Here is a 238,075-nt window from a genome sequence, read left to right on the forward strand (position 1 = left end):
CGCACCTCCTAGCTCCTAGTGTCATCCACTCTCTTAAATCTCCTGCCGGCAGAGTGATCTTTCTAGTGATCATTCTAAAGTGCAAGTCTGCTCCCGGTTTAAAACTTGTAAATTAGAAGTTTGTAATACAAAACATCTTAATCATAGGACAAAACCCAAATCTTTCACTAGCCCTGTAAAGCCCTGGGCCCATCCAGGCCCTGCCCATCTCTCTGCCCCCTTCTCACTCCCCACTCCTTCATTGCCTTCACCTCCTCCAAAGCACCAAACTCTTCCTAGGTTCTGAGTCTTAGCACGTGCTGTTCCCTCTGCCTGGAAAGCCCCTCCCTAGCTTGATAGCTGGCGAGGCCTCCTCACCCTTCCAATCCCAGCTGAAACCTCACATCTCACAGAGCTCCCCCTGACCAATTCCAGGGCAAGTGGGACCCCTCCTTAGTTCCTCTCTCACTCAGAACTGGCTGGTCTTCTTCCTTCACACCACTTGCCAACATCTCAGAGCTTGTGTCTTCATATGCTTAGGTATTTAATCTCTGTCTCTCCCAGAGCCCAAATTCTCCACTTGAAGGACTGCCATCTCCCAATCACAGCTGTACCCCCACACCCAGCCCAGGACCCAACATAAAAGTAGACATCCGATAACTATTTGTGGAACAAATGAATCTTTCATCTTGTCCTCATCAGAACCCCATTCCCAGCCTTTCTTTCATCTCTGGCCTTTGCATGAGTTGCTTCCTCTGCCTGGAAGGTTCTTACCTTCTCCCACCTCAGCTGATTCACATATCATAAGACTAGTTTCTCTAGGATTCGTCCTTGGGCCCCTCATTAGAATTAGGGTTTCCCTCTGGGCTCCCCTGGTTTCCTCTAATAGCATTCTATCATAACACTCAAAAATTGCAAATTTCCAGGTAAACAGGAGAGATTGTTAGCAACAATGATCTACTCCCACCTCTCCGCTCCAGCTGGCTCAAGGGCATCCATTCTCTGCCTTTCAAACCATCAGGAGCCCCATTTCCTATTCATTCAATAAGCACTGATCAGGCACCCCTGTGTTTTTTTCTTTACTGCAGCACTGGAGTGGCAGAGAGGAGGGGAGGGATACAGACAGGATTCTTCCAAAGGTGAGACTGAAGCAAGTGAAAGCATCAGAAGTGCTAAGCAAATGCCCAGCCAACCCACATCCAGGGTGCAAGTAGGCACCAAGGAGGCTGGGGGCCAGGGGGCAGGACTAGCACATTGAGTTCTGCCCTCTTCATTGAGCATGTGCTGTATGCAGGGTGTGATGGGTGAGAGGGTTAGGGATATGGAGAGGTGACCCTGAATGGCAGACACATCTGGGGTTACCTCCAGCACAGCTGTGCAGAGTTCACTGAATTCGTGGTCTGTCTTCCCATCCTGGAAGCAGCTGGAAGAAACTGTTGGGTCCACTTCCCAGAGGATCCTCTGCCAAACCCTATAGTCTCTTTTATGACAGGCTGCTCTGCTCCTGTAAGCTGCTGCTCATTCCCTCTTTTTTGACATTCCCCACACACCAGTTTATCAAAGTCCAGAGGCCATTACCTGGGAAAGGGGCAAAAACGGATGGTCCTGAGCTCCCATCTGCAGACCCTGGAGTGGGACCTGGTATCTGCATGTGTACAGTTGCCTCAGCCTCGCACACTCATGTGAGAGCCCCACTGCTTCTGTTGCTTCTGGGATCAGGCCACAAACCCTCCTTGCGCCTGGCTGCCAGGTTCTGCCCTCTGCCCACCCCTTAAATCCATCCAAGCCCCTTGTTCTACTTGCACATCCACACTCCCAGTACCCCAGGATAGACTCTGTTCTGCCTTTGGTTGGCTAACAGCACCCAGACTTGACTTGACCAAAGCCAACCCCCATTGCCCTGGAACCAACCTGCCTCCCCACCGCTGGTAATGCCCACCTCAGAGAGCATCCTGCCTACTGCCCAAGGCAGAGACTTGGTTATCAGACTTGACTCCCTGTCTCCCTTCCTCCCTTATTTCGGCAACAACTCAATCCTGATCTGCCTCCCCAGCATGTTTCCAGTCTCCCCATCTCTCTCACCCCAGATTGCATTTATCCCCTAGATGGTTCCCTCCAGAGTGCTAGTCTTTCCTCTTTCCTGTGAATTCTCCAAAACGTTCTAAAATGCAAATCTGACTATAATTACCAGCCCCTCCTTAAAACCCTTCAAAGTATTTTCAAGGTCCTAACCCCCTTGACCCACAGGAAATACCTTGGGTCAGCTGGTCCCAGCTTCCTGCTCCAACTTCCTCCCCTCCCCTCTGAGCTCCAGTAACAGCAAACTGCTTCTGGCTCTAGCCTCCAGATCTTAAGACCATTCATTCGTCCTTTGGCACCACCTCCTCCAGGAAGCCATCCCTTTCCCCCCACACGCACATGGTCCTTGGAGTATCTGTACTGACTGCTGGAAGGATCTTTCTACTCACCACACTGAATTATAATCATTGATTTTCATGTCTCAGTTCCATACTAGCCAGTGAGATCCTTGAGGGCAGGGATGGAGTTCCATTCATCTGTGTATCCCACCCCCTGGCCTGGTACCTGGCACCAAGGACAGGCTTGGCCAATGGTTGATGGATGAATGAGGAGTGGAAACTTGAACGAAGAGAGTCAGGAAGGACTGAGAGGGCAGTGAGGGCAAGCCTGGCAGGAGGCTCAGCCAGAGCAAATGTGTGGGCAGTAGAAAAGAGCTTCCCTTTACTGCACACCATGACTGCCCGCCAGCCATCGTGCCTGTGCTTTGCTTGCACACTCTGTCTCATTCAGTTCTTGCAACAACAGATCAGGAACCTGGCTTCAGAGAACCAAAGCAACCTGCCCAAGGTCACACAGCCAGGCCCGGAATGGAATCCAGGACTGTCTGGCCTGAAAATCTGTGCTCTTTCTGCTGGGTCACACTGCTCTCCTGGGGATAGGACCTTCTGGAGATGGACAAGGAGTGGGCCCAGCTACGCCTCTGCCTAGCTGAGCGCCGGAACCAGCTGCCCACGCTCAGGCCGACAGCTTCTTCCTTCCAGCCGGACCAGAGGCTCAGAGGCCAGACAAAGATTTATCTGTTCCTTCTTCCCCTGGCTTTGGTGGGGTGAGGGGTGGTCTTTGATTAGACATGCACACCCCCTACCACCACCAGAGAAGGGCTGCTGTCTCCTGTACTGCCCAGGGTGCCTGGGGAATGCAGGGGGCCCCGTGACGCTGTCTGGGTTCTGCAGAATCTGTCTCCCTCATCGCACTTGGCCCAGGCTGATATTAAGATTCATCTGCATTCCCCATGCACCCGCCTGGCAGATGGTGGGGGAGGAGGCTGGGTGCGTGCTGGGGGCTGCAGCCAGAGACCAAGCTGGGCCTCGAGGGCCACAGCAGAGTGCCCACCCACCCTGCCCCATGGCCCGAGCCCAGGCTAGGGCCACTCCAAATGCTGGGGTACCTTCTCAGCCTCACAGCCTCTGCAAAGTGCTGGGTGCTGGGACTTGACCTTTGATTTTTCTAAGGACTAAAGGGGCCCTGCAATTCCAGGAAGACAACGTGGAGATGTGGGGCAATGGGGGATGGGCCCCAATTTGCAATCTCGAATGAGGGTCTTTTTCTTCCTTCTTGCCCTGGAGGTTTGCAGAAACCTGAGACAGAGACCCTGCTGGCATAGGAGCCCCACATCCCAGCCTGTGACTCCCTGGATCACAGGAAGGACAGAGTGAAGAATGGAGGTATAGCCTCCAGGGGACTTGCTCACCTCACGTCTCAGCTTCTCAGGAGGCTTACCCCTGACCACAGCTCCAGATATCCAGCCTGGCCCCTAGCTGCCTTTTCATCCCAAGACTCCAGTCAAGTTTCCTGTCCCAGAGACTGGACTGAGAGGTACTGGGGGGAGGTGGGGAGGGTTATCCCAGCCCCTCTGAGTAAAGCAGAAGAGGACAGGAATTGATATTATAACCAAAGGAGTACAGGCTAGACACCCAGAAGAACTTCCCCCAGCACAAAAGCAAGTCCTGCAGACAGAAGTGGACTTTGGGCTGTGGAGTCAGGTTACAATAAGGAAGACCTTCTTTTCTGGCTCTCTTGTAATGGGGTTTGGGGAAAATAATCTTTTCAAATTCCAGGTCTCTTGGGGTTCAGGGCAGGGCAGCAGATTCTCAGTGCTCCTTACCAGGAACAGAGGCCCTGCTCAGGGTTGGAATTAGTAGGGTCCCTATCCCCGAGGTCACCACCCTGCCTCGCGGAGTAAACTCCGCCCCCAAATCCTGCCCCTGCGTCCTAAATCCCCGGGTTGCGGGCCGGCAGGGGAGGAGTTAACTCCGGAGGTACCGGCTGGGCTCACAGTACCTGCCGCCGCCGCCGCCGCCGCCGGTGGTGGGAGGGACGAGGAAGCGGGAGCCGCCTGGGCGCCAGGAGCGCTCCAGTCTGGCCGGAGGCAGCGCGGATAGCGGCGGCGGGGCTTGGCGCGGCCAGGGGCGTCCGCCAGGGGGCGCGCCGCGACGGGACGGGAGGGGCCATCTGGCCTGGGGAATTAGCTCTGGGGCGAGCGCGCGCGCGGGTCCCCAACACATCTGGGCGAGAGCGACGCCGCTGGAATCGAGGGGGCATATCTGGAGCCGCGGAGCCACCGCGCAGCTGGGGCCCTTCGAGGCGGTCGGGGCGCACATCTGGGGCCGCGAGAGGGGGCCGCGCCGCGTGCAGCTGGACCAGGGGAGGGGGCGGCGACTGCACAGCTGGACCGAAGGGGGCGGGGTCGGTCCTGGGCTGCTGGCCGCGCGGAGGGCCGCCAGGGGCCGGGGGACTGGAGCATGGGACGGCGCGCCTGAAAGAGCGAGCAGGGGTGAGGAAGGGCCTGGGACCCTGAAGGGAACAGACGCGAGGAAGGGGCACGAGAGCAAAGGAGGAAGATGCAACTGACTCGCTGCTGCTTCGTGTTCCTAGTGCAGGGCAGCCTCTATCTGGTGAGTGATCCGCGGGGAGCGGCGCGGAGGGGCGGGGGCCGGGAGGACTGGGGGAGAGCGCGGGAAGCTTCCGAGCCCGAAAACTTTCTCCCTTCCCCCCAGCATCCCGGGGATGGAGGGGAAGCCTCGAGGCTGGGGGAGAGGGCGGGTCCGAGGCCGGAGACTGTACAGGAAGGGTTAATAGGGGCGGGGAGAGGGTGCTGGGCTGGCCCACCTACTCGGCCGCTGGTGGCGGGAGGTGCGACGGGCACGAGGGAAAATGCCCGCAGACGTCGCCAAGGGTCATTTGACCTCTTCCCGGGCCCCGGGCCGTGCGGAAGGGTAGTGGAGGGTGGCTGTGGAGCTGATGACCTGCTAGGGTAGGGGGTATGGGCTCTTCCGTGACCTCGGGGACGCGGAGGGACCCGGAGGGCCCCGCGCTCCGGGGCCCCCAGCGCACTAGCTGGCCCAGGCGGGGGGTGGCCCCCGCGTCCCTCGCTCCCGCCTTCCCTCCCGCTCCCTCCCTCCTCGCCTGTTGTTTTCCTCTCCTCTCCCGGCTGCGCGCAGCCCGAGCCCCACAGGACCTGGGCAGGCGGCTCCCGCCCTGGGCGCTCGCGGCAGCTGAGCGGAGCGCCCGAAGCCCGCTCCCCGTGCGCTCGCTCGCGCCTTCCTGGCTGCCCAGGACGCGGGGAATCCACACCAGACCCCAGCTCAGGGCGCGAATCCCCGCCGACCGACCGCCACCTACCAATCCTGTCGTGGAGAAGCCTCAGACCCACATCTGGGTCTTCTCAAAACAATAATCCCCTTTGCCATTGTGTGGAAGAACCCTTCCCTTGTCACATCTCCCCCTAGGGCCCTTCTCTTCATCCTCCAGCCATTTAGCTGTGACCTCCCCGCCCGCTCCCCCGCCCCCTCAGGGTTAAGTACACGCACACCTCTTCTGCCTTGACCCCAGCCCCGCGGCCCTCCCCTCCTGCTGTCCCTCTGCCCCACCCTTGGGTCCTGGCAGGCAGGGACACCGCGCACAACCACAGACATGACCAGGGCCAGAACAGAGGACATGAAAACCCCGAACCCCTTTGTAGCCGTGAGTATGACAGCCTCAGGCATTCCACATCCTTATCCCAGGTCCCAGCAAATCCAGATGCTGCCCAGCTGTGAGCTGGTACACCTGGTGCTGGTTATGAGACACAGAGGGCCTTTCTTGAAAAGCTGAGCATACCCACGCCAGGCAGCTGTCCTCAGGGAACCTGGTCCATTCCCCGGTGCCCTCCTGAGCTGTCCTGTGTTTGAGCTTGTCAGTCTGTCCTACTGGCTCTCCCCACAGCTTCTTCAAGAAGCCTCCCCAGATGTTGCCTGTCAGTAGAGTGGATGCAGCAGAGGCCAACCGAGCCTCCGCAGAGCTTTCCAGAGATCCCAGAAGAGGGTAGGGTTTGGATAAAACTCCCGAAGAAGGACCCATCTGGTCCGAGAGCCTGGGAGTATGGTGGATTAGGAGGACTGACCCTGAAGGACTTAGTCTTCTAGTGATGTAAACTGTGAGTCAGGGGTCCCCATCTGTGAAATGGGAGTAAGAAGAACTCCCTCCTAGGATGTCGTATCCTGGCACGTTGTCATCAGTGGAGTTTGGTCATCCTGGTTATGGAACTCACCCAGGTCTCCCTCAAATCCTCCCATTAAAACCTAAACCGCATTAGTACTTGAGAGAGAACTTCACTGGGTTCTGTTTTCTTTTCCATCATCTGTTGGTTTTCTTTGCCTCTGAGGGTAGAAACTCTCCCAGTGTAGGAATGCTGTCTCATTCAACAGACTAGAAAGTTCCCAAAGGTAAGGGCTGTACCTCCCCTGTCAAACGAGGGGCTCTCTCAGCAGAGAGATGGAGCACCCCTACCTGACTCGGGGCTCTTTGAAGGCAGACAGTGTACCGCCCCCGTTAGCCTGGGAATATCACAGAGGCGGAGGCTGTATCTCTCCTAGACGACAACCGCTCTGTCAACAGAGGGCTGTACTTCTGTGGTCTGATGAAGGCTCTCCCGAGATCAGGAGCTGGGCCTCCCCCATCAGACTTGGAGCTCTCTTAAGAGTAGAAGCTGTGTAGCTATGCATCCTTGGTCCCTGGAGAGAATTCTCCACTATCCTTCCAGACTTTGAATAGTGGCCAAAGGCAGCACAGTGGCGAGAGGAGCTAGGGGTGACCTGAGTGTCAGAACATGAGATGGAACCATGACACAGGCCAGAATGCACACCCAACCCCCAGTGTAAGTGAGCGATGTGCCGGGGCCCCTCGGCCCCAAGTCAGAGTGGAAGGACAGAGAGAGAGTGCTGGTGGTAGGGAGTGGTGGACCGGAACTCCTGAGTCCTCAGAAGGAAGACCCAGGTGCTCACTCTCCTCCCAACTCCCTCCGCAGGTCATCTGCGGCCAGGATGACGGTCCGCCAGGCTCAGAGGACCCTGAGCATGATGACTCTGAGAGCCAGGCCCGGCCCCGGATGCCTCGGAAGCGGGGCCACATGTCCCCTAAGTCTCGCCACATGGCCAACTCTACTCTCCTAGGACTGCTGGCTCCACCTGGGGAGGCATGGGGGGTCCTTGGGCAGCCCCCCAGTCGCCCAAACCACAGCCCCCCGCCGTCAGCCAAAGTGAAGAAAATCTTTGGCTGGGGTGATTTCTACTCCAACATCAAGACGGTAGCCCTGAACCTGCTGGTCACGGGGAAGATCGTGGACCACGGCAACGGGACCTTCAGTGTCCACTTCCGACACAATGCCACAGGCCAGGGCAATATCTCCATCAGCCTTGTGCCCCCCAGTAAAGCTGTAGAGTTCCACCAGGAGCAGCAGATCTTCATTGAAGCCAAGGCTTCCAAAATCTTCAACTGCCGGATGGAGTGGGAGAAGGTGGAACGGGGCCGCCGGATTTCGCTCTGCACCCACGACCCAGCCAAGACCTGCTCCCGAGACCACGCTCAGAGCTCGGCCACCTGGAGCTGCTCCCAGCCCTTCAAAGTCGTCTGCGTCTACATCGCCTTCTACAGCACGGACTACAGGCTAGTCCAGAAGGTGTGCCCGGATTACAACTACCACAGCGATACTCCCTACTACCCCTCTGGGTGACCCTGGGCAGGCCACAAAGGGCAGGCCAGGGCTGGAAGGACAGGCCTGCCCACACAGGAAGCCATCTGTCTGGATACTGGGCAGGGAAGGGAAGGGGCCTCAGGCAGGGAGCTCCAGGGTGGAGAGGAGGAGAGGCCAAATGTGGCCAGAACCGGGTCTCAGGTGGTGGGGAAGGGGTCGTAAGTGCTGGCCCTAACCTGAGGCTGTGGAGTGAGCAGGACACAGGAGCACTGGCCGAGGAGTGGGTTCTCTGGGTGGCCTCACAGGGCTTTCCTACTGAGCGACAGAAAGATGCCAGGTCCAGGAAGCCCCTGGGGCAGACAGACCAATAGTTATTGAGAGGAGCCTGAAATCTTGGCTCCCTCCTTGCCATCCTGAGAAAGAAGAGCAATGAGGAGATTATTTCATCAATGTGGTCCGAGTGAGCAATGCAGGATGGTTGAGCTGGGGCGTCCTGGCCGCCAGCAGCAGGAACTCTCCAGCCCCACCCAGGGGGCAGCCCTGAGCCCTCATCCTGGACTGTGGTCTGAGCTCGGCTTGAGGCGGAAGTGGTGACCCTTGGAGTCTTTGATGTTTTGGCAGAGAGGGAACCTGCTCCTAGCCAGGCCTCCCCTTTCCAAAATCGCTTCTCTTGCCATTCCTCCCCACCCCACCCTCGAGCTGAAGTACCCCTCTGTCCGTAAGACAAGGACGATTGCGATTCTCCCGGCACCAAGGCCACAGGTGGAAGCCACCCGTGAGCCACGTGTTCCTCCCCCGTCCTGCCCCTGCTGGCTCCTCTGGGAGTGACCTTATCCAGCAAGTGACCCTTTCACAGCCAGCCTCGCCCATCAGCCCAGGGCCCGCCTGGATAAAGATGCTGCCTCCCTCGTGGCCTGCTCGGGGCGGGCGAGGCCACACTGTGGTGGGCGTGCTGGACCTGTCCCGTAGTGTCTGTCTGTGGGGGTGGGGGTGGGGGGTGGGGTTTGTGAAATCACCTGATGGTCAACTTGTGTGTGCAGACTCTTGTTCACCGAGCAGGGAATAAAGCTTTCCTGGATATCGGACTCCGAGTTGTTGGGGACAGGGGGTGGGGGGAGGGCCCCGGGTGCCCAGTGTCTGGCCGGCGTCTCTCAGAAGACAGCAGGACATTTCCTGAGGCCGGAGCTGCAGGGCTCCAACAGCTGCTGGAGCTGATGCTCCAGGGCTTCCCTCCCCGCCCCTGCCTAGCCCCGGAAGCTGGGCAGATGCTGGGTGGGCCTGGCGTTTGCCAAGCACCTGGGGAGGAAGAACTAGCAGGCAGGTGGGCCACACAGGGTGGGTGATCCTGGTCACCTTCCTGGGTCACCGTTTGGGTGGGCCCACTGGGGTACCAACGCTCTGTCAATATTTGCTCTGTGGCTTTGGGTAAGTCCACTGTCCTCTGGTTCTCTTCTCATTCTTTATAAAATGAGGAGCTTGCCCAGCCCAGAGGTTCTCAAATGTGGGTGGGCTTCTGAACCAAGAGGGATGTTAAAGCACAGACTTCTGAGTTCTACCCCAGAGTTTCTAATTCAGCAGGTCTGGAGCGCAGCCTCAGGATTTGCCTTTCTAACGAGTAGCGAATGCCCAGGTAGACACTGATGCTTCCGGCCCAGGGACCACACTTTGAGGGCCGCACACATGTCCTCCGAGTCCCTTTCTGGCTCTGGCTCCCTGAGACGAGGAGACACTGCCAAGGCTCTCTCCTGGTTGTGATTTCCAGCGGCTCCTCCTGCGGAAGTCTCCTGGGAAGGGTCCCATCAGAGAATCAGGGGTATTGGGTTTTCAGTCTAACACACTTGGGGAGGAACAGGCCGGGGTGTGGGGGGAGGACAGTAGGGGCTTGGAAGCAGCCATCCCTGTGCTCTGGCCCACAGCAGGGCACATCTGGGAGTCAGCTGGGCCCTTTGGGGCTCCATGAGGGGAAGGCAGGAGCCAAGATCGTGGTCTGCTCTCCTGGGAGGGCGGCACGCAGGCCTCCTGCATCCCTTGCGGCCAGGTCGCCAGAGTGAGGAGAGTCCTAGGGTGCTCTGGCCACCCCCAGCCTATCTCCCTTGCCCAGCAGCACACAGCACAGACTATGCCCTCACAGCACAGACAGAGCTTGTGGGGCCATAGAAGCCACGTTGCTGTCGCCCCAGGTTGTAGGAAGTGACCCAGGAAGGGCAAGTGACTGGAGCCCACGCTCCCATCCCAGCCTCTTCCCCACCCACCCGCCACACTGTGCTTCCCAGGGCATCTCTCCTCAGCAGAGATTTGAGAGCTCCTCCATGCCTCCCACTCCCTTTCCACTATGGGGACAGGGGCCTGGCCTTGCCCTTGGGGGTCTGGGCTTGCTGGATTCTGCTGCATTGTCCCACCTGTGGACTCACACTGGACACTGACCCTGAGCAGCTCCGTCAGCCCTGTGGCTGTGCTGGGCTCCTTCCCCATCTAGCCTGGCTGAACTGTCAGCAGGGCCGGGGGCACTCTGACCCAACCCCTCCAGCTCCTCTCCTCCTGCGGAGAGCCAGATGCTGCCGACAGCTGGAGGGCTGGCCTGCCTGGCACACATTCCGCCTGCACAGGGGGTGGGTTCATTTTAATAACTTCATTTCACCCGTGCGCACACTCTGCTGCCTCATCCCTCCTTTTCCACCTTCCCAGTAACCGGCGGCTCCTCTCAGTTAAGATCTTGCTAACAGATTTCCTCCCGAATCATAATTCTTTTGAAATAGTCCTTGTGCCCTACTGATCTTGCTATCGCCAGATACTTCTGCCTCCCCTCCCCCAATCCCCACAAAGGGTAGGACATTAAGCATCTGGCTATGAAGGTGCCAACCTTTGCCCCCTTGATGAGCAATGCCTAGGGCATCTGCCAAGGAGATGAGATGGACCCCCAGTTCCCAGCAAGTGCTTGGACCACTCATGCCATTCAAAACTCACAGGAGAGCAAACTCTTCAGGAACAAACCTGTCTCCTGTCCCAGAGAGAAGCTCCAGGTGCCTATCTTTGCCTACACCCTGCCGCCGCTGCCTGCTCTTCTTGCGGCCCTGCTCTCCAATCTGCTCAACTTGGCTGGGGAGCTGGCCAAAGGCAGGGGCCTTATCGCCTCCATTTGAGTGGAGCCTCTGGGACAAGCCCTCCAGACAGGGGGCTTTTTGGGGACATGACTTGTAAATCCCCACCAGCCTGGGGAGACCCTGGGGCCAGGGTCTGTACCTCCCAGGTCAGACTGAAGAGCTTCTGACGCCAGGATTTGTGCCTCCCTCATCAGACTGGAGTCTCTTTGAGAGCAAGAAATGCAGTATCAATGCAGCAGGGAAAGCTTGTTCTTTTTTAAGTATTGGAACAGCTGGAGGTGGCCTCTGCTCTCATCCTGGTGCACATCTGGGCAAGCAACCCCTCCTGGGCCTCAGCATCCCCATCTCTAATGGGGTGAACCTTCCCAGTGGTCTGTGAAGCTAATAAGAGGGAATATATGTCAACTGGCAGTGATGGTGAGTCGTCCTTTCGGTGAAGCTTAAGGCAAAAGCAAATGGGTGCCTGGGTCCCTCCTCCCTCCTCTCTCCACCCTTCCTCCTTACCCTCTTCCCAGGGATGAGCAAGCAGGAACTGAGTCACCCTCTTTCCCATCCTTGGCAGGAATGCTGGTGACCTTGCATATGGCAGACTTCTGTGGTGAGGCCCATTGCTCAGAGATGAATGAGGTGGTAGGTGGGTAGGGAATCTGGGGAAAGGTATGTTTGGGGGTGGAGTGACCAAGTTCTGGATTATCAAGGGGGTATGTGTAGGGGGTTGTGGGAGACACAGTGAACCAGTTGCTCTGTGCTGGGAAGTGATCCAATGTCAAGGTTGGGAATAGGAGAGAGAAATGTTACTTCCAAAGGCTCTGAGTCCTCTGGTACCACCAGGAAAACCAGGGGCTGGGTGATGGGTGAGGAGAGGGACCACTAGCCCCATTAGTTGGAGCCAAGATTGGCTTCGGGCAGCACTTGCCCATTATACCAAAGTCCTGGAGAGGCAGCTGCCACAGTTTCCAAGGCACAATGCCACAGGAGACTGGCACTCAGCTGGGCGCTTGGTTCTGGTTCCACAGGAGCCTGGTTTCCTGTTGGTCTGCCAAACTCAAAGGCTGACCTGATAACAATCCAAGCCAAGGTGTCTCATTCAAAGCCTCCCAGTTCGTCTCAGAGCCACTTGGCTAGATGGTCCCAAAGGAACAAACTAGCTCCTCCTGAACCACAGAGGAGGAGTGGTTCAGGAATGAACTGCCAACATGACAGTTGCAGAAAGATGTATCTGGACCCCACTTCTGAGTCTGTAATTTACTAGCTGGGTGCCCTGGACAAATGACACAATCTCCCAGAGCCTCCTTATGTGAATATCTAGGGGTCTACCTTCCTTGGAACATTGTTGGGAAGATTAAATGAGTTGCTCAACAAATGTTACTTTCTCCTGTTTGTTTCTGGATATGGGTTTGTGTTCACTTCAGCCTTACTCCTAGTGTGGAGACGTGAAAAGGTCCCAGGCTGGAGGTAGGAGACTTGGGTACCCATAATGCATGTGGCAGAGACCACTAATATTTATTTCCCCTTTCTACATATTAATAGTAATAGAATTCTCCATTTTTACCTGGGCAGTTGGAGGCCTGAAAAAACAACAACAACAATAACTTCATTTCACTGCTTCTCTTGCACCTAGATGTGGCCATGTGACTTAGATCTAGCACATGACATGTAAGCCAGTTATTTGGCAACTTCCAAAAATCTTAAGGCTTTGCCCCTTCTTCTTTATTTCATCCTGCTGCCTGGAATATATATGTGATTGCTGAAACTCTAACTGTCATCTTAGACCAAGAGGGATAAGAGCCATACCCTAGAAGTGGCAGACCAATGAGCTGGAAGAAGATGCTGATTCCTGAAAATTTTGTGGAATAGAAATATCATATCAGGGGCTTCTCTAATGGCTCAGAGCTAGAGACTCTGCCCATCAATGCAGGAGACACAGGTTCGATCCCTGGTCCAGGAAGATCCCACATGCCACAGAGCAGAGCAACTAAGCTACTGAGCCTGTGCTCTAGAGCGCATGTGCTGCAACTGCTGAAGCCTGCGTGCCCTAGAGCCTGTGCTCCACGACAAGCCGCTGCAACGAGAAGCCCACTTACTGCAGCTAGAGAGGCGCCCCCGCTCACCACAACTAGAGAAAAGCCTACACATCAATGAAGATCCAGCGCAGCCAAATAAATAAATAATTTTTAAAAAGAAATATCATACCAGTCCTAGGCTTCTACCTTCAGACTTTTATGTAAGAGAAAAATCAAAATTTTATCTTACTGGGTCTCCATTTCTAACAGTTAGGTCTAGCCCCACTTTATTCACTGGATGTGGTTGAGTGTTTCACTGCTAAGGATCTTGTCTGTAGAAATGAGAAAATGCTCACATATCTTCTCACCCTTCCAAGAGGTTTTATCAACACACGGACAAGAAGGAACTTGGGAAAGCTCTGGTATTCTGCCCCCTCTCTGGCATTGAGGGGCACAGCTACCATTTGGCGGGTGTAACAAGTTGCTGCCGCATTGCAGGGGGCCCCTGAGAAGCCCAGAAGGATCCTGTATCCCTGTCTGAAAGGCCCCTCATCCCCAAATTTAGTCCCCATGCATCTGAGTCCCTGTCCACATTCTGAGGTTGGTGACGTACAATCGTTGTTAAGGGCCTGACTGGTCCCAGCCAGATGGGATCCTAATTTAATTAAAACCCTTTAATTACCTGCAACAACACAGCTCTGGAAGTCCAATGCAGAAGGGGGCATGTAATGGGAGGGGGATTGTTGACAGAGTAGGGGCTGCCCTTACATCACTCTGGGGAGCTGGGCTTGTAGAGCATTTCTCCCACAAGGGTGGGCACAAAATGTATGGAGCAGCCTGTGCAGCCCATGCTTCTGGCGTGGTGAGTTGACTGCCAAGCGGGGAGTGAGGCAAACCAGGCCCTTGGGGACAGAGTACCAGGCTCCTGAACCCGAAGCTGTCAATGTTGGTTTTGTGATTATACTGAGACCAACACAGGCTGTATAAGCTCAGGTTTGAGCTCCCCAAACCAGTCTGGGTAGGAGCAGGTATGGTTCTAATTTCTCCTGAATTGGCCTGGCTTAAGAAACAGGGGCACTTCTGCTTCCACCCAGGAAAAGCAATGCCCCTGTGAACTCAAGAGGTGTTATCCACCTGGGAAGGGAGATGAAAGGGGGTGACTTAGGTAGGCTGCAGAGGGACCATGTGGTTTCTTGGGGGTCTAGCAAGGAGCCCCCTTCCCCCAACTTGGTGCTGGCCCTCAACTGGCTTCTCCCTGTGAAGGCAGAAGGCACTGGCCCAGGCCAGGCCGGAGCCTGCCAAGCCTTGGCGGGGTAGACTCAGAAATCTAGACTCTGTGAGTTGGGCTATTTTTAAGCCTTGTGGATATAATACATTAATACCCTTCTGTTCTCCCTTAGTATTTATTCATTCAACAAATATTGTTTAATAAAGCCTCTGAAAGTTCCAGCTGGTCTCCATGGGGCCAGATCATCAGGGGAAGAGGCTTCAGTTCACACTTGAACCAGAGCCTTAAGGGACATATTCTACTGTGGTCAGTGTGATGTCAATGGCTAGGACTGAAGCAAGAAACCTCAAGAAGAGGAAAAAACTCAAGGAAAAACGTAGGAGCCATGAGTCCCCACCACTCCATACCCAAATGTTCTCCTTTTGAAGCTGAAGCCAAGCGCACTGTCGTCGAACATGTTCCCCAGTACCAGGCTCTGGCCTTCCCATCTTCCTCCTCCCGGCCAGCATCCAGCCTCAACGCTCCATTCCACCTTGCTTCCTCTGGTATCCCCCGGCATCCACGGTCCTCTCAAAAGAGCCTGCTTCTACCTTTGACTCAGGTTGAGTCTGGAGTGCTATGTAACTGCCAACTTGGGGACTGTCCCAGCAGGAAAGTAGGTGTCGCCCCAGATTAACTGGAAACTGGACACAGGAGCTGTCGCTCCCCATCAGATTGGAGACTTGTGAGGGCAGGTGCTGTGTCCCTGTCCACCTGGCCTGGAGGCTCCCCAGAGGCATGAAGGCCTTCCTTTGAGGCATATCTGCTCAAAAGTGTCCTGCACACATCCTCTCCCTGGGAGGTCATCCCTGATGGGCCTCATTGGACGGTGCGCTGAGGCGTGATCACAGCCTTTGCTCTGCCAGCTTGGGAGAGGAAGTGGCAACGGGGGGACAAGCTGCCGCACTGTTCTCACTCCAGCAGCCTGGGTCGTCCTGGCTGGGGGAGAGGGGATGCAGGGGCGGTGAGGCAGCATGTCAGTGCTGGCACACCTCTCCTCCCACCTGTCCCGTTAGCGTGCGCTGTCTCCTCTAGAACGGTCTTCAGAGACCTGGGTTAGCTCCGGGGACTCAGTGAGGGGCATTGGGCGTCACAGGAAAAGCCAGGATCTCTCAGCTCTTAACCCAGTACCTGCTCTTTCCTGATACCAGGCTTCTTCACCCCTGATCCCCTTCGTGACTTGAGGAGTGGTCCCACCTAGGGAAGGATGGCCTGTCCAGCCCCAGGGGGACTGGGCTCCCCCACCTTGAGGTCAGAGCAAGGCCATTCCCTAGTCAGGATGTGATTGGCTTGGTTGCCATGTGACCTTGTTCAGGTCCCCTAAGCCCTCTGGGCCTGGATGGCAGTTCTTTCCCCCACCTGCTCACAAGGTTCCGTCAAGGAGCTGCTCTGGTGCAGTCGATCTGGTTCATGTAGGACTGTTGCCATCTGGCTGGGCTCACAGCCATGGGGGAGAGGGCTGATTTTTCATTCTGTCCAGGGAAGGCTGTGGAAGGCAGCACTTGAGCACACCAATGCTGGAACCAAGTTGCCTGGATTCAAGTCCTTGCTCTGCCACTTCCTAATTGTAGAATTTTGGCAAGTTATTGGACATCTTTGTGCCTCCTTTCCCTATCTGTAAAATGGGGGTGATCTTTACCTGTCAGAGGGCTGCTGTGAGCTGGAAGATGTAAAGCAGTTGAACTGTGTTGGGCACAGCTGCCCTGAGCACAGTCCTAGCCTGTAACCCTCTTTGAGCCTGGCCAAGCCTGGGTACGAGGGAGGGAGAATGGCCATGGGCAGGAATGTGCAGGAAGAAAGATCCACAGGGAAGCTCAGAAGTCTGTCATGTCTACAAAAGATGACACATACAAAGGAATCTACTGATTTCTGGTTGAGAAGCAGAGCTCTTGTTGCGTTCCTACTGCTCCTTGTGCCCCAAATCCTACTTCCACACTCCAGAAGCCCCGAGGTATTTCCCCTGGGACTTTGATTGGTAGGCACAAGGCTTGGGGAATGCAGGTGGCCAAAGGGTCTTTATTTAGAAGCAGAGTTAAACTCCCAGAGCAGTCAGCCAAGCGTGCTCCCAGGGCTGACGCAGCCTACAGTGTCCTCTCCTACCTTACTTTGCCCCACCCCATCTCATCTGTCTTTATCACCTCCACCCAGTGGACCAATTTCTCAGCAACTTGGACGGTCTGTGGTCCCTTGCTGGTACTCCCGGGAACTGGGTGTGTGAAATGTGCCCATTTCAGACTGTACTCCTGAGGGTGAGTCCCGGAGGACTGGGCCTGTGTGACCCGTTTCTTCCACACTTCGAGAAGGTCCAAGGGAATGGAGTAGACATGGGGCCTGGCAGTAAATCTTGTGACTCACTGATAGCTCTGAACTCTATCATGGGAGTCTTTCACAGGGACAGAGAGAAGAAGGGAAGACACAGGTCAAGAGGCAGCTGAAACCCTGCCCTGTGGCATCTGCAATAAATGAGGAGGATGCTGTTTGGGGAAATCAGGGGTAGGTGGAGGATACTAGAGTGTGGAAAGGTATATAAATGCCCCATTTACCAGTCTTGGCAGCTCCCAGGTCAGGGGTAGGAGGGAGCCTGCTCTGCTCAGTCAAGCTCTGCCATCTGCTGCATCTCAGCGGAGATCAGCACTGGAGGGCTTGTTGTAGGCAGAGTTTTTTTTTTTTTAATGCGACAGGATCAGGCTCAAGATGTCACTCTAGTGAGTGGTACTGGAGACAGGGGAGAGAAATGTCTAGGAAAACAGGGGAGAAATAATAGAAGCTTCCATGTTCCAGGAGGAGGGAAGGTTAGAGAGCAGAAAAGGAAGGAAAAAAGAAAAGAAACCAAAATGGAAAACTGTGTTAAAAAAAAAAAGTGGGATTGGATTAGCAGGTATGCATCATCCATCACTCCCTGGGCCCTCACGAGGCAGCAGCCATCCAAGACCAGGGCTCCAGGGCCCCCAGGTTACTGACATCCTCCCCCCAAGCCCTGTTTCCACACCTCCAAGCTGAAGTGCTTCTGTCCTGCCTCTTATCTTCCTCTCTGGAATGCCCAATTTCAAGCACTCCTAGCTTTTGGCAATTGTATCAATGACAGTGGTGACTGTAAATGAAGAACGGAAGAGCTGGCCCAGGTGACTGAAAGACTGGTGCTGGCAGACTCTTCTGAGACTCCCCCCCTTACAGCAGGTGAGGGCCTCAGAACTTGCAGGATGTGGGGCTGGCCAGTCCATGCAGGATGCTCTTCCCACAGGTAATTCTCCCTCAGAAGATCCCCACACTCTCCAAGGGGCCCATTTCAGGGTCCCACTGCAGACTGACATTCCATTTCAAGAAATCCTAAACAGCAATGGACTCAAAAGGCTACATATGGCTTAGGGTAGGACCAACAACAGTACCCAGCAATAACAACGACATCAGCAGCAGTTTACCTTCCTGGAGCCCATGAATGGCAGTCCCCATGTTAAGGACTTGATATATATTACTAATTTCCCAAGAACTCTATGAAATATACCCATTTCACAGATTAAAAAAAAAACAAACAACTAAGGCTTATACTTGCAGGTGCTTTGGCCAAGATCATGAGTGGTGCCAAGAGATCAGAGCCAGGCTCCTAAACACCAACCCTGGCTGGAGCCCCAGTGCTGCCTGGACTCTCACCAACTCCTCCCCAGCAACTAGCTCCAATCACACCCTCACCCACTTCCCAGGAATTCTCCACCACTGACCTTATCTCCTATTTAACACATGACGACATGTAAGTCACCAGATACGACCTTGCTCAACTTCCCACTATGAGACAGACCCCCTTTCTGCAGGACTCTACTCCCACCCAGAGAGGGTGTCCCTAGTCTTCCTACCTGTGCCCACCAGCCTGCTTCTCCTCCCAGCTCTCTCAGACTTCCCTGCCCAGGTGATCCTTTCTCTGCTGGATCCAAAGCTTTAAATGCTTCCTCTCTACTGGATCCCTCCTGGCGACTTGAAATAGCCTTCTCTCTCTCTTCCACACAACAGGAAAAATGGAACTCCTCCCTCTACTCGTTTTCCTCTTTCAGTTTTGCCCCAACTTCTTTTTTTCCATCACAGCCATACCTTGAAGACTTGCCTGTACTCTCAGCTCCTCATGACCCACCACTCCTCACCTCGCCCCAGTCAGGTCCCTTCACTGAAATGGACCTGGCTGAAGTCACTAATGACTTCCATGTTGCTAGCTCCAACGGGCAATTTTATTCTTATTCTATAGGATTTGACATTTTTAACAGTTTTGTATTTGTCCCCTGACATGTATTTCAATCTCTAGCTAATTCTTCTCCTCCTTTGTGGCGTTATCTTTTTTTTTTTTTAACCAGCCCTAAAATATAAGCACTTCTTAGGGTTTACTCCTGGACCTCCTTCTCTCCTCACTCTATACTCCTTGATGATCCAACACACCAAGGGCTTCACTACACCTCTAAACCAGTATATTCCAGAACCTTCTCTCCTCTGAATCCTAGGCTTGTAAATTCAATAGCCGGCAAGATACCTCCATTTGGATTTCTCAAGGCATCTCATGTAAAACTCGGGCTTCCTTGATAGCTCAGTTGGTAAAGAATCTGCAGGCAAAGCATGAGACCCCAGTTTGATTCCTGGGTTGGGAAGATCCGCTGGAGAAGGTATAGGCTACCCGCTCCAGTATTCTGGAGCTTCCCTTACGGCTCAGCTGGTAAAGAATTCGCCTGTAATGCAGGAGACCTCGGTTCCCAGAAACTTCTCTCCTTGGAATCCTAGGCTCACAAAGTCAATAGCCTGCATGACACCTCCATTTGAATTTCTCAAGGCATCTCATAATCAACAAGTAAAATGAACTTGATTATCCAGTTTCCCTGCTTATTTTCCCACTGGTCTCTATTTGGGTAACCTAATCACCTTTGTCCTTTCTCTATTCAGTCATCAAGTTCTGACAGATCTGTCCCCTAACCTCTCTCAAAAGTATCTCTTCTCCAGCTCTGCCACCTCTGTGGTTCAAGTTCTATTTCTTGCCTTCCCCCATCCCCACTCAGTTAACTTTTCTACACTCAAGCCAAAGATTTATTAAAATGAAAATCTTGTCATTCCCTCCTCCTTAATAAAGTGCTTCCAAGATTCCCCCACTGTTCTTAGTATAAACACCCAGGCTCTGAATGTGACCTTTGAAGTTCCTGCCCACATCTGACTTCTAACTTGCTGTCGCACTTCTCCATATTCCAGCCAGTCTTCCTGGGTTCCCAGAATGCAAGCACCATGCTCCCTCCTGACTCTGGGCTTCACGCAGGTGACTTCTTGTGTGTGGAATGTGACTCTCCAACTTTACCAAGTTGACAGCTCTTCATTCTGCAGCTCTTACTTCCAAAAGTCGTCATAGGGAAGCCTTTCTGGATCCTCCAGAAGAGATTAACTGCCTACTCCAGGCTCTCAAGGTGCCTATACATTTCTTGCAGAGCCCTCCCCATGGCTTGGTATTATGGATTTGTGAGATTATTAAGGGCCTTCTCTCTCCACTAGACTGTCAGGTCCAATGAGGGCAGGGAGCAGTTAGTTTCCTACTGTTTATCCCTAGAAACTAGTGTAGCTTCTGGCACATCACATATCAAATTTTTAGCAAAGAAAACAAAAAGGGTTCTAAAAATTAATTTTAAAAGGCCAAACCCATGCAAGGTTCTTAAATTCTGGTGGGTGTAGAAGGCCCTGGGGACTATCCATTGTATGCTGACCACGCTCAAATGCCTCTTTTTGTTCAGAGGTAATGGAGACATGAAGGATACCGTGTGGAGACCACATCCCTGGAATGACTTAAGATTACACTGGATAATTTATTGAGGGGTGTGTGTGCGCCTATTTTCCATTAGTGTGTTGATAAACACTTTCAATACCTCTGAGAGATAGAAATAAAAGTATTTATTTACCCAGAGAGATTAAAATGTGTAATATGACTATTGGTTCATGTATCAACGTCAATCTATCTATGAATTTCCAAAGAGGCAGTACTTCATTTTACCATTAAACTAGTAAGTGCATTCTAGAGTGCTACAGGATAACAGGAAATCAAGTACATAGAAGTTGCAGGACAAGCTTGAAATCACACCAGTGGTATGCTGGGAGCTGGTTCACACTGGCTCTGTAGAGCCAATTGTTGAGGGCTGGTTGTTAAAACGGTCAATTAAAAATCAAACTTTATTAATATACAACTAACAGCAAAAGTAGTGAATACTCAAAATCCATCTTATTTGTCTTACACCTTACCATTGCCTATGCATTGAGGAGGAAGCACAAGTTGGAAGCAAGATTGCCTGGAGAAATATCAATAACCTCAGATATGCAGATAACACCACCCTTATGGCAGACAGTGAAGAACTAAAGAGCCTCCTGATCAAAGTGAAAGAGAGTGAAAAAGTTGACTTAAAGCTCAACAGTCAGAAAACTAAGATCATGGCATCTGGTCCCATCACTTCATGGCAAATAGATGGGGAAACAATGGAAACAGTGGCAGACTTTATTTTGGGGGGCTCCAAAATCACTGCAGATGGTGATTGCAGCCATGAAATTAAAAGACGCTTACAAAGTTATGACCAACCTAGACAGCATATTGAAAAGCGGAGACATTACTTTGCCAACCAAGGTCCGTCTAGTCAAAGCTATGGTTTTTCCAGTAGTCATGTATGGATGTGAGAGTTGGACTATAAAGAAAGCTGAGTGCCAAAAAATTGATGCTTTTGAACTGTGGTATTGGAGAAGACTCTTGAGAGTCCCTTGGACAGCAAGGAGATCAAACCAATCAATCCTAAAGGAAATCAGTCCTGATTATTCACTGGAAGGACTGATGCTGAAGCTCCAATACTTTGATCACCTGGTATGAAGAACTGACTCACTGCAAAAGACCCTGATGCTGGGAAAGACTGAAAGCAGGAGAAGCGGACGACAGAGGATGAGATGGGTGGATGGCATCACTAACTCAATGGACATGGGTTTGGGTAGACTCCGGAAGTTGGTGATGGACAGGGAGGCCTGACACCCTGCAGTTCATGGCGTCGCAAAGAGTCGGACACGACTGAGTGACTTAACTGAACTGAACTGATGGATTGAGGTTATATACATCTACTATTATCTCTATGGTGGCAGTAATTGATAACAGGGAGCTGCGCTTCCCCTTCCAAGTCTGCATCCAGCAGTATCACTTTGAAGCTTGAAATGGCCACAGTGGGAGTATTTACACCATGGAAACTGGCAAGTGCTACCAACCAGGGCTTGTATTTTGGGTAAGTAAATATTATACTTTTAGTAGCACACCACTGAACCAAACCACTACCCACAGAAACATTTTAAGGGTCTATAATAAATGTGAAGCCAACTTTTACTTGGAGGATGGACAGGATAAAGTATAGAAACAAGTCTGTCTTCAGGAAATCGTTTTCAAAACTGTGGGCTTCCCTGATAGCTCAGTTGGTAGAGAAACCACCTGCAATGGAGACCCTGGTTCAATTCCTGGATTGGGAAGATCCCCTGAAGGGATAGGCTACCCACTCCAGTATTCTTGAACTTCCCCCTAGTGGCTCAGCTGGTAAAGAATTCGCCTGCAATGCATGAGACCTGGGTTCGATCCCTGGGTTGGGAAGATCCCCTGGAGAAGGGACCGGCTACCCACACCAGTATTCTGGTCTGGAGAATTCCATGCACTATAGTCCACGGGGTCACAAAGAGTCGGACACAACTGAGCAACTTTCACTTTTCTCAACTGTGTAAGGTTTGAAGGTAATTGTTTTCTCAATTTGAGGCTGTAATTATTCTACAGACATGACTTTTGTTATAAGCCATCAGCCACTAAAATGTCTGTAATTTTATGGAACCTGTACACCATTACTTCTAGACAAAAGTGTTGACTAAATTGAGATGTAAGTTCTTAAGAGGGAGTGGGAGAGATTCCCTTCCTCTCTGCGAAACTTCTAGAAAGAGTAGCTTATACTCAAGCCACGTTTGCTTACCTTCTCATCAGTCTTGGCTTCTGCTTCCACCACTTGACAGAAACTGCTCTAAGGGAACTGCTGACCTTATTGCTAAATTCAATAGCTTTTCAGTCCTCGGTGCTTTGACTTTCTGGCTTTGTTTTTGTGGGCCACTCCCCTCTTCTCCGTTAGACTGGATCACTGGAGTGAAAACCCTACTTGCCCGCAAGCCTAGCCTAGAACAGTCTTTGGCACTTTCTAGATGCTTAGGCATCATTTGTTCAGTCAGTGGCCTCAGTATCTCACTTCTCTGGATATGTTTTCTCACACATGAAAAGAAGACAAATTATGTGGGGGCCCCTTTTATCCCGGCAGTTTGTCAAGAGCTCATCTTTAGGGTCTTGAGTTGGCTAAAGGTCAACCCATTTCAACTGAGCATTATGAGCTGGTGTGTCCACTTAGGCAAATTCTTAGATTTTTCACTTTTTCTTTGGTCTGCAGGCCTATGCCCCAAACCTATTCCTTTGCCTTCTGTTGCTTCTTGGCCAAAAGCCAGGCTGAATGACCTTGAGGATGTTACATTATCACCTTGGGATGAATGGGAGCTGCACAAGACAAGACAAGATGGCAAGTGCTCAGAACTCTGCTATTCCCATACTTGAGTAATGCCTATTTCATCTTAATGTTCTTCCCCCAGAGTTGATCCCCTTCAACTCCTTAGTCATTTCTGTTGCTTGTACTGAATTCCCTCAAGTCTAAGATTCTCTTTTCCTAGAGCTGCAGGAATCAGAACCAAACAATATTTCAGACGCCACTTTCCACTCCAGCATTACAGGATTTACAGAGGGGGAGTGATTATCTTGCTAATGGCTTAGTGGCATAAAGATCCCATCAGTCAACAACATTCAAGTTTCTGCTCTCATCTGGAGATGAAAGCTGCTCATTCTCCCAGCTCATTTTCCCAAATATTGATCATCCTACATTTGCTTCCATGCTCACTGTCTCCAGGAGGTGTCCACCTATTGGGTCAAAGGGCCCAATGTGGCACAGTCATTTCTGAAATCAAGAGGGGAAACACATCCACTCTGTGCATAAACATTCATAAAGAGCATCTAACAACACTCACCTGAATGTTGGATTAGTCAGCAAGCCATTAGAAATGAATCTAAATGATGTAGGGCAGAGTTCAGGGAAAAGTCATGGGATAAAGGAAACACACAGGCCCAAGCTGATTAAAAAGATAATTAGTTGTGGAAAATAAGGTTGGGTTCCAGCCAAGAATTTTTCTTTGACAACGATAACCCAAAGGATCCAATATAGTCATGTTGGGGGGATTTAGCTGCTGCTCTTTTATAGGAGTTGAACAGCCAGAACAAAGCAACAGTCAGTTTCAAAGTGCAGCTCAACGCCCCACCGCTCCCCCCCCACCCCGCCAGTTTGCTGTTTTGCTCATAAACATACAAGCTGTTTCCTTTCATTTGCACAGGCTCATACAATATGGAGAGCCCACAATAGGTTTAAGCCAGAATTGTAAATGACTGTGCAGAGTGCTGGTCAAACCAAAGATCTTTTGGCCTAAGAAAGAATCTTGAGGTCCCTGGCTGTAATCTAAAAAAGAAGAGAGAGAGAGGAACCTTTTAAAGACCTAAATAGGCCAGCAGACAAGTGATAAGGAAAAGCAAAACATCTCTTACCTAAATTATTAAATGCCATAAAGGTGCCTGAGATGCCTAATAATCAATACAGGTTTAAACTTCGCTTAAGCAACAAGAAAAATGTTTCGTGAATGGCCAGTTAGAGGGAGCTGACAAGGAAGGAGGGGAGTTGGGGAATGATGCCAGATAGTATTTGGACCTGAAACTGCAACTCCAAAGGTTCTGTGAAACTATGTGCTTGAAATATTGTTTTGATAAATAAGCCATATCCTAGTGGAATTGAAATCTCCAGCTGTTCCACTGGCACGGACATCTCTGCAGTGACAGCACATGCCCCGGATTGTGGAGTTAACTTGAATTAAATTTCAGATGTTGGGGAGCTAAAGGAGAGGGTGGTGGCAGCGGGAGGTTTACAAACAGTGTGCTGGGGCTCTGATGTTGTCATAACCAGATGGCTTCAACTGTATCATTTAAACAAAAACAAACACGTCCAGAAAAAATGACGACAGCAGAAGCATCGAACCGCTTCACCTGTACCCAAAATCCTAACCGCTGTTTCCACAGTAAAGCCCATAGTGGAAATCCCATAAATATTGGGAAATCTCAGAAGAGACCTTTATCTTGCCAGGAGCCTGGTGCCCAAATTGCTACCCTCCTGAAGACACAGTCCCTGAAACCACAAACCCCCAATCCACAGCTTTCTGTGAATGAAGAAAAGCAAATCTGAAGCCTGGTTTGTCTTCCTGGATCCTCTGAGTAACAGGCCAGCTGAGGCACCTTTATAGAGCTTTTGCTCTTGCTATTCCCACACGAAGACGCTTTACCTCACATTTCAGATATGGAACTTCCCCCAGTTACTTACATAATCTTTTCAGGGTATCATTAGAACTCTTATTCGAGTTGTGTGACCTTAGGCATGTCCCTCAGGGCTTCAGTTTCTCTCATCTATAAAATGGGAAGATGCTACCTCTCACTTGTCCTACCAAACCCATCAGGTTGTTGTCAAGTTCAAATGAGATGCGTTATAGGAAGGTTTGCTGAAACCTGAGCAGTGTTAAGCCAGTGCAGTTGCCTGAGAGACAACGTGGGTAGAGGAGATCCTGGGACACCTCAGCCCCCAGCTCCGTGTGCTCATCTGGAAAATGGCAGCCAGGCCATGGAGAACTGGGCACTTGCTCACTCAGGTGACGCTTAGGAGGAAACCAAGAAGTGCAGAGGAGTGGTTTCTAATGAACAAATCCTGCCTTTGATTATACTGATAATGTGAAGTGAAGTCGCGTTGCTCAGTCGTGTGCGACTCTTTGCGACCCTGTGGACTGTAGCCTACCAGGCTCCTCTGTCCATGGGATTTTCCAAGCAAGAGTACTGGAGTGAGTTGCTATTTCCTTCTCCAGGGGATCTTCCCGACCCAGGGATCGAACCCAGGTCTCCTGCATTGTAGGCAGATGCTTTACCGTCTGAGCCACTAGGGAAATGATATACTGATAATGGTCATATCTATTTCATTCCAGGAGGGGCAAGATAAAATGAAAATTGGAAAGTTTGCGAAGGCTAAAGTCACTGGAGAACAATGGAAGGTGAAATGCTTTGAGTCTCCATCTAAGGTCAAATAATACACACGTTGGCCCCATGGCTAATGATTCTCCAGTGTACCCCTCTGTCCTGTGCAACCCTGCCATATGAAAGCAGAGGGGAGCTCCAGGGCATTCCTGTGAGCTCAATGGGAATTCAGATACTAAGTTTTCTGAAAACACATCCAGTCAGTGACAGAACCAGTCAGAGGTAAGAATTTCCCTTTATTAAATCTCCACATTCATGTCCCCTTGATATTTTATAGTTAGTTAAGGGAGATTGGGAGTTAGGTCTTAAAACACGTAGGGTGCAGAAAAGCCCACTTCTATTACTTGCCTTGGCAGTAGGAGCCTGATCCCTCATTAGGATGTGGACTGTGAGATACTCAGGAAAGACAAGGGGCTGGCAGATGCTGGAAGCTCACAAAGGAAACTTGAGATTAGGGACACACAATGAATCCCTACTGCTTAGACATTTTGAGCATAACCTCTGCAAGTTACAGGATCAAACTAGGCCTTCAATCTCCCTTAAGGAATTCAGACCCAAAAGACAAGCCAGGTGAGTGAAACAAAAGACCAGAGATACCACACAGTACAAAATAGTAATTATTTATATTTTCAAAAAGAAAAAAAAATTTAACATTTGGAAGTTCTCCCCTGCAGGAAGAGGGGTGAATTGGAAGGAATAGGACTGGCTCCTATGCAGGCGGCAAGTCAGGTACAAACAGCTGAGCAATCTTGGGCTGGGAGGTTTTTCACACACCATTAATAATAAAATTTCCTTTTTTTTTCTCTTCTTTTTGCTCTGTTATTGTTGTGTGTGTATTTGTGTGTTTTTTTTAGAAAAAGGAGTGGGGGAGACGAAATAAAATCAGAGAAAAATGCCAAAAAACATTTTCCACAATATCTAAAAACAGAGAACCATAGTTCTTGTCAAGACAGTATGAATTCTGGATAAACTATTTTTTCCAGTTTCAACACCAATAAAGATTTTTTCCAAAAGCTACCACATCAGAACACTCATCTTCTAGATCAAATAACTCTCCTTCCCCTTTCACCTCTGCTGGCCATTTTTCATCAAAGGGCAACAGGACATATTCTGTTCTTGCAAACAATAAGTGCTAACCACAAGAGAGCTCTTCTGATAACTTGCATGGTAGTGAGGAGTTTTCACAAATATCCAAGTTTTAGCACAGCTGGATGGACTAAAATTTCTTTCAACATAAATACTACTGGAATCCACAAACTGATTTTTTGAGAAATTCTGCAAAAATCCTTTCTTCTTTCCTTTTCCCTTCTCTTAAAACTACATGTCCTTTTTAAGTTTTCTTTTTGCTCCAGGCACCTGACGATTTGTTCTGCTCAGTCAGATGCAGACAGGTTTCTCCAAAGTACCACCGCGGGGATGTCCTCAGGGCCAGCGCCTAAACTGAATCCCCACAGTATCAACCTTGGCCGGGCCAAAGGGGACACAGTGACGCAGCAACAGGGTTTTCATTAGGTAGAACAGCCCCGAGTCTTGGGCCCTTCCCTCCCCCCACCCCCATTTCCCCCAAGTTTATTTAGTGCTGTATTAAAAGTCTGGGGCCATGATGCAGTCTTTTCCCCCCACAACAGAGTAAAAGCTCCACAGATTGCGCTGTCTACCTGGTGGTCAGTGGCAGCCATAATGGCTGCTGCTTCTGGAAAATAAACGGAGTCTTACAACGGGCAGGATCTTAGGACTGCTTCAGGCGTTTGCGTGGGGGTCCCAGAAACGGGCACTGTGCTGAAGCCAGAGAGCGGTACGCCTCAGCCACCAAATGGGGATGTGACACCACCATTGACTTCCACCCGGAGGTTTCCAAGACATCCGAAGCATGGCTAGGAGAAATGTGAGAGACGGGTTACCAGAGGAGTACGTGAAGGAGAACTAAACAGCCATCTAGAGAGCCCAGTTTCCCAGGGTTTGCTGTCTAGGTGTCAATGCAAGACACACTCAGACAGAACCCTTAACATGCAAGAGAATTTGCTTGTTAGACAGTAGGTAGACAGGTGACCAGGTTACGGCTCTTGTCTCTTGTAAGTCTGAAAACCAGAACTTTGAGCCACTATATTCTCAATTACAAAAGATGAAATGTTCTTCAGGCTTTTCTCTAAATCATCAAGGCTCTTTATATTCCTTGATGCTGATAAAGAGCAGGAGTTCTCTGGGTCGGACAGCTCTGAGTTTCCATCTGGCTTTGCCATTTACTAGTCCCATAACCACAAAAAAGATCACAGCCTGGGGCTTATTTGATTATTGAAAAAGAGAGGCCAATTCCCACACTTCGTTGAATGGTTAACATCTAAAAAGCACCAAGCAAGTGCCCAGTACAGAGAGAGCACTCAGGATAAGGAACATTTTGCCTCCATTGGTAACTCCTTCAAAATAGTCCTTCAGCCTTACAGAACATCTTTCCTTGTTTGAGGGCATTTTCTGTGTTAAATAATGTTTACTCATCTACCCTGCAACCTTAGACCTGTCTTACTCCAATATGGCTATTGTGGGGGCTTCTCTTCTTGGGGTTTTTTCCCCAACTTTTGCCCCCCATCAGGCAAAGCAGTAGAACATATCCCACTGAGAATTACTTCCCACTGAGAAAGTAATATGGCCAGGTCACTTGTCATTTAGGAAGAAGGAACAGATGTACTGGAATGGATACTTCTTTCTCAAAACAGTATTCTAGGACCTCATCTCCTAATTATGTTTTCTCTTTTCCCCATTCTGCAGTTGACCATTGGACACCCTTACTAACTCACAAAAGCCACTTGTTTTCCCAGAGATCTGCTAGTCTTTTTGTAACAAGCTGGTGAGTGTGAAGTAAAGATGCTATGGCTTTGGGGGATAAAGGTTTTTCAGACCAGCGAGTTTTCATTTTCATCAATTCTCATCCTGCAAGGTAGTAAAACACTTCACTCACCAATCAGATTAGACTGATGAAAGCAAAACCATTTTTCACATTGTCAAGCTGAAGGAAAAGACAGACACTCTCTACTTACTCCTGAAAGCTTAAAGTTACTCATCTGTTTCACTCACCAATTCAAAGTCTTTCTTTTTCATTTGCTAGCTAACCCAACTATCCTGAAAGAACTTTGAAGATGGCAACTCACTAGTTGATGAAATCCACTGCCTGAGTTTTCAACTGATCTGCGCTGTGGAGGTCAGCCAGGATGAGAATTTCTGCGGCGTTCTCCACGGAGAGATTACTGCAGAGAGCATCCTCACACATGACCTTTAAACGCTCCAAGGCGTACTGTAAAACACAAGCGTGCTGTTGTCAGAACAGGAGAGGCTCTGGGCTGATTGCTACTGAAGTAGTTTCTTCAACCACACCATCATGTAACTGGATACCTGAATAAAACTCCACAAACCATGAAAAGGCAATTATAAAACCTAACCATACGCTGAAGGCTGAAATGAAGATGGCTAAAATAACTTGCAGAGCTGCCATTCAAGTTCTAAAGTCTATTAGAAAAATAGCAATATGGGTCTATGCAATAGACCCACATCTTCGTTTTCCCTTACCCTGACTATGATTAAAGTCTCTCTTAAACAATCACCACCTACCCTTACAATGAGGCATTTCTCTGCTTCAAGTCAACAGGGACAGTACATTTTATATTTCTGCAATCCTTTTATTTAGAGGCAGACTAGGGTGCAGCACAGCCCTTTCTACTTAAGTACTGTCACCAGCCCAGCAGGATATCGGGCTGTGAAAAGGAGCCCTGTGGTGACTTTTACCAGCATCTCTGCCGGTAGTTGTTCCTGTCAACCAAAGGCCTCCTTTTCAGTAGAAAAGGATAAATGGAGCCCTATTTTATTGGGGTTGAGATGTAAGATTCTGAGGGTAGAAGAACAAAGCAACAGAGAACCTGGATTTAGTTTCAGTCTTAAAAACTTCCTATTTTTCAAGTAAAGGGTATAAGTAAATGTTCTAGAAATGAAGGTCCAGGTTAATACTGGGCACATCTAATCTACTCGATTTGTTTTGATGCAACTGTACTACTTGCTCTCAAATATATCATGAACTTACACTAAGGAACTTCAGGGCAGAGGGAAGACAGGGAAAAAAGGAGGCACAAAATAAAATTGTCACTAATTAGTTCACAGGAGAATGATTTGGTCTGAGGGAATCCAGTCTCTGTACAGGTCCCATTTTGAGGGCCTCAGAACTCAATGACACAATACTCCTCTGGGCTGAATCATGACAATCAAACCAGGACAATTTTATTTTTATGAGTTCTGGGTGAGGAGACATATCTGCTGGCACTGTGATCTCCTGCAGCAAAAAGAGAGTTTTATTGGTTTTGGTGCAGCTTTAATTTCTTACATTTGAGTAACTGGAAAACAGTTTCCATGGAAAACAGGAATGACACTAGACAAGAAAGAAATTAGGTTGCCATTTTTGTTTTAGAAGACTGGAAAAAGTTGAGTGAATATTCAGTCTTCACTCAGTGCTGCAAAGAATATTCATCTTATCCTTTTTCTCAATATATTCTTTTAAAAGGACTTTTGCTGTGAATAGCTCTGATCCCTACTGCATAATTAGACAAAAGTAGCCATTTTTGTCCCTTGGGGACAGCTTTTTTTTCTTAATTATGCTTCTGAAAAACCTGCCTAATGGCAGTACTTACCCGAGAGGTTGAAATTTTGTCTCCCAGGCCTGGGCAACGTGTTTTGTTTTGTTTTTGGTCTAATTACACATGTCCCCAGGAGACTGGAAAAGCTCAGAAGAAGCTGTTTTAGTCTCTTGGGTAAATTCTAGATGTTTAGATCCTTCCTTGAAAATTTATTATTCTGTTTTCCTGAAGCTCACAAGGAGGTGTAAAGGTAAAAATGTTTTAAAATAAGCTTAGAGCAAAGATTATCTTATCTAATGCGAAATTCTGAAAGGAACTTGAAAAACGAACTCTTCAGTTACTTCTCATTCATAAACTTAAAGCACTGCTGTGCTTCAACTGCTTTTCTTACACACTGCACTGAAAATACCACCCTTGGAATGTCAGTTCTGGCTGACCCCAAGCTCTCTAAACTTACAGCAGGTTCCCAGTAGGCTCTCTGGCTGAGGAGCAGGAATGAAAGCCCAGGGACACAGCTGTCTAAACCTGGCTCTGAGGATGCACAACTCTTAGTACTTCTGTCTAAAAACTGGACCTTGTGATACTATTCATCTTTACAGGAGCTGTATAATGAGAGGGCTAACCACCTGGTATGTACAAGCACAAGTGACTGCTTCACTGAAAATCAGAGGCCAGGGAATTCCTTGGTGGCCCAGTGGCTAGGACTCCACGCTCTCAGGATGTGCCCAGTATTAACCTAGACGTTCATTTCTAAAACATTTATGTATACCCTCACCCAGAACTCTTCCTGAGGTCCTGGGTTCAAAATCTGATTGGGGAACTAAAATCCCACAAACGGAGTAGTATAGCCAAAAAACTATTAGAGGGCAAATGAGGCATACTCATTATAAACTCAGTTTATGAAAAGCAGCCTTCCAGGCCATGTGTTCTACTTTCCCAGACCTCACAGCGAATGTTTCCTTTCTGTTTCCACTGAAAGCCAAGTTTTCTCTGGTTAGAACTGAGCTAGACTGGAAGGGTACAGAATGTTTGCAAATGCCTAATCATACTTAAGCAAGTTTTGCAAGTTGATAAAACAATACAGTTATTATTCAATCCTCTCTACTGGAGGCACTGATTGGGTTTATATGCCCCATCCTCTATAAACACAGCAAAAAGATGATCAGTAAAGATAAAACCACCACTGTAAACACATTTTCCTCAGGGGTGCAAAGGGAGGAGGAAGGAGATGACTCCCCTGAGTGAATCCTAGGAAGGCTCTAATACCTTCAGGTCAGAGACAGCTGGGACCCTCAGGCAGCTGCCGCAGCAGCAGGACAGGAAAAGGAGGCGCTTGCAGCAGAGAACCACCTCTCTCAGAGTCTACTGCTGGCTGGGCTCGCGCCCGTTAACACTCTTGCCTCAACTGCTCCCCAACAGAAGAAAAGCTTCCACAGGATAAACAGCAACTGTTTCCCCCACCCAACCCCCGCATTTCCTCAGACCACAGGGCCTTGGAGAAACAGGTCACTGCTCTGTCTGGTGTATCTACACAATGAAAGTCAGTTTCCCAAACTGTGTTTTGGGGAACACTAATCCCTGGAAGTGATCCTTGAGAACAGTGATTCTGGGTTAATGAAATTGGAGAAATTTGTTTACCATATTCTTTTTTAGAAAACGCACAGCGCACACTAACATACTAAAGGTTCTGAGAAATCTGGTTGTAAAAGAGCAACACAAAAACCTCAGTTTGACTTACAGTTTCATTAACCTTTCCCCCCCCCAATCTTGGGAATCACCTGCCTGTTGTTTTAGTAATCACTACAATTCATTAAGGCTAAGATCTACATTATTATTTTCACACTTTTAACATTTCTCAAATCAAAAATGTGTCTCACAATCAAAGTGTATGTTTATGGTAGATGTATCTCTCTTACAATTTTGAATATGATGTATTTCAATAACTTCTTAGGGAAAAGCTGCAAATGACCAGAACACTATGTAAAAGTTATTCTTATTGACAAAGCTTAAGTAAAAGTTAATGAACTCAAGAACATTTTTGTAAACTACAAAGCCAAATCATAAATCCAAATGTTAATCTGAATCTTTCAAATCACTGAGTTAAATTTGAGATGGGCAAGAGAAGACAGGTAAATCTCACTTCTTTTCCATGGTGAGGGTGACCATATAATTTACCATTAAAAGGAGGACACCTTTGAAAATAAAAAGGTGCTATCGATAACTGCTGGAACACAAGTATGAATCAGGATTGTTCTGACCAAACTAAGATATACGCTCATCCTGCCCACAAAGCAACATAAAAGCCCAGTCATGAAGCTCAAGAGGTCACCGAAACTCCCAGTCTTGTTATTATTTTCCTATTCTTATCCCACCTTGTCAGCAGCTGCCAGCAAATCATCCGCCATTTTGTCGAGGTTCGGAGCCTTCCCCGTGTAAATGAAGCACATCATTTCCTTAAAAACTTCAGGCTCCACATCATTGATTTCAACCCGATTCTATGCCAAAAAATTAAAATTGAGAAACATTCCAACAGAACAAAATTCCTTAACAATCTTCATGATTTTAAGTTCTGAGGAAGAGAGGAGTTCGTATCATATTAAATCTAACATCAATAGAAATTCCTCTTTGCTCTATTTGATTGTTAATAGCCTTTTCTGCCATCTTATATACCACCTTTGGTTTCTCAAACACACAGCAAGACAACTATATCTTTGATTTTTCACGTTTCTTTTCAAAACACATGCCTAATACCTCAACTCAAGACTATCTGAATGATCTGCTTGGAACAGTGAGTCTGCTTTACCCAGAATGTTTCCAGACCACCTCTCTCTGCTTTTAGAAATTGTCTGTTTAGGGTACTGTACTCCATTTTAATCACATTAAAAAAAAAAAAAAAACAGGAAAATAAATCTGCTTCCAAATTGGGAAACAATCTGATTCTAGCCTGTTACATACCTTTTTGCTTTCCTCCATTTCATGTTCAAACATGGCACTAAAAACTGGAGAACGAGCTGCAAAGTGAAAGGAAAACAGACACAGATATGGTTATCACACCAAAATCTCTTGGTTCATCTGTTATGAAGGAGAGATCTTTTTTTTTTTTTGGGCCATGAGAAGTGGCTTGAGGGATCTTAGTTCCCCAACCAGGGACTGAACCCAGGCCCACAGCAGTGAAAGCATCAAGTCTAACCACTGGACAGCCACAGAACTCCAGGAGAAGAGACCATTTTCTTTCCTATCCCACTGCTACGGAAATGGTCTTTTATATTAATTATGCCAGAACTATAAAATTCCTTTCTTTTTATATCAATGAGTGAATAATTATACATAGGGGAAAAAAATAATAATACATAGAGGAAAAAAAGAATCACTCCCTTCAAAGTAATTTATTAGCTCCACTCCAACTATTATATTTCAAGGAGATTACTCAAATTACCTATGTTAGATGACAATGATATCCTCTGGGTAGATCTGGGGGTTCAAGTGGAAGGTCGTTCATGGTCTAAGCAGGGTGTCCTGATACCTACGTTTTTTGTCTGGAACAGTGATAACCTACTTTCTTCACTTCCAGAGTCTACATAGCAAGGAGGTCAAGAACAGGACTAAAAGGCATTCATTAGCTACATGAAGTACAGACTTATTTATGGCTGCTCCTTAAAGCCATGCATTATCAACAGAGATCACCCAAAAAGGTGAAAACCATCTCAGGTCCCACAGTCCTTTATGGCCCTTCAGATCTTAACAGGACAAAATCTTATTCCTTAATGTCTCTTAGTGTTTTCCTCAAGGGTGGGAATCACAAAGAAAGGTCCAGAAACAGTGTTCTAAACAGTGTGCACTGATCCCTCTAGACATCTCTGCTTTGGACACTTCCTCTTTATTAAAAGCACCAGCCCTTTAGTCTTCAGCTTCTGTATGTATTTATATAGTGCCTCACAGTACTATATATATAAATATATATACACACACATACATACATATATATACACACATTCATACATATATATATGTATGTATGTATATATATATAAAATACCATACCCATTCTAGTCTAATGAACACTATGAAAAATAAGTAAATGCAATTTCAACCATGAGAGTAGTAAAATGACTAGGAACTCAAATTTTATCATGTTGTCTAATAAATCAAGGATTTTGGTGAAAGTTGAGACTATCAATCTCTACCTGAGAGAGAAGGAACAAATGAAATATTGGAGTTTCAGCTAACAGGTACCCAGAACTTTGACCTAATTTATGCCAGAAAAGATTAATTTTAAATTTGCCATTTTCTAACCATATAAGTGGAAATAGTGTCAGACTTTATCTTCTTGGGCTCCAAAATCACTGCAGATGGTTACTGCAGCCATGAAATTAAAAGACACTTACTCCTTGGAAGGAAAGTTATGACCAACCTAGATAGCATATTCAAAAGCAGAGACATTACTTTGCCAACAAAGGTCCATTAGTCAAGGCTATGGTTTTTCCAGTGGTCATGTATGGATGCGAGAGTTGGACTGTGAAGAAAGCTGAGCGCTGAAGAATTGATGCTTTTGAACTGTGGTGTTGGAGAAGACTCTTGAGAGTCCCTTGGACTGCAAGGAGATCCAACCAGTCCATTCTGAAGGAGATCAGCCCTGGGTGTTCTTTGGAAGGAATGATGCTAAAGCTGAAACTCCAGTACTTTGGCCACCTCATGTGAAGAGTTGACTCATTGGAAAAGACTCTGATGCAGGAGGAAAAGGAGATGACAGAGGATGAGATGGCTGGATGGCATCACTGACTCGATGGACCTGAGTCTGAGTGAACTCCGGGAGTTGGTGATGGACAGGGAGGCCTGGCGTGCCGCGATTCATGGGGTCGCAAAGAGTCGGACACGACTGAGCGACTGAACTGAACCATATAATCTTAACCCTCTGAACCTCTGTATTTTAATCTAACTCCAAAAGAATATCAATTCTCACTGTTCTTATCTCTGAAAGGTTATAGACTATATGGTACTATATAAATACATCACAGAAGCTGAAGAGTAAGGGTTGGTGCTTTCTGGAAGGATCCAAAGCCAAGAGATGCCTATAGGGATCAGTGGATAGACAGAAGATGATGTTAAATCACCTACGGACATTAAGCAGAGTGAAAAGAGAACTAAGGCAGACTCTCAGGGAATAACAATATTTAAAGGGTGGGTGAAGAGGAAGGTTACACATTAGAAGTAGCCAGAGAGCCAGCAAGAGAAACCAGGAGTCAAATAATACATAAACTGAAGAGTTCCTCAAATTTAGGAACCAGCAGGTCAATATAACTTTGGAAAACTGCTTTTGTGGCATGCAGGTGAACTGAGGATAAGTGTGAAGAAAGAGTCGAGAGAGGTAATATGCTAACTCAAGAAACTTAGCTCTGGAAAATAGAGAGAGGATAACTAGAGGGAGAAGCTTGAGCGTGATTTAGCCTGAGGGCAAACAGGCAATAGGATAAAGAGATGACGAACATATCAGATAACAAGGGTGTAACCGGCAGAGTAAGGCTTCTGAGAAGGCAGTGTGTGAAACAGAACAGCAGTAGAAAGTACAGTTTGCTTTGGACACTCCTCCTCCAGAGAATGCAGAGAAAATGCAGGTAAGGGGAGAGCCAAGAGCCAAGAGATACAGGCCTCAATTTGCTCCTGGAAGAAGTAGCAAAGTCATTTTTCAGGAGATGGAGATTAAAGGACAGTGGTAAAGGTCTGAAGCGTCTATTGTTGAGAAAAAGAAAGGGAGCTGACTAGTATCTATAGAAAGAGGTCTTGGCAGTAATGTGGGTCTGGCTGAGTGTGGAGACACGAACATAAGCGTTAATGACTTCCTTTAGCAATTCTCAGTACCATTCAGTTGAGAGGGGGCACAGTAGGATGGTTAGATTGAGCCAGACTGAGGTTTTGCCAGGTGTGCATTTTAGAATGACAAGGCCGGGGGTCTTGGTAAGAAATCTGTTGCCTGAAGGTTCATGTGATTTCCTCTCACATATTTCAGCCTGAATATAAGTTTGAAAGCTATGCTTCCCTGTGAGGTAAAGGCCATCAGTCTGCTTTACCAGTTCCCTCCTGGGAGTCAGTCTTTCTGGTCTTAAAGACCAAGGGCCTATTATTAGAACAAGACCTGATCTTCCATGTCACTGGCAACATTCTCATTCTTCTACTGTTTGTATGGAAGAGACGGCTACAACCTCCAGGGCTGGGGACCTGGCTACGTGGCGGTTTAGTCCTGAGTCCAGAATCTTCTTCATTACATCCTAAGTCCCTGTCTAGGGGCTAATAGTTGTTCTTAACCAGTGTTTGGACATCTAACCTCAAGGTGCAAAGGCATCTAATACACATCATCATCCATTCCTTGAAAATGGTGGTCTAAGTCCACTACAGAGAGAAAAGCGAGGTAGCACTTTTATGGAAAGTCTTTTTGGTTTTGACAACTAATGTCACCACAATATAAAAATATGTTTAGCTGAAGTTTTTCTGTACTAGTTCAAAAAGTTTAAGTTATTCAAAAGGTGATTATGCAGTCTACTGTTTTTCCCTGTTTAACCAAAATGAAACTCCCCATGAATAAATACCAACCTGCTAAGATAGCTTTGTGAGCCTGGAATTCCTGGCCAGCAACACACAAACAACAGTCTGTGAACCGGGAGTTCTCCCACAGTCCTCCTAACTCATCTGCCAACCGGCACTCAGGAACCTTCACCATATTCATGGTATTCTGGCCAGAAATGTTGACGGAATCTTGCACCACACTCACCTGTGAAAGACAAGAAAACACAGTCCAAAGCTTTTGGTACCAGGAATTTTCATCGCAACAGGAGGAGAGATGACTTTCACCTTGCTGTTGCAGTACATTTAGAAACTAAATAAAAATTTAGTCATATTCTCTTGGTTTTTAATCAAGGATTTATCCTCTTGATCAAGTAGTTCTAAACTATCACAATCATACTATCCTACATCATCTCAGGACAATGAGGAGAGAGCCCCACAAACTTCTCTCTTCCAAATGTATCATAAGCTCTGCCTTCCCTGCCCTGAATGTGTGTTGGTCGCTCAGTCGTGTCCTACTCTTTGCAACTCCATGGACTGTAGCCTGCCAGGCTTTTCTGTTCATGGGATTCTCCAGGCGACAATACTGGAGTGGCTTGCCATTCCCTTCTCCAGGGGATCTTCCCAACCCAGGGATATTGAACCCGGGTCTCCCGCATTGCAGGTGGATTCTTTACCATCTGAGCCAACAGGGAAGTACCTGGTCAAATCACCACAGGGAAAAAACAAGACAGAAACAAATGTTAAGCCTTAAATATTTACCTTACTTTCCCTAAGCAAAAGGTTAAATACAAAGAACTCCTATATTAACTCCCATTTAAATTAAACTCTCTAGAGAAAAGAACCTTATAAGCCTAAAAGCACTTCACTTATTTCAGTTAGGTCTAGAACATAAACATAAAATACAGCTTCTATTTTTGTTGCTGTTCAGTCGCTAAGTCATGTCTGAGCCTTGACGACCCCATGGACTGCAGAAAACCAGGCTCCTCTGTCCTCCACCATCTCCTCAAGTTTGCTCAAATTCATGTCCGTTGCGTCAATGATGCTATCTAACCATCTCATCCTCTGCTGCCCCCTTCTTCTTTTGCCTTCTATCTTTCCCAGTATCAGAGTCCTTTCCAGTGAGTGGGCTCTTTGCATCAGGTGGCCAAAGTATTGGTGCTTCAGCATCAGTCCTTCCAATGAATATTCAGGGTTGATTTCCTGTAGGATTGACTAGTTTGATCTCCATGAAGTCCACAGGATTCTCAAGAGTCTTCTCCATTACCACAAATCAAAAGCATCAATTTTTAGTGCTCAGCCTTTATGGTCCATCTCTTACACAGGGCATAGTAAATAACTGGTATTTCATCACCAACGTTAGTTTAATGAACAGGACCGAGCTGGGAAGGTCTTGGGTAGTGATAACTGGGTAGGTATCCCACATCATTTACACGCTTACTCAGTCATTTGTGACAATGACACATTAGGTGACTGGCTCCAGCTAGGCATGCTCTTATAGCTTTGGAACAGAATGATGACGAGTTTACAGAGAAATCCAACTTGCCACTTGGCTTCAGCACCAGCCATGTTTTAACTGTTTGGTCTAAAGAATCTAAAATCCTGGTACTTCTAGATAGGTCAATGAAATTCAAATAAATGTGTTAGAATACAAAATACAAGGATTGAGGCTTCCCTGATGGTCCAGTGGTTAAGAATTCGCCTTGCAATGCAGGGAAAGTAGGTTCAATCCCTGGTCAAGGAACTAAGATCCAACATGCCACAGAGCAACCAGGCCCGCACGCCACAACTACAGACCATGTGCTGTGACGAAAGATCCTGTGTGTCACAACTAAGACTCCACAAAGTCAAATTAATTAGTTAAAAAAAAAAAAAATCACAGGGATTTATAAACCATATAAAACATTATAAAATAAGTGTAAATTACCAAGCTGAAGATGAGACCCAACAGATCTCAGTCTTCTGACTGACAACCCTAGCTATGCTTCCTCTCCTATATTAGGTTAGAAATGTTAAAAAGAAAGTAGAATTCACAAATCTTGAGAATCAGCTCCCCACTCTTGCTATTCCTATGAGTTAGATGAGAAAGACAGCTAAGGAACATCCTAAATGACTCAAATTTCTTTTAACCTTCAAGATGCAAGTCATCCTTTAAATGCAATCATAAACCCAGAGACAGTCAACGCCCCATCCAAATGACTGGTGGCCCCTTCTGCATAAGAGTGAGATGTTTACTCTCAGGTCAAGAAGTTTATTCATCTGTTTCAAACTAGCTGTTATGGTCCTGAACAACGAAGCAGCCGAGTTAATCAATTATGAATGTGCTCAGCATTAGTAGCACATTTATCAGAGCCAGAATACAATATTATTTTAACAGCCCAGGACCCAACACAAACCACCCCACAGAGATTGTCCCGTGTCAGATCTCTAATTTGGTTCAGCAACTTTCTCTTATTAACATCCTTACCTCTTTGACATAATATTAACACCAAAAGCAGAAGTGGCCTATTTCCAGTTTTAGCTTCAAAATACTGCTGATTTAAAAAGGAACAAACAAAACACCAAGGACATGCCCAGTTAAATCCAACTTCCTCATGAGGAAAGGCAGGAATCTTATGGGATGGCCAGTGAAAGGAATGGAGAATACACCTGGCACTGGGCTCCTAAGCTTGAATTAAACCAGTATGACAGGAGCCCAACGTCATCAACACTTGATGGCAATTTACTAGACTGGGTAAAATGAACTGGCAAGAGCTAAGCTGATTTTCAAACTATGGTTACCAGTGGTCTCTGTGGTGGTTACATGTGTACTTGGTAATGAGTGGGGCCCAAAGACAGTGACTCCTCTCACTGGGGTAATTCTTCTTTCTAGACACAGACAGGAACACAGCAGGAAGGAGAATGTACCTTTACTGTCTGAGCCAGACTTGTTCTGCAGATATATGGATGCCTGGAGTCTCTAGAGCTCTGAATGTCTGGCACCTCTTACCAACATTAAATACGCTTAATTAAAAATAAATTTTAAATGGCATTCACAAATGAGTCTTCAGAGCCCAAACTTTTAACTTAGAAAGGGATTGTTTTCCTCTGCAAATGATGACACTAAAATGATACCATTTTGAGAAAAACTAAAGATTTTTTTTTTAATGTTTATAAAGTTGACTATGGAGACTCATTCAGAATTGCAGCTGTGAAGATGACGTGACTATGACATTTATGTCGTCTTAGACATGACTGCATGAACACGTCTCAGGAAGGCTCTAGAACCCTCTAAATTTCAAGTTGTAAAAGGGCCTCACTTTTAAAGTCAATTCTTTTCCTTAAAAAAGAAAATTTCATGAAAGATATAAAATTTCATGAAAGATTATGTCATTTCTTGTATATTTTGTCCAAACATAGAAAGTCAAGGTAAAAAATACTGGAAATACATTTTTAACTTCTATATAATTAAAACAATCTAGAAAAATAAACAGACTGTATATAGATTGTTTATAGCAGCAGCTGACACTTCGTCAACAAAGGTCCATATAATCAAAGTTACGGTTTTTCCAACAGTCACGTATGGATGTGAGAGTTGGACCATAAAGAAGGCTAAGCATCAAAGAATTGACGCTTTCAAACTGTGATGCTGGAGAAGACTCTTGAGTCCCTTGGACAGCAAGGAAACCAAACCATTCAATCCTTAAGGAAATCAACTCTGAATATTCATTGGAAGGACTGATACAATAACTGAAGCTTCAATACTTTGGCCACCTGATGCAAAGAGCCAACTCATTGGACAAGACCCTGATGCTGGGAAAGATTGAGGGCAGGAGGACAAAGGGGTGACAGAGGATGAGATGGCTGGATGGCATTATCAACTAGACACGAGTCTGAAAAAAATCCAGGAGACAGTGAAGGACAGGAAAGCCTGGTGTGCTGCAGTCCATGGGGTCATAAAGAGTTGGACACGACTTAGTGACTGAACAACAACACAGCAGCAGCACTGCTTCTAAGCAAAAGACTAGCAACGGTCTAAATGTCTATCAGTAAGAGAAAGAATAAAGAAACCAATCAGATGGTGTATGAATACACAACAAAATACCGCACAGCATCAAAATCAACGAACTATAGCGACATTCACAATATAAATAAATCTCAGAAACATAATGTGAAAACAGCAGGTCCTAGATGACTACATACATCCTGAGACCATCTTCATAAAAACAAGCAAACCTAAACAATATATTGTTCAGGCATATAAATAATAAACAATGGAATGATTAATTCAAAAGAGCTATTTATTATCACTGTCTGAGTAGGGAGACAACAGGTCTAAGGGATAGGGGAGAAGCATATATAGGTCGGTTCTAAGTTACTGGGGGTAATGTTGGGTTGGGTAGTAGATTATCATGTTTTATAACCTATAATGATAGTACACATTAAGTCACCATTTTTGTAGGTCAAGAACAATCAATTATTATTAACATTTTCTTTCAACTAATATATACAAATAATCCATTAATAAATAGTAAAAGAAAAAATAGACCAACATATTTAAAATTTGGCAAAAATATATATTCCCAGGCTTTGAAGAGATATTGTTTGTTAAGGAAAGAGACATTTTAATAATTAACTAGTATCTAGATATTTCATATGGTATTTAATATTTAAACTTTAATTACAACATTACAAACAGGCACTGGAATCTTCTACCTGTCAGGGGCATATACAATGAAGATGGAATACATGGATCTTTACTGCTAACAGCTACCTGTTTTCAGTACAAATAAAGAGGATCAACAGAAGTGAAGCATTTCAAGTAGATTTTCTGTGGTCCAAATTATTAAAGAGAAAATTAAAAGTGTAAAGCTTTCATGATTCTTTCATTACCAAAGAAAACTTGGTAGAGCCCATGTTTCCTAGGGTGAATGGTGCTCAGGTCCACTTTAGTGCAGCACAGCAGACGAGAGATGGAAAGTGGAGAGCTGCTACCAATTTGCTGCACAATGTCAGGAAAAATTACCTAACCTCCCTAGGCACTGCTTCTCCCCCCAATAACATAAAATGAATCGAAAAGAACTAACCCAGCTCAAAGGACTGTGATAAAAGACAATTGAGGGAATGCATTAACTAAGCAGTATCAACTTGGAAAAACCACCACATTTCCTAACAGTCAGAAAGAAAGATCAATAAGAACCGAAAGTGAACCCAGTGTGGCACATTACAAACAAGATTACCCATTCGGCATTTTTCAGTTTCATTAACGGTTATATAGTTATACTGAAATATAGCCCCAAAACACACAAATGTGTGATTCTCAGTCTTTCACCTTAGGAGTCCCTCTTGTGGCCTCTGGGAACAGACCAAAAGTATTCACAAAACAACTGTACTTATTACATCAGGACAGGACAGAAGTACCTGGGCCAAAAACTGGGTAAGGAATAGAACAGTGGAGTACTCATAATTTAAATTTGTATGTGGACATCAACTTCATAAAGGCCTCTAAATTGTAAGAAAATATAACTAAACCAATAATAAATAAAATATAAATATGAACAAATAAACTTTTTAATAAATATTCCATTGATAGAAGGGAGCAAAGGTCAAAGGACAGAATTTTCACTAAAGGATGATCTAGCTCTGAAATGCACTAAGAACTTAGATGAGCTGCAGACGTTTTTAAAACCCACACATCCAACACACACCCCTACGCAACTGTCTTGCAACGCTGAACGCTACTAAGTCCACAGAGAGTCTTGGAACAGAAACGAGTCTCACTAGGCACAAGCCCAAGAACGAGAAGCAACACTCAGCACCTGTGGCCAACAGAGAAGTGTGAGAGGAACAGATGGCACACCTGGTCCGATGGTAAGAAACCGATGGCATCAGCAGAACCCAGCCAGACGTTTCCCTGTTCAACATCTCCTCATTTCCAAAGTGTCATCTCACTTCCCTTCTAAGTCAGTAAGGCATTTCTAAACTTAACCACAGAATTTCTCCTAAGAGAATTTCATATGGGGAAGCAAAGAGAGAGCGTCTCAGACTCAACCACAGGATGAGAAATTGCCAAGTGAGGGCAGGTCAACTGGTTTCCAAATCAAGAATGTCAATACAAGGGCTGAAGCAGATGGAATGGATCTGGGTGGGGTGAGGTGCGGGGGAGAGCACGTAAGAAAACGCTGGACGCCCTGGAGACTTAAAAATGTGGCAATAAAGGTTCTGGTATTGCCTACGACACCAGATGCATTATTTAGAGGTGATTTCCTTCAGAAAATAGTTCAAAGATTGGCTTTCATTTCCAACAGAAATTAGAATCCACTATTTTAAATTTTTTCTGAAATACAGGATCTCTAAGGTGGGTGAATATTCAATTGATAGTTTGTTTATATAACATTCAATCTCACACAAAACCACCCAATTGTTCTTGCTTTCATTTCTCCACTTGGGCAATTGAGTATGATCTGTAACTACTTGGATTTATGTAGAATTGAAATTCCAAGATAAAAAATAACTGCAAAATTTTATAAAAAATAACTGCAACATTTTATGTATTTTTACAGACACCTACAATCTAGTATTTTCTTATTTCCTTTTTTCACTTAGCAATTAAAAAGGAGAAAAGGTAGCTATTATGCAAACTATATTTTATGTATTCAGTGTAGTATTTTAATAAACTATACCTCCCAGGTTTACTAATCATCAGCAACTCTATGAAAATATTCAATGAGCTGTGACTTGGAAAAGAAGCCAGCTACTGCTGGCCAGGCCTCTTCTGCAACAGGGCAAGACTCCTAAGGGACACCTTCCCCACTGCGCAGGTGGTGACATGCTATGCCTTTGGAGCTATTGTTAATGTTAACTTGCAAGGTGGGCCTATTATTTGACAGAGTACACTGTTAGTTGGGAAACTTGCCTGCACCCTCCCCATGAAAGCACAGGAGACATTCTCTTGGTGATATTGATCAGGAATCAGGTCCTTGACCACACAATGTACAAGAACACCAACATCCCAGCTGACTAGAGGTTTTATTCGTTTCTTACACTGTAAGCTTATTAGTGTTTATAAATGCATTAATAACAGCATGAAACGACTAATTAGTATACACTCATTAAAGAAACCATTTTCCAACTCACTCTCAAGGAATTTTATTTCTAGGCTTCTCCTATAAACCTGCAAAGGCTCTTTAGGTCATTGGGGATCTTAGAAGGCTTCTCCTAAATGACTACAGATAACCCTCTTCACTAACAATGACTTAGCTTTACATAACCTGCATTCTTAAAAAAAAATGGTTCTTACCTTCCTATTTCACAACTCCCTAAGCAACACAAACCAGAGACACTCACCAACCAATAAAAGTCATCTAGTTCAAAGAGCAAAAAGAAAGTGCTCTATCAAACACATGTGGACCTCATATTCAAGGAGGAGCCAGAAAGCTCAAGGAACAAATATGCTTATCCAGTTGCTGGTCATTCTCCTCAGTGTAAAGTAACAGTCCTTCCAAACGCTTTCTGAAAAATTTTGCAATGAAAAGCCAGAATCATGACCCAAGAGAGAACATACACAATCTTTGTTTTTCAGAATAATGACAAGTGGAAAAATGAGCTGCTCAACAACCTTGAAAACATGGCACAGCTTTCAGTCAGTCGTGTAAATAATATTCGTGCAGCACCACTCCACTTGGGGATTTTCTTGCTCTCCATCCTTGATAACAATACATCTACCAATACCCATCAGGTCTGGGAACTGCTACTCTCACAGCAGGGTAAAAGGACTCACCTCACAGAAGAGGGTAAGCTTGTCATCAGGAAGAAGCCCATTGGCCTCATCCAAGAGAAAATCTCTACGGATGAATTTTTTGAATCCCCAGTCTTTCCCCTGCACAAACCTATATGCCCGTTGACTCTCTGGAGTGAAAAAAAAAAAGTTATATTTAGGGTTACTCAAAAAAAGATCAAATCAAATCCACAACTTGTCAAAGTATAAAGTTGCTGGATGTGAAAACAGAATCAAACAAAGGTAACATTTACCCATAGCTTTGGTTTCTTCTCCCTTGGCATTCAGGATGGAGAATTTGAATTTTGCTCGAACTTCACTCTTTGGACAGCTGACGAGTAACAGGTAAAGTGACAGGTAATCTTTGCTTTCTTCATCTAGTCCTTTTGGGTTTACCCGCAAACACCTGCCCAAAACAGAAGTTAAAAAAAAGTCAAAAGCACCCATGTTTGCAGGCTCATGAAGTGATAGGAGGCAACTAGAACATAAGAATCAACAGGAGATGTTAAAAAACAAACCCAGGCCCCAAAGCAGGATGTTCTGACTCAGTTAAATGACTACTTAGAAATCACTTTTCTAGCGCAACCTGAGGCACCTTTTAAAAAGTAAACAATAAAGGGGCATCTTAGAATCTGACAACACATCCCTTGCATCTCCGCCTCTTTCCTCATAATCTCCCAAATCACTTTTTCCCCCTAAAATACTTTGAAATTCAATCGAGTCTCAATCTATTTTAATCCTCAATCTCAGGAAAAGCAGCCCCTTATTTTTTGGGGACTGCAGTGAAACCAGGAGGAAAAAAGTCAGTGAGCCTTTCAACACCAATTTGGGAGAGAAAAAGAACTCTAGAGAAATAAGTTATCTTTTATAGATATTTTATCAATCTGGTGATAAAAGATTAAAATAAAAGAGGCAATATGGAGGAAGCACAGACAAAGGTAAACTCCCATTATGCGGCGCAGAGTTCCAAGTCAGACTTCTAAGTAGAGTCAGCGATGCCAATCTGTTACCAATGGATCAAAACAAAATTCAGACAGAATTTAACAGGTTCAACTCAGTTAACTTGTAAATGTCATTAGCTGAACTGCATGTGGTTCAGACACTGTTTTACCACATATAATACATAGGCCGTATGTATCCATAGGCCTTGCCAGTATTATGACACCTCTCTCAAACAGGTGGCCCAATTCACTGCTTCTCTAGGAAGTGCATACGCCACAGACATCACAACACATTGTGCTGAAGATGTGAATTTAAATACAATGCCTAAGAATTCTCTCAGCACCTAGTAATTCACTACTTAATGTACATGGCCAACAAATACTAAATGAATGGAAAGTCACTGAACTTTTCAGTGGGTTAACAGAGGTTAAAATGGTGGTTTATAGATATGTATTCTTGTCTTTGTAAAGAGTACATGGTTGTATACATAACAGCCTGCTGCTCAAGAGAAGACACGGTTTGGAAGGGACTGACCCAGCCTCCCAGATCCTATTTCCCTTGCCACAGGGATCAACTGAGGGAACCTAGATCTAAACCAATCAGTGCACATCTGACACATTCTTGGCCACACAGTTCAGAGCAAGTTTAAAGACTGCCGGATGGTAGTGGAAGATGCCCCTTGCTACTGCCAATCAACTTTCAACCACAAGGGAAGCTAATCTTGTGATGTCAAACAGTGTGGAGAGCAGGGCAGAGCAGAGAGTGCTGGGATCCTTAATCTAACCATTGGGCTGGCTCTTGGATCAAATTACCTTAAAAGATATCCTATACCCTGGGCATTCCAGTTACAAGTAAATAAACCTCCTTTGTTTAAAAACAGGCAATCTAAAAATCAAGAGCTATTACATTATAAAATCTAGATTTTCTGTTTTTCTTGAAAAATCAGAGAATCTGGCAATGGTCAGACCTTATTCACATGTGGCTATCATCAGGGGGAGCCATAGCCACCACTTCTTTTAGGACACTAACTAGTTTGCAAAGTGGTCAACATTCACACCAGGTACAGATATTATTTACAACACTGGCCCTCTTAACTCACTGACTTTACTCCACAGCCATTTGAGCTTGCTGACCCCGATACACTCACCGAACTAATTCAACAAACATACAGTGAGCATCTGTTACGTATCAGACACTGGGGAATAAATAAAGAACAAAACAAAGTCCCTGCCATCAAGGATCTTACGTTCCAGTCAGTCTTCCATGAAGCCAAGCAAAACAGGCAACTTTTAGAAAAGTTTTTACAGCTAAATGTATTCTTCCTCACCATTTCAGTTTATCATTGGCTCCTGATGAAAAGGTTGAACTTTTAATGACTTCACCCATTTCCTCCCGGCAAAAGCTAAAGTTATTGATGGTCCACATGTAGGAGAACTTCACTACCTTGATCTGTTGATAGAAAACCAGGAAGTAATTATATAGGAAGTGAGCAACCTGAAAAACAGGCTGGAGATCAGATAATTTCCCCCTCCCTCCCTTTGCATAATCCCATAGGAAGATAGCACTGTTTGGCCAGCATAGAGGCTCAGCCTTTTCCATCCCTCATCTACATTTTAAGAATCTCAGTGATCAACTGCTTCCACTGCTTTTCTTTGCAGTTTCTGAGAAATACTGGATAGAAAATGAGAAAAGCACAGACAATGTTGGGAAAGCATGTGATTAAGCCACACCTAAAATGAATCTCTGCTCAGAGCAGTGTTTAATGATTTAGATATTGATACCACTGCCTGGGGTTGCAAATCTCAAACCTAGTATCCCCTTGAGTTGCCCAACAAAGTCACACATTACTATCAAGGAAGATGCAGAGAGTAGATCTAGTTTCAAAGATTCCCCTCCTTCAACCTCCTGTGAAAAACAGCAGCCTAGGCCATTCAGATTCCTCGTAGAAAACCAAGGAACGGAAAGCTGACATGTACTTTATCTATTTGACATGTATGACTCAGAGAAAGCAGGAAAGCCAACAGAGAAAACAAACCTGATTCCTTTTGTCCACCAAAATCCTCCCAAGAAGTACCTACCTGTGTGTAGCACCAGCTCTCAGCTACAGGGCCACTCGACATTTCTGCCGGAGGTGGAGGACTTGGAACCCTTGACATCGCCAGTTTGAAGGTTAAACAAGATTTCCGAAGTCAGGGGACAAAAACTTCTATTGTTTCTTCACCCTGGTTGATGGAAGAAGCAAGAGAATTTTATTAGCATACTATCCTACTACTTCCATTTGACCTTCCAAAGACTGGAAACTTTGTCTCCTGCCTGGAATGCTTTACCGTTATCATTCAAATGACTCCTTAGCATTCAATGTTAACTTCAGGGAACATCACCTAACCTAAGGCAATCTCCTCATCACAAGGATATAATCCTGTTTTAATTTTCTGCACAAAACTAATTTAATTATTTATATAACTTATATATAATTTATATAATTATAAGATAATTATCTTACCAAATGAATTTACTCAAAGGGTACTTAAAGTAGGGGCTTCCTTGATAGCTCAACAGGTAAATATGCCTGCAATGCAGGAGACACAGAAAACACGGAAGGAAATGGCAACCCACTCCAGTATTTTTGCCTAGAAAATCCCACGGACAGAGGAACCTGGTGGGCTACAGACCACGGGGTCACAAAGAGTTGGACACAACTGAGCGACTTCCTAAAGAGGAGACAGCATGGTGAAGACCACACACAGGTCTACTACTGGCTCCTTCCCTTGGGGGTACAAATACAAATACTCCTAAAGGAAAATAACCTTGTTACCTTTCCAACTACCGTCTTCTCTTCTACACTTCAGTGCAAACTTATTACTAAGAATAGTCCTTGGGAGGGAGGTCCACAATGAGGGGACCTATGTACACCTGTGGCTGATTCATGGTGATGTACGGCAGAAACCAACACAGTATTGTAAAGCAACTATCCTCCAATTAAAAACAAATTTAAAAAGAAAAGAACGGTCTTCTATTTCTTAACCTATTGTTAGCTGCTCTCTAGAAGGGCAACATTTACCCGTCTTAGATGTGTTCCTTTCTATGTGGCATTAACAATCTCTCATTACACTTCACCAGTATCTGATTTTCCAGATTCTTCTCCTTGCTTTCTCTGTTTTCTGATCATTCCGCAATATCTTTTATTGGATTCTCTTACTTCACTGTTGTTCCCATGGTTTAATATTGAATCATTTTCTCAAACTACATTCTCTTTTGTGGTAATTTTATTCACAACAGTGTCAAATTTCTGTCTTTATATAAATGTTTCCCACATCTCCAAATCTGACCTCTCTCATAAGCCTCAGACCATTCCTAAATAATTGCTACACATCTCAACAGGGTGTCCCAGTAGCAAACCAAATTCAACTCAAAATTCTCCCCTTCAGGGTCTTTCTAAACATAAAAGACATCAAAAACAGTGGTGAATACAATTTTTAAGTACTATGAACAAAGCCAAAAACAAACAAAGCTTACAATACATGGCAAAGAGTTAGCTGTATTAACACAAGTAATATATAAATTGTTTCTACAATATAAATAAGAAAAAGACCAACTACCCTATAAAAATACCAGCCACAAAAAGTAAATAAAATAGTTCTTTGTTTAAACACTGTATACCTATCAGGTTTGGAATGGGTTCAAGAATTTCTATTTGTAACAAGTCTGGACATGGAACAACAGACTGGTTCCAAATAGGGGAAGGAGTATGTCAAGACTGTACATTGTCAGCCTGCTTATTTAACTTATATGCAGAGTACATCATGAGAAATGCTGGGCTGGAGGAAGCACAAGCTGGAATCAAGACTGCTGGGAGAAATATCAATAATCTCAGATATGCAGATGACACCACCCTTATGGCAGAAAGTGAAGAGGAACTAAAAAGCTTCTTGATGAAAGTGAAAGAGGAGAGTGAAAAAGTTGGCTTAAAGCTCAACATTCAGAAAACTAAGATCATGGCATCCGGTCCCATTACTTCATGGCAAATAGATGGGGAAACAGTGGAAACAGTGACAGACTTTATTTTCTTGGCCTCCAAAATCACCGCAGATGGTGACTGCAGCCATGAAATTAAAAGACGCTTGCTCCTTGGGAGGAAAGTTATGACCAACATAGAAAGCATATTAAAAAGCAGAGACATTACTTTGCCAACAAAGGTCCATCTAGTCAAGGCTATGGTTTTTCCAGTAGTCATGTATGGATGTGAGAGTTGGATTATAAAGAAAGCTGAGCACCGAAGAATTGGTGCTCTTGAACTGTGGAGTTGGAGAAGAAAGTTGGACTGCAAGGAGATCCAACCAGTCCATCCTAAAGGAGATCAGTCCTGAGTGTTCATTGGTAGGACTGATGTTGAAGCTGAAACTCCAATACGTTGGCCACCTGATGCGAAGGACTGAATTATTTGAAAAGACCCTGATGCTGGGAAAGATTGAGGGCAGGAGGAGAAGGGGATGGCAGAGGATGAGATGGTTGGATGCCATCACTGACTCAATGGACCTAAGTTTGGGTAAATTCCAGGAGTTGGTGATGGACAGGGAGGCCTGGCGTGCTGTGGTCCATGGAGTCACAAAGAGTCGGACACGACTGAGCGACTGAAGGGAATTGAACACATTCCCAGGTGACCTTAATGTGCTGGTTTTGAGAACCACTGCCCTAGAGAAACTGCCCATAGGCACAAGAAGACATGGACAAGGTCATTCAATGTGGCAGTTATAAACAACTAAAAATCCAGTAGGAGGGAAATAGGTAACTAAATTGGGTTATTTCCATACAATGGAAAACTATTTCAGGATTTAAAAGCAATGAACTGCCCAAGGAGATAAGATCAAACACAATACTAACGAAAAAGAGTTTTGGAATGTCTTGTGCGGTACATTATTTACACAAATTTAAGATTTATATATTATTTACAGATATTTGCATACAGTTCAGTTCAGTCGCTCAGCCATGTGTTGACTCTTTGCGATCCCATGGACTGCAGCACGCCAGGCTTCTCTGTCACCAATTCCAGGAGCTTGCTCAAACTCATGTGCATCGAGTCGGTGATGCCATTCAACCATCTCATCCTCTGTCGTCCCCTTCTCCTCCTGCCTTCAATCTTTCCCAGCATCATGGTATTTTCAAATGCGTCAGTTATTCGCATCAAGTGGCCAAAGGATTGGAATTTCAGCTTGAGCATCAATCCTTCCAATGAATATTCAGGACTATTTCCTTTAGGATGGACTGGGTGGATCTTCCTGCAGTCCAAGGGACTCTCAAGAGTCTTCTCCAACACCACAGTTCAAGAGCACCAATTCTTCAGTGTTCAGCTTTCTTTATGGTCCAACTCTCACATCCATACATGACTACTGGAAAAACCATAGCCTTGACTAGACAGACCTTTATCAGTAATGTCTCTGCTTTTTAATATGCTGTCTAGGTTGGTCATAACTTTCCTTCCAAGGAGCAAGTGTCTTTTAATTTCATGGCTGCAGTCACCATGTGCAGTGATTTTGGAGGCCAAGAAAATAAAGTCTGTCACTGTTTCCATTGTTTCACCATCTATTTGCCATGAAGTGATGGGACCCGATGCCATGATCTTAGTTTGTTGAATGTTGAGTTTTAATGCATACAGTAGAAGTGAAAAAAATCAATGACAAGCTATGTAGCAGATTCAGGATGAGGGAGCAAGAAAGAATGAAGCTGGGAAAAGAATGCAAGACATTTCAAGTTGATCTCTCACATTTCTTTTAAAATTATGACAACCTAAGGCAAATATGACGATACAAATGTCATTTAATTTGGGATGACAGCTACTGTTGTAATATCCTTTGTACTGTTCTACTTTATCTTTAAAATATATTAATTGTAGGAATAGTATAAAATGATAACTTATTTCATTATATCATAAACTGTCTGCTACTGCTGCTGCTGCTGCTAAGACACCTCAGTTGTGTCCGATTCTGTGCGACCCCATAGACAGTGGCCCACCAGGCTCCCCCGTCCCTGGGATTCTCCAGGCAAGAACACTGGAGTGGGTTGCCATTTCCTTCTCCAATGCATGAAAGTGAAAAGTGGAAAGTGAAGTCGCTCAGTCGTGTCCAACTCTTCGCGACCCCATGGACTGCAGCCCACCAGGCTCCTCCGTCCGGGGGATTTTCCAGGCAGGAGTACTGGAGTGGGGTGCCACATTGTCTAGTTTATAATATATAAGGGAGAAATTTCTTTCCCGAACTCCTGGTTTATTTTTAGTTAGGGACAGATAATATGAATCTTCTAAATGTCTGTGTTTGTCCTCTGTGCTTGACTACTATGAAGCTCTGAGACAAATCTGTCTTGAAACTACAGGCTCACATGCTCATTCTATATAGCTCATATTATTACTGTACTATAGCTTTATTATTTTCTTAACACTGTTACTAATTTTGCTATAAGTCCTTAAACTGTTTATTTTACTCTTTGATATGTTAAGTATTTCTGGAAACTGCCTCAAATCCTTCATAGAAAGAGGTATAAATGAATAACTTTCCCCTGCCCCCAAATCACTCAACTCATACACATTCAGTAGCTACTTAAGTAATAAGCATGGAAGAGTATTAATAAGATATAGGGCACCCTCACAGAGTAATACCACTAGTATTACCAGAGTCCCTACTGGTTTTAACACTATCCTACATATGTTTATAATTAAAATATCCCATGTAATCACAGATGAAGTTAAGACGTATACACATAATGTGCTATTTTACTTAAGCCAGCAAACTAAGCACTGCAATGGTCTTTGGGCCTCCCTGGTTTATGCAATTCAAGATTTCATGATAATATCAAGAAAAGAGACCTGTGATCAAGATAGGCTTGCATTTGATGGCAAACACATTCTCACCTCATGGGCTGCAGCCTGCCAGGCTCCTCTGTCCAGGGATTCTCCAGGCAAGAATATTGGAATGGGTAGCCATTCCCTTCTTTAAGGATCCTCCTGGATCCAGGGATGGACCCGGGGTACCTCCTGTATTGCAGGTAGATTCTTTACCATCCAAGTCACCAGGGAAGCCCATTTATTTGTCTAGTAGGACACAACTAAAGTGACTTAGCATACCATAGCAAATGCATCTTAGGCAGTTTTATAAATCCAGTTACCATTACTGCCAGTAGGAACCAGAATGGAATTTCAAAATTCCCAATTAAAACTATCTTTTGGGCAGGCTGGCAATGAAGATGTGAATTTTACACGTTAGTTAAGAGCATAAAACTTGGCTCTGTGCAGGCTCAGCTCAATACTGATGGATCATAAAATATTAATTTGAGTTTATTGTTAAAGTTTAAAAAATACTTCAAACTTATCTAAAAATTAATAATTTCAGAATTCTCTAGGCCTAAGAAAAAAACAAGTTTAAAAGCCAGCTTATTCTAATGGATTAACTTTTGCTACAGAGCTATGGTCCATTATCATAACCAGAAGATAAAATACAACTTGTCTTGGCCATTGTTTCCTATCTTTTTTGTTTCTCATTTATTCTGTACACAAGTCTGTGTTTTTTTGTTGTTTTTTTTTTTAAATAATATCACCCACCCATCTTCCAATTGTTTAAAAATGTCCAGCCCAGCAGTCAGTAGAACTAGAGAATCAGTTTTAGACTCTAAGGAGCTCTAGCCACACAACCTGCTGGAAGGGAAACTGACTAGGATACCACAAGTTTAATTAATTTCACTCAGAGTAGGCACCATGTGCAAACACATGTTCATCAGCAAAGTAGTCTGGTGGTACATGAACTCTTCAGCACTTCATGCCAATTGCCACAGATGCCCAGCAGAAAAACAATTTTAGAAAAGAGGAGGTCTATTTGAGGGTCATGGTTTGAGAATCTTTAGGAGACAACAAGCATCAACATAGACTGTTCCTGGCTTCAAACAAGTTAAAACATGACTTCCCAAGTTCTCTAACAAGAAATTTATTTCCCAAAGCTTAGCAAACTTCCCAGTATGCTGACAACTCGGAGGCTTGAACGTATCTGTTACATGTGCGCTAAGTTGCTTCAGTTGTGTGCGACTCTTTGCGATGCTATGGACTGTACCCTACCAGGCTCCTCTGTCCGTGGATTTTCCAGGCAAGAATACTGGAGTGGGTTGCCATTTCCTTCTCCCAGGGGATTTTCCCAACCCAGGGATCCAACCCAAGTTCTCTTATGTCTCCTGCACTGGCAGCTGCGTTCTTTACCACCAGCGCCACCTGGGAAGCCCTATCTGTAATATACTACCATTTAGTTTCCTGTTCACTCCATTAAATCCTGACCTGTGAGTCTACACCTCTTCTGAGTGTATCTTCATTCTATAAGATGAAAAAGATTGGTTATTTTTCCCTTCATTGTGAAAACATAAATCAGTAATTTGAACTGAATTCTTATGTAATCAGGATAATTCCAGGATAGAAAATGAATTCCCTGTACAATAGAGAGAAACATCCCAATAATTTAACCTGTGGTATATGCTAGAGCTAGGCTAGACATTCTCTGCAAAATGTTATACAGACAGCTTGTGTAGTTTTCTTTTTTTCTTTCTTTTTAGTGGAAAAAGGATTCAACCCTTAAGGATTTTTTTAAAAAACTTTTTATTTTGAATTGGGGTTTAGCTGATTAACAAACAATGCTAATAACTGAGAATTTCAGGTGAGATTATCAATGCTAATAAATGATAACTGCAGGTGAACAGCAAAGGGAATCACCCATACATATACACATATCCATTCTCCTGACAGCTTGTGCAGTTTTTAAATCTTTTATTCTTTATAAGCATTCTTCCATCTTCAATCTAATCCACATCATCCAGAGAATTAAAAAAAAAACAACAAACTATTAATACAGGCATATCACATATATGGTATCTTTATATCCATCAGTCTTAAAATTACAGGATAAAATTATGGAGATACTAGACTGAATCACTGTTTTTGTAGGCCAAAGATAGTCAAAAATTGGCAATTTCATATGGTTTAATACATAAACATGCACAAGCTAGAAGGCTGGGAATATGGCTCCTTGCCAAAGCATAGTTTTTTAGGGACTTTTTAAAAACCTGTAACTTTTTTTTTTTTCATGGTTTAAAGCCTGGTACAGTTTCCAAGTAAGGAAAAATCCCAATGTCGTTAACTATTTTAAACTTGAGAGACGTCTGCATTTTCCAAAACAGAAGATGCCAAAAAGACTGTTCACACACACACAAAACTATAGAAAGACTTGGGTATATTCATTTTTAAGAAACTTTTGGGACCTCAAAGGAGTGTCTGTATTTCTTCCGTTACATATCCTCAATCATGTACAGCCCAGGAGGTAGTATCTTCTTTCTCATTACCTTATAAATTACAGGTCATACTGATTTCCTCTGCTGCAAGGTCTGAAAGACTTTTGAATATCTGTTATGAGTAAACTTTTTGCAGTTCAGTCTAGTCGGTGCCCTGCTTAGTCGTTCAGTCATGTCTGACTCTTTGCGACCCTATGGACTGTAGCCAGTCAGGCTCCTCTGTCCACCGGGATTCTCCAAGCAAGAATACTGGAGTGGGTTGCCATGCCCTCCTAGAGCGAATCTTCCCAACTCAGGGATCGAGCCCAGGTCTCTCGCATTGCAGGTGGATTCTTTATCATCTGAGCCACCAGGGAAGCCCTCAATGTAGTCTAACAAAATACTAAATGCACTTAAAAAAAAAAAATTTAGAGACACTTCTTAAAATGAAACTAGGGGCAATCAAGAGAGATTTCAATCAGCAAAGGAAGCCTGGGGTTTCTCATGTCTCATGTCAGGTACACTCTTCCTAAAATTTACAAGTTAAAGATGACTGCTTTTAAAAAAAACCTGAGATATAACTGACATGTAACACTGTATTTTTTTTTTAATTCTACAACATGGGGATTTAGAATTGAGTGACTCTAAAGAGCAAGAAGAAAAAGATCAACAGCTTAACAGAAAAATAGGCAAAGAACAGCCAATGGTTTACAGACAAGTAAATATCAATGGCTCTTAAATATGTGAAAACAAGTTCAACTCTCATTTATAATGGATAAATACAGAGTAAAAAACACATTAATTCACCCAGTGACTCTGAAAAGATTAAAATGTTTGATAACACTTGCCTAGGGTAAGGAGAGAAGGAAATGGCAACCCACTCCAGTGTTCTGGCTTGGAGAATCCCAGGGATGGCAGAGCCTGGTGGGCTGCCGTCTATGGGGTCGCACAGAGTCGGACACGACTGAAGCGACTTAGCAGCAGGGTAAGGAGAACATTTCTGATTGGAGTATAAACTGTTATAAACTCCATGAAGGGAAATATATATCGAAATGAATAAGAAATGCATATACCCTTTGATCTAACAGTTCCATATAGAAATTTATCCTACTGATATATTTAATATGACAAATATAAAAGGTTTTTCAATGTGGCACTATTTGCAATCACAACAACTTAAAAAAAGGAAATAACCTGAAAGTCCATCAGCAGGGGACTGATTAAATAAATTATGGTATAGACAATGTAATAAGAGCATTTATTTTAAAAAAGTATGGGGAAGCTCCTTCTATCTAAACATGCAAAAATATTTAGTGTGTGTGTATAAAACTCTGTAAAGCTACACAAGACTCTAGGGACACTGGCTACTTCCAAGGAAGGAAACTGGTACTTGGGTGGGAAGGAGAATTTCCATTATGTTCCCTTTTGTACTTAGTGAATTTTGAACCACGTGACTATACTACCTTTTCAAATAGTGAATAAAAATATCTTAAAGAGAATCAGCAGACTTTACAATTAATTTCTCTAAGGTATGAGACGGCTTATAAATCAGATCCTTATGAGAAACAAGACAGGAATTCTTCAGTGGCTTCCACTGTTATCCAAATAAAATCTGCCTTTTGTCATGACGGCCAAAGCTTTAGTATATCTCTTGACCTCACCTAACACTTACTCTTCTCAGTCATCAGGCTTTAGTTACTCAGGCCTTTAGTTCTACCTGGTGAACACATCAGGCTCTTTCCCAAAGCTCTTTCTTTCCTCATATTTTTTCACAGCTGGCTTCTTCTTGTCATTTAGGTGTCCTGTCAAATGTAGTATCCACAGACAGGTCATCACTGACCACGGGTTCAGAAGCAGTCCTCACTTACAGCCTCTTTCATCACATTACCCTGTTTACATTTCTTTTTTATTTTTTTAACTTCAAAGTTTTTATTTTGTATTGGGAATATGGTCAGTTAACAACGCTGTGGTAGTTACAGGTGAACAGCGAAGGGACTCAACCATACATACACATGTATCCATTCTCCCCCAAAGCCCCTTTCCATCCAGGCTGGCACATAACATTGAGCAGAGTTGCATGTGTTATACAATAGGTTTTGTTGGTTATCCATTTTAAATACAGCAGTGTGTAGATGACCCTCCCAAAGTCCCTAACTATCCCTCCCCCTGGCAACCATGCGTTTAATCAGACAGAGGAGAAATATCCTATGACACCCCTTACATGTGGAATCTAAAAAGAAATGATACAAATGAACTTACTTTACAAAACAAGAAAGACTCACAAATTCAGTAAACAAACTTACATTTTTTTAGTACTACTATCTGAAATTGCCTTGTTTTTATATTTTCACTTGTCTACTGTCTCTCCCATTAAGAAGTTAAAGCACAATGAGAGAACAGCATTCCCCTATGCCTAAAATGGTATCACAATAGGTATTCAATAAATATTTGTTCAATGAAATTGCTACTGACTAACTAGACTACTGTCTTTTGGGATCATATCTTTCTTTAATGAGCTCTAGTTAATAGGAGTTGCTGAATGAGTAACAGCTATAGGAATCCAAGCATACTTTTAAAACAAAATATTTTAGAGACTTCCCTGGTGGTCCAGTGGTTAAGAATCTGCCTTCCAATGTAGGGGATGAGGGTTCACTCCCTGATGGGGAACTAAGATTCCACATGTCACAGTGCAACTAAAGCCTGGGCATATACTCTGATAAAACCACAATTTAAAATGACGCATGTAAAAAAAATATATATGTGCATGTACTCCACCAAATGACACATGTACCCCAATGTTCATTGCAGCACTATTTACAACAGCCAGGACATGGTGACTCAGATGGTCAAGAACCTGCCTGCAATGTTGAGACCCAGGTTCAACCTCTGGGTCGGGAAGATCCCCTAGAGAAGGAATGGCAACCCACTCCATACCCTTGTCTGGAGAATCCCATGGACAGAGGAGCCTGATGGACTACAGTCCATGGGGTCACAGAGAGTCAGCTGCGACTAACTCTTTCACTTTCGGACAAGGAAAAACCTAAATGTCCATCTACAGATGAACGGATAAAGAAGATGAGGCACATATATACAAGGGAATATTACTCAGCTATAAAAAGGAACAAAACTGGGTGGCTGGTAGAAATGTGGATGGACCCAGAGTCTGTCATACAAAGTGAAGTAAGTCAGAAAGAGAAAAATATCATATATTAATGCATATATGTGGAACCCAGAAAAATGGTACCGATGAACCTATTTCCAGGGCAGGAATAGAGGCACAGACATAAAGAATGGACATGTGGACACAGAGAGGTAAAAGGAGGGTGAGACAAACCGGGAGATTAGGATCGACATATATACACTACCATGTGTAAAACAGCTAGCGGGAAGCTACTGAGGAGCACAGGGAGTTCAGCTCAGTGATGATCTACAGGGGTGAGGCGGAGGGCGTGGGAGGGAGGTCCAAGAGGGAGGGGACATACGTATACATACAGCGGATTCATTTCACTGTGCTATAGAAACCAACACAGCAGTGTAAAACAATTACACTACCAAAAAAAAAAACTTAACGGTTCATCTTCAGTTTTAAAGAACTAATTTAATACATTCCAAAACTACATTCTTCTTTGATTAAAAAAAAAAAAAAAATCCAAGAAAAATTGAGAAAAAAGAGAAATGTGCAGGGCTAAATGGGAAGTTCCTGAACCCACAACAGTTAAGACAAACATCTTCCAGTGTAAGTCAATCCTGAAAGTACCATTATAGCAGCTGCTGGAAACTCATGCTAGACCTCTCAGTTATTCCAAGTTAAATTCTATATGGTAAAAGTCCCATATATGGATAAAAATGAGGTAGATTATTAGCATTTACTTAGAACTGATCTATATTTTCATGTCTGACACAGGGTTTGATTCCCTTAAAACTGACATGTAGAGAAATGATAATTAACATTAAATATATGCATGTGCAAACATGTGTATAGAAACAAATATACAGAGAGAGACACAGAGATAGACACATCCACCTTTAAAACATGTCCAGACACATTACTAAGTTTTTTCTATACCAGGCTATGATGCAGAACATATTTCTACCATAGTCAAATATTTATCTAACTAAGAGTTCAACTGTTCTTATATTTGTTGCATATAAGGAAAACTTAGAAGAAACTACTGTATATAAGGAAAACTCAGAAACAAGTATAGTATTACATATGCATGTCAGTACCATTTAGGTTTTCCCAGTTTACAGATCTCTTAGGCAAGCATGGACTCTGAAATGACTGTGAGGATTAGGTATGATTTTCAATATAAAAAGGCTATTTTTTTCTTCTTCTCAATGTGTTATGAGATAAGAGTTTTATAGAAATAGCCTGGCTAGTAAGGCTCACCCAAAGTCAAAATGAAGATGAACAAGAAGATATATGAAAGAATCTCAAGTCATTGAAAGCCAAGGAATAAACAACAGACTGCCCCACTGACTCCCAAGCTCTGCGTGTGCTGCTGTTTACAGCCTTACTGCCCTTCTCTATAGGTTAGAAATAACTACAAAGAGTCCTTGTCCCCAAGGAGACCTCAGCAGCCAGCTCAAAGGTTAAAATATGGAATAATTCTCAATCTGGACTCAACTTTTCTGGTTAGGAAAAAAAAATCAAAGAGCAGAAAAATTCATTGCCAATTTAAGTTAAGGGCTAGGGAATCATTCCCTCTCCCCAAAAACTATCCATTATGTAAGAGAAGTTAATATAGACCTATTAGCATAATCCCCCACCCGAAAAATATGTCCAGGGAGAGCATGTGAGTGGGTGCATGCTAAGCTGCTTCAGTCATGTCGGGCTCTTTTCAACCCTCTGGACCCATCAGGTTCCTCTGTCCACAGGATTCTCCAGGTAAGAATACTGGAGTGGGTTGCCATGCCCTCCAGGAGATCTTCCCCACCCAGGGATCGAACCCACATCTCTAATGTCTCCTGAATTGGTAAGTGGGTTCTTTACCACTAGCGTCACCTGGGAAGCCCCCCAGGGAGGGCATGCTCTGCTCCAAATGCAGAGGTCTGCCCTGGAAAGAGGTAGGTGCCACTCAACAGTCTTGTAGGACTCTATCTCCTTAGAACTTAAAAAGACTTCTTGGGTTTTTGTTTTGCTTTTTAATTCAGGCCCAAATAACTACATTTACATAATAACGTAAAAGAAAAAAAAAATTCCTGCCTCCACTTGAATGGAGGATCCTGCAGAATAAACCATGAGTGCAACAAGCACAGTTTCACAAAGTCTGGGTTCTTTCATCAGGTGATGTGCTGGTGTTGTTAACTACTAAACCCCTGCTAGGATAAAATACAAAACAAACAAACAAAAAGCCAACTTCCTCCAACTGCTTAAAAAAAAAAAAAAGGCAGATAGTGTTCATCAGATTAAGCTTCTCCACACATCACTTTCAAAATCCATTATTTGGGAGATGGCTAAAATAGAAAGACATGAATTCAAATCAGCAAACAAATCTGACTATAAAGGGGCTATTTCACTTCAAAGCAGATCTCTGTTTCAAAGGAAAACACCTTTAGAAAAGAAGTTAGATAGGCAGAACCAAACAATCAGCAACTTCTCTCTCTTCACTAATAATAATAATGTGTTGATTCCACTGAATGGCTTGGGCAAAAATCTCTAGGGCCACAAAGAGCAAACTTAGGGAAAATGAAGATTTTAACACATCCCACATGTTATCAAAGACTTCTCCTCTAGGTTGAGAAAATTTATTCTAAAACAAGAGCTGGAACAGAATTTTAAAAAAAGAAGAAGAAGGAAGAGGAAGAAGAAGAGGGACAAAACCTTATGGTTAAGAGACTATTATATAATTATATAAAGCTTTTTTGAGATTTGAGAAGTTACAGTTTTTCACCTTCTCCCCTCAACTGCAATTATGAAGAACCTTATAAAATCAAACAGCAAACAGATGAGTGGCTTGGCCTTAATACAATTTAAGCATGTCCAATCTGTAATGAATTCAAAAACTAAGGAGTCATTTTATGAAACAAATAGGCAGAGGCTGCATAACCTCACAGGGTCCTCTGGCCTTTAGAGAAGCCATATTCAACAAGCAGTTCTCTTTGCCCACCAATGTTTTAGTCAAACCCTTTAAAAATATTTCTTGTTAACACAATCTGGCTAGAGAAGGGGCCAAACAATGCATACCAAAGAAGAAATTCTAAACTGGCCTTGGGGTATACAATTTGGGATAACTTCATTAACTCAGAAGCTGAAAAGACCCACCTGCTCCAGAGGATTTGGTCTACTACAAGGGCAACCAATCCTCTTCAGCATTTACTACTACATACTATCTAGCACTGCAGACGGTGATCGCAGTAATGACATTAAAGGATACTTGCTCTTTGGGAGGAAAGCTATGACAAACCTAGATAGTGTATTAAAAAACAGAGACATCACTTTGCCAACAAACGTCCACATAAGCAAAGCTATTTAGTCATGTACAGATGTGAGAACTGGGCCAGAAAGAAGGCTGAACACCAAAGAATTGATGCTTTGGAACTGTGGTGCCAGAGAAGACTCTTGAGAGTCCTTTGGACTGCAAGGACATCAAACCAGCCAATACTAAAGGAAATCAACTCTGGATATTCATTGGAAGGACTGATGCTGACACTCTAATACTTTGGCCACCTGATGCAAAGAGCCAACTCATTGGAAAAGATTCTGATGTTGAGAAAGATTGAAAGAAAAAGGAGAAAGGGATGGCAGAGGATATGATGGTTAAATAGCCATCACCAACTCAATAGACATGAATCTGAACAAACTCTGGGAGCTAATGAAGGACAAGGACGCCTGGCATGCTACAGTCCATGAGTTTACAAAGAGTCGGACACGACTTAGCGACTGAACAACAGCTACCATCTAGTAGTATGAAATTCAGTATTCTCTGGAAACTTTCAATGAGAGACATCTAGACCTCTCTGTAACTACACAAGAGATACTGAGGTATACGTATGCTTTCATTTCCTTCAAGTGTGGTCTTAAGTAGAGAAATCTGGTAACTGTTTACATTGGATCCATGTTCCCTACCTAAAACCACCTGCAAAAAATAAATTCTCCTTTCCAAAGTTCTTAAAAATAAGCCAATTTCTATGGTAATGGTAAGGTTCTAACTAAACTAAATGGGACAAAGGATGAGCAGCAAGTTCTCGGTTTTAAGTGTTCATTCCAAAATTCATGACGCAAGGAAAAAGTAAAACCACACAGGCAGACAAAACAGGTCAAAGTTAAAATGTCTGTCTTAACACAATTTCCTGGCTCCTGATGATTTGGCAGAATTTAAAAGATTAAAATGCAATAACACCTATTTTACCCAATAAAACTGCGTAAAAACATACATAAGCATTTAAGGTAAGAACCTCATGCCACAAGCAAAACTTTCAAGATGGTAGCTAGAATGGTAGAAATATCTAAGTTACACATAGAAAGATGAATTCTAAGGTACATACACAAAGATAATTTGCTCAAAATTTATATAGAGTAAAATGAAGCCCATGAATTGCTTTAAGGTATCTCCTTTTATAAGCTAGAATATAAATTTCTCTGAAGATCTTTTCTAGGGAGAAAAATAATCTTACTCTAAAAATGTCCAGATCATGTATTATCAACCATTAATTAAAATTTTAAATCCAAACACCTTTTCTCATCTCTATCATTAGTGTAAAGCCTTATCCTATATATAGCAGTCACCAGAGAAGACCTGAATAAATAACTCTGGTTTACCCCAGGAAAGAATATTTAGAATAAAACCTCTTTTGAAACCAGTTATGAAAAATGTTTAACACTGGTTGTAATGGTCATTATTAAAAAAAAAAAAAACAACTTACATTCTCACCTTGTATAACTTTCAACTTTACATACTATTTGCACTGAAATGAGACAGTATATTGCACTCAAGATGTGTATTTTTTTTAAGTCATGATAAATACTTCTATGCATTTCATTCCACTTCTGTCCTCATGATCTTAAACTATGTTTAAAATAAAACTATAAACTATGTTTAAAATAAAACTATAAACTATGTTTAAAATAAAACTATGTAAAAACTCACCAAGTCAGTAGGAAGACTCTAATTTGTCTTGTCTAACAGGAAATCTCTGTGGGAAATAGAGATGATGAATCAGACTTAAGATTCTGAATCTCATACAAGTCTTTACTTAGGCTATTCTGAAAAGAGAAAATTTTACAAAAGCAAGTAATACATTAGCTAGGATTTACTAGTCAAAATTACCATTCTTGTATCTCATCACTAGTTCTGAGTGCTCTAGTTTCTAGTCATCTCTCAAAAAGGTTATACTTAGAAATTAAAGTCAGAAAAATTCAAGTTAATTCTTCTAATGAACTGGCCTATGAATACAGCAATAATGAAATAAGTGACTTGCCCCATGTCAACATTTATAAGAGGAGAGCAATCATTTTTGCCAGCAACTGCACAAAATGCTTAAAGAATTACTATCAAGTTTTTATGTAACATACCCTTTATAAAAAGTGCTCTGTGGGTCAATTACACCAAAGCAAGATGCATTTAAACAAAGCTATGTATCCTATGGTTTTAATAAACAGCTGCCACACTGAGGTTGCTGTTGAAGACTGGTGAGATATCTTAGCTAACCACTACCACCCTAAATAATCTACCATATCCTACAAAGTCATTCAAAACAAAAATAGGGATAAAAATGGTTGCTAGGCTTCTAGGAACATAAGCTAGGCAGAAAATTCTGGTGCTATCTTCCTTTTTATGAGAAAAGGAAATACTGCCTACATTATGGGTGATTCCTAAAAAACAGAATCTTTTCCTGAAAATGTAAATGTTATCTTTAACTGCTACCCTGGTACAAATAAGCTCCTCTTATTTTGGTTAACCAAGTCTAGTTACTATCAGCAGTGGATTTGAGCCCTCACCAAAAACTATACTAAACTACTGAATCTACAAGAGGACAAGTCGTGATCAGAAGATTTAAAATAGCAAGAGTCAGGTCAAATTTATCTAGCAGATATTTACTGAACACCAACTGTGTTTAATGTTTTGGTTTCTCAGTTAATTAGAATGCACACTTTTAGGCCCAGTAGACAGGCAAAATTTGAGTCTGACAATAGTGATAAGGACTAGAAGGAACAGGAACACTTTCACCCTGTTCTGTGGGTAGAAAGACAAATCAGTACAACCATTTTGGAAATCAGTTTATTCTTGCGCCACCTGGGAAGCCCCTAACTAAAGATCCAACAATTCCACCCCCAAATATGGCCTGGAGAAAGTCCTGCACATGTCCATCAGCACATATATATGAGAACATTTACAGCAGCAATGTTACTAACAAAAATATCAACAGAACAGATACGCAAATTGTGATATATTAATGACAGGAATATATATACATGGCAATTAAATTACAGTTCTATGTAACAACACAGATGAACTTTACAAACATATAGTTGGGTTATGAAAGAAGACATAAAAGATGACATGTAGTATTATTCCATTTAATTACATAAAGTTCAAAAACAGACAAAACTAAGTTATATTGTTCTGCAATGAATCCTACGTGGTGAAATCACAAAGAATCATCTACTACCACAAATGTCAGGTCAGTGACACCTCTGAGCAGTGGTAGGGACTATGATCTAGAAGGGGTTATGATCTAGAACACAGCAAGCTTCTTCTGGGTGCTAGCAATGGTATTTATAGGTATAAACGGTGGTTATACAAGGCATTAACATAAAATAGAGTATATACGGTATGTATATATCTCCTCCAATGTCTAAGGGTGAATACAGTGTCTTCCACAGAATATATCCTTGACTTTTTTTGCAAGACAATTCAGGATAAGAACTCAGTAATAAAGCAGGGCCACCCAGGAATGAATATCTATAGACAGGCTTTCCTATTACACTTCCTTTCTCTGAATTTAAATGTAATACTTAAGATCTGTATTTCTGGGAAATTTTCAGTACTGACACAAATGTTTAAATCTTTGTGGCTCACGAGGAGCCACTAGTTAATACCCAAATTATAAGAAAAAACAAAAACTTCTGAACATAAGTATTTTTTGCCATTACCTTTTTAGTTGAATCATGGATGAAACCTCCAATGATTTCCATCTCTCTCTGAGTAAAAGCCAAAGTCCTTAAAATACCTGAAAAGGCCCTGTACAATCTGGACCTCATTACCTCTCTCGCCTAATCTCCATTTATGTTCTCTGGAGCTCTCTGTGTTCCAGCCACATTGCTCTTCACTGCTGCTGTTTCTCAGACAGAATACGCTCGTTCCTGCCTTAGGGCTTTGGACTTGCCCTTTATCCTACCTGGATAACTCCTTCCCCAGATATTCTCTTGGCACACAACCTCACCATTGTGGGGCTTTCCCTAATAATCACCAGCTCTGTGAGGCCTTCCCTGACACCTTTAAACATGTCATCCCCAGCCCCTACAGCCACAGTCTTATTTTTCCTTCATTTTTTTTCTACAGCACATAAAGTCATCTACCATACTTTACCTGAGATGTAAGAAGGCAGATGTCTGTTCTGTTGCTATACCCAGACAGTGTCTGGCACATGGAAAATCAGAAATAAATACTTATTTAATAAATGATTGAATTAATCTGCTCTTTAGATTTCTATCCTTGAAAGATGAGACGGTAAGTTATACATTTGAAAAAAAGGTTTCCCCTCTCTATAAATCAAATTTGATTAACAAAGTTTTACTAAAAAGATTCCGATTTCTGTTCTTATCACTACTGACTTATAGGTAAATAAAAAGTCAATATGAACTAAATTGTATCTTCCCCTAAAACAAATGTGCATGGCATGTTTTAATGATGACAATGCTGGGAAAGCCCAGAGCGACAAGAGCTCTCCTGTACTGCTGGTGCAGAACTAAGTTGCCGCAGCCACTAAGGGCTACTCAACCAGATGTGGCAGAAAGACTGAGGGATTGCTTCCTTTAGTTATACTTTCTATTATTTTAAAGTTTTTTTTTAGTGAGCATATTTTCATAAAATCAAGGAAAAAGATGTTTTAAATAAGAATTATGCGAACAAAATATAATTCAAGAAGAAGATTCTTTATATCATATTTTGATGCTTACAGAAACAGTAAAGTCTTCTATTATGGATCCAGATGAAACATCCCAAGACGGTAACTACGGTTCAAAGAAAAAATTATTTTTGACTTAGGAACTGAAACTTTTTATAGCAGAGTTTCTAGAGTGGAAGGAAAAACAAAACTTCATGGTGCTGGTGTTCCACATAAGAACATATTTTTATTCTAAAGGAAGATTTAAAATAGAAGCATTTCTCTGCAGCATAAAACATAGGACTAATGTGATAAAGAGCAGGTAAGAACTCCATTCAAACTTGGTGATTACAAGATAAGGAAAGTATAATTCACTGAAGAAAACTGCCTACTGGGTGATCAGACAGATACTTCTGAACATACATAGGTTATACTTTCCGTGGAACACTTCACCTACAATAAAGTCAGAACAAGCCCAGATCCAAAGGTTACTTTCCAACCACAATAACTTGTGACTTCAACTATTTCTTAAGGACATAAACAAATCTGGAAGAAAATACACAGGCACCTGATATTCTAGTTATATTTATTACTAACGTTTCCATTTTAAGGTCTTATCAACTGCTTTTAAACATACTTAGCACATAAATTCTTAAAGACATATATTGTGTCTTAAAGACAAAGTTGATATATTCAAGAAAGGAAGTCCTACTAAAACACTTCAGCAGGCGGTAGGGGTCGGGGGGGGTGTATTATTAGAGAAGAGAACCAGTTTTCCTTTATAACACTTTAGCATTCCAAGTGCTCAAAGCTCTGAATGGGAACCCAGCTTTTAAAAGGGGGTAAAAAACATGCAACATAAAAATTAAAAATACACCCAACCTCACAATAATGACTAAAGTATAGTGGATTATGGAGAAGGAACTGGCAACCCACTCCAGTATCCTTGCCTGGGAAATTCCACGGACAGAGTCCTGCGGGCTACAGGCCATTCGGACACGACTGAGCATGCACGCACCCACACAGTAGATTAAAGATTCCAGAAAAAGATACAAGTAAGACACTGGTCACTGAATCATATGATCCCTAAACAAAATTTACCTGTAATAGTTCTAAGGTAAAGGCTGACACTTTTAAAATGTTTACTTTGGCTAAGAATGCTACAAAAAACTCTTTTGTAAGTATCAGCTACATTTGGATCATGCTGAATTTATAAGACAATACAAGAATTGCATGAACTGGATTGGAGATCACTCACTACTAGTCCTACATTTAATGGGTGAAACGTATTTTACTAGTCCTACATTTAATGCGTGAGACATATTCTAGAAGTTAAACAGTAATAAAACATATAATGGAGAAAGGGAAAAGGTGAGTAGTCACTGACGTATACGAAAATCAGCTACTGGATATGAAACAATAAAAATGCAAAACATTAATGTAAAGGTTGCCATATTTATCCGAGTCCAGAGAGAAGCCATAGGAAAAGAACATTTCAGAGCCTCTGGTCTTAGTAAAAGAAAACTGGCAAAATGGGAGAATTAAAATAAGACATTTTGGACAAAACTCAAACCAAAAAAGCAATAACAAGGAAGGAGGAGGAAAAAACTGTATGAGGTGGTTGTTCAATGAAGTTTTGTCTGTAATGGCAAAAAGAAAAATGGAAACGATTTAAATATCCATCATGGAGATTTGGGGATTTGGTAAACTGAAATATTCATACAGAAGGGTAAAAAGCAAAAACGAGGTACCTAGATCTATGTGGATCCTGAAAAAAATAGAATAAATGAAAAAAGTGACTGTGATAGAATTTACACATTCACACACACACCCTGTACTGGATGGACACGAAATTCATGGTCAGAGATTAGAGATTGTCTCTTGGGAGTGATGTAGGAAAAAGAAACTGAGAAAGTCAATCAGGAGGACTTCAACTGAAGGTGTCACAATCTCTCTACTTCTTGTTACGCTTTTTTTCCCTGTCCCCTCAAAAACAATAAATTCAGAGGGAACAGTAGGTTAGAAAAGCTTAAAAAAAAAAAATCAACATCAGAGCAATATATTAAATACACAATAACATAGTCTGAACCAAACCAAAAAAGCCAATGAATTCAGTCCAGATCTTCTCAATAATAAAAAAACTTAGCTCTTGGTTAAATACTGCCCCCAGTTAATGGGAACATAGCACTAGTGTTACTTAAGCAGAGGGAGTAAAGGGACTGACTTTATACTTCAGAAAGAATAACATACAGTAACCCAGGACATGCTCAGTCAGTTCTCACGTTTCCACAGAGCACCTTCTCCTTCCTCTTCATCATCTACCTCTAACCTCCTGAAAACCTGTCCTCCATCTTTCCCTTTTATTCACTCTCCTCTAAGACCAACCCCTTCTTCAATCACCTCAAAGAATAGTACCTGAACTCAAAGACAGATTTTTAAAAAGAAAACTTGAGCCTTTTGGAAAATGATTTAAATGCTTTTTATTGAGCACGCCTTCAAATCTGTTTTTCCTCCCTCTTGCTTTACGTTTTCCATTCCCCAACCTGCTTTTCCCCCAGCTTTTCTCCTGCTGACCAACAGCTGCTTTCAGCTGCCAGCAAGCCTCTGGCAGGTGTACACTTCTCCTTTCTTAAGAAAACGATACTCCAAGTAAACCAAACAAAAGCCCACTCCATAGCCCAAAGAGCAAATACAGGGGGAAAATTTTAAGTAAAAAATACTAACCACATTCTGCTGCCTTTCATTTTCATTATGGCAAGGAATAAAATTCTAACTACCAAATAAGAGAGCAAAACCAAACTTTCATTATATCATCCTCATCGCATTAATCTGCGGTTCTCTTTCACAAGTCATTTTGGTTAAGAATGACAAGGCCACATACAATAGGTTTATAGAGCTGAGTACTACAGTTTAATGGAAATCATAACCTCAAGATTCACAGTCAAGATACAGCCTGAACCCTCCCACCACTACCTTCCTCGTCTTTTTTGTGGGGGAGGGGTATGCTAATCTTCTCTGTATCGCTGCATTGTTCAAATTTTAGTATTTGTGCTGCCAAAGCAAGCACTTTTTTGTCGTCTTTAAAAGGACTTCTAAGGTCCTTTTGTGGTAAGTGCTTTAAGCTATATAACCATTCCCTTACAAGCAGCAGTCAGTGCTTCACTGTCTTCAAAGTACTTTCACATTCATGATTTTCTTTGGGATTTTTTTAACAGAACTGTGAGGCATGCAGGGCAAGTATTTTATAAATAAGGAAACAAACAAACAAAGACAATACAAATCAGGAAACAGAAGTTAAGAGGTTACAATCTATCATGGTTCAGTTCAGTTCAATCGCTCAGTCGTGTTTGACTCTTTGCGACCCCATGGACTGCAGCATGCCAGGCCTCCCTGTCCATCACCAACTCCTGGAGTCCACCCAAATCCATGTCCATCGAGTCGATGATGCCATCCAACCATCTCATCCTCTGTCATCTCCTTCTCCTCCTGCCCTCAATCTTTCCTAGCATCAGGGTCTTTTCCAGTGAGTCAGCTCTTCACATCAGGTGGCCAAAGAACTGGAGTTTCAGCTTCAACATCAGTCCTTCCAATGAACACCCAGGACTGATCTCCTCTAGGATGGACTAGCTGGATCTACCTGCAGACCAAGGGACTCTCAAGAGTCTTCTCAACATCACAGTTCAAAAGCATCAATTCTTCGGCGCTCAGCTTTCTTTATAATCCAACTCTCACATCCATACATGACTACTGGAAAAACCATAGCCTTGACTAGACGGACCTTTGTTGGCAAAGTAATGTCTCTGCTTTTGAATATGCTGTCTAGGCTGGTCATAACTTTTCTTCTAAGGAGTAAGCGTCTTTCAATTTCATGGCTGCAATCACCATCTGCAGTGATTTTGGAGCCCCCAAAAATAAAGTCAGCCACTGTTTCCCCATCTATCTGCCATGAAGTGATGGGACCAGATGCCATGATCTTAGTTTTCTGAACGTTGAGCTTTAAGCCAACTTTTTCACTCTCCTCTTTCACTTTCATCAAGAGGCTCTTTAGCTCTTCACTTTCTGCCATAAGGGTGGTGTCATCTGCATATCTGAGGTTATTGATATTTCTCCCAGAAATCTTGATTCCAGCTTGTGCTTCCTCCAGCCCAGCATTTCTCATGATGTACTCTGCATATAAGTTAAATAAGCAAGGTGACATTATACAGCCTAGACATACTCCTTTTCCTATTTGGAACCAGTCTGTTGTTCCATGTCCAGTTCTAACTGTTGCTTCCTGACCTGCATACAGGTTTCTCAAGAGGCAAGTCAGGTGGTCTGGTATGCACATCTCTTGAAGAATTTTCCACAGTTTATTGTGATCCACACAGTCAAAGGCTTTGGCATAGTCAATAAAGCAGAAATAGATGTTTTTCTGGAACTCTCTTGCTTTTTTGATGATCCAGCAGATGTTGGCAATTTGATCCCTGGTTCCTCTGCCTTTTCTAAAACCAGCTTGAACATCCTGAAGTTCACAGTTCATGTATTGCTGAAGCCTGGCTTGGAGAATTTTAAGAATTAGTTTACTAGCGTGTGAGATGAGTGCAATTGTGCGGTAGTTTGAGCATTCTTTGGGATTGGAATGAAAACTGACCTTTTCCAGTCCTGTGGCCGCTGCTGAGTTTTCCATATTTGCTGGCACATTGAATGCAGCACTTTCACAGCATCATCTTTCAGGATTTGAAATAGCTATCATGGTTACGTGACTATTAAGAAAGTGGACTGAGTTCAGAACTCGAAGTCTTTCAGCTTCTAATCCAATACTTTAATTCCTGTGACCAGATGATTCTTAGATCAAGGATTATTCAACATGGAAGAATTGGATAAACACTCCAATAGAAGATACCTAACTATATATCCTAACTTTCAATTCTGATTTCATTTTCAAGCAGTAACTCTGTTGAAAATTATGCTCTTTTCTTCTAACAAATTCTGAGCACCATTATTAATGACACCTGGGCAAACCGTTGATAGGCTCAGGCCTACTTTCAAGACTAGAACCTGGGAAAAAAATCCTATGTCCTAATACTTTTAAAATAACTTTCTATATTTTAGCACCTAATCATCGTTAATTTTTTTTAATGAAATCACTACTGTTCTAATATGTCAGAGTTTTCTGAGTTTACCAAAAACAAACAAACACTGTCTTTTCCAGAGGAGATCTCTCTCTCCTTTGCCAGAAGCTTACAGAATTAAAAAGCACAATTTCTAACATTCCTTAATTATATTCATTTGAGAAGTCTAACATGACTAAAATACTAAATGGCATCATCTTCTATCCGGTTGCTCAAGCCAAAACCCATGTCTTTCCATATCCCATCTATCAACAAGTCTTGTCAGCTGTACTGCTTCCCTAATGTATTCCACATTAATCCATTTCAAAGTTCATCCACTTTTGTGCAGTTTTGTCTCACCGGAACCAGTATTATCTGGTTTCTAATTGATCTTCCAGCTTTTTCTGTGGGACAATCTATTCGCCACAGAGCAGCCACAATGAACTTTCAAAAAGTAAACCAGTGTTAACAATCCACCTTGTAATGCAGGGGACATAGGTTCGATCCCTGGTTGGGGAACTAAGATCTCGCATGCTGTGGAGCAGCTAAGCTCATGCGCTACAACTAAAGAGTCCTTCCACAGCAAAGAAAATCCTGAATGATCCAACAAGGATCCCACATGCCGCAGCTAAGACCTGACACAGCCAAATAAATAAATACATATATTTTTTAAAGCAAATCAAATCATGTCACACTTCCATTTATCCACACTTAAAATAAAATTCTGTCTCATTTACCTGACCCTGAGTTCAGTTCAGTTCAATCACTCAGTCATGTCTGACTCTTTGCGACCCCATGGACCGCAGCACGCCAGGCCTCCCTGTCCATCACCAACTCCCGGAGTTTATTCAAACTCATGTCCATTGAGTCAGTGATGCCATTCAACCATCTCATCCTCCATCATCCCCTTCTCCTCCTGCCTTCAATCTTTCCCAGCAGCAGGGTCTTTTCCAATGAGTCGGTTCTTCACATCAGGCGGCCAAAGTATTGGAGTTTCAGCTTGAGCATCAGTCCTTCTAATGAATATTCAGGACTGATTTCCTTTAGCATGGACTGGCTGGATCTCTTTGCAGTCCAAGGGACTCTGAAGAGTCTTCTCCAACATCACAGTTCAAAAGCATCAATTCTTCGGTGCTCAGCTTTCTTTATAGTCCAACTCTCACATCTATACATGACTACTGGAAAAACCACAGCTTTGACTAGACAGACCTTTGTTGGCAAAGTAACATCTCTCCTTTTTAATATGCTGTCTAGGTTGGTCACAGCTTTTCTTCCAAGGAGCAAACATCTTTTAATTTCATGGCTGCAGTCACCATCTGCAGTGATTTTGGAGCCCTATACAATCCTAATAGAAACTGGCCCATTATGCCAAATTCATCACCTACCCCTTACTCCAAACACACTGGCCTTCTTTCTATAAATAAGCCAAGCCTGTTTTCCATCTCAAGACCTTAGCACTATTTTCCCTCAGCTTGGAAGACACTTCTAGATATTCATATTGCTTGCTTGTTATTTACATTTAGCTCAACAGTCATCTCTTTTTTAAAAAGGTGTTCAGTGACCACAATCAAAGTAACAGCCCCATCCTTATTTGTCCATGGATTTGTTTTCTGGAATTAATTCTCTACACTGTCTACAGTTTATATAGCCTGATCATCTTCTGAATGTACTTATAATACTGACATTCTGGTCCTGCAAATCTGAAACCAGAACCTAAACAGTGGGAGCTCTGGGAATATAACACCCAGTTCAAAGTCAGAAGCAGTCCCCTTGTCTTTCTCTTGTTCATGTCCAAAAGAAACAATTAAACCTTCTTTTTCTTCTGGCTGTAAAAATGTTTAACAAAACCATCCTTGATCTTTGAAAATCATCTTACTGCATCCACTTAGGCTTCTCTTGGAGAAGGCAATGGCACCCCACTCCAGTACGCTTGCCTGGAAAATCCCACGGACAGAGGAGCCTGGTAGGCTGCAGTCCATGGGGTCGCTAGGAGTCGGACATGACTGAGAGACTTCACTTTCACTTTTCACTTTCATGCATTGGAGAAGGAAATGGCAACCCACTCCAGTGTTCTTGCCTGGAGAATCCCAGGGACGGGGGAGCCTGGTGGGCTGCAGTCTATGGGGTCGCACAGAGTCGGACACGATTGAAGTGACTTAGCAGCAGCAGCAGCAGGCTTCTCTTTGGAGAAGGCCAGTCCTCTTGCCTGGAAAATCCCATGGACAGAGGAGCCTAGGAGGCTGCAGTCCATGGGGTCCCGAAGAGTTGGACACGACTGAGCGACTTCACTTTCACTTTTCACTTCCTGCATTGGAGAAGGAAATGGCAACCCACTCCAGTGTTCTTGCCTGGAGAATCCCAGGGACGGCAGAGCCTGGTGGGCTGCCATCTATGGGGTTGCACAGAGTTGGACACGACTGAAGCGACTTAGCAACAGCAGCAGCAGGCTTCTTTTTTTAAAAATTATAATATCAAGCCTGGATTCTATCTTGCCTAAAATAAATTACAAGTTTTTCTGACCACTAAGAAGGCTTCATAGTACACAGTTTATTTTCTACCCGCTAAGGAAAACAGCTGATTATAACGGGACTGACAGGGAGCTGAGATCTGTTTTTCCTGAGATGAGAAATTGGCTTACAAGTAATAAAAGAAAAGGTACACATAAAAGCATTTTTGGAGATGTAGAAATAAATAATAACAAAAACTGTAACAAATCCCTTTTGGGTGATACTAAAAAACCAAGAAAAGTTGTAATACTACTTGATTCAAGGGAGTCTGAATACTCTTTGCTATCAGCTTGAATACTCATGCACCCAGAGAATCCTGTATTGTACCTGGCACATAGAAGGTGCTTCATAGACATCTGCTGAATAAAGGAATTAGGGAAAATATTCTAGAGACAGAAAAGGATGTAATTAATATCCAGTAAAATGACTGTTTTCCAGTCATACCTAATTCAACTGTTTAAGTCAACTGTCAGGTCAGTCTGACCAATTCCACAGGTCAGTCTGCGCTTACAACACAATTCAAGTGGCTACAACCCACTTCACCATTCTTGCCTAGGGAATCCCATGGAGAGAAGAGCCTGGTGGGACACGACTTAGTGACAAAACAAATAATCATTGCTTGGACCCTAAAGTCAATCAACCATAAAAAATATTCATTGACTGCAGTTTGGATGTCCAGTCTCAAGCTAAACCACCAGTCTCAGCACTATCAATTTCTTTGCTTGGTTTGAATTAAGAGAAAATTAAAAGACTCAACTTATAGTTAAAAGACGGAGAAGGCAATGACACCCCACTCCAGTACTCTTGCCTGGGAAATCCCATGGACGGAGGAGCCTGGTGGGCTTCCATCCATGGGGTCGCACAGAGTCAGACACAACTGATGCGACTTAGCATCAGTAGGCTGCAGTCCATGGGGTCGCTAAGAGTCAGACACGACTGAGCGACTTCACTTTCACTTTTCACTTTCATGCATTGGAGAAGGAAATGGCAACCCACTCCAGTGTTCTTGCCTGGGATATCCCATGGACGGAGGAGCCTGGTGGGCTTCCATCTACGGGGTCGCACAGAGTCGGACATGACTGATGCGACTTAGCAGCAGCATAGTTAAAAGAAGAACTCATATTTTAAAGAACTGAGAATTCTTCTTCAATATATGAAATTCCTCCATTAAACAATTTCCCTATCATCTTTTTCAGTATACTTGATCTTTAAACAGCAAGCCACTTAGAAGACACAAAAAGTATTTCTCCATCTATTCACTCCTGAAAATTAGGTGGAACAAAAACCCAGTAAAATCGTTTTAAAAATCTAGATAGTCAGCTAGTACTCAAATAAAAAAGAGAAGGTTTGAACTCATTTCAAATATTAAAAACTTACAGAACTCATAAATAAACTCTCTTTTAAGGATAAGTTACAAATGTAGGTAAGAGTTAACACTACTACTTTACCTTTATTGCCAGAGGTAGTTACATTAAGATCTGTCTTACAAAGGTCAACATTTTACTGTGTCTTTCAAAATCAATTCTTCACAATGAGAAATGGACATCAGTTAAATAAACTGTCAGAATAAGAACAGAACACATCAATATATTCATAAGCTCTTGAAGTCCTTGAGATCTGAATTCTAGCGTAGGCGTTGCTGACACTTTCCTAAATCTAAGTTTTTTTATATTTAAATTGAGGGCAACTATCCAAGGTTCTCTAAGGTCCCTGCCAGAGTTAAAGTTCTATGACCCTTTGGAAAAACTTAAAATTACATCTGCCTCTCTTCATATATGCTTTTTAAAAACTAAAAGCAACACGTATTCAGTATAAATAATTTGAAAGTTATAGGAAGCTAAAATTGAACAGTAAAAGTTACCTTCCGGACACCCAAATCCTCTTCCTAAGCCTAAAGACACCAATGTTTTCTTTTGGATCCTGAGAAACAAGTAAAAAACACACAAAACCAAGAAAGAAAGCATGTGCCAGCAAACACACACACACACTCTTTCTCCTTCTCCTTCTCTCCTTGGAAGCACACATGTACCTTAATCTTTCCAAAGGTTGCAAAGAATTCCACCGCACCCTGATGTGTGGTTTCTGGGTTTTTGCTACTGCAATGTAGCACACAGGTGTATCTGAATATAAATGCAAGCAACCTCAAGTCTAAGCATTGTTTCTTTTGAGAGATAATGCCAAATTGCTCAACGAAATATTGTACCAGTATATACCCCCCACATGACTGACTGCTCAATTCTCCCACATCTTTGAGTACAAGGAAGCACAAAGAGTAGGTGAGCAACTGGTGCTGCAGATCTATGAAGCACAAGGAGACCCAAGTTCTATCTTAGATCAAAAGTGGATTTAACAGCAAGTATGGTTAAATTCCACCACATATGATCTAGCTACTTTCACCCAAAGATTGTTATCGGTACACTGAGAATCAATTTAGTTCCTTATTTTGCACTGGCAAAGAATCCCTATTAACTCAGTTGTTTATCCCTCAATTAAATGGGATAGTACATGATCTCAGAGTTGATAAAAGTGTTAACAGAACACACAGAAATAACTCTTAGTGTATTTTTTAACTGTTTTTTTTTTTTAATTATTAAATAATTGGTACAATGTCTGGCATGGAGTAGATACTCAATAAAGTATCTGTTAATTAAGTTAATGAGTGTCATTCACTTTGAAATTATCATCTTAGTTCACTAAGAAGTATTTACAAAGTACCATGTAAACATCCAATTTTCTGTTGATGGGCAGGGCTGTGTTCCCTATTGTTTGACCTGAGACCAACCTATGGTGGAGGTAATGAAGAAAAATGGCGACCTCCTTCAAAAGGTCCCGAGCACACACTGCCGCACTCAGTGCCCCTGACCCTGCAGCAGGCCGCTGCCGACCCACGCCTCCGCCAGAGACGCCTGCACACTCACAGGAAAGTCTGGGTCAGTCTCTTGTGGGGTCACTGCTCCTTTCTCCTGGGTCCTGGTGCACACAAGGTTTTGTTTGTGCCCTCCAAGAGTCTGTTTCTCCAGTCCTGTATAAGTTCTGTAATCAAATCCCACTGCCTCCAAAGTCAAATTTCCTGGGGATTCTCAGTCCCTTTGCCAGATCCCCAGGTTGGGAAATCTGTTTTGTGATCAAGACCATCCGCAAGAAAAAGAAATGCAAAAAGGCAAAATGGTCATTTGAGGAGGCCTTCACAAATAGCTGAGAAAAGAAGAGAAGCTAAAGGCAAAGGAGAAAAGGAAAGATATAGCCATTTGAATGCAGAGTTCCAGAGAATAGCAAGGAGAGAGAAGAAAGCCTTCCTCAGTGATCAGTGCAAAGAAATAGAGGAAAATAATACAACATGAAAGACTAGAGATCTCTTCAACAAAATTAGAGATACCAAGGGAACATTTTATGCAAAGATGAGCACAATAAAGGACAGAAATGGTATGGACCTAACAGAAGCAGAAGATATTAAGAAGAGGTGGCAAGAATACACAAAAGAACTATACAAAAAAGATCTTCATGACCCAGATAACTACAATGGTGTGATCACTCACCTAGAGTCAGACATCCTGGAGTCCAAAATCAAGTGGGCCTTAGGAAGCATCACTACGAACAAAACTAGTGGAAGTGACGGAATTCCAGCTGAGCTATTTTAAATCCTAAAGCATGATGCTGTGAAAGTGCTGCACTCAATATGCCAGAAAATTTGGAAAACTCAGCAGTGGTCACAGGACTAGAAAAGGTCAGTTTTCATTCCAATCCCAAAGAAAGGCAATGCCAAAGAATGCTCAAACTACTGCACAATTGCACTCTTCTCACACGCTAGCAAAGTAATGCTCAAAATTCTCCAAGTCAGGCTTCAACAGTATGTGAATCGTGAACTTCCAGATGTTCAAGCTGGTTTTAGAAAAGGCAGAGGAACCAGTTATCAAATTGCCAACATCTGCTGGATCACTGAAAAAGCAAGCAAGTTTCAGAAAAACATCTACTTCTGCTTTATTGACTACACCAAAGCCTTTGACCATGTTGGTCACAACAAACTGTGGAACATTCCTTCAAGAAATGGGAATACCAGACCACCTTACCTGCCTCCTAAGAAATCTGTATGCAGGGCAAGAAGGAACAGTTAGAACTGGCCATGGAACAACAGACTGGTTTCAAATAGGGAAAGGACTATGTCAAGGCTGTATATTGTCACCCTGCTTATTTAACTTATAGAGTACATCATGAGAAATGCCGGGCTGGATGAAGAACAAACTAGAATCAAGATTGTCTGGAGAAATATCAATAACCTCAGATATGCAGATGACACTACCCTTATGGCAGAAAGCGAAGAAGAACTAAAGAAACTCTTGATGAAAGTGAAAGAGGAGAGTGAAAAAGTTGGCTTAACGCTCAACATTTAAAAAACTAAGATCAAGGCATCCGGTCCCATCACTTCATGACATATAGATGGGGAAACAATGGAAACAACAGACTTTATTTTCCTGGGCTCCAAATCACTGCAGATGGTGACTGCAGCCATGAAATTAAAAAGCAGAGACTTGACTTTACCAACAAAGGTCCGTTTAGTCAAGGCTATGGTTTTTCCACCAGTCATGTATAAATGTGAGAGTTGAACTATAGAGAAGGCTGAGTGCAGAAGAAATGATCCTTTTGAACTGTGGTATTGGAGAAGACTCTTGAGGGTCCCTTGGACTGCAAGGAGATCAGACCAGTCAATCCTAAAGGAAATCAGTCCTAAATGTTCATTGGAAGGAATGATGCTGAAGCTGAAGCTCCAATACTTTGGCCACCTGATGAGAAGAACTGACTAATTGGAAAAGACCCTGATGCTAAGGAAGACTGAAGGCAGGAAAAGGGGATGACAGAGGATGAGATGGTTGGATGGTATCACCAATTCAATGGACATGAGTTTGAGCAAGTTCTGGGAGTGGGTAATAGACAGGGAAGCCTGGCATGCTGCAGTCCATGGGGTTGCAAAGAGGCTGGTACAACTGAGAAACTGAACTGAACTGATGTAAACATCAGGGAACTCCAGGGGGAACACATGAGTTTCTAAAAACAGATATATATAAAAGTTTACTTTTCTATAATGTGCTATTTTAAATACTTATTACATCTGCAGTTGTAGTATGCTATCCCATAGGGGGAGGAACAACTTGGGTCTTTCGCTGAAATGTGGAAAAAAAATTTTTTTAATTTTAGAACCAGGAAAATGAGGTATATCTAATGCAGTATGTCTGTTTTCAACAGAAGCTCCCTCTAATTTTATAAGAAAAGTGGGAAAACAATTTAGGAACACCCACTATGAGATTACTCCTAACAAATTTTTTCCTTTCCTCACCCAAGTAAATCAACCACACCCAATATTAAATCTCTTAAGAAAACTGCCACCAGTTTCTTCTTTTATCAGGGGATCTCTAAAATATAAAAAAGCATCACAGTTTTAAGCATCAACAGAAAGCACTCAAATCAAAGCCAACCTTACATACACCTACACGTAAAACTCACCAAACACAGCAAGTCCCACACTAGGGCCAGAAGCATCTTTCAAAATGAGAGAAGTCTTCTCAGCGCTTGCTCTGACTACACCACAAATTATCGGGGCCCAACTCCAGACTCTGGGTTCAGAGCAGATAATCTAGGTATCCAACAAGGCATCAACTGGGAAAGGAAGGAGCAGTTGAACTAAATGGGACATGAAGTCAAATATAAGGGCTACTTGGCAAGGATCCTGCCCATGATATTATCAAAAAAATCACGTGGGAAGTCCCCAAATTCCATCACTAACAACGACAATCAAAAAAAGAAAAAACCCTTACCTTTAGGCCCTTTAAGATTGGCTGCAACTGAAAAAAAATTAGTCTTCCAGGTGCTAGCAAAGTCTACCTATTGGAGTTCAATGTCCCATTTAACAGAATGAACTCCACGAATTAGTAGATACAAATTTTAGGTTTAACAGTTTTCAAATAAAAATGATAAACCACAGAAAAAACAAATATTACAATCACATAATCAAAGAGGCAGGTCTCAGGTGGAGATGAAATTACACCCTTCAATACAGTCTACTGTTTCCAAGACACTTAAGAATCTGTTTCTTGGACTTGAGATTGGTATTAAGTGGCAATGGATCAAGAAGAGAAAAATGACTACTTGAAACTAAACCAAAAATCAAACCCAAAGACACTCAATTTACCACTGAGCTTGCACATACTATCGAGAACAAACTAAAGCAATCATTAGTTGGGTTGCTATGTTAAATGGCAAACTACTGTGATGTAAAAGAAAATGGCTCAAAATTGGCTGTAGACAATCTGACAACCAAAGTGCATATTTATTGGTTACTGTCCATACTTGCCAGATAAGTTTATCCAATCAGATAATGTAATGCAAACTACTTCCAAAAGTAAGTAGTAATTTATTTCTTTCCCCCACTGTATAAGTTTTTAACGAGCATGTACTTCCTACAAGGCAACATTGTCAAGGCACAGTCCAATGGAGAAAGGGAGGTGTCTGAGTTTTCCATTGCTGCACAACAAGTTATTAAAAATTGAAACTACACGTTCAGTGTCTTTAGGACTTCCACATAATTTATAATCAACCCAATTACTCCTATAAATATCTCATGTCTATAAACTTTGACTTTCCCAACTGACATTACTTTAGCTAATTCAAACTATTTTTATGAGAGGGGCGTGGCAAAGAGTCAGGATCCACAGGGTCACAGTCGGACACAACTTAGTGACTAAACAACAACAAATCCTCATTCTTTATTCTAGAATGAAATTATAACCTTATTTCAATTCCTACCACACATACCTGAAAGGAGAGGAAAATATTCAAAAAGAAATTTAAAAAAATACTATAGATATCTATAGTGAAAAATCATTCACAATTTTTTGGTGGGGAAAATGGCTGGGTAAGTACAATCTGTAGACTCTTTAGAGCCTTTCTTGCCTTTTGTATTCAAGGAGCAATAAACAATGTAGGAGAAGGATGGGTACATTTAAATATACTCATTTTCATATTTGTCAGCTAGGTCAAAGAATTGGTGAGAAAGATTAGAGACATCTGTTAATATGAGATTCTGGCATTACGAAAAGTTCTCAACAGATTCCATTAAAAGGACACAAGAGAAAAGTATCCACAGAACTCTGGAATAAACTCTGGATGCACTTACTTATTTAGCAATTTTTAATGCAATAAAATGTACCTTTCTGTGTACAAAATTTTTGACAAAATTGACATGTAACCACAACCACAATCAAAAAACAAGTTTTTGTGTGCATTTTAACATAACCACAAATAAGAGTTACTAAAGCACTTACTTAAGCAGACAAAAAAGGACCTAAAAATTTAACAAGGATTTACTGAAAACAGAATAATGGCCCGTCTTTTTTTTTTGCCCCTGACTTCTAGACAATCAAAATCATTACAATCACCCCCATTTCATTAATTTCTATGGCTTTATAGTTACCACAGACTCTCCTGCCTAGCTCTTCTGCAATCCAAACCAACTTCCTGCCATAAGACATCACATGGCTATCTGGTTGGCATCTCAAACTAAGGAAATCCAAAATAGAGGTCCATCCTTCCTCAAAGACTGTCTTCCAGTGATCCTACCATTCATCTAAGTACTCAAGCTATAAACATTAGACTAGCTTCAGCTTCCTACTCTCCCTCACTTACCCACGTCCCCCTCAATTTAGTTAATCATCATGTCTTATCAATTTTACCTCAGATATACATCCCAAACTTGTCTGTTTCTCTTGATCTTCAGGAACAACCACCAGTTTAATTAATTCAGAACATTAGTATACTGCAATACTACCTTAATTGTAAGATTTTCTTATTTCATTCCTGCTGAGTAAGCTGTTTTGACCATACCATCTCTGCATTAAGGTTTCCTCTACCTAGAATGCCTTTCTTTCTTCTTTGGAGAAGAAAACAGCTACTCTATAATCTTTCCAAGTAGAATTAAATGCTTCCTTCCTATTCACTCTCAAAGTGTAGCTCTCTTGCTATTATATGTCTTTCCCACTAGACTGAGTGTCCCAGGAGGGCACTTAACTGTGCTATATTCACCTTAGTAAGCCAAGTATCTAGGCAGTGCCCAGCTAATAGTAGGTGCTCAGTAAATGTTGAAAAAGGAATGAGTGAATAGATCATGATCCAGATAGAATAGCTTCAAGGATTTTTACTTCTCTTTGCTAAGTTTCATGCTTGCCAAGTGAGCTTTTGCTTAGAACAACATAGTAGTTACTAGTGATCTCAGGCAGGTTACTAAAAAAAAGCCTCTCTATACCTCAGGGGCGGCGGTCGAGAGGAGCTACCCCGCATCCAAGGTAAGGGGCGGCGGCTGTGCTTTGCTGGAGCAGCAGTGAAGAGAGACCCCACATCCAAGGTAAGTGAAACCCAAGTAAGACGGTAGGCACTGAGAGAGGGGATCAGAGGGAAAACAGACTAAAACTACAATCACAGACAACTAGCCAATCTGATCACATGGACCACAGCCTTGTCTAACTCAATGAAACTAAGCCATGCCATATGGGGCCACCTAAGACGGACTGGTCATGGTGGACAGGTCTGACAGAATGTGGTCCACTGGAGAAGGGAATGGCAAACCACTTCAGTATTCTTGCCTTGAGAATCCCATGAACAGTATGAAAAGGCAAAAAGACAGGATACTGAAACAGGAACTCCCCAGGTCTGTAGGTGCCCAATATGCTACTGGAGATCAGTGTAGAAATAACTCCAGAAAGAATGAAGGGATGGAGCCAAAGCAAAAACACCACCCAGTTGTGAATGGGACTGGTGATAGAAGGAAGGTTTGATGCTGTAAAAAGCAGTATTTCATAGGAACCTGGAATGTTAGGTCCATGAATCAAGGCAAATTGGAAGTGGTCAAACAGGAGATGACAAGAGTGAACATCAACATTCTAGTAATCAGTGAACTAAGATGAACTGGAATGGGTGAATTTAACTCAGATGACTATTATATCTACTACTGTGGGCAAGAATCCCTTAGAAGAAATGGAGTAGCCATCATAGTCAATAAGAGAGTCAGAATTGCAGTACTTGGAAGCAATCGCAAAAATGACAGAATGATCTTTGTTCATTTCCAAAAATGATCTTTGTTCGTTTCCAAGGCAAACCATTCAATATCACGGTAATCCAAGTCTATGCCCAGACCAGTAACGCTGAAGAAGCTGAAGTTGAACAGTTCTATGAAGACCTACAAGACCTTCTAGAACTAACACCCAAAAAAGATGTCCTTTTCATTATAGGGGACTGGAATGCAAAAGTAGGAAGTCAAGAAACACCTGGAGTAACAGGCAAATTTGGCCTTGAAATACGGAATGAAGCAGGGCAAAGGCTAATCGAGTTCTGCCAAGAGAACGCACTGGTCTTGGCAAACACCCTCTTCCAACAACACAAGAGAAGACTCTACACATGGACATCACCAGATGGTTGACACCAAAATCAGACTGATTATATTCTTTGCAGCCAAAGATGGAGAAGCTCTATACAGTCAGCAAAAACAAGACCAGGAGCTGACTGTGGCTTGGTTCATGAACTCCTTATTGCCAAATTCAGACTGAAATGGAAGAAAGTGGAAAAAACCAATAGACCATTCAGGTATGACCTAAATCAAATCCCTTATGACTACACAGTGGAAGTGAGAAATAGATTTAAGGGACTAGATCTGATAGACAGAGTGCCTGATGAACTATGGATGGAGGTTCATGACACTGTACAGGAGACAGGAATCAAGACCATCCCCAAGAAAAAGAAATGCAAAAAAGCAAAATGGCTGTCTGAGGAGGTCTTACAAATAGCTGTGAAAAGAAGGGAAGTGAAAAGCAAAGGAGAAAAGGAAAGATATACCCATTTGAATGCAGAGTTCCAAAGAATAGCAAGGAGAGATAAGAAAGCCTTCCTCAGTGATCAATGCAAAGAAATAGAGGAAAACAACAGAATGGGAAAGACTAGAGATCTCTTCAAGAAAATGAGAGATACCAAGGGAACATTTCATGCAAAGATGGGCTCAATAAAGGAAAGAAATGGTATGGACCTAACAGATGCAGAAGATATTAAGAAGAGGTGGCAAGAATACACAGAACTGTAGAAAAAAGATCTTCACGACCCAGATAATCACGATGGTGTGATCACTCACCTAGAGCCAGACACCCTGGAATGTGAAGTCTAGTGGGCCTTAGGAAGCATCACTACGAACAAAGCTAGTGGAGGTGATGGAATTCCAGTTGAGCTATTTCAAATCCTGAAAGATGATGCTGTGAAAGTGCTGCACTCAATATGCCAGAAAATTTGCAAAACTCAGCAGTGGCCACAGGACTAGAAAAGGTCAGTTTTCATTCCAATCCCAAAGAAAGGCAATGCCAAAGAATGCTCAAACTACCGCACAATTGCACTCATCTCACACGCTAGTAAAGTAATGCTCAAAATTCTCCAAGCCAGGCTTCAGCAATACGTGAACCGTGAACTTCCAGATGTTCAAGCTGGTTTTAGAAAAGGCAGAGGAACCAGAGATCAAATTGCCAACATCCACTGGATCATGGAAAAAGCAAGAGTTCCAGATAAACATCTATTTCTGCTTTATTGACTATGCCAAAGCCTTTGACTGTGTGGATCACAATAAATTGTGGAAAATTCTGAAAGAGACTGGCATACCAGACCACCTGACCTGCCTCTTGATAAACTTGTATGCAGGTCAGGAAGCAACAGTTGGAACTGGACATGGAACAACAGACTGGTTCCAAAAAGGAAAAAGAGTACGTCAAGGCTGTATATTGTCATCCTGCTTATTTAACTTATATGCAGAGTACATCACGAGAAACGCTGGGCTGGATGAAGCACAAGCTGGAATCAAGACTGCTGGGAGAAATAGCAATAATCTCAGATATGTAGATGACACCACCCTTATGGCAGAAAGTGAAGAAGAACTAGAGAGCCTCTTGATGCAAGTGAAAGAGGAGAGTGAAAAAGTTGGCTTAAAGCTCAACATTCAGAAAACTAAGATCATGGCATCCGGTCCCATCACTTCATGGCAGATAGACGGGGAACAGCGGAAACAGTGGCAGACTTTATTTTTGGGGGGCTCCAAAATCACTGCAGATGGTAACTGTAGGGATGAAATTGAAAGACGCTTACTCCTTGGAAGGAAAGTTATGACCAACCTAGACAGCATACTAAAAAGCAGAGACATTACTTTGCCAACAAAGGTCCATCTAGTCAAGGGTATGGTTTTTCCAGTAGTCATGTGTGGATGTGAGAGTTGGACTGTGAAGAAAGCTGAGCACCAAAGAATTGATGCTTTTGAACTATGGTGTTGGAGAAGACTCTTGAGAGTCCCTTGGACTTCGAGGAGATCCAACCAGTCCATCCTAAAGGAGATCAGTCCTGGGTGTCCATTGGAAGGACTGATGCTGAAGCTGAAACTCCAATACTTTGGCCACCTGATGTGAAGAGCTGACTCACTGGAAAAGACCCTGATGCTGGGAAAGACTAAGGGCAGGAGGAGAAGGGGATGACGGTGGATGTGATGGTTGGATGGCATCATCGACTCGATGGACATGAGTTTGGGTGGACTCCGGGAGTTGGTGATGGACAGGGAGGCCTGCCATGCTGCGGTTCATGGGGTCGCAAAGAATCAGACACGACTGAGAGACTGAACTGAACTGAATACCTCAGACTCCTCACCTGTAAAATGCAGATGAATACCTCCCTCATAAGGTTACTGTGAAAATTAAGTGAGCTAAATAAATACAAGTAAAACAGGCTTCCTCAATGGCTCAACAGTAAAGAATCCACCTGTAAAGCAGACGACTTGGATTTGATCCCTGGGTTGGGAAGATCCCCTGGATAAAGAAATGGCAACCCTCTCCAGTATTGTCTGGGAAATCCCATGGACAGAGGAACCCAACGGGCTACATACAGTTCATGGGGTCGCAAAAGAATCGGACACAACTTAGCAACTAAACAACAGCAACTAAACGAGTAAAATGCTTAGAACAAAGTTGACACATACTAAGCGCTCAGTAAACGTTAGCTATTATTATTATTTTTAAAAATACTGTGACACTAGGAAGGGAAAGGACTGAGCAGACATACGTTTTCTAGGTGATGGAAAGGACTTCCCCTCAATGTACCCAAATAAAACCTTCACCATGTACCTTAATAAAATGGCATTCTGGGGCCTTCCCAGGTGGTCCAGAAGTTAAGAATCTGCCTGCAAGTGCAGGGGACATAGGTTCAATTCCTGATTTGGGAAGATTCCACATGCTGTAGGGCAAATAAGACCATGTACCTCAATACTGAAGCCTAGAGCCTAGAGCCCGTGATCTGCAACAAAGCAGCCACTGCAGTGAGAAACCTGCACACCACAACTAGAAAGTAACCCTTCAGTTCAGTTCAGTTGCTCAGTCGTGACCGACTCTTTGCGATCCCATGGACTGCAGCACACCAGACTTCCCTGTCCATCACCAACTCCTGGAGTTTACTCAAATTCATGTCCATTGAGTCAGTGATGGCATTGAACCATCTTATCATCTGTCATCCCTTTCTCCCACCTTCAATCTTTCCCAGCATCAGGGTCTTTTCAAATGAGTCAGCTCTTTGCATCAAGTGGCCAAAGGATTGGAGTTTCAGCTTCAACATCAGTCCTTCCAATGAACACTCAGGACAGATCTCCTTTAGGATGGACTAACTGCATCTCCTTGCAGTCCAAGGGGCTCTCAAGAGTCTTCTCCAACACCACAGTTCAAAAGTATCAATTCTTTGGTGCTCAGCTTTCTTTATAGTCCAACTCTCACATCCACACATGACTACTGGAAAAACCATAGCTTTGACTAGATGGACCTTTGTTGGCAAAGTAATGTCTCTGCTTTTTAGTATGCTGTCTAGGTTGGTCATAGCTTTTCTTCCAAGTAGCAAGTGTCTTTTAATTTCATGGCTGCAGTCACCATCTGCAGTGATTTTGGAGGGCAAGAAAATAAAGTCTGACACTGTTTCCCCATCTATTTGCCATGAAGTGATGGGACAGGATGCCATGATCTTAGTTTTCTGAATGTTGAGCTTTAAGCCAACTTTTTCACTCTCCTCTTTCACTTTCATCAAGAGGCTCTCTAGTTCTTCTTCACTTTCTGCCATAAGGGTGGTGTCATCTGCATATCTGAGGTTATTGATATTTCTCCCAGCAATCTTGATTCCAGCTCGTGCTTCATCCAGCCCAGTGCTTCTCATGATGTACTCTGCATAAAAGTTAAATAAGCAGGGTGACAATATACAGCCTTGATATAGTCCTTTCCCTATTTGGAACCAGTCTGTTTCACAGCCGATTCTAACTGTTGCTTCCTGACCTGCACACAGGTTTCTCAAGAGGCAGGTCAGGTGGTCTGGTATGCCCATCTCTTGAAGAATTTTCCAGTTTGTTTTGATCCACACAGTCAAAGGCTTTGGCATAGTCAGTAAAGCAGAAGTAGATATTTTTCTGGAACGCTCTTATTTTTTCAATGATCCAACGGATGTTGGCAATTTGATCTCTGGTTCCTCGGCCTTTTCTAAATCCAGCTTAAACATCTGGAAATTCATGGTTCATGTATTGTTGAAGCCTGGCTTGGAAAAGTTTCAGCATTACTTTACTAGCTGTGAGATGACTCTGAACATTCTTTGGCATTGTCTTTTTTTGCGATTGGAATGAAACTGACCTTTTCCAGTCCTGTGGCCACTGCTGAGTTTTCCAAATTTGCTGGCATATTGAGTGCAGCACTTTCACAGAATCACCTTTTAGGATCTGAAATAGCTCAGCTGGAATTCCGTCACTTCCACTAGCTTTTTTCGTAGTGATGCTTTCTAAGGCCCACTTGACTTCACATCCCAGGATGTCTGGCTCTAGGTGAGTGATCACATCACTGTGATTATCTGGGTCATGAAGATCTTTTTTGTATAGTTCTCCTGTATATTCTTGCCACCTCTTCTTAGTATCTTCTGCTTCTGTTAGGTCCTACCATTTCTGTCCTTTATCGAGCCCATCTTTGCATGAAATGTTCCCTTGGTATTTCTAATTTTCTTGAAGAGATCTCCAGTCTTTCCCATTCTATTGTCTTCCTTTATTTCTTTGCATTGATCACTGAGGAAGGCTTTCTTATTTCTCCTTGATATACTTTGGAACTCTAAATACATAATTAAAAAAAAGGCATTCTGGTTTATCCCTTAGCCCAATGTGAGCTTGGCTAGCCACTTTTCTCTTAGACCAATCAACTTTGGTGCACCAAAAAAAAACAAGTGCACTTGAAAAACTAAGAAATGGATCCTAAATCCTGAAAACCCCACCAAGTTAATAGCATCCTGATAAGGCTTGTCAAAAGAGCTAGACAGCCAAACTTACAACCTTGGTTCCATCTAAAAGGCAACACTGGTCGAAAATGATTTGGTAAAAAGAATGTGATGCTATGCAGGAGATACTTAAAGTATACCACAGATGAGTTTTAACATGATTGTATACTTTAAAGAGAAAAATCTTAGCTTTAAGAAGCACTAGTCAGAGGCTTTCCTGGTGGTCTAGTGGTTAAGAATCCAGCTTGCAACATTGGGACATCAGTTTGATTCCTGGTCCAGGAAGATCCCACATGCTGTGGGGCAACTAGGCCCCTATGTCACAATGACTGAGCCTGTGCTCTGGAGCCCATATGCAGCAACTACTGAAGCCCTGAGTACCCTAGAGCCTGTACTCCGCCACAATGAGAAGCCCATACAAAGAGTAGCCCCAGCTCTTTGAAACGACAGAAAGTCTGCGCACAGCAACAAACACCCAGTGCAGCCAAAAAGTTAAATACAATTTTTTTTATAATTACTAGTAAGTTTTCAAGTATCTATACTAAAGGAGGTGAAAAGTGGTGTAAGTAAGTCAAAACAGACAGAAAAAGCAGAAATCCTAAACATTTCACTTTGGAATGTATTATGTAATTTTTCCTATAGATGTATAACCAAAATTGCATATGGGCTGAACTAATAATAAAGTGTATTTACACAGCTTGGCCATATATTAAAGACATCATGGAAGTGAATTCAGAATAAAAGAAGAAAGCCAGCATGAGATAAATTCCTATAGATAATTTACATGAGGATCATTTAAAACTATTATTATGTAATAGTTCCTCTCAACCTCACAGCATCCTCTTGAGGCTCAATCTTAGGCCACCGATTCTTTCAAATGAAAATCTGTAATTGTCATTTAGAAATACAAGGTGAGAACAACTGAGTTTCCAAAAGTGAATGAATCTAGACCTGGGGAGCCATGAGACAATCGTGCAACTGATGGGTTTTGCTCCCACAGATATGTAGGTGCATTATTGTGCCCACGGAGGTGGAAGTGAGTATCAACCTAACTGCAGGTCAATTTATTTCATAAAATCAAGGTATTCTTGAAAGTTTATGTAACAATTTCAAGTGCCAGAAAGGACTTCAGCAATCACCCTGTTTAAACCCTTTGATTTTAAAGAAGAAACTGAGCTACACAAAAGCTGCAACATGTCTGTCAAGCTATATAATAAAGTGAATATTTAAGTATCACTTTTTTATTGATATAACATGTAAAACTGTGTTAGTTTTAGCTGCACAACATAATGATTTGATATACACATATATAGTGAAATTATCACCACAATAAGTTTAGTTAATATCCATCATCACAGAGTCACAAAAAAATTTGCGTGTGATAATAACTTTTAAGATCTACAGGAAGTTCATTACTTAAGTAATTCACTTATATAAATAAATAACCTATATTTCTTGTAAAAAGAGACTTTATTTTGCTTAAATTGGACCACATTATCTGCTTTATCTTAAAGTTCCCGACTGTACAACTTCAGATGTACCAAAAATAAAACCAGTCCTCTGGAAAAGAACGTTACTCCCATAAAGCCTCTCACTACAGCACAGCAGGAACCCTCCTTTCCGATTAGTCTAACCACCTACTCTCTAGCCTATTTCTCAGCTCATACACGTGTTCCTCAAATCTGTTATTCCATCCTGAAGGCTAGGAACGTTCTCCTACCTCGTATGTGAATACCACTCTTCTGGATCCCGGTCAGACTTCAGCTTGCCTTGAAGTGTTTCCTAATCACCTCTGTTCACTCTGAATTCCCATCATATTTATTGTCACTTTCTTGGCAGTTAACAAATGTTACTTAGAATCCCTTACCTGATCATCAATATAGGATGCCCAGAACTATAACTCTATGTGTTTTTCCCTACCCTCAATTATCTTTTGGTAGGTGTAGCGAGAACTTGAAATAGGCACATAAAAACCAAAACAAAAACAGTTGGCAAAAAGATAAAATTGATTTTTTTCCCCTTTACTAAAATGTCCTTTAATGCTGTTTATCTTTTCAACCATAAAGATACTAAAAGAATAATTATAGGAAATGGAATATTATATAACCTTCAACACAGGAATTCCACTTCCACTTTAAGAGTCCATCCTAAGGAATCTGATCAGTGTATAAAGATTCATCATCACCAAAAAAAAAAAAAAAAGATTCATCACAGCATAATTTATAAGCAAAAATTGGAGAAAAAAGAAGTTCATTAGTAGGGAATTCACCACATAAAATATGATGCACCCATATAACACTATTTTTATGTAGTTACTTTAAAAGATTATTTTTAATGACATGAAAAATTTAAAGTTTTTTCTATTTTTCTCTCCACAATTTAATAATCAAAAAAGCAGATCTTCTCACTCTGAAAAAAAATAGAAGGTAGATTTGAAATAACATACAACTCTTTATCACTCAGGGCTTCCCTGGTGGCTCAGAGGTTACAGCTTCTGCCTGGAATGCGGGAGACCTGGGTTCGATCCCTGGGTCAGAAAGATCCCCTGGAGAAGGAAACAGCAACCCACTCCAGTACTCTTGCCTGGAGAATCCCATGGAGGGAGGAGCCCCGTAGGCTACAGTCCATGGGGTCACAAAGAGTCAGACATGACTGAGCGACTTCACTTTCACTTTATCACTTAAGAAGTAAAACACTAGCTTAGGAAGAAAAATAGTCCCTAACAATGTATTGAAGTCAACATATAATTATTTTCATAACTAAAATGTTGTTTCTTCATGCCAGAAGTTTCTGAAATAATTACCCACAACTTTCTCTGAAGGAAGTGTTCACCTATTCAGAGGACATCTCTGTAAGTGGTGACAGGACAGCAATGAGTCATCAAGTCAAGTCAACAACGACCACCACTATCATCCATCATCAGACCAAGGAGGCGGAGGGGAAATCCACTTATTTAGCACCTCTGATCAACAGATTTGAATACTGAAGTACACGAAGACCAAGACGGTAACTCGGCTGTCTTTTGCTGACTGGACTTCAACTTCAATGGCTCCCACAGCCATTCCATTTCAGGCCCTCATTCACACTCTCATACGTTAGCAAGGATCTCTTGGAATTGTTTCTAATTTCCAGATGCTAACTTCTCAATTTTTCTCTCTGAACTTCTATTCCATTTACCAAGAGGAAGGGAAGACTCACAATGAGAAAACAAGTACGAAAGCCCTGAAGGAGGACCTAGCTGGGCATACTGGAGGAACAGAAGGAAAGCCTGTGCAGCTTGAACATGGCGCACAAAGGAAAACGTCACAAAAAATAGACAGGGACCCTATCACAGAGGGCCTGACAGGTCATGATAAAGACTTTGGATGTTGTATTTTCAAAAATTTTTACATTCCCATGGTGAACTAATTTTATGTAAATAAAACACAGGTCTATGTTGCAAAGCTCACCTGCTCCTTCCAACAGATTAAACTGCCTGCCTGCTAAGCAGCCTCTCTTAAATGTCAATACATGCAAAGCCAAACACTTTATTTATATCTGCTAACAGACTGGGCTTACCAGGTGGCTCAGTGGTAAAGAATCTGTCTGCCAAGCAAGAGCCATGGGTTCAATCCCTGGGTCAGGAAGATCCCCTGGAGAAGGAAACAGCAACCTGCTCCAGTATTCTTGCCTAGAAAATCCCATGGACAGAGGACCCTGGTGGGCTACACAACTTAGTGACTAGGCAACAACAGACCATTACCCAGGCTTGACATCTCAAAGCTCTCTCATTCCTTGTCTACTGTCCATCCCCACTACCTAGGGGCTTCAGAGGTTTCCAAATCTCCAACCTACTCCTTCTTTTCTAGTCCCAATGCCACCATCCTAGTTCACACCAGCACCATTTCTTGTTCAGATTGCGGGAACAGTAACCACTTTCCAGACTTTCAGTTCCTTCCACATCAAATGTATCCTGTATGATGCATTTAGATACTTTGAAGACCATCAGCAAGCAGGTTATATACAAATTTATTAACTGAAATCCTGACTTTACTTCAAGCTCCACTCACATTTCTGCCTACTTAATATATTTATACTCAGCCTCATTCACATCTCAAATTTTAACAGGTCTAAAACTGAAGATCCTGACTTCTGATCTTCCCTCCAAACCCTCACCTGCTCCTCCCATTTCTATCCCCTGCTTCCATCTCAGTAAGTGATATCTCTAACCACCTATGTACTTGAGACAGAAACCTGGAAATCATCCTTGACACTTTCTTCTCCCAAACCCCCACATTCACTCTAAAATTTGATAGATTCTCTGACATACTTCTTAAATACTTCTCTCTATCACTTCTGCCACTGAGTTCCACCTGCAAAGATTCTTATTTAGGTGTTATAAGGTGCAGCCCAGGCTTTAGGAACTTCAAAAGCTCCCCAGGTGATTCTAACATGCGGCTAAGGACTACAGGTCCCAGACTCCTACTAACCTCTCCAAGCTTATTTCTACCACTTTCTCCCTTGTTCACCTAACTCCAGCCACCCTGGCCTCCCTACTTGTTTCTTGCACATGTTGGACACATATATTCCTCCTGGCTTTTGCCCTTGCTACTCCCCCTGCCTGGAGTTTCTGGTTTACTCCTCCACTTTCTATTTCTACAGATATTACTCAAATATTACCTTTGTAGTGATTTAATGAGACATTCCCTGGCCGTTCTATCTAAACTTGCAATACCCAACTCCACCCAAACGCTCAGTATCTCTTTCTCCATCTTTATTTTTCTCCTTGGGACCTACCACCTTCTAACATAACCATATATTTTATTTATCTTGTTTACTGCCTGAATATGCACTTCATGAGAGCAGAGATTTTTATCTGTTTTGTTCCTTCACTATATCCCCAGCACCTAGAACATCATCTTGCACAAGGCAAGTACTCGATTAAAAATTTAACTCCTCAGCAAGGCCTTCCCAGATTCCTCAATTAAACTTAATTTCCCCATTTACCCCCATGGTAATTCACTCCCTTCCTTCATAATATTTACAGTAATTTGTAATTATATTTTATTTATTGAAGTTCCTTTCCTAGAGTGGAAATTCTCAAATATGGATTTTCTGTTTGGTTCACCATTATATACAGCATTTCTCATGCTTAAGTGGCACAGAGCAACTATTTAAAATTTTTTTGATGAATGAACTAATAAATGATTGAGGCCAAATAAATTTTCTGAAAGCACACTCTGATCATATTATTTTTTCAAAAAATTTCAAAGTCTCTTCATCACTTACCACATTAAACCCTAACTGCCTGGTCTTGGTAAAAAGCGAAAGTCGCTCAGTCGTATCCGACTCTTTGCGACCCCATGGACTGTAGCCTGCCAGGCTTCTCCATCCATGGGATTTTCCAGGCAAGAATACTGGAGTGGGTTGCCATTTCCTTCTCCAGGAGATCTTACCACCCCAGGGATTGAACCCAGGTCTCCCGCATTGTAGGCAGATGCTTTACCTTCTGAGCCACCAGGGAAGACCTCCCATATTCTGAGCCAACTGACTTTCCTTTCTTATCTCCTATTTTCCCATGTGTCTTTTTCTTCAGCTACACTACACTGCTCATTGTTTCCAGTACACACCCTATACTAACAATGCATTTCCCCACCTCCACATTTTTGCTCTTGACATTCCTTCTACCTGAACTAACTTTTTATTTCTGCCTATCAAAATTCCTGCCTTTAAAATACCTACCCTTCAAAGCCCAGTTCAAATGCACCCTTTACAAAGACAGTCTTTCCACCCTAACTTTCCCAACTGAATGGTGGCTTCCTTTTGTTTTTTTGGCTGCACCACACAGCATGGGGGACCGTAATTTCCTGGCCATGGATCAAATCAGTGCCCCCTGTAGTGGAAACACTAAGTCTTAACCACTGGACAGCCAGGGAAGTCCCTCTTTCTTTTCTAAACACCAAAATACTGGGTTGGCCTAAAAGGTCATTCGGGTTTTTCCATAACATCTTACAGAAAAACTTGAACGACTTTATACAGTACTTTATATAATACCACAACAGAATATATAATACTGGTTTAATTCCCCACTCCTTTCAGAACATACCTTTTACCAAACCTTTTGTTTATAGTCACTCAATAGGTATCTGTTGAAGTCAGTTAACACCACCAGTCCTGTCTGTCATAAAACATATTTTAATTTGGGGGGAAGGGTGTTTTCTTTCACAAGACTCTTAAATGACCAAAAGATTTAAAGCTGCAATAACAGATTCCCAGCCTTAACCTTCCCTTCTATGCCTTTTCTGGAAAGGCAAGATCTTCCCAAAAGCAATTTTTGCAGCTCAGAATTTTTTTTAAATTTTTATTTAAATTTATTTATTTTTAATTGAAGGATCATTGCTTTACAATATTGTGTTGGTTTCTGTCATATATCAACATGAATCAGCAACAGGGTATATGGATGCCCCCTCCCTCTTAAACTTCCCTCCCATCCCACCCTACCACTCTAGGTTGTCACAGAGCACCAGATTTGGCAGCTCAGATTTTTTAATGTATTCAACTGCTTGAAAAAAAGTGTTAAGCTACACGTGCTACTATGTGACTAAACTCCCATAGTGAAAAACTGAAAGTGAAAGTCACTCAGTTGTGTCTTACTCTCTGCCACCCCATGGGCTGTAGTCCATGGAATTCCCCAGGCCAGAATACTGGAGTGGGTAGCCTTTCCCTTCTCCAGGGGATCTTCCCAACCCAGGGATAGAACCCAGGTCTCCCGAATTGCAGGTGGATTCCTCACCAGCTGAGCCACAAGGGAAACTCCATAAGCCATATTAAAATTGGTTACCCTACAATTATGACATGTTTGAAGGACTAGCTGAAAATCTGAATGCCTTAAATTCTGCTGTTTGAAAACAATAATTACTAGGAAACTATTTCTGTTCAACAAAAAATCTGAAACTTTTTAGAATCCTTCAAGTATCCCATTACTTTGCAACAAAGGTCCATCTAGTCAAGGCTATGGTTTTTCCAGTAGTCATGTGTGGATGTGAGAGTTGGACTATAAAGAAAGCTGAGCACCGAAGAATCAATCCTTTTGAACTGTGGTGTGGAGAAGACTCTTGAGAGTCCCTTGGACTGCAAGGAGATCCAACCAGTCCATCCTAAAGGAAATCAGTCCTGAGTATTCACTGGAAGGACTGATGCTGAAGCTGAAACTCCAATGCTTTGGCCACCTGATGTGAAGAACTGACTCATTTGCAAAGACCCTGATGCTGGGAAAGATTGAATGTAGGAGGAGAAGGGGACGACAGAGGATGAGATGGTTGGATGGCATCACCGACTCAATGGACATGAGTGAGCAAACTCCGGGAGTTGGTGATGGACAGGGAGGCCTGGCGTGTTGCAATCCATGGGGCTGCAGAGTCGGATACAACTGAGCGACTGAACTGAACTAAAGTATCCCTTCATTTCTCCATCACATTAAATATTGTTAAGTAACAGTATTAGCAATCCAGTAAAATTCTACCATGAAACACTTGCTGTACCTCAAATAATAGACCTTTGTTACCCTACCCACTGTGGTTCCCAAAGTGTAGTTCATAAATCCCTGAAAGTCCCTTTCAGTGAGTTTGTTGAAACTATTTTCACAGTATTAAGAAATTTTTGCCTTTTTCATTGTGTTGGCATTTGCACTGGTATACAAAATCAGTGCCTTAGTATAAAGAAAGGTAACGGCATCAAACTGTACTAGAGTCATGCGTGTCTTTTACCATCAGGGACTATTCTTCTTAAAAAGTCAATTTCACTTGAAAATATTCCTGAAGAAACAGTATTAATTTTATTAAGTCTGAGCCCTTGTATGGGTCTTTTAAATATTCTGCATGATGAAATGGGAAGTGTGTAGATAGCACTTCTATAGGATACTCAAGTACATTGGCAGTCTCCAGGAAAACCTCTTGTGACTCTTGATTTGTGAGCTAACCTAAATGCTTTTTTCATGGAATACTACTTTTACTTGGAACAAAGGGCAAACTGTGGTTATTCAGACATGAATATTTAGCAGATGTTTTCTTGAAAATGAATTGATTCTGTCACTTCAAGATACAAATACAAATACAAGATACAAATGCAACTGACAGTATTTGTAACTAATGGCAAAATCAAAGCTTTTAATCAAAAATTAAAATCTTGGAAATATTGTAGCTGCATAGATTCCCAATACTTAAAATTTTTTCTGATAAGAAGGAGAATGATATTAGCTAATGTGGTTTTTTTGGTATCATATTATGAAATGTGTCATTTGGAAGATGTTTAACTCAATGAACCAGCATTTCCAAACAACCAATGTATGATATCATAAAATCAAGTATCAGTTAAAGATCTATTTAAAGTACAAGAAAGACCAATGAATTTTAATATACAACATGATTTCAGATTCCATACTGCAACGTAACTTATGAAGAAACTACTGATTATCAAGTTTTGGTGTAGTATCAGAGAATATGCACAGCTGTCTGAAAATGCTCCTCCCTTTTCCAACTACAAGTACTTTGGACATATTTTCTTCATATATTTCAATCAAAACAATCTATCACATCAGGTTAAATACAGAAGCAGACATGATAGTTTAGCTGTCTTCTATTAAGCTGGATAGTTAAGAGATTCACAAAATCCAAAAGTGCCACTTCTAACTTTTTAGTTATTTTTCATAAAAATATATTATTTGTGTTAATATATTTAAAGTAGTTGATATTTTTAAATGCTTTACGTTTAATTTCTAATTTAGTAACTATGAATAGATATAAACTACACAAGGAAAAACTCAAAACTCAATTTTTAAGAGTGTAAAGAGTCTGACACCGAAAAGTTTTGAGAACCACTGCTTAAGAGAACTTGCCTCTGATTCCAGCCACCCTCAAAATTGCTTTGTGTATCCTCAACCAGAGTTGAACCTGAGGCAGATATCTGGTCTGGGGGAAGTCAAGCCTTAGACTGACAAAATCAAATATTGCTCGGGAATCTGAATTAAGCTTCATGGATCTTAAGGTCTGTATGTGGTGGTACACTAGAATCTATTAAGTCTAACTGCTTAAAATACCTGAACTGTTTCAGTGCCAGCCCTTTCTGAAGCTCTGGTCAGCTTTTCCTTGGATTCTATAACAGCTATTTCCTTTTGATAAATCTTTTATATGAGCTATTTTAAATAGGCTTATTTTCCTTATGATCAAGCGAGTCTTAATACCACAGAACCTCAATGTCATTACAAAAACCATTTAATTTGGGTCCTTACATGAGACAACAAATTATAACAAGGCTCCCCTCCATTTGAAGACAATATTCCTATATAAAAGTAAATATCACTCCAACAAAATTAAAAACTGAATGGAAATTATTGGTTCATTCAGACTAAGAGACAAACTTAATAACCAGCTGTTATATAAAATAGGCTTGATAATTTTCTTTCTCTTGGAGAAGGCCCTTATATATCATGTCAATATAATTTAGACAGCCTATGGTGTCATTTGGAGAAGGCAATGGCACCCCACTCCAGTACTCTTGCCTGGAAAATCCCATGGATGGAGGAGCCTGGTAGGCTGCAGTCCATGGAGTCGCTGAACGTTGGACACGACTGAGTGACTTCCCTTTCACTTTTCACTTTCACGCATTGGAGAAGGAAATGGCAACCCACTCCAGTATTCTTGCCTGGAGAATCCCAGGGACGGGGAAGCCTGGTGGGCTGCCGTCTATGGGGTCACACAGAGTCGGACACGACTGAAGTGACTTAGCAGCAGCTTAGCAGCAGCATGGTGTCATTAAACCACACCAATCTGACAGGGTTTGTCACAGAGGCTGATGAACCGAAAAAGAACAAGGTAGTGAGACTTGCCCTACCAGACAGAACAACTATTATAAAGCTATGACAATTAAGACAGTGTAGTATCAGCACAAAATATGCAAACAGACCAATGGTGCAGAATACAGAGAACACAAACACAAACCCTCATATATTTGGAAACACGTTAAGTGGTATCCTGGCATCCGGTCCCATCACTTCATGGCATCACTAAGATCATGGCATCAGATCCCATCACTTCATGGTAAATAGATAGGGAAACAATGGAAACAGAGACAGACTTGATTTTCTTGGGCTCCAAAATCACTGCAGATGGTGACTGCAGCCACGATATTAAAAGACACTTGCTTCTTGGAAGAAAAGCTATGACCAACCTAGACAGCATATTAAAAAGCAGACATTATTGTGCCGACAAAGGTAAGTCTAGTCAAAGCTATGGTTTTCTCAGCAGTTATGTATGGATGTGAGAGTTGGACTATAAAAAAAGCTGAGCGCCGAAGAATTGATGCTTTTGAACTGTGGTGTTGGAGAACTCTTGAGAGTCCCTTGGACTGCAAGGAGATCAAACCAGTCAATCCTAAAGGAAATCAGTCCTGAATATTCATTGGAAGGACTGAGCTTCAGAACTGACTCATTGGAAAAGACCCAGATGCTGGGAAAGACTGAAGGCAGGAGAAGGAGATGACAGAGGATGAGATGGTAGGATGCCACCACGGACTCAATGTCTGAGCAAGCTCCAGGAGTGATGGTGATGGACAGGAAAGCCTGGCATGCTGCAGTCCACGGAGCTGCAAAGAGTCAGACGTGACTGAACTAAACTGAACTGAAATGTTATCATAAAGTTGCAGTGGGCAAACATCAATATTCAACACACGGTGGTGGCTTACCAGGTGATCTTTATGGAAAGAAAATTAACCCTATTTTGGGTTTTCCTAATGAAAAAAATTAGATCTCTATGTAACACCAAGCATCAAAATAAATTCTAGATGGATTAAAAACCTAAATGTGAAAAGTGTAACTTTAAAACTTGTAGAAGAAAACACAGTATATAACTATTACCTCACAAAAAATGTACACCATAAAAGAAAAAAAAAATCTTTAAAGTTTAAACTTAGTTTCAAAAAAAGGTAAGGCTAAAAAACACATTAAAACATACCCATTAGGATGGCTACTATTTTTTTAAAAAAAGCATAGGATAACAAGTACTGCCAAAGACTTAGAAAAACTGGAACCCTTGTACACTGCTGGTAAGAATGTAAGACGGTGCAGCCACTACATTAAACTGTGTGGCGGTTCCTCAAAAAATGTAAAAATAGAATTAACATATGATTCAGCAATTCCACTTCTGGGTATAAACCCAAAAGAATTGAAACCAGAGTCTCAAAGAGATATTTGTCCACCTATGTTCAGAGCAGCATTATTCACAAGAGCAAAAGGTAGTGGCAACCCAAGTATCCACTGGTGGATGAATGGATAAACAAAATGTAATTATATACAAACAAGGGAGTATTATGCAGTCTTCAAAAGGAGGGAAATTCTGACAGCATGGATGAACCTCATGGATATCATGCTAAGTGAAATAAGCCAGATATAAAAGGACAAGTACTACATGATTCCACTCATATGAAGTATCTAAAGTAGTCAAAATCATAGAAACTGAAAGTAGTACCTGTTTTAAATACCAAGAAAAGGACTGTGTAGACCTCAAATCACAGTGAATGATTACACATATATCTCTTTTTCCTTACAAATAAACAGATTGCTAGGAGGAATTAGAGGCCTTCAGAGAACTACTGCAAGCTCTTCTTTGATATAGCTGGTGCCTCAGCCCAAAGATTTACGCCAACAGCTTCTTAGAAAGCAACACTAAAGAATAAAGGTCTTTGGGAACTGCCCTGGTGGTCCAGTGGTTAAGACTTCATGATTCCACTATAAGGGGTGCAGGTCTATCCCTGGTTGGGGAACTAAGATCCCATATGCCATATGGCACAGTAAAAAAAAAAAATTTAATTTTTTGAATTGTTAAAAAAAAAAAGAATAAAGGTCTTCACGGTCAAGTAAGGGTCACTGTCCAACTGTATAACTCCCATTTCGAGGTCTGCATCCAGCATTCCCAAAGCTGCATGACCAACTTTGCCACACACAGCAACTGTACAACTCCTGCCAATTCTATTAAAACATGACCATAGTTGCAAGAATGAAGGGCCAAGTGTTTCCTAGAGGCTAAGCTTCAAAATCGTTTTTTACTATAACAGGAGCTTGTCAAAAACAAAAGTAAAGGAAGCTACTGGAATGATTCACCATAACTGAAAACAAACACAAGAAACAGGTGTGCTTCCCTGAATACACAACCAAAATTTAATAAGGAGCCAGTACTGTTATGAAACCAGGTTGAGAATAAGCTTATAAAATCTGAAAGTAAATATGACAAGATGGCAAAAAGAAAACTGAATTTCAGATAAATATCAGAATACTGTTATTGTCAGGCTTTGAGTAACCTGAAATCCATAAGTTACTCAAAATATCACTAAATGGTTAAGAGTCTTATAAATCATTTTCTGCTAAGGCAGGAACATTTCATGCAAAGATGGGAACAATAAAGGACAGAAATGGTATGAACCTAAAAGAAGCAGAAGATATTAAGAAGAGATGGCAAGAATACACAGAACTATACAAAGAAGATCTTCATGACCCAGATAATCACGATGGTGTGATCACCAACCTAGAAGCCAGACATTCTGGAATGCAAAGTCAAGTGGGTCTTAGGAAACATCACTACGAACAAAGCTAGTGGAGGTGATGGAATTCCAGTTGAGCTATTTCAAATCCTGAAAGAGGATGCTGTGAAAGTGCTGCACTCATTATGCCAGAAAATTTGGAAAACTCAGCAGTGGTCACAGGACTGGAAAAGGTCAGTTTCATTCCAATCCCAAAGAAAGGCAATGCCAAAGAATGCTCAAACTACTGCACAATTGCACTCATCTCATACGCTAGTAAAGTAATGCTCAAAATTCTCCAAGCCAGGCTTCAGCAATACGTGAACCGTGAACTTCCAGATGTTCAGGCTGGATTTAGAAAAGGCAGAGGAACCAGAGATCAAATTGCCAACATCTGTTGCATCAGTGAAAAAGCAAGAGGGTTCCAGAAAAATATCTACTTCTGCTTTATTGACTATGCCAAAGCCTTTGACTGTGTGGATCACAATAAACTGTGGAAAATTCTTCAAGAGATGGGCATACCAGACCACCTGACCTGCCTCTTGAGAAACCTGTATGCGGGTCAGGAAGCAACAGTTAGAACCGGCCACAGAACAACAGACGGGTTTCAAATAGGGAAAGGACTATGTCAAGGCTGTATATTGTCACCCTGTTTATTTAACTTAAATGCAGAGTACATCATGAGAAATGCTGGGCTGGATGAAGCACAAGCTGGAATCAAGATTGCTGGGAGAAATATCAATAACCTCAGATATGCAGATGACACCACCCTTATGGCAGAAAGTGAAGAAGAACTAAAGGGCCTCTTGATGAAAGTGAAAGAAGAGAGTGAAAAAGTTGGCTTAAAGCTCAACATTCAGAAAACTAAGATCATGGCATCGGGTCCCATTACTTCATGGCAAATAGATGGGGAAATAGGGCAAACAGTGACAGTGAAAACTTTATTTTGGGGGGCTCCAAAATCACCACAGATGGTGACTGCAGCCATGAAATTAAAAGATGCTTGCTCCCTGGAAGAAAAGTTATGACCAACCTAGACTGCAAATTAAAAAGCAGAAACGTTACTTTGCCAACAAAGGTCTGTCTAGTCAAAGCTATGGTTTTTCCAGTAGTCAAGTATGGATGTGAGAGTTGGATTATAAAGAAAGCTGAGCACCGAAGAATTGATGCTTTTGAACTGTGGTGTGGAGAAGACTCTTGAGAGTTCCTTGGACTGCAAGGAGATCCAACCAGTCCATCCTAAAGGAAATCAGTCCTGAATATTCACTGGAAGGACTGATGCTGAAGCTGAAACTCCAATACTTTGGCCACCCGATGTGAAGAACCGAATCACTGGAAAAGACCCTGATGCTGGGAAAGATTGAAGGCATGAGGAGAAGGGGACGACAGAGGATGAGATGGTGGGATGGCATCACCGACTCTATGCACATGAGTTTGAGTAAACTCCGGAAGTTGGTGATGGACAGGGAGAGGCCTGGCGTGCTGCAGTCCATGGGGTCGCAAAGAATTGGACACGACTGAGTGACTGAACTGACTGACTGAGGAATTAGTTTAGACCCTAAACAGGTTTAGAATATAGCTCCACTGTATCTTTCCCTTGTATTAACTTTTATTAGTGTGATGGGTTTTCAGGAAACACTGAGGATGCATCAACATTTCTGAGTCCACAGCACACAACAGAAATCCACAGGATTTAGTACTGTTCCAGACCCTGTGTTAAGACAGCTAGATATTAGAGCTCATGGCCTATCTGAAAATTTTCCTTAATTATGAACAATTTGTCACTTTTTCCATGATGAAATCTAGTGATAATAAAAAATATATGTTATTACAGCATAATCTTACATAACACTCCAACTGTGTTGGAGAAATGTGTGTAAATAAGGAAAAGGGAGGAAAGACAAAGACACTTACACATGTACACACAAAGGTATATAATGCTCAAAACCCCACATCTCGAAAATATTACATACAAATTATCAGTTTATAAATTTCATCTTGTATACCTTTCATCTCAAAAAAAAAGCAAGTTTGCTCATGAGAAAAGAAATTCCACAGTCTCTTCTATGCTGTGCTGTGCTTAGTCACTTAGTCATGTCTGACCCTTTGCCACCCTATGGACTGTAGCCCGCCAGGCACCTCTGTCCATGGGAATTCTCCAGGCAAGAATACTGGAGTGGATAGCCATGCCCTCCTCCAGGGGATCTTCCTAACCCAGGGATCGAACCCGGGTCTCCCGGCATTGCAGGTGGATTCTTTTACTGTCTGAGCCGACAGGGAAATCCAGTCTCTTCTATAGCTAACCTTATATTAGTGATGTGGGGTTGGGAAGCAATGCTCTCTTGAGAGATACTAGCTGTTTTTCACAAACAGTACTCAAGATAAGAAAGCTGTGAGGTCTAAGATTCAGAATCCAACAATGCCAGTGACACAGAAATGAATCAAACACTAGGTGCACTGTGTTAAAAGAAAGACACCTTTAATTGTTAGAATTTGGGGCCAGAAGCTCCATACGGAGATTAACAACACAGTTTATTAAAATGGAAGGAAGTGTAATATAGATATATAAGCATACAGAGGTAAGGTGAGGGGACATCTGAGACAAGAAAAAGGAAAGTGATTCAGTGGCTTCCTCTACTAGAAGCTTATACACCAAGTGTAAAAGGCTCCCAAAGGTCAAACATGGGACATTTTGAGCATCCAAAAAAAAAGTCTGTAATTATTGGTAAAACACAGAGAAAATTAAAATCCATGAGTTTATAAAGATACCAAAACAGAGCAAAAAAAAAAAAAAAGAAAATTCATTTCCTATCATTAGAGGTATACCAACTTCTTACTCAGAAAATTGCTAAAGGATTCTGAGTAAATTAAGAATTTATCTGAACTTTTGGGAAGAAATTATAATCTATTCCTAACTGATGAGAGATATCTTTACAGATGATGGAAGGCTAATCAATATAAAAGGAATGTTAGAATTAGAAAATTACCATTTTGTAATAGCCAAAGAAATAGTTGATTCAGGCAAAGATTGTTATCAGTAGGTGATAAAGGCTGCTGAAGAAGCATAAGAGTATTGTGTCAAAGTGTCACTACTCTACCTGCTAATTACAAAGTCTTTACAATGGAGAGATCTGGTATTTATCATCTTGAACAAACAAATCCATCACCATTAACAGTCAGACATTATGACATGATGTTTCTCTTATTGTGATGTGACATGAGGTACAGAGCATCACCTATGAAGTATTATTACCAAAAATGTTTAACTGAATCTAAGCAAGACTTCACTGCCAGTTTGTAAGGAAATACAGGGATAAAGGAACAAATTACATGAAACTGAGAGGAATCTCCAGTTTCTCAGAAAACTCTAGAAGTGATATATTATACAAGACAAATGGCCTGGTCTCTTCAAAAGCAAAGACTGCATCGATCCTAAATGAAGTGTTTTAGATTTAAAAAGAGACTAAGGAAACATTTTTGGAGAAAAAATACCAATAGCTAACAAGTGTTGTGTTGGAGACAACTGGGAAAACCTGAACAGGAACTAGATATTAGATGGTACTGGGAAAGTGTTGTTAATCGCCTCCGCTGTGACAATGTACTGTAAGATCGATGAACTAAAACAATGTCTGTTTTAAAAAGATGCACTAATGTATTTAAAGTATTAAAATGTCATGACGTCTACAATGTAAAGATTTATATATTATATATAAACACATATGCACATATAAAGTGGCTCCCCCGGTGGCTCAGCAGTAAAGAATCTGCCTGCAATGCAGGAGACCCAGGTTCAATCCCTGAGTTGGGAAGATCCCCGGAAGGAGGGCACAGCAACCCACTCCATTATTCTTGCCTGGAGAATCCCATGGACAGAGAAGTGTGGTGGGCTACAGTACGTAGGGCCACAAAGAGTCAGGCACAACCAAAGTGCCTGAGTATGCACACATGCACATACACAGATAAAACAAATACAGTAAAACATGGAAAACTGCTGGAATCTAGGGAGTAATTGGTATAAAGATGACAACTGTACTATTCTTTCCATTTTTCTGTATGTTTACAATTTTTTACCTAGACAGCTCAAAATGCACTTCCTTTCCTCCAGGAAGGCCTCCCAAATGAATTCTCCTCTATTTGCTCACAATTCATAGTGAAGCACACATTCTGCAACTATCTTTCAGAGTACTAGCAGCAATATTCTGTGCAGGCACTCAGAAAAGGATCTCAAATAACTGAGTTAGTCTTTTAATTTCTCAACAGAGTAGCAGTTCACTTGCATAAACAATCTTGAGTCACAGCTCTCAAAGGGAGATCATCAAACATCACTTATGGGGTTACAGAATTTCCCATAGAGAAACAATCAGCAAGAGTTATAGGGAGAAACTAGAATACAAGTTGTACATGTCTTCCTAGCATTGCTTTTTTTTTTTTTTTTCTAGCATTGCTTTTAAAAAGCCATGTTATCCAGGCATATGACTTTATTCTCATGAGATTATTCTTCAGTCCAACAATATCTTTCACCACTACCCCTGGTCTGCAAAACAGTGACAATATTTATCCACAACTCCTGGGGATAATGAAGCTTAACAAGCTACATAATGAACTTTAAAATCTCACACAAAAGAGTACACAAAGTTTTATTGTTTTTGTTACTGTTTTGTTTTTTTTTGGCTGAATTGTGAGGCATGCAGGATCTTAGTTCCCTGACCAGGGATCAAACCCATGCCCACTTACTGGAAGCATGGATTTTCCACATTGGACTGCCAGGGAAGTCTCCTGCAGGAAGACTTAAAAAATCAGATAGTACAGTGCTGGTGAGGAAAGAGCCAGACTCACACTGCTGGCAGGAATATAAATTAATACAACTTTTATGAAAAGCAATTTAGCAATATTTAACAACATTAAAAATCCATATAGCTTTCCACCTGGAATTAATCCAACAGACATCGATGTACATAAAAAGGACACATGAGGAATTAATTGTAGCACTGGAAACAACCTAACTATCCAATCAACGCTGGCTGGATAATGGCACATCTATACAGAGGAATATCTGCCAGCTTTCAAAACAGAAGAGGTTAAAAAAAAAAAAGGAAGAGGTACTCTATGTACTGTATGAAATGACAGCCAAGATATACTAAGTGAAAAAAGCAAAGTGCAGAATAGTAGGCATAGAATCTTACCATTTGTATAAACAACAAATAAAAACAAAAACACCAAAGAATATATAGTTGTATATGCATGTAAAAGCCTTATCTATGCAAGGTAAACAAGATACAGGAAACAATTTCCTTCAAGGGAGGTATCTAGAAGGATGAAAGGAGGACATACTCTATGTAGTTTCTGATTTTTGTATCGTATGTGTGTACATGTGTTATCCATTTTAAAGAGTTATTTTTTTAAACAAGGCTCTACACCAATTTAAGGCTTTCCATGGCAACCCACTCCAGTATTCTTGCCTGGAGAATCCCAGGGACAGAGGAGCCTAGCGGGCTGCCGTCTATGGGGTCGCGCAGAGTCGGACACGACTGAAGCGACTTAGCAGCAGCAGCAGGTGGCGCTAGTGTAAAGAATTCATCTGCCAACGCAGAAGACATAACAGATGCTGGTTCAATCCCTGGGTCAGGAAGATCCCCTGGAGTAGGAAACTGCAACATGCTCCAGTGTTCTTACCTGGAAAATTCCAAGGACAGAGGAGCTACAGTTTATGGGGCCGCAAAGAGTTAGACAGAACTGAGTGACTGAACACACTGCACCCATCTGAATTATTTAATTAATACTTATCTTAACCTAAAAGCATTTCATGTCTTCACACCATACAACTTTTTTATGAGACTTCAGTAAATTCAACCAGATAAAAAGAAAGCACCCTATATGACAGAAGTCTACTGAGAAGAAAAAAGGACATTTATTTACCTCCATTTTACTTCAAAATTTTACCAGACTAGGGGACTTCCCTGGTGGTCCAGTGGTTAAGGCTGTGCTTCCACTGCAGGTGGCCTGGGTTCAATCCCTGCTCAGGGAACTAAGACCCTGCATGCTGCATGCATGGCCAAAATTTTTTAAAAATTAAAGAAATAAAAAAGATTTTACCAAACTACCTGACAGAAGTCTGGACACAGGCAACATTGAACATCTCCAAGCACTAAACTAACAGCTATGAAGAGCTCTAAAAGGATAAGTCCCAAAGTATGAAATGGACATCAACCACCCCCAGCCTAAGCATGAGGTGGTCACAATAACTTATACTTCAGTCTTCACACAAGAAAAAAGATGAATGTCCAGCTCTTTCAAAGGATACAAGAAGATAAATGCTAAGTCACTTCAGTCGTGTCTGACTCTGTGTGACCCCATAGATGGTAGCCTACCAGGCTCCCCTGTCCCTGGGATTCTCCAGGCAAGAACACTGGAGTGGGTTGCCATTTCCTTCTCCAATGCATGAAATTGAAAAGTGAAAGCGAAGTCGCTCTGTTGTGTCCGACTCTTAGCGACCCCGTGGACTGCAGCCTACCAGGCTCCTCTATCCATGGGATTTTCCAGGCAAGAGTACTGGAGTGGGGTGCCATTGCCTTCTCTGACAAGAAGATATATGCCCCCCAAATTCTTGTGCTTCCTACGTCATTGTTTGGCTCCAGCTGTAACCATTACAACAGAAAACAGCACAAAAGACAGCTGAACCATGCCAAGGCCACAGTAAAATGAGGAAGTAAAATATATATATATACTTTAAAGCCCAAGAACTTAAGGCCCTAGAGTTAAGAATGATAGCCCCTTCTCCCCAAAAAAGCCTTGAGAGATGAGTATCAAAGAAAGAACACAAAGGAAAGAAAAGAGAAAATAAGGCTTCCTAATAATATGTCCGACTCAATGGACATGAGTTTGAGTGAACTCCGGGAGTTGGTGATGGACAGCGAGGCCTGGCATGCTGCAGTTCATGGGGTCGCAAAGAGTTGGATACAGCTGAGCAACTGAACTGAACTGAAATGAATAATATGTCCCATTCCTAAGTTATCCAGACAGGAAGCAAGGTTGGCAAAGACAACTAAAAGAACACAGAAAATGTACACCACCACCCCCGCCAACAATTTAACTATTCATTTCAATGCTATTCAGCAAACCTTTTGCTTGTAAGAGTTTATCATCTCTTCACCCTGTTCTGATGGCAGCGAGTATTCAAGAATGGCAACATAGGAGCAAATCAAGGGACCATGTATAATCTGCCAACTGAAAAACACAGGTTCTAGATCACTGAGATATTACTGCACCTTAAAGTTCTTTTTAAAAATTGCTCTTTGTTATTTGCAAATGTGAAAGAAACACCATTCTTGTTACTTAAAACTTCCACTGGCTAAGTTATCGCTCACCAGTAGTTTCAGATTGCTTTTTTCATGTGCTATTCAAAACATCAATAATGCACAGCTAAAAACGAAAGCACTAAAGAAGATCTTTTACCAAAAAAGAGGCAAATAGGTCACACCGAGGAGGGCTAGAGATCAGAGTACATAGATGTCTTGATGTACAGTTACTACTCTAAGCCTTATACTCTTTACTTCATCTGGGTCTGTGAGAATAATAAGTAATTTTACTAAAAGGAAACCCCCCTTACTTTCTTTTTTATGGCCCTAGTCCTCCTTAGAAAGGCTACCAAAATCCCTTGCCAGAACAATTGCCACCTACTCCTAAATTTAGAGGAGGTTTGCATTAGCGATACAACATGACGATGGAAGAATCCGAGGAAAGAAAAGGAATACTAGAACTATAAGTTCCAATGGCAGTTTCCAAAGAAGGGTCAGCGTAGGGAATGCTTGCTCTCGGAGGCGTTTGGAGCCTGGGAATCCCTATGACAACACAAGACGCGAAAGGTGCTTTGTCATAAATTCCCTCAAATAATTTAAACCCTCCCTTTTGGAGAGAAGCAACAGGCCCACTATCTGGCACCAAGTCTAGCTAGCCCACTGCCTAGGATGAAGGCGGGCGCGCGGTCAAGTGGCTCTTTATCCCGCAGGTCCCTGCAACACAGCGATGCGCATGCGCCCCGAGGGCAGCGACCAAGCACCCCTAGCTCGTTCACACTCGAGCATGCGCAGTCACCCATCTCGCCGCAGGCGACAGCTCACTATTTGGCAAGGGGGATGGGACTGGGAAAATAATGGGGGGGCCGAAGGCAGGGGGCGCGTTTGTGTCTCCTGAATGCTTGGGATTAGGAGAAGGCACGACTGCTGGCATTCGCGGGCCATGTAATCCGGGATGTGGGAAATGGGACAGAAAAGAGTCTATGTGCGGCGCGGGGTGGTGGGGGGGGGAGAGTGGGGGGTCAGTCACCTCTTAAGGGAGACACCCCCCCCCCACTCAGACAGGACAACCCTTTCCCTCGACTCTCCTCCCCCCACTCACCTGAGAGCGGCGGCGACAGCTGCTGGTCCCCGTCCCCCTGCGCTCGCCTCATACTGTCCGCAACATCCGGGACCTGCGAGACCGCCGATACACAAATACACACACACAAGGAGCGCGCACACTCACACACACACACACACCGAAACACACCGGCCCGGGCGTCATGGCGTCAGCACGTCGACGCAGCGAGCGCGTACCCGCCGGGGCCCCACCCCGCGCGGCCTCCGCCTCCTCTACTCCGCTCCCCTCCCCTTTTTAGGTTCTCCAGCTCCTCCTCCCTCTGCCTCAAGACTCCGCCTACCTTGCCTACTGCGCATGCGTCCCTTGTGTCGCCAGGGCCCGAAGATTTGAAGGGAAGGAGGGGCTTGAGAAAAAAGAGGCGGGAACTCGCAGAGGGTCGCGTGTAGGGCGCGGCAGTCTGCGCGGAGGTGCGAGGACGAAACAGCGGCTCACCAAGATTGGGAGTCGGGTGAGCGTAACAATAAAGGCATTTAACAACAGCACCTTATATTCGTTAGCAGCTTGTGGATAACTAAAGACGTTTACATATATTACCTCATTTTTCTAACCAGTTCTGTGTCAGTAAAATATTTTGAACTTTTTGATGATGTTAGAGACTTTTAAGTAACTTAAAAAGTTGAGCTTTCGGAAACAAAAAGGCGCATTCCTTTGCGGTAAGGTGGGCATGTAGGTGGCTTAACTGATAGCAAGCTGATTCACAAACAGTTTATTTTCTTGGACACCTGGGTCCCCAGTTGGTCTCACATCCTGTCTCCTAAGGACTATCATTGATTGCTGAGTTGAGTAAAAGAAATATATCTCAGGGATTTCCCTGGCAGTCCAGCAGTTAAGAAACACTCTGTGTTTCCGCTGCAGGGGGCACTGGTTTGATCCCTGGTCAGGGAACTAAGATTCTGCCTGAATGCTGCATAGTGCAGTTAAAAAAAACCTTAAAAAAAAAAAAAAAAGGTCTCAGAGCATCTGGGCCCTGGGAGAAAGAAGTTACCTTCACCAGTGATGGAATATTTGATTTATTATTGCTACAATTCTTGCCTAAGCTTAAACTTTAAAAATTTTATTCTTACTGAATCCAGCCAAATAATCTGGAGCAGGCATTGTCTCTTTTCCATACTGAGATTGTATCATTATGTAGACACACACACACACACACACACACACACACACAAACGTGTGAGGAAGCATCTTATCCAAAAAAGCAACCAGATAAACCTGTGTGGGTCATGGGGTAACAAAGTATGAACCCTGCCTTGTGAAAACTGGAAGCTTCTGGAAGCTCTGCTTCTGTGGGACTGTCTCCAGGACACAGTGCTCACTATGTCCTGCCACATGTGTCCTGGGGCCCCTTGGCTGGTGAGTCTGTTCAGCAGGGACAGCTGGAAAGCACATGAGCCAAACCACATGGGAAGCTGTGACAGTGCCAGACTGTTGTCCACTTTCAAATACACAAACAGACCCTACAAAATACCCTTGGAATGACAGACAAAACAGTCCTAAAGCTTCCTCAACCCATGTTTTAGCCAAAATGATCAAGAAATGGAGATCCTAGACTTCCCTGGTGGTGTATGGATAGGAAGCCACCTGCCAATGCAGGACATGTGGGTTCAATCCCCGGTCCAGGAAGATTCTGCGTGCCTGGGATCAACTGAGGCTGTGCGCCACAGCTGCCGAAGCCTGTGCTCCTAAAGCCTTGTGCTCCACAACAAGAGAAAGCTACCACAATGAGAAGCCTGCACACCACAACAAAGAGTAGCCCCTGCTCACTGCAGCTAGAGAAAGCCCACACAAAGCAACAAAGACCCAGCACAGCCAAAATAATTTTATTTTAAATGGAGATCCTAAATTCAACAATGATGTGGTTACTATTCCTGCACCACTTAAAACAAGAAGTACTTTTGTCACCTATTAGGCTGATGCTTGAAACTTTCCAACTAGATTTCACTCACTCATCATAATCAACAAACATTTCATTCCATTATCTGAAGGCATCAAGGGTTTTGGTCCTTGAATAAATGTAGAGTGCCCCACAGGCAACCCAGTAACCAGTTACAAAGAATCAATTCCTAGTGTCACTGAAGCTGTTAATTTACTGTTCTCTTGACTTCAGATTTCACAGGATGGCAGGGAAGAAAGAAAAAGTGTACCACTCTTTGGATGGAGAAGTATGGAAGTGGGGAAGGGGTGCTCAGAGGGTAACAAATCTGCCTGCAATGCAGGAGACCTGGGTTCAATCCCTGGGTCAGGAAGATCCCCTAGAGAAGGAAATAGCAACCCACTCCAGTATTCTGGCCTGGAGAATCCCATGGACAGAAGAGCCTGATGAGCTACAGTCCATGGGGTTGCAAAGAGTCGGACACAACTGAGTGACTAACGCTTTCACTTCTTTTCACTTTCGCTTCTTGGAGGGAGAAGCATGGAGGTGGGGAAGGGGTGCAGAACGAGAGAACTGGAGGCATGGTCAACATACTTTAGCTACCTCACAATTGGGGCTGATCATTACAGTTTAGTGAGATTCTGCCTGGGACCTGCGAAGTGACTCCTCAGAGCTGGTGAGTCTGCACCAGCAGCTTGTCCCAGCTGGCCCTGAATCTCTAGAGATCTGGACGGACGTAAAAGTCTATGCCCATCTGTAGCCTGGTGTGATAAGGCGCTCATTCTTCTGTGTGGACCATACCGCCCACCTGAGACGTGATCTCACCAGCCTCTGTACAAAGGGCTTTGATTTGGTGTGGATCTGATTAAATGACTGTAGATGTCCTTGGAAGCACTATGTGGAAGAATTTTAAACAGCTTCTCCTTTTTAATATGCACTTCCTCTTCGGTTTTAATTATTTTGTTCCTACATTTTCCCTTTCAATTTACTAAAATCTAGAAATGTAATTAGAGCAGAGGCTGGGCTCAGAGAAAGCTGCCAGGATTTCTACAGCATGATTAAATATACTAGGCATCCCTTTAGTGTGGGACTGAAAAATAGGATTCTCATTATTATCTTTCCTTATCCAGGAAAGAATCAGCACCACGTACAGATATGGATTTATTGAAAATGCAGCACTAATTAAAAACTCACCCAGTCTCTTGACGAGGATTGGTTGGGGCGGGGGGAGTGCAGTTATTTAATTATTTCCTCCATTGACTGTTTTGTTGTTGTAACCACAAGCAAGAAACCCCCTGCCCCATTCCTCTATCCTCAAAATAAAATTCTCTTCCTCATGAGGGACTTAATGAGGCTTTTATCTATGCCACAACAATCAAGCTTACAGTGGCACCAATTCAATTCACTGCTCTTTGTGATGGTAGGAAACATGCAGAACTCGTTTTCTTAATCCAAAACTCAAATGACATAGCGTTCTTTGGCCATCATGAGCCAGGTCTGGGCAAGGAATCTGTCCCAAAGACCCCTAGATGTCTGGTATTTATTCTGCCTACGAGGACCTTCAGTTCCATTCTACAGTCCAATAAGCAAAGGCATGGTTTCTCTTGAAGGGGTAGGGGAGGTAGAAGCAGGCAAGAATGCACAGATGAGTAGAGGTGTAGGAGAAGGAAATGTAGGAAGGACGATCCTTAGCAGCAGCATGTGTGTGTGCTCAGTCCCTCAGTTGTGTCTGACTCTTGGTGACCCCATGAACCAGGCTTGTCTGTCCATGGAATTTTCCAAGCAAGAAGACTGGAGTGGGTTACCAGCGTAGTCCTGTCTAAAGAGGCAGATGACACCCCCTGAGATACCGGTGTAAGACTACGCTCAAGGAAGCATATCAACAAGAACACACTGATTAGGTCGTGCTAGGGCTGCGATGGGGTTAATAGAAAATTGACAGCGACAAAATATTTATTGATTAAATTTCCTAGTGCAACAGCTGTGGCTTAATGAATGAGCTCCAGGCGCTTCGCCTGGAGACTCAAGTTCAAACCCAGCACTTACGCTGACTAAATATAAACTTGGACAAACCTCATTGAGTCTCAGTTTTTCCATATGAGCAATGGAGAAAATAATGTCCACCACACCATGTTGTTGTGAGAATTATCTGAAATCATATTTGAACATATCACAATCACTATACACAGACTAGGATAGACCCCACTTATTTTTGGATGTGTGACTGAATGTGGATCCGGGGTAAGTGTTCACATGCCCGCTGGTCTTCAAGCCTCACTCTAATTGGCATGCCATCCTTGCTCGTTTCCGCTATGCCCTTCTTTAGATTCGTTCAGAAAGCATGGAACGAAGGAAGCAGTATGGGCTTCTCGGCCAGAACACTGACACTTGCTAGGTGGGGCCCCTGACAAGCTCCTTGGAGTCTGTTTCCTCAGAGACAGTCAGGTTTCTTGTTGCAAGAACTGCCCGAATGCTGGCTACATCAGCCCCAGCTGGAATTTACTGAAGACATCTCTCTGGCTCCCAGAATTGTCAGGAGTGGAAGAACCGGAAATTCAGCAGAAACCAAGGACTAGTAGAGGAAGAACAAAATCTTCTTTAGCAGGACGTTATGGTCAGGAGGTCCAACCACTGAGCGCTGCCAGAGTGCCACCACCAGACACATTTGCCCCTGCTGCTGCTGTTGCAAAGGACATCTAACATTCTTTCCATCTGTGTGCTACAAACCCAGAGCCCAGGCAGTGGCACCTGGGTTGACTAATCCTAGACCACATCCCAGGCCCTGACCACCTTGGTGGTGGTGGTGTTGGGGGTCACGGGTGGGAAATGAAAAAGGTGTCGCTGCCATAATATCCATGGTGTCACCTTCAGCACTCCTTTTCATTGATGCTGTCCACAGCAGGGTACTCATCCCAAGCAGGAAGAGAGTCAGATGCTGGACCACCAACCCTGCCACCTCATCTGTGAAATGGGCATTCATCATAGGGCAATAAGCAGCATTGAATGCCATGTTTGTTCAGAAATGCTTGGCATATAAAAGACATTCTGTTACTTTACTTCCCTCTTTTATAAAACAAAAGACTTGAAATGGTATATTTATCCGAGGATTTGATCAATGAGCGTATAGATATTGAAGTTCTGAGTTTTTAACCTGGAGAAATGGTTAGGAAAGATGATGTTTGACAGTGGAGAAGCAAGCAGAGCAGATGCAGTGGGAAAGAGAGGAGAGGAAATGGCAAGTTTCAGTCCAGCCTGTCTTTGATTTTTGTCCTGGACTGGCCACACAGCTCCATCTCCATCTTGTTCAGCTTTATTTATTTATTATTGGCCATGTGGCATGTAAGGATCTTATCCCTGACCAAGGTTCTAATCCATGGCCCCTTCATTAGGAGCATGGAGTCTTAATCACTGGACCACCATGAAAAGCCCTCCTTCATCTTTAAAATGGTTTTAAGAATTACCTAGTCATTCTTTCAAAATAAGTTTTGAAGCGTCAATATTTGTTTTCAACAAAGAATATATTAATAAAATATAGGTTATATTCAGTGTTATGAATTATTTTCAGTGGTTTCTTGGTTCTATTCTGAATGGGCTTGATCCATTACCTGATGTTATTTGCCCTAAAATAACATTTACCTAAATCTAGATAATTTGTTTAGCAAAAACAATTTTTTCTCTGTCTCCACTCAAATAGAAGTTACTTCTAATTTTGTAATTTTAGATTATCCTTGCCATGGCTCTACTTTATCAAGGTGAATTGATTTCAATTGAAAGTTTATTCTACATCAGAATCCTATTTTAAAGGGGGAATTTAATCTAAAATTCAATTATGGAAGGTCTGTGCCCAAATGAACAGTCAACTAGCACTTACTGAATGCTCCCCAGGTACAGAGCTCTACCAAGGTAACTACAGGAGAAGTCAAAAGAATAGAAATATTGTCCCTAGTCACAAAGAGTTTTCAGTTTAGAATTTTAAAATTTCAAAACTAGAAGGGACCACACTGAGAGTCTCCAGCCCAGTGGTTTCTAAACAGCTTGCTTCTCAAGCTCTGGGTTTCTGAAGATTTGCCTCAGGGTTTGCAAGGAAGAGGGGAGCAGCAAAGGGGGCTGGGCAGTCCAAGCCAAGCCAATCTGGCTCTCTTTTCACTCATTCAGGCCAAAGATTGAGCATCATCCTTGAGTCCTCTTCTAATACCTCATATGTAAACCATCAGGGATTCCCTTTAATTCTAGTTTCAAAGCATGCCTTGGATCTGTCCACCTCTCTCCATCTCCTCAGTCCCATTCAAGTTCTAGCCAACATCCTCTTTTGCCTTAACCCCAGTGATAGGGTCCTAATTGGCCTTCTTAATTCTATGCTTGTCCTTCAATCTATTCTTCACTCTGCAACTAGGGCAATCTAATTAAAACTTGTCAGATCATGCTGCCCCCCTGCTTAAAAACCCTAAATAACTTCCCATTGGACCCAGACTTTGTATCACTGCCTTTAAGTGTCTCACCCTGTTCAACTATGTGCCCTGTTTGCTTTTCTCCCCCATCTTCATTTTAGCCATACTGGCCATCCATCAGTTCCTGGAACCCATCAAGCTCTTTCCCTCCATGAGCATTTGTGGTTACTGTTCCCCCTGCCTTGAACACTTTTCCCCTAACTCTTTGCATTAGCTGGTTCTGCCTCTTATTTCAGGTCTCAGTTTAATTTTCACATCCTCAGAGAAACTTTTCTGATCACCAGCCTCAGTGGTCAGGACCTTCTTGGTATCTTGGTACTAAGTTTACTTCCTTTACAGCACTAACAACAACTTGTAGTTGTGTGTTTACTTTTTTACCATCAGCCTCCTCTAATCAGTTGTTGGCTCCAGCCCATTTGTTTGGCTGTCTGTAATGTCCCAGAATTCAACACTGACTCATAGACAGAAGGTGCCTTGTACGTACTGAATGAGTGAACGTACAACAGAAAACCCTAGATGTGTATGGAATGTCAAAGAAGGTTGGAAGTACGTAAGGAAGTTTAGCAGGCAAAGAGTGTGCAGAAGGGGAATGAGGAAGGGAAGCAGACCAACCAGACAAAGATCCTAAGGCCAGAAAAAGCATAGAGTTTTTTAGGAACTCAAGGAAAATTTGTGTGGCTGGAGTACAGAGAGCAAGTGGGAGGGCTGTGGGGAGGGGGTCAGGTGGGTGAGGAAGAGCCAGCCAGCATGTCTCCCCTATGATCCAAACCATGGAACTGAGAACAGGCTAGGATTGAATTCCCCAGAGGAAATTCAGGGCTCTCTTGGCAGAAGGAGGAAATGAATGCTGGAGGCCAACGACAGAAGACCGATACTCCTGGTTTTCCTTCTTTCCTGCTGGCTACTTCTTCTCAGCCTCTTTACAGGCTCCTCTTTTGGCCATCCTTTGAACATCAGCTTTCCTTGGATTATGTTCAGTTCCTCTCCTCTTCACACAGTCCTCACTTGCCTTGAGATGGCTCCTTTTTTTCCCCTCACAGCTCCACTGCCATCCATCTGCTAAAGAATATTCCGAATCTATCTTGAGCCAGGACTTTCTTGAGCTCCAGACTTACATATCCAGCTATCAGCCTGATATCTTCAGTTGAATGGACCATAGGCACATAATATCCAGCAGATGTAAAACCTGCTTCTTCTTCGGTGTTTTCTCATCTCACCAAGTAGCTCAAGCCTAGGAGCTGGAAAGAATCCTTGACGTCTCAAGTCCATTTCTAATTCAGCACCAAGTTCTGAGAGTTTTATACTTTAGTTATCTCCCAGTTCTGCCTACTTCCTTCTATCTTCTCTGACACTTCCCTCATCCTTCCCAGGATCATAGCAGCCTCCTCCCTGGGCTCTCAACCTTTATTTATGAGGAAGGAAAGCAGACCAACCAGATAAAGAGCCTAAGGCCAGAAAAAACATGGAAGGTCTTCACCCTTCCAGTTATTCTCTGCTCTGCAGCCAGACTAAGAGTTGTAAAAAACCAATCTGATCAAGTAATTTCTTTGCATTCCACCCTTCATTGCCCTCAATATAAAAACCTTAACAGAGATGAGAGGCTCTTTAGCAGTGACCTGTGCCTCAGTCTCCAGGCTGTGTCTTATGCTTCCCACTATACCCAGCAACTGAGTTTCCTGCCATACAAAGAACTGCTTTCATCTCTGAAAACACCAAGTTCTCTCATTTTGCACATATTATTACTTCTTCCCAGAACAGTCTCCTCCACACCTTTCCCTGATCTAACCTCATCTTCTCCCGGTTAATTCTCTGCTGATTCTCCAGCTTCAATTCATCTATCTATTCCTCCAGAAAGCTGTGCATGTTACCTAGCCCTGAGCTAGGCCTTCCCATATTTCTCTTTTCACTGCAACTCCTGTATTGCTGTTGCCTGATTCCTTCTCTGTTCCTCACTAGATGATAAGCACCTTGGGGCAAGAATTTCCATTTTTTTCCTCTATTGTGTTTCCAGTACAGGGAAACATTCCTAGCACATAGTTGAGTATTCAGATAAGTGCTTGTGTGATGAATAAATGAATGAACTAGAGGAACAAACATTCCTTTCAGGAACTTGGATCCTATAGTTTCAGGCACAGAAGCCTCCATCAGCTTCCTCTTCCTGCATCCACTGTTTGGCCACAGGCTGGTCAGAAGCCTGTAAAAACTCTGAACATACGCAAGAGCAGCTCCTTGACTCACACCATCCACCGGGAGCCCAGTCTTCCCTTAAAAGGCCACCTTATCAGAAAGTGCTTGGGATGGCATTTATGAGCTCTATTTTTATCTATGTTGGAAAAGTCTCAAAGTTAATTCCCAAGCCAATGACATTAAACTCAGGAACGTGGATGAGCAAGAAAGCATCTACATGATGCCTTTGAGTCACAGCTTTGTCTTCCGTGGCAAGGCTTGCAGTGTCCCAGTCACTGGGTCCTTGTTTTTCAGGACAGCTGACTCTAAAAAGCTTTTGATCTCCCATTCATTAAAACTAGATCCTGGAGTCCTTAATGGTCGAGGGAAGGGTGTTCTCTTCTTAAAGTTCTCTTAACTCTGCTGGGGCCCTCAACGAAGAACAAAGAATAGATTGCCAAACACATCCCAGGTTATTCAAACCAACTTTCTACCCCCATTCCCAAATGGAAATGAATCACAGGTGATAGCGTTGCTAGCAGCAGGAAGGAAGGAGGCAGCATGGCCAGAGGAGAGGGCTCCCGATGAGCTTGGCCAGAGAGCTAATTGGACAGAAGCTACAGAAATGAGACGAGTAACCCAGCAGGGCTGGCAAGCAAGTCGAGGGTCTGTGCCAGGGAAAAGATTCGCTGTCAGAACTGGGGGAGAGTGAGAAAGAGAGAGAAGGAAGGAGATGGGGAGAAGAAAATGACATGAAGGACTGAAGGGGGAGGTGGCAGGAGGGTGGCAGGCAGCGGCAGAGATGGGAGGAATCTTAGGCAGTTTGTAGAGAAAGTGAAGAGAACCGAGGGAGCGCACGTTTCCCTTTAATCCAAATGGGGTCCTTTGGGGAAAGGGGATGTTGGAGAGTCAGATGGAGGCCCCAGAGAGATGGTCAGTCACCCCCAACCCCAGGCAGATTACAAATGAGACAGGGAATGGTCTTACTTCCAGATTAAAGATATTAAATTTGCCATCATCCCTACCCCTGGGAATTGAGGAAAGATAGTTTTTGTCAAAGGATGCTGGAACCCAGAGGACTCAAGCCACTATTTGAGTCTCCCTCCCCTTATCCTTAGCAAAAGCTTAAGCAATTTAGGGTTCAAAGTTAGGGTTCAATTTAGGGTGCAATTTAGTCTTGCACCCCCATCCCCCCTTCTAGGAAGTATCATACAACCCAGGATCATAGCCCCCTGTGCGCCTCTGCCCCTTCTGGCTACTCTGGGCCAGGGACCAGCCTGAGAGCTTGGAGTCTGGGCTGAGTCAGCACTGCCTGTAGGAGAAATTGCTTCCTGGAAGGTCTTGCTTCAAAGCTCTGGCTAGCCAAGCTCTGGTAGAGTGCAGAAGGCACACTGGAGGCTGGATAGATCTTTGGCTTTCAAGATACTTCTCACCAGAGAGAGAAACGTGCAGCAAAAATTTCCATAATCCAGCTTAAAGAGTGACTCCAATGTACTTTAGGCTGCCCCTCCACCCTCCATGATTCAGAAAATTACAGTTTTTTAGGTCCCAGAAGAGATTTCGGGGCCAAGATGGAAGTTCTGATTCCTGATTGATCTGGTTACTTCTCCTGTGAATCAGAAAAAATATACTTTCTGAGCCTCAGATTTCTGTTTTCTGAAGATATGTCCTTATTCACTGGGGCAGCAAGAAGGCTCCATTGCGTGGGCACAAGGCAGCATCCTGTCTTGATAAAAAGGACAGCATACCATTAGCAGAATCAGCAGACTGCTCCAGGGGTCAGGCTTCCTCTCTGTCTCTGGAGGCTGCGATGGGGAGTCGAAGCCATCCTCACCCTTCTCTTTAAGTTGGGAGTTTTGATCCCCCAATGTAGGATGAGAGGTCATTTTGATGATCTCACTTTGGACAAGTGAGAAGAGAAAGTGTTTTACTTTGACCCCTACAACTGCTTGCTATGCAGTGGGCACTCTAGCGGGCAGGCAGTGGGTGGCAGCAGCTGCCAGACACCTTCCCCCGAGGATGTATCAGTTTGTGCCAAAAACCTCTATAAGCTCTTTCTGATCTCTGCGCCAGTGACTACAGGTCCTGGAAGGAAGCCAGGAGTCTACCCTGAGCCCTGCATTCTTCTCCTCCCCCTCATCCGCCAAGAATGGGGAAAGATGGCTTGGGAGCTCACTGAGAAAGGAGCTGATGGTTCTTAGACATATTTTCCAGCTATCACACCTGCTAACATGGGAACTCACACTCATGAGCACACACACACTCAGCAATAAATTGTTTCAGGTTTTCTTGTTCCATCTGTCCCATGCCTAAAGCAGTGGGACTAAGAATTTCCATCAACAAACTTATTCCTAGTTTGTCTCCTTCTTCCTCCCTTCTTCCTCCCAAAATTTCCAATAGACATTTATTGATGTTTGACTGGCACCTACCCTGTGTCAGTTACTATGTGTTAGGGGATAAAGACATAAGGACACAGTCTTCAGGCAGAAAATTCATATAAATACTAAGCAGATGTAAGACAGTGATATAGTGTTGCAATAAGGGAGGTGGCAAACCGGTGGCCATAGGCCAAATCTGACTTGTAGGCACGTTTAGTTTAGCAGGCAAAGAATTTTAAAAACTGTCAGAGTTCACATAAAAGTCAATATTGGCAACTTTTTTTTTTTGAAATAACCAATCTGGCTACAATCCAGAGGAGGTGAAAAGCCACTGTCCCCTGTAGGTGGGATGTACCCTCAGTGCTCTCATAGGCCACATATCCACCCACCATATCTACCCACCTCATCCTCTTCCCTGTTGAGTTAAGCTTGTTCTTTTCATTCATCCATGTTCATCCACACGATTGGGCAGAATTTGGGACCCTTAAAATGAAAGCCATCAGAGGACCCAAAGCAGCTATCCCTCGGGCTAAGTCTGAGCACGCTGTTGATTTGGTTGCTTGTGCGTTGTTTTTCCCCTGCCCCGATCATGAGATGTATAAGGGAAAGGCGCCAGGCAGCTGCCCCCTCCAAGTGTCTCCAGCCCACAGCAGAGTGCCTTGTACAGGACTGGTCTCAATGCACGCTTGTGAAATGTGTTGAATGAATGGAGTCGCTAGAAGCATCAAGTGGAAAACGGAATTCCAAGCAGAGGGAACTGTGAGTACAAAGGCATGACAGCGAACACTGCAGTGGGAAGCTGCAAACAGCTCACGATGAATGGGGGTGGGGTGGGGGTGGGGTGGCAGAAGTGTGAGGAGTGTGGGATCAGGTAGGGTGCAAGCAGCAGGAGATGAAGCAGGGAAAAGACTCCAGTGGGATCCCCAAGGGCTTTTTACAGTGTATTAGGAAGTTAATCATGGAATCTTGGAAGTGATTTAAGGAGTGAAGTGACAGGATCAGATTCTTGTTTCACAGAGATAACTCTGGCAGGGTGGTGATGTGGGGAAAAGTGGGAAGCTCCAGAGGGAAGACAGAGCCACAGAACTTCAATAGTTCCTTTTCTGAGTCCCTAGAAATGTCACTGGGGATCTATATTAAGAAAATGGTGCCCCCTGCTGATCAAGTCTGGGATTGCATCTCACCCTGGCCAAAAGGGAAATTACAAAATGTTTGGCTCTGATCAAAAGTACCTGGAAGCCCTGTGCACAGAATTGCAAATGGTGATGCATCTGAGATTGTCTTCTTTTCTAGGAAAAGAGGGGCCCATGAAAACAAGTGACAGTGACTAATGCCACAGGCTGTGTTTCCAGATAGACACAGAACACCAGCTAAATCTGAATTTAAGATAAATAAGACAAAATTGTTCGGTATAAATATGTCTCAAATATTGAATGAGACATACTAAGAAGGCATGTGCTGTTTATCTGAAATTCAAATTTAGCTGAGCATCTTGTATTTTTATTTGCTAACCCTCACAACTCTAGATAAAGTGTGTTGGAGGGGCCTAGAGAAAGCTAGATGTGAAACTGGATATGTTACTCTTCTTGGGTTTCTCTGCAAACTTGATCCCACCCCTCCATCTAAACAGAGCTGGAGAGGATGCTTTCTCATATTCTGCGGTGGTGCCGTTATACAGTAACTCTAGTTGGGAAATCAGTTTTAATTAAATGAGAGCATGATTACAGTGGACCCCTACAAGAATATGAGAGAGATGTGGGCCCTTTTTACAGCAAAATTAACCTACTTGCTTGACATATGTGTGACCACTTGTTTCACACCCACATATTTACATTAAAATTTCAGAGAGTTCTCAGCCTTCCTGAGTGACATGTTCTCTCTAGGGCTACAGTATGAACGCAGCAACTTCAGGGTCCCAGGTAGGAGGAAATGGTGTCTAGTCAGTCCCTAAGCTGAAACACGATGCTTCTACTAGCTCTGGCCACCCACACATCATGACAAAACACGCAAGTAGGCAGGAAGTAATATTCTGTCCCTCCTCTTGGAGAATGTCTTGAACCTCTTGCCCTCTTCCACTTCTCCCCAGAAATAGCAGGGAGTCAGCTATACTTGGACAGAAAACCACCAGCCCTCATGAACTTGCTGCTCAGGTGGAAGGCACGGGATGAAACCACTCCTCATTCCAAGACTCTCTTTGTTCTTCTTTCTAGCTTTCCTGCTGTGGCAGGCACAGCCCTGTGGTTCCCAGTCTGAGGACTGTGCCTGTTGGAATTCAGCTCTCACCAGTAGGGGGAAGTTCTTCAAGAGTCAGTTCTAAGCTTCCTGAGCTGGCTGATGGAAGCCATTGCCCGAACATCCTGGGAGCAGCAGACCTCGGAGCCGAGGTGCCAAGTCTGTCTCCCTCCCACAGCCCTTGCGGAAAGCCTTCTGGCCCCCATGGCCTGCTCTCTTCCTGGCCCTGCAGAGGGAAGGCAGAAGTGGCTCAGGTCGGGAGGATGTTGTTTTTAGACTCTCTCAGAATGTTCTAGATGATGTAAAACCTCATTGCAGGTTGCTTCCATCTTTGTCAGCGTGCTTCTGTGACACTGAGTTTCAGTAGACCACATTATCGAATACAAGCCCCAGACAGACCAGGGTGTTGCAAGCCAACAGTCATAATGATGCACCTACAATGTATTGCCATAGGATGTTTTATGTTGAACATTTTCTGAAACTAATCAATTTTTCTTATTACCTATATAGTGATATGATTTCCAACTATCATTTCTGAAAGAAGCATTCTTTATTCTGAGGTGGCTAGCTTTTCCTAAAATTTTGGACTTTTGTTTACAAAAGTGTCCTTTTATAAACCATATGACATTAAAAAAATTTTTTAAGTCTTTACTTGAAAATATAAAAAACCAGTATACCTATTATCAACAACCCCCACCCCCAATTACTTGAAAATCCTATTGGATCAGGAAATCCAAAAGCTAAATCAGGGAACCACTGATTTAGCTCATTGACCTCTGACATGTGCTAAGTGGAAGCTCACTTGGGCCCTGTCCTCCCATGGAGTCATTTGACCTTCAGCTGATGCACTTCAGTGGAATTGGGGCTCTCTATTCTGGATATGGGGAGACTTGTTTCTGGCTTAAGCTCTCCCCAGGAGTGTTGTAAGGATAAAATGTCATGAACTAAAGAGCTTTGGGAAAGGAGGAGTTCAATAAATATGAGATTGCTGTTCCTAAAGACAGCTGGTGTGTTTTCAGTGGGAAGGGCTGAACGATCCCGCAGAGACCCAGGACAATTTCTCTGCCAGGACATCTGGGGAGAGTGACCAGCACCACTTACAAAATGTGCAAACTGTTCCACCGCCAAGTGGGACCAGACAGCAGTGGCAATGGGTCTCCTGAGGAGGTTGGCTTCTGCCCTTCCGAGGGCATGGGTCCAAGACACAACCATAACTGGGGAAGCTTGAGTTCTCATTAATCTCCCTGGGACACACCCAGGGACCCACTGCAAGCTGCCCCCTTCCCTAACTTGTCCTTCCATTGCCAAAAGGTGAAATGCCTGCTTAGTCCTCCTGACAGGGTTTACAGGGCTGAGGAAACACATCACCTACTGCTAAAGAACCCACTTTGGAGATGATCCACAGTGCCCCTTTAAGTCATTTGAAAAACAACTTACAATTTTTCTCCCTTATGATGATTAATTCCAGAATAGTTTTCCCTATGGTTTTTACCCCCAAATCACATTTGCATCACTCCCCTTGCCCTAGACTAAGAGGTGTACAGGAAATGGAAAAACCACTCTACCACGAGCCTGAGTACAAACAGCTAAAGAGGCAAGCCTGATAGGTGGACCAAAATAGCAGCACAGTACACCCTAAATGAAAAAGAGTGCTTGGGAAAATGTGTGTGCTGGTTCCCTCCCTTCTACACAGAGCTGAGAATTAACTGCAGATGAAAGTCCTTTGATGTTTAGAAAACTGAAGCATCAGGCCGCCCAGGGTTAGTGATCAACAATACTTTTGTTTGAACTTGCCTGGTATTTCACGTTTATCAGTACCATAATAACCTAGCAGAGTGTTACTGATGAGAGTCTGACTTGGCACTCTCAGTTCCTGTGATCCTGTAGGTGAGTACACTACCCCGAACAAGCTGGCAGCTTACACAACATTTTAAAATATCTTCCAGTTGAGCTGAAATGATGCCTCACTGCAGAGCCACTCACCTGCTCCTGTGCTCTCACTTGAGCTGATTAGAAGGAGCATGGCGGGGGGGGGGGGGGGGGGGGCGGAAAGACAGGGAGTTTGAAAGACAGGGAGTGCATATACACAGCACTGTATTTAAAATGGATAAACAATGACCTATTGTATAGAACATGGAACTCTACTAATGTTATTGTATAGCTCATGGAATTCTGCTAACAGCCCAGATGGGAGGCGGGTTTGGGGGAAACTGGATTACATGTGTGGCTGAGTGGCTATACCCCAATATAAAATTAAAAGTTTGTAAGACAGAAAGAAGCAGGAGCATGGGGAGAAGCCAGGCAGTTTAAAACCCTATTTCCCAATTGGCAGTAGAGCCAAACCTCCCTTTTCACTTCCTTTCATCTTCCCACACTCTCCCCAGCTCAAGCCTCACCTTGCCCAGACACCTTTCTTTGTTGTTAGCTCTGCATTTCTGAGATGCAATGATTTATCTACCCGACTCCCTGTTAGACCCTAGAGGGTAAGTACTGATCCTAGTCAACTCTGAACTCCCAGCATGTCCATAGGATGTGGCATACAGAAGGATTAGAAGAACAGGCAAAGAACCGAATGAATATACCAGAACTGGGCTCCTGGCTCTCCGAGGATAGCACAGCCTTGCTCTAGTATCAGGTGAGAGCCATGCTGAGCTGTTGGAAATCCTTCCTTCTCTTGGTGACTAGCATGAGGTGTGCCTGAGACGCCTGGTTGGGTAAGGCAGAGGGTAGAGGTGGAGGGGACTGGCCTGATAACTGGGAAAATGTCTCGCTAAAACACCAGGCCCAGGGACTTCCCTGGTGGTTCAATGGCTAAGACTCCATGTTCCCAACGCAGAGGGCCTGGGTTTGATTCCTGGTCAGGGAACTATATCCCACATGCTGCAACTAAAGATCCTGCATGCCACTGCTAAGATCCAGCACAGACAAATAAACAATTATTTAAAAAAAACCCAAAACAAAGAAACACCAGGCCCAGGTAAGGACTGCTAAATAGGCCCCTGGCCCTGGTAACATGCTCTCACTGCCTAACTAATCCACAGAAGAGAGTTTGGAAGAACTATCAGTCCAGTAGGTAAGGAGCTAATTGATGCGACTTTCAAGATGAGAACCACAGAGAAAAGAAAGGGGTGGAGAAAAGAAGGAAGTTCAGCTAGATGCATTTAAAACCTCTCTTCTCAAGGAGGAGTTCAAAATGAGAGGGGGGCCTTTCAGGGCAGAGCTGCAGTGACACCCAGGGCCCCAAGAGAGAGAGACGAGTGCAACTGAGCCAGGCTTGAAAGGCTGGGTGCAGGGAGTGGGAAGGCAGCAGCGCAGGAAGGAGGCTGGGCGCCCATCTGGAGAGCCATGGGGCTGGGGCTGCTGAACAGATGGAGTGAAAGTTGCAGCTGGTGGAAATGCACTTTCATGTGTAAAGTTTGGTCCACGGAGGATAGCGATTTCCAACTCCAAAGGCAGCAGTGGGCAGGTGGCTCTGCTCCATGCTCCGCCTTCTCCCCCCACTGCCACCCAGAAAACTCAACAGCGGCTCTATGCCAGGACTCAGCCACTGTGCCTTCCGCCAGCATCCTTTTCAACAGGCAGGAGCTGGCATGGGAGTACCAGGGCACCGCCAGGATGGCAGAGGCCTGCAAGGCTTTAGCAGCTGAAGAGGACAAGGGAGGATTAACCCAGCCTCCCCAGGAGGGGACCGAGAGGACTGAGAACAGACACGGAGATAGAGGGAGGGAAGCTGTTCACGACATGCACACTGGGTCTCCGCTCTCGTTTTGGTTGAGCTTTGGTTGAAGGGGAGGAAATGGGGAAATGTCAAAACGCAGCAGACTCTGAGGCTCTGGGCTCATTTCATCTCAACCTCAAGAGAAGTTTCTTGAGGAGAGAATATATCTGCAGTTTTTTAAGAAATATTTGCCCACCAGAGCTTTAAGAGATAAAGTGCTTTTTACATTCTCTAGCTCTCACAGACAGCTACCTGGTCTAGCGTATTTAGACCTTTGCCTGTGGGAATAGAGGCCATAAGCGCAACAGTTCTTGGGGGAACCAGCCACCCAGCCACGTTAACCACACCCACGTGGGAGCAGATTGGGTCATGAACACCAAGCTCTGCCTCTTCTCTTTCCCTCTTTTTTTGTGCGAGGCTGTGCTCCTGGTCGTCCAGAACAGAAATGGCCAACTCTGTCTTGTTAAAATCCAAATGCTTTCTTTAGAATATGTGATTTTGCTTCTTTAAAAAATAACAACAACAAAACAAAAAATACACAGACTGACACCTAGTCCTTTATCTCTATTGTGTCCGTTTTCCCAAGAGATGTCACTGTTGGAGAAAATAACTTAAATATTCTTGGAGTGGAGGTAGTCTCTCTCTTCCTAGTGGGATGTCTTCTTGGCTCCCTTCCCAAACTTGGCATCAAGACCGAGACCTATGGAAAGAGAGAACATGGGCTTAACTTTATGGGGAGAAATGAAGTCTACAAATTATTTGAGGATGGGAAGTGGGGTGTGCCTTGGTCTCCAAAATTGGAGCTTTAAATAAAACTATAATTTTCAAACATCAGTTTTATAAAATCTCCTCAGAGAAAAGAGATTAGTATCAAATGAAAAACATCACAAAGATACTGATAAATTACATGTGTATATAAAATACAGCAGGGATTTTCCTGGCAGTCCAGTGGTTAAGACTCCTTGCTTCCACTACAGGGAGCACGGGTTCGATCCCTGGTGGGGGAACTAAGATCCTGTGTGCTCCATGGTGCAGCCAAAAAAAAAAAAAAAACAGCAAGACCAAATGAAATTTAAGAGTCAAACTTCTACTTCTCTCAGCTCATCCACAGCAGTGCCAATTAGTAGGGAATAAGTATAATAATTTTACCCTGCTCAGTATCTGGGGAAAAAAGAATCACTGGAAAGAAATCAGTCAAATGAAATGTTCCTTAGGAAGGCTGGATTATAGGTAATGCTTCCTCTTCTTTTTTAAAAAACGTCTGCTCTAAAATAACACATTTAAAAAATATACAAGTATTAAGGAAAAAAAAAAAATAAAGTCCCTTTGTATGGCCCAGAGCTGCATGCTCTGGATGTAACTTACCCAAGAACACCAGCACGGTGCCCACCCACTGCATGGGGCTGATGGGGTTGGCGAAGAGGATCACAGAGGCCAAAATGGTGAAGAACTTTCGAGTTGTGGTGATGATGGAGCAGGTCAGGGGACCAAAATACACAACTGTCATGAAGATGAAGCTCTAGAGAAAGGCAGAAAGACAAAGTCAGGCTGGTTCCTGAGTCTCCACCAAGGCAAGTCTGTAACAGGACATCACAGCTGATCTGGCCACCCTCTTCTCCCAGCCAGGCCAGTCTCTCTTGGGGAAGCCAAGCCATCACCCATCAAGACACTCACCTGGCCCAGGGCACTAGTCAGGCCAAAGAGGAGGATGTTATAGACGATGGTAGGGTACCTTTCGGCAAAGCTCAAGAACTCCCAGAGCTCCCCGGTGAACAGGATTCCTAGGAAAAAGCATCCAAAGATGAACGGCACACCCTGTGTGGCCACACTCACGCATACACCTGCAGAGCCCTGCGAAGCACTCTGAAGGTGGGTAGGGCAAGGGAAATGTATGGCGAGAGTTTGTATTGTCCCATCAAGCATCTCCTATTTTTCTGAATAGAGAAACTAAAGACTCTTCTGGGAAATACTTAGAAGTTAATGAGTTACTTCTGTCAAAGTGACAGAAAGAAGCAAACCTCAGATGCTGTGAAGATACTGATCCACACATCCCTAGCTCAAGGCAGCCCCAAGCACTGGTCAATTCCTCTGTTAACCCTAGTGTGTTGTATGAAAAATACTCCCTGTGTGTGCCCAGATTTGAAAAAAAAGTTAGAAGGCACTGATTTAAAAGCAAACATATCCATGTTTGAACAATCTTCGGTATTCACCACAGACTAATGTCTCATCTACCTCAGAGAAGGGTGAGTTCCCAGGGCACCCCTGCGTTTTACTACTGTGCGTCTTCCCATGACGCCTGACACAGATCTACTCCTGATTGTGCCAGTACAAGCAGCAGGCAGAGCTGACTGGTGCAAGTTTCTCTAAGAAGGCTTCTCAAGGGCTTGGACAATAAGGCATCTGAGAACTGAGGCTGACCTTTGGCCTGGGCAAAGAGCACAGCTGGCACCAGAGCTAGAGATTAAGTGGATGAAGGCAGTCTGCCCTCTGCTGATACATGGGAAGAATAGCAGAACCACTCCTTACCAGCTCCCAGCAGCAGTGTCGACCAGAGGTTGATGTTCAGCATCATGTGGTTGGAGCCTGTTTGGTAGTGAGCTCGCATGTGGTCCTGGGAAACACCGGTCAGTCCATCGAGGGTTAGAGACAAGAGCTGGGAAAGAAAGAGTACAGGCTGCAGTGAGAAGGCCACTGCGGCCCTCCCTAACTCAGGAAACAGACCTCTCACTTTTCTGCGATCCCTCAGAAAGCCGCGGCCTAAAGACAGAGTCCTCAGAACAAAACGCTGCCATTTGCCCACAAGCAGAGGATGACAAGAAACCACGTGGGCTCCCTCCTGCCCCCAGCACTGGAAGGACAGGTGATCTGAGCCACACAGATGTAACGTGATCAGAGCAGGGCAGGAAGCCTAACACTTCTCAACTCAATGCCGTGAAGCCTGGCATGCAGGGGCCTAGAATAGGCCGTGGTGAGCCACACACATTCTTCCACTAAAGGTGGAGAGAGGAAATCTAATCCCAGAATGTTAGCCTCCTGGCTTGGGAGTCCAGTGCTCCAGAGACTGGATTCTGTGGTCACATTGTCAGATTAGAATCCAGGGCAATATTGGACATAATTTGTTCAGTCATATCCAACTCCTTGGGACCCCATGGACTGTAGCCCGCCAGGCTCCTCTGTCCATGGGATTTCCCAGGCAAGAATACTGGAGTGGGTTGCCATTTCCTACTCCAGGGGATCTTTCCAACCCAGGGATTGAACCTGTGTCTGTTAGGTCTAATCTGCATTGGCAGGCGGGTTCTTTACCCCTAGCGCCACCTGGGAAGCCCATGTTAGCCACTAACTCTGCCAATTAACAGCCATGTGGCCATGGGCGAACGATTTAACTTTTCTTTGCCTCATTTTCTTCATCTGTAAAATGGAGATTAATACTATCTAAGTTATGAAGTTATTGTAAAAATTAACTAATTTTCATGTAGAACCCTTGGAACAATACCTAATACCTAGTAAGCAATAGCTACTATAGTATTATTATTTTTTGACAGGAAAGTAGGAGTTATTGGTGGGCAGGAGGAAGGAGGTGACAGCGCCCTCATGAGTGCAGGGCCCTTTGTCCAGAGGACCACGATTAGGGGTGTATTTGACCCTACAGCCATCTGGGAGGAGCCGCTTTTCTGCCACCACAGTTTCAAATTCATCTGCATGAAACTTAGTAAATCCCTACTTCTTGGCGATGTGGATCTTCCAGTGGCCAGGAACTTGAACTTGGCCCTGTGGAGGGCCTCAGTCATATGCCCCTTGTTTTGCAGCTTGGTGTGAATAGACATTATAACTTGGCCAAAGAGGACTCTGGCCACTGCACCCTAGGCTTTCCAAAGGCACCACGCATACCTGTCTGGAGCCTAGATTGGGGACAGCATGCCAGTCATGAATGTCCACTGGCCAGAGTTATCTCCAAGGTCCCTTAGGGCAATCTGTACAGGCAACAGGCTGCATACACCACCAGGGAGGCTGCTGTTTGCAGCCACTGCACACTGGGCCCCCATGGGGAAAAGAGCATGGTTGGCTTAGCTGGCTATATACTATCATTTTAAAGCTCTGGCTTCCAGGTTTCTCGGAAAGCCAGTGAGAGACACACTGCTCCTTTCCTCTTTACTCTCAGGTCTCAGGGACCTCACAGCAGCATTTAGACACAGGCCTCAGAGTTATATCTTCTCCAGAAGGAGAGCTGAACTGCTGTGAAATATTCTAGGCTGCCCACTACAGCCTCAGCAGAGCCAAGGATGCTGCAGCAAGAGACAAAGACCAGAAACTGGGGGCAGGAAACATCACTTATCTCTCTCAAAACATATAACTGGCCTTCTGTATGTGCAGGGGGTGGATATTCCTGTTAAAGTTACTGGAAAAGGCTTTCTTTCCCAACAGGATTACATACCAGGAGCAGCTCTCCATAGCCAATTGTGTGTTCTTCTATCCCGACTACTTTTTTGGGTTTGTACATGAAAAGGGCCACTCCAGCCACAATTAGCAACACACACAGGTACTTGGCCATTGGGTACTTCTTCTTCAAGAGGGTCACTCCAAGGAGCATGACTACAGAGAAGAAACAGGGTGGAAAATTCAGGTACCCATAGGCACTGTTGAGACCAATAATCTCCTAGGAGCCAAAGACTCGTGGGGAAAAAAGAATGTCTGAGAAGGAGAGCTGACAGAGGACAAAAAGAGGAGAGTGCAAGACTAGCACCTACGTAGAGATGACTGTGCAACAAGATTGAACGAAGAATATAAAGCAGAGAAACGTAGAGAACAAAGGCTCCAGGAAGGAACCTGGCAAAGGTGTGGCAGTAGGGAAGAATGAGAAATTGAGAATAAGGAAACTGATGATCAAATGGGATTTAGGGTATCTAATACAATGTAGGCCACCAAAACGACTGACCATGTGAAGCAGATGAGGTCAGCTTCTAGCTCACAGTGAGGATTACCAGCTAATGAACACCCAACACAACAGGACGTGATACAGATGACAGGATGGGCAGGAGGAAGGGATGCAGGGAGGTCCCTAGAGATAGCAATGGTGAGATGACAAAGCTCAGAGGAATAGAGCCCTAGCAGAGGAGGATCAGGCTCACTACAGGAAGACAGGATGGACAACAGCGACCATCTTCTGCTTACCTGGGATGGGCTTGCAGGATTTACCAAGGACCTGAAATTAAATTGAGCAAAAATAATTTCTGAGCGTCTTTGACATGCCAGGTACTGAACTAGGTGCTACATAAGATGAGTAAGTTAGCGTGGGGCCTGCACCAGAGACTGCAGCCTCAGAAAACGGCTCTATCACGGCCCACCCACTATCACTAAATTTCAGATCTGTGGTTCTTCACACTCTTAATTTCCCACACACATTCTCCTTTTATTTAAGTCACAGACCTGAGGGAAGAATCTTTCATCCTTTTGAACTTCTGAGCCAACCCTCACCCCACCCTGAGGTTTCACCTGAGTTGGGTAGTTGACAAACTGTAGTGCTGAGTTGCTGGAGACCATAGCACCCAGATAGGAGACAGAACACGCAGCATAGAGCCAGCTCCGAGTACGATCCACTCTGGCAGTGTCAAAAAACTGGATCACTGGGAGAAGACAAAAGAAAAAAACACGCAAGAGAAAGTTGGTGGGCCTAAGATGGACCACTGAGCAAAAGTCAAAGCCACATGAAAGGAATTTATCTGTCAAATAAGATGAGAAGTACTTAGAACTATTTCTGTCCTCTTAGATTGGGAAATCTCTGAAGATTCTCCAACTCTCCAACCCCATCTAAACCTAACACAAGACCTCATGCAGGGCAGCGGTGGGGGGGTGGGTGGATGTTCATTCAGATCAAGGGACTAGTCAGCCCTGCTGCTAGCCCCCAGGGAACAAAGAGAGCCAACACAAAAAGGAAAACCAAAAAGACAAAGAAAAAGTTTTAAATATTCTCATGGGGATCCGGAATACAGATCCATTCTCTGCACATTTCTGACGGAGAAATTGATTTAGTTTAAGGAAACAGAATCCCACCTTTTTCCAAAGCCACTCATTTTATAAGTCTAATAGAGAGGCTGTTGTTAGCACTAAAGGGGTTGAGGGTCTTGAGAGTTAGACCTAATGCCTAGGATACATAGGGAAGGGGACACAAAACAGATTATTATCTAAGTACTCACAGATCTTGGCAAACACAGCATTGACCACACATTGGATGAAGACCAAAGTTAAGGCAAAAGTGAAGGTCTCCTGCTTGGCTCCCTCCCCATACTTTCCTCTTGTTCTAAGAATAAAATGCATGGGAAAGAGACGAATTAATATACTTCCCTCAGGGTCCTCCAGTAATCCAGAGCCACTGAACGCTTTGAAATTGTTTTGCTTCCCTAGACTTAGGGAAAGTTTGGTAAGGATCACCGGGCACATTTACAACAGGAGCCAATTTTATTGGAGCTAGAAACTAGATACTCCAGGCTGCTAATCAGAGAACCGAATGAAACAAACTCTGTGCGTGTGTGTACACACATATCCGTACAGGATGGTGCTGAAGGAAACGTGAAAAATTGTGTGTGTGTGTGTGTGTGTCTGTGTACACATATCCGTACAGGATGGAGCTGAATGAAACATGAAAAACTGGTGAAACGACGTACACCGGGGCAGGGCCGAGGGCGAAGTAATCAGCAACCTGCAAGAATGTAGGAGTTCCAAGGACAGCCCAGCACAGGTCATGGAAACCGAAGTCTGTAAAACCCAGTCCTTTAGAACCAACAGGAAAAACATCAATTAAGGGAAGAAAAATAACCACCTCTAGAGAATCTAGGAACCAACTTTCGCGTTTTGTATAACCCTTGGGAGGTTTAGCAGCAAAGGGGTCAGGATGCTGGGAGAGCAGAAGGGGCCAAAGGGAACACTGGGGCTAGGGGCGGGAGGACCGCGAACCTGAACCTGACCACAGGCTGGGGAGACAAGGCAGGATTGAGCGGGCGGGGCGCGGGGGGTGGTGCGGCGGCTGGGGACGGGGAGGTGGGGGGGTCTGCGTTCCCACCCTGGGGATCCGCTCACATCTTTTCTTGCAGGATCCCATAGTAGAAATAGCAGACAAAGACGCCCAGGAAGCAGAGCGGCAGACGCAGCCGGTCGGGCACCAGGGAGCTGCTAGCGGCCATGAGACGCCCGGAGGACCCAACCGGAGACCCGCTCACAGCCGGCAGCGGCGGCGGTGACAAGTCCAGCCGGACATCGCCGACCGGCGACAGGGGCCTCATAGGAGCTGCATGAGACCGCCGCTGCGGAGGGCCCCAGCAGCCACCGCTGGAACTGCCAGCGCAGGACCACCAAGGGGGAAACTCCTCAAAACCCAGAACCCGCTTCCAAGGAAAGGAGACCCACCCTGGGGCCTTGGCCTCGTCCCTGATGGCCAGGGGAACCAGCTGAATCGAGGGCAACGCCTCGCCCTCGAGACTTTCCGATCAGGCAACTCCGAGGACAGCTGCGACCCGGAGCGCGACGGGATGGCCTAGGCGATATGCGGACGTGGAATGATGACGTATAATGATGTGGAGGTAACCAATTGGCTACTCTGTGCAAAGATAGACAAGTGAGGGGGAAGGAGGAGTACGCCGGCCGAGCAAATCGAATAGCCTTTTTCCCGGTCGGCTGTCAGGCTTCTGCTGGGTCCTAACTCCCGGTAACTGTCAATGTAACTTTAGCGCCCCCTAGCGGGCCCCCAGTGTCCCCGACTCTACCCTCTTTACCAGAAGAGCATTCCAGGCCTGTCTTTGGGGAGCCATCCTCCTCCTATAGCACATCACAAGGCTCCCAAGGAAGGCAGGGCTCTTGTCTCAGCTCTCAAAGACAGGGAAACCTGTGCGTGCCACCTAAATGCCGAGCTACAGTTTTCCTAATCTATATATATATAGTCCATAGGAATTAGTAATAGCCACTTTGTCACCTCTTGACTGTTGAGGATCAAATGAGCTGAGCTTGGTGAAAGTGTTTTATAAACTGTAAAAATGTGCTGTGCAAGTTTACGGTATTTATTAGTCATGACTTGTTCTCAAGTCTGATCTTATTTCCTCACATCTGGAGATGGAAATGGAAGCTTGCTGAAGTGGATTTTCTTCAGGGTCTTACAACTCACCAACAAGGGAGCAAACCCTCCTGCATTAATGAACTCCTTATTGGGCCCCCACCTGATGACACCAGGAGCTAAGGCCGGACTAACCCCAGGGCTTGCCACTACCAGCCTCAGGCCCCATGGTAGTCACTGGACTCTGGGCTGCTCTCTGGGTAGAGGCTCCTTCTCCCCTTCCAGCAGCCTACTCCTCTGGCACAGCCTCAGGCAAAGGAAGGAAACTCGGGGCAGCACCACACCCATCCCTCTGGGCCTGACTCACTAAGACTTTGGGGGTAGGCCAAACTTCAGGGGAGGGGCAAGAAGTAGAAGTAGGGTCTGTCCCCAACTGTCTTCTTTATATTAATTGGGGAGGGGGACCCCCACACTTTTACTCTCTTGCCCAGTGTCTTCCTCTACTGAATTAGCTGACAGTTCCAGGGCACCGAGCTAGGGTTCCAGTCCCAGCTCTGCCTTTTTCCTAGCTGGCACTTCAAACAATTCATTTGACCTCTGAGTCGTTTCCTCAGTTGAAATTAATGGAAATATAATGACTGGGAGAGTACTGTGGTTAGAAGAATGGGCACTGGAATCAAATGATCTGGTTCCCAATCCTAGCTCCCCCATTTGTCCTTCCCTCTTTAGTACAGTGGGATTTATCACATCAGATGGTTTATGATATTTCAGTGACCTTTTACGTAAAGCATTTTACAGTGTATCTGTTGCCTGCCTAGCTAATTCATGGTAGTTGGGAGAGCCTGGTTTGTTTTGAGGCTTTTTGAGATAGATGCAATTGTAGTTATTATGACTGCCCTTAAGGTAGTCAACTTTTTACCCATACAATGGGGATAATGTCTTTTGTGAAAATGCTTTGTAAATTGCAAATCACTAACAGAATAGTGGGTTGGTTATTCTCATTTCCCCCACAAGGCTCTTACAGGTGGGGCACTATAAAGCTGACAGGCTGCAAAAGGACCAGAACAGTTTCTTCTGCCATCTGTGTTGTGGCTGCTCACTCATGTGAAAAGAACACTCAGAAGGAGCTAAAGCTTCCCTAAAACTGTGCCCGGAGATTCAATCTGAATGCCATTCCCCTGTCTTGTAAATTGCCAAACCGTTTCCCCTTGGTCACCCTCATTTCCCAGGTAAAATGCACTCTGTTAGGGTATTTTTCCAGACTCACCCAAGAAAGGATGACTTCCCCCACTAACTCCTTCACTCCTCATCCACTGCACTCTTCATTCAGGACATCCCTTCTCTGGCTGCACTGTTTATGTGTCCATGTAGAGAAGGCAAGTCTGCTGTCCTGAGGACACAGACTTTGGACCCATCCACCCAACATAATGTGTTAAGTAAAGGCTCCTCTTGAAGACAAGGATGAAGTGATTAATGATACCCTCAATCTCCATCCTGCTCCCTCACCCCCAAAATATTTAACAGAAACTCAAGCTGCTGGGAATACTTATTTATTTGGTCTATTAACACCAAGATCTGCAAAAAAAAAAAAAAAAAACTTCTAAACACAAGATAATAAAACTTGAACATTAACATTCTTCTTCAATTTTGTGTAAGCTCTGCAGTACGGAAAATATACAAACTTCAAACAGCTGCAAAAATAGTGTCTTTGGGAGAAAATAGAGTTTCTACATCGATACAAGAAAAATAGGCATTTTCCTAATCCAACCCAGTCCTGGGGCAGGTGGAGAGTCGCCACTTGCCACCCAGAGGAATGCCAGCTCTCCCTCTCCCCCACGACCCACCTGGGGCTGGGCAGGCTGGGCTGCTACTTAAGACAATCTTAGGGTGAAAGCGAGATGAAAATGCCACTTGGGAAAACACCTGGTTCCCCCTCTGCCAGCAGCTGGATTGGTCAAGTGTCATGGCCCTTTCAGGCTGCTTTGGTCAGCTCCTCCAGTGAGAGGGTGGCATGCGGATGGGACTGAGAGGATGGGGGTATGTGTCTGGATCTCCTTGTCTATGTCTGAAGGAGAGGGAGGGAAATCTGTGGTGTCCCCTCTCCTTCAACCATGGCCAGCTCACTCCATGATAAAGACAAGGGTCCTGTACACAGCCCTTTGGACTCATACCCAGGAGTGGGAGACCCAAGACCTTCTGGGTGAGTTTTCCACCAAGGGAGAGAGGTGGCAAGAACACAGGTGTGACTTGTGAGCTGCCCAGCTATTAGTGGACAAAGCAGGGCCCCTCACATTTGAAGGGGCCAGTGTTCATCAGAAAGAGGACCCAGGGCTTTGACACAATAAACGAAAGTGCTCGAAGGCCGAGAGGGAAGGGCTCCTTCATCCCCCGCCTCAGGGGCGCTAGGGAGGGTCCTGCCACCAAGGCACTGTCTCCATGGGAAAGTGGAGGTAAAGCTTCCTCAGACCACCAGGGAGCTCTGGAAAAGCACAGGCTCTTCTGATGGTGGGGTGCGCTGCCACGGCTCAAAGGGCAGCGAGGAGGCCTTGGAGGCCTCTGGATCCTTCCGAGGCTGTGGCCTGGAGCTGGCAGGGGGCAGGGGGGATCCCGGGCTTGAGGGGCAGTTACGGAAGATGAAGCCCATGCTGGGGAAGAGGGGCTTCATCAAGCTGACGGGGCAGAAGGCCGAGCCGGTTGGGTTGAAATGGACTTTGTTCTTGTCAGGACAGGAAGTCAGGAAGGCCAGGTCAGGACCTGGGGACCTGGAGGATGGAGACAGAAACACAAACACAAATAGCCAGTGAGAAGGGATGAGAGGCGTCACAGTGCCGGGGAGCTGGGTCTCTGTTCCAGCAGGTTGGGAGCTTGACCAAAAAACGACAGGCTACTGAGCAACAACGAAGTGTGTACGCCCCTCAGCTCTCCATGTTTTAGAAACAGGGCTAAACAACCGGAAATCTACTTTAGCTAAAAACAGAAGGGATTAAAGCTAGACAGGAAGGAGAACTTCCTGACTGTGATTCTAGAAGAAGAGACTGAGAGACCTTTTAATTTGAGAGATTTTTATCAGCAAACAGTGTTTTGGGGGCAGACCTCTTGCCTGAAAGCAGAGATCCTAGCAAAGTGACTTTCTTAGACTCTTTATAGCCTAAAGACAAGATTCCCAACCTCCCCATTATTGGCATTTGGAGCTGGATAACTCTTGCCTGTGGGGAACTATCCTGTGCATCGTGGGATGTTTAACAGCATCCCTGGTCTCCACCCACTGTATGCCAGGAGCACGACTACCCCATGTTGTAACAACCGAAAATGCCTCTTGACATTGCCAAATGTCCCCTCAGAGGAAAACTACCCCTCATTGAAATCTCCTGGCCTCAAGCATCTAATTCTTGAGCAGATTGAAAAGATTTAAAAGGTATGATTTTCAAAAACCCTTGCTGAAAGGAAAGGACAGCAGCTAGACCTTATCAGGAGATCTAGGTTCTAACTTACCTTGTGCTCTTGGCCTAACCTGCCTCACCTAACGTGGAAAGAATTCCCTACTCTGCCGATCACGTAGGGGAAATGGAAGGATTAAAACAGGTCAGGTCAGAGAGTTCTAGAGTAAGGAATCCGTATGATTTAAAAAAAAGTTTCTTTCCCCCGAAAGAATGTCTGGCCACGCTTCAAGGGCGAAGAGCCCCAAGAAGCTGCTGGTTGTGAGGATTCCAGGCAAGAACACAAACAGGTGAGCAGACAGTCGAGCTCTGTGCCAGTGCTTCCCATCGCCTAACTTTTTCTTGAAGTGTAACATATACAGACAGAAAAATGCACTCAGTGCACAGCTTGATAAACTGATCACCATTTTAATTGTAGTACCATTTAATTTTAATTCTAACCATTCCAAACCCAGGAAGAAGAGCAAGGCATGTGGAGGAGGGCAGATGTTGGCTCAGCGTGGGAGGTGGGAGGAAAGGTGGAAGGAAGTGAGGGCCCATGTGCAGGGTGTGTTTGGAAGCCTGGGGTCCCACAGAACTCCGCAGTGGCAAGGTGTCCCCTGACTGAGAAGGACTTACAAGAATCCCACTTTAGGAAGAGGTAGGGGATGGGCAGGAGAGGGCATGCCCTCGACGTAAGCAGGCACACGGGAGGAGGGTAACCGAGGGAAGACCAATTAACGCTCAAAGAGCATGACAACCAACATGACTCTGAACAGCTTCATTCCTTCCCCGGGAAATCCAGGCCATCTTACCAGCTAGGCAGCCAGGAAGAGGAAAATATGAAAGAAGAACGACTAAACAGAAGAACCTCCCAGTAGGAAAGTTCATACAATGAAGAGACACCAATGAGTTGAGAATTTCTGTCACAGGATATCTTAGAAAGTAACTGATGGCTCACCACCTTGCTTAAAAGAGTTAAGACAGGGGCAGGAAGCTGGATGAGACAGCTTTAACCCTCTTCTGGCCTTAAGAGCCTACAAAAGAATAAAGTCAAGCAGCAGCCTAATTGTCACAAGCAATTTCAGGCTATAATTACTCAGCTATACCGTGCACTGGGGAAGGAGACAGGGTCCAGAGTCTGCTTCAGCTACAAGATCTGGCCTTTTCCCTCTCACCCACCCCAGAGGACCGAGGATTCTAGGAGAAATGGCAACAGTGATGATGTGAGCAAACCCCCAGTGCCCATGGTTTCCCCCATAACTCCCTCTGGGTTATGTATGTACCTCCTGCTACTACCAAGGGTCATCCTGTCCCTTATCTGGGATACAGATAGAGCCATCAAGCCCCCAAGCCCTGTCCTAGCTAAATCTCCACTCATACACCATAACTGAACTTCCTGACTGCTGTCGAAGCACTGTGAAATGGCCCCAAGGAACTTTATCCCCAAGTGATAGCGGGAATGTGATGAGCTCTCTTCCCAGCTCCTGCTAAGCGAGGCTGTGAGCATGTGGAAAGCTTTGGCTCTGGATTCTCTCTGCTAATGGGAGGGAACTGTAGTAAAGAAATCAATTTAAGAATGACATCTGAACTGTCCAGGCTGGTTTGGGAATATTCCACAGTCCTTACTTGCAAGGGCTGGAAATTTCTGTCGGGAAGGCCATGACACTTGGACCACTGCAGCTGCAGGTGAAGATTTGACTCAGAAGCCGTATGGAAGCTGTTTAGGCTCCCCTGGCCGCGCCGGTGGGCGTCAGGCACGTCTAAGCTCTGCCTGAAGAGAATTACTAATAAGTTCTCACTCTCTCTCATGATGGTCTAACAAATTCTCACACCTTCCTTGGAGATGGAAAAAAAATAGAAGAAACAAAGGGTTTAAGTTTCAGATCTCTTTCCTTTCCAGCTCCTGCTGCGCTTGTGGCTGGCATGTGGGCAGAGAGCAGGTTTCTATGGAGATCATGATAAGCAAAGATTTAGGTGCTCAGAGGAGGTAATGTCAACAAGTTTCATCATGGAAAAACTGCAGTACTGATTGTCTATGGCTGACAGTGTGTCCTGACAAGAGGGAGTCCGAGCCTGAAGAGGGGCCTATCTGGTGGGACACCACAGGGCTCAGCCAACATCTCTGTCCCTCCCTTGCATGCCCAGACCCCCGCCAACTGGCTAAGGTACTCACGTGGCCTCTTCAAACACCCGTACTCTCTCACAGCCTTCTGGGGGCTCCCGTTTGAAGACATAGCTGTGATTGGGCCGAGGGGAGGCGGCAAAAGCAAGGACTGGAGATGGGCTGCCATCTTCAAGGAAGGTGGGGTGGCCTGGAGAGGAAGCTGCACACAGAGTAAGGCTGAGTCGAGCGGCACCAAAGGAAGTCTCAGCTTTCCTGGGCGGGACTGGGAGACATAGCACCGTGGGTGGCAGTGGTTATGTCCATCCAGGTTGTTTGTCTACACTCTACCTTGAAACATCTTTGAGGCAGCTTACAAAATTATAGCTTCTGTTATACAGGGTAAAAAAATACAGTTGAATTGAGGGAAAAGTCTGGTCTAATACCAATTCCATATGCCCCGGAGGTAGACTGCGATTGGAACTCCAAGTCTCAGATTGAAAAGAATCCTAACGTCTGTGTCTCTGCCTTCTTCCAAGACTGCACCGCCCTGCCTGCCAACATACCACAGCTTCTTCCTTTCCACGCTCTTGAAAATTTATCCCTTCTTCCAGGAAGAGCTCTTCTACTGACTCAGACAAGCAATCTTTACTCACCCCACTTGTGGGATAAGATTCCTCTCATTTTCCACACAGCAAATGTACTTTGCCAAGGTTTCAAATATTGACTTTATCTGTGTTTACCTCACGTTTATTATTCTGTGCTCTGTTCACCTCTGTATTGTCAGATCATGCCTTTGACCGGCCTACCTGATGGGGTTGCTATGAGATCAAGTCAGGTGATGCAGGCGACAGTGCCTGCATGTTAGACTGTTAGGATCATCCATACAGGAAAGAGGGACCCGGTGATCCAGTCATGGAGGAAGCACAAAGTGGAAATCTGGAGTGAGAAAGCTTGGGTTTTGATCTGGCTCAGACTGTGTGACTCTGGGCAAGAGTCATTCTTTTATTTATAGCACTCACACCTGCCCTGAGATGCGTGCCTGGTTATGGGTACAGTGAACACTTGATGGGCTCACGGGTTCTCCATTACGGCCAGACCTCAGCCAAAAAATGGAGGTGGGAGGGATTGTTTCTCTGGATTACAAGTGAGGATTAAATAAAACTGTAAGTGCAGAAGCTTCATATAAATTATAAATCAGAATCTATATCAAGGATCACTATAACATACAGAATGAAGATATTCTAGTTGGTTAGTAAGTAAAAGTGCCCAGCCAGAAGGTGACAAGTTGGGAAAGGGCGCAGAGGTGACCCCACACTCGACACGGGCCATGCAGCCTTGGCCTCCCCAGCTTACCTTTGTCGCTGGGGATGGACGCCAGCTCCTCGGCTGCACCCCGGTGCTCCTCACGGCTGGTCTGGCCAGAAGGCTGGGGGGATGCCAGGGGCATGGAGGGAGAGCTGGCAAGGTTTCCAGGCTCCAGGAGGAGGAGGGGGTGATCACAGCTGCCGCTCTGGGAGGGAGCTGGGGCGCGGTGCCCATCAGGGATTTCAAGGATCTGCCGAGGAAGAATGGGGATGGGGACTCTCAGGCCTGTTCCCTCAGGCCATCAGGGCTGCAGGGACCCTTAGGATCCTCCCCTTGCCATTGTCCTTGTCCTCTCTTCACAACAAGGTGACACCATTTCTTCACTTCCCTGACTTTCCCAACCACCCCCATCAGAGCGCTTTGTTCTTTTCCCTCATGGACAGCACGTTATAACCACAAATTTTATGGTTTCATCCATGTGTCGCTCCCCTAGGCTGTATGCCTCACGAGGGCAGGGGCCTCCCATGTGTCAGGCTCTGGGAACAGAAAGGTGAATAACACATGGGGGCATGAAAAGGAGCAAGCCAGCAGGACACTGTCAGGCCATGGCAATAAAAACGGGCAGCTCAGTATCATGCATTAAATACACACTCCGTTTTTTTAATATTCAAGGGTACTTGTATCAACAGCTCACCAATCTATATGCGTATGTAAAATCCTACATATATGCACATTAAAAATCAACCAGCAAGTAAATCATAAACTGAGGAGTGTGCCCATTAAAATTATATTAATACTGCCCAACTGGCATTCCCCAATTCTCCTGTGTCAGTATAAAAATGTGCCTGAGACTGCAGAAAAGGGAGCAAATAATCCATCTGGGAGTGGAGGGGGGGAGAAGGCTGCATAAAGGCAGCTGGGCATGAAGGATGAACCCGTGTGACCAGGTAGCGATGGAGGAAAGGGAAGCGGTAACTCAGGCACCGAGGCTGCTTGAGTGGAGGCACAGCTGGGTGGTGCTGATGGTGAAGTGGCGAGTGTGCCAGGAGCACTGAGCTGGTGCTTTGGCTGAAGAGTGACGCCTGGTCTGCTCCTCCCAGCTAGGGGCCCTCCTCTCTGCCAACCCCTACTCCTTGTCTTTCTACTCACTGCCCCAAAGCCTTCCCAGCTGCACCCACCCAGCTCTGCTGTTCTTGTGGTCAGGTCCATTTGGGTCTAATAAACTCCATTTGTGTTCCTCCCATGGGGTGGCACACTGCTTTGTTGACAGGTGCACAGCCTGTGCACCCCCAGACAGCACAGGTCCCACCTCCCTGTGTCCAGACTCAGCAAGATGCGACTGTCTGTGCACCCAGGGTGTGGCCCCCACTCACCCGCAGCAGCTCTTCTTCACCCTGGTCCTTCACAAACACCTCCTCCAGCTCTTGGTTGAGCCCTTCCAGGCTCCGGTGCAGGCAGGGGCTGAGTCTCAAGACAGGGGACCCTGCAGGGAAGCTGGGAGGGGACGCCTGAGGAGGAGGCAGATAAGGCCATCACTGAACCCCACCAGACACCATCCAGGTATCAGTTCTGACCAGCAGGTAACAGTCTTGTCTACACAGCAGAACCAAGTGGGTAAAGGAGAGTTTGGGGACAGTTACCAATTCAGTCGGGCTTTCTCTATAAGGCAGAGGCCCAGAGTGTGCTTTTAGAGTCTGCACCGTGGCCTCAAGTGTTCAGGGGGTGGGGATGACAGAGACATGCAGCATGTTCCCTTTCCAATGCTGCCTCAGAACTTCCCTGGCACCCACGTGGCCATGGGCCCTGCGGTGAGCAAGGGCTCAGAGGACCTGCCCACGCCAGGGGGCCCACCACAGAGGATGAGCAGGGAGAGGGCTGGGGGACAGACATACCCTCCGTGCTCCCCGCACAGTACGGTCCCCTTGGAGTGGGGAGCCCCGCTCCTTCTCCTTCCCACTGCGGCTCAGCTTTGTCCTCTGCAGCTGTTGCTTCAACTTGGTAATCTAGTGGCCAGTAGAGGGGAGAGGACAGGCAGGTGAAGCAAAGCAAAGGTGCACTGGTCCTCCCTGCCAGCTGTGCGTGCAAAAGCGCTTCAGGAGTGTCTGACTGTGCGCAAGCCCATGCACTGCAGCCCTCCAGGCTCCTCTGTCCATGGGATTCTTCAGGCAAGAACACTGGAGTGGGTTGCCATGCCCTCCTCCAGGGGATCTTCCCAACCCAGGGATCAAACCCGGCATCGCTTACATTTCCTGCACTGGCAGGCAGGTGCTTTACCACTAGCGACACCTGGGAAGCCCCTCTCTCAGGCATGGCTCCTGCCAAAAAGCTCAGGATACATAAAATACATAAAAAGAAGACGGAAGTTAATCTTCCATCTCAAAATACTTCAGTGGTGTTCAAATCTGTGATGATATGCTCAGGCAAGCTAGACACCATATTGACCACATTATTGGATGTTTTGAACTACCATGTATTCTACAGGTGGCTCAGGTTTGAAAAAAATATACAACCCTGAAACCATTTTTGTCTTTCACAGATTCCAAAGACATGGAAAACTACTCTATTAATAAAAATGGGAAATGATGTTTTTACATTCACTCCTCAAAGTACATTCACAGCTATCTCAAAGGCCCTGGGACCAGGAAGGATAGATGGATTTCCCCCTATTTTATTATGACTGTTATCTGGGGGGCAGGGGCTGTGGTGGGTCTTCACTGCTGCTCGAGGGCTTTCTCTCGTTGTGGCCCCTGAGCCAGGGCGACTGTCTGTTGCGGCGTGTGGGCTTCTTGTTGCAGTGGTTCCTCTTGCTGTGGAGACGGGCTCTAGACACATGGGCTTCAGTAGCTGCAGCTCTCAGGCTCCAGAGCGCTGGCTCAGTATGGCACACGGGCCGAGTTGCTCTGTGGGCATGGGGATCTTCTTGGATCAGGGATGGAACCAGTGTCCCTCGCATTGCAAGGAGGATTCTTAACCACTGGACCACCAGGGAAGCTCCCCCCACCCCCATTTTAAAGTAGACTGTGCTCAGCAAGGAGCAGCCTCTCCAGAAGGAACATCAGCTTTTGTCCCAACTTCACATCCGGTAACAATTATGGAGCATCATCAACAACTTTGACTGTTATCCCAGTCACTTTGTAATTCTGGACCTACTGATCCTTAATGTAAATATTCTGATAATTACAAATCGCAAATACTTTGTATTTCCCACTAGCCTTAGATACTTCATATTCCCCTACTGGGAGAACATGAAGGACAGGGAAACCTGGCGTGCTGCAGTCTGTGGGGTGGCAAAGAGTCAGACATGACTGAGCGACTGAATAACAACAATTCTCCTTCTGTTCCTGCAGCCAAGAGGGCAGAAGCTACTGCCCTGTAAACGGTGACCCCTGGCAAGCTGGTCCTCCTGGGTTGGGAGCCTTGGAATCCAGTCTATGGCTTTTTCTCTCCTCACCCTCAAACCCCAAGGGCCCTCATGAGAGGGAGGGAGGGCCAGGAAGGAGTGTTTGGGAACATATCACTCTTTTCACTATTTTTCTCTGCTTTTAAAAATAAGGCTGGATGAGTGGTTAAGTAGTGAGGTTGGAGGCTTCCAATTCCCAGAAAACTTATTCTCTGTCTCTCTCTGGTCTCTGAACTGCTTATCTGGATGCAACCTCAAAGTGAAGTGAGAACAATGGCCACCCCCCCCCCCACCCCCGAGCTTGGCTGTTGGAGGGCAGCAGTAGGTCCGGGCCGAGCCCCTGCCTACAGGAGGGCCTGGGCTCATAAATCCAGGCCACCAGGAGGCTGGGAGGCAGCCACGCAGATGCCAGCTCATCAGGAAAAGGCTAGATCAAGGCGGGTGAGACTGAAAACATGGGTCCACTTTGGAGCAGATGGTGCTGGGGGAGACAAGAGGCAGCTACCCTGGCCGGGGCATCAAAGGGGGCAGTTACCTCTTTCCGGTGGTCTGTGCTGCTCCAGGATGCTGAGCGCTTGTGTGTGCAGGAGATGGCCCGCTCGCCTTCAAGCTCTTGCCAGGATAGGGGGGTCTGCAGGGAGAGAAACCCAGTGAGACAGCTCAGCTCCTCCAATGAGCCCTGCGGAAGCAGACACACCATTTTCAGGACAGAGGTAGTGGCTCTGGGTGGTCTTCTCTCACCTGCACGTCGACCCCCAGGATGCTGCCAGCCCCTCTCATTCTTTCAGGCTTCTCCACCTGCACTGCCTCTTCCCACGTCCTCCAGGAAACTGTCCCTGATGAGCCAATGAGGACAACCTGCTCTTCACTCTCTTAAGACTTTTGCACGTGGATTATAGCCCCAGAAAGTCCAGGTGCTTCTCCCCAGAAGTGAGGACCACTTTTGTCCCTCTCTATCCCAACCAGGTCCAAATGAGCTTGAGTTCAGGGAACCACTGGGATCCCCGATTCCCTCCCCATCTAAGAGCCCAGTATGGGCCCAGGTTCCTGTGAGTCTAATGAAAACAAGTCACCAGACGAGACCCCATTAAGGAGTCATTAATTGGTAAGAGAGGAAAAAGCTCAACAGAGATGCCCTGCTCTCCATCCTGGACTGAAGCAGGAGACTTCTTCCGGCGCAGTGCCTCAAGCTTGTTCTGTGATGTTTCCCTGTCCACAGAGTGTTGGGGGCCCCAGTGTCCCCCTGAATACATGGCAGGAGGGATTTTCACAAAGGGGGCGCCAGAATTCTGAAGTCAGCTCAGATGCCTGACCTCTCTTGGGTTTATCGCAGCTCCTTCTCCTAGGTCCTGCTCTGCCACTGTGAGAACCAGGCTCTCAATCTGCCAGTCTTCCTCCCCTGCTGTGCAGAAGACAGAGGACCCAGGATGGAGGCAGGGGCAGTTGTAGACCCACTTCCTGAGCCCCTGCTGGAGGGGGAAAGCTGTTGACTCTAAGCATGAAGGAGAGGAGGACATGGTCCATCTCCCCCGCCAGCATCCCTACTTCCATTCCAAGGGAGGGCCCAAGGGGGAGGCTCCAGTGGAACCAGTTCCTCTCTAACTTCTTTGCACAAGCTGCCAAAACCATGAGGGCCTGGGAACCATCTCCTCCAACAGATCTGCTGACCTCTCCCGAGAGGTTGTTGCAAACAGAAAAGGGGGAGGATAAGAGGGAACAAGCCCAACAACTCACCACCCAACAGCTGTTAAGAAGAGCTCAGTGGGGGCAGTCTGAGAGGGGCTGTGGGAGCAGGCTGCCCTGCACGACAGCTGCAGGAGAGGGGCCACAGGGGGCCGAGCCTCCCTGCCTCTTCCTTCTCCCAGCTGCCCACCCATCAGGAACTCTGCCGGGCCGTGCAAGACAGCCAGGGTGAGAGGACTGCCCCGACTCCTTTCCCTGAGACCAGCACCACAAGGGGGACCCTCCAGAGATGCATCCCCACCATCCCTTCTTCTGCAGAAGGGTGACCTCAGGCTGTACCCCAAAGCCTGAAGGTGGAGCTGGCTCTGACAGGGGAAACCAAGCAGCCGGTCTACTTCCAAATGCCCATCAGAGTACTGGGGGACATAGCCTCAGAAAATCCCCACCACTGCATATACTGAAAAGAGAGGAGAAGCCCCCTCTCCCATAGCCCCTGAGTTGGGCAGATGCACAAACGTTCCTCCTTACCAGGGCTCCAAGCCAAACCGATACATAACTAGGTCTGCTCATCAGAGCTGAGCTCCACTCAAGCTTGCTGTCCCTGGAAAGGTGGCAGAGGCTGCGGAGGAGGGGCGGCAAAGGCTCAGGTGTTGCCCGTTTCTCCTCCTCTGGGAAGACACTGCACCCACAGGTGGGTGGTGAGAAGGCGGTGAATCAGCCACCTTCAGGCTTGCCCCCGGGTCTACTAACATCTCTTGAGAACTTTTCAACTGCCTCTTTCTTCTGAAGTATGTGAGGGGGTGGAAGGAGAAGTGTAGGCCAGCGCTAGAGGCTAGAATGGATGTGAAAACTCACGGCAGCTGGGAGCCTCTCCTCTCAGTCCTCTCTGTCCACCGCACCTCAGTCTGCTCAGCAGCATCTCCTGGCAACTACTGCCTACTCTGTAAACTGTGCTACTAAAGGCCATCGCTTTGCCTCAACACACACCCCTCGCCACAGACATCACCATCTTACCCTCCACCCTGGGCTCTCTGTCATACAGACAAATGTAGCTCCATCTCCTTTGTCTTTCCTTATCCCTTGACCTCTAAGCCTGGTGTCCCCAACTAAGACAGCACGCTCTAGCAGCTCTTTCCAGCCTTCCCATTAGAGGCCCTTCTTAACTGTCCACCTCACGTGGCCTGCTGCCACCCTCTGCATCTTCTCTGATCACGTGGGTTCAGGGCACATATCACATGTGCACTCAACAAAGAGTTACTGAATGCAAACTGTGTGTCAGGTGCTGGGGATGTAACAACACACAACATGACAAAATTCTCATCTCCTTTGAGTGTACATTCTAGCTGGAGGCACAGTTTAAACAGTGATAGGAAAAAGAGAAAAATACAGCAAAGACAGGAGATAGGAGGGACTTCCCCAGGGCTCTAGTGGTTAAAAATCCACCTGCCAATGCAGGGAACATGGGTTCAATTCCCTGGTTTGGGAAGATCCACATGCCTCAGAGCAACTAAACCTGTGCACCACAACTACTGAGCCTGTGTGTCTAGAGCCCCCGTGCTCCACAAGAGAAGTCAAAGCCACTGCGATGAGAAGCCCACGCAATATCACAACTAGAGGGTCGTCCCTGCTCGCCACAATTAGAGGAAGCCCGTGCGCGGCAACAAAGACCCAGTGCAGCCAAAGGTAAATAATTTTTTTTTTTTTTTCAAAGAAAGAGGATAGGAATCTTAGGTTGGGGAACATGACTTTAAATGTCAGGGAAGTCCTCGTTGAAAAGGGAGAATCTGATGAAAACATGAAGGAGATGAGGAGTGAGCCACATAATATCACAGGTGACAGTGACCTACATGGAGGGAACAGCAAGTGCAAAGGTCCTGAAGCAGGAGCCAGTCTGGCAGGTTTGTGAACGATAAGGAGATCGGTGTGGCTGGGGTAGAGTGAGCAAGGGGCAAAGTAGTAGGCGACATCAGTAGGTGTGACAGATTGACAATGGCCCCCCAAAGAAATCAGGTCCTAATCCCTGGGGCCGTTACTGTTACCTTATATGGAAAAGTGTTTGCAAATGCAATTAAGTTAAGGCTCTTGAGATGGGAAGTTTATCCTGGTGGGCCCTAATGCCATTAAAAGGTCCTTATAAGAGGGAAACATAGACACTCACAGAAGAAGATGTGACCACGGAGGCAGAGAGTGGAGTGACGTGGCCACAAGCCAAAGAATGCTGGCAGCCACCAGAAGCTGGAAGATGCAAGAAGCGGGTCTCCCAGAGAGCCTCCAGAGAGAGTATAGCCCAGCCAACACCTTGATCTTGGCCCAGTGGAATGGAATTCAGACTTTTGACTTTCAGAACTATGACAATAAACTTCCACCATTTTAAGCCACTAAGTTTGAGGTAATTTGTTACATCAGCCTCAGGAACCTAATACAGTAGGTTATCCTGTGTTTGAAGCTGCTTATACACTGACCTTGAGTATTCTTCATTCAGGCAGGCATGTCCCTGGTGTGGGCTTTGGCCACTCCAACTGAACTGGGAGCATCAAGAGAGGGACCATGCCTTTGCCTTATTTCCAGTGCTCCTGGGTAGACAGGCTCCTCCTCTTGGGTCTCACCCCAGGCATCTAGTCCAGGGTCTCCTTGGAGCACAGAAAAGTCAAGGCTAAGGAAGGGTACTCTTCAAAGAGTGACCCTTTATGGCACAACAGGGGTCAAGCCAGGCTGTGTGACAGCACCGTAAGTAGCTGTTCCAGATGGTCTTCTGGAAGCAGGATAAAGCTTGAGCTCAGCAGGCCAGTCGTGTTTGTCAAAGGGACTCACACACTGGAACAGATTTATTTTAACACCCTGGCCTTGGGGAGCAGCTGAGAGAGAAGCAGGGCTCCTTACTGGTCATGAGTGGCATCAGCCAACTATGCAGATGATGCTTGGATTATGCAAAACTGATGTGAGTTAGACCAAGGAAGCTTTGCCTGGGACTCTGAAGTCTCGGAGCAATATGTAGGAAAACTGGGTTAGAGTGAGGACAGCTTTCCAAACAGCAGCCTGATCTAACAAAAGGGTAGGGGTGAGATGGAGCCAAAACCCCCCAAACTGGAACCTCTTTCTCTGCCCCACAGTCAACTAAGCTTCTGTCCAGATTCTGAGGCAGGACGAGTCCTGGTCCTCGCTTTCTCCAGTGACCTTGGCTGGGCTCTGGGGATATAACCCTATGTGTACCTACTATGCAGATGTGCAGAGCAGCATGGTGCCTGGCCTAGTACAGATGCTCAGTAACTACACAGGGAGCTGAAATTCAGCAGGGAAGCCACCATTTGGGAGTCTGGCCAGAAAAAGAGGCAGGGAGGGCTCTGAGGGTGGTCGGCCAGCCAGCACCAAGAACTCGAGCTGCAGATTTAGAGTTCTCTGGTCCCTCAGTGTCTGCAACCCTCAAATTTTCCATCATGGACCCATTTTCAAATATTCTGAGCTGCCATCAAACCGTATACTGAACAACTGGTTCTGCTCACCAGTTTGGGAAACAGGCATTGTGCCCAGACCCTCACAACCACAAAAAAAGGCCCATGATGAGCAGACCGAGTTGTGTGTCATCACCAAATGCTGAGGCGCTGTGTTGGGGAAAAGAGAAGGACAGCACCGAGGTTGGGAAAGTCATAGAAAGGGAAAACAAAGAGAAAAAACAGGCTTTCTAAACAAAGCCTGCCACCTCTGCCCTGCTAGTCAAGGACTTAAGCTAATTTTTTCCCCAAAAGGTAACTCAGACCTAAAGGGAGAAAAAAGGTCTATCATCAGGGCATTTCCCCACATCACCTGGAGCCTGAAGAGGAAAAGGGGCTAGGGATGAGCAGGATGGGGCCAGGCGAACAGGCACCCAGGGTTGCATCTGTCTGCAGGATGAGAACACCAGTGGCTCCAACAGTCATCCCACCGTGGTAAGACCACTTCCTCCCTTCAGAAGACTCCCAGAAAGAAGGGAGGGGGCGATCGCCACCACTAGAATGTGCTGCCATTACCCGCCCAGGCCCAGCGCTAGGAGGGACTGGCCCACGGCACTTGGTGGCCAGCTCTGAGTGACCAGCTAACCTGGGGGAGGGCAGACTGACCCGGACAATCCTGGCAGAGTTTTCCAAGACATTAAGACACCTCCAGATGATGGTGACACCACAGAGGAGGCTTCCTAGTCCTCACTGATTGTGCCTCCCGTGTCCAGCACCCACTGCACCCAAGCTCTTCCTTACACCTACCATGCTGACCTCTGGGAGATCTGGTCATCTTGCTCCTGGTGTGCACCCTGGCTCAGAACATGAGCAGCTCCAAAGCCCTCCTTCCCAGATGACCACATTCACACCCCCTTAGAAGAAACAATTTCCCAAATAAGGTCCACCCACCTCTCTTCCTCACTTGTCCCAAATATCTGGGTAAGCTAGCTCTCTACATCAGACCACAAGTTGCCTGGGAACCACCCATGCTTCCTTTGTGCTTTCCTAAGGGCTTAAAACATCACTAAGCCCAAGGAGAGAATACTGGGACTGTTTGCAACCTGCTACCTTCGAGAACTGAGAACTTCACCTCCATCTTCTGCCTTGGGAGAAGCCTTGAGGACAGTGTGTTCTCATGTGAAACTTGCAGGGCTCTTTCCTGCTCCAGGGGTTTGGAGAGGGGAGCTTAGCTGCTTGGCCTACCCCATGACTATGGCTGCTGTCTTCATTGCGGGTCCTGCCCCAGGAGTGCCAGGGTGATGAGATCTTCAAACACACACTCTGGTGGCTGGCTGGAGGTGTGTATGAGGAGGGCTGGAGGCAGGGGTGGGTGGCACAGCTAAGAGAGCAGAAGCGAGGGAGGTACTACACTGGTGTGGCTAGAAGACAGAGTACAGGAGATAGGGGAGGGGGAGGCTGTCGTCCCTCGAGCTCAAAGGAATTAGGGGAAGGTGCTGGCGTCATCTATTTTTAGCAACTGCTGCAGTCCATGGGGTTGCAAAGAGTCGGACTGAACTGAAATGAAAGCTTTCAAGAACTTTGGTAAATCTGGCCTCACTACCTTCCCTCCACTCTTCACTACACCCCTTGTATCTCCCCCATAAAACCTCTCCCCCATCTCTAGTCCTTTCTAGGTGATGTAGCTGTGCCCCGTAGGGGAGGAGTACCAGTTACTTTGGGAGATGTCAGGAGAGGCTTTGGTTCCTGGTGTAACCCCAGTGTTGAAGAAGGTAGCTTGTGCCAGGCCAGGGTGCTTAAGCAGGAATTTGAATGGAGCCCAAAACCTAGAAGCAGAAAGTTCCCAGAAGGCCCGGAATGAAAGACGGGCCGAGCACATACTTGGGTTTGGATGCCTGTGTTGATCAGAATTCTCCCACCTCCTCATGCAGCCACAATATTGACAGGTTGCTAAGAGTTCCTCGAGGGCTGGAGCCCATCCCAGGGAAAGAGGAAAGCTGCAGAGCTCAGCCTTGCCAGACCCATGGAGGCGCATCGCTGACCTCTGTCTTGCTGTGGCAAGAAGCCCAGACTTGTTATATAAAAGATCTGGCCTGCAGCTGGAGCCTGAGCAAAAACACAGAGCCTAGAGCCCATGCCTCTAAATCTGGCCAGGGAACATCTGAGGCCAACCCTGCTCTGAGTTGACTAAGAGAACGCCATCTGAGGAGTGGGATGGAGGCTTCCTAGAAGGCGGAGAGCAGGAAATGACAGAGATAAGGATTCAGGGATAGGTGGGGTGCGTGGAAGCCTGCTGTCTGATGAAGCGGGTGTAATCATGAGCACATCTGAAGCAACCTCAAGTCCTGCTCCTCCAGGAAGCCCTCCATGACTAGACACATTACTTGAACTAACCATTCTCTCAAAAGAGAAAGGGATGTGTGCTCCAGGCCTGTGATGGGGAATCATAACCTATACTACTTGCCCTTTTCAGGGGACACAGGGAACTACAGTGTCCAGGGCTCCCAGGAAGTAGGCCTATTTGGTCTGCTACCCAGAGCATACTTTACAGTCTGTTCCTACATCTAAAAAGGGCCATCGATTTTAACTGCAAACTTTTGTTGCTCCAAGGTGGCGTATTCCTGTGAGAATGTCCCTCCTGTAAACTGTGCCAGACACTTGGCCCCATCTCATCCCTTGGCTCCCGGTTCACTGGCCTTCATGGAACTGGCATCCAGACTCACCAAGGCCAAACCTTGTTCTCATTTCCTTGTTCTTCACTCTGACATGCCAAGAACAGCACTGGGCATTCAAACATTCACTAATAACATTTGAAAATGGATCTCATTTAAAAAATAAATAAAAGGGACTGATGAGATGTGCTCAACAGAGGAGGACAGGGGAAGTGAGCACACAAAAGCCTTTTCCTTTTGGCCAGCACTCCTCCTCCGATCAGGCGGGATGGGCACACTGCAGCGATTGCAAAGGAAGAGCGACTGGCCCAGCATCCCCCAGGATGTGGGCTGCCTCGCCTCTGAGCCTGTGTTCTCCCCGCCCTGTTTCCTCTTTCCTGAGAACAACTCATTTGTCCTGAAGTTGAACAGGAATGGGCTTAAACTGCATCAAAGGGAGAAGATTTGATTCTTAAAAACTTAACTGCTGAGAATGTCAAAGTCCTCAGTCAGACAAAGAAATATCTTTGTATAATTTCACACTTGAGACAACTTCTTGCTCAGGCTAATACTACTTTATTCAAAAACTGACCAATGAACCGGATGATTGTAGAGATTCCTTCTAAGTTTAGGATTCTTAATGAAAAGAAAAACCCTGAAGAGGGGACCTGGGCTCCATAGGACTCAAATGGGTCCCCTAAAACCCCAGATAGGGCTGCTGACTAAGGAGCAACTCTCCGTTATCTGAGAATTCCCACTCCTGTTGCTCCAGTGGGATATATTCTGGCTCAACACATATTTTGGCCACCTCTTCCAGTTGTCTGGGGAATGCATACTCAGCTGAATATTGGCTTGTTTTAGCAAGGTAAATCTCATTTATTAAAATCTAGAATAAATTCCAAAACCAACTCTTGTATATCCACACATGAATACTCAAAGACAAACAGTTTGCCTTCTCTCTCCCAACAGGTGGAATGCAAACTCATTTTCAGGTACATTTACAAAGAGAACTAAGCTGGTAAACATGAGATAATGAAAAGCTATATGTATATGTATATAGCTTTTCATGTATAGTGAATATGCATAGCCGAAACTGAGGACAAGTCACATAAATGATTGAGGGTTGATAAGTAGACCCAAGACCTTCTCAGTCACCCCACCACCCCACCCTTACCCTCACCCCATTAGAGAGAGCTTCATTACCTGGGTGGCCTTGTCATTGGTACAGCAGGTGAAGGCCCCATCAGCATCTCGTGGCCACTGGCCCAGAAGGTAGGAGCTGAGGATGGTGTCCAAGGAGAATGTACGTCGGACCTGGGGTGGCTGAGGCCTACACACTGGTTTTTCTGGGGCCACAGAACATGGGACGCTGGCTGGAAGAGAGCACAGCCCGTACACCTAGAGGTCAGCATGGAAGAAGCAGACGTGGTCATCAACTGTCTCTCTTTTAGGAAGCCTGGCTGAACTGCTGCATCTTCACTCACTTCCCTCCTACAGGAATCTGAAGCAGCCCATAAAAGCACATACAGCTTGACCAAAGCTCTCCTGACTTAACCAGCTGGTCTTTGTCACTGGAAACAATTTACACCATGTCCCTCTGGATGAGGGATTACTTTATATACGTCCTCTTTCTCCTGTTCCTAATGGACTACGAACTGTGAACTCCAGGTCTCCACACTGAGTTTCCCGAGAGAGGTCTGTTTCCCATCAATAAAAAAACAACTGGATGCTGGAAGTGGACAAAAACCAAGTTTTCCTTCATCTTTTGTTTCCTGCATCTTTTCTTCTTCCTTGCAGCTCTGATTGCAGGGTTCCTATGCACAAATTCAACCCAATTAACTGAAGGACACTTCCTGCTTCCTTCAAGACCATTAGCTCTGGGGAACCTAGGTGACTGAGACAAACAGAATGATGTAACTACTTTTATCTATCCAGGACCTAGGAGAATATCCCAGTCTTTTGGTTCTCTTCTCTGCCTCTGACCCCTGGCTAAACAGAACAAAAATAAACCAATTATAAGCCCACTCATTTTATTTTTACCTTGATTAAATCTTTCTGGGAGAAGGTAAAAGTTGAAACTGTTGATAAAATCTAAGAGTTGTAGAATCATCTGTAACTTTCAGTTATCTGAGTTGACCATGTCTTCCATAACCACATTCAAAACGCACTACGGCCTTAAGCTCTATAAAATTCTTCCCCTTAAACAAAGCAAAATGCTTTCACATCTGTATTAATCTCTTGATAATTCATGTGTGCATTAATCACAGCAAAAGGAACTGGGGGCTGTAGATACAAACGTGAAGAGCTTCATATTCAGAAGACACTAACAGGTTGGCAGTTCCTCAAAAAGTTAAATGAAGAATTACCAAACAATCCAGCAATTCCACTTCTAGGTATATATACAAAAGAATTGAAAGGAGGGTCTCAAAGAGACATTTGTACACCCACATTCATAGCAGCACTATTCACAACAGCCAAGAGGTAGAAACAACCAAGTGTCCACTGACAGATGAAAGGATAAGCACAATGTGTTCCAAATATACAAGAGAGTCTCAGAAAGGAATGAGGTTCTGATACCTGCTACACCACGAATGAAACTTCAAAACATTATGCTATGTGGGGAAAAAAAAAAAAAAAAAACCAACACAAAAGAACAAATATTACATGATTCCATTTAAATGAGGTACCTAGGATAGGCAAATTCACAGGGACAGAAAATAGAACAGATTACCAGGGGCTCAGCAGGAGAAGCGAATGGAGTATTATTATTATTATTTAATGGGCCCAGAGTTTCTGCTCCAAGGTGGTGCTGGTGGTAAAGAACGTGCCTGCCAATAAAGGGGACATAGAGACACTGGTTCAAATCCTGTACTGGGAAGATCCCCTGGAAGAGGGCACGGCAGCCCACTCCAGTATTCTTGCCTGGAGAATCCCATAGACAGAGAAACCTGGCGGCTACAGTCCACAGGGTTACAAAGAGTCAGACATGCTTGAAGCAACTTAGCAGGCATGCACCAGTTTCTGCTTGGGGCAATGAAAATGTTCTGGAAATGGACAGTGGTGATCATCACACAACACTGTGAGTGTACTTAATGCCACTGAATCATAATCTTAAAATAGTTAAATGGGAAATTTTATGTTATGTGTGTCATGTGTGTGCGACTCTGTGACCCCATGGACTGTAGCCCACCAGGCTCCTCTGTCCATGGGATTTTTCCAGGCAAGAATACTGGAGTAGGTTGCAATTTCCTCCTCCAGGGGATCTTCTTGACTCAGGATCGAACCCGCGTGTCCTGAGTCTTCTGCATTGGCAGGTGGATTCTTTACCACTGAACCACGTGGGAGGCCCCTATGTCTGTTTTACCACAATAGAAAAAAGAGAAACACTAGTAATACTATCTACATTCTCCAAATCCGTTTAAATATTTACACACATTTTACTGTGTGAAATGTATTACATGACATAGTAATCAATATGAAATGTATTAATGATATTCTTCTTTGTTCTACCCATTTCATATACTCATTTTCAAGTATGAACAATCCACATATCTGTCATTTTTAAAACAGTGTATTAAAAAAGTAAAGACACCACTTTGCCAACAAAGGTCTGTATAGTCAAAGCTATCGTTTTTCTAGTAGTCATATATTTCTTGTAGTCATGTATGGATCTGACAGTTGGGCCATAAAGAAGCTTGAGCATCAAAGAATTGATACCTTCAAACTGTGGTCCTAGAGAAGACTTGAGAGTCCCTTGGACTGCAAGGAGATCAAACCAGGAAATCAACCCTGAATATTCATTGTAAGGACTGATGCTAAAGCTGAAGCTCCAATATTTTGGCAACCTGATGCGAAGAGCCAACTCACTGGAAAAGAACTTGATGATCTTTCCCTCACTCTGGGAAAGACTAAGGGCAGGAGGAGAAGGGGGCAGTAGATGATGAGATGGTTAGATATCATCACCAACTCAATGGACATGAATCTGAGCAAACTCCAGGAGACAGTGAAGGACAGGGAAGCCTGCTGTGCTAAAAACCATGGGGTCACAAAGAGTTGGACACAACTTAGCAACTGAACAACATTTTACCAAGTTGATATACAGTAGTTTGCTTAACCACTCCCATATTATTAGATGTTTGAGAGGTTCCTCTCAATTTGAATATCATAAATATTACTGCATGGATAACTTTTAGTCTCAGTTTTTATCTAATTCCTTTTGTCTAATTCCTATAGTTCTAGATCATTTCCCTCAGCTATCATATATGTACTCATTTAAAAGAAATTAAAAATGACATAAAAATGTGGGGACTTCCCTGGTGGTCCAGTGGTTAGGACTCCATGTTTTCACTGCTGTGAGCCCAGGTTCTCAGGGAACTAAGATTACGGAAGTCACATGCCACAACAAAAGAGAAATTTAAAAAAAAAAAAAAAGTAGTGCAAAGAAATATGTAAATAAACAAGCAAAAAGCTTCAAATCTCAACACCCAGAGATCAATTCAGTTCAGTTCAGCTGCTCAGTCGTGTCTGACTCTTTGTGACCCCATAGACCGCAGCACGCCAGGCCTCCCTGTCCATCACCAACTCCCAGAGTCTACCCAAACTCATGTCCATTGAGTCAGTGATGCCATCCAACCATCTAACCCTCTGTCATCTCCTTCTCCTGCTTTCAATCTTTCCCAGCATCAGGGTCTTTTCAAATGAGTCAGTTCTTCGCATCAGGTGGCCAAAGTATTGGAGTTTCAGCTTCAACATCAGTCCTTCCAAAGAACACTGAGGACTGATCTCCTTGCAGTCTAAGGGACTCTCAAGAGTCTTCTCCAACACCAGAGTTCAAAAGCATCAATTCTTCGGCGCTCAGCTTCATTGATAATACTATGAGATATACATCCTTGGGGGCCTTGCCTTCTGTGCAGTGTGTGCGTGCATGTATTTCAAAATAAAAATGGGATTATACTGTATATATTATTTTGCAGTGTTTTCACCTTATAAACACCTTTCCAAATCAATATATAGTGATCTCAACACATCATTTTAAATGACCTTAACACTCTTAAAACTCTTTAAAGGCTTTCTTTCAAAGATGGCACTCAAAAGCCTTGTTTTCTGGTCCCACTTACCTTTTCTTTACACATCACTACTCTTCAAGGTATCTTATGTCCCAGACAAACTATTGTACACCATTTCCCATCCACGACTTGGGCCTGACCTCCTCTGAGGTTTTGCACATGTGGATCAGGGCTAAAATCTGACCCATCCATCAGGGCCAGCCTAACCATCTCCACCTTGACGGAGTCTCCTGGGTCCCCTGGAAGGAATGTCTCAGGATTTTCTGATTTCCCTCAGTACTCTGCACTCTTCCTTTTTTCTTTTCTGTCTAGACTGCTCTGTGCAGCATGCGGGATCTTAATTCCCTGACCAGATTCAACTCATGCCCTCTGCAGTGGAAGCACAGAATCTTAACTGCTGGACCCCCAGGGAAGCCCTTGCTGTGTCCTCTTCTAGTACTTCGCAGCTTCTCTCGGATGACAAGTATTTGTAACTCTCAGATAATAAATAACCAGTGGCCAAGGGCTCTGTCTAGTTTATCTTTGAACCCCACACAGCATCTACAGCATAGGGCTGAACACTGGCAGATGCATTAAGTATTTGCACAAAATCAAAAACCTGTTACTATAAGGGTGAGCCTGCTCTAATTACACCTGGATTCCAAGAGTGTCTGCCTTGCATATCCATGCTCACCCTGCTCCCTGTGAGTAAATCCCCCAGAGTCGCTTGTCCCTTTCCTCTGAGGCTCAGGGAGGCCAATGTCTTTCCTTTCTTCCCTGCACCTGTTGCTCAATAAGTTAGTGACAGGCATGCTAGGTTCAAGTCCCAACTGCATCTCCTACACTGGCATTTCAACCACTTGTTTTTCTATCCTTGGTTTAAGATCAGAAGATGGCAATCCGGATATTTCTGGGAGCTTCTGACCCATGCTGGCAGCCTGGTCAGACACCAAAATGCTATCCTGTGGTTCTCCCAAACTGTCTCTCAGAGACCACGGATGAGGCAGGGGTTCTGGAGGGCAAGTTTACAAGATTACACGACAGAGAAGCAAAGAGCAGGTGGGAAGCAGATGAGCCAGAGACTGGCATAGAGGCCAGAACCCCATGATCCTAACAGCTGCTTCACTGCTGTTGGAAGGAAGGGGGCTGTGGCTCCAGGGGTGAGAAAAAGCTCTGGGGAGAAACATTTCTTGGAGACACCTCTCCCAGCCCCTCAGCAGAATTTGTTGCAAAAAGCTCCTTTAGAATTTTTCCATTCTGAGGCTTTAAGTATACCCCTATTTACATAATACTTTCAAGTTTTACCCCAAAGTACTTGTGTGGGTACAGTCTTTTGTTTTCCTAAAAGAGATTCCAGAAAGACTGATAAGGAAAACAAGGCACAGAGAAGTCCAGTCTCACATTGGATTTGGTCGCCCAGTGAGTGAGGAGCAGTCATACATTCAAACCCAACCTTTCTCCTTCCTACATCAGCTCACGGGGGCTCTCGACCTTCCTTTATCAGTAATGCCCGTGAGGGTGTGGGACACCTGCCTACACACCTGAAGGAAGGAGTGCCTGGCAGCTCCTTCAGGGAAGGGAGTGGGGAAGGAGACTGCGGGCCTGACCAGGTGTCTATTTTGGGGGCGGGGGTGGGGGTACGTGGAGCAGATGGTTGGTTGGTTTTCTGGAGGTTTTGAAACCTGAGGGAAAGTCTGGTATCCCCAGGGATGTCTGAAACCACGCCTGTCTTACACTGTTCCCATGGATACCCTTCACAGCCTACCCCATTGCTGAACTACAGGGGCCCACTCTCAAGGGCAGCAACCAGAGGCTACATTACTCCCCAGCATCCCCAGGGCTGGGGAGGGCCCAAGATCCTGGAATTTGGTGTAAGACTCCACACCCATTTCGGTCAATTCTACATGCCCTCCAGTCATTTCTGACCAAAGTTATTCACAAAGACTCGCAGGGTTTCGGGGGTTCTGACTTGCTCCTCCAAATACAAAAAAAAAGGAATATCACCAAAACTGATTAGGGCAAAACCAAGGCGTCACATTCCTCCCCCAAATGCAACACAAACCAAAGCCGAAGTCAGACACTGGCATGCTCTGTACCATCCTCAAAGGGGCCACTGGCTGGTGGAGCGTGGCCCCGACATATCTGGAAGGGACTTGGGTGCAAGCGATCTGGTTCCGATCTCAGCTCGGCCCTCACTGTGATGTGACTGCAGCCCGCACCATGCGCCCTTCATCCCTCACCAGACCTGCTCTTCTATCATCGACAGGAGCACAGTCCCGGCTTGTTATCTCTTAGGGAAGCAGCGCTCCCCAACCTTTTTGGCACCAGGGACCGGTTTCTGGGAAGACAGTTTTTCCACAGACCTGGAGTGGAGGGGATGGTTTCGGGATATTTCAAACACATTACACTTACTATGCACTTTGTTTCTAATCTAATGCTGCCGCTGATCTGAGACGAGGTACCGGTTGAACCCCTGCTGCAAAGAACAGAAGATGAGAGGCAAAAGACTTTACTTTGATAGATTACATCAAACCAATTACTGTCAGTTAACCCTTCCCCATGCTGTGATCTTTTAGGACTGAAAGTGGAGGTGGGGCGTATAGGAAGAGGAGACACGCAGGGTGAGTTCCAGCCACCAACGTCCCCTGGGAAGGGGGCAGCTTAGTGTCAGAGCCTTTTCCTCCCCTAGTGTTGGTCTAACCCAGGCCAGACAGTCTCCAGAGAGAATAGTGCAGGGGAAACAGCCACTGGGAGGCGTAGGCATCAGCGGCTTGGTCAGATTGGCATGTCCCCTGAGTGAGTGCAAATGGAACAGGAGCTCCTGGGCTCTCCCTCCCTCATGGGTATACCGGAAAGACCTGGGGATGGGGTTCTGCCCTGCAATTGTGTGATTATGGTTAAAGGAGAAGCGTTGAGAAGTCACAAAGAACGGTTGCTTGTGGTCGGAAAATGGACTGGTTTCATTTCTGGAAAGTACCCTCTCAGATTTGGGAAACAGGGGGAGAGAAACAGGACAATTGGCTGCCCTGTTTGAGAAGAGCTGCCCCTATCACGACAGGCCAAGACAAAGCAACAGGCTGCCGGGGTACTGACTGGGTGGCTGCAGGAGGGTGGGGTGTCCTGTTTACAGTGCTGTGGGTATTATCGGCCCATCGCATGCAGCAGCCTCCACAGCCCAACCACCTGGCGAAGCTCCCTGGCACAGGGCCAGGCTGTTTCACCATGCAGCTGAGCAGTGGCGGATGCTTCGGTTCTTGGGCAACAGCAAATGGGAAAAACAAAACAGCACACACGGGAGATAAGAAGCCCTAGGTGCTATCTTCCGGAGCCACTTGGCTCTGTCTCCCAACTGTTGCCTGTGTATGGCTTTGGGGAGGGGGCCTCTGAGTGGAGAGGACCAGCGACCCAGTGTCTGTGTCTTGGGGAACAGTGAATAGGGCAGAAACACACGAACAGCTGACAAGGGGCCGGGCACACCACAGCAGACTGATCGATTCCTTCAGTAGCAGATTCTAAGTGCCCATCATGAGCCAGCGATGGTGACACAGGAGGAGCAGGACAAGAAGCTTCTGACCAGGCTGAAGTGGGGGCAGCCAATATAATCCCTAAGGGCCAGGCTGCCAGCTCAGCCTCTGGGGTTCCTCCAGCCACTGACTCTCCAGAAGGACCTCATATCCCTGGCTGGAAATCAGCTCAGGCCTAACCACACCAGTAAACCTCCACTCTGAGAACCCAAAGGAGAAGGGCAACAGCTCTTAGGAGGAGGGGTCGGGGCAGGAGGAAGGCAGCAGATGACACAGGAAGTGAGGCATCTGCGGCTGCCCTTCTCAACTTGGCCAGAGCTAGACTACAGGGTGGAGGCTTAGCAGCTTACAAGGAGAGAACAGCCCCTGACCAAAGGGTCCTGGCTGAGCAGCTATGGGGCTACTTCCCTTATTTTACTATCTTTTGGGCAACGCAGGAGAGAAGCCTGGGAAGTAAGATGAGGCTACTCTCCATCCATCCTCCAGACTCACTCCATGAGTCTGAGTAACTCCAAAATATCCAAGAAGGACTACAGAAGTAAGAAGAGACAGAGTCAATGAGATTTCACACGTGGCAAAACTAAGCAACTGGCAGGTTCAACAAACAAGTTATTAGTCGCTTTCTCATGTTGCTGAGGTTTGAACCAATATTAGCACTAGTCTTACCTCCCCTCTTTAAGAGAAAAAACTCTCATTATAACAGAAGCTGTAAATATATTGGAGGAAATTAAAGGAAATTTTTTAAAATGCAGATTAGCAAAACTTAAAAAATGATGCATGCCACCACTCAAAAATCACTACTGAGCAATCCTTCCTGATCTCGGGGCACATACATAGGCATAGATATATATATATATATATATAGATAGATAGATAGATAGATATAATTTTTTCTTAATGAGATCCTATTACACATGTTTTTCTCACAATGTGCTTTTTTCAGTTGCTGATCTTCACGCTGGGAGCGGGCAGAGGCAGGGCGGCCGGGAGGCTGGGGCAGGCAGCCGGCTGCACACCGGGGAGCAGGCCCTGTCCTTTCTCCTAGCTGGGATGCAGCACTTTTGCTGGGGGTGGGGGCAGGGAGGAATGCTCATCTGGAGGGGAGCAAAGTAAAACAGAGATTCCGAGTTTCTAAACATTTCCCCAATACCAGATTTGCAGTAATTAGGGGAAGTTCCTTCTCGCAGCTTCATGGGGATTACTTTTCCATTTTAGTATGTGTGCTGGGATTAAGCAGTGCAGGCAGTCTTCTGAGCTGCTTGTGGTCCCGCGCCGCTTAACTGCTTAACTCAGGGACATGTGGGTTTTGGAGGGAAGTTGTGGTCAAACTGAAATCCCCAATATGACTGTACAGGAGTTAGAAGCCCTCCTTGGAAAGCCCAAGGAGACCCCATCCATCCCAGCTGGGAAAATTAAACCCGGAGCTTTAAACACATCTTTCAACACCAAGCAATAGCTCATTTCAACCATAACAGGGAGAAGAAACTAAAGAAACGAGATTAAAAAGAAAGAAGAAAAAAAGAGTAACAGCACATTTCAAGGCTTAACTAAAGAGAAAAAAAATGAAAAACTTCAGCCAAGACCTCAATACTGGCTCTGTACTTAATACTCCCTCCGTATCTAAGTGTGCAGCTCAGGTGAAAGCATTTCTCACTGTGTGTCTGACTCCCCAGGATGCAGACCACACCTACGGGCGGCTGGAGAGAAGTGTCAGTAGAAACTCATTTGGAGGTTTTTCACTATGGGGGAAAAATAAGGAAGTCCCAGGCTCTTCCTAGCAAGGAGGGAAAGGGTGATTCCACAGTGTACGTGTGTGTGTGTGTGCGCGCGCACGCGTGTGTGTGCACAAAGAGAAAACAGCAGTTACTTAGATATTTGTTCAATTCTCAAGCAGCTGCACTTAGAAGAAAAGGAAGTGGTGTGGACTTTTCACCTTTTATCTGAATTCTCTGAAAAGGAGTTCTGTAGGATTTCAACATTCTTAAAACAGGACAAAATACTAGCGTTACTGACTGGAGCATGCTTTCTTTGGGGATCTAGTTGGGCTTTGTAAGAAGAGCATAAATAGCCATGGCCTAGCCTTCTCCCCCTAAAAACAATTCTCACACCTTGTTTATTTGGGAGTGATGAATTTCTGCATTGCTAGAAACTCAGAGGACAGGCATAAACCTTCAGTATCTTCACTCCAGACAACAATCTGATCCCTATCAAGCAGAGAAGAAATCATGATGCCCAGTCAGCTATTTAAAGATAAAAGAGGTGAAGGAAGAACCAGAGGTTGGAGAGGTTCATCTACAGTAAATCCTGTGAGAGGACAACCGTGATTGAAACCCTACCCTGAGTTCTGTTCTGAATGTGTATGCCCCACATACTCTCAGGAATTCTCCAGGTGAGGGCCCAGGAACACCCTCATGTAGACATCTCTCCAATGCCACAGAGTAACTTGAGACACAGGTCTTTTTTCCCCACAGAAGACTTTTCAAAGTTCATTTTCCCTCTTGTGTTTCATTGTCAGACTCAATTGGCATGACTGGCTGGATGCCTTGGTTCAGGAACTTCCCTTCAGTCTGGAAGGGTTCTCTATTCCTTTCCCCCACTAGGAACCAGCGCAGTCAAACCTGCATCCAGGGGACAGTTCTGCTCACTGGGCATGTGAGACAAAACGACAAAGAAGGCAATTAATAAAGGAGGGATCCCTATTCTAGTGAGGTCAGTGGAAAGTGAGTGAAAGAAAGAAAAGGAAATAAGAATAGAATTACAAAAAAAAAAAGAACAGAATTACAGATAATGTTCAAATAATCAAAGTAATTTCTGCTTTGTAAACAAATCATGACTTACTTTTAGCTTCACCTAGCCTGCCTTCTCCCTAACCTCACAAACTGCCAGACAGCAACATATGTGTGAGCAGCCGATACTCAATTTACTATCAGTCCAAGTCACACAAAATAATCTAGACTCTGACCGAATTTGATGGCCTCAATTTGTTGCCTTCCCCCCCCCAGTGGATTCCAAAACTCCCAAATTTTTTATTCCTCTTTAGAACAGCTCACATTAATACTCATGCCCTTCTATGTTAGTTTAGAACCAGCTTTACGCAACTCCCAAAGTAACGGCTCAGTCAGGAAGAGTCATCAGTGGATGCCAAAACTACTGGGGAAAAACATTGTGGAGAACAGAATATTTAACGCTGAAGTATCTCCCCATAAACCACTTATAAGAGAATAATGTACTTCTGCAGTGGGAAAACTGGCGATCACCACCTCAAGTGATCAAACTCAGCATTACTAGTAATGGAAGGCCTGACCCCATGTGCCTCCTGAAGTGATACATCCTGGGCACACAACTTCACCCATGAAACGTTCATGCCCCAAATGTTTTACTTGAATCAAATTGGGCCCCAGACCTAACTTCCCACTTGCAGGAAATACAGGGGATGGAGGCAATTTCGATCCCTGGCTTGGGAACTAAGATCCTGCATGCTGCCCAGCATGACCAAAAATTTTAAAACAAACAAACAAAAAACAAAATTAAGAAGTGGCATGTCATCCCAGGAGCAAGACCTAGACGGGGCAAACTTAAGGGGTTCCCACAGGTTCAGAAACACAGGTGGAATTGGATATCACCTCAGTTAAGCCCCACCATGTTAGCCCTGGGCATCCATTCGCCATTACTGCTCTTCAGCAGGAATGTAGGAACCAGTGAGATCCCAGGGAAAATGAGTAAAGGTAGCTAAAGAGAAGGTAGCTAGATCCCAGGAGGAAGGTGAACTGTGTGAGTGTAAAAACAAAGGACAGAAAAAGACTTCAATTAGGAGGGATTCCAACCAGATAAAAAGAAGAACTTCCTGCTCATCAGAACAGGAGGGACGGATGAGGAAGATGGTAGTGTCTGCCCTTGCAAAGCTCCAGGGAAGGACCGTCACATGGCCCCAGAGGTCTCAATATTCACCTCCCAGAAGGCAGGAGGTTGTACCTAGAGAGTTTGAGTCCCAGCTAGTTCTAGAATTCCCCAACTGTTAAAGAGTGAATCATAAGAGATGGCTACTGACAGAGTCAGCTAAACTGAAAGCCCCAAAACAAAGCCCATGCTGTCATTTGGGGCAAAATTAGCTAAGGGAGAAAAGTCCAAGTGAGATATGTCTTACCTGGGCTGATCAGGCAGCTGTATTGTGGGCTCCCAGGCCATCTCTCCCACCTCCGCCCCCATGCAGGAGAGTATAAATAGCACTCAATTTACCTGTGGCTTGCCACAGGCAGAAGGGCTGTCACGTGGTAACTGTTGAATAGACAGCAGAGCTCAGGAGGCAGGTTTGCTCAGTTGCTACACCTCAGTAGGTCTGACAGGACCTCTTCTCTGGTTCATTTTGCTTCGGGCTGGGGGTTGGTGAGGGGGGTTTAAAGGAGCAATTAATCGATTCTGTTTCTCAGGGCCATGCTTTGCCTTCAGGGTCTAAAATCCTATTAGGGTTGACTCTGCTCAACCCTCAAAGCCTTGAAAACCTCCATGATCATTTTGTCCCACTTGCAAAGTCTTCTCTGGTTATGTCCATCTCTTTACTCAAGTTCTACTCTGTTCCCAGCTTCAAAACAGAAATACCCAAAAGACCACTCCATCCCACCGAGTGATTCCCTACCTGGCCTCTGACATTCTGGAACTGATCCAGCCTGACCTCAAATCCCAGGCAAATTCCCAGGCTGTGCCTGGTGGAAAAACCCCAAAGTGTGCTAGGCAACATTCCAGGGCAGCCCCTGCTCTAAAGCCCCAGTCCTGCTGGTTGCTTAGATCTCCTAAGGGAGGCTCAAAGGTCATATAGTGCCTCCAGGGTAAACCCTGTCTGAAACACGAGATCAAATGGCTCCTCTAGAAAGAGCCTTGAAAGGTATGACCTTGGGAAGACTTTTCCAACCCTCACTGTACACCTGAGACCACTGATGACTTCACAGCAGAAGGATGCTTGTCAAGTGACCTCTCCACATGTGCTTTCAGGGGCTGAGGAGGACGTAGAAGGTGGGTAATACCATTTTCCCCATACATGATGGGTTTTGTATCTGCCCTTAAACCAAAAGCTGCTTGACAGTAACGATACCTTATATGAGTCAGGTAAAAAACAGGCTTATCCTCCTGAAGCAAAGGGAGAATATGATCCATGGGAACAGACTGGGGTGTTAATTACTAAGATGTCCCCTCCATGCCTCTAAGAGCTGGAAGAAAAAGACTCAGTGGTCAGGGTCCCCCTCAAGTAGACAGCTCTGGCCATCTGTACAGCAGCTCTAACACAGGCCTCCACACTGCACAGCACCCAGCAGGACCTTGGGGACAGCCTTTTCTCATCCTCTTGCATCTTATCTGGATTCTGGATGCTATCCACTGGGCGCTGATTTTGGGGTGAGACAAAGCTAAAAGAACATTGGAGACAGCCTATATAGCTTGATAACCGCTTAAGCACAAACAAGCAAAGCATAAAAACTGGCATAGTAATATACTAAAGGGGCTTCCCAGATAGCTCAACTGGTAAAGAATCCGCCTGCTATGCAGGAGACCCCAGTTCAATTCCTGCGTCAGGAAGTTCCCATAAAGAAGGGATAGGCTACCCACTCCAGTATTCTTGGGCTTCCCTGGTGGCTTAGACTGTAAAGAATCTGCCTGCAATGTGGGAGACCTGGGTTCGATCCCTGGGTTGGGAAGATCCTCTGGAGGAGGGCATGGCAACCCATTCCTGTATTCTTCCCTGGAGAATCCCTATGGACAGAGGAGCCTGGCGGGCTACAGTCCATGGGGTCCCAAAGAGTCGGACGTGACTTAGCGACCAAGCATAGCACAGCACAACACAGTAAATGCTCTTGGGTCCATTTCACATAACTGGCTGGAGTACCTGAAAAAAGTCCTTTGAGGCCAACTTAACCACAGTCTCACACTTTAGGGTGGTCGCGGGGTGGCAATTTAGTTACGTAAATGACACATACTAAAACTAAAGATTTTCCAAAAACTGTTTCTTCTATGTTAAGCAGTAGAGTTGGACTCATTCACTTACCCCAATTCTGAAAACTGGCAGGAAATGTCAGTAAACAAAAATGTCAGGAATAATTCAAGTGCCTTGAAGGAGCACAGACAGATGCAGAGTACGCAGTGTGGAGAGAGAGAACAAGGGCTGGGAACAAACAGTAGCATCTGGACCCTTAACACTGCTTAGCAGCGATGACCAGATCCACTCCTCTTGGGGCCCTGTGGTCAGTGGAAGATTTTCATTGACAAAGAGTGCAGCTCTTCCTTTGTGTATGAAGTTATAACTCCTGTCTACTTGGTGAGATGAGTTGCACTGAAGCATAGGCTCCTGTACACTCACAAGGTGGTGGGCACAACAGGCAGACAGGTACACAGCCAAGAAAGCTGCCTGGCCCAGCCTATAATCTGGCATCACTTTCTATTAATAAACAAAACTTATTTTCCCCTCAGATTTCTACTATAAAAATGAAAAGTAGTATTACTCTGCAGCTCTGGCACACGAAAGCCTTCTGATTTCATGGATTTTAAGAAATGAAGAGAGCTGAATGAAGAGCAGAGTGAGAACGTTTCTCAGAATGAGGAAGCACTTTTCCCTAGAAGATACCTGGGCATCCTGAACATGCTCAGTGCGGACTAGCAGCCGCTGCAACACTGCTGACCCCTCTGCCGGGTCAATGTGGGGCACGGACTGGGCTCAGACACACGGGAGCAGGCACCCAGTGGCTCTCAGAATCTGAGGCCAACCTTGTCCAGCTCAAGCAGCAGGGACAAGCTGCAGTCTCCTACCATAATGGTCAACACTTGGGCCCAAATCCTGCCTCAACGTGCTACATGAACTCAAGACAAGTCACTTAACTTCTTTGGGCTTCGGTTGTTCCTTCTGTTAAATGGGAAGAATAAGAAATGTTACAAGGATGACAGAAGAAAACTTCCATTCTAAAGAACTCCTGATACAGTCAAATTAGCCTAGCATTTTTCAAAACTTTTTATTTGGAAAGCATTTCAAACATATAGATGTAAGAACAAGAACAGGACACAGAATACCCATACGCCCTCTCCCCAGATTTGCCTGATGTTAAACATTTGTCCTGTTTATCATTTGCTTTCTTTCACATGCACTTTTCTTGACATACACACTCATATACATGTTCTCCTACAGTCACATCCAGCACCCACATGTTCTCACTTAAGACAAACATGAGCGTGTGCACACACACACACACACTCACATCCAGCTACACAACACATACTGTCCTTTGTTGGGTTTTGTGTGGTGGTCTGTCTAAACGACTGGGGTGGGGGGCGGTTCGCGATGAAGAAAAAGCCAAGTGGGGCATGCTACTTGGTGATAGGTCCACGGCCCCACTCCCCACCTCCAAAGCAAAAGTAAGCACTCGCATATTCTGGCTTAGAGATGAACTGTTACATGGACAGGGACCAGAAAAAGTACTATTTACATAAGACAGTTGGTTATCCTTTTATTTTTCTTTAAACAAGAAAAAAAAAACACACACAAAAAAACAACAACAAAAGCATTTAAATGAAGCATGGAAACAACTTTATTATATAGAACTATATTTATATTTGTTATAATGGGGCTTTACCTATGCAGTTGGGAAATAACTGGGAAAGAAAGGTTCCACATAAGCATATGGTTATTAGAACATTCAAGAATTCTATACAAAAAAAAAAAAAAGAATTCTATACAAAATCTGGCTTTGTAAGAGAAATAAGGAAGTCAGAGCAGCCCAGGCAGTTCTCCATGATACCACATCCCTAGATGGAGCTTACTCCTGAGTTCAAGTCCCTGACAGTCCCCTTATTGGATACACACTTGTCTCATAAAGGCACTATCAGGTATCACAATGAATCCACTCCCAGTTAATCTAAAGCTAGAAGAGAGACACATTCAGGCAGGACATGGTCAGGGTGGTGGAGGTCTGCACCAGTCATCCCCTATATGGAGGACTAAATTGTCATCTAAGCCGCAATCCCATCTGTACCTATCTCCCCACCATAGGAATGCACCACCCACGTTTATCTGGGTGGTTTGGGGGGATTCCACACTTACACATAAGAAAGACACCCTTTCTGTAAGCTCCATCTTAAGAATATCTCCTTGACATGGGTCAAAGCTTAGCAACCATAACCATGACTCCACAGAGGCAGGAAAACTCTGCCTCTCGGTTAGCTTCTCATTCTGCATGGAAATTGCATATTTCAAACCAGTTGGAAACACTCAAAAGCTGCCACCATATCACACATATAATGTTGCTACCATCAACTTCCAGTCAGCCACATCAAGTGGACAGTCACTTATGGGGCGCTAAAGGAACAGATTTCTCTGCAGTCCATCTTCCTAATTGTCTCTGGTCAGTTAAACATATGAACTTTTGCTCCTGGTATACAGGTATGTGAGCAAAAGGGAAACAGGCTGGATGTGTGTGGGCAGGCAGCACAGGATGCCAGCCTGGAGGGAAATTCCTCACGGGCTCTCCACACGTAAGTGGGAAGAGCCCTGGATCAGGAGCAAAAGGACTTTACTAGTCACACAGTCTTGGGCAAGTCACTTCCTCTAAGGGCCTCAGTTTTCCTATCTGCAAAAACAAGCAAATGCCACCTGCACTGCAGGTCTCTGATGAGAATAAAGGAAAAACATTCAAGGGTACCGACTGCAAGCAACAAAGAGCCAAACATGCAGAATGCACTGTCACAACTAACGCTACCCACATTCTCCGCTTCCCTGAAAAATCCACATGGATTTTGGGGCTTTCTGGGGTTGGGATCCAAACTTTCTTTCCACAGAAGCAGCTGCTTTAGCCTTCTGTGAAAAGAGAACTCCCCAGGATAGAGGTTCTAATGAGAAAGAGTCCAGGTGCTGCCTCCGGCATTAAGATGTGCACACACCGCATGGATGGCCTTGCATGGGCCTCCCCTCCCCAACCTCGAAATCCAGATGACAAAATATTGTGAAAGCTCTCTGGTTGCATCCCTCCGTCACGTCAAATGCTATCCACTCCACTCTCAACTCCAATTTGTGTGTCATATCTGATGGGCATGAGTTACAAGACAATTGCCAAACAGGGGCCAGGCATCAGGTTCTCAGCCAGCTTGCAGGTGTGGGGCAGGGAGCGCACGTGTTATCAGCTGCGGTTCTCTCAAAGCTGTGTGGGTGATCAAACACACACAGAGCACAGAAAACTCTTAAAGGGAAGCAGTATGTGGCAGTGGGGTTGGGGGGTGGAGAAGAGGGGAGGAGGGAAGAAGCTGCTTTTTCCCCCCTTATAATCACATTTTTACTCTGTTCAAAGTTACCCCCAGCTGGGCAGGTTTATGAAACCATTTTGACTAAGCCACCAGGCCTGCAATTTGGCAGGAGAACACAGGCTCGACACATGACAGTGTAGGTATCAGGGCTTGGAGAATGACAGTGAGCATCTCTTTACAGTATTTCCCCCACTTGGTGGGGAAAAGAGAAGAAGAAACAGCAGTGCTTTGTATTAATATAAAGGATGGTGCCTGGGTTCGGATGGGAGCTTCTAGCCTGATCACACCTCTGGTCACCCTAAAGCCAACAATTTTGTCTAGCCAACAAGCTAGACAATTCCGTTCTTTAGCCCAGAAAAGCTGCTAATTCAGATTCTGCTTTCCTTATACATTATAGCACTCCTAGGAATTTGGTGCAAATCCACCTGGAATCAAAGGACATCCAGCCTTCATCCTTGGCTTCTCACCCATATACACGTCTAAGCCTAAAGCCAGGTCATCTGGCTCTTTTACAAAATCACAACAAAATCCTAAACATTGGCTGTTTCCATGGATCAACCTGGTAACTAACCACCCAAGCTCACCCTCTGGCTTTCAGTGTGTGGGGCAAGAGAATCTACAGGCCTAGCAAAGACATCCATGGAAATGCCACGTCTTTGCCACCAGCTGGGCTTTGAGCCCAATAACCAGGATGAATGGGAGACCAGTGATTGGAAGAGAGAGAACACTAACACTTCAGGAGGGGCGGGGGTGCCTTGTAAGTAGCTAAAGAGAGTGTGTGGGGACCAAAAGTGGGAAAAACCATTTCAAATGAGCCTGGGGAAGCGCAGCTCACTCCCCCTCCCCTGCTCCCTTTCCAGCAACTCCATCCAACAAGTATTTATTGAGCACGACACTCCCCAGCTGCCCTGGCCCTCCCTCTGCAAAAACACTCAAATCTGTTCAAGCTGCAGGGTGAGTTCCATTGCACTTGAACTTGAAACATGAGGTGCCTATCTTTTAAAAAGGCAGGCACACAATTTCCAACATGGGGCAGAAGGGCCTAAAGAGATTTGAGAAAGTTAAAGAGCACAGCTGACCAAACAAGGACACACTAATGCCACTTTCAAAAGGGAAGGGAGAGAGTAAAAATTTAATTTAACCGTAGGGAGAATAATACACCAGCCAACTTAAAAAAAAAAAAAAAGCCTACTAGAGACATCTCAGTAATTCTCTAATTAATCCTACCTAACTCTAAATATTCCTTCATTTTGTACCTCCTCTAGCTTGAATTTACACTTTATTCACCAGTGCATGTGCTAGTAATTTGCTTTCAGAGCTGTATGTTTAATCCTACCTCTGCCTCTTAAGGAGGTTAGACCTCCATGCTCTCCTGCACGTTTTTATTTAGGATCGGATGATGAGGGAGGCAAGCAGCAGGGCAGGTGGTAAACGAGAACTACACTTGTTAAGAAAGTTCCTCCTGGGAAAGCCACCCGCCATTTGCAAGATGGGGCACACAGGTCAGAGGAGTGGCGCCCCAAACTACCACTCTGCCTGCGAAATCCTGCCAACTCTAAGAAGTCACAGTTGGGCAGCGTCGGAGAGAAAACTCCCCCAACCCTAAAGCCTGCCACTTCAGATCATCCAAAGCCCTCGGAGGTATCTCCCCAGCACCCCCCGCCAATCCACCCTTCCAGAATGTGCAGCAGAGCTGACCCCAAGGCGTTCACCACCCCTGGTGTCAGCTGTCTGAGTAAGTGTCTGCACACAGCCCAGACTTTAGTTCCAGGTTCCCCAGGGGCTGGAGTTAAAAGTTTTCCTATTATGAAATACTTTGATAGCATTCTTTTAAGTTCATTAAAGCCACCCTTGATTGGCTGTGGTGCTCGCACAAAGTAAAAGTCAACTGAAGTATATTCAGAGCCTGAGGACAAATACTTAAATAACTCCAAGCTGGGCATTCAGTTTTGTAGCAACTCTGAGGAAAAGTGTGGAGAAAAAAGCAAAGTGCCAGGAAGAGTTTTCAAACCCAGGAAGTTCAGTAGGGACCATGAGCCGGAGGCCTGGCTGAGAGCAGCCAGCTGTGGAGAGCCTCCCTCCAGACAGCTGTTCCCAAGAACAAGAGCCCCTTCAGTTCCACATGACTGGAGAGGAACTGAAGCACAGATCATTTATAACTTTAAATATAATCCCAAACTCTTTTCTCTCTGAGATCAGGATTTGTTTTGGACCCAACAATGTGACTAGTTTGGCTAATGTTTGGTTAATTCATAAAGTGGCAAACCAAATAACAGAGCCCTCTGTGAAGACTCAAATCACCAGATTTCTCACTCATCTTTTCTCTGCTTTCACTCTTCCCTGATCCCTCTTCTAGCCATCTCAGAGGGTGATAAAAGATGAGACAGCCCCATCTCACCAAACAAACTTGCGGGTAGCGACCCACCTTCACTCTGAAATGGGAAGAAACACAAGGCTTTCCCTTCCAGCCCTTTCAAAGGGCTCCAAGCTGCCTGTGGAATAAAAGCAAGCCCAGCTAAGCCTAGTAAAGCATTCGTGCCAGTGTCATAGCGTGTGATATATATGATGGTGTCAAGAAGAACTCAAAATCAGACCTGCGCCCAGAATACGTCACACCCTAAGATAAAATCTGAATCCTTTGGCATCAAGGCTCTACATGAGGCCTGTAAGAATCCAGAGGAGGATTAAGATCTGAGGGATCCATTAAGATCCAAGGGATAGTGTGGCCTTGGTGCCCATCACATTATTCATTGTAAACTGGCAGAAAATGTAGGTGAAGTGTTCTTGGACTACTAAAGCCCACCAACCACTCTGGCAACACTCATATTGCCAACACAACTATGAAAATTTTCCAATCCTGCCTCAAATTTTCTAGAGGATAGTCTATATCTGGAACCAGAGAGAACAATGTCCTCTTACTGCCACACCCCACCATTGTTCTCAGCCTTTCTCCACTGACCTCAAATAGTTTGAAAAATCCTCACTCTATGTTACCTAAGTGGAGAGCTTCCCATATGGACAATCCTTTGCTGTACAAAATACTGAATAACTCATGGACCCATGCTTCTATGAGTACCAAAAGTATAAGTAGTTAGGAATTGTGGCCCCCAATTTCAAGGATGCCATCACTGGTGATAACATTTAAGAGTCAGATACTTCAGCAGTGCATTTTGCTGACCATGTGCCCCGTGCTAGCAAAGCTGTCAAAAGCAAGCTAGCCGTGTCAGGCTGGGAAGTGCTTCATGTTTAATGCCTCCCAAACAGAAGCTGCCTCAATCACAGGTTTTTAAAGGACAATTGTAGCTCTTAAAGGATTTTAACTGCAGCCCCAAGCTTCTTTATAGACAGATGGCTCTGTGGCATGGAAAAGTTACACTCTATTCTAATCTCCAGGCTGTTTCTAACACCAAGGTCCAGAAGGACCATGGTCTGATGAGGGTCGCTAATAAGCAACCTCCTTTATTGTTCCATACCTCTCCAAACACCCATCCCTAAGGATGAAGTTTACAAAAGCATGGCAGGGAAAGAGAGTTTAATAATTACCAATAGCACTGCTAATAACAATGCTGCTTTACATTCACTGAGACGGCCATCGTGGAAAACCTGATGGACATTTGCCTCTATGTCCCTGTGGGGAAGTCAGTATCTGAGGGCAACGATGACTATGCCACCTCTCAATGATCTGTTCAGAAAAATAACAGGTAAGGAGAAGAATCCAAAACAGGAGATAAGCCGAAAGTAACTTCCATCTGATTTTGAAGTGTGTTCACTGCAACTGTGGGTTGTTAGCTTTGGAAGGAGGGTAAGAAGGGTAGAGATGCAAATTTGCCTAACAGTTAAGCTTTTATGTAAATCCAAACTAGTTTATATCTACTGAACACGTCACCTGACAAGGGTGGGGGTGAATAGCCTGGGTTTACATGTGCTGATCTTCTATAAAGATTGAGAACTGACTAGAAGTTGATAATGTCCCTTTCTTTTTCCCTAAAATATGAGTGGGGATACAGGCTTGAGTTTTCTTTGCTCCCTTAGGATTTTCTGCAGAGGTATATACTACATACATTTGAAACTCGTCTTTACACAGTACTATTGGTCAGGAACATTGTGGAAGACAAGGCGTAGGCTATTTTTTTTGTTTGTTTCCTGAAAAGTTCACGTAGTAAATACTTTAGGTTTTGTGGCTATTTGGTCTCTATCAAAACTACTCAACTCTATCACTGTGCAAAACTTCTCAAATTTTGCCAATGTGCAAAAACAGCCACAGACAATACATAAATGAAGGAGCATGGCCGTATTCCAATAAACCTTTATCTACAAAACCAGGCAGAAGCCTGGATTTGGTCTGCCGGCCATAATGCCAAGCCTTGGTTTAAGAAGAATCTAGTGGGCAGAGGAGATTCAGAGGCAGCATTTGGCTTCCCCAGCACCCAGCTGGACCGTGGGGCTGGTCTTCTAGGGAAGAATTTGCAAACCTCGATTGAACATTAGCTTCATTTTCAGGACATGGAGACAGAGACAGAATACGTAAGACTGGGGCCCAGAACAGTTTACCTCCTAGCCCCATTTTGTTCAACATCAGTCTGTCCTAGAAGAACTTAAAAGTCAGCAGACTCCAATTGACATAAGACACAAACAAGAATTTAATTAAAGGAGAAACTGCAGTAAGATATTTCTCCTGGGTTTCTGCTACCTACTAGGAGCTCTTAGCTTCTTAAGAGTTGATCTTCATTTTTCTCTTCACTCTTCTGCCTTCCACACCCCCTGCCCAGGCTCATAAAAGCCCAGGCGTCTTCACTTTATGAAGACATCCCTTAAGGATGAATGGCCACAGAAGGTAAATCCTTAACCCCTCCTCTTTTAAAAAACATCTAGGACTTCCCCAGTGGCTCAGTGGTAAAGAATCCTCCTACCAGGAGACACGGGTTGGAACCCTGATCTGGGAAGATCCCACATGCCACCGGAGCAACTAAACCCGTGCATCACAACTATTGAGCCTGTGCTCTAGAGCCTGGGAGCTGCAACCTCTGAGGCCACGACCCGCGACTACTGAAGCCTGCACACCCTAGAGCCCATGCTCCCACAACAAGAGAAGTAACACTGCAACTAGAGAATAGCCATTTGCTGCAACTACAGAAAAGCACAGACAGGACTGAAGATCCAGCACAGCCAAAAATAAATAAATAAATGAATAAAATAAACAACAACATCTGAGATATCTTGTCAAGAACACAACAGGGTGTGTGGTGGAGAGATAACTGCACAGCCCTGAGCACTACATCACTTTGAGATGGGAAACAGAAACAGTGACGACACAATTGTTTCTGAGACTCAGTTCCAGCTCACTTTTTTTAAAGCTGGGTTTCAGAGCCCTGTTTAGAAAGCCCATTTTAAAGGATGAGTGAATAAAAGTGCAAGGGGAGGCCCTGAAATTCTGAAACCCGCAGTACTGGTTTCAGACCAATATGGGTTTGCTCTTTGAAGCCTGAAAAGGCAACGTGCTCTGGCCAACAGGCTCTCACCTTGGCTGGGTGGAGAAAATAACAATATAAGCAGCAGCAAACACTGCAGAGTACCTTCTACTTGCCAGGCGCTGTTCTAAGCACTTTACAGCTATTGAGTCATTTGATTCTTATGATGTAGGTATTATTATTCATACTCTACAGATGAGGAAATTGAGGCACAGAAGTTACTTAACTTCTTCTAGGCCACGCAGCTAGTAAAAAATAAAACCTGGATTTGATACCCAGGTAACTCTGGCATCCAAAGCCATTCTCTTGAGGGTTTATGACCACTAAGCATTTCCTTCTATCACATACAACCCTTCGGGCCCAGAGGAAACCACTTCTGCCACTTCTCAAGGCCGAGGAATGGAAAAAATCTGAACACACATAAAGGTAAGAGTTAACATGTAGAAGACCTGATGCACTCCCAAACCAAAGGCCAGGGACATTCCTTTAATGTTTGGTCACAAATAAGTCCACAGGCTCAGGCTGCTCTTTCCTCCTGTCTCTCCTCTCTCCTGCTTCACTGCAAACCTACAAATAATCCCACTACAGACCAGGTAAGTGCCTTATTAGCAGTGCCTCTGGGATACTAATAGGTGGAGGAGAAACAATCCTTCAGCCCAATCTATAAGCAAGAAATCACTCAATCTGTCTTAAATCATCCAACAAATCATGCAGAGCTCTAGCCTCCTATGTTTTTCACCAGTATCTTAGGGTACCTGGTCCTAAAAAAGGAACTGGCCACGTAAAGAACTCAGTCATCCAAAGCTACACTCTTCTTTCCAGAGTATCCAGCAGTGTTTGTCCTTTTAATGTTAGTTCTATAGTAAACACAACATAACTGCTCTTAAAATACAACTGTTAATAGCTTTCCAACTACTACACAGGCAGGCTTTCTGCTGATGTCCACTAAAAGTGACTAGGTTCTGGTGCTTGCTGTTCTACTAACTTCCCTGACTCTAAGGAGGCACAAACAAAACCAACAGGTTTGTACTCTTGTGGTTTGCTTTAGAGCAGTTCACGATAGGCCTGAGTTTGTCTGGGCATTGCCTTGCTCTACATCGTCAGATTCTAGGCATACTTGTACTAGTTGGTTACCATCTTGCTACCACATTTGACCAAGTTTCTGTGTTCCAAGATGCAATGCTAACATTTACAGTGAAGTCCAGACAGACGAAGACTTTCTAGTTCAGAGACCCTCTTAATCCCATTCCTACCTAGGAAGGCACCGTAGCAACTACACTTTCAGGAAGGGCTGGAACTAAGCTTAGTAATCACAAAAAGCCTGAGAAACTCTGGTTTAGAAAATGTCATTAACCATCAGATGGCAGGGACTATGACTTTTGTACATTTGGTAGACCCTGAGGCTTTGGAAGTGTGCAATGATCCTTTCACATCTGGTGTGAATCAAATGTAAGCCTCACTTTCAACTTATGGCCAACCTCCTCATGCAAGTAGGTTCCTTCTTCCATTCCTAACTGCCTGTATTTGCAGGGGATCCATTACAACTTTGAGCGTGAAAGCAAGGTTAAGCTTGCTCTTTGCCAACCACATCCACCACGTTAAGCTGCTATTAAGACATCTTTTTGGTGCTGTAGAAAAAGTGGGAGTATTTGCCACACTGCACTTGATTGTAGCCCTCACCCCACTGCCACGTTGACTGACAAGCTCAGGACAAAACAGCATTGGTGGGGGGAGAACGGAAAGGCAGGGGGCAAACTACCCAGATCCTACACCTCCACACACACGCGCGCGCGATGGTTGGAATGAGACTACCATATTAAGCAGGTTTGTGATCTGGGAACATACAACTTTTGGGCCATACCAACAGGAACGTAGGGAGTAGGAGCGGAGCGTTTGTATGGTGGTAGAAGCCGTTAAACTTATTCCAATGGCTTAGAAGAAACAAGCTCCAGGAGGTGCCATAAAGCGAAGCGCATATGAAGCGGTGGGAAAAGGAACTCCAGAGCTGCAGAACGGGATGCTGGGGCCAAACTCAAGTTGGAGAACTAACACATGGCTCCATGGGGCTCTCTCCATGCCCCTCCCCCTCAGCGTGCAGATATCCAACGCCCACCGGCTCCCCGCTCCAGTGCAATCCCTGCATAGGGCGCCCCCATCACGCGCCTCACACCTCGCTGCCACCCGTGCATCTTCCATTCACCCCCACACCACATCCCTGCCCACATTTCGGTTACGCCCCCAAAGCCAGCCTCCATCTGCCAGGACCTTCCCCTCACCTCCCAGCCCGACTCCCCTGCACTATGTCCCGGCGGTGCACTCCGCGTTCACCGCTCCTCGCTCTCGCTCCTTCCGTCCGCGCAGACTCTCCGCGACCCCCTTTCTCTTCCTTCGCCCCTATTCCACTTCCCCCTTACACTTTTCCCCGTACCCCTCCCCCCGACACGCGAGCCACCACCGCCCCCCCTCCACCCCCGCCAACGGCTCCCTCAGCGGCACGCACTCCAGGCCCGGCTCACCTGCGCGGCCACCCCCGTCCCGGCGCTGGTGCGGCTGCTGCAGCTGGAAGGGGACGGTGGCCCTGAGCGGCTGCAGACCAGCTCGGGGGGAGCCGGCAGGGACTGGAGGAGAGCAGCCCCGCCGGAGCCCCCCGGCCCCTCCGCGACCCGGCCCCCAGGCACCTCCGCCTCTGCCGCCCGCTGCGGCCCCGGCCATCGCCCGCCCGCCGGACCGCTCTCCCGCCTCGGACCCACAGCGAGCCCCACACAGCCCCCAACCCCCGCTGCAGCTGCTTATCTGCCCTACGGGGCGGAGACCGGCCCCCTCAGCCCAGAGCCCTCATTGGCCTACGGATCCCCAGACCCCTCCTCCCAACCAATCCGCGGCTTGATCTTCCTCTACCAGAGGATGATTGGTTAATATGCCTAGCGATCCAACCCCAAGACCCCACCTCCATCCCACCACCGCCTGCTGCCCCACGTCCGAGAGCTCGCTGATTGGTCCGTCCGGAAGGGGGCTGGTTCTCCGGTACCGCCAATGACAAGATGCAGAAAAGGGGAGCGTCACACCCAGTCCCAGGTAGTATGCAAATACTGTGTCACGTGACGACAAGCAAAGTGGGGGCGGGGCCGGGGCCGAGGCCGGGTGTAAGATGGAATAAAGCAGTAGTGAAATCATCATGGGGAGCTGGGAGGAGTGTCAAATTTTCAGCAATTGAGTCCCGGTAAGTATGAAGAAAGCAATAACTTCAAAAAGCATTACTTTTGGTTTAACCTAAAAACATTAGTTTTAAATCCTCATAGGATCTCAATGTTGCTTGCAAGCTCTAAAGTAAATTTCTACAAATTAATGAAAAGTTTGCATAATATTTGCATGCGATTTGTATTATATCCGTGAACTTAATAGTTACTGTGCCTCATGTGGCACCACATTTGTCTTTCTTCACATATCTAAGTCCTTACTTGGTGTTGGTCCAACCTAAAAACGCAGCTGCTAGCTTGTAAATTAAACTGAGACTGAAAAGGAGCAGAGTTGTCCATTCCAAGTCTGTTCAGCAGAGTGGAAAGAACAAAGTAACTGAGAAAGTTGAGCAAATCTACACAGTGACTCCATAACCAAATCCTGGTCTTCCCAGCTCATTGCTCTCTGACCTACAAGTCAAAATGAACCTGAATGGGCCACAAAGAGAATGCACGCCCTTGTGAAAATCACATGCTATAATATATACATGAGACGTTTGAGGGGAAGAAGCATTTAAGTTACTGCTTAAAATTATTCTCTTCAAAAGAAAAAAATTATTACTCTTGGTATTCATTAACCATTTTGTTCTCTTATGTGGAAAAAGTGAAAGGCAATCAATCCTAGATTGTCTGTGATAAGGGACCATCCAAATAATTAGATAATTCCCTCCAGATTTATATTTAGCCATGATATCTATTTTTGATCTTGCTACAGATTTATCTTTCTATTTCTGTTTTTTCCCAGTTTAATGTTAAAATGAAAGTATTCCCTGAAGCCATACTAACTATTAATAATCAGAAAAAAGGAGGTAATCTGGAAGCACGCTGCAAGGCAATGAGAGGTCATTTTGGGGATTAAATATTGAAAGCAGATAATACCCAAAGTGGAAATTCAAGAGTTGGGTGAACATTAAAATCAGCCTATGTACAGAAAACAAATTGAGGATATGGAACACCCTAAAGAAAATTTTTCTTTGCAAAGAGTATATTCTTGCAGATTTGTAGAATGTACTTTAAGATGATATTTGAAATCTTTTTTACTGACAGGGAGATGATGTACTCCTTTTCTATGAAGTGGACAACTTTACCAAAGGCAGACAGGAATGAACAAAAATTGATGAACTGATAAAAATTTAGTCTTAATAAATAACTCAATTTAAAAAAAAATCTTACAATTTATAACATTCCAGTTAGTTCAAAGTCTTCATGTATGTTTTTTTAATCCCCATGAAAATCTGGAAAAAGGAAACCATGATTTTTATTATGGTGCAGGTAGAGAAACTGAGGTCCCAAAAGGTGAATCTTTTTGATTCCTGACTCAGATCTCTATCAGATCTTAATAGACTACACTGCCTCATTATGGCACACTTTCATTAATAAAATCAGTAATAGTAGCAGCTAACATTCACAGAGTTTCTTTCTCCATGACAGGTATATCTTAAGTACCATGCATACATTGCCTCATTTAATTCTCATGAGCACACCTATGAGATGGGTATTATCTCCTCTTCATGGAGGCTTCAGAAAGAAGCAAGATTGCTCACTGCCCAAGGTTACTCAGGCAGCCTGACTCCAGAGATGAACTCCTAACCTCTGTTATTATAAAACTTTCTTATAAACAAAAAAGGATTACTATTTACATTTTACATAAAGAGTCTCCAAAGATACAGTTTGGCTGAGATGTTAAAATTAACACTTGTCTTGTACTTCATAGCTTTCACATACACCATCTCATTTAATTTTCACAAGTGTGTAATAGGTAGACTATTATATGTACAATAGGTAGAAAATAAAAATATTATTGTCCCTATTTTACAGAAGGCTAAGTCCCAGAGGCTTAGATGACTTGCCCAAGATTGTCCACTTAGTAAATGGCAGACCCAGGACAAACATCTTAGGTCTTTTGACTTCAGATTCAAGTATTTTCTCAACACACAGTAAACTTCTAGACAGTTAACTTGCCTAATAGCCAAAGTGTGGGCCAGTTGGCCTCTTAAAATCTGTTCTTGCCTGACAACTTTGTCCATTTTAGGACATAACATGTAAATTCTCAGGCAGTCTTAGAAGATGATGTGTGATTTTTACTGGTTGGGCCATATGGTGTGTGTTACAGGTAAAAGCCCGGAGTGAGGAATCTTGAAATACTTTGGACAAATGACCTCCTTTCTCTGAGCCAGAATCAACTGTGCTTTATCAACCTGATAGAGTTGTTCTAAAGAGAAAATGCCATATTATTGGGCAGTGGCATTCTTCCCTTGGATAGAAGAGGGCAGTCTCAAGGATATGGAGTTTAAATTTCATTTTAAAGCCAAAGTACCAAGAATAGAGGGCCTAGACAGTGGAAGAAGAGTTGGTGGAGGTGGCACAGCAGCTGAAGAACTGGATCTTCTGAATCCAGAGAGTCGTGTTCCTTCTTGATAAGCTGGCTAAAGACACTTAAGATGGCCCAGCTGGAGGAATGCGAAGGCAGGCGTGCAGAGGAGATCCCTGTCCTCTCCTTACCCCAGGTATCATGCCCAAGCAGCTGTCTCTCATTCCCTTCTCTATCACTGGTTGCTTCTCCTGGCATGGACATGATGGGAGGATAAAGACCTCATCTGAAGATCAACTCCTGTCTGTTTCCTCTAATTAAAGAAGCCAGGGTTTACGAATTCCCTGGTGGTCCAGTGACTAAGACTCCATGCTCCCAATGCAGGGGGCCTGGGTTCAATCCCTGGCCAGGGAACTTGATCCCATGTGCTGCAACTAAAGAACCTGCATGCTGCAACTATGACCCGACATAGCCAAATTAAAAAAAACATTCTTTTAAAAATGAAGAAGCAGCCAGGGTTTGGGGGAGAGTGTGTGCTGCCAAGGGGAGGTGTATTGCCTTAAAAGCATCTTCTAGCTTCAAGAAAACCTTTTCATTGTCTCTCTGTCATCTTTATCAACATGATTGTCACCAATTAATTTGCTTGTCACAAATTTATTGAAATGACCACTATGTGCCAGACACAGAGCTAGGCACTATGGAATGACAATAATATTCAGAGACATACTTCCTATTCTGGAGTTCATAACCCAGCAGGCCTTGGAGCCTGTAAGCAGAAGTGGTCTAGAGACATGTTCTGGGTGCTGCTTTCAGGGAGGTTGGTTGCAGGCACTCAAAAACATCAAAAGTGGAGGATTATGTAAAGTAATTAGCCTCCAATTAAATAAATTTAAATTTAAAAAAAAGTGGAGAATTACATACACCAAGTATATCAATAAACTGTTTTTCATCTATGGGAGAATTATTTTCCTCAGAAGGTTCCAACAGCAAATGCTCAGCCCCTTGATCCTAGCCTGCTCTTGGGATGTCCACAGCTGTCACAAATAAATGAGGACTCAAATTATTTTTCCTACAAGTATGGGGTCAGAGGTGTGGCCCTTTCCCAAGTAGTCCCTATAAGGCCTTGGGTCTTAAAAGCTGTGGATGTCTGAAGGGCTACCAATGATGAAAGGATTTGGAGATTTCTAGATCAGAGGATCTGTAGGATCCACTGGCTACTGAATTAAGAGAAGGTTGGGTTGTCATAGTCAAGAGAAGCTTTCCAGTTCTGAAGGTGCTGTCTGGCCCTACTTCTGGGGCACCTTGATCCTTTACCCTGTACATTTATGCCAGAATAACCAACAAGAATGGAAATTCCAAATCACCATTTTTATTCTCCAGAATCTGATACTCAGGAGCAATTGTTCAGCAAAGATTAGAGAAGTCTTGATATTCCTTGGTACCTGGGACTACCTCTGAACTTCCTGGTAAATGTATAAGTACTTACATCTTTGGCCCCTGGGTTCCAAAGTAATAAAGGCAAAAAATAAAATGACGCAGAAACACAGTGTCTTTTTCTGACCTACCTCATTCCCTCAGCCTCTGTCTGAAATGTCAGGCCTGGCTCCTCAGGGAACGAGATCCTGAGGAAATGGGGTCAGAGCTGAAGGAGCAGAGCAGCCTTAGAGGGATTGAGAAGGAGTGTTGAGGGAATGAATGAGGTTATGGGAACAGAGTAGGGAGGGGGGCTAGCCCTCAACATCTCTCCCACTCTGGGGGCCTCCCTTTCCTGCATCCCTGCCCTATTACTCCCAAGATAACTGTGGCCTGGATTTTGACCTTCGGGGCTCTGCCTGACACACTTTGTCCCTTGCTGCAGCCCACCACTTTCTGTCTTCTGCTTAGTTCTCTCACTTGTTCATTCTCCATCTCTGAGACTGGGTAATGTTCACTCCTTAACTCTTCTTTTCCTCTCAGTGGGAATCAACTTTTCTTGCTAAACTGCAGCCTTTTAAAACTGAAGTTTCCTCATCCTTAACAATAAAGGATTTGTTACGTTTTAAAATTAAAAAAAAAAAAAAAAGTCAAAGCGTTAGTCACTAAGTCTTGTCCAACTCTTTGTGACCCCCATGGACAGTTCAGGGTCCTCTGGAACTCTCCAGGCAAAGAATACTGGATTAGGTAGCCATTCCCTTCTCCAGGGGATCTTCCTGACCCATAGGTAAAGGGTAAATGTGATATCAAAATGGGTAAATGAGACATCAAAATTTTGGTATACAGGACCTAGTGGCACTCCATGAAAAATACAAAGACCCATTAGAGACTGTGTATAATCAGTTTAGTCCCTTCATTTTACAAATGGAGAAGTGGGTTTCAAGACAAGGGAAGGACTTGGTAGAGGTCAGTTGGCAAATAAGAGGCAGGACAGAAGACCAGGGCTCCTGCATCCTGGTCAGTGTTACCTCAAAACATAAATAACTTCCAAAAGAATTTATAGAGAATACTGTTCAGAAATAAAAGGGAATAAACTACTGATATATGTTACAATGTGGATGGACCTTAAAAACAATATGCTAAGTAAAAGAGCCAGATACAAAAGACCACGTATTATATGATTCCATTTATGTGAACTATCTAGAAAAGGCAAATTTATAGAGAAAACAGATCAGAGGTTGCCTCCAGCTGAGAGTAGAAGCAGGGATTATCTGCAAACAGGCACAGTGGAACTTTTTGGGGTGATGGAAATGATCTAAAACTGGAATATGCTGATGGTTGCACAACTCTATAAACTTTAAAAAATCATAGAATTATACATGTATAATAAGTGAATTTTATGGTATATGATTTATGCCTCAATCAAGCTGCTTTTAAAAAAGGATTTAGGTATGTTTATGGATGAGAGATCCCTGATGTGTGTCAGTTCAGTTCAGTTCAGTCGCTCAGTCGTGTCTGACTCTTTGCGACCTCATGTATCACAGCACGCCAGGCCTCCCTGTCCCTCACCAACTTCCGGAGTTCACCCAGACTCACGTCCATCGAGTCAGTGATGCCATCCAGCCATCTCATCCTCTGTCGTCCCCTTCTCCTCCTACCCCCAAACTGTCCCAGCATCAGAGTCTTTTCCAATGAGTCAACTCTTCCCATGAGGTAGCCAAAGTACTGGAGTTTCAGCTTTAGCATCATTCCTTCCAAAGAAATCCCAGGGCTGATCTCCTTCAGAATGGACTGGTTGGATCTCCTTGCAGTCCAAGGGACTCTCTCAAGAGTCTTCTCCAACACCACAGTTCAAAAGGATCAGTTCTTCCGTGCTCAGCCTTCTTCACAGTCCAACTCTCACATCCATACATGACCACAGGAAAAACCATAGCCTTGACTAGATGGACTTTTGTTTCAAAGTAATGTCTCTGCTTTTGAATATGCTATCTAGGTTGGTCATAACTTTCCTTCCAAGGAGTAAGCGTCTTTTAATTTCATGGCTGCAGTCACCATCTGCAGTGATTTTGGAGCCCCCAAAAATAAAGTCTGACACTGTTTCCGCTGTTTCCCCATCTATTTCCCATGAAGTGATGGGACCGGATGCCATGATCTTCGTTTTCTGAATGTTGAGCTTTAAGCCAACTTTTTCACTCTCCTCTTCCACTTTCATCAAGAGGCTTTTTAGTTCCTCTTCACTTTCTGGCCATAAAGGTGGTGTCATCTGCATATCTGAGGTTATTGATATTTCTCCCAGCAGTCTTGATTCCAGCTTGTGTTTCTTCCAGTCCAGCGTTTCTCATGATGTACTCTGCATATAAATAAGCAGGGTGACATTATACAGCCTTGACGTACTCCTTTTCCTATTTGGAACCAGACTGTTGTTCCATGTCCAGTTCTAACTGTTGCTTCCTGACCTGCATACAGATTTCTCAAGAGGCAGATCAGGTGGTCTGGTATTCCCATCTCTTTCAGAATTTTCCACAGTTTATTGTGATCCACACAGTCAAAGGCTTTGGCATAGTCAATAAAGCAGAAATAGATGTTTTTTCTGGAACTCTCTTGCTTTTTCCATGATCCAGAGGATGTTGGCAATTTGATCTCTGGTTCCTCTGCCTTTTCTAAAACCAGCTTGAACATCAGGAAGTTCATGGTTCACGTATTGCTGAAGCCTTGCTTGGAGAATTTTGAGCATTACTTTACTAGCGTGTGAGATGAGTGCAATTGTTTAGTAGTTTGAGCATTCTTTGGCGTTGCCTTTCTTTGGGATTGGAATGAAAACTGACCTTTTCCAGTCCTGTGGCCACTGCTGAGTTTTCCAAATTTGCTGGCATATTGAGTGCAGCACTTTCACAGCATCATCTTTCAGGATTTGAAATAGCTCCACAGGAATTCCATCAGCTCCACTAGCTTTGTTCATAGTGATGCTTTCTAAGGCCCACTTGACTTCACATTCCAGGATGTCTGGCTCTAGGTCAGTGATCACACCATCGTGATTATCTGGGTCATGAAGATCTTTTTTGTACAGTTCTTCTGTGTATTCTTGCCACCTCTTCTTAATATCTTCTGCTTCTGTTAGGTCCATACCATTTCTGTCCTTTATCGAGCTCATCTTTGCATGAAATGTTCCCTTGGTATCTCTAATTTTCTTGAAGAGATCTCTAGTCTTTCCCATTCTGTTGTTTTCCTCTATTTCTTTGCATTGATCACTGAGGAAGGCTTTCTTATCTCTTCTTGCTATTCTTTGGAACTCTGCATTCAGATGCTTATATCTTTCCTTTTCTCCTTTGCTTTTTGCTTCTCTTCTTTTTACAGCTATTTGTAAGGCCTCCCCAGACAGCCATTTTGCTTTTTTGCATTTCTTTTCCATGGGGATGGTCTTGATCCCTGTCTCCTGTACAATGTCACGAACCTCATTCCATAGTTCATCAGGCACTCTATCTATCAGATCTAGGCCCTTTAATCTATTTCTCACTTCCACGGTATAATCATAAGGGATTTGATTTAGGTGATGTGTGTCAGACCCTGCTAATCTTTTAAGGGAACATTTCATGAAAAAGATATACCTACCCCTATGATATCCATGTGCCAGCAAATTTGGAAAACTCAGCAGTGGCCACAGGACTGGAAAAGGTCAGTTTTCATTCTAATCCCAAAGAAAGGCAACGCCAAAGAATGCTCAAACTACCGCACAATTGCACTCATCTCACACGCTAGTAAAGTAATGCTCAAAATTCTCCAAGCCAGGCTTCAGCAATACGTGAACCGTGAGCTTCCAGATGTTCAAACTGGTTTTATTAAAGGCAGAGGAACCAGAGATCAAATTGCCAACATCCTCTGGATCATGGAAAAAGCAAGAGAGTTCCAGAAAAACATCTATTTCTGCTTTATTGACTATGCCAAAGCCTTTGACTGTGTGGATCACAATAAACTGTGGAAAATTCTGAAAGAGATGGAATACCAGAGCCTCTGACCTGCCTCTTGAGAAATTTGTATGCAGGTCAGGAAGCAACAGTTAGAACTGGACATGAAACAACAGTCTGGTTCCAAACAGGAAAAGGAGTATGTCAAGGCTGTGTATTGTCACCCTGCTTATTTAACTTATATGCAGAGTACATCATGAGAAACGCTGGACTGGAAGAAACACAAGCTGGAATCAAGATTGCCGGAAGAAATATCAATAACCTCAGATATGCAGATGACACCGCCCTTATGGCAGAAAGTATGCTGTTGCTGGTGCTAAGTCACTTCAGTCGTATCCGACTCTGTGTGACCCCATAGACAGCAGCCCAACAGGCTCCCCCGTCCCTGGGATTCTCCAGGCAATAACACTGGAGTGGGTTGCCATTTCCTTCTCCAGTGCATAAAAGTGAAAAGTAAAAGTGAAGTCGCTCAGTCGTGTCCGACACTTCGCGACCTCATGGACTGCAGCCCACCAGGCTCCTCTGTCCATGGGATTTTCCAGGCAAGAGTACTGGAGTGGGGTGCCATTGCCTTCTCCCGGCAGAAAGTATAGAGGAATTAAAAAGCCTCTTGATGAAAGTGAAAGAGGAGAGTGAAAAAGTTGGCTTAAAGCTCAACATTCAGAAAACTAAGATCATGGCATCTGGTCCCATTACTTTATGGGAAATAGATGGGGAAACAGTGTCAGACTTTATTTTTGGGAGCTCCAAAATTACTGAAGATAGTGACTGCAGCCATGAAATTAAAAGACGCTTACTCCTTGGAAGGAAAGTTATGACCAACCTAGATAGCATATTAAAAATCAGAGATATTACTTTGCCCACAAAGATCCATCGAGTCAAGGCTATGGTTTTTCCAGTGGTCATGTATGGATGTGAGAGTTGGACTGTGAAGAAAGCTCGGCACCGAAGAATTGATGCTTTTGAACTGTGGTGTTGGAGAAGACTCTTGAGAGTCCCTTGGACTGCAAGGAGATCCAACCAGTGTATCCTAAAGGAGACCAGTCCTAGGTATTCATCAGAAGGACTGATGCTGAGGCTGAAACTCGAAAACTTTGGCCACCTCATGCAAAGAGTTGACTCATTGGAAAAGACCCTGAAGCTGGGAGGGATTGGGGGCAGGAGGAGAAGGGGACGACAGAGGATGATATGGCTGGATGGCATCACCAACTCGATGCACATTAATTTGGGTGAACTCCGGGAGTGATGATGGACAGGGAGGCCTGGCATGCTGCGATTCATGGGGTCACAAAGAGTTGGACACAACTGAGCTACTGAACTGAACTGATGATATCCCTAAAAGGTCACTGTGAGACACAAAAGATTTGGTTCTTTGAGTTATGAAATATCCAGGTTAGCATTCTTCTTAAGTGTCCTCCTCACTAAAATATTGAAGTTTCTTGAGGAGAACAGGCATGTCTTGGTCCTCAAGCTAATGACTACACCCAGCTCTATGACCAGCATGCAGATATAGCTTCACAAAAAGCAAATTAAAATAAACTTTAGTTCTGCAGTGTCATGTGATTATGGGTACCTTGAGGGACCATCTTTTTAGAGCAGCACCTTGGTGGGAACAGTTTGCATCCCCCACATATGACTCTCCCAGGTCCTTTAGAGATCAGTCTCTGGAGAGGAAATGCTGGTTGTGTATATCCTTAGAAGACTGTGTATAGACCAAAAGACCTATTCATTTCACACCACTTTAGACTTCTCTCTTCCCCACCATTGTTCCCATTTACCTTATCCAGGTCAGCCTCAAAAATACAATGACCCGTGGGCAAATAAGCTACAATACTCTAAACATTCTTCATCTAATTTCACATCTAATCCTCTCCCTTACCCTCACACCATGTACCAAATGAAGAATCAAGTACCATAAAATCCAGTTCAAAGATACTATAAATGTAACAGAAGAGACAAGTGATGTGAAAGTTGAGCTGTAGTCTGATTTCCTTCAGACCTAGGACATAGGCTCAGAAACTATTTTCAGAGCCAAGAATATTATCTAAAGGGCTTTTGTAACATATAACTGTAAAATATCACCACAGATGTGTCCACAGTTTCATCTTCTGTGCTTTGGAGATGATATTCCCCCTCAGTTCAGTTCAGTCGCTCAGTCGTGTCCGACTCTTTGCGACCTCATGGACTGCAGCACACCAAGCTGCCCTGTCTACCGTCTTCATCATCAACTTCAACTTCCAATCAGACCTCACTTCCTGCAAGTGCTCCTCAGCTAATCCTGCAAGACAGTAAAGATGCCTCCAGGACTTGGGTGTTTGGCCCATTATTTTGTGCACGCTTACTTAGCAGCATGAGTGCCTTCATAATTCCTCTTCTGTCATTTTTATATGTTTGTCCTTTCTCCCCAATTATTTTTTTTTTAATTAATTAACTTACTTACTTTTGGTTGTGCTGGATCTTTGTTGCTTCGCACAAGCTTTAGTTGCTCTGGGTTGCGGCGAGCTGGGGCTCCTTTTCATTGTGGAGCATGCATCTCACTGTGTTGGCTTTTCATCCTGGAGCACAGGTTCTAGGCCTGCGGGCTTCAGTAGTAGCAGCATGTGGGCTTGGGAGTTGCGGCTAGAGGGCCCTAGAGCCCAGGCTCAGTAGTTGTGGCACATGGGCTTAGTTGCCCCGAGGCATGTGGGATCTTCCCCGACCAGGGATCGAACCCATATCCCTTACATTGGCAAGCGGATTCTTATCCACTGAGCCACCAAGGAAGTCCCCTTTCTCCCCAGTTCCAAGCAAAGGAACACATTTGCTCTGTTATTGCTTGTCAGTTACTAGGGCATGCCACTGCATCTGGCAATGTTGGGGCAAAGTTGATTATTTATGTATTCGTTTTTCCAGCTGTTTATGATCACTCCTGTAGGTTGAGGCTAAAAGTCCTGCAGACTAAAAGCAGGGAGAGCTTCAGGTTCTGTTAAGTCTAAGGCTCATACCACTTGAGGTTTCCTCAAGTTAAATAGTAAAATAATTATAGAATTAGGGATAAGGACTTGGAAGGGTTCTGTGCAAGTGAGGGGCTCTGACTCTTGAGTTTCATTAGCCTCATTCTATCTGTTTCTTACTGAAAAATGAAGTTATAGCTCATCCAGCTCTTAAGCCCTGATTGATTAGGTACCTGTTCCTGGCTTTTCCTGTGGGTATCCTGTACGCAGCAGATCTTTTCCACAAGATGCTCCTCGCTCAATAAAATGGCCTTAGCAGCTGGGTCTCTCTATCTGGTGAAAAAGTCCCAAAAGACTGTACTGATGCTCCCCACACTCAGTAACTTGGTAGCACTTAGAATAATGCTTCTTTCAGAGCAGGTGATTTCTTGCTGTGCATGGTGGAGGGGGAGGTCCTTGTACCCAATTCTTCCTGGAAGACCCTAATGGCTGTAAGCTCAAGGGGTGATGTTGTGCAGCAGAGGGCCTGGAATGTTCCAGTACATTCCACCACTGGCCTCTGTAACCCCTGCTTCCATCCAACTTAGGCAAAGGCCTGGTAGTCTACAAAATAGTGTGTAGTTTGCTTGGTCTTGCTTCTTCCATGACAGTCTGATAGCATCACTCAAGTTGGTACCTTCCCTGGAAGCTCCATCCAATTCTCTGATCTACTGGTGTTTGCCTAGAATGTCAAGCCAGGGTCTAGATCTCAACCCTGTCAATTTTTTGGCTATATACACCAAATTTTGATTTCTTCCCCAAATAGGTTAGAAATCCTGGGATCTCTGAATCAGTGGTGAGTCTGTGTTCCTCAGAATGCCCACGAAGCTTGTGCCACCTGAGGAGACACTAACATCAAGGCTCCAGGAAGAAAGCAATATACTCAGGATGCCATAGGCCGTGTGCCCTGGCCAAAAGGCATAGAAGAATACCACTTCTACTTACTGGGAGCTTCCTATAGGCTAAGTAATTTGCCCACATAATATTATTTAACTCTTAGTCACAGTTATTATATCCTATAAGTAGACATAACTATCCCCAGTTCACAGGTGAGAAAACTGAGGCTCAGAAAGGTTAAGAAATGTATTGAAGGGTATGCAGCTAGAGAAGACAGGTCCATCTGCCTTCAAAGACTATGTCTATAACCATTACGGAGGGGCTCAAAGGACTAAGTCAGAGGGATGTAGACCTGGAGGTCCACTCCTTATCCAGAAATTGAAGGTGAGAGTTAGGAAGACAGTCCAGATTGGTCATGCTATAATCCACTTCCCTGCCTCCCTGTCACTTCCCTGGGTCCTAAACTCCCTAGAACTCTGACTTTGTTTATATTGCAGAGAAGCAATGCTCAGAAATTATGGAGGTGAATCTGGCAGGTTCCAGCTGTTCTTGGTGAGGGAGTTGGAACATTTTTTGGAACTTCTTGACAAAAGCATGTCTCTTGTTCAGTGGACTAAATGCACTTCCTTTCTCCAAGTTTTCCCTACCTTAGAGAAAGAGAGAGAGATGGGGAAGCTGGGGGATTTCCATTAAGGAGAAACCAGAGACGATCAAAGGAGGAGGAGGGTGGTGCTGCCCTTTAAGAAAGCCTGCCAGAGCTCTGGAACTGGGACTCTTAAGAAACTTCTGTAATGTGCCAAGTAAAGTGAGAAAGCTCTTCGTGGGGTCAAAAGAGAAGCTACAAGAGGAGGCCCCACGGAAGACTTGGCAGAAGAGAGTGGGAAGGAGGTAAGAATCTATCCAGGACCAAAAGTGTGTTTTGAACCCACCAAAACCAAAAAAAAAGAAAAGGACTCATGCCTTGACTCCCTACTTCTGGGCTGGGGCAGCCAAATAAGGGGAACTCTTGCTGGACTCTGCTCTCCATTTTGACAGAAAACACTGGCTGCACTGCCTGCCCAGCCTGCCAGAGCACTGCTGCAAAGAGCCACCAACCACTGCGTTTGGTTGATAAATGATGGGCACCCCTGCCTGCTGCCCATTCTTCTTTTCTCCCTGCTTAGTTTGCAGCCTTCTGCCTGCTGGGGAGCCCCAGAGTAGGGGTGGGGAGAGAAGGGTCCTCCAGACAATATTAATACTCAGTGATTTATAGGCTGCTGTAAGGGGAGGGGGGAAGTCAGAGGCGACAAGCCCCTGGGACTAGTTTCCATGACACATCAGCATATCATTGACAAGAGTCAAATTATTTTTGTGATGCCTATGCCTTCAGGCCCATCTTTGAAAGACACAGCCCTTACCCTGCTGGTACCAGGTAGGATGAGACCAGCAGAGCTGGCTGGAACAAGGCTAATGAACATACAACCAAGTCCTCAACCTTTACTTTAAGCCCCACACTGCTGGGAGAGGAAAGAAATAAGTGAGGACGAGCAGCTCAATAGCTGTTTTTGGAGGATTTATTTTTTTAATGTGCAAGAATTCTTTTGAACCCTCCATGGTTCTAAGAAAAACTGTTTGAAATGTCCCCACTTAAGGGGCCTGAGGTTAAGTGCCAGGGATGGAAAGCTAAATGCCAGGGATGCTGCTTGCAAGGATTCTTGGGACCGGGGCTAATGGCCTCCCTGCTGTGGGCTCAGGAATACCAGCCCCAGGCTCTGGTTGCCCTGAGAGATGCAGCCATTTTTATTTCTGTTTGAAGGGCACCACCTTCTGGGTTTTTCCCTTCTTTGGTGAAAACCAGAGTAGAATATGCCCATGGAACCAACGGGGCATGTGCCCAAGAGTCTGGAGGGCACTGGAGATAACAGTGTGAGGCAGGGTGAGATCAATGCTTTATATAGCTTAGAGTTTGGTCCCTGCTGGTGGAGAGACGATGCATTTTGTGAGAGTGCATAGTAATTGCCCTTCATAAGGATGATCTCAAAAGGTCAAGGGATGGGCCCTGAATAGCCCTAATGTCCCTGAAACAGTCTATTGTATAGCTATTGTCCATACATGTAAAGGAGCCCTTCTTGACCCTATTCATACTTTTTTGCCTCTGAGATTTCCCAAGTGAAAAACTGTATTCTACTTTATCCCCAGACCCACGTCTACCTCTTTTAAGCTTCAACAAAATAGTTCAACATACGTTTCTTGAGCTTCTACTATGTGCCAGACATCATGCTAGGTGCTGGGGATATAGAGATAAATAACACACAGTCTCTTCTCTGGGGAGTCCATAGTCTAGTTTTCAAAAAATTTTCCTTTGCACTGATTTTGGGGATTTAATAAATAAATCTGTACTTATCTCCTTTATAGTTTCACATGGATGGATCAGAGCCTCAGCCTCCATCTTTCCACAGCCTTTAAGATTTTGCCTCATATGGTAACTTCCACTTTCCTCTTGACCAATTTAGAAGTTTCTTTGGACTCTGATATGTCTTAGGAATTGAGTGACTCTAATTAGATACTATATAGACACATCTACAAATGCTATATGCATGCGGGTACAAGAGTAATGTTATGTTTTCTAACTTCCTTCATTTATTATTATTACTGCCATTTTTTCATATATCCGATAGTTGCTAAGTGCCTGTTAAGTGCTATGTACCTTCCTAGGTTCTGAGAATGTGGTGGTGAGTAAAATGGACACTGCTTTCATGAAACCTTTAAGGTATGCATTGGGAGGACAGAAGGCAAAGGATCTAGATTAAACAGACATACAAATAGATATATAATTATAAACTGAGACAACTGGTATGAAGAAAAATGCAGGGTACTGTAACAGTGTAGAAATGAGGGCTTTGGTCTAATCTAGAAGCTTTGGGAAATAGTTCCCTGAGGAAATGACATTTGACTTTAGATCTGAAGGATTAGTAGAAAGAGGTGAAGAAGAGAATGAGGGAAGAAATTTCCAGTCAGCGTAAAGAGTATGTGCAAAGGTCCTGAGGTGGAAGGAACCAGGGCAGGAGGGTCAATGAGGTTAAAACACAGAGAATGAGGTTGTATGGAATGGGCTGGAGAATTAACCAGAGGGCAGATAATGCAGGGAAGGTCATGATAGTTGGACTAGGCCTTTTTGAAGCCCTCTCTTTCCTTCAAGGCCTATCTTTGGAGAATGTAGTCAGGCCAGGTAAGAATTTCAGTTTTATCCTACAGAAGACTATGGAACCAAAGTCTTTATAGAATAGCTCATTTCCCTGGATTATTAATGCTACTTATATTTGTCTTGAAGGAGAACAGTAATGACTATTAGGAACTTTTACGAACTATTAGGAACTTTCCCAGTTTCCTGGCAGGGTGTGGCTACATGTCTGGCTGGCCCTCTGAAGGCCCAAAGCTGATGAACCAGCCCGAGCCTGGCAACCCTCAGGCAAGGGATGGCCCCTGTCAGTGTGGACAGAGGGGCAAGGGTGGAGGGTGGGTGGAGTGCTTTGCTTGAGGTATCTACTCCACAGTGACATTTGGAAGAGCCCCAAGACTACGGCTCTTGTTCCCTGATAAGTCTATCATATGCACACCCCCATTGAAATGGTCTTGCCACCCTTCCTACTGCAGCTGTGTGCCCCACCCCATCTGGGGAAGGCCTCTGGATAAGATCTCTGACTCTGCCCAGAACCTGAGGTCTTGGCCTTCTGAGTTCAGCCTTTAGTACTGTCTGGAACCATATATATATATATTTCTGATAGTTTTGCAGAGTTATTAATGGAAGCCATGGGAGAATAGGGTCAAGATGGTTGGACTGGGCCTTTCTGAAGCCCTCTCTTTCCTTCTGAGCATATCTTTGGAGAATATGCTCTGGTGTAGTGACATCTACCGGCAAGGCTAGGCAGGAAAGAAAATGACCAGATGCCCACTCATCTCCAGGTAATTTCCAGACTAGTAAGAAAATCATCCTTCACCCCTGAGATTGGGTTGGATCAGTAACCTCAGTTGGTTAGAGCAAAACTAAGAAGTCCAAGGTTGTGAGTCTGGACCATGTATGTGCTGATTTACCTTAAATAGAGAAATTATTTTCCTAGTTGTAGCTTGCATCCCTCACCCTGGCAGTTGATTCACATTTGGGGACAATTAGTCACAAGGGAGATTGACTAAGCATGTGTAAGTGACTCAGAGAAACCCATTCCTAGCCCCTATTCTGGGGAAAACATCTCCCAACAAATGAAATGACCCTCAGTTTACAAAGGGCAGAATGCAGGATCATTTTGCATCCTCCTGAAGTTGACTGGTTTGTGAATTTTTTTTCATCTAGGACTCAATTTCTCCTAGGTAATCAGGAAAATAGTGTCTGTAAGCCATCTTCAAAGTTTCTGTAGTGGGCAAGAGTGACTACAGCTTTTAAAGTTGCTCCTCAGTTCTTGCTGAGGAAAGACATAACCTGCTTCCTCACTGCTTTTACCCATGTCATCTACACATTCTGTTCATAATCTCATTCTCTTTCTCAATAGCATGCATACTTGACAAAGACTTTACCACTAGAGGTCATAGAGAAGCCAGAGAGAGTGAGGAGAAACTACCAGATAAATCATTACGAAGCAAATGTTCTCCTTTCTCAATTACATGGACTCAATAGCTGAATGTGGCTAGACAAAGCACCTGTCTCTCCGTCTTTCAATCAGACTTAAAAAGAAAATCATCAAGACCTCAGTAGAGAAATGAGTAATGCACGGGATTTCATGGAAGAGGAAACAGGACTAGCAAATAAACACATGAAGACTGAAGTCCATCCTAACTAGAAATAAAATGAAAAGCACATTTGAGGTGCACTTTTCTTTCTTTTTTTTTTTTAACTAAACTTGCAAGATTTTATTAAGTGGTAACACTCAGTTCTGGGAACATCTTAAAATTGGTATCCTCCCACAAGGATGGTGACACTTTAAATTTGGACAAGTCTTTGGGGAAAAAAATCAAGCAACGTAGAAGAGGTAGAAATAAAAACAGGAGAGCTAAGATGCATGCAGACACACACTGCATCATTATCTGACTTAAAAGAACCTCAATAATCCCAAACAGAGCACGTTATATCACAGTGCCACATTACAACATTACACAGCAATTACAATTATAATTACAAGGACTACAGAGAAACAAGGAGATATTAAGAATGTGTAAAAAATATGGAATTTCATGTAAGCAATGAGTGCATCTATGCAAAATGTGTACATATAATAAAATGTATGCATGTGGAGAAAAATTGGAAGGCAATATGCAAACAATAAAAATAGCTCTATAGCAGCAGTGAGATTAAGGATGTTTTATTTTTTCAAACATTTATTTAGTGTTATTATACTGGATTAATAACTTTTGAAAAGGTGGAGAGGGTTGGTGCAGGTGTACGTCATACTCCCCCAGCCCCCACTATTACACACTGGTCCTAAATTGACAGGTCTAGGAGGAAAAGACCTGTCTGTTTATTCACAGAGTACACTCAGCTCCTACCCAAAGCATAGCACTTACCAGATGCTCGATAAATATTAGTTGAATGAATAAATGAAAGTAACTTCAGTCTAAAACGTCTCAACCCATGATCACTAAATACATTCTACCCTGGGAATAAAAAAGAATTTGGTTTTGCTGGAATTAAAAAAAAAAAAAATGGAAGGCCCATCCATAATGGCAATTCCCTGGTTTTCTTGATAAATGAATTTGGGCATAGAGAAACAGCGAGAGACAGTCTGTTAAAGCAAACCCAATTACCACCCAGGAACATATGTTGCCCTGAGGCCTCTGCTGCTATAACAACATTGTGTAACTATAACTACAGCCCTGGAGGGCTTTGCCCCTGTCAAATAAGGGAAAAGATGTCTTCATTGTATGAGGGCTTTGTGCTTAGATTGGCTTCCCTAGGGAGCTTGGATCAGAGAAAAGAGGTAGAGAAGTGAAAGAAAGGGGGAAATGAAGGGCAGGAGTGGGAAAACTGCTACTCAATCAGGATAAGAGTGATCTTTTTTTTTAATTTGAGCAATTTTCAAAATGTACTTATTTGACTGTTGAGTTTTGGTGGTTATTTATAACCCCAGCTGCAGAGGCGGGGAACAGTGCCTGAGCTTGCTGGGATCTGTCCAATACCTTCCCCCAGGGTACGGGCTGGAGGTGGGTGTGGACAAGGTGATCCAAGAACCAAATTAACAAGTGGCCAAGAAGGTAAGAGAAGTTCCTGGCCTTATCCAGCAAAAGTAAGAAAAGAAGGAACCACAAATGATCTCACTGACTCTATTTTTTTTTTCAATTAAAAAAAAAACATATATTTTCACTGATTCTATTTTTAAGGCAGCTGTAAATGAAAAGATTTTAATATGAATTATGGTCACATCAGCAAATTCTGAGATTTTCACAGAGGGATAGGGACTAGGTCAATACTTTTACTCAGAAGTTATGAGACTGGCCTGGCTACACTAGTGTTGTCTTTAAAAGGTCAAGGCCTGCTTCCTCACCTTACAGGACAGTTATTATGCACACAGAAGAAACTGCTGTCCTTAACCACCACTGGTCAGAAAGAGGCTTAGAGGAGAGAGGACGACTGGTTCTGTGCAAGTCTTTCCTAACTGAGCCAACACCTGGGAGTGGCTATCCCATTTATCGAGCCCTTTTAGATGCCAGCAAGAAAGAAGCTGGAGACGATGAGGCCAGCCAGGCAAGGCTCCCAACCTTGAGGAACTCCTAGGCCTTTGAAACAAACAATGGACAACTATACTTTGTATTTGAAATATGGTATATATCATTTTACTGGCAAGGGGAACATCTGAAAGGAGATTGAGGGATCTTTTAGGAAGTTTCAAATGTAACAGAGGAGAGGAGATACAGATATGAGGAAGAAAATTCACAAGAACATAAACAAAAGATTATCCCTGCTACCCCTGCCCTGTTTGGTTCCTCCTCGACTCTGGATAAGGTTATTATTATGCCAGCGTTCTGATTGGTCTCCTTGCCACTCTGATCAGTCCCCCTTACAGCTTCCAGAAACAGATCTCTAAAGTGCAAGCCTAATCGTGGGACTCCTCTGCTTAAAATCCTTTAGAGATTCCCCCTCACCTTTGGCCCAGGCTCCAAGACATTTAAATAGTTCCCCAAACCATTCCTGCCTCTTCTTTATGTCAGCCACTCCATATCTAGACATGCCTTCAGCCACCCATACACAGGGCTGCTCCACACCTCTGTGCTTTTGCACATGCTGTTCCCTTTGTAAGAAAGTCCTTCTTCTCCTTGTCTGCAGGGAAACTTATTTGTCCTATGAAGTTCACCTCCTCTATGCATACTTTCCTAAAGCTTCCAGATAAAATCCATTTCCTCCTCTGTACCACTTTTGAACTTTGCTCATTTTTCTATTTTTCCATTGTACTGCTCTATTGTGTTTTGGAACAACAAGCTTACTGACCTAGGGAAACACGATGTTTTGTCTATCTTGCTTTGACTCAATACCTAATATATAATGCCTGGGTAATCATTCTGTATCTTTTGAGTTAAGTGAAGCTCAATAGAAAAAAGCATACAACCCACTGAGACCATATAAAGTTATAGTCACAAACATTAAGATGTTACAGCCATAACTAGGGTGACTGGAATAACAACAGCCATTTACTTAGCACTTACTCTATCAGGAATTGTGCTAAGCTCTTTATAACAATCATTTCCTTTAATCTTTATACCAACTCTTAAAGTGGCTATTTGTATCTCCACTTCACAGATGAGAAAACCGAGACACAGGTAAATTTTATAACTTGTCCACGAGCAATGCAGAGAGAAAGTGACAGAGCTGAAATTCAAATCTAAATCTGACATCAAAGCCCTGTATTGGACACTAGAAGAGCTGATGAATGAAATAAGTAGGAGTTATGTTATTATTGCTTGTTAGGCACAGAGTGAGGGAAACAGCACATCTACCAAGTTGTATAAGAAAAAGTACCTATAAAGCAGTAAGTGCAGAGTAACATATATCACTATGCCCTAATACCTTAGAAAGAAAAAGTCAGGAAAGACCTTCAGAAGAAAGTAAATATTAAACAAGGCTGAGAGGTGCATCAGGGCAGGAAGAAAAGCCCGTATGAAAGTGTAAAGGCAAGAAGAACAGTGGAGCTACCTATGTGAAGTCTGGCAGATGAGGACAGGCAGGGGGCAACTGGTAAAAGGTAACTGAACTGATGAAACCAACATCAGTTCCTGCTTTGGGTGATAACTGTGTCATGATGAAAATAACAAAATAAAGATTATGTGTAGTTCAAAAAAAAAAAAAGGAAGAGAGAAAAAGCTTTCAGGATTTCCCCCTCTCCATTCTAAATATACCTAGGTATTTGACTTTCATCTTTAGTACACACTTTTCTTACGATCACATTTCTATCCCATTGGTGTTAGTTTCTCCATCTTTTTGCTAGAGGGTACACTTTCCAAGGGCAAGAACCATGTCTAACTGAAACCGTAAACTCTTAGTGCTGGCTGCAGTGTTTGAAAATTCAGTGTAGGTGATTAATTAATGTTGAACATCTGTAATGTTGGTGTTTGTATGATGAATAGTTAAGTCGGGATAAGATTTTACTCTAAAATACTAATTTCCAGGGAGGCACATTTCACCATCTTTGAGTGCTATACATTCAGGCTGTGAAACAGTAAACACATTATGATTGACCAGCAAGAATTTACTGTAGGCTTCACAGGTGGCGCTAGTGGTAAAGAATCCGTCTGCCAATGCAGGACACATCTGCCAATGCTGGACACGTCTGCCAATGCAAAAGATGTGGGTTCCATCCCTGAGTCGGGAAGATCCCCTGGAAAAGGAAATGGCAACTCCCTCCAGTATTCTTGCCTGACAAATGCCATGGACAGAAGAGCCTTGCGGGCCTACAGTCCATGGGAACGCAGAGTTGCACACGACTGAGTGACTAAGCACAGCATAGAATGGACTGAGTACTATTAAGGATGGTATTAAAGAAGTGAGACATGCTCTTAACATAAGAGCTCCTGACCAGCAGTTGGGGAGCCAGAACACTCAAAAATAACCTTAGGAACATACCAGTAAGTGCAGAATAAAAGTATTAGCGTGAAATTAAATGCTTAAGTCCTGAGGGGATACAAAAGAAGAACAAGCAGGAGCCCTTTCCAAATAAGATCTTATGTGCACTTCAAACTAAGTAAGTTATTCAAAGGTATCTATAGTAAAGACTAAAAGCTAAAATAATAAAAATAAAATACCAAAAGCTGTCTGCCTTAACGTTAAACCAGCCCAGAATATCTCCCTGGTGGCTCAGCTGGTAAAGAATCCGCCTGTAAGGTGGGAGACCTGAGTTCAATCCCTGGGTTGGGAAGATCCCCAGGAGGAGGGTCTGGCAACCCACTCCAGTATTCCTGCTTGGAGAATCCCATGGACAGAGGAGCCTGGCGGGCTGCAGTGCATGGGGTCGCAAAGAGTCAGACACGACTGAGGAATTAAGCACGCAGAGTATCTCCAAGGAGAGTGCTAGCTAAGGGTCTGGAACTTCAATCCTTCAGAGTCCTCTGTTTAGCACATCAATCAAATGTTTGCCTTATGCTGCTTCGTTCTTAATCTCAGCTCCAGGGGGGGGAAAATCTCCATTTTAGCTAGCCTTAGGTGACACTGGGGTCCAGGATCCTAAATTAATGACTGAGCCTGCCTGGATCCCACCCATGCGCTCCGGGTCAAGCCTTGGTCCTCTCAAGGCTCTAATTTCAGCAAACCTAAATCCTCAACGTGTTTCCCTTGTGGCTCAGCCGGTAAAGAATCCGCCCGCAATGCGGGAGACCTGGGTTCGATCCCTGGGTTGGAACATCCCCTGGGGAAGGAAAAGGGTACCCGTTCCAGTATTCTGGCCTGGAGAATTCCATGGACTACAGTCCATGGGGTCGCAGAATCGGACAAGACTGAGCGACTTTCACTCAAACCCTCAACGTCTGCTATCCACGTCCCTGCCTTTATCGTCCACAACTTCTTCTTTCGAGGCCCCCTCACTATTATTTAAAAATCAGTGCCTGAGATCCAGCTTTACTAAAAATATTCCTTCCTGTTTCTCCGTCCCCCAACTCTTGGCTGAAGCAGCTGAATTTCGAGAGGTCACTTGGGCTCATGAAGTTCAAGGCTTCTGCGGCTCTGGCGCACACAGATGCACACACATTCTCATCCTGCGGGCCACCCAAGGCGCTCATACCCATACAGGATGGGGTAAGGAGACGGGCGCTCACCACAGAGCTAAACTGGCTCTTCTTTGTAGCTACAGCTTCTGGAGAATGGTTCGGTCTCCTTTTGCGATTGAACGAATTAATCTACTTGATGTTTGCTAAAGGGCAAGGACAATGTCTCCTCTACCAGACAAGAAACTTCCTGGTGATGGACGCTACCCTTTCGTTCCTTTCCCAAGCTCCCATTCCTCACCATTTTGACACAGGATAGCTGTTAAAATTGTTTCTTCTGCAAAATATCCCTTCCCAACTTTGAGTTTATGCCCATAAACGGAAACGTCCTTTAGCCAATTCGGCGACGAAGGGGTTAAATCTCAGCAACCTGATGGATTCTGGGGCTTTCCTTCCTCGACTTCAGAAATTAAAACGACCAGGAAGGGAAATTTTGCCCAAGGTAAAGATGAGAACCATTAACTTCAATTGTCAGGCTTCTGCCCCAAACAGGAATGGCTACCCACGCCTACAAAGGGTGTCATTCCCCTAACTAAACATGGCTGGCCCGACTTTCCACCACCGGAGCCACTTCCTGCCCAAGTCCAAAATGGCGCTCAGTAGCCTCACCAAGGGAACGAACCTCCCAGCATCCTCTCTGACCCGTAACGTCAAGTGACGCAAACCCCAGCCGGAAGTGGAGGAAAAAGCGCCTCAGCCCGCGGCGCCTGCGCAGAAGGCTCTAGACGCTGAGAAGCAGGAGGCACTTGGGATCGTCCGCAGGATTGGGACTGCTACAGAGGCCGCCACGGAGCCCGCCGGAGCCACCGTTCCTGCTGCTGCCGCCGCTGCCCGAATCATAACCGTCGGGCCGCAGCAGCCGGCAATGCCTCGAAGGAAGGTGAGAGGAACAGGATGGGAGGGATGGCGGGTTTCTAAGGACAGTCGTTTAAGAAACATGACGCAGTTGGCCACGCCTCACAATGATTGGATTCCAACTTCCCGCTCCCCCGATCCTAACTTTGCAACCCTCTACTGTCCATACCCAACAGAAAAATGTGGGCCCGACCCTGGCCTCGGCCTATGGTTGCAACTATTCCCGCCCTCTGCTTGCCTGGCTCGGAGGCGTTCTTCTCGTTAATTGGTCGCTGAAACGTCTAGAAACATATTGATTGGCTGGTGACACCGCCCATTTGGGCTCAACGGTCACCTCCCCGCGTGTGGGGGCGGTGTCTGGGCCCGGCTCTATCGCTGTCCGACAGGCCGTAGAGAACGATCTTTCCTCTCTTGATTGGCTAGGCCTGCCAGTCTGTCCTGTGGGGGCGCGGTTTATGGGGACCGCGGTTGGGTGTCTCGAATCCCCTCCCTTCCGTCTGATGATGCTCACAGAGGCGGAGTTTTGGAGCATCCTTCCTTTCCCCGCGGGGGACACAACAAAGCCGAGAACTGGGTGGTGGAGAACCAGCGCCCACTCCCCAGGGATCTCACTCTCACCTGTTGCTCCTAAGCTGTGATTTTTCCTTGTCTGCTTAGACAAAATGCAGTTCGTTAAATCAGAAACTTTGTAGAATTAGATGGGGTTTATGAGATCACCTAGGGACACCCCCACCTCTTCTTTTCTCAGCTAAACAAACAGGCTTAATGGAGTACCCCAAGCCGCTCAATTAGGCACTGCAGAGCCGGGACTCCAGAACAAATCTAATTCAATTCAACAAATGTTTATTGACTGCTTGCTACCTGCTGGCTGCTGGGGATTCAAAAATTAATTAGACATGATCCTTGGCTTAAGGAAATCTGAGTCTGATGGGGAAAACAGACTCGTAAATAACTTGAAAGGATCTAGTAAATTCTCTACTTGGCAATAATAGACAAAGCTTAATGGTAGGAAAGAGAGAGAGCAATTAAGTCTGCTATGGAGTAAGATGGGAAGTAGATTAGTAAAAGCCTGGGGAGAAGAACTCAATTCCATGATCAAGTCAGGAAGGTGATGGTCAGAGATAGTCAGGGCTTCAATATCTGAGTAATTGGACTGGATGACTTCTAAGACGCCCCTTGTATTCTGTCAATTTTCTGTGACTGTCTGTGGAGCCTCCACTCAGTATCTGGGCAGATTAGCCTTGGAATATTTGGAAAGTTGATTGTATTTTTGTTCATTTCTGCAGAAATGTTTCTCTTCCCAGAGGCTTTCAAGTATTTATACTTTTTAATGTCTCCTACAATGATGTACATTGATAGGTGATATTTATGTTAAGGCTCACCAAATGCAACAATAGTACTGGTGCCTTGGAATAGGCCCACAGTTCTCTTTCTGCAGTTCCCAAATACAGAGAACTTGTGAAAATGTGCGCCTTGTAGTAGCTTATTTGGTGGCATAAACTGTCCTGAGGCGATTTACAGTTTTTGTGTGTCTCATTTAGTGTGAATGTTTATAAATTTTGCTGCAGAAAGGGTATTACTTGCAGATATATGTAAATTTTTCCCTTTCCAAAAATCTAAAAGATTATCAATTCTAAACACAACTGGTGCTTAGGATTTTGAATAAAGAACTTATATCAATAATTTGAAGCTTTAGTGTTGTTTTATTTTTTTAGCAAATATATTTCTTTTTCTGGTTTAGTAAAAGGTATAGTGTTAATAAAAGTTAACACTTTTATTAGCGCAGTTGATGAAAGTTATCTCTGTGGCTAATCATGCCTCAGAAGGCTAACAATTGGTAAATAATTATTAATTGAAAAGGTGATTTTTAAAAACCTTCTGTTTGCTACTGCTACTGCTGCTAAGTCGCTTCATTCATGTCTGACTCTGTGCGACCCCATAGATGGCAGCCCACCAGGCTCCCCTGTCCCTGGGATTCTCCAGGCAAGAACACTGGAGTGGGTTGCCATTTCCTTCTCCAGTGCGTGAAAGTGAAGTTGCTCAGTCGTGTCCGACTGTTAGTGACCCCATGGACTGCAGCCTACCAGGCTCCTCCGTCCATGGGATTTTCAGGCAAGAGTACTGAAGTGGGTTGCCATTGCCTTCTCCAACCTTCTGTTTATGCTTACCTATAAGTCTTTATGTGCAAGTCACTCCCTTCCCCCCTTTCTTAAAGCACTTTTGGCATTCAAATGGAGAAACTTTAAAAGTAGATAACATAAGAAAGAAGAATGTTACTTTCTTTCTCCCTAAGTTCTTTTAGGACCATGACATTTTGAATTAGTGTGTGGTTTTTAAAAATGTAATAGCTGTTCATGGAGACTTTGAACAAAAGCTACTCTAAAGTTCAATGGGGTCTAGCACTAACATTTTTCTCATTACCCTTGACTTACTGTAAGTACATGTTTTGTGTCAACCAGACTGTTTTGAGTAGAATACTTTATTAAAGTTTGTTGTACTGACCTAATGAACTTGTTTTAGAATTATAATAATACAGTAAGAATTCTTCTGTATTTATTTCATAAGGGTGCATTATTTGTCGGTTGTTCCATTTAAGTAAATAAAAGGAAGGTTTGAACTTGGTGTTATCAGCATCACAGTCTGTTTTATTTCCAGTGTTAATTCAAACCCACAGAGTAAATGTTTCTGTGCTAATGTCTGAATCTATGGTGTTACAGAGGAATGCAGGGAGTAGTTCAGATGGAACCGAAGATTCCGATTTTTCTACAGATCTTGAGCATACAGATAGTTCAGAAAGTGATGGCACATCCCGGCGATCTGCCCGAGTCACCCGCTCTTCAGCCCGGCTAAGCCAGAGTTCCCAAGGTAAAAGACAGCTTCCTTTTTCATGATCACACCTCACAGCTTATTGGACATCATATTATTGTGCTGGTTAGTGTGGAAACTGGTCCCTTGTCTGAATGTTGATGATACAATCTGGTAAAATACAGAATAAATGACTGCAAAGTATTACGTGTTTAAAATGGTTCCATTTGGGGAACTGTCTGATCTGTAGACCCAAAAGAACTGTGTCTGGTTTAATAGATGTGTGAAACACGAATGTCCTGAGTCATTTAATTTTTTATAGATTGCAGTTTCCCAATCAGTAAAATGAGAATGTTATCTTTTCACTTCCTAGAAGTGGTTTAGGCCTAGGGACTTTAAGTGGTCTCTTGAAGAACTTGTTACTATAGGAGGCCTAGTACTTTGAAGCAAAGTGAAGTGCAAGTTGCTCAGTCATGTCAGACTCTTTGTGACCCCATGGACTATAGAGTCCATGGAATTCTCTAGGCCAGAATACTGGAGTGGATAGTCCCTCCCTTCTCCAGGGGATCTTCTGGGTTGATCTTTGATCAACCCAGGGATCAAACCCAGGTGTCCTGCATTGTAGGCAGATTCTTTACCAGCTGAGCCACAAAAAAGTCCCAGTACTTCTAAAACCATGTTTAATTATACAGTATAGTCAGGTACAGTTAATAAATAGAAACAGTTGACCAGCTGTCAATTGTAAATACCCAGAATTTTGCTTTGGTAGTAGAGAATGGGGAATCTTGGTTTTGGAAGGTTCTGTAGTGCAATTGGCCATCTGGGCTTAGATTTGGAGGGTATCCCTGACCCTCCTGGCCCTGCTCTGGGATTCTCTGGGGAAGACAGAAAGTTGTAATTAATACAGAAAGCCAACGAGACGATCAATTAAGAGGGATAGTAAATTAAGAAAGAAAATATAAAATACTTTGAGCACTTAAATAGCATTGATTTGGTTATTGCTGTATGACCATGTTGCAGAATAAGAGAAAAACATCTATATTTTTCAAGCAAAAAGGTGGAAACCTTCTCTTCTGGCAACTGTTCTTTATTTTTGAATCTAATATTTGAGCTGAAGTATAGATGTCTCTTGATTTCTCAACTTTAAGTTTTTATCTTTTGGTACAATGGGAATATTGATAAATGGCGACTATAGTTGAGGTTCTATGCTATGTTCTGGAATACCATGATAGAAAAATCACACTTCTTGCCCTCAAGGAGCTTGCAGTATAGTGCAGGATGTAAGCTGATATGATAATGTATTGTGGAGTGGGCTCTGAGAGAGGTTGGCATAGAGTACTGTGGAAGTCCAGAGGTGGAAATCTTAAAGGATCTAGTAGGAATTTACAAGTTGAAAATGGAAAAGTGGTATTATAGGCAGAGGGTACAGTATATGCAACAGATTGTGCATAAGTGTTTTTAGTAATTGGCCATGCACTGCACAGCTGAAAGTTGTAAATATTCAAAATAACTAGGGATTATTAGGTTGGTGCAAAAGTAATTGCAGTTTTGCATTGTCGAATTTTGCCATTTGATACTGGAATACATTCTTAAATAAATAAAAGTGGTTATCTTACAAATCATTTCAGTGCTCATTTCTTGATTTATGTTTTTGCTAATGAGTAATTACTTGCTGTTTATTTTTATATGTATTTTAAACTATGAAAATGATGTTAGACAAAAAGCAGATTTGAGCAATTTTCTTGTTCAAATTAAAAAATGGGTCATAAAGCAGCAGAGACAGTTTGCAACATCAGCAACACATTTGGCCCAGGAACTGCTAATGAACGTTCAGTGCAGTAGTAGTTCAAGAAATTTTGCAAAGGCCTTCAAGATGAGGAGCGCAGTGGCCAGCCATTAGAAGGTGACAGAGACCAGTTGAGAGCAATCATAGAAGCTGATCCTCTTACAACTACATGAAGAAGTTAACCAAGATCTCAGTGTGGCTTGTTCTGCAATTGTTTGGCATTTGAAGCAAATTGGAAAGGTGAAAAAGCTTGATAAGTGAGTGCCTCATGAGCTGACCACAAATCAAAAAAAGGATGGTTTTGAAGTGCCATCTCCTACTAGGTTGGTGCAAAAGTAATTGTGGTTTTGGAGTGTGAATTTTAAATCATTATAACTAAGCTCAAACACATCTTTATTAATCAAAATAGGAACCATTACAATCAACACATTATTGCAAACAAGAAATAAATTTATTTGTGTAGTGTAAAAATCCATGCTTTAGAATTCAGTGAACTCTTGGAAAGCACTTTCTGCCTCCTGCTGATTGTGGAAGCATTTTCCCTGCAGAAAGTTGTTGAAATGCTTGAAGAAGTGGTAATCGGTTAGTGAGAGGTCAGATGAATATAGTGGATGAATCAAAACTTTGTAGCCCAGTTTGTTCAACTTTTGAAGCATTGGTTGTGTGACGTGTGATCAAGCATTGTAGTAGAGAAGAATTCTGTTGACAATATTGGTTGCAGGTATTGCGGTTTTCAGTGCATCTCATCGATTTGCTGAGCATACTTCTCAGATGTAATGGTTTCAGAAAGCTGTAGTGGATCAGACACCCGCAACAGGCCACCAAATAGTGACCGTGACCTTTTTTTGATGCAGGTTTGGCTTTGGGAAGTGCTTTGGAGCTTCTTCTCTGTCCAACCACTAACCTGGTTGGTTGCTGGTTATTGTATAAAATCCACTTTTCGTCAAGTCACAGGTCATAATCCAATCAATAAATGATTCCTTGTTGCATAGAGAAGACAACACTTCAAAATGACAATTTTTTAAATTTTTGGTCAGCTCATAAGGCACCCACTTACCAAACTTTTTCACGTTTCCAATTTGCTTCAAATGCCAAATGACCATAGAATAGTCAGCGTTGACTTCTTGGGCAATTTCTTGTGTATTCGTAAGAGGATCAGCTTTGAAGATTGATCTCTATTGGTTGCTGTCACTTTCTGATGGCCAACCATTGCATTTCTCGTCTTGAAGGCTCTTGTCTTCCTTTGCAAAACTTTGTGAACCACCACTGCACTGTATGTTCATTAGCATTTCCTGAGCCAAGTGCATTGTTGATGTGTGAGTTGTCTCTGCTGATTTATGACCGATTTTGAGCTCAAGTAAAAAAATTGCTTGAATTTGCTTTTTGTCTAACATCATTTCTATAGTCTAAAAATAAACAGCAAGTAATAAGTCATTAGCAAAAAAAATAAAGCAAGAAATGTACATTAAAATGATGTATAACATAACCACATTTATTTAAGAATGTATTCCAATATCAAACAGCAAAGTTCAGCAATGCAAAACGACAGTTACTTTTGCACCAACCTAGTACCTGAGCCCTTGGTCTCTTTCTAGTTACACTTTATCACCAGTAAGTTACACAACTCCTGAGGACATCATTCACAGTATGATTCATGTTAGATGGCCCTTTCTAAAACAAAATGTAGACTACATTGTAAATGGAGCCCCTTGGAGATATGCAAACTGAAAACTGAGCTGTGTGCTAAGTTTTACACAAGAGTTTGAGAATTTCAGTTTTCTTGGAAGAATCTGTAAGATTTACATATTAGGATCTTTTGTTGTTTAAAATAGACTTTAACTTCTGAATTGCTTTTATTCCTGTAAGTGTCTTCAGATTGGAGATATAAAAGAACTATTGGCTGCTTCAGAATAGATTTCTGCATCCAAAAAATTTTAAAGTTGTATCTCTGCCTTACCCTTTATGAATCTAGTATTATTTTGCTTTAGAGTGTCAGACAGGGTAATCAGGAAGAAAAAAAGGTCCTTTAAGAAAGGAAATATTTGTGTATTGTTAAATCTTTAATAGTAGAGTATCTCTTTTCTGGTGGGTTAAAGGAAGAAAGAGCATGTAGCTAATATTTATAAAGCACTACATTTAGATATCTAAGGATCTTATTAAGTCCCTTATATGATTTATTTCACTTATTTCTCACAGCAAATGTGTGAGGAATGTGTTACTAGTATTTTCCCATTTTTTTAATAGGTCAGGAAATAGGCTTGGAGAGATTAACTTGCCCAGTATGCCCATCTAGTTAGTATGATGAAGTGGAATTGAATTACATTCAGCCTTGATTCCAGTGCCTAAGCCATTAATTCTGTGCTGTGCTGCACCTCTCTACCATCTCTATGTTGCTTATATTTAGGAGAACCTACATGCTAATAAGTCACACTAATGGAATATAAAACAGATTTCTTTCTTTTCTCTTTAATTGTTTTATTATTTTTAAACTCGGGATCAGATTCCAGCCCTGTTCGGAACTTGCAGTCTTTTGGCACTGAGGAGCCTGCTTATTCTACCAGGAGAGTGACCCGTAGTCAGCAGCAGCCTACTCCAGTGACTCCGAAAAAATACCCGCTTCGGCAGACTCGTTCATCTGGCTCAGAAACGGAACAAGTGGTTGACTTCTCAGATAGAGGTGAGTGGGTATGGGTGATTTGGACTCATTACAGAGAGGATCTAATCAGTTTCCTCTTAGAAGAGGCTTGGAGCCACTGCAGGTAGATGCCCAGTACAAAATTGAGCTAGGTGATTGCTGTTTGTCTGATTCCTTTCTTACCTCTTGCTGAGGACAGTTTGATACTCTGCTACTCTTGAGGTCCAGAGTAGCTGGAGTATTATTTGATCTGGCTTGCAATAGGCAAAAGAAACTGACGACCTCTTACGACAGATGAAGAAGGCTTAAAGCAGATTTTCTTACAGTCGTGCTTATGGGTCCGTTTATCTCTGAAGTTCTGAGGAGGAATGACTGTCAGTAATGGGGAATGAATGGTAGGCTACTGAGGTTGTGATTCACCAGGCCAAATTAGAGGCCTTAGAGCAAAGACTGTGAACTACTGAACTTCTAGCCTGCCAACATGGTCTGTTGGTTTGATGGCATCATATTTACTTTCTTAAAAAAAAGTGGCCAGTATTTGAAAAAACAAAGATACTATGTAAAAACATGAGTTACTAGTTTCTTTTAAAAAATGGAAAGCTCTGGGAACCTTAGGTGGCCATTCACTACATAATTGACTGGAACTGAATAGTAGTTACCCTTTGAGAGAGACAGTCGGCTCTTGATTTGGCCTTGCTCAGCACTAGTAGGCATTTGGTTTGCAACACCTGATTCAGAGTCAAGTCCTTTCACACTCACACCAGGTATGTTCAGTGTCATCCAGAAAGAATCATTTTCATTTATATTCCATTCTATGTATCTCCCAGCAAGAGAGTAGGATGATAGTGTTTTTTAAAAGTTTATTTCCATCCAGGTTTGATCATTCATGATTTGGGGCTTGGGAGAAGCACAAATTAGTGAAATGTATCATGTAAACCTCAAATGGAATTTTAGTCAGAATTTAAAGTTGCAGAAGAGGAATGCTGTTATTAGTTTTTCTTCATTTTGCATTTAGTTTTATGGCAGATAAATGGCAAAAGTTCCTGGTTAAATCACAGGAAGAGGATCTTGGGAAGCCTGTAAACTCTTCTGAATATAATAACCCTCTAAGTAAAATAAACTCCATTCATGAGTTTTACCAATTGTTTTACTTTAGAAACTAAAAATACAGCTGATCATGATGAGTCTCCACCTCGAACGCCAACTGGAAATGCCCCTTCTTCTGAATCTGACATAGACATCTCCAGCCCCAACGTGTCTCACGACGAAAGCATTGCCAAGGACATGTCCCTGAAGGACTCCGGCAGTGATCTCTCTCATCGCCCCAAGCGCCGCCGCTTCCACGAAAGCTACAATTTCAATATGAAGTGTCCTACACCAGGCTGTAACTCCCTAGGTAAGTGTGCCCCCACCTCATGACACCGTGGATTGTGTGGTTTTCTTTCTCTCTGGAATTAGGATCACCCATAAATGTTTAGTGTTCATTGCGACTTAGTTTCTTAGGCTCTTCAATGACCACTGCTTAGAATAACACTGAATTGCTCACTTGGATAAAAGCATTCCTGCTTCTTGGCTTATTGTCCATAATAACAGATTTGGTTACAAGGAAATTAACTATGATGCACCATTCAGTTTATTGAGAACTCTTCCCAGTGAAAAATTCTTTCATTTTTCCAACAAAAACAGAACGTCAGTTATCTCCAAATACCTCATTGTACGGTGCATAGTTCAAGCGTACCGAGGACTAATAATAGAGTGTAAGGTGAATAAATTATGGTTGTATGGCCATAGCTATTAAGGAAATGAGAAAAACAGTTTTTTTGGTCAAGAGGCACTGAAGGTGAGGAGTATAGATGAGACCCTGACCTTTTGTGACTTTAGTAGTTTTAGGTCTTGTGGCTTTGTATGCTTAGGAAGTTTAAACTAGATAAATATTTCTTCTCAGATAGATGAACTATATCATTGTTTCCTTAAGAGTTATTTTTTCTCCTTACTGAGGGATTCTAGTAATGTTTTAAAAATCTTACGTGTGTTCTTTAAGTGAGCTTAGGTGCAGATGTTGGTCTAAACTTTTGTCTAGAGTTGGAAGGTGCTGATTGGGAGACAATGGGCCTCTCTTTCTGTCTACCAGTTTAGCCTTTGAATGTGGCCTCCAGGTTCAGAAAAAAGGTAGAACAGAAAAAGTTGCTGCTTTGCAGACTACCAGTATGTTTTCCCTAGTATTTAATTACCAGCAGTTTCTTAGGTAATTTCAACCCATCAAATGCATAACTAGAACAGAGTTCCCCTGGATGCTGTACCAGTTGTTACTTGAGGTAGTTGTTTCAGGCCTAAGTCAATTTCCTTGAGATAAATAATGAAAAACTAAGAATAGACGGTATTGTACAAATACTAATGCAAGAGATAGCTAATATACTTTAAGAGGATCTCCTTGCCACACAGCAAGAGAAGGAATTTTCAACTCTGCTGTTGCTGTCCATGCATCTTTAAATTGTTCCATTTATTTTATGTACTGTTTAATCAGTCATTCAGTGCTTACTGAATGTTTTCCTGTTCCAGGCACTGTTTTAAATTCTGGGGGTGGAGTTGTGAACATGTCAAATTCCCTACCTCTTGTAGCTTGTGGTCTAACTGGGGAAGACAAACAGATGTATAACACATAATCTGCTAGAGATGTGTGCTGTGAGTAGTAGGATACTGCACCTACACACAAGCGTGCCTGTGTAGGGAAAGCCACTCTGATACGCTGATACTTGAGCAGAAACCTGAAATAAGTGAGAGAGTGAACCATTTGAGTCTGTGGGAGAGAAGCATTATGGGCAGAGGGCACAGCAAGTGGACAGGGTCTGGGGCAGGAGAGTGCCTAGCCACCTTGAGGAATGCTTTAGGGGCCAGTATGCCTGAGCAGATAGACCAGAATGGGGAGGAGGAGATGAGGTTAGAGTAGGGGTCTGATTTAAGTGTTATTTATGCCCTGAACTCAGTACTCTGAATGTGGTAGACCAGAGGGTAAATATAAATCTTTTGCATCATAGGAAAGTTTACTTTGACTTTTGGTTTTAATGTCTGGCAAAGCTTGAAAAGTATGAACTTGAGCTTCTGCAATGATTCTTGATCCTGTTCCACTCCTCGCCTTAGCCAAAACAATGTCATTAGGTTTGAGGGTGGGGTTTTTTTTTTCTTGGTAATTTTGGTATGAAAGTATGATGTGCTTGTGAAAAATTAAAACCCTATAGGAGGGCTTGATTGCTAAGTAAAAGTTCTCCTTTATTCATATCCCCAGAATATGTCCTAGATATAAAAACTACTATTGTTAGTTGTGTATGAATACTTCTAGTAAGTTCCTATACATACATAACACATGTATATGTGCACATATATTTCTTACTCTGTTGTTATTTATAAAAAGGAATATAAACAATGGTTAGTTTGACATCTTAGATATTTTACATTGTTGGCACTCAGAGGTCTCTCTTGTTTAAAGGATATAGAGAATTCCATTATATTTGAAAGTTCAGAAATTACTTGAATTGCCCTGTATTGATTGATATTTATATTGTTTCTCCTTTTTTAGCTTCTTTTAAAAACTATTTAGAACAGTACTCTAATTGATAGCCTTGTATGTATGTATATTTTAGTGTCTTTCTAGAAATCTACTGGATGAATTCATAGCAGTGGAATTTGCTAGGTTAATAGAACAGCTATCATTTATAAACTTTTAATATAGGCAGATTGGTTTTAGTTTACATATTATAAAATAAAACAAACTTCAATAATTTATTCAGAAGTTATAGATAGATGCATAATATCTAAAAGGCTTGCTAGAGCCATGATACTTTACATTTTGTACATAGTTTTTGATCACTGAGGGTAGTTTTTGGTGTCTAAGATAAATGTGTGGATCTCTAAGATTGCATTTTTAATAATATGTGCTGTGCTGTGCTAAGTTGCTTCAGTTGTGTCCAACTCTGCAATCCTATGGATGGTAGATTGCCAGGCCCCTCTGTCCATGGGATTCTCCAGGCAAGAATACTGGAGTGTGTTGCCGTTTCCTTCTGCAGGAGATCTTCCTGACCTAGAGATTGAACCCATGTCTCTCTTACATCTCCTGGATTGGCAGGCAGGATTTTTAATAATACAGTCTTGGAGAAATGGCAGCCTGCATATTATTATATTAACTCTTGTCTTGTTCTTGTGTATGTGTGCTCAGTCATGTCCAACTCTTTGTGACCTCTTGGACTGTAACCTGCCAGGCTCCTCTGTCTATGGGATTTCCAAGCAAGAGTATTGGAGTAGGTTGCCATTTCCTCCTCCAGGAGATCTTCCTGACCTGGGGATCAAACCCACGTCTCTTACATCTCCTGCATTGGCAGGTGGATTCTTTGCCACTAGTGCCACCTGTAAAGCCCTGTATTAATTTTCCTCTCCCGCAATACTTGCACTGTTTTTACCCTTTATTTGTTTATTTATATATTTTTTGGCCGCTCTGCCCAGCTTGTGGGATTTTAGTTCCTCAACCAGGGATCAAACCTGGGCCCTCGGCAGTGAATGCAGAGTCCTAACCACTGGACCATCAGGGAATTCCGTGTTGCTGCTGCTGCTGCTAAGTCACTTTAGTCGTGTCCGACTGTGCGACCCCATAGATGGCAGCCCACCAGGCTCCCCCATCCCTGGGATTCTCCAGGCAAGAGCACTGGAGTGGGTTGCCATTTCCTTCTCCAATGCATGAAAGTGAAAAGGGAAAGTGAAGTCGCTCAGTCGTGTCCAACTCTTTTGCTACCCTTTAAAGCGTATTCTATAAATCTTGTATAATTTTTAAATCTCTTTTAAATGTCTCCTTTACTACAAATTAAATGTCTTTTTTCCATGAAAGAAAGAATTTTGTAGATTTGCAGTTTAACTTAGCTAATTTATCTCATTAGCATTGTCTCACCATCTGTCTCAGTCTTAGATGTTTGATGAATGTTTTGATTGAAGAGACATATAAAAAAAAGACATATAAAAATGAAATAATCAATTACCTGTGTATTTTCACAAACCATGTGAAAAACAGAAAAATAAATACCCCTTTAGATAAAAAAGAGCTTTCTGTATTGTCTTTTCTAGTATTTTTCCTCCTTTCCCTTGCACAAACTACCTGTTTAAAAGTTTGATTATGTATTTTAAAAACAAAATAGTAATAATTTAAAAGTTTGATTATAAAAGAAGCCTAAATCTTTAAACAAAATCAGCCACCCCTCCACAAAAATGAATATATTTAATCTGGTCCAAAATTACCAAAGTATATTTCCTTATATGTTAGAAAAGACCACTTCCATCTCCATTTTCTTTTGATTATTGTAAGAAGTTCAATTTAGATTGGATAACATTGCACAATAGAAACCACACTTATTAAACATATGACTTAATCAATTTAGCATAGGAAAGTTAAGTTCTACCAAAAGAAAATATTCTTGCTTATAACTTTGTGCCTTTTAAGTAAATTTATGGGTTTCTGACATTTTGGAATTTGAGAAATACGTGATCAGAAAAGAAGGAACTACAGTTTATATTGAATATATGCAAATATGTTCAGAGATGGTTAGGTCCAACCTGTAGAAGAAAATAATTTATTGTGGGTGCAAGTTATGACCCTTGCCTTTGATGGATTTAATCTGTAATCAGACATATACTTGATAAAAATGGTATCGTAAAAAGGTTTATTTTAGTGAAAACTATTACTTTCCAAGCTTAGATCTTTCATCTTGAGGTTAAGTTTTTTCTTCTTTTAACAGGACACCTTACAGGAAAACATGAGAGACATTTCTCCATATCAGGATGCCCTCTCTATCATAATCTCTCAGCTGATGAATGCAAGGTAATTAATTATATATTGTCATTTATTCACCATATACTTATTGAGTGCTTACCGTTTGCCAGGCACTTGGCTAAACAATGGGGATACAGTGTGAACAAGATGGGCAGGGTCCTTGATCTTACATACTAGTGGAGGAAACGTTATGAAACAGCTGTGTTTAAAGAAAGGAAAACAGACTAATAAAAGGATTATTGTCTGTAAGGAGTGCTTTGAGAGAAATTAACAAAGGGATTCTCTATGGACTATTTGGAATGTCACCCTCTAATTGCATCAATATTTTCTGTTGAAAATTTTCTTCAAAGATTGCTAGGGACCTTTTCCACTAAGGAATAATTTGCATAAATATGTGATCTCAGTATTTATGCATTAGTTTCTCTTACAAATCTATGAAGGTATTTTACTTTTTAAAGGTTTTTCTAAATTCTCTTCCTCTATGTCTACTTCTATGGAATACTTCTCCTTTTTGTTACTCTCAATCATACCTACTCTTGGCTAATTCTTGTCTTACAATCTTGAAAAATACAGTTCTAAATAACTTTTGGAATTTGAAATAATGGATTTAAGAGTAGAACCTAAGACCCTATTTTGTATGTGTCTGTCTGGATTGTTGCTACCAAGGAGAAACCAAAAAACGAATTATGGACAAACAAGTTGAAAATGTTATTAATTAAACGCATTGCTCAGGTAGTATTTGGATAGGGTATCCAGGTTGGTTAGACCAAAGTATTAATTGTTGCTTTTGTGGTGATTATTTTGCTAACAAGGCCAGTATAACAGGTTTGTTCCTGTCTGGGCCAGATTCCTCCTGAGAAAAATGAGATTCCCTAGTTAGTGTTAATTCTCCCTGATTGAGGAATGTGTTCTCTTATTTACAAGTGGACCACAGGAGAGAAAGCTTTTTTATGTGTTGTGTTTAGTCTTTTTGAGTATGTGGACCCTTACCCTTGTTTTCCTTCATCTCAACTTTCTCTTATAGCAAGGCAGTTTATTCTGCTGACTGTAGAAGTGGTAGGTCTTGCCATTATCTTCCTGTTAGTGTGAGACCAGATCAAAACAGGAATAGCTCTTCCATCTTCTCCTTCAGAAGCTGACAAGGCATTAGGTGCTTTTTTCTCTGAAAATAACTGTGATCCCTGTTTTTTGGGAATTGTCTGTTACTACTTGTCTTTAAATGTAATGATCTAATACTATGGATGGTTTTATATAAAAGTCTTCCTAAGGTATAAAATTGTTGGATGATAGCAGTATGAACATGTTGCCTTAAGCAGTTTATTTAAAAAAAGAAAGACAATTTTCAGTTTGGGGAAGAAAATTTTGGAAAAAGAAACATATTTCTTGAACTTTACTCTTTTGTGGTCTCTGTTACAAAGGGAATCAGACTCAGGATTATCCATCTTTACTACTGGACCATGTGGTTAGAGGATCAGGAGTATTTCTGAAAGATACATATTTTATTACATTTAGAATCTCAAATGGAAACATTAGACTAATTCCTCACATTTATTAAAAGCCCCAGAGTTTTTAAAATACTTGGCATGCACAGAATTACTCTGACTTTTCCGATAAATGATTGCAATCAGCAATATTACCATTTTTATTCAGTCAAAAGACCGTATTCAGTGAGTTTACATTTTCATGGGGAGAGGTATAATCAACATAGAAAATTGGTATGAATTTCATTTAGTGGTAAACGTGAGAAACGAAAAGACTAAACGGAGAGTGACTGTTTTGGAGGTGACAAGGTTGCTTGGGCTGTGAAGAAAGACATTTTATCTGAGCCGTGGATGATGGCAAAGAAGCAGTAGTGTCTAGATGCTGAGTAGAAGGATGGGTAAGCTCAAAGGCTGTGAGGTGGGGAAAAAATGGTTGGTTTTGAAGGATGGAAAGTAAGCCAGTGAGGCTGAAATATGATAGGAAATGAAGAAGTAGGATCCAGATCATGAAGGGCCTGTAGGCCTTGGCAAAAGGAGAATGCTTTTGTTCTGACAGCCATGAGAAGCATTCAGAGGGCTTTAGCTAAATACCAAAACACTTGTGAAAAATCACAGCTTGCTGGTATGTGGAGAATGAACTGGAGGGGGAAAGAGTTGACACAGGGTAGACTTGGTGGGAAGGCTACTCTGAGGTTCAGGCAGTAGATGGTGTCTTGGACTGTTGGCAGTGGAGATGGTCAGAATTGGCTGGACTTGGGATGTGTTTTGGAAAGGGGCAGCCTGATAGACTTGCTGATGAATATCATGTGAGGTGGGAGAGAAGAGAAGAATCAAACATCATTGATGTTCAAGTTTTTGACCTGATCGGTTGTTTAAAAAGTGTTACTATTTATTGCTATAGAGGAGTTTTGGGGTGGAGCAGATTTGTGGGAGAGTGTTAGTCGCCCTGTTTTGACCATGTTGAGTTTTAGTGTTGATGTGAAATAGGGAGTTGGATATGAGTCCTCATTGCCCAGTAGATGAATCTGAGACTGTTGGCAATCGAAGGTGATTTATCTAAGGTCATAAATGCAGTTAGGTTTCCCTTTAGACTTGAAGTATCTAACCTTTTCTTTGTACTTCTTTACTCTGTGTTTGCACTTCCTCACACTTAGCATTGCACAGTGGAAAGAGGCTCAGAGTCATCAGACTTAGTTAAAATCCTAGCTTTACCACCATCCAGCTGTAATTATGTCACTTTCTGATTCTCAGATAATGGCTGAGAAAACAGAATATGAAGCTTGCCTTATCTGTTTCTTATACAGATTGTGCTAACGTGAAGACCCTTTGAAAGTGAAAGTACAGTGTAAATTCAAGGGATTACTGCTGTATTCTTACACTTTAAGTGAACAGAGTCTTAGAACAGGTGGATTGATTGACATTGTTGATGGTTGCAGGTGAGAGCACAGAGCCGGGATAAGCAGATAGAAGAAAGGATGCTGTCCCACAGGCAAGATGACAACAACAGGCATGCAACCAGGCACCAGGTACGGGCCTTGTTCACGCTCCGGCCGTTCACAGTTGAGAGCCGAGTCTTGGATTCTCTCTGCCCCGTAACGGTTGTAGCTATGTCCACGCCTCTTGTTTCCTGAGCTGTGTCTTCATAAGTGGTCTTCAGTCAGAAACAGTGCTTTTTCCAAATAATAAATTTTCTAGAAACAAAACTTCTACCTCATAAATGAAGGAATCATGCTACTTGTGATAATAATAGGTAATCTTGATTATTTGAAAGATTACATTCTCTGCTCTATATCCTCATTTTCATCCACTTTCTAACCCATTATAATTTACTTTCAGGCCCCTCTACTCTGCTGGTTTGTTTCCAATGGCACCAGTGACTTTTTCTTAGCATTGACACTTGTTGATTATGTCATTTTTCTTCTGCTTTTCTTCTCTGTTGGATTTCAAGATGCTGCTTTGCTCTAATCTTCCTGTCTCTCTGAACATTCATGCACGTTGATTATGCTTAATTCCTTGTCCCCTCCCCTGCCCCCGAATGCCTTTGGTGTTTTCTCTTGCTGTTTTTCTGCCTAGAACTCTGTACTTATACCAAGAAGAGATTGTGTTTTTCCTTCAAGGCCTTGTGCAACTCTTAGCTGTTGTCGGAATTCTTCCCAAATCTTGTACCATTAATGAATTTCTTCCTCATGTATTCCTGTTTGTAATGTTCTCAGAATGTTAGTTTAGGTTTTGGCACATTTTATATACTCATAGCTTATCATATGGATGTCTGTTTTTGTGGTTAGATTATAAGTGGATAGCAGAGGAGGCACGGTGACGGGAAGAAATTTGACTTTGGAGCCAGACAGGTCTGGATTTGAATACTGCGATTCTGTTACTCTAGCTGTGTGGTCTTAGGCAGGTCAGCTAACTCCCTCAATTTTATTTCCTTGAATAATACCTACCTGGCAGTGTAGTCAGCTAAATTATGCATGTAAAGTACCGTAAGTGCCTGTCCTCAGTGCTGGGCAGGTAATAAGCACTCAGTAAGAGGTGGCTACACTTTTCTTCATTGTTTATCTTGGGTTCTATTCTTATTCAGTTTTTAAATTTTTATTCATTTTCCATATCAGTGCTTGGAAAGCAGTAAGCATTCAATAAATGCCTAATGAATTGAAATGATCTTTATTTTATTCCTGTTGTTTCCATCCTTAATCTATATTCCATTTGGATTAATATTAAAGTAAGTACATTTCCTGAACTCATCTTAACTGACGGGGTAGTGGTCTAGGTGATGAGGGAACCCCATTTGGAGTTTAAAAAGTACTGCAGCATTCACAGGGTGGCTGTAATATACTTCGCATCCCACCCCCACCGTTGTTCCGTTGTTCCCTCTACCCTTTCTTTGGTGTATGTTACTTTCATGTAGAGACTTAATTACATAATGAGTTTTCTAGCTAGCTTCTCCATTTTCTCCTTTTTCTTTTTAGGCACCATCAGAGAGGCAGTTGCGATATAAGGAAAAGGTTGCTGAACTCAGGAAGAAAAGAAATTCTGGGCTGAGCAAAGAACAAAAAGAGAAATATATGGTGAGGATAAGTTAAATATTTAATAGCATGAACTCTTGCTATCACATTTGATTCCTTTTGGTTGCTAAGATTCTGCTTTTCACATTTGCCATTTAGTATGCTCTGTAACAGGACTCTTTGGCAGTTAGAGTTCACTGTATATGTAATTCTCCAACAAGAGTGGAACTGGGCGTCCTCAAAAAACAAATACTGTTAGAATTTAGATTAAGAAAAAATAGAATCTTCTAGTTTATAAACCTCACTTTAGGTTTAAAGGGTTAAATTTTTTTGTTAGAACAAATACGATGTTAAATATAAGGAGGAATATTCAAGCCAAGCATCAGTTCATTTCTTTAAATGAAAGAATAAAATACCTACACGATAAAAGGTTTTAATTGGGTGATATATATTAAATCTTGTTATAGTTTTTTATTTTCCTAGTTTTAAAAATAGTGTACATTTATGACTTCCCTGGTGGTCCAGTGGTTAAGAATCCACCTACCAATGCAGGGTACATGGGTTCAATCCCTGGTCCGGAAGATCCCATATGCCTTGGAGCAGCTAAGCCATTGCGCCGCATCCACTGAGCCTGACTGCTGGAGCCCGTACTCTGCAGCAGGGGAAGCCGGTGCAGTAAGAGGCCCCGCACCTCAAGGAAGAGCGGCCCCCGCTCACTGCAGCCAGAGGAAGCCCATCACAGCAGCCAAGACCCAGCTGTGGAATTGGGCTTTCGGGTGAAAATTGTGTGCTTCCCCTCTGTCTTGTTCAGTATTTTTATCTACAGGTTGGGTAGAGATGTAATAATATGATAATACCATTTATTAAGTGCTTATATGCTAGGCAGGCACTGTGCTTATGTTGCCCCCATAATCTTTGTTACAAAGATGGGTGGTATTTCAGCTGTTTTATAGATGGAAAACTGAGATTTAGATTATGAATTTCCCAGAATCATAAAGGTAGAGAGTGTCTGAATAAAAGCTCCTGAAATTTACCTTACATCTGCTTTCTAGTTTGGGCTGACCTTCCTAGTAAAAGTACTGGATAGGATTTTTTAAAGCTTTTTAAAAAAGTTCACGAAACTAGAAGAAATACTTAGAACCCAAGGCTTAGATGATAGAACCCCAAATTAAAACGATGTCCATCAAAGGGGCCCAGAATAGCCAGAAGAAATTTTAATAGGGGTAAAAGTACTGGTGAGTGGTTTCTTCATATGCTAATATATGAGTAGGGTCTACAGCATTCTTCCTGGAATGAGCCTTCTGATCCTCTTAGCCATTATCTTCTACTGTCTTCCGATCCTCTTCACCTTCTGCTAGGAGGCGGAGTCTAAGAAGGAGTGGGAAGGGCTAGAATTGAAGGTTAAAAGGAAAGTTACCCCTATGGATTTTCTTTCTTGTGTATGGATACTTGTGTACTGACTGCCATGGTAAGATTTGATATTATTTATTTAAAACTGGATTATTTTTATGATTCTAGTTTTCAATGACTGTTCCCTCTTTAGTACTTGCTTAATATTTAGTAAAGCATTTCTCAAGGAGGCTAACCTTTTTTCCTGTAGACTTGGACTGGAGTTCTAAAGTGGGAGTATTCCAGTGCCTTTGGTGGATTTTGTTATGGTAGGTGCAGCAGTTCAAGGGAAAGAGTTTACAAAAGCCTGCTTAGTCCAGCTGCTCCTTCCTACCTGTAGATTTTATTTTCAGCCTAAAATCTTAGAAATGAAGGCTTAGAGATTCTAGTTTTTATTTGGTTTTGTTTTTAAATGAGTATCCAACTAGATCTCAGGATTCTAGAAGTTGGTAGTGCATCTAGGTTTTGTTACATTTTATTTATTTGTTTTGCTATGCACATTTTCAGAGGAAGAAATGGAAGCATAAAATTCTGAAGAATGAAACTCCCTTTAGGGGTGGTTATTAGGACATTTCCTTTCCAGGTTCACTAGAGTGGGTAGTTGGGGGTATCTTCTGGAATTAACCTGTCTGATAGTTTGTTTTATACCTGATCCCTAGTGCCTAGTATAATGGCTGGCAAATATTAATAGTAGGTACTAAATAAATAGGTATGGTTATTCTTGGCCCTCTGATTGGCATCCGTTGAAATGCAATAGGTTAAGTTCTTAGAAGCAGAAAGTATCATGCTCTGGTTATTTTCCTAGGAACACAGGCAGACCTATGGGAACACTCGGGAACCTCTCCTGGAAAACCTGACGAGCGAGTATGACTTGGATCTTTTCCGAAGAGCACAAGCCCGTGCTTCAGAGGATCTGGTGAGTATTAAAACTTCCAAGATGAGGACCACTTGTGAGGGTCACTTGGAACTGCCAAGGAAAATTAGCACCCAGTTTGCTAGGGATTAAACATAGTTTGCTGCTTGACTCTTTTTCCCTTCCCCCGGCCATCCTTATTTGAGATTTCCTTCCTATTGATATTTAAAATTAATTACCCCTCCTCCCTCCCTTTGTCCCTTAAAGTTTTCCCTCTCCACCTCAACTCCTGGAAGGACCTGTTTGGTAGAGGTAGTTAGAACAGTAGGTGCCCCTTTGTGTTAGTTGGATAATTTGCAGTTCTGAGAAGCCCTAGACTGGAAGGTACCCCTCTCTGTTGTCCTCTTAACCTAAATAGGAACTCCCCTTTGTGGGATTGCTTCAGCCTTTCATTGCAGCTATAAAAGAATGGGAGAGGAATAATGATCAAGGTTGTTGTCAGATAGTTTAGAATTCTGATTTAATGAATTAAATATGTCCAAAGAAACTTAAAGTTTGTAAAGTGAATTTCATCTTTCTTTTTTAAAAAAAAATTATAATCGAATACTTTATTTAAGAATTCTTTATTATGTAGTGGTCCATGGGCTGGTTGGAAAAGAATTTCCAGACATGAGGCAGAATGAGAGGAGAACAGAGTTTCTTAGAGTGGGAGATGTTATTAGAAAGCAGGCTGGCTCAAGGGAGAGCTGACCCCTTTCTTGGGCTAGTTGCCAATTTTTATACCCTTAAAGGCAGAGAAAATTTCAACTGGAAAGGTGACATTAAGTGATTGGTTAGAATGTTTCAGGGTGGGTATTTTACCTAATGCAGGGTAAAGACCTGGCTGATTTAGATCAGGAGGCTCATGGCAACAGCTGCTACTGACCTTCGTTAATTACAGAAATTTTTGTCCTGTGACCTTGGTATAAGGCTCTATAGAGGAGACTTGTTAAAATTTTGGGAGAGCCAGGGTTTGATCGCTGCCCTTGTTTAGGCTGGGCTACCGCTGCTGCTTTTCTCTATCTTACCCTGGTACTGAACATTTCCTAGGCCAGCTTTTTAGAGCTCTGCCTGATTATTCTTCAGAATTATTTCTGTGGCTAACTCATAGCCACTGAGTGGGGACAGGTATTCAAAAATATCTTCTACTTTCTAGCTTTAAATTCCAGAATTAAAGCATCATCCCTGTTTCAAAGTGTTTTTTAAAGGACCCAAGTTGAGAGCATGGCCAGCATGGGTGCATGTCGTGCAGATCCATACAGCTTTCTTTATAAAAGCTTTTGCACATGTATGAAGCGCATTCTGGAGAAGCTTTTGTTTAGGTTTAGAATGTTTATTGAGGTGTAGGGAGTTTGTGATAGATGGTCTTTTAAAATTCAATTTGTTTCAGACTGATAAAAAGTAAAATTCGAAGGGCTTATTCTGATGTTCAAGAGATGAGGCCCAAGTGGGTAGGTAGAGAAAAGCCACTCTCAAGACCTGTGCTCTGGGCAGTGTAGACAGTACATTTTCTCTGGCCTTCCTGGTGACCCATGCCCCCATAGTGCTCTTCAGTGCAAGTTTCTCATGAGCTAGAAGCCACATATTATTTTTTTCATAGCCAGTTGTGGTGGCATGCACAGGGCTTACAACAATAGAAATGATTAATTCTTATCCTCCTTTAACTTGATTTCTTCTCTGCAATACAGGAGAAGTTAAGGCTGCAAGGCCAAATCACAGAGGGGAGCAACATGATTAAAACAATTGCTTTTGGTCGCTATGAGCTTGATACTTGGTACCATTCTCCCTATCCTGAAGAATATGCACGACTGGGACGTCTTTACATGTGTGAATTCTGTTTAAAATACATGAAGAGCCAAACAATACTCCGCCGACACATGGTAAGTTGTCTGAAGGTCCATGACCATAGTGGTGATAAGCTAGGATGTCTATATTTTTGTTTTCCAGTTGCTCAGTCATGTCCAATGCTTTGCCACCCCATGGACAGCAGCACTCCAGGTTTGCCTCAGAGCTTCCCTTTTGCTCAAGCTCAAGTCCATTGAGTCCGTGGTGCCATCTAACCATCTCATCCTCTGTCGTCCCTTTCCTCCTGCCTTCAATCTTTCCCAGCATCAGAGTCTTTTCCAGTGAGTTGGCTCTTCACATCAGGTGGCCGAAGTATTGGAGCCTCCACTTCAGCGTCAGTCTTTCCAATGAATATTCAGGACTGATTTCTTTTAGGATTGATTGATCTCCTTGCTGTCCAAGGGACTCCCGAGAGTCTTCTCCAGCACCACAGTTCAAGAGCATCAATTCTTCAGCACTTAGCCTTTCTTATTTTCCCCTCTCACATCTGTACATGACTACTGGAAAAACCATAGCTTTGACTATACAGAACCAGTCTGTTGTTCCGCGTCTGGTCTAACTGTTGTTTCTTGATCTGCACACAGATTTCTCAGGAGGTGTAAGGTAAGGTGGTCTGGTATTCTCATCTCTTAAAGAATTTTCCAGTTTGTTGTGATCTATACAGTCAAAGGCTTTAGTGTAGTCAATGAAGCAGAAGTAGATGTTTTTCTGGAATTCTCTTGCTTTTTCTATGATCTGATGGATGTTGGCAGTTTGATCTCTGCTTCCTTAGCCTTTTCTAAATCCAGTTTGTATAAATCTGGAAGTTCTCAGTTCACATACTATTGAAGCCTAACTTGAAGGATTTTGAGCATTACTTTACTAGTATATGAAATGAGTGCAATCGTGTGATGGTTTGCACATTCTCTGGCATTGCCTTTCTTTGGGACTGGAATGAAAACTGACATTTTCCAGTCCTGTGGCTAGTGCTGAGTTTTCCAAATTCACTGACATATTGAGTGCAGCACTTTAACAGCATCATCATTTAGGATTTGAAATAGCTCAGCTGGAGTTCTGTCACCTCCACTACTTCCTGACCGTCATCTCCACTACTTCCTGACTCCAGGATGTCTGGCTCCAGGTGAGTGATCACACCATTGTGGCTATTTGGGTCATTAAGATCTTTTTAGTATAGTTCTGTTTATTCTTGCCATTTCTTCTTGATGTCTTCTTCTGTTAGGTCCATACTGTTTCTGTCCTTTTTTATGCCCATCTTTGCATGAAATGTTCCCTTGGTATCTCTAATTATCTTAAAGAGATCTCTAGGCTTTCCCATTCTATTGTTTTCCTTTATTTCCTCTATTTCTTTGCAGTGATTACTTTAGGAAGGCTTTCTTATCTCTCCTTGCTATTCTCTGGAACTCTGCATTCAGATGGATATATCTTTCCTTTTCTCCTTTGCCTTTCTCTTCTCTTCTTTTCTCAGCTATTTGTAAGGCCTCCTCAGACAACCATTTTGCCTTTTTGCATTTCTTTTTCTTGGGGATGGTTTTGATCACTGCCTCCTGTACAGTGTCACGAACCTCTGTCCATGGTTCTTCAGGTACTCTATCAGATCTAATCCGTTAAATCTGTTTGTCACTTCCACTATATAATTATAAGGGCTTTGATTTAGGTCATACCTGAGTGACCTAGTGGTTTTCCCTGCTTTCTTCAATTTGAGTCTGAATTTTGCAATAAGGAGTTCATGATCTTAGCTACAGTCAGCTCCCGGTCTTGTTTTTTGCTGGACTATATAGAGCTGCTCCATCTTTGGCTGCAAAGAATGTAATCAGTTTGATTTTGGTGTTGACCATCTGGTGATGTCCATGTGTAGAGTCATCTCTTGTATTGTTGGAAGAGAGTGTTCGCTATGACCAGTGCATTCTCTTAGCAAAACTCTGTAAGCCTTTACCCTGCTTCATTTTGTACTCCCAAGGCCAAACTTGCCTGTACTCTAGGTGTCTCTTGACTTCTTACTTTTGCATTCCAGTTCTTGATGATAAAAAAAGATCTTGTAGGTCTTCATAAAACTGTTCAGCTTCTTTGGCATTAGTGGTTGGGGCATAGACTTGGATTACTGTGATATTGAATGGTTTGCCTTGGAAACGAACAGAGATCGATCATTCTGTCGTTTTTGAGATTGCACCCAGGTACTGCATTTCGGACTCTGTTGTTGACTATGAGGGCTATTCCACTTCTTGTGAGGGATTCTTGCCCACAGTAGTAGGTATAATGGTCATCAATTAAATTCGCCGATTCCGGTCCTTTTTGGTTTACTTATTGATTTCCTGAGATGTTGATGCTCACTCTTGCCATCTCCTGTTTGACTGCTTCCAATTTACCTTGATACATGGACCTAACATTCCAGGTTCCTATGCAGTACTGTTCTTTGTAGCGTCGGACTTCACTTTCACCACTAGACACATCCACAACTGGGTGGTGTTTCCACTTTGGCTCAGCCTCTTCATTCCTTCTGGAGCTATTTTGTTGCTCTTCTCCAGTAGCATATTAGACACCTACCGGCCTGGGGATTCCAGATTTTGACATCTATCTAAATACCTCTCAGTGGTCCACAGAAATGGAATGAAGGCACAGGAAATTGAAAGCCACACATCAGAGTCGGAGTATACAGCCTTTGGCAAGGCTGGTGCTGGGTGGCTCTGAAACACATGCTGTCATTTTCATCTCCCTGTCTTTTTCTTGCTGCCTGCTCTTCTCTGTTCCTGGGGTATGAATTACCTCTGCCCACAGTTTTTCTGACTCAAAGTGGATAAAAACAGATGGACTTCACTAGACAGAACTGGGACAGTGTGATTCACCTTTGTATCTCTAGCAACTAGCCTTGACAATAAATGCCCCATAAATGTGTGTTGAAGGAACTCTTGCTTAAGAAAGACAAATTATGAAATTAACAGAATAGGTCCTTGGGTCAGCCTTTCCCGTGAGTTGTTTAGTGTTTGCTGGTTTCTGAACAGCCTTCTTGTTAAAATAGGAATAAACAATTGAATCATTTTATTTTTTTACAAATGTATTCCTTACTTATTTCATAGTTTTAAACCATTTTTCTTCTCCTAATTGTGGAATGAAAAGTCTTGTTTTGAATTTGTGCCGTGGAACAGGGGTGGAGATTGGTCTGTAAGATGAGGAAACCTGTTTTTTCTTATTTCCATAGTCACAAGTGATTGTGGCTGTATCTATAGTCCAGCATTCCTATAGTTTCTGTCATAGTATTCGTCCCAGTTTGGTGCTAAAACTGCTTTTTTGTGTTCCCGGCTCTGGAGTACACTCTGGCCCAGAACCACCATTGCCAGTTAAGACTGCCGTCTAAAGACTGCCCTTTAGACGGCAGCACAGTAGGCTCCCACTAGACTGGGTGGGGAAGAATGCTGGGAGTAGGGGCAGGTGGGTGATAAGTGAGGACTGGGTTTCATGATTGTAGACCATGAAGATAAGCTAATTCAGAGTTTGCTATGTGAACGACTGGTATTTTTATTGATGTGAACTGCTTACTGTTTCTTTTTTCTTTCTGTTTCTGTTTACTTAGTGGTACTAACTAACGAAGTAGCCAAAAGGCAAGAAATAGTAGGGAGAGAAAACAAAGGGCCTATATATAGTCTGAGGATCAAGTAAACAGTCTGAATATTTGATAATATCTACTGTATTATATGTTATAAAAATCAAATTTCACGAAATAGAAAACCTATTTTAATTCATACCTCTGAAGATTCTTGTTGCTTTAGGCATAATCACAGAAATGGGCTTTCTTTGCCTATTTGGCCAACAGTTTGGCTTCTGTTTCTGAACAGATAATTGTTGTTAGTTTGTTTACTGTTGGGAAGAGCCAACATGAGTAAAGGGGTGGAGACAGGAACAAATCACAGGTGGAGCTCTCATTACTGAATGGATATGTGGACTTATATGTGACAAATTGGGGCATGCTTTTTTTTTAATTACTATTTTATTTTTGACTCTGCTGGGTCTTCATTGTGGTGGTTTCTCATTGCGGAGCAGGGCTCTAGGCACATAGGCTTTAGTAGTTGTGGTGCCTGCGCTCTATCTAGAGTGCTGGCTCAGTAGTTTTGGCATGTGGGCTTAGTTGCCACGCAGCATGTGGGTCTCCTGCATTGGCAGGTGGATTGTTAACCCCTGGACCACCATGGATGCTCTTATGACTCTTTATTGACTAAAAGAGTCAGAATATAATTTCATAAAAAATATTCATATATATGCTTTTTTTGTTGTTTAGTCACTCTGTCGTGTCCGACCCTGTGACTTCCTGGACTGAAGCACACCAGGCTTCCCTGACCATCACACTTTCCCAGAGTTTGCTCAAACTCATGTCCATTGAGTTGGTGATGCCATTCAACCATCAACCATCTCATCCTCTGTTGTCCTCTTCTCCTGCCCTCACTCTTTCCCAGCATCTTTTCCAGTGAGTCGGCTCTTTGCATCAGGTGGCCAGAGTATTGGAGCTTCAGCACCAGTCCTTCCAACGAATATTCAGGATTGATTTCCTTTAGCATTGATTGGTTTGATCTCCTTGCTGTCCAAGGGACTCTGAAGAGTCCTCTCCAGCACCCCAGTTTGAAACCATCAGTTCTTCAGCATGCAGCCTTCTTTATGGTCCAACTCCCACAACTGTACATGACTATTGGAAAAGACATATGCTTTTTAATGATATTTTTTGAAGTATTTACATAAAACCTTTCAAAAAGTCACCTATTTACAGTAGTGGCTTCCCTGCATTAAATCTGTGAGCACTTGAAGGTGAGGAAAGGGGTACCTTGTGCCCTCTTGTGGCCAAGTTGTTGTCTCCCCACCCCCCACCCCAGCCCTGTCTTCCTGTTGCTCAACCAGGCTTCCTTGCCTATTTTTCTAAAGCCACAGAAGGACATGTCCTATTTCAGTATAGTACAACAAAGGGAACATTTGGAGAGAGGGCATGGTTTTTATCACTGGGTCTGTTTTGTAATCTGAAAAGAAGACCATAATGGTTTAGGTGGTAATGAGAAGTTACTGGTAAAGGTGAGAGTACCTTTACTTAGCAACTCTTAAGCTGCTGGAAATAAGCTGCTTAAGAATTTCCTGTTGGCACAAGCCATTTTATAATAAGCCTGGGGTATTTTTTATTTATCTTACTCTTACATAGTAGAAGATTTAATCTCCTAGGTTGGAGCAGTGCCAGAAAATAATCCAGAAAACTTGTTCCAAACTGCTATAAAAATCCATAAATATATTGCAGTGAATTTAGAAGTCTTTGTTTCACTAAAAAAAAAAAATCCATTTTGCTGTCAGTTTGTCAAACTGTCCATCTCAGCTAACCCAGTTCAACCTGTAGTTCCTTTTCCCTTTTGAGCAGCAAGTCTTACTGGGAAGGATTGTTTCCCTGATGTGAATTCCATTCTCTTACAGGCTAAGTGTGTGTGGAAACACCCACCTGGTGATGAGATATATCGCAAAGGTTCAATCTCTGTATTTGAAGTGGATGGCAAGAAAAACAAGGTAAAAAGGGTGACATCAGAAGAAGGGATGGAAATGTACTTTCACTAGTTTCAGAAATTTATCTCCAGCTTGTAAAGAAGATTGAACTTTTCTGTTGGCCAAAATACAGTTTCTGCTTCATTAACAATAATGGTGTGATCTTTAATTTTAGGCCTTTATCTGATAAGTATAAGAATCACTTGCCGACACATAAATGCTGTTTCTTTACTTCCAGATCTACTGCCAAAACCTGTGCCTGTTGGCCAAGCTTTTTCTGGACCACAAGACATTATATTATGATGTGGAACCCTTCCTGTTCTATGTTATGACAGAAGCAGACAGCACTGGTTGTCACCTGATTGGATATTTTTCCAAGGTCAGTGGGATCTGGAGATTAAGAAGCTGATGACCAGAGCAGGGTAGTTGATGTTGGCATATAAAGCCTCAAATCACTGACAGAAAGAGGCGGTTCCCTGGGCATTGATGATTGCCCTTCTCTTAAAGGGTGGCAGGGGGTGGGGTGGACATCCACGTATCAAAGATTATTTAATGAAAATGTGCAGTCTTTATGAAAAGCTTTTGGTTTATTCATTTCTGGACTTGTGGGTTGAAGCTGCCCATTAGTTGCTGGCCAGTACCCGGCCTACTAACCCACAAGCCCACATCTTGCCATGCAAGCCAGCCAACTCTCCTGGCTTTGCTCTCCTCTGTATTATTAGCTTAAAACCAGGAAATATGTTCCTTTTGCCTGGTTTTCTAGCTGGGCTCCTTCAGTGATAACACCACTACACCTTTAAAGATTCAAGGCCAGATTTTGCTTATAACTTTTCGATATAGCAACTTTATTGAAATACAATTTTCACATACCATACAATTCACTCATTTACAGTGTACGATGCCGTGGGTTTTAGTATAGTCACAGAGTTGTGCAGCCACCATGCAGTCACCACTATCAGTTTTTGTTACTCCCAGTTTGAAACACTGTACCCATAAGTAGTCACTCCTCATTTCCACTCATTCTGTTCCCAGGCCCACTGGCTCTATTTAAGCTTGCATATTCTGGACATTTCACATAAATGGAATCATACAATATGTGATTTAAAGAGTGCTACTCTAGATTGGATTCAGTGTTCTAAACCTTCTTGCCTTGCTCTTTGCCTCTAAAAAAGAATCTTAGAGTCAGTGCCCTTAAGGTGAGACTGGAGGTCTCAGCTAGGGAAACCCTGGGATCATCAGCATAAAGGGTGTGGATATACCAGCTATGAGGCCTGACAGCCACTCCCCAGGACTAGTTAGCATATATTTTGCAAGCAGCCTTGCTTGTATCTGGGACTGCTGAGACACCTTTGGTCCCATATTCTCCTAATCTTCTCATCTGTTTGCTCTTGATTTTAGGAAAAGAATTCATTCCTCAACTACAATGTATCCTGTATCCTTACCATGCCTCAGTACATGAGACAGGGCTATGGCAAGATGCTCATTGATTTCAGTAAGTAAAATAGCCAAGTCCTAAGTTGCACAAGCAGGGACTGTGCACATTCATCCATAAAGCTTCAACCATAAAGCTTCAAATTTGTTTATGGGTGTTAAGTTCAGTTTTGTAAGTTGTTCTCTAAAGGCATTCGTGTACCTGATAGAGGCTTTGGGTCTTATTAATCATGAATGCTGTATTTGGGTATTTGCCTACTCGGTAAAATTTATTTGTAACCCTAAAATCAAAGAACATGCACATGGCAGCGAAAAAAAAGTCACCACATGTTTCCAGATGAGGTCAAACAGATACTTATTTGGGCTTTGTTTAAGCTGGTGTCCTTTAGAGCCATGTTGTTCATATTTTTATGCTTTTTGTTGCTATTTTTATCTTTTATTATTATTTTTTTGGCCATGTCACATAACTTGTGGGCTCTTAATTCCTCTGACAAGGGATCAAACCCAGGCCCTCAGCAGTGAAAGGGTGGAGTCCCAGCCACTGGAATTCCCTGTTGGTTTTCAGTGGCCCCTGAGCACAGTGCTGAAGTACTGTCTCATAAGGCTGCGATGTGCCTTCCAGAGAAAATGTGTTTTATAGACAGGTTTTTATTTAGGCATTCGTGATTGTGCTGTTGGCTTTTAGTTCAGTGTTAAGTCAACAGTATGTATTAAATAGGTGTCTTTAAATAAAAACACATAAAACAAAGTTGGTTATATATTGATTGGTTGATGAAAATGTGATGAGGGGCCCACAGGAACCTAACCCTGTATTTACCCCAAGAGCAATGGTTCAATATAGCTTATTCAGTGTTTGCTGTGACTTTATAGAATATAATTACTGTAAATAATGAGATTCAGCTGTATTTTATTCCATGTTCACTGTAACATGATGTATTTTGGTCAAATTAGAATTCCTAGAATCAGCTTTTTGATCCTTTTTTTTTTTTAAAGGCCACCTGGTTAGAGATAAATCAGGAAATGGCCTAAACCACTAATGGAGTTGAGGGGATTGTGTATCTTTGAATAGGTAACAACTATTTTATGAACTTTTTGGAAATTTTCAAACATACACTAAAGTAGCATAATAGTATAATAAACCCTCCTGTAATGATTACCATTTTATGGCTAGTCTTGTTTTACCTGTAGTCCCACCCTCAGTTATCTTGGTATCTCTAAAAGTATAAGGTCTGTTATACCTAAAAAAGCCCTACAAAACAAAAAATTCCTTAATGTCATAAAATATACTATTCAATTTTCATTATTTTGTGATTTGGTCTTTAAAAAAAAAAGTTGTTTTTACTCAAATACAGATAGAACTGTGTAGCTTATAAATCAATTTTTAGTTTAGAGGTTCCCCGCCCCATCTCTTTTTTTTCTTTGTTATTTATTTAAGTTGGTTAAATAAATAGTAGTTTTAGTTTCCTGAAGTATGAGTTTGCTGACTGCATCCCCCTGGTGTTGAAAGTTAGATGTTTAGCTGTTAAAACTGGAGACTTTGTGAAATTCAGATCATGTCTATTCCCATCTGCTGCCCACTACCAATATTTCATAGGCAGTACTGAGATAATCCATTCTTTTTTTCTTTTAAGAGTTTTTAGGGTTATATAAAAAAAAATTTTTTTTTTTAAAATTATTTTATTTTTGGCTGCATTGGGTCTTTGTTGCTTTGCCTGGGCTTTCCTAGCTTCAGTGAGCCGGGGCTACTCTTTGGTGCGGTGTTCAGACTTCACATTCCAGTGGCTTCTCTTATTACGAAGCACAGGCTCTAGGCACTCAGGCTCAGTAGTCTCGGGTCTTGGGCTCTAGGGTGCAGGCTCCTCAGTTGTGGTGCACAGGCTTAGTTGCTCTGAAGCATGTAGAATCTTCCTGGACCTGGGATTGAACCCGTGTCCCCTGCATTGGCAGGAGGATTCTTGTCCACAGCACTACCAGGCAAGTTCTGAGATAATAAGTTTCTAGTGCAGGCTTCCACTAGAAGGCTTTTATATTAAATGTCTATTATAAGTAAATGTGAAAACACATTAGTCCCCTTTTGTTTGTACAAAGGCAGTCAACTATACTACAGCTAATACATAGCATTGCATTAAATGACTGAACCCTGATGGATATTGCCAAGCAGACTCTACTCCTTAAGTCTTTATCCATTTTGGTATGCTGTTCTTATTAGGATGAAATACAGTGTCTGCATTGTTCTCTGGCAGGTTATTTGCTTTCCAAAGTGGAAGAAAAAGTTGGCTCCCCAGAACGTCCACTCTCAGATCTGGGGCTCATAAGCTATCGCAGTTACTGGAAAGAAGTGCTTCTTCGTTACCTGCATAATTTCCAAGGCAAAGAGATTTCTATCAAAGGTTGGTTTTTTGCTCTTAGAGAATGTTACCTAAGATGTTTGCTCCTCTGAATATTCTGACTTTTCTGTTTGGCCCTGTTCATGTTTTGTAATCAGCGAAGATAATGCCACATTCTGTGTTTCATCTGAATATGAGAGGGGAAGGCTCACTAATGTGGACCACTCACTAAGGTGCCTAAGGATTCCAAAGCATTTGGCCCTAGGGACTGGTTATATGATTTGGTTTCTCAAATTTTAGGTTGCTGACACTTTATTTCACAAAATTCTCAACAAAAGCAAGAAAGAAGAAAAACTTCAAGTCATTTGGCGCACACAGGAACTTCTAACATCCCAGAATATTTATGCGAGAGTGAAATAATTTAGTTTGTTCTTTGACTTCAATTTCTATAGGAGCCAAAGTGGTTTCCTGCTGTACTGTCCCTCTTTTGTAGTTATTTTAAGTGGTCAAATGAATATAAACTTCTGGGCAGCTTGGGTCAAGTAGCAAAGATTCCAAACATTTGGAGTCTGTGTAGATTTCCTTCAAAGGAAAGGGGTCCTTGGTAGGGGGGTGGGGAGGTCTACATTTTGAGCAAGTAGCTCTTCTGTTTCAGAAATTAGCCAGGAGACAGCTGTGAATCCTGTGGACATTGTCAGCACTCTGCAAGCCCTTCAGATGCTCAAATATTGGAAAGGAAAACACCTAGTTTTGAAAAGACAGGTAAAGTTTCTGCTAGCCTTTTTGCTCATTGCTTTATGTCTCTTGAGGCCTAGCAAAGTGGAGCCTTCACACCTTACAGCGTAACCTTCCCTTTTTAAAGAGTCTGACTCCATGCAGCTTTTCCTTGGTCTCATTGTTAGGCTTGTCTCTGACTGTACCCTTATCCGAAGCTTCTGGTAAGCTCCTGTCTCACACTTGGATGACACAAGCATCAAGAGCTCCAGTTAAGCAGCTTTATGTTGCACTGCTGTACTTCTGTCCTTGGATGATTTTTTTACATCAGAGAAGAGTGCCCATCTGTGGAGCAGAATCTCCATAACCTTCAGGGCCTGCAGAAGTGGTTTTAAATTCCTTTAAAAAATGCCATCTCAACTGATGTCAATTTAAAAAATTTTTTCAGTTGACTTACAACATTTACTCTGGAGGGGCCATGGCCACCCACTCTAGTGTTCTTGTCTGGAGAATCCCATGAACAGGGAAGCCTGGCAGGGTTGCACAAAGCCAGGCACGACTGAAGTGACTTAGCACGTGTGCACAACATTTAATAAGGGAAGATGGGTAATGATTTTCAGGTCTTGCTGAGGGCATAATAGGAAGAAATGGATTAGGTAGGAGAACATTAGGTAAATTAAAAGAACTTTTTTTATACCTGTTTCACACCTTAGTATATTATAAAACCTTTGGTGATTTCTTCTTTGCTAACAATCATTTTGGAATCCACATATAAAGATATTTTAGTTGAATGCATATAATAATTTTTTTCCCATTGTTTTCTCTCAGGATCTCATTGATGAGTGGATAGCCAAAGAGGCCAAAAGATCCAACTCCAATAAAACCATGGATCCAAGCTGTTTAAAATGGACCCCTCCCAAGGGCACTTAAAGTGACCTGTTACTCCGAGCCAGCGAACCCCAGCAGTAGGAATCCGTACCCTAGGGATCTGTCTGTCATTTCTGTTGCTCTTGTGATTGGCAAGTACAGTATCCTTTGGGAAGGCCATCCCCCTCAGGACTGTCCTGGCTCCGACCTTCGTGTACACTGCAGACGCTGGTTCTGAGGAACTGTTGCTTCGGCCTCAGTGAGGTTGCCTGGATGGGATCTCCATTAGACTTGAGTGCAGATCCCTTGTAGCACTGACGCAAGGTGTTCTGTTTTGGTACTGTACCTGTCCAGTCACTGGTTCTCTCCTCTGGCCCCATGAGGTTGTGTCGTGTCTTCTCAACTTTGTAATAGTGCTTCTTGCCACCTGGTCACCAGACCACCAAGTACGGTTACTGCCACCAGGACCTTTCCAGTTATTCCTTACATGTGTTTTTGGAGGGGCAGGGAAGAGGTGACACTTCTGAGTGTGTGTTGGGAGGGGTCCCTTCCCTTTGGATTTCATCTCACTTTAAGTTATTTCCTCCATTTTTACTGAAAGACCTGTTTTTAATCAGTATCAGGCTGACCAGAGCCAAATACTTCTGAAGACTCTCGCAGGGATTAGTTTTGGTTACAGCATATGCTCTAAATGAGATGGAGAAAAGAATTGAGAGGTGGTGATTCTCTATTTGGATTTGAGTTCACCTGTGGACAGTGGGCAACATCTTGGTGAAAGGGAATGAAATACTACTTTTTGCCTCACGAGAAAGAGCCCAGTAGTAAATGTTTTCTTCTCTTTACTCCCTGCCTCTTTTTACTTTTGCAGGTGCCAAAATAATTTCCAGTTCTCCCTTTCATGTTGCATGATAACCGGTTAATTATATTGCAGAAACCTTTCACCAGTACCGGTCTGATATTGCACACCTAAGTTGCACATAAGTTGCATTGCTTTTGTCTGAACATCCTTGGAGAAGTGATTGAAAATGACTTCCGTATCTCAGCCCATGACTCAGCAAGGCAGAATGGCCACCCCTGCCAAGGTTTGCTTTTCTTTTCAACAGTGCCTCACCCTCCCTCTAAGGACTAAAGTGCTTATGCCCTTCCAAGAACTCCATTTCCTTTTTGGGATTTACCACCATCCCCCCATTCTCTGGTCTCCTCTATTTTTGGTGTCGTTTAAGTGAAGGAAGAGATGCTCCCTCTAATTTCTCTCTAGCCCATTATAACCTGCTATCTTGGGGCAGCTTTTGATGTATGACATGTCACCCTTCCCAACTTGGTCTCCTGCAACACCGCTGTCTTCATGTGGAGCCCTCACCACAATCCCAACTCTGGTCATTTGTGCCTTTCTCTTGTCATCTTTGTACACTACTTATATTCACTGTGGGTTGGGGGGAGCTAACTTTAAGCATGTTCAGTGGCAGCTCCCTGCCAGTTTCAGTGTCACTGTTAAAATTTACGCAAAAGCAATTTCACTGGGGGTTTTCTTAAGGGGTAAAAGGCCTTTTCCAGAAGCTAACCCTTCCCCAAATGTGGTAGAATGTGCTGTTCTGTATCTACTCTTCAATAAAGCATGTTCTCTGCTGAAATTTGTTGTCACCCAGGAACTCTCATTTGAGTGTGAAATGGTGCCGCTGGCCTACCGCTAATAAGAAATGCACTTGGGGTTTATTTTCTAAGCGGTAAACTGACTGTTTAGGGACATGATTTGTGGGTGGGGGAAGTTGTTTTTTCCTCTAATGCAGGCTATCTGGAGGGAGTGCTTAACTCGGAGCTTGTCTAGTTGCTGGAGTAAATTCTGTGTGCCACACTCTGGTTCCAGCTAACAGGTATGCATAGCTGTGAGTAGTTTCTGTTATCCATTTGAAGACCCAGCAGGAGGTAAGGCTAGGTGGGATAGCTGTGGGAAGTGGGAACAGACGTGTCCTCTTTTATCTCCAGGCTTACTTGCCAGTAGTGAGCAATGCCATCTCTAATAATCATTGTCTCCCTCAGGTTGAGGTGATTTCTGAAAGTAGCTGCACTTTCCTGTAGTGTTTACCTAGTGTGAGAAACGGGAGACCGGGCACTTAACTGGATGGTAGAGAGGAGGGAGGTGGAAATTGTATTTGTTGGAGTGGTTTTGCCCGCTCTGGCCAGCATGGTGAGAACCTCTCCTGGCAGAAAAACTAAGTGTCTTCCTTGGTAAGGTTAGAGTCCTACGTGTCACCTACTAGGGTGGGAAATGGGATGAGAGAAACTCAGGCTTATAAAAAGACCATTCTTACACACATCTTAGAGAATTGTGTGCCCTGATTTCCCTCTTCTAAGTGTTTGCATCAAAGGGAAATTCTATTGTCTCTCCCATTTTGGAAAAATTGAGGAAGGTAATATGGACCTCAATGATAGTGGATAGACAGTGCAGATCACAAGTCTTTGGTGATTGTCATCCCTTTTTCCTCACCTAGAAATCAAAGGAAGATTTCTCTGCTTTAAATCCTTACAGGTGTGGGAACTGACCGTTCACTTCCTTGGCTGTTTTGAGTCAGACTGTTCCCTCTGGCTCCTTTTGTACCTGCACAAAAGAAGTTTAGCTTCTTAGGCTCCTTCGTTAGAAGAGCAAAAGTCTTGAGTCATTCCTGCATCTCTGAGACTCCGTAAGTGGAAACACCAACCATTTCTAGAGGAAAAAAGCCTCAGCATGTGCTGATTGCTTCCTTTCTGCTCAGCATTGTGCTGGGTACTTTAACACTGCCTTGTTTGACCCTCCCCTCTGCCATTTGCTTTCTTGGCTTTTTTGATTCCCTAATGATTTACCTTCTCCCTTCTAGTTAGTTTTCTTTGCTTCAGCCACAGCCCCCCATGCTTCTAGTGGCTTCCATTGCCAGAAAAATGACAAGACTGGTGAAAACTTTAAAATGAAAGAATTGAGTTTAGTTACTCCTGTAGGCAGCATTTGGAGAAGGCAGTGGCAACCCACTCCAATACTCTTGCCTGGAAAATCCCATGGACGGAGGAGCTTGGTGGGCTGCAGTCCATGGGGTCGCTAAGAGTCGGGTACGACTGAGCGACTTCACTTTCACTTTTCACTTTCATGCACTGGAGAAGGAAATGGCAACCCACTCCAGTGTTCTTGCCTAGAGAGTCCCAGGGACAGGGGTGCCTAGTGGGCTGCCGTTTATGGGGTCTCACAGAGTCGGACACGACTGAAGTAACTTAGCAGCAGCAGCAGGCAGCATTTGTAGGTCAGAGACCTAAACCAGGATACAGAGATGTGCCTCATTCTGGTTCTGCTTCTGATTTAGGGATAAACTGTTTAGTAAGCACTGTCCTTTTACTTTTGTGGTTTCCTTCAGTCCTTACCACATCATCACTGTAGGTAAATATTGTAGCCCTCTTCCACAGGAGAAAATTTGAGGCTCAGAAGTCTTAGTGCTGGGTTATAGAAACAGAATGAAAGCGTTGCTTCTCTTGAGTCCAGATCCCATGCTTCTGACAAAACTACTGTGAGTCATCTGATGCCTCGGTGCCTGCTTTCCCGTTTCTCACTAGGGGGAACAATGAGTCACATTAAGTAGTTTTTAAGAATATGGTGTGCCCTTTATATGGCAAGATGATTCTCTTGACATGACCTGAGCTTTGGTTTATCCCTGTGGTTCTGGGCGCGTTGCCTGACTGGGATTAGGAATGGCCTCTAATGGAGTTCATGTGAAGCCAGTATAAAAAAATACCACAACTTGCTTCCATCATGCATTCCTTCTGGAATATGAAATGAGTGAAAAGCAGTTTTTTGGAAGTATATTAGTAACTAGGCATAAACATGTCTACCTTTTCCTCCTTTGAAGAGCAGTTGATATGCCAAACATTGAAGGAGCATGGTTTTTATGATCCCAGGTACTGGGATCAAGCAGTGTTGCTCTCTGTGGTGATCCTTACCCATTTTACCTAACTTCTGACCTTTTGAGAATCTAATAAAAGTATTGGGTCTTTTAAAAGAAAAATATACAGAAGTGGAAATATGCACACATTTTTCTACAGTTCAGGAGATTGAGGGTTTGAGAAAGCTCCAGTGAAAAGGTAGACGGGAACCCCACCTGCCAGCCTTCACTCAGCCCTCGGCTTGTGCATGGTTTGTGCAGGCCCAGGTGACAGGTCCCATTAAGTGAGGTCCAGTGACGACCAAAGAGAAGTCCTTACTGAAGGTTAACATGCTGCCTGCCCATGGTTTCACAGATGCACTTGTATACACAGTGCTGTATAGAGTTTTGCATATTCAGAGAATAAGGTGAAACTTTGCTAAGTAATGTATGTTAGGAGTTCTAAAAACTACTTTTTGCTCTTCACTGGGATCATGGAGTTACAGAACTGGACACTGGTTTCACTCCAGCACTTTCTGCTGCAAACCTGTATGACTGCATCTGCCAGACTGTCTGCTGCTGATGAGGACAGTTTAATTGCCCACTTCCTTTGTGGCATCTTCAACAAAATGCCAATGAATGTCACTAAGAAGAGGGTAAAAAAGGACTGCCTGGTGGTGAAAAATGTCCCTTGTGCTGAAATATCAGTTTGTCTCTTCTGTTGTGTGGTACCTGTAGATGCTACCACTGTTCTGGGGTTTGGGGTTTGTTGATTTGTGCCCAAGTGGAGAAAATAACCTGTGTTGTTGCACAGCTTTGGCTCCGCTGCTCCCCTGGATGCTCTGTGTGAGAACATCTTTACCCTGGACCAGTCATGTCCATTCACAAAACCAGTGTTTCTTAACTCGGTACATGTTTTGGAAACCACTCATGTTTTATTCAATCATATGCAGAGTTTTCAGAAATCTATACCCTTATCTCAAAAAAAAGGTGTGGTAAGTCACCTCCAGAAATGGTCACCAACAATCCCATCTCTGTATATGAGTGCTGCTCCTTCCAATAAGAGCTAATTTTCCTTAAGGGTGTGGGCTGGACTTCTCATTAATCAAAGGTGCCAGAAGTGATA

The 238,075-nt window shown here is 43.7% G+C and overlaps 5 protein-coding genes, 1 long non-coding RNA gene and 1 other non-coding gene across 16 annotated transcripts; 3 read left to right on the forward strand and 4 right to left on the reverse strand.

Annotated features, from left to right (window-relative positions):
* Window positions 1-4,798: 4,798 nt before the first annotated feature.
* On the forward strand, window positions 4,799-8,748 carry NXPH3 (neurexophilin 3). The gene is made up of 2 exons (XM_055579997.1): window positions 4,799-4,952; window positions 7,343-8,748. The coding sequence occupies exons 1-2, from the start codon at window positions 4,899-4,901 to the stop codon at window positions 8,045-8,047; spliced, it is 759 nt and encodes a 252-aa protein (XP_055435972.1). The 5' UTR covers window positions 4,799-4,898; the 3' UTR covers window positions 8,048-8,748.
* A 17,005-nt stretch (window positions 8,749-25,753) lies between these two features.
* Window positions 25,754-108,880, reverse strand: SPOP (speckle type BTB/POZ protein). Of its 4 annotated transcripts, XM_055576159.1 has the most exons (12): window positions 108,621-108,880; window positions 65,817-65,870; window positions 62,785-62,830; window positions 47,482-47,625; window positions 46,731-46,852; window positions 44,716-44,867; window positions 44,465-44,592; window positions 36,736-36,913; window positions 33,106-33,161; window positions 32,523-32,645; window positions 28,681-28,823; window positions 25,754-27,411 (listed from the first exon to the last, which is right to left on the reverse strand). In XM_055576159.1, exons 4-12 carry the CDS (start codon window positions 47,557-47,559, stop codon window positions 27,267-27,269), a joined length of 1,125 nt encoding a protein of 374 aa, XP_055432134.1. In that variant the 5' UTR covers window positions 47,560-47,625; window positions 62,785-62,830; window positions 65,817-65,870; window positions 108,621-108,880; the 3' UTR covers window positions 25,754-27,266. The 4 variants fall into 4 exon arrangements, with proteins under 4 accessions (XP_055432134.1, XP_055432133.1, XP_055432136.1 ...); XM_055576158.1 differs by lacking the exon at window positions 65,817-65,870; XM_055576161.1 differs by lacking the exon at window positions 65,817-65,870 and having other exon boundaries at window positions 108,761-108,851.
* Window positions 108,881-125,913: 17,033 nt separating this feature from the next.
* On the reverse strand, window positions 125,914-132,794 carry SLC35B1 (solute carrier family 35 member B1). The gene is made up of 9 exons (XM_055576167.1): window positions 132,525-132,794; window positions 131,645-131,748; window positions 130,944-131,074; window positions 130,623-130,653; window positions 129,886-130,043; window positions 127,980-128,106; window positions 127,128-127,234; window positions 126,819-126,972; window positions 125,914-126,153 (listed from the first exon to the last, which is right to left on the reverse strand). Exons 1-9 carry the CDS (start codon window positions 132,725-132,727, stop codon window positions 126,101-126,103), a joined length of 1,068 nt encoding a protein of 355 aa, XP_055432142.1. The 5' UTR covers window positions 132,728-132,794; the 3' UTR covers window positions 125,914-126,100.
* On the reverse strand, window positions 129,397-129,531 carry LOC129651912 (small nucleolar RNA SNORA70). Its single transcript, XR_008714409.1, has one exon. It is a non-coding gene; the product is annotated as a small nucleolar RNA SNORA70 (small nucleolar RNA).
* A 2,231-nt stretch (window positions 132,795-135,025) lies between the features above and the next one.
* FAM117A (family with sequence similarity 117 member A) lies at window positions 135,026-177,540 on the reverse strand. 4 transcript variants are annotated; one of them, XM_055576166.1, is made up of 8 exons: window positions 177,305-177,540; window positions 152,685-152,854; window positions 144,255-144,350; window positions 142,212-142,322; window positions 141,693-141,827; window positions 140,368-140,569; window positions 139,084-139,234; window positions 135,026-136,253 (listed from the first exon to the last, which is right to left on the reverse strand). In XM_055576166.1, the coding sequence occupies exons 1-8, from the start codon at window positions 177,498-177,500 to the stop codon at window positions 135,953-135,955; spliced, it is 1,362 nt and encodes a 453-aa protein (XP_055432141.1). In that variant the 5' UTR covers window positions 177,501-177,540; the 3' UTR covers window positions 135,026-135,952. The 4 variants fall into 4 exon arrangements, with proteins under 4 accessions (XP_055432141.1, XP_055432139.1, XP_055432140.1 ...); XM_055576164.1 differs by having other exon boundaries at window positions 139,084-139,297; XM_055576165.1 differs by having other exon boundaries at window positions 144,255-144,398.
* Window positions 177,541-177,917: 377 nt separating this feature from the next.
* Window positions 177,918-195,390, forward strand: LOC129651286 (uncharacterized). 3 transcript variants are annotated; one of them, XR_008714087.1, is made up of 4 exons: window positions 177,918-178,008; window positions 190,157-190,407; window positions 191,914-191,980; window positions 194,043-195,390. It is a non-coding gene; the product is annotated as an uncharacterized LOC129651286 (long non-coding RNA). The 3 variants fall into 3 exon arrangements; XR_008714086.1 differs by lacking the exon at window positions 191,914-191,980; XR_008714088.1 differs by lacking the exons at window positions 177,918-178,008; window positions 191,914-191,980 and adding an exon at window positions 190,016-190,071.
* Window positions 195,391-200,413: 5,023 nt separating this feature from the next.
* Window positions 200,414-234,702, forward strand: KAT7 (lysine acetyltransferase 7). 2 transcript variants are annotated; one of them, XM_055576168.1, is made up of 15 exons: window positions 200,415-200,611; window positions 203,304-203,451; window positions 207,678-207,854; window positions 208,969-209,208; window positions 213,587-213,669; window positions 216,539-216,628; window positions 218,072-218,170; window positions 220,302-220,412; window positions 222,077-222,268; window positions 227,667-227,756; window positions 227,971-228,111; window positions 229,131-229,224; window positions 231,407-231,553; window positions 232,146-232,252; window positions 233,033-234,702. In XM_055576168.1, the coding sequence occupies exons 1-15, from the start codon at window positions 200,597-200,599 to the stop codon at window positions 233,132-233,134; spliced, it is 1,836 nt and encodes a 611-aa protein (XP_055432143.1). In that variant the 5' UTR covers window positions 200,415-200,596; the 3' UTR covers window positions 233,135-234,702. The 2 variants fall into 2 exon arrangements, with proteins under 2 accessions (XP_055432144.1, XP_055432143.1); XM_055576169.1 differs by lacking the exon at window positions 216,539-216,628 and having other exon boundaries at window positions 200,414-200,611.
* Window positions 234,703-238,075: the final 3,373 nt, after the last annotated feature.

This window comes from Bubalus kerabau, chromosome 4 (genome assembly GCF_029407905.1).
Source record: "Bubalus kerabau isolate K-KA32 ecotype Philippines breed swamp buffalo chromosome 4, PCC_UOA_SB_1v2, whole genome shotgun sequence".
Taxonomy (NCBI): domain Eukaryota; kingdom Metazoa; phylum Chordata; class Mammalia; order Artiodactyla; family Bovidae; genus Bubalus; species Bubalus kerabau.

Bases quoted from the DNA above. Each gene is read 5' to 3' on its own strand.
- SLC35B1 (XM_055576167.1), bottom strand. From the start codon at position 132,727: ATGAGGCCCCTGTCGCCGGTCGGCGATGTCCGGCTGGACTTGTCACCG. The intron at 130,044-130,622 runs GTAAGCAGAAGA...TCTTCTCTGTAG, and splicing joins ATCCTGCAAGCCCATCCCAG to TCATGCTCCTTGGAGTGACC. The intron at 127,235-127,979 runs GTAAGGAGTGGT...GCTTTTTCCTAG, and splicing joins GACACTGCTGCTGGGAGCTG to GAATCCTGTTCACCGGGGAG.
- SPOP (XM_055576160.1), bottom strand. From the start codon at position 47,559: ATGTCAAGGGTTCCAAGTCCTCCACCTCCGGCAGAAATGTCGAGTGGC. The intron at 32,646-33,105 runs GTATGTAACAGG...TTTTTGGCATAG, and splicing joins AAATGGAGGAAAGCAAAAAG to AATCGGGTTGAAATCAATGA. The intron at 27,412-28,680 runs GTGAGTTGCCAT...CATTTCTCCTAG, and splicing joins GCAGTGGATTTCATCAACTA to CCATGCTTCGGATGTCTTGG.
- NXPH3 (XM_055579997.1), top strand. From the start codon at position 4,899: ATGCAACTGACTCGCTGCTGCTTCGTGTTCCTAGTGCAGGGCAGCCTC. The intron at 4,953-7,342 runs GTGAGTGATCCG...CTCCCTCCGCAG, and splicing joins TGCAGGGCAGCCTCTATCTG to GTCATCTGCGGCCAGGATGA.
- KAT7 (XM_055576168.1), top strand. The intron at 220,413-222,076 runs GTGAGTATTAAA...TCTGCAATACAG, and splicing joins CCCGTGCTTCAGAGGATCTG to GAGAAGTTAAGGCTGCAAGG. The intron at 229,225-231,406 runs GTAAGTAAAATA...GTTCTCTGGCAG, and splicing joins CAAGATGCTCATTGATTTCA to GTTATTTGCTTTCCAAAGTG.
- FAM117A (XM_055576163.1), bottom strand. From the start codon at position 177,500: ATGGCCGGGGCCGCAGCGGGCGGCAGAGGCGGAGGTGCCTGGGGGCCG. The intron at 144,399-152,684 runs GTAATGAAGCTC...CTGCTTCCGCAG, and splicing joins CCAATGACAAGGCCACCCAG to GGCTCATTGGAGGAGCTGAG. The intron at 141,828-142,211 runs GTATGTCTGTCC...CCTCCTCCTCAG, and splicing joins CTGTGCGGGGAGCACGGAGG to GCGTCCCCTCCCAGCTTCCC.